The sequence below is a fragment of the Papio anubis genome, chromosome X (assembly GCF_008728515.1).
Source record: "Papio anubis isolate 15944 chromosome X, Panubis1.0, whole genome shotgun sequence".
NCBI classification, from domain to species: Eukaryota; Metazoa; Chordata; class Mammalia; order Primates; family Cercopithecidae; genus Papio; species Papio anubis.
This window is the reverse complement of record NC_044996.1, coordinates 22,083,025-22,344,981: the sequence shown is the minus strand read 5'-3', so window position 1 is coordinate 22,344,981 and position 261,957 is coordinate 22,083,025. Positions and strand designations below refer to the sequence as shown.

General features: G+C 37.4%; 1 protein-coding gene across 11 annotated transcripts; it reads right to left on the bottom strand.

The window, feature by feature from the left end:
• Nucleotides 1–21,114: 21,114 nt before the first annotated feature.
• Nucleotides 21,115–141,260, bottom strand: MBNL3 (muscleblind like splicing regulator 3). 11 transcript variants are annotated; one of them, XM_031660759.1, is made up of 11 exons: nucleotides 140,037–140,219; nucleotides 90,080–90,247; nucleotides 88,096–88,975; nucleotides 54,338–54,502; nucleotides 41,199–41,390; nucleotides 39,883–40,119; nucleotides 35,737–35,887; nucleotides 33,726–33,761; nucleotides 31,244–31,338; nucleotides 30,426–30,499; nucleotides 21,115–28,747 (listed from the first exon to the last, which is right to left on the bottom strand). In XM_031660759.1, the coding sequence occupies exons 3-10, from the start codon at nucleotides 88,270–88,272 to the stop codon at nucleotides 30,443–30,445; spliced, it is 1,110 nt and encodes a 369-aa protein (XP_031516619.1). In that variant the 5' UTR covers nucleotides 88,273–88,975; nucleotides 90,080–90,247; nucleotides 140,037–140,219; the 3' UTR covers nucleotides 21,115–28,747; nucleotides 30,426–30,442. The 11 variants fall into 11 exon arrangements, with proteins under 11 accessions (XP_031516619.1, XP_017809871.1, XP_017809869.1 ...); XM_017954382.2 differs by lacking the exons at nucleotides 90,080–90,247; nucleotides 140,037–140,219 and adding an exon at nucleotides 141,018–141,260; XM_017954380.3 differs by lacking the exon at nucleotides 90,080–90,247.
• Between the last annotated feature and the right edge of the window lie 120,697 nt (nucleotides 141,261–261,957).

The window sequence follows — 261,957 nt, the reverse complement described above, 5'->3', positions numbered from 1 at the left end:
GCATTGGGAGTTATACCTGATGTAAATGACGAGTTGATGGGTGCTGACGAGTTGATGGGTGCAGCACACCAACATGGCACAAGTATACATATGTAACAAACCTGCACGTTATGCACATGTACCCTAGTACTTAAAGTATATAAAAAAAAAGATTACAATCTATTACTTTTAATGTAAATGTATACGCATTGTGTTGTACAAAAAAATCCCTGCATTTTTACTTAACCTATCATAGATCCATTCTTATTTGATAAACATGTAGGTGCATCACTGTTTTTAATAGGTGCACAATCCTTCATTTTACAGATGCACAATAGTTTGATTACAAACACAGTTTTTGGCAGTTAGGTTGTTGTCAAACAACATAATTACAAAAATCCTACAGTGCAATGTTTAAGGTATTAGATTTGCCTGGATTAAAATTTTGCTGTTGAAAAAAAAAAACAAACTATCCAATGAATTCTTAATTTTAAATATTGCATCTTGCAGTTGTAAAATAACCATTTAATGTTTAAATAATTATTTGTTGAACTACTTCATCATTTTACTCATTCAATTATATTATTGGTGTCCCAACCTTCATTCCCCTCTACTTTTGGTCTGGGAATCTCATTTTTTTTTTTACCAGATCCATTGATTTCCTTATTTCTTTGTTTGAGAATAAAGGCCTAGGTTTTTTTTTTATGATTCTAATCTTAGTTTTTCCGGAACCTGACCATTAGTTTCAAGCTCTCCTTCATAAGTTTTCTAAGGAAATCTCCTTCAATTGCTGAAGCTTGCCTGTTCTAATAAATCAGAGCTCCCAAACTGGGATTAGTCCCTCCCGTTTTCCACTTGATTCTGTGCAAGCATGTGTGTGTGTTTGTGTGTGTGTGTGTGTGTCTGTGTGTGTGTGTGTCTGTGTGTCTGTGTGTTCATAAAGCCTAGGCATATTTCATCAGGGTTCAAATGGGCATAATTTTCATGTAATCAAAGCAGCTAATGAACATATGAGTATCTGGTGATATGTGAAAAATGATATCTATTAATTTGTAAATTTTGATACACACAGGTGATAATTATAGGCATTCCTTAGCATTTATTTTCCCAATCATTTTCTGCAATTAAGCTTAGAATTTCTACAATACGTAACCTTAAGTACTTTAATTTCAAATCAAATACATTATATAACATTGTTTCTAAGAAATTTTATCCATTAGTGAGTGTTTATCTTCTTAAGTATTTATTAAAAGGTTTAATGTTTGTATTTCTGTTTTCATAGCAGCATTATTCATAAACGTCAAAAGGTAGAAGCAACCCACATGTCCATCAAGTGGAAGAATGGATAAACAAAATGTGGATATACATGCAACAGGATATTATTCAGCCTTAAAAAGGAAGGAAATTCTGGCACATGCTGCAATGTGAATGAACCCTGAGGACTTAAAGTTAAATAAGCCAATCACAAAAAGACAAATATTGTATGATTTTATTTATATGCATTATTAACAGTAGTCAAATTCACAGAAAAAGAAAATAGAATGGTGGCTACCGGGGACTGGGGGGAGTTGGTAAATGGGAAGTTGTTTAATGGGGATGGTTTTAGTTTTGTAAGATGAAAAAGTGCTGGAGATTGGTTGCACAAAATATGTGAATATACTTAGTGAGCTGTACATTTAAAATGGGCATGATGGTAAATTTTACGTTTGTGTGTTCTATTATATTTACAACTTAAAAATGAGTTCAGTGTTTTTAGAGCTTCAACATGACTGATTTGTATGATAGAACTGTGACCATATAAAAAATACTGATGTAAGGACAGGCACAGTGGCTCACACCTGTAATCCCAGCACTTTGGGAGGCCGACGTGGGTGGATCAGTTGAGGCCAGGAGTTTGAGACTAGCCTGGCCAACATGGCAAAACCCCATCTCAACTAAAAATACAAAAAATTAGCCAGCTACTCCGGAGGCTGAGGCAGAAGAATCGCTGGAACCCCAGAGGCAGAGGTTGCAGTTAGCCGAGATCATGCCACTGCACTCCAGGCTGGGCAACAGAGCGCGACTCTATCTCAAAAACAACAACAGCAACAACAACAAAAAACCCTGATGTGAGGGGAAATAAACTACAAAATGAAAATGAAGCAATGATGATGAAAATGGATGAAGAAAAGGTAAAGGAAAAGGAAGACTTAGATATGAGACTAAGAATTTGAAAAATAGGACAATAAAATAGAAGTGTTATGTATGGACAATCAATAAGCAATAATCAACTCATAAGGGTATAATGTGGACAATATGTGTTCCACTGTGAGCCATAAAATACAAGGTGTTGGGGACAAAAGTTAAATATAATGCATACACACACACACACACTAAATGATGTCCCTATGGAAAGATGTCTAATATCTACTCCAAGAATACAGGATACATGAAAAACAAAAAGAAAAATAAAGAATATACACAGGAGTACAGTTCAGCAACAGCATTCACATCAGTAGGTACCAAGATAAAAATTAATTTGTATTTACTCACAAAAATGTTTTCCTCTCAAGACATCATTGTACTCAGTAAATGTTGCATCTACCAAAAAATTAAGACTAATAATTGTGTTTACAATAAAATGAGCAAATAGATCCATAAACATTTCATTATAATTATGAATAATTATTAAGATTTACCAGATTAGTGTATTCTATACTGTGTAATGTTAAAATTTCAGATGTCTGTTGCAAATCAGATCTGTACATAGCTCTTAGGCTGATTCAATTTGTTGAGTTACTAGCAATGTGAGGATTAACGAAGTGTAAAACCTTATCTGTGGCATCAAAGTATTTACAGACTGTCTGGGACCACGTTGATGCCCTGGAAAAGCTATGAATGTGTTGGTTATGCCTCTTCATGTTTTCAGGCAAAACTCTGTTCCTAATCTTGCACTTCTGTCACAAGATAAGAAGAGGGCACTGAAGGCCAGGACTAGTCAGCTACTCTCAAAATTGTGTCCCATGCATTATATTTTTTCTAAGTAATTTTGAGGAAAAATTTGGATCATATTGATCTCTCCCAGGCATCAGTAACAGCTGATCATCTAGGTGGTTGGAGTGTGTACAAGCCCAACAAAAAGACAAGAGAACCTACCACACCTCTATACGTTTCCCTCTAACCCAGGGTGGCAGCCTTCCATCACTTTTGAAAACTTCTCCCTCCCTAACTCAGAGTGGGGAGAGTTAGTGTCAGATGAGCATCCTAAGGATGGTGGAAAAGAAACTGAAGAAAGCGCAGAGGAGTGGACTCACATACCTCCAAAAGAGGTCCAAGTATGCATTTAGTGTCCACACATGCCTCTGGATCTGTAGTATAAATTTCTAACTTCACTTATCTGTCTCCATCTTTAGCAAGCATTGCTTGTCAAGTGTTGGGTACTGACGATGAGAGAAAATGACACAGACATAGTCCTGCTCTCTTGAAGCTTAGACTGTAGCAGAGGAGTAAAATATAAAAGAAGTGATTGTGGATTCACTGTTATGATAAAAGCAATATGGAAGTAGATAGCAAGTGTACCTAACCTAGTTTAGGAAATCAAAGAAGATCTCCTAAGAGAGTGAAACTTACACTGAGACCTGAAGGCTAAGATCTAGCTAAGTCTGAGGGGAATGAGGTAGAGAAAAGTATTACAGGAAGAAAGAACAGTATGAGCAAAGACCCAAAGGCATAGTGCTTTCTGTGAATTGAAGGAAATCCGGAGTGCTTAGAATGATGTTAGAATACAGAAAAAGGGAAGGTGTTGAAACTGGATTGTATAAATAACTGCTTGGACTAGAGTAAGAATTAACATAAATTTAAGAGGTAGGATTGGATGTGGGAAGTTAAGAAAAGGGGAGCACCAAGTATGACTCCCAGTTTTCTGCCTTAAGCAAATAAGTGGATAATGGTATCATTTATTAAGATAAAGAAGATTGGAATAGAAGCATGGCTAAGGGTGAAGATATAATATTAAGTTCTGTTTTAGACATGTGGGGTTTGACATGCTTGTAAGACAATGAAGTGTATCAGAAGGTCTGAAGGTCAGAAGTGTCCTGGCTAGAGATCTGTATCGTGGGAATGGGTGAGATTGTCTTTGAGTATAGTGTAGAATTTATAACATATATATAGTGGCCTTGGGCTAAACCTTGAAGATCTTCATATATTCTCTGAGTAGAGGAGGATGTGATAAAAGTAAGGAGGAAAATGAGAAATGTCACAAAAGCCAAAGGAAGAAGTTTTTATTGATTTATTTGGGTTTATGTAATACATTTTATTCTTTGTGGTGTGTTGTTCTATGTGTTTTGGCAAATGCATACTCATATAACCACAAACACCAGATTTAAGAAATAGAACAGCTTTGTCACCCCCCCAAAATTTGCTCATGTTGCCCCTTTTTAGTCAACCCCTGCACCTACCCATGACAACCACTGATCTGATTTCCACTGCGTGGTTTTCTTTTTTCCGGAATGATGTATAAATGGAATCATACCATATGCAGCCTTTTGAATCTGGCTGCTTTCATTTCGCATAATGCTTTTGAGATTCATCCACGTTGTTATGTATATCAGTAATTTGTTCCTCTTTGCTGATGAGTAGTGTTGCATTGTATGACTGTGCCACCACTTTTCCATTCACCAGTTGAAAGACATTTGTGTTCTTTCCAGTTTGTAGAGATTATGCATAAAATTGCCATAAACATTCATCTATAGATTTTTGTGTGAATGTAACTTTTCATTTCTCTGGGATAAATACCTAAGAGTAGAAAGGCTGGGTGATGTGGTAAGTGATATGTTTAACTTTATAAGAAACTGATAGACTGTTTTCCAAAGTGGTGATACCTTTTTATATTCACACCAGTAATGTATGAAAGTTCTATTTGGCCAGGTGCGGTGGCTCAAGCCTGTAATCCCAGCACTTTGGGAGGCCGAGAGGGGTGGATCACGAGGTCAGGAGATTGAGACCATCCTGGCTAACCCGGTGAAACCCGTCTCTACTAAAAAATACAAAAAACTAGCCGGGCGAGGTGGCGGACACCTGTAGTCCCAGCTACTCGGGAGGCTGAGGCAGGAGAATAGCGTAAACCCAGGAGGTGGAGCTTGCAGTGAGCTGAGATCCTGCCACTGCACTCCAGCCTGGGGGACAGAGCGAGACTCCGTCTCAAAAAAAAAAAAAAAAGAAAGAAAAAGAAAGTTCTATTTGCTTCATAGTCTCACCAGCATTTGGTATTGTCACTTTTTTTACTCCATTCTAATAGGCACGTGTGGTAGTATCTCACTGTAGTTTTAATTTGCATTTTCATAATGGCTAATGATTTTGAACCTATTTTCTTATGTTTACTTGCCATCTATATGTCTTCTTTGGTGAAGTATATTTATATATTTTGCCCATTTCAAAATCTGGTTGTTGGCCAGGCATGGTGGCTCATGCCGGTAATCCTAGCACTTTGGGAGGCTGAGGTGGGTAGATCACCTGAGGTCAGGAGTTCAAGACCTGCCTGGCCAACATGGTGAAATCCTGTCTCTATTAAAAATACAAAAAAATTAGCCAGGCATGGTGGCGAGCACCTATAATCCCAGCTACTTGGAGAGCTGAGGCAGCAGAATCGCTTGAACCCAGGAGGCGGATGTTGCAGTAAGCAGAGATCATGCCACTTCACTCCAGCTTGGGCAAAAGAAGGAAACTCCGTCTCAAAAATCAATCAATCAATAAATAAATACATAAATAAATAAATAAAATCTGGTTGTTTGTTGTCTTATTGTGAGTTTTAAGGGTTCTTTGTACATTTTGGGTACAAGTCCTTTGTCAGGTATGTGATTTGGAAATATTTTCTCCTAGTCTCTAGCTTGTCTTTTCATTCCCTTAAAAATGTCTTTCACAGAATAGAAGTTTTTAATTTTAGTGAAGTCCAACTTATCAAGTTTTCCTTTCATTCATTGTGCTTTTGGTCTTGTATTTAAAAACTTTTTGTTTAAAGCAAAGGAAGAATTTTAAAACAAAAAGTGGTCAACAAAGTCACTGATGTCCTTGATGAGGGAAGTTTTATGGAGAGATGAAGGCAGAATATGAACAAGTGGGTTGAGAAGTGAATGAAGAGTAACTACATGGAAATAACAGGTGCAGACAGCCTGTCCAGGAAGTTGGGTAATACATGAAGAGAAAAGAGTGATAAATTGAAGGTCATGAGGGAGTTGAGAGAAAGTTTTTTTTTTTTAAGCTGGCAGGGACTTGAGACTATAAATTCTATTGGAAAGAAAACATCAGAGTGGGTGAAGTGTCATCCTTTGTGGCTTTGGTTTTAAATTTAGTTTCTACCTTCTAGGTCATGTGCTCATCTTGCATGAAGTTGGCACCTGCCTTTGGCTTATCTCTTACTGAAACTGGAAAGGAGGGTCTGACCTGTGATGCTAACACACTTGCATAGCTCCAGCCAAAGCTATTAAGTCTTCATTCTTTTGTATGGGCCTGGGCTGTAGCCTATAACACTTAGTGATTGCCACTCCCACAGTCCGTTTCTGAAGAAATCAGCCCCCAAGTTTCTTTCCGCATAGAGTTGTTAGAGCCTATGCCATATGCATTGAAAACAACTAACCCTTGAAATAAAACTAACCCCAGCCATGACAGGTTGAACCAGAGATCTGCACACAATCAAGACCAATTATTATCTAAGCCTGTTTGCCTTAAAACACTGCCTTATAATGGTGCTCTGTGTTAGAAGGTACTGGTGCCAAGAGCAAATACCTATAGAATGGGCATAAAGGAGGCTATCTGTCCTTGTGGTACTGTGTTAATCTGTTCTCGCATTGCTATAATGAACTACCTAAGACTGGGCAATCTATAAAGAAAAGGGGTTAAATTGACTAACAATTGCACAGGCTGTACAGGAAGCATGGTTGAGGAGGCCTCAGGAAACTTACAATTATGGTAGAAGGTGAAGGAGAAGCAGGCACATCTTACATGACTGGAGAAGGAGGAAGAGAGCAAGGGGAAGTGCTACACACTTTTAAACAACCAGATCTCATGAGAACTCACAAGAACAGCAAGGAGTAAGTCCACCCCCATGATCGAATCACCTGCCACCAGGCAACTCCTCCAACAATGGGGATTACAATTTGACATGAGATTTGGGCAGGGACACAAATCCAAACCATGTCAGGTGGCTTATTGAGAAACCCAGCTCCTATAAATGTAGAGGCAGTAAGGAAGGAGAAGGTGTCTCTGATGTTCTGAATGTTTACTCCTAAATGATCTTGGCTATTATTACCATTTTCCTTGATAATCATCCATGTTTAGGAATTACCGAGATCTAAACTATCTATGTAGATAAGAAGACAGTATGTTTCACCGAGAGACAGTAGAGCATTAAGGTTGGAACCAAACTGGTTGTCTCTGGAACCAAATTGCCTATGTTTGAATATTGCTTTCATTGTTTAATACCTATATGACCTCATGCCAGTGATATAACCTTTCTGTGCCTTAGTTTCTCTGTCTGTAAAATAAGGATAATAATGGTGCCTACCAGATCAAATTGTGAGGCTGAAATTAGTTAATACAGATCAAGCACTTATAACTATGGCTGGCATGTAATATGTGCTCAACAAATACAAGGTCTTAGTATTATTTTAGCCTGGCACTAAGTGAAGCAGGGAAATTTGTTGAGATATTGTTTATTCTTCCTCTATTTTTTCTTTCTTGTATTCCAAAGAGGAATCCAGGCCCTTGCGCTTTCTTTCCTAGGGAAAGGGTGGAATGTGTTGCAGGGCCCAAAGTCTGTCTTCCTAGCTTTTATCTATCTGGAATCCTAAGCACATTATAGGGACTACACTCAAAGAAAGAGATGGAAGTAGTTGCCTTTAGAGCAGGCAGAAGAAGAGTGATTTCTCCAAGCCTTAGGAATGACATACAGTTGCCAGTTTGGAAGTAGTAAAACTCTGAGGCCAGTCGCTCACAGAACCCCTGGGAGTAATATATCTGTGGTTGACCTTGGAAGCCTAGCTAGATTTTAGATGTTGCAGCTTTCACCCAGGCATGAGAGAAGTGTGACTGCTTGCTTTCACAGTGCCATGAAGGCTTGGACTAGAAAGCATGAGAGCCTGAGAATTAGAGATATCGTCCCTATGTGACAGTTACCACAAAAACCTACTGAGTATTTGTGATTCTGCAGAGGGTAGGGAGCTCCAGAAAGTGATGGTAATTTAATTTATTGCGATTTCTGACAGCACAGAAAAGTGGAATTGGAATGACTTGGATATAAAGAAAATGAAGAAATGTGACAGTTCTTGCATACTCCAGTGTATGGGGTACCACCCATACAATTATGCAATAAACTATTATTACCAAAAGTGATATTGTAGAGTTTCTTCTTTGTAACATTAGAAAGACTATATGTAAATTGGTGATAAAAAGTAAGGAAAAGATCATTAGAGGGAATGAGAGGCTGGAGGGGTGGAGTAGGGAGCAGTGAGGATCTCCCTCTGCGGTTCTTGTGAAATCATTAATTAAGGTATGTTTTAGAGGTTAGGTAAAGTCTTTGGGTGCATGACATCTGTCACTTAGAGCATGCACTAGTTTCCTAGGGCTGCTATAGTAAAATGCCACAAACCAAGTGGCTTAAAACAACAAAAATGTATTCTCTTACAGTTCTGAAGCTTTCAAATCCAAAATCAAGGTGTCTCCAATAATGAAAATCCTTATGAAGGCCTTCCAGGAACATTCCTTTTTTTTTGAGACAGGGTCTCACTTTGTCGCCCAGGCTGGAGCGCAGTGGTGAGATCGCAGCTCACCATAGCCTCAACTTCCTGGATTCAGATGATCCTCCCTACCACCTCAGCTTCCGGAGGAGCTGGGACTACAGGTGTGCACCACCAAGCCTAGCTACTATGTTTTTTTTGTTTTTGGTTTTTTTTTTAGTAGAGATGAGGTCTCACTGTGTTGCGCAGGCTGGTGTCAAACTCCTGGGCTCAAGTGATCCACCCACCTCAGCCTCCCAAAATGCTGGGATTATAGGTGTGAGCTACTGTGCCCAGCCAGGAACATTCTTTAAAAACACAAAACAACATGGCAGTTTCTTTTCTTTCCTGTTTTGTCGAGGTATGATTGAAAAATAAAATTTATTTATATTTAAGATGTACAACGTCATCACAAACAACTTTTAAAGTATCCCCAAGTTATTGCCTGGGATGTAACAGCAAGGCATGACTTGTAGATTGCTACTCCATCGGAAAGAGGGTAGATGTAATACTGGTTGGCAGCATGATAGTTGGAGTATTCTAGTGAGGATATATGCAGAAGAAAAGGTATTTTACACATGGTGGACAACAGAATACCTTGCAGAGGTATACATGATTTTCTTAATTTACCATTCCTATCTGGCCAATCTGAGACCAGTAGCCTTTTATTGTTCTTTCTGCAGAAGGCTGCTAGGGTAGGGGATGCTACGAAAGACAAACAAGTAATGCCAATAAGCAGCATTGGCTAACCGGAAACTGGTGACCTGGAGAACATATACCTCACTTAAAGAGAGCAGCTGCACTTCAGATGCGGTAGATTGCCCCAGCATTGCCAGATCTTCTGGTTTCTTTAAGAGAACTCCCATAGCTGCATCATTATATAAAATATCTTGATTTTTCAATGTTGGCAAGCAATTAAAGAAAAACATTTGGACAATCTGAATCTGATCCAACGGCTGCCAATTGGGGTCCTTTGGTAGGAGCATGAATTATATGAGCTGAAAGGAAGCCAACCCTGAAACTCTCTCAAAAGTCTAGGCAACTATTCCTTCCATGAAGTTTCTTCAATGTAAGAAATCTGTTCTTCTTTTATACTGCTATGGCATGTAATCCTTATATTTCTCGTGGTATTTATCTTTACCACGGGAATAACACCACAAAACTATAGGAGAGAACTCTGTCTGATGTATTCATAGAACATTACCTTCGCCCTCTGACCACAGCTAATTTGATAAATGAAAAGCTGACTAAAATGAGTTAGTAAGATTCTCTCCCTAGGAAATTTGAATTTGGGACCCATGGATTCTTGTGACTTGTGGTGCTTTTGGTTAAACTGAAGATATGTTAATCCAAGCATTGGTGGGGTCAGCCGAAAGCTCCAAGAAACAAATACCCATTCTGAACACAGGAGAATGAATCAGATGTGCAAAGAAAAATGACTATAGAGTTAGGAGAAATTACAGGGGAAATATCAGGATGGTAACATTTGCTATTTGTTGCTTTTATCAAAGTTCTGCAAGAGAGAAATTAACTCAAACTAGAACTGAGAATGTCTGAATGTAGATATGGAAAAAAACAACATTGCCAAGATAAGTGCTTTCTGCCTCTGATTTACAGTCTACATTGACAGTTATCCCATAATTTGGAGACTTATGGGATCGAAAGGACCAACTGTTTCTGTATCTCAAAACTAAAGCTGGTACAATCAGTGGCAAAGAATTGGCAGCCATAGCAGAAGATGCAGTTGGTGGTCTAGGCCTTTATAAAGCAGGCTCTATTAATAATTATCTGCCAGAACAAGGGGCAAGCCCATTGAAAAATATCTGATTATGAGTGGTATCTCATTAACCAAAGTTATTTTAGGATTAGGGGCATGGATAGAGTGCAAAGATGAGTAGATACAAAAGAGACACTTCAGTCTTACAAAGAATATGTCTTGTCAAAACATTTGTCTGTGGCTACTTGCACATGGAATTGATTGGAAATATACTTCAGTTTTTGAGAGAATTCAGTTCCCAAAGCCAACAACATACTGTGGGGTTCAACCCCTTAGCAAACCCCAGGTGTCCAATAGGAAATGCTATGAAATTATAGTCTCCAGGATATTCTCCCTAGTGCCTGCCTCACATATGGCCCTGAATGAAAAAGAAGCAGCCTCTCAGAGGACAGATTTTTTTTAATGAAGGAAAATGAGTAAGGGAGAGCTTCCTAGAGGGCAGGACAAAGAACTGCTAAGTTGGCTCACTAAGGAACTTACTGTACTGTAAGGGCAAGAAACCCTCGTAATTCCTGTCTAGCAGGATTTGATATAAGTTTTGGATGAATGACTGCTATATGTCATTCAATTCATGTGCTTATATGAATTTTCTGAATGGAGTTTTTATTTTAGATATTCTGTTCCAACTACAACATTTCATACCAGTTATGTGAGGAGAAGCCTACTTGTGTCTTGATTTGTAGGTCACCAGACCAGACATTATGGAGAGGATGTGCAATACCTAGAGATTCTAGCTTCAAGGTGGAAGCTGTAATCAGGTTAGACTTTTGGCCTGTCCTAGCTTTTCCATTAAAGGGCAAATAGATGTGTATAAACATTGGCTACCCAAAGTGGTAAACAGGCACTACAGATTGGCTTCCCCACAGCCTTATATAACATTATTCTCCCTTGACTTCCTCTACTATTGAGGATGGAGATGGCCACATAACCCAGTATTAGCCAATAAGGCAGCATTCATTGGTTGGAATTTCTGAGAAAGTGGTTTTTTGTTTTTGTTTTTGTTTTTAATGGATATATTCAGTTGGCATGTCTTCGAATCTTTTTGTTTCTTCCTTTCTCTTTCTGCCTAAAACATGCTCAAAATGCCAGAGGTACAGCAGCCATCTTGTGATCATAAAATGCAGGACGAAAGGTCTGCATATTAAGAATAGCAGAGCTTTAGGTACCTTTCAAAAATGTCAGTATGTTGGAGTATATGGGGACTTCTTGTGGCCTTCACTAATAGCCTGCAAAAACAGGGGAAAAGCTGTGGCTGACACTGGTGCATCTGAAAGCAGAGGGGAAAGACAGTACATTTTTGCCAAGTGGCCCTTTATGCCTGCTATCAGCAATCCAAGATGAATGAGAATCATTATGAAACTCGGAGTGTCACAAAGCCTGAGTTACTTTATCCAAAATATAAAGATGGTGTTTGGAAAGTTAAGAAGAAGGAAACACCATTGAACATAAGAATAGGACCTGGGAAAAGCCTGATCTCCCAGGCATCCCTGAAATAGCTAATCCTACGAAAGGAGAGCCAATACCTCAGATCACTTGTGTTTCCCCACCCTAAAGTGATTTTTAATGACCCCAATGCAAAAGTCAAGAGAGAGTCATTTAATTGAGGGACTAGGAAGCTGGGCAGGGTTCTAAGGCCTGTTGTTTCTTAGGCTAAGGTAAAGATTCAAGAACATGTATATACAGTACCTTTTCCTCTGACCGCCATCCCATAAAATAGAATATAAATCAAGTTTACTTTTGTGGTAGAATTCTAGTTGCCTACACCAACATCTATTTTCTCCTTCTGTAGTAACAGATGCCCAATTTGTATCTGGGCATATTGCCATTTGGCATAAAAAACTAGAATACAGGCCCTTCTTCATTTTTCCCCATCCTGCTGTGTGTAATGTAGATGTGTTAGCTGGAGTTCTATCAGCCATCTTAGGCCATAAGGATGAAGACCATACCCTAGGGATGGTAAAGCATAGAACTAGAAGGAAGTTGTCTACTTCATATCAACTGTAAATATTTACTTACACACTTCTTTTATGAAAGAAAGGAAGAAATTTCAATCCTGAGTAGGCCACTGCTATTTTTTTTTCCTATAGGAAACTAAATTTAATACTAAGCGATATGCCTATTAAATAGTTAAGAAAGATGTATTGCCAGATAAACCACAAGTCTGGCCACAAAAAAAGGACTGTGATTTTTCAACTCCTAAGGCAATCTCCAAGCCACTGTATTCACACATACAGGAAGTGGGTTGCTGAAATGGTGGCACCCCCAGGGAACATTTTTGCAATGCCCCCTTTGGGAGTAGCCAGTAGGAAAACAGACAAGGGAGATGCTCTCAGCAGAATCTGGGACATTCAGCTGGCTGACCAAGAACTCACTCTGTTGCCAGGTCTGGGAGTTCTTGCTATTCATATATATGGTACATAAATTGTTATAATATTGGTCAATAATCTCTGTATATTGTTTCTATTTCTTCCATTTCCAAATTGGAGGTTTTATTTAGTTCATCCTGTTTTCCCTCTAATATTGGACTTTGGATATTTTAGATGGAGTCAAATATCTTGTACCCATAAATGTGAGACCATGGGGAGCTATATCAAGACATGTCCAAGATGCCTGTAAATCACTAAAAGATCTTGCACTTAAAATTGGATACCCTGGCCATGGGCGGTGGCTCATGCCTATAATCCCACCACTTTGGGAGGCTGAGACGGGCAGATTACCTGAGATCAGGAGTTCGAGACTAGCCTGGCCAACATGGTGAAACTCTGTCTCTACTAAAACTACAAAAATTAGCCAGGCGTTGTGGCATCCACCTGTAATCCCAGCTACCCAGGAGGCTGAGGCAGGAGATTCGCTGGAACCCGGGAGGCAGAGGCTGCAGTGAGCCGAGATTGTGCCACTGCACTCCACCCTGGGTGACAGAGCAAGACTCTGTCTAAAAAAATAAAAAAATAAAAGGATACCCTTAGGTTATATGTACTTAGGTTGTGTCTATGTAGAGGGCACAAGTACACTTTCATCTGTATATGATATAATTACGTTATATTAGTTGAAGAGCTTTTTAATCGCTACACTAGTTGCTGGAAATAGAGCAACAGATAAGACACACACCTTTTCCTCAAAAAAAACTCACAGGATAGTGGGAGAAGCAGAAAAAATATTTTAATACAATATGGTAAATCCAGTGATGTGTGCTCAAGGTATAATGGGAGTTTCAAAAAGGAGTACATTAATGGAGGTGTGGAGCAGATGTGGACGTTTTCTTGGGGGATATGGTACTTAAACAGATCCTCGAATGATGGTAGCCAGGCAAAAAGGGGAAGCGTGGACATTCCACGCAGAAAGAAAATCACAAGCAAAGACTTGCAGGCATGAAACAGCAGAGTGTGTGCTGGAAACTACCAGCATAAGCATTTACCTGCTGTTGAAGCAAGTCCAAGGCAAGAAATGGCAAGAGATGAGGCTGGAAAGTTAGACAGGGACTGGATCATGCCAGATGTTATAGGCTATTGTAAGGTTTATTTAAGTTTTATCCCAAGACCCATGGGGTGTCATTGAAAGTTTTTAAGCAGAGGAGTTGCCTAGTCGAAGTTGTGCTTTAGATCCAAGCTTCCCAATCTCTTTTCATATCACATCTTAGTATATGCAGCATGATAATTTTTGTGTGGCACTCTGGGTGAGGTAGACTTGCAGCTGCACGCTGCTGAAGACAACAGGCCCAGGCTCCATCTGCCCTGTGCCCAACACAACTGTCCTGAGAGCTAAGGTTGGGAAGCTGCTTTAGCTAGATCACTCTGAAAGTCATGTGAAGAACAGATTTAGAAAAAAAAAAAAAATCACTGGAGGTAGGGTGTCAAGTTAAACTAACCAGGCATAGTAGGGATAGAGAAAATAATTAGGAAATAGAATTGACAAAAGTTTATAGATTGGGGTAAACGAGGAAGAGTCAAAGAAGTTTCTGACTTGCACTACTGGCTGGAGAGGCAGCATATTTGAGAGGGAAGATTATGATTTTGTTTTGTTTTGTTTTGTTTTGTTTTTGAGACGGAGTCTCACTCTGTCGCCCAGGCTGGAGTGCAGAGGCCTGATTTCGGCTCACCGCAAGCTCCGCCTCCCAGGTTCAAGCCATTCTCCTGCTTCAGCTTCCAGAGTAGCTGGGACTACAGGCACCCGCCACCACACCCGGCTATATTTTTTTTTGTATTTTTAGTAGAGACGGGGTTTCACCGTGTTAGCCAGGATGGTGTTGATCTCCTGACCTCATGATCTGCCCGCCTCGGCCTCCCAAAGTGCTGGGATTACAGGTGTGAGCTACTGTGCCAGGCCCAGGAAGATTATTTTGGGGCTGAACATAAAGTTTTGATTCAATTTGAGATGACTGGCTGGTGATGCCCAATAGATGGTTATTATTTTCCTATCAGCTCTATTGGCTATGGAGAATTGAGCCACATGAACCAAGGAACTAATTCAGTATAGAAAATCTAATGGCTTTAAATACAGCTGTGGCAGTGACTGTACTAGAGATCTAACTTCTTGGGAAAGTTTCCCAACCCACAGCCTCAAAGAGACAACATGTCATATGTACCATGTGACTCCAACCTCTTGGCCACAACTGAGTGCAACAGAGATAGCATCTGACTCAAATTGGACCAATCAGATTCTCTCTCATGAGACTCAGGCATTGGAGCCCAGTGACTGAGTCAGTTCTCTGTGGGGAGTCAAGCTTGAAGTTCACATCAATCAATGATTTTCAAAGTGTAGTTCCCAGATCATTGGAATCAACTATCTGAGAACATGTTAGAAATGCAAATTCTCATACCTCATACAATAGCTGCCTAATCAGAAATTGTGGGGTGGGTCTCCAGCAATCTTTGTTTCATAAACCTTGCAGGTGCTTCTCAGGTTGGGTATCATTCGTGAAGACTCTTGGTACAAGCCTACCATTCTGGGAGTAGTCCTGATCAATTACTGATAAGTTATTATCAGTGCTTATAAGTAAGCAGAGAAAGCTGGTTTGCACACAGAAGCAGGAGAATGGAGCAGAGAGATACAGACAGACAGACACAGAGAGATCAAGACAGGGAGAAAGAGAAGTGAGAAACAAGCCATCTGATAACTTTTCAATTTCATGAGGCCCAGTTGTTCTTCCTGCAGCTGGAAACTGGAATTTTTCTTTATCATTACATGAATCCCTTTTATTTGAATGGATTTTCTTTCTTCTTTACAATAAAAGTGCCCTGACTTGTTAGTTATTTCTCCCCCAAGTTTTTATTGCAGTTGTACTGTATGGCTACTGTTCCAAGTATCATAGAGGATACTAAAATCAACGAGACCCGGTTCTTGCTCTTGAGAAGCCAGATTTAATGAAGGAGGCACAGAGACAATGTTAGAAGCACTATAGAGGATGTGGTAATTGAGCTTTGAGATCACCTGGTAAGCACTAAAGAAATATTAGCTGCATCTCAGTGTAGCAGGTGAGACCAGAGAAGACCTCAAGGGAGTGCTAGTTGATACATACGTATGTACTAGTCCATCCTCATGCTGCTAATAAAGACATACCTGAGACAGGGTAATTTGTAAAAGGAAGGTTTAATGAACTCACAGTTCCACATGGCTGGGGAGGTCTCACAATCATGACAGACGGTGGAGGAGGAGCAAAGTACATCTTACATGGCAGCAAGCAAGAGAGCATGTGCAGGGGAAGTGCTCTTTATAAAACCATCATATCTCGTGAGATTTATTCACTATCACAAGAATAGCACAGGAAAAACCCACCCCCAGTGATTCAATTACCTCCCACTGGGTCCCTCCCAGGACATGTGGGGATTATGGGAGCTACAATTCAAGATGAGATTTGGGTGGGGACACAGTCAAACCATGTCAACATAGAATGGGTTTGCAAAGAAGAGGAAGAAGAAGAAGAAAAGGTGTTTCAAGTTGAGATGAAAAGACAGAGACATGGGAACCCATGGTGTGTATCTGGGAAACAGAGAGTGGTGTAAGGGCAGACACAAGTTAAAAATAAGAAGCTTAATTCTCCCTGTTGAACATAAGGGAAGAGATTTCTTTCTACACTACCCCCTTCCCTTTTCTTTTAAAATTTATTTCTCTGTCCTTTGCAAGTCTTTTTTATGCAAATCTTTTAAATGGCTAAATAAGTAAGCCTTTCTCCCAGTCTTACAACTCCTAGGAGCTATCTTTTTGAAATGCAAACATCAAGGGAGGTAGCATCCCTATCTCCCAGTTCCCATAGGAGGGTAAGAGCCTAACTTTCATGGGCCTTGCTCCAGTTTGCAAAACTACCTCCTGCTTAAAATATATGAGAAAATTTGTTTCTTCTTCAGATAAAGCCAACACAAGTGACTTCTTCAATTATCACCGTAAAGTTAGGACAAAATTTTGTGTGACAAAAGCTGCTCTAAAATCCTCTTGGTCAAGGACTAGTCATTACTTATATTGGGAACATACATGTAATGGGTTGTATCTGCTTGGCTATATTAGGGAGTGAGATTCCTTTCTGTCTTTGCATTCTCTTAGTGAGTTACCTGCGATGTACATCACACTCTGGTTTAATGTTTATTCAATAATAAGAGTGTTTTCTTTCTTTACTACCTTTCTGGAGAAGATTTCTGGATTGGGAGAAGATCTCTTGTTTTATTACATTTCCCCAACAGTGCTTTAACTTGCCTGGAATGTACAGTGATGAAGTTATTCCTTGATCAAACTTTAGTCAGATTCTTCCGAGTCCTCTTCCCAACTTGGCCTCAATGTTTACACTTCCATGTTTGTCTTCGCATTGCTCAATTTTAGCAAGAATCTTGCCAAGTTGGTTTAGCCAAAAGCCCACCCTTGATATCTGATCAGGTTTCTCATCCTCTACCGACTCCCAGGTGATGTCTTTTCACCATGACCTGTCTTCAGCAAGAATCCTGTTAGGTCAGGTTAGCCGGAATCCATCCCCCCCAACCCCCGCGTCCCTACCCTGCCCCTTATCTCTGATGCTTCCTCTTAGTAATCTTCCATCCACTGTCCCCTACCCTTACTCCTTGGCTATAAATTCCCATTTTTCCTTGTTGTATTTAAAATTGAACCCCGTTCAATACTGAGGTCTCTTTTCCCATATGGCAATAGTCCTGAATAAAATCTGTTTTTACTGTTTGAACCACTGTTCACCTCTGGCTTGCTTTTGTAACACATTACAGGAGGCAGAGGGGAAAGGTAAAGGGCACGCCCAAGGCCAGAGCACAAAAGAGTGCTATGTCAGAGTGTAGACTATTCCATAGACATTGAGGACCTGTGAAGATTTTAATCAGGAATCGAAATAATCCACCACTTGACTTTAGGCAAATGACTCTGGCAGTAATGTGGAGGATAGAGCAGAAAGGAGAAGGGTCAAATGGCACAGCACTGAATGCATTCACAATCATAAATTTCCAATTATTTTTTAGTTTGTTATTACCAAAAAAGTTATTCTTGGACTGACTTTTCCCTAAGCCACCCTAACAATATCTAGAGCTGTATTTTTTTTCCCCCCACAGGAACATTTCTCCAGAATGTGGAGAGTAGAGGACGACATGTCGGGATGTCTGACACTCCTTGGATATTGTTCCTGTGTGGTTTGGGTGTTCCTCTGGCTCCAGAATTTCATCCCAGTGACACTGAGATTCCAGGCATCTTTAGTATTTCTGATGGTGTCCATCAGAAGAAAGAGTTGCTTATTAGAGTGTTCTCTACCACTGGCTTGTAGCTCAATTTATGGTAAACACTTGCTTATCACTGAGGTTTTGTATATGAATTGTGAAAATGGGGTGTGATTGTTAGAACAAATGCCGCTTGGCTTTCATTGGCAGCCCCTTCTGTGAGCCCCAAATTATGACCATTGTTTGCATGGATTCTTATGGGTGCAAGTTTTCCTAGTGTAACTACCCGTAAGTGACTTTAACTTGGGTCTTTGTTCATAGAGATTGAGAAGAACTGAAACACTTTGAACAAACTACACACACATTTATTAAATAGTTAAATGGTTAACAAAGGCACATCAATAACCACTTACTATATATATAGAAATATATATAATTAACACGGATACAATTATAACTGCCATTTTTTTCCAAAAAAGAGTCATTCAATTCATGTCATGAAGGTTAAAGGCAAAGTCTTAGTCCCCATCTTATGCTTTCCCACCCTCTTCTTGAGAACTACATTGAACCTCTATGAGTTGATCATCATCTTCTGTAGCCATAACATCTCTACAAGCATGCTGACTGCAGGCTCCTCAGATTCTTTCTCCATTCCCTCAAGTCCAGTTTTTAATGAACAGGCTGTCTGCTTTAGCAGGTGCTGTTGCTGGTATTCATCCAGTTACACTATGACTTTTTAAAAATCAATCTTTCCTTGTACTTGTACATGCCTGCATTGCATTGCATCACTTATGAAGAGATAGCTCCCTCTCTCATCAGGAAAACTGGATTTGTGTGTCTATGTCTGTTGTACTTTGCACCGGATGCCCTGCCTGCCTTTTCACTGTGTTCTTTCCATACACAACAGAAAAATGCTGGGCTACACTGACCAGAACTGCCATTGTATATGAATTTCTGCATCCCCTTCAGAATGCTGTGCTTTTGCTTTGGACATGTTTGTACAGATGGGAATCAGATAGTCTGTCCCTCTCACAAAGCTCACCCTATTTCCTGGTGGCTGTCCTTTGTATCCAAAATCTCTGTTTGGAGCTCTTGGTTTTTACTCCACAGACACCCACTGTCCTCCTGCCTAAGGGAGTAGTGTAAGTCAGGCACTGAACAGAAAAGCCAGGAAGGTTTAGTTAAATGTGCATTTCCAGTACAGGAAAGAGCCAAGTAGAAAATCAGAGAGTGCGTGTCCATCTGTTAAAGTTTAACAAATATAGGCTTTAAATTACTCCAGAATTATAATCATACCTCAGGCCTGTCACTGTATCATGCCCTCTACAGATGATGACCATGGGAGTGGATTCTGGTCAGTGGAATTTTAGGACGTTCACTATCTAGTCAGTATTTTAGGTTTATTATCATATCATAACTTTCCTGATAATAACAAAGTTACAAGAGTCTTCATTTTTTGGCCTTCCTGGGGTGGTGAATGACTGCATTGCTTATAGGAATTCCATCTCTGCGCCTAAACACTGAGCTTCAATGCCTAGAAGTTTGCTTAAGTAAAACATATTTCCCTTATCTATGCATGTAGGTGTCTGATATTTGCCCATTGGAAAGTCATGCCTTTTTAAATGTGAACACTTTCAGGACAGGCAGCACATTAAGTATGGCCATTCTTGAACACCATAGGGTAATTTGTCGCTTAGATCTCAACTATGAGCAGCTCTCCATAGTCTGAGAAGCCCAACAGGAAAGTACTTAAGGGGAAAAGTCCAGATCTATCAGAGGAAGCAGGCCTGATAAGTTGCTATCTTGAGGATTTTCCTGGGCCAGAGGCCACCATGAGGGATGAGAAAAGGATGCTGTGAAAAGAATTTGAAAAGTACCCAAGACAAACTTGGTTTACATCTGGTTTTGCCTGTGGGTCAACTTTCTTCCAGCCAATAGAAACTCCAAGTCTCCACTTTGATGATGGTCGGGAATGCTTGCCCTGAATTCTTACCTAACATTCAGCAGCCCCAAAGAGAAAGACATTAACTGAATTCTGAAGAGGCCTAAGACCTCTTGTAAATGTCTATATACTGAACTGGATTTAGTGCTGGTATTATCAGACTCACAGAAACACCTACAAAACATTAAACGGCTCAAAGTTGGCTTATCAAGAAATGCCATCGTGGGAACCACCTTAGAAATAGTAAAACCCAACCTCCTCCCTGACCCTCTTCACTGTTAAATGACACATCAGTAATACTTTGCTCTGCCACAGCCTCTGACCTAAACTCTGTTCACCCCAGTTTTCTATCAGCCCGACTCCAGGACAGTGGTCAATGCAGAGAAGTTCCAGATTCACATTTTTGAAGCATTTTGAAATAAGGCAGAATAAATTACCAAATTACATTTACTTTCTTAAAGAACAAAAATGATCATCCTTTTATTACTGTGCCATTTGTTGAAGATAACCAATTTTAAGTGAGAGAAAACATTTTAATGGAAAAATGCATGCATCTCATTGTTATTAAATGATTGATACCCATCTGGAAAGTAGGAAATAAACAACACTGGTTTCATATGTTACACTGGGGATGCAGGATAGACATGAATAACTGGGAAAGAGAAACTTCTAATAATGTATCTCAGAATATGCCTTAGGATTTCTGAGGCACAAGAGAAACTGGTAAGCATTCTCTCAAAATTTTAAGTTTTCTTTTATTAAAATAGAAGTGTCTTTCTTGTGTTAGTAACTTCAATCTTATAGGAGTAATAGGCCTAACAAAATGGATATATTATCTACATAATTCAAAATACTGATGGTATATTTGGAAATAAATTTACTTTATGTATGAAATATAACATTGAGCCAAGTCAGAAATTTAAATTTCATTTTAGAATTACTAAATATTAGCATTAATATACTAGAACATGAATAGCCTTCAAGTGAACTCCTAATGTGTGAATATGGATTCATAAAAAAAGACATAACCAAGAAGTTTACGCATTTTATTAAAAGAACAAAAAATAAACATGGAAGTAGCATACTAAAATGAGCTGCATAATGTGCACTTTTAAACATAAACAAGCACTACAGCACTATAACTTGAAAAAAAATCAAAGTGTCTGCAGTTGAGGGAATGAGCTATTGCATTTTGGAGTAAAAATACTATGGGAAGAGTTGGTACTCATGAAATATTCTGGTCATTATTTAAATATGTTACACAGGGCTAATAATTTTCTTATATGTATTTTTAATTGCGATTTTCCACCCAAATTATGTGCCTCCATTTTTCACATTATTCCAAATTCTTGTTATATGAATGCACAAAGTTAGTCCTTTAAAAAAGAATATATTTAGGAAAATCCTTCAAAAGTTTTTAAATTTAAATGCTTGTAATTTCGGAGCATGGGGACAAATGGCTCATTTTCTGTTAAAGCAGCAACAATAATAAAAAGAAACTTATTTTGAAAAGGGCATTCATTCCCATAATCCAGTGATATGATGGTCATATCATTCTCTCAACTGCTAGACACAAAAGACATAGCAACAAAATAATTTGTTTCCATCACTAACAAATAGCAACTCTACACAGAAATAAAGCTCTGGAACCATGCAGTTTTATGACAGATAAATCTTTAGGTTGTGTGTTTTCGGCGAAAAAAAAGCACTGCTTAATAGTTGGGTTACTTTTAGGTCTTCTTACAGAGGTATTTTTTAAAAAACTAATATGATGTAGATGCCTAGCAAGGATTTTGCAATATCTGCAAAGAGCTGCGACTTATTTCATAGTGATACATTTTTGTTTTTACATATACCATAATTGTGGATGGATTATATTTAAAGATAAAATTTCTCTTCGGTAATCCAGCTTTTGAGTATTAGTGATTCTCTCATAGGCAAGAACAAGTAGAAGGGCTGGAAACTGCACAAATTAGTCAAACTAAATACTTTCTTGAGGTTAGTAATAGAGGGCTTTTTTTTTTTTTTCTTGGCCTCAGTTACATCCATTTGTTATACTTAATTCCCTAATTTGTCTTACTTATTGAAACACAGCCTCTATGTTGAAACTCCAGAGTATGACCCTGTGGCTGACAGCATGCACACCATGCCATCTATACATGGGGTATCTTTTGTGATGCTTCTACGGTTATTCCTACTAATTTACAGGTGATTTTTCCTGACTTAAAATGTCATATCTCTATTGACCTTAGAAAAATACATTCTTGAATCTGGCAGATTCACAAAGAAATGTCCATATCAGTACATAGGTTAAATTGGGAAATTATGTTGAAGATAGGGCTGAGGTTGGAATTCCTAACTACAGAATGAAGGAATGCTTACATTTTATATCAATGGAAATGCTGGTCAGATTGTCAGGCTGTTTGTTGTATGGCTAACTCTGAGTGATTATGGGCTGAGGGAAAAGAAAATTCTAGCCAACTGGCCCTGAGGTATTGGACAACTGTAAGGCTTGGATTGCTTTCTGGCTTTGGCTTATTTTTCTTTCTCTGTAAGTGACAACTATCAAAACGAGTAGCAATACCAACTCCACCAACCCCAGGATGGGCTCCTTCTCTAAGTACTCAAAGTACCTGTGGTGATCAAATGCTTAACCTTTCTAACCTTGACCTCTTCAAGGGCCTCATTGCCTGGGGCAAAAAGAAAGTTAACTGGCTATCTGTAGGTGGTGTGGGAGCTAAAACTGGCAGAGATGGTCAGATTGAAACATTCTCTTCCAGCTCCTGTGTTATGTAAGATTTTGGCTGGTTCTCTTCTGTTTAGTTAAAACAAAACAGTGGGAGGCTGAAGTGGCACAGTTAAGTACTTTGTAATCTGGTAAAGGTAGGTCAGAAAACAGCTTCCACTGAACAGGTATAATGTAAATAAAGTCAGTTATAAAGTTGTGCCAGCAGCATTTTTTTTTTTTCCTTTATTGAAGGGAATAAACTGCCCTACGCTGGCCATCCTTAACTGTTAAATATCATCTTTCAATGGTTACCGATTTGGTTTTGGTTACTGGATCTTAAAGGAGGAACAGTGGTCAACATTAACAATTTGTCACTTAAATAACTATTAATTGATAAACGTTTTAACTGACACATATATCAGCTGATCACTTTCTGTGAAAGACGAAATCTGATTCTATCATAAAGGTAATATCTATCGTGTAATATATGAGGTATTTCACTGCTTGCAACCACTGAAAAGGGAAAACTTGTTCTAGAAACTGCCTGGTGTGTGTGTGTGTGTGTGTGTGTGTGTGTGTGTGTGTGTGTGTGTTTATAGTGGGGATTAATTTAAAAAGTAAACAATCTTTGCTAATGATCTTGTTAAAAGATGAAATTATTCTACTCTTGTTCAATGCTGTTAGCTGAGGCTGACCTGTTACCTGTTACTAGCCTTCTCTTTTGGTGACCTGTAGCAAACTAGAAAGCCTCCATAACAGCAAAGCAACATTATGCTTTAGTTAAGTCTTAGAGCAAAACACCGTCCTTTTCAAAGCCTTAGAAATAACTCTCTCTTACTAACTTTTCCACTATTATCACAGACTTCTCACATTTAAAAAAAGCTCCAAGGATTGCTTTCATGGACTATGTACATTAAGTGCAAAAAAGGTGTGTCTCACACATCCGCACCCTAACTGAGACAGTCAATTAACTGCAGCATATGTTTCTTAAACACTGTTAAGGGGTCATTCCACAGTATCTTTACGTATAGTTTTAAATATATGAATTAATTTCAAAAGAGGCTTTAGTCATGCTTTAATCCTCATATAGCTATATTTGCTTATGTAATTCCAGAAAACAGAATTTTTGCAGCTACAGCTATGCCACTTGAATAGGGTAATTTTGAATAAAGTTACAAAAAAGTTAGGTAATGTGTTAAAAATGCAATGATTGTGTTTTTAAGTCTAAATACTGTGGAATAACCCTATCCACACAACAAATTCTATAAACTATAAAGCCTGATTCTCGAATCCATGTGTTACAAACTTTTTCACAAAAAGTCACACAAGGACACAAATTCAGCTTTTATATATGGGCCTTTGGGTTTAAAAAATAACTCAACCATGTCTGTTTTCATAGTTTTGAGCTGTATTTTCTACATGCTCATACTGTCACAAATCACCTATAGTTTACAAGTAAAATGTTCACATGCACAAATGTCTAAAGGTAGCCATGTTGTAATTTTGTTGCCAAAGCAACAACTAAATATAATTAGATAACAATTATTATTTGTATATAAAGTTAAATTTGTTCTTAAATTGTGAACTGTAAAGGATAGTTTTGGACTATAATCTGTATCTTGTCATACTTCAGTGTCAGTTTAGAACCTAGCTAGGCGGGCAGAATCCACGCAGTAAAAGCTTAAATTTTCTTTAACTTTACTTCGAAATTAAATTCATTAGTTACTTAGAGCTACAGAAAAGCAATAAAATAAAGCCTTAAAGATGAAAAATAAGAAAAATGAAAATATGGTACCAATTAGTGAGTTATATTTACAGTTTGATTAGGTTAGCAACTAAATTTACAGAAGTAGTTGTTATACACTTGGACATGCTATTTATTCTAGTGCCTTCTACAGGCACTGGTTAAACAAGGCTACTATCTTAGTATATCTATTCATCAGAAATGGGAAATCAGATTTCCCTCATAAATTTTGCCTATTTCTGTTTCAATGTGTGTGAAATGTATTTGAGAGAAAAATAATGAGGATTTCAGTTTCCAATCATTCTGTACCTCATAGCCTACCCTACAGACTAAAGGAACTCAGAAAACTTGTGGCTGCATTTTACCTAAGAGCATCCTTATCTATACTCTTCAAAGAGGGGGACAAAGAACCAAATAACATTTCAAGTAGCACATTAACGTTCTCTCTTATTTAAGAAAATGTAATGTAAATGTCATTCCTTATTCAGACATCACTATGCTTATTGGTAATGCTACTTAAAACAGATTCAAGTTGCAAAGATTAATTTCATTCGGTTTCTGCTGATGGTAGGGAGGAGGTACTTGCTTTTTCCCAAATTGGAGAGCAGGTGAGCTGAGGCCCTCCCATTAGTGAACACCGCCTAGTGGTATAGGACAACACTTATGGCAAGATCAAAGTGCTTCAGCATGTTCAAAAATGGATGAAGAAAATTGATGGGGTAGAGAGAAGATGACTTTCCACATCATGATTAACTACAAATTAAAGCCTCTGATCTAGATAAGTGAAATGAAATGCCACTGCTGGTTGTGGAATCATGCTCCAATTAAAAAAGTAAATACTGTATTTAAATAGCAATTTTATGAATCCATTTACTTTAATTTAATCTTAATCCCTCTTTAAAATATACGTATGTTATGGTCACGTAATACTTTTTTAAAAAGTTGACGCTACTAAATCCCTCTTAAAGATAACTTTTAGATTATTTTCTCTGTATACATGACCCGTTTTATCCAAGTTTCAGCATTCTTGCATATGTTTTGCAAAAGGCTGAGAAAAATGGAAAAAAACAATAAATTTGGATAAATAGAGGCCCCTGTAAAATACAAAGCTTATAAAATGTTAACTAAGAATCATAAGTGATTAGAATTTTATATATACAATTCATCCAGTAAATTTTTGTTTAGAGTCACTGATTAGTTTTGTGACTTGTCTTTTTAAATGGAAATTTATAGTCTAATGACTTATCTTTCTTTTCTTTTCTTGAATAAAGATAATTTGAATAAGTCATTGCACATCTAGTTCAAAGAGTGCTATCTTAAAATTGTATTTTTTTCCTCAAAACTCTATTGAATTTGATCAAAACTTTAGGGCTTTGAGCTTTCTTTCTTTGAATTCATTTACAAAACAACTTTTAAAATGCCAACGATGTAGAAAATTGTGGCACCAAAAATACAATGGCCCTAAATATTCCTCACTGAACCTTTTACTTTAAAGTAAGTCATTGTTAATGTCTTCCAGTGCTTAACGCAACATGAAAACAGCTGTACTCTAGGTCTATTATCCATGGTTTATGTACGTCTTTGCCCAAAGTTGAAAAAGTTAAGTGAGATCACTGCATGCAGATGTCAAACTATACAAAAGTTCATTTTGCACAAAAAAGTTCTTGTCTCCTTTAAGAAATATATCCAGACTAGCTCAGGTGCATCCCTTCTGGATTCATGTAGTCAGATCCGCCCTTCTGGAGAGGCACTGGCACAGATCATACAAAACTCAGTTCCATACAGAAGGAATTTCAAAAAGGCATACACTACTTTCTTCTATAGCAATGTTAAGATTTAAGAAACAGAAATTAACTGGTTCAAAGAGTCCATAGGTAAAAGTCAGGACAACTCTTGATCTCTAATTCCACGCAACACTGTCAACAGCTGACAATGGCTCAATACAAGCAATACTGTTTAGAAAGCACTGTTGATCAGGATTTGGATGGATAATTAAGATCAACAGAGCATCAATTCCCAGAAAGCTAATTTTGCTCTCTCGCATTCCGAGCCAAATGGGTCTGCTTTGGGAGAGAGCATCAAATGTTCTGAAGCACAAACAATGTGAAAAGGAGGAACAATGGGAAGCAGGAGATATTTCTAGTTCCCACAATGGCTAAGGTAGCCTTGGGCAAGTCATATGCCCCTGGATTCAGTTCCATCAACTATGAGAAGGATTTTGCTAACTCCATTGTTCTGTGATTCGAACACTTCTAGCCAGCTTAAGTTATCCTCAATCAGATTTGCTTTTTGTCATATTCATGAAAGAGAAAAACAATTATATATATATACACATATATATATGTATATATATGATGGTTTTATACTTTCTGGTGGAAGAACACCTATTTACTAGAAAATATTAAATCTATTACTTGATGTAAAATCTCATGTTTCCACCACTATATAATAACATTAATAACTGAGTAGAGTGGATGAGATATGTCACACACCCCAGGAATTATTTGGTTGTAAAATTCTTTCATACGTATTAGTAATGTGAATTCAGCTGAGCTCTGTGGAGTATAGCCACTCTGTCTTATTCAAAGGGTGCTAAAACCCCCTCTATTGTCATTTTCAAACATATATAAAGGCAAACAAATCCAAACAAGCAAAAAAAAAGGCTTGGTTATGATGTGAGAGGGTCTGATGTTAAAGTTTGGGCAGGGGGACACTTGCCATATATCACAGGTGCTTTCTCCTTCACTGAACTGTTTAACAAAACCAAATTCAGTTGAACCGAAGCTAAAGACAACTACAACCATCTTTCCCAGTTCTTTTGAATAAATCAAGGAATAATTGTAAGTGCTTCCCTGTTCCCTGTCCTAGCCATTTCTCCAAGCCTGTACTCAGGCTCCCTCTGTGATCAATAGAGAAGACTGTCCATTTGGGGAGGAAAGTCGTTATTTGTAACCAATTCTCTTTCACCCTGACTGACTTTTGCTAGATTGCTTCTTACTTGTTATTCAAAGAGTAGCCTAAAGAGCATGAGCCATTTGCATTTGGAAAATGGCATTTGTGTAAAAGGTGACATTGCCATGGTTTTACACACTTTCCTCGAGTATGTAAGAACTATCTCCACGCCCCCATCTCTCTGTTTGATTTATAACTTGTAATTAGCATATTTTTAAGCTCCCAAGTACCAGTTTCTCAGCTGAAGATGACAAAATGGCTGAGTTTTAGACACTCAACCTAGGAGATAGGATTCTCAAGCCACACACACAAAAAGTCTAATGGGCACTTTACATAATTTTTACTATAAATGCTGAGAAATTCATTTAAAGGTAAAGTCTTATTTTCCAAGCTATTTAAGAAGAGTGAAATAGGGGTTAATGTTTTATGAAGTTCTCTGCTTTGTGCAGGTAATTATTTCTCTCTTTAAAAAATCTAGCAATTTGATTGTATTATGCAACATCAGATCTGCAGGTACAAATTATACACATGCATGTTAATGAACAGGTTTTGTGCACATTCAAAAATGAGGCATTTTAAATGTCAGTCCCAAGAAACCTACAGAAATATTCTAAAGAAAGAGAGCATATTTGCATGAACCTGTCATGGTTTTAAGCACATATAGTTCTGTTCCCCACTAATAACACTTTAGTTGAAATCAAACACCACACATATACGGCAAAACACTACAGTATGTAAAAACCTAACACAGCACAACACAATACAAGAAATGGTACTGAATATATTTGTTACATCCTGAATCAAACCAATAGACTATCTTGTAAACAAAACAGTAAGGTAACACTTCAAAAACAGATGAACAATTTATCCACCAAGAATGTATATAGTAAGCCAACAGCTCACTGTGGAAATACACTTAGCATGGTTATTAGAAAATCACAAAGAGTAATGTAACAAGTTACCAAATTTTATGGTCATGTTCTGCTTGATAATTCAAATAGGATGGATGGTAGTTACTAGTTTTCTATTCGTGTTGTTTTAACATCTCCATTGATTTTTAATGCTTTATTTTTTATCTGAATTTGCTGGCTGGCAGGTTTGCTTTGCTTAATACATTGACTGCAACACGCTTATTGTTGTGTTGGTAGAATAAGACATACGAGAAAATATATAGAAAGGCCATATGGAGGTTTCCGTGGAAAGATTCTGATACTCCATAACTCTGCTGTTCAGAATTTCAGCTGAAATGGAAAAAAAAAAGAAAGAAAGAGTGAGAAATATTGAAAGGTTATTGAACGAAGAGTCAGGAGAATGTGGTGGGTCTTGTTCCAGTTCTGTCTGTTACCAGTGCCAAAATATCCCCAATGTGAATTTCATATTGAAATGGGGCTTTTGAGAATGATCATGAAAGAACCATGTATCTATGATAGTCTATGATACCCTTTGAGTGCTAATGTGGAGAACTGTCCTAACAGAGATGCACTCCAATGTTTAAGGCATTATTTATCTACTCAATGCCAATACTTTTTGTTGAGCGTACACTCATGTGTCCACCTTTCAACTGGCATGTACTGAGAAAACATGTTTGATACTGAACATTTTGAAATATGCAAATATTAAATACACTTTCAACTTTTTCTCTGAATGTTTTAGAGCCATGCAGTAATAGTCTACCTGTGAAATCTGGGTATTGTATTGTACAAAATTACATTTTTGAACTTTAGAGAAATTTTCAGCACCTATTACATATTGAAGTGATTATGTTCTGCCAAATACCTCTACATTTTCTAACGAAATCAAGCAAGAAGGAATCACTCTTCCCAAACATGCTCTGTTGGAAAGTTAATTTGACAACTTTTGTTTACCTTGATGTAAAGCAGCCCATGAAAGTTGGGCAAGTGTTGGCAAAACCTATATTATCATGTTTAGTGCTATTCCCAAGTTGCCACTATCCCAAATGACACCCCTGGATACAATTACAATTTACAGCTCCTTCAGTTATCCCATGTGCTCAAAGGTGCCTTTTAAAATCCTTCCTTATGATTCAGGGGACCTATTTATTAAATGTCCAGTTGGCTATCTGCTCTGTCCAGAACACTTAGTGTTCTAAGCCCATGTGTCCTCAGCAGGAAAGAAGGGCTAGCTGGGATCTGGGGGACTAGTTAACTAGGGCACAGAACTGCTGCCTCCTTCCACCAAATGACACATGCCAGGTGTGAGAACTTCAAACTTTCGATGATGAAGGTATGCAATTCAGAGTTGGTACACTATTTCAGTTAGTCCCTAGAATTAATTAAAATACCTAGGAGTCTTAAATGGCTTCAGAAGTCACATGTTCTTAAGTGAATGACTGCTAAAATGAAGTGTGTGCCATGATGGGCACCAGGCAAAGAGAAGATTGAAGGTGAAGGAGAAAAAGAAAAATCCCACAACAACAAAAATTTTAAAAAAGAGACATGATTGGAATGAAAATAATGACTCGGTTACTAAATTGTGTCACTCAAAGTTCAATACAATGTCACATGAGAGGCATAGTGCTTACTGTGTTTAACATAATCATATCAGTCAAATTCTAAAAATTCTTGTTTGATTTCCAAAAATAATGAAGCTATAAAGTGGTTAAAGAATTACAATTCAAAAGTAATCTGTGCCTCTGTCTAACAAATCATATATTCCTTTAATAACAGGAAAACATTTAAGAATGTGTTAGCTCATTGAGAAAATACAGTACCAGCTGTCATACTGCATATTTGCGCTCACATTTCAATTTGGAAAATTTATAATGTGTAAATCAAGCTCTACGTCACAAGCAATGTCTATGAATGAAAATATTTACCAAAGCCTTTTAGCAAGTGTAATTGTATAAATAAAATATGTAGCCTATAAATATTATTTATATTAATACTTAAAGAAACTTACTGTTCTACTGGGAACTTCTACATCTGTGAAACAAACATGCTGCTATTCAGTTCATCTATTGATAATTGGGGTATCTATAGTAGTAAAAAAGATTTTAGATTAAAATAGTTTCTTGAGAGAATTCTGTTTATGTTGTTATATATGTGGAACTTTTCATCTATAAGCATGATTCCCACTTTAATAAAGCAAAATGGCCCTAATATTATACAATAATTATCATATGCATTTCCTTATAATTTCAAGACTCCCCCCAAACTTGTAATTTGCCTTGTGAACTCTGCCTAAAAATACCTAAAGCAAATAAAAATCAAAACGACAAGCACATCTAATGTCCATATGAGAAGGAACTTCCGATATAATCACTGGGAAATGATAAAGATATCCATGTCTTGGAAAGAAATGTGATATTTTGTTTTCTCTCCAGTGGATCTGAAGGTAAAGGTGATGACTGTACTAAGCCAAAGTTTAAACACAATAATAAAAAATGGCAGGAAAATAAATTCTCTTGACCAATGAGGAAGCATTTAAGTAATATTAAGTATATACATTTGAGGATTGGTGTGTTACCAGTAATTAAAGATAGAATATCAAGAGCAACATCTGGTAACCAATTAAAAATGAGCAAAACTCCTCTGATTCATCTTGAGATGAATAGCAAAGCACATATAGCACTCTAGAATATACACAAAAATAAAAATTCTAAATGTAACAATGGCTTACAAACACATAAGAATCTCACCAATCCAAAAAGCATATACTGTGCATTACCAAAACATTGTAGTTATCTCTATCTGAACAGCTGAAATAAATGGCCAAACCTGATTGCCTGTAGTTGGTGCAGCGAAGGGAACGCTGGTGGCAGGTGTTGTTGCTGCAGACACAGTGGTAGGTGTAGCACCGTGCATCATGGGCACTTTCAGTTGAAAACCACAGAAGCAACACACAGGAGGGTAGAGGATTTATGCAACCATGACATTTACGATGGAATGAGGTGTGGTAGGTATCACAGCAGCAAGCCATGTGACATCATAATGACGAATACATCAGGGTGTTCATGCAATCACAGTCAATGCAAAGCAACACAGCATGGAAGGGGGGAAAATTAAAAAGAGAAAAGGGGAAAGCCAATTATATTTACCAATATGGAAAATGGAACCATTCTCAACATTTAGTAAGGTTTTGAGCAGAATCCCATTGCAGTTTACTCAAAAGGCTAAATTTTCAGAAGGGGCTATAATGAATGCATATGAAAACAAAAATCCAATGTTACAAGAGCTATCTATCTGAAGCTAGTTAAGCAGACAAGTAACTGGATTGCGCATTCAAAATGGAATTAAGGAATCATACATTGGAATTTAGGTTCACTGACTTATGGACATGAATGCCGTCACTAGATCTGCAGGTGCAAATGGACAGTTATATGTATACTTACCCGATCTGCATGCAAAGACATGGTAAGTAGACTGGTTGGTGTGTGGTAGGGGGGCAGATATGAAGAATATAGTGAACTATGCATGCAGGTTTTTAAGTACGCCTCTGGCAAACTCCTGGGAAACTTTGGCCATTTATCAAATAAATACATGGAGTACTTCATAGTAAATCTTGTCTTCATAGCAACTATTATAGCTACAATGGTTAGCAGCTGTGAAATCTCTTGCAGGACGTTTTATCTTTGCCTTTTCTAGTTCCTATCTCTTTTAGAAAGTGTTTTGGGTGCTTTCCGATGTCTAGCTCATTTCAGAAACCAAACCAGGGAATTAATGTGTGAATGGCAATGTGTGAATGGCAAGCACACATATGTAATAATTTATCATGTCTACATCGATTGAATTCAGATTTTCTGAAAGTCTACAGAGAAAATGAATGGCCAGGGAAAACTTAAGATGTGCAATACCATAGAAACCGAAAATGTACCCCAAATGGTGATTAACAAAAACTCCATAGTTATCCATTCCACTTATCTCTAGTTACCCATTACCCAGAGTCATCCCTGTTGTCTTACATGCCAATTCTAAAAACACTCTTGTTTTCCATTTGGGAGTGCAGCAATTTACAGGAACCAGACCCACTAAAGAATGCAGTTTGCATTCCTAAGCAAAGCTCTGAAGGTGAAAGGACAAGAGAGCATCTTCAAGAAAATTGTCACAAAATATGAAGGCAAAGACACATTTCTCAAACTTGCAGAAGTCTGTTCTGATTGTACACATTATGATTACAATGTATACATATTGTGCTCCTGTTGGTATTAATGGAAATGTTTATTAATTCCTACAGAAGACAGTCAAACCCTCCCTAACAGGATCCTCACCTCCATTGCCAGGGTTCAGATCTCGCTATGTTAGTGAGCGCTGATACTATGCGGTTGTCATTTTGAACTTTATTCTCAAGAAGCCTGTTAGTAGTGCTTTTGGGGCTCTGCATCTACTCTGGTCCACCAAGGTGACAAAGGTCAATTTGTTGCGAACTCTCAAAAGGGATGGGATGGCCTGGATTGATGTGAGATGGCAGAGTGGGACGGGGTGGGATCATTTCTCCTTGCATAGAACAGAGCTATTTTCTCCTGGTCTGTTCCTTGTGCCCATGAGGACTGTAGGAGCTGTGAACTCCCCACTCCTTCCTCATGATCTTCAGTATTAGGGCTGTATAAAATGGTTTAGAGATGGCTATCATATTGTGTTAGTGGCTAACGAAAGGATCTGTGTGCAACTGCTTGTTAAAAATCACATAACACCCAAAGAGTCATTTTGAAATGATTCCGTTGTGCCTAGCTTCTATGCCAATGGTGCCTCAGGCTAGAGCACTATAGGATTTATTACACAACACTGCAGAATCCTCTGGCTTTGCTGAACTCATCCTCTGGCAACATGGGAACATTGAATGCTTTAAGTTGTATAGATAACTTTTTCAGGGAGGAATTGTTTCATTGTACTTTACAAGTTATACATTTTAAGTATTTTACAATTTTTAAATAATACATGTTAAGCAAGGAACAAAACTGCCCAGTCTGGCTAGTTTCAAACATTGAAAAAGAAACTTTTTAAATATTTAAGTTGCTATTATTAGGGTAGAAATAGAGAAATGACAGGGCCAGCATTTGGCCACAGTGGCAACCAACTAGGACTTGAGAAAGTAGGACTATTTTGATGCTACAAAGACATAAAACAGAAAGCACCATGTTAAACCTTAACACACTCAGAAAATTTCCAGCCACATCTTTCAGTCATTCATCTTTCATAGTCACAACAGAAAAACACATTTTTTCAGATTAGAAAATGTTGATAATTTTTGTAGAAAACCTACCAATATTTGAAGCGGGTGCCATGCACAGTATTGGCCCTGTACACCATGCAGAAAAGCGTGGAAAGTAAAGAAAAGAGATATTTGATTATTAAGGATTTACCGATAGAAATACATTTTAACAGAAAGATTATTTCTTTGCAATATCAATTACTCAGCACATGCAAGTCCAACAATCTCTCATGTTTACAATCACAGATTAGCTTTAAGGTCACAAACCCAGGTAATCAAAATAATTCTTGGATTCTTAGGTACAAAATGAGCTATAATTTTCTTTAAAAGAATTAACTCACTTAAATTACATATTTATTGTGGACAAATACATCCTAAATAATTTTTATAATAAGAAGGAGAATTTTAATTTATTACACATATCATTTTCTAAATATGCTCCAGAATCTTGTATCTGGTGTCTGTATTTCTATTTAGAGTATTAATCTGTTAACACTGTCTCCTCCACTGTCTCATAGTCAATAGGACTCAACTATGAATATATGGCAAACAGGTTCCATTAAGAGAAACCTCTTAGCTGGACAGGCTTTTATGTTGCTACTAATCAAGGGGAAAGGAATTTTTCTGAAATTTTTGCTTATGAAACTAGATTTCATGTTGGCCAAATCTTGCAAAAAATTTAAACTTGGAAACAAAGTAACTGTAGTATTAAGAAAACCTAAGATGAACAGCATAAATTTTATTATATTCAACCACCTTGACTAGACTTCCAGGGCTACTGAATTCATTCCATAGCTATAATATAAATTGGAAGTAGCCAAGGTAGAGTGATCTAATGTGTAGGTAAATTACCACAATTTTTGAAGAAAAAAAATGCTAGGAATAAAGTCATGTCAACTCATACTGGTTTTCTCTTTTACTCTGTAGACATAATGTGTTTTCTTCTTAGGTTGGGAGAAAAATATCTAAATTATTAGATATCAGTGGTTACTTATCATAAGGGATGTAAGAAAGTGCTGAAGAATTCCATATTTCCTCTCAGAAAATATCATATAAATATATACAAATTGTATAATTTAAATGATGGCATGAAGGACTACTGTGGCTAGTAATTAAAGACTGGTGTTTTACGGTACCTTTCAAAATTAATTAACTGATTAATTTACTAATTAACCAATAAGTTTTCTCAAGTCTGGGTATTAACAAGGATTTCTAAATTTTTTTTAAACATATGTTATTTTCATTTAAAAATAGTTTCCAATCTTGGGCATTTAGCATTCTGTCAAAAAAAAAAAAAAAGAAAAAAGAAAAAAAAATGCTGTATTCTCAATGGTTAGAATTTTCAATTTATTCTTAAGAAACTATATGCTCATTCTTAAACTACTAAACCACTGGAAGAAAATTATTTTCCCCCCAGTATATGATATCTAATTGAACAAATTTTTGGCTTAACATTTTCTATTCAACTTGGTGTAAAACAGGCTATTAAATATAGCTGAATGTAGGAGATAACAAAATACGCTGCAAAATGTCAGAAAAGATAAACTGCTATGTATTTTATATTAACTGATTCAAGAGTTACAGGCTAAAACTATCTGTTTAATCTATATTATACTATATTATACATTTAAGGGTAGTTTTATTTTAACTACCTTTGGCATATCAAAGATATATTGACAACGCATTTCCATAATATCGAAGCTGGGAGTTTTTTCCTTTTTTTTTTTTCTTTCCCGACAACACTCTATTGTCTGTGACAGTGATACCTGAGAGTCAAGGAATTAGTTTGAGACTGAACCAAGTGAATTAATCATAAGCAAAAACCAAGAAATGCTAAAAAGAAAAATGTTGATACCTTTTCCTAGTTTGATTTCAAACCATGAATTTTCATGACTTATAGAAAAACAAGTAGTTCTAGATACTAGCAGATAAGCATAACTTCCTTGTTTTATTTTTAATCAAAATACATGTCCTCCTATAAAAGCTCTTTGAAAGCTGCTTTGCATTGTATACATTCACAACATCACCAAACTCGCTGCAGTGCCCAGAGCTGTGTTCTCACCTGCAGGGATAAATGCCGGCTGTGGGAGCTGCAGGTTAGTCAGAGCCTGTTGGCAGTGGAAAACAGTGGGATTAAAGACCGGGGTGGCACCATTGGGCTTTTCCAGTGCTGATCTCTTTGGTATCAGTTGCAGTGTACCAGGCTGCAGGGCCTGTGGGGGGAGAGATGGTACTAGTACTAGAGAAAGTAACCAATGTACTCAAACCAAGCAAGTACCAGTTATATAAGGTATTTCCTGGGAATCCTCCATAAGGGTATCCATTGGGCAAGGCACTGGATAAGCAGTGGCCCCACAGCAAGGTAACCAACTGCAGAGATAAGGGGGTTCACGGCTGTGTGCAGTGGCTCATGCCTGTAATCCCAGCACTTTGGGAGGCTGAGACCAGCAGATTGTTTGAGCTTAGGAGTTTGAGACCAGCCTGGGCAATATGGCAAAACCCCATCTCTAAAAAAATAGAAAAATTAGCCAGGCATAGTGGTGCATGCCTGTGGTCCCAGCTACTTGGGAGGCTGAGGTGGGAGGATTGCTTGAGGCCAGGAGGTCAAGACTGCAGTAGCTGAGACCACACCACTGCACTCCAGCTTGAGTGACAGAGCAAGAGCCTGTCTCAAGAAAAAGAAAAAAGGTAGTCCACTACATGAGCAGTAGTCCAAAACAGAAAAAAACGCAAAAAAAAAAAAAAAAAAAAAAAAAAAAAAGGTTTTCAACTTCACTAATTTAGACCTCATTTGGGCAGGATGTGACAGAAAGCTACTACAGTAAATGATCATTTATAATTAGTATCTCAGGGATACTCATCTGTGAATCTATAAAAATGAGATTAGCAGAAGCAACAGATAGCAGGAAAGAGATTCCTGCCTGTTAAAACTCCGATACAGATCTAGGACATAAATGGCATATAGGTGATAAAGCAGATGTTGGTAGATCAGAGTCTGACACTGTCACCCCATAAAATAAAATCCAATTTATACAAAGACTTCAGGTTCAAATCCAATAACTATATATTTCCTAACTAACAGGTAAGGAAAAAGCAAATGAATATTTCCTCCCCCACCACCTACCTCACCCAGGTACTATGTAGATAGCTAGCAAAATATATGCAGTTCTTATTTATAGAGGCTTGCTGTGCATTTCGGTATGTACCATTTGCTTTGTTAAGTTCTTGTAAGGTTTAATTCTAAAACCTATTAGCATTTTTAAACCATCCTTTCATGTCTACAGTTCTTTCAAAATCCCACTGTGCTTACAATACTCAGTCAAACTTGCCCCTGGATCAGATTCTTTGGAGAAGTTTAACACTACTTTACATTTTTTTTTTCTCAGCAAATTGCACGTTACTTAAAAAACATGTCCCAGCAACAACAATTAGGTATCCTCCAAATTCTTAAGGAAACAGGAATGCTTGTGTTGAGTAACTATCCTACCATGTGTCCAAAAGGGTAATGCCATGACCTCGTTCCTGTGGATAACAAAGGTCTCAAGGTATCTCTATTTTCTTTTGGGAACTCTGCTGTCAGTACACACATTGTGACAGAGCTGCTTTTCATTTCACCTAAATAAAGAAAAGCATGCTAGAAGAGTGAGATAAAATAAACTGAGTAGCTTTAGAGATACAAAATTTCCAAATTTATCCCAGCAGACCAGATGGCAAAGGTCAGGACTAAAATCATAAACCATAAAACAAAATCTATCATTTCGAATGCCTTTTATCACCATTGGGAGAAAATGGTTTTGCTGAACATTTTAACTAAGACAGAAGACTTACTTATCTGGTTGTTAAAAAGATTTCCCTTTGGTATAAATGGGGGGTGTCCCTTTCTCTTGAAAGCTGGCAGCATGGTATGATCATCAGAACCACAGTTATGTTCCCTAGTAAACTATAAATTGGGGTGAAACCTAGATGAACATTCAACAGGCAGACGCTGGTGAAGTAGTACTGCTTGTTTATGGCTGGGGTTTATCCTGATGGGTCAGTGCCCAGTTCCAATTGGGTGGTGATTGTACTACTAAATTCATAAACCTACTGAAGAAGTGTGAGACTGTGGATGAACGAAGTATCAACCCTTTATGTCTTTTTTTTTTTTTTTTTAATTACAAGCTGCTTTCTGTGAACTTAACCTGAGCTATATACATGAACAAGGTAAAAATGTCTCTTTTACAAAGCATGTCCACTATGAATCCTTAAAAATATAAAATGCTTGAATTTCTTCATGAAGCCCTTCTTTATTTAATCTTACCTCTATCAAATTCCTATGGGCCAACTTGATCTCACTGCTAAGACCCTGCTGTGATCAGTTACTTAAAAGGGAATTTTATACTGATATTCACAAGTAACAATTGAAGGCCTACGATATAATATTTAGCTCTCTAAATGGAAATTTGAGGCTGACTTATAACCTATGCATTCTATCAAACACACTCAAATAATCAGAAATGGACAGATGCATATGAAGTTATTTTCATAGCTTATAATTCTCCCATTCAAAAGCATTTAAGACAAAAAGAATTTGGTAAAGTCTTTTTTAACATTAATTAACAGATTATGTTGTTCAGATCAAGGGAGAAAGTTTTTTCTTCTTTGGTGCTCAGATCTTTCAGGATGTAATGAGTTCAGCTCTGAAAAAAAGTGGAGCCAGTCTGAAAATGGTACTGTGTCCTTGAAACCACAAACTACTAGGAAAAGTGGGAGAAATCTGCAGTATTTGGCTTAGAGAGGAGACATCAGAGTCCTTCTCACTTGGAATAGGGACTGACTTCTTTCGTGAAGTTCCAGTTGCAGCAAGATAAATTTCAACCCAGTATGAAGAAAACCTTCTTAATAGGGATGTTTGAAAATAAGTGTCTCTGTGTTGTGAATAGGCAAAGTCTGTGTCATGGGAGTCCAAACTATGAATGTTTGTGAGGAGATTTAGCTATAGTGCATCTCCTGGGCTTCAGGGTCACGTCAGTGCTTTTTCCACACCCAGGGAACATGAGGTTTCCTGCGGGTTTTGTCCTTTATTGGAGCTATTATGCCTTATTATACAAGGAAAGGTCCAGGTAGAAAAAGAAAGACATAGCAAGCAGCACATCAAAACAATGGACAGCTGTGGCAAACTTAAGTCATAAGAATTCCTGGTTCTCACTGATCGCACTACAGTGTTACACAAATATTTTTCTTACTTCCTACCTTTCAGTGTTACTAAGCAGCACTTACTATTCCCCCAAACTGGCTTTCTACAGCAACTTAAAAGTCAGGCCTCTGGGCTGTGCATGGTGGCTCATGCCTATAATCCCAGCACGTTGGGAGGCTGAGGCAGGAGGATCACCTGAGATCAGGAGTTCAAGACCAGCCTGGCCAACATGATGAAACCCGGTCTCTATAAAAAATACAAAAATTAGCCAGAAGTAGTGCACGCCTCTAGTCCCAGCTACTCAGGAGGCTAAGGCTAGAGAATTGCTTGAACCTGGGAGGTGGAGGTTACAGTGAGCCGAGATCACGCCACTGCATTCTAGCCTGGGCAACAGAGTGAGACTCTGTCTCAAAACAAACAACAACAAAAAACACACAACCGCCCCCCCCCCCACCAAACAACAACAACAACAAAATACCAAAGTCAGGCCTCTGCTCCCAACCATGTAGAAATTCTCCCCCAGACTAAGCAGGCTGCTGTCCTTGATACTATGCCTCTAGAGAGGAAAAGTGGCCTTAACCTTTAGGAAATTACAGCCTACTTAATATCCTATCTTTTAAGTGCTCTGTTTTTGAAAGGCATTAAGGATGTTAGTAGCAAAGTGCCCATGAAAGTGGCTCACAGAGCAGAGGCAACTTTCTGCCTCGCTAGGATATTGAGGGTAGTGAAACTATAAAAGCACTAAAAAATAACTTACTGTTTAAATTATATACTTTACCCTTACTCTGAAAATCGGAGAAAGAGCACAGTAGGTTAAAAGCATTAGTAAGGCTTTTAAATAATTATCTTTAGAAAATCTTAGTAAATAAAGTAGAATAAATAGGTTCTTTCTTTTCCAGCTTATAACCTTGACTGTTCATATTAAGGTCTACTCATGACTATCCATGATTATGGTTACAGGATATTAGACAAATTGAGGAATATACAAAGCATTTACTCTGAAACAGGCCAGAAGTACAGGCCTTTTCTTACCATGGCAGAGGCAGCTGAATGGTTCATCTGGTGATGAGCTGCCTTGAGTTTGGCTTGCAAATGTGCAGGAGGATGAAAGTACTTGCATTTCTCCCGCGAGCATCGACCTTTGATGTAATCCATGCAGATTGTCACAGTATTATCACTCGCTTCAATCATGGAAGCATCAGTAGGGTGAGCATAGCGGCAATCATTCTCCCCACGGGTACAATTTCCACGCTGAAATTCTCGGCAAACCTTAGAACACACACATGCACATACACACGCATCACACTGATGACTGGAAGCTGACTGGCTTTTATTTATTTTGCTAGTGAATGTAACAGTAATTATACATACATTGAATATATTATTTATGAACAAATCTAAAAAGATAAAGAATAATGTAAAGCCATATTCACTATGACATATAAACAGACAGAATTTCTATTCCCAGAAAAAAATTCTATTCTCCACAAAGGAAGGTTGTCCTTACATTAAAATAAAAATGCTTAAAAAATGTATTACTGAAAACCAGTTTTAATTCTCCAATTAATACACAGCCCTAAGCATAATTAGTGTTTATTTAAGTCCAAGATGAGTCTTCATTACAACGTTAACGCACTGGTTTTCCAAAGTCAACTTGTGAACCCTAACTGAGTTATATGTACAATCAGATTCTATTACAATACATTACTAGGCATTTAAGGGGCTGCAAATGGAGCTGACTTGATAAGGAAAAGACTAGCTATTTCAATGTACAAAGAATAACAAGAGAAGAATGAAGGACTTCAATAAATCAAAAAGTTGTCTGAAATTTCTTTCAGATTTTCTTTTCTTAGGCATCGGGGGTATTTATTGCCTAGCACATCACTCTCAAAATGGAGAAAAAAGTTGAGGCACTATGAGACTAATTTACTTTCTTTATTCATATAGCTTTACATTCTGCAATCATAGAGAGTTATATTGTCTACTTTTTTCCCACTTTGATTATTCTAGCAAGTAGAGACTCATTAACAAATACAATAATCTGTTTCTGAAAGCTGGAGCCTAGGTAAAAGGAACATTCCCACAGAGGCTTCCTGAGCCATCACACAGTCTATGGCTGGGTACACTTAACATATTGTTTGACCCACCATACAGCTGAATCATTGCACTTTATAACAAGGTATGATTGCAGTAGTAAAATGTTTAACATTTTTCTGAGGTTATACCCTATAAGCTAAGAAATTTGGGTTCTCTTATTTAAAACACAACACATTGGGCTCTGAGAATACTGCTTTATGTGTAAGGTTAATATCTATTCTACAGGTATTTATATATATCTTCACAAATACCTCCAGTTTATCTGAACGCATCAGTTTTGGGCCAACAGCTCCTGGCATTGCAAGAGGTGGGTTTCCAGGAATCAGAACAGGTGTATTTGGTACAAGTTCTGCAGGAACGAGGCTCATCCCAGGATGTGGTATGTAAGGATTGAAAGCCATGGGAGGATTAGCTGGAAGTGATGGAGTCATAGGAAAAGAACCCTGTATGTTTAAAAGAGAAAAAAAAAGATGTTAGAGGTAAACAGATTCTTCCTGTCATTACACAAAGAGGCATTCTTTCAGAAACATCAAAATTACTTACGCCACATCAAAATTTACCATTGTTTCTTCTGATTTATTTTTAGCCTCTTACTAATTCCCATAGCGGAGAGTTGCTTTTAAACCAACAAATCTCTTTAAGTAATAACTTTATTGGTAAGCTGATAAAATAAGCCACATGACTTTAACAGTCACGAATTAGCCAAATTAAATCTCATTGCTAGAGTCTGTTCCAAATGTGTTTCCTCCAACTCTTTCTTTTTTCCCTAAAAACCATGTCACCAATGACAATACACATATGGACAATCTTCTTTGTTTCCTTACACAGGCATGGCCTTTGCATTCAGTCCCTTTCCTTCCTCCTTCCTCTTCCCCATCAATACTGCTTGGCTGTAAGGCTGTCTGTCCTACCACAGGCCCCACCAGTACTACCAAATACTGACTGTGCTTCTGTCTTCCTGGCCTGCTGACAGTTATGGAACACAGCAAGGAGTTGAAGAAGAAAGGGATAAATTAGAAAAAGTGAGTGCTTTAATGTCTACCTAAAATGAGTTTACTATGGTCCATTATATTTTGTTATTTTTTTTAATTAGAGGTCCTGTTTCGTTTAATTTTTTAATTTTTATGTGTACATAGTAGGTATCTATATTTATGGGGTACCTGAGATATTTTGATACAGGCATACTATATGTAACAATCACATCAGGGTAAATGGAGTATCTATCACCTCAAGCATTTATCATTCCTTTCTGTTACAAACACTCTAATTATACTCTTTTAGTTATTTTTAAGTGTACAAGAAATTATTGTTTACTGTAGTCATCCTAGAGGTCCTGTTTCACAAGCTAATCTGACTTGCCTAGCCTTGTCTTTATCTAGGGGGCCAGATGATATTCATAGTTCAAAAGAAGGCACTAGAAATGCTACAAGAATCCCTGTTAGGCAGGAAGAGATAAGATAACAGGATTATATGGTATACAAACTAAGTGTAACTTGTAAAAAATAAAAAAAGCCTCAGAAATGCAAAAAGCTATTACTGTTTTTTCTATTTTCAAAGATCCTGGGACTCAAAAAGTTTGATATGTGTATTTCCTTTATTATCTGTCACATTATTTATCACTTTGCTGTTTCCCAGTTTGTTCCACATGTGGGTATCTTTTCTTGTCAATGTGGTCTTATTCCTTTGATAGTTCTCATCTCCCCTATAGTACCCAACACTTAGTGAATGACTGGTTGACAGATATACTCAATGATACATTTTAAAAGCTTAATGAATGAATAACAAATCATGACTAAATGTAGTATATTTCTAAAAATGACTCTATAAGGTAGTTATTGTGAAACTGGTGGTATTTCACTGTGTATTACTAATTACATGCGTTCCTTTTTGCTTTATAAAATTTTTTCATGTTAAAAAGCACCCGAATCTGTTGCATTTGCCAAACTGTGCCCATACCTGCTAAGTCACATTAATAGAAACAAGTCTAAATACAAATTGTGGAATATAAAGTGAGGGGCAATGTATACTCTTTGCCTCACCCCCACACAGACTTGAAATTGTCACCCGCACAGCATTCCAAGAAGACCCTGTTATAAACCATATTCAGCTTAGAAGGAAGCACTCCCCCATTAGCATTCTACCTTAGATGAGTTTATCAAATTAGCTGATTGGGACATTAGGAAGAGCAGGAAGAATCTGGCGCCAAAAAACTGGCAAGACTCATGAGGGTGAGTAGAAAAGGCATGGTTGCTAAGAGCCTTAAGTGGAAAGGGAACGCCAGGTGCCAGGAAAGATGATGGCATAGTCAGGAGGACTCTAAAGTCTGGGGGCAAATAGCCAAGGGCTGACCCAGTCTAACTAGGTCTTATGATATAATAGAATACAGGAATATGGGATACCTGTCATGGAATGAGATGTGAAGTTCAGGAACTAGCTGATGTGACATTATCTTATATAATGGCAAGGAAATCTTCTGGAAACAGCCACCCAGGCATGCTTCAGCAATAAGGCAGACTTTATCGATGTAATGATTCATAGTTGTCTCAAGATCACCAAGAAATCTCTGAGAAAAACTCCATTTTTGAAGCACATGATAGTGCTCTTCACTCGACTTTTTGTTGTCTCTGACTTTACTGGTAAATTTCTCACTGAAGCCACCAGCCCATTCTCCTGCATGCTTTTTGCTTTTGCCTTTTACAAAAATGAGCAGGACCATTATTGTATCTATTAATTTTTGAACTGAAAGAAAAACCTGGAGGTGGGTGAATTTTCCAGATTAAAAAGTTATTAATCACTAATAAATGCTGATCAATTAATAATATTAAAGCCTAATGTATGTGTAAGCAATGCTTTCTGTTTATGGTAGCTTTTTACTTCCGTAATTTTTTCTTTTCTTTTTTGGGGTGACTCACCAGGGAAATTCTCCTAGCTAAATTCTGCTTTCTTTGGATTACTTTTAAGCTTTCTTAGGTTTGTTATATGCTCCAAGTGTATGGAAAAAAAGCTATAAATTAATGATTAGTCTACATATAAAATGTAAAGGGCTTGCTGCAAGTATTTAGATTTTTCTAAGGTTTCATCACAAACTATGCTATCTTTAGATCTTAAAACTAGTATCCTAGCGCTTATAACTATTTCCTCCTTGAGTATGAAATGCATTCTATAACACTGTTTATTGAGAAGAAGCAAGCTATTCCATTGTCAATACTGGGGCAGAGGCAGTAACTCCTGAGTGGCTTATTTATTTTCAGTTGGACATTTCTGTTTTCTCACCACCACCTCTGCCCCAGGGTAACTACTCCATTTCATGAATTTGAACATTCAAGGGCTTAGCATTGACTAACAGCCATGGGTTAAGTCAAGCAGCCTGCAAGCTCACAAGCTCAGCTTTAATAAACAACTTTAATCCTGTCTCTACATATATCTCAGCCCTTGATGTCAGTTGAGCTAACATGAACCTATCTGTGGGTTAATTGTTATTGTAAAGGAAAAGGTTTTAAATACGCTGACTCTGATTTATCTTTACAGCTTGAAATGGTCTGAACACTCAAATGTTTCAGATATTTAAATTCCAACCTAAATTATTTACTAAATACTTGAAAAGAGACGGCTGTCCCTCCCATAACCAGGTGTAAATTTTCATCTTTCTGAGTCTTGTCAACCAGCAAGAATGGTGGCGACAACAGGCTTTATGAATAAGATCACCTGACAACTATTTATCCTGATGTCTCTAGCAGTATTAGCTCCTACAGTAGAAATTCCCATGAGTTCCCAGTGACTTGCAGAGTGCTTAGGAACTATTGGGCATTCAGGAAATGTGTCCTAAAAATTAATGAAATATCTAGAGAACAGTGGCTTCTAATCTTTTTTGAGTCCAGGACTTCTCCAAGAGTCAGATGAAGACTGCAGGCTCTGTCCACAGAAAAATTCATGTGTGCAAAAAATGTTGCTTGTGATCTCAGCAAGTTCAAGGACCCCAAGAAAGTTCACTGACCTTGGTTCTAAATGATTTCAAAAAATGAAATTCTCCAACACTTTCAGGAGTAAAGCACCAAATATATACATATATATAGACGTGAATTTAGTATTTGTAGCAAGATTCCACAAACTGAAAATGTTTGGCTTTGTAAACCAATACTAAGGTTTTCACTAAAATGCTCTTTTACATAGTTACTAACGTTAGGATTTTTAACTATTTGTTTCTAGAATAATCACTACTCAGTGACTAAGAATGAGGAAATAGCAGTTGGAATCCTGTAAAGGTAAAAATTTTAAGAGCTACCACAGATTGCTCTTAAAGGATTCTGAGGCAATGCAATTCAATGCAAAACTATGCCTCAAATAAATGTCTAGTTTACACACACTTTAGGAACAATGACTTAACAGGTTATTTCTCAAGCTAGTATAAAGAAATGAAAATTAAATGTTACGCTGAATCAATCTTTGTGTCTCCTCAATAGCCTAGATCTATTTGTAGTTACCTCAAAAATATCCAAGATCAGTTACAATTATTGTTGGATGAATGTAAAAATTTCAAAATCCTGGCCTAAGGTCAACAGAATAATCGGGGCCTTCCATCTCTGAGTTTCTGTCTGGAGTTGAATGACTAGATATTTTCTTTTACCGAAGGGTAAACATTTGGTAACCATTTGTTGACCCAATTTTAATACAAGAAAAATAGCACTCTTAAATTTTACTAGCATCATAATATCTGCATTTTATTGCTCATTTGCAAGCATTTATATAATGTAAAAGGAAGCTCCTTTTATGGTCATCATGCATATTTCTATCTTTAGATAATCCCAAAATGCACTGAAATATATAATGTTAGTTTCCATCCGACTTCATTTTCACACAGAGTACAATTGAATAATCTGTCTTTCACAGTATTTGCTTGGTCATTTCCACACTGCTTGAGTAATGTTCCATGGGGACTGAAGTGGCCAAAATGCAGGCTGCAGGAGACCCACATAACCTCCAGACTAGTTAATTGGTTTCTCAATAATTGAGACTTAACTTTATAAACAGATGCAAGCTGATAGCGGTGGTATTTAAGTACTAATCGTACTTGTTAATGAATAAGTCGCCGTGGCTCTAGAGAGAGCTAAGGAAAAAAAAGTTCAAGGGTCAAAAGTGAACCATTGTCCTCACCTAGACCTGGATTTTCTGATCTTATTAATCAGAGAAGTCTCCAAGTAAGAGGAAGCATTGAAGGCAGGCAGGTTAGTTGAAAGATCAATAGGTGATTGTCAGTATAAGAGGTATAAAGAATAACACATCCCAGCACTTTGGGAGGCCGAGACGGGCGGATCACGAGGTCAGGAGATCGAGACCATCCTGGCTAACATGGTGAAACCCCGTCTCTACTAAAAAAAAATACAAAAAAAAAACTAGCCGGGCGAGGTGGCGGGCGCCTGTAGTCCCAGCTACTCGGGAGGCTGAGGCAGGAGAATGGCGGGAACCCGGGAGGCGGAGCTTGCAGTGAGCTGAGACCCGGCCACAGCACTCCAGCCTGGGCGACAGAGCGAGACTCCGTCTCAAAAAAAAAAAAAAAAAAAAAAAAGAATAACACAAATGAGAAACACAAGTCATGGTTCAGAGCTACCCATATTTGCTGGGAGGAGAAATACAACAGCAGGCCAGGAATCATAAAGGAGTACCTAAACACAGATCAGCACATCACCTAGGTAGAGAGCAAATGATTGACACTTCATAAGCAGGTAACTTTGACATTGTCCCTGAGGAGGTGAACAGGAATTGACCTAAAAATTTGTTGGTGACCACCGTGTAATAATAATGACAATTCAACTAACTTTAGTAATCTAGTAGGAAACAAAGATTATTTTAAAAAAATCAAGTTTGTGGCATGGATTGTAGTAATGGTATCATGAGCCTCTGTTTGTCTCCAAAGTCATCAATTTGCATACATTGAACATGTGCAGCTTTTGTGTGTCAATCATACCTCATTAAAGTAGTTCAAAAAATTAAGTGGTTATCTAGTTTTAACAAAGGGTATAAACAAAATGTGGGTTTTTGAGAGACAAATAGGAAGAGATAAGCAACGCAAGGAACCCACAGGAAACCTGGAGACTATTTATGAAGATGTCAGTGAAAGTTAGATAAATAGGCACGCTAAGAGTTAACATTATCAGGGGTTTGACCAATTACAACCACCACCACCACCACCATCAAAACAACACAAACCAAAACAGACCCTTGCATGGCTAATAGAAAGATAATTCTATGTGGAAAAAAGAGAGGCCCAAAGCTATAAAAATATGAAGAATCAGGTACAAATCAGAAATTAAGGGGACCAGAAGATATTCATCCAACATCTTACTTTTGTTACATAATGAATTCCTAGAGGGTAGAGTTTGTTTCTTGATCATCTTTTCATCCACCCTTTACTCATTTAAATACCTGTCACAGAGTATATGCTCGATAAATACTTACTGAATTGAATAAAAAGGGATTCCTAAACCATTAATTAATTTTTGATTTACTAAATAGATCAACCCAATTTAAAAATCAGAGTGCAAAAAGAAGTAAAAGTAGTTTCAAAAATGGTGGCAAAGAGAATGAATAAATCCTCAGTCTTGCTCTCCGCTGAGGAAGACTTTAGGCAGATGGCTAGTCCTAAACTGTCTTTTGATAAAGATATGAATTGCTAGATCAAACAGTATGAAAAGCACAGGGTATTTTATACATACATATGTACATACATGAATCCCATATGTGTATGTATGTATGTATGCATGTATTTTTAAAATTGGAGTGGCTAAATCCATACTAGAAGGTACCTAATTAAGAGTTCTAAAAAAAAGTGATTTAGTGATACTATAGATAAAAATATGTAACTTTATTACAAAGTGTGTAATTCACAACGTGTACAATCCAGGTGATTAATGAATTGCTAATGTGACTGGTATCCAGAGTGGTTCAAGAGATAAGACTATGGAAAGAAGGGTGTAAATTAATATTTAACAAATGATTACAGGATATTAAGGCAAATTACAAACGCTTGGGGGTACCACTTTAATTATCAGGTGGTGGGGCAACCACAGGTTTTTATATAAGGTCTCCTCTCATTGACAAATTACTGAGCCATATCAACCTGCAGGTAAAAAAAAAAAAAATATTTCACAGAGCCCACCAAACTCCCAGCCTTCACCTCATTTGTGATCAACTTACACTGTGACCACGAACAGTGAAGCTCACAGGCCACCATGGTCTCATTAGCAGCAGGCTCCAACTAACCAAGCTAACCAGCCCCAAAGGAGAAGGACACAAAATAGAGGAGGTTACATATAATTTATCTCATGGGAATATATAAAGGATGATAAAGGGAGAATGTTGAGATTTGTGACTATCAAAGAAACTGGGCACTATAAAAGATATCATATGTACAAGTGTCCTCTGTTTGACTGTAAAAGTGTAGCATTTTCATTCAACTTTTGAAAAAAGCAGATTTCACAGTGTCTATTAACAGAGGTGGGGCAAAGCAGCAAAGGGACTGCTAGGGGATTTATTTTGTTTTAACGTAAAAGAAGCTTTAAGCTATGTGACATACACGGTCTTATTAGCAAAAGGCCCGAATAACTACTCTACTTTGGACCAGTAATTGCAATGAGGAGCAAATCTAGGATCTGTGGGGTCTGAAGCTTAGATCACTGGGTGGGGAAGTGAAGCCTTAAGAATGAAATACACAAATATATTTTGCAAATTTTACAAACACATTTTAAATATGTTGCTAGGACCCCTCTCAGGGTTTTGGAAGGAAACCATGCAAATGAGCATCCCTAAACCCCTCATGTTAGTTTGAAGGTAAGTCTACCTTAAAAACAATATTAGTTGAACAAACAGATAACAATAGGCTTCAGTTGGTACACCTAAAAGTAAAATTTTGTCTAATCTTTCAGAAAATGTAGTAAAGTCCAGATGATCATGGCATGGTAGCACTCCAGGCACTTCTGTGATGTGATTTGGTCAACCTCAGTGGGGAAGTTCACATGATCATGACTGTTGTAATTATATTAAGAGCATATTAACCTTATGATTACATAATGTCTGTCTTTTCCTGACTTGAAAATTTTGCAAAAATCCTTTTACAAAACATGTAATGTCACCACATCAAGATGAAAGAACTAAATGCCATCATTCATCATTACATGAGTAGGTGAACTGAAAAACCTGTTGTGGAACCTTCATTAAAACATGTTATAATTTCTGTACTGACCATGAGACTAGTAATTTAGAATATGGACACAGTTTTCTTTTCTACTAAACCTACACAATATCTGGGCCACCTTTTAAAATAATAATTGTTAATAAAAGAGCCATGACAAAACTACTGTTTTTTAAAACAGCATACATATTTCAATCAATAAACTAAGTTTATATGAACTAAAAAACTGTAACTCTAATATGAATATTTGTCCTCTTGTTTTCAAGTACTATATCATTTAACGACTGACTTACAAAAATTAAAAAGTAGGCCAGGCATGCCAGCACTGTGGGAGGTCAAGGCAGGAGGACTGCTTGAGGCTGGGAAATCAGTACCAGACTGGGCAATGCAGTGAGATCATATTTCTAATTCTATTCAAAAAAATTTTTTTTAAAACATTATCTGTGCATGGTGATGTGCACCTGTAGTCCCAGCTACTCAGGAGGATGGGGCAGGATGACGACTTGACCCCACAAGTTTGCGGCTACATTGAGCTATGATCATGCCACTGCACTGTAGCCTGGTCCACAGAGTGACACCGTGTCTCAAAAAAAATAAATATTAAAAAGTAAATAAATATTTTCCAATTTTATCTCTAGTCACTTAAAATTGTTCTAGTCCTAAGTTTATAAGTAATATATACCTAAGTAATATAACACCTTGTAGCCCTTTAGTAAAAGAGAAAAAAATTAAAAACGTGAGTCTAAAAATAATATTATTCATTAATTAGTATATCTCCCTTCCTCGTACCTATTTGAACTTTCTATTATTTTTTTCTCTTGGTTCTGAAGCATTACATAACCTTCATTCCTTACTACATTAATGTGAGATAAACATATAAGCCTGTTTATGAGAAATATATTTGGTAAATAGAATTATGATAATGATGTAAAAAGGTGGAGGGGGATCCAGGCAGACATCAGATGATTCAATTTGAGATAAAGGAAAACCTAGAGAGGAAGCCTTGTTTATGGCCTTCATGGTTTGGAACTTGGTAACTTAGCCACAGGAATGCCAGCCATGAATAGCATACAACAGAACCTGAGGACTTGGCACACCCCAATGCAACCTCAAATGTGCTGAATCAACAATCTCTATATAAATAATCAAATGAATACACTCTACTGAGTCAAGTTCACTTGTGTGTCAGGATCTGTTTCCATGTGAATCACTACATTCAAAGAGAGAAAATAGAGGAATTTCCCAGGTATTCCTTTAGTTTGGATATGGACAGGTGTAGATATGCAAAATGTCCAAATAAAACATTTTAACAGCCTGTAATATCATATTCACTTTATAAATACATACACCACATCCAGTAGTGAGAATCTTTCCTCATAACTAAAATTTCTAATTGTAAAACCAAAATTTTAAAACATTCGCTTTGCTTCAGGGTAATCCACTGTTCCTACTCTTTCTAATATTCTTCCATAGTGGTTGTATTTGCCTCCTGATTATGGCAAGGGGATACTTCAACTTATACTTTTGTTGCTGGGAACATCAGGAACAATCTCTTTTAAACTGCATTGAAAAATACTAGGTAGTCACACCTTTTGTTTCACCTGCTGAACTTCCTTAATAAAGCCAAAAAAAAAAAAAAGCTTTCAGAGATGGACTTTTATACTGGCAAATGTCAATTCAGATCTGTTTAATAGAGTGAACAAACTTGCCTGTTCCAGCAAGCATTCCACCCAAATTGACTAGGTGTGGCTTTTATTCATTGTTCAGTTACACTCAACAGAATCTGTTCTCTAGGTACCATCGCATTTAGGTTGACATTCCCTTTATCTAGGGGCTTATAATAAGCAAACCATATTCAATTCTGCAAAGGCAGATGTGCTCTTCTGGTATCCTAGAAACAGATCAAAGTATTCTTTGTGGAAAGACATGAAGTTCAAGCCAGTGATACAAATGGGTCTTAATATGCAACCCTACAAATATCAGGACTGGAAATTTCTTAAACAAAAGCATGACCATCTTAGAGACAAGAATCAGATTATTGGGTGCGGTGATTGAAAGGGATAGAGAGTTGTTTGAGGGAGAGTAGGTACCAGAGAAATTAAGTAAAATCATACATTACTTCTGTAATAATATCAAGATCTACAACAAAGAAATTTTTTTCCAAATCAGGCTGGTAAATGTTATTTAAAATTGCTCACACTAGCTCAGTTACACCATGCCTATAAAGTGGCTTCCTTAGACCATAGAAGAGGAACATATCAACCATCTTGGAGTTAGATTTTTGTACACATAGTAACTGCAGGAATTAATCATTTAGCAGCTCATTGCATCATAATAGCTATCATTAAATAACCTACAAGGTAGAGAAGCAATTTCCAATTGTTCCCTTGGGTCTTCTAAGTAATGCCTTGTATCTTGTAACATTCTATAAAATAAATTGTACTCCTGTGAATCATATCAGTCATCTTCTGTCATCTGAAATCTAAAATTACCCTCATTGAAGAAAAGACAGGGAAACATATTCTAACATAGAAAGGATGGAGAATCAAATTAGAAAGCACAAGTGAAGAGGCTGGAAAGCACAATGGATTTCTTATTGGATTCTCAAAAAAGCTACTCCCTATTCTCCAGTATGAGCTAGCATGATCAATAACACTTGAAGGGTTGAGACTTGAATTGGAGAGACTCTAGCAGAGGCTGAATAGAACGGCTTTCCTCTGTACCCCTACTTTACCCCACTTCTTGCTCTCTGATTCCCTGAAACAAGGCATTTCACTAGTACCCTGAAGCTGTCCCTCGACCTTTGAAAAGATAAATGCTCCAGCTCTGTAGGAAACACTGGGCTCAGGTGTCTGATAATGAAATCTGCTTCCTAGTCTTTGCTCAGTTTGAATTGAGACATCCCATGAGAAGCTGAGAGTAGTAATTGTGCGTTAAAATCTCCCTTGCTATACCTTTGACCAACATCTTCCCCCATCCCCTCCCACCCACATCCCCTGGCAACTACCCTTCTACTCTGTTTCTATGCATTCAGTTTTTTCAAGGTTCCACATATGAGTGAGATCATACAGTATTTGTTTTTTCTCTGTCTGGCTTATTTCACTTGGCATAATGCCTGCCAAGTTCATCCATGTCATCTCATTTCACAATGTATACGTCTAACAAATCATCACATGCTGTACACTTTAAAATGTACACAATTTTATTTGTTAATTATACCTCAATAAAACTGGGAAAAAAATAAAAGCTGCCTTGCTTTATTCCCCAGCCACTCACATTTTCTGGACTTACCAAGCACGTTCACTTCTCTGTGGTTTTGTTCATAACAATTTTCAGTATCCAAAAGACTTTATCTTCCCTCTGCCCTTAGAAGTAGGGAGGGACTGAGATACGTCAGTATGTGAAAGCCCAGAAAAAGCGTTTGCGCAAGGAGTTCAAAGATGTAAAGAATTACTGAGGGTCAAAGAGGAGCTTCGAGGAGTTCACCTTCTAGAAACTAATTTACCAACATAATTAATCTGAGTTCCAAGGCAAAACTTTTTGGTAAACTAATAGTACAGAACATGACATCTATTTATTTTACTTAAATCTGTCTAGACATTCTGGAAAAAGTATGGTGCAAACCTTTAGTGATTCATCATTGCCTCTCCCATCTGTTTTTGCATATATCCATAAAGATGTACTCATTAAAGGGTTCCATATCAACACAGATATCCTTGAATTCTGAGAATCAACTTTATAATGAGATAGGTTTTACTGACAGCAGATTGTCCTCCCACATTTTCATTGCATCTAAATACTATATACATATTTCAGCTTTCAAGTTCATTGTAGTCACTGATTAAATGGGTAACAAATAAAGGTAACAGGATTTTCAAATTTATCCTGTTAATAGTTTAAAGGAAGTAGGTCAGCTGGAATTAGAATGAGGCACCGCTGAACTAAATGTGAGGCCTGAAGAACTATAGCAGAAAAGGGACAGTTTTCAATTCACCCTAAGAGGTGTAAAAGCAAAATGAAAGTTTATATTTTAAGGCATAGGGACAAGATGAATTTTCAATAGAATAATATGAACAGATACAGCTTAAGTACTTTATAGAGAATCCATTTAAACTCACAAGTCCACAAAATAGTAGATATTTGTCTAGAATGACATAATCTTACTAATTTCTGCATAGGGAAACCCTGTAGCTAAGATAAGGGAAAGCCACCATCAAGATCATGGGAAATTGGGAAAAACTGAGAAATGGTCACAGAGCAGAGAAGAGAGGGGAGGCAAAATTCAACTGAATGCACTTTGGTACCCTGAATCAGACACTGGAATAGAAAGATTACATTAATAGAAAACCTGGGGAAATCTGAATAAAGTCTGGAGTTTAGTCAATAGTAATGACGTGTGATTCCAGTTTCTTGCTTTTGACAAATCTACCAGGGTAATATAAGATGTTAACAGTGGGGAGAACGGGGTGAAAGGTAATATAGGAACTCTTTGTACTATTAATACCTTTGCAACTTTTCTGTAAATCTAAAATTATTTCACAATAAAAAGTTTGTTTAACAGCAACAACAGGCCAGGCTCACACCTGTAAATCTAGCACTTTGGGAGGCCGAGACAGGTGGATCACCTGAAGTCAGGAGTTCAAAACCAGCCTGGACATGGTGAAACCCCGTCTCTACTAAAAATACACAAAAAAATTAGCTGGGTGTGATGGCAGGCACCTGTAATACCAGTTACTTGGGAGGCTGAGGCAGGAGAATCACTTGAACCTGGGAGGCAGAGGTTGCAATGAGCCTAGATCGCACCATTGCACTCCAGCCTGGGCAACAAGAGTAAAACTCTGTCTCAAAAAACAACAAAACAAAACAAAACAAAACAACACCAAAATCCCCATCAAACAAGAAACTTTGTTTGACTTAATGTCCTAGAATTCAAAGGTTTCCATGTAACAATAATCAACTCTCCTTATCTTAAAATGCCCCTGCTCCTTTATCCATATTCTTTTATAAACTGAACTCATGCATAAATGCAGCCAGGTTTTCAGTGCAACACACCTGACTGCTCTCTTCAAGTGCACAGCTCTGTAGTGTCAATGAACATATTAGTTTGTGTCCTAAACCCTGTTGCAACTAATTTCCGCAAGTCCCTGCCAGGTTATTCCACTGTAGATCTTTATTGGCAATTTTCAAAACATAGCTGCGACTTACAAGTGATGACATTTGAGCGTTCTGGAGCATAAGCTGCATCTGCTGGGCGAACATGGCTGCGGCAGTCTTCTGTTGAATCAGATTGTTCCGCCCATTAATCTCCAGCTGCGTTTTTAAGTGTGGAGGAGGGTGAAGGTACTTGCAGTTCTCTCGAGTACACCGACCCTAACAATGAAGAATGGGGAAAATATTTAATTAAAACTATACACAAATAGATAAATTTTGGACTCCATTATCTGGGGACAATCTAAGCTCCAAAACTCTTCATCTTGAATCCACATAAGGCGAGAAATACCCTGAAATTCACTGACAGTCTGTTAATGAAATAATAAATCCCTATGCCCGGCAGCCATTTTGTTCTTTAGGTTCCGGAGACAATGGCCTTAGATCACTTGCATGATGGAGACCAAAGTGTATTTTGGAACCTCAGCTAATTGAATGTTTTTTATTGATGTTAAGCACTTTCAAGACAGGATAGTGTGTCAGGTCCGTGGAATCAAACATGCTTTTGGTGTCACCTAAATGCTGGCATGGCCGCTGATTATGGTGTTTACTATGTAGCAGCAAAGGATGTCACTGGACTAGTTGTTGATCACATTGTCACAATGTGACCCATTACTGTGTTTAACTCACGAGCAGTATACAAAGAAGCTAATGATTCTCTCTTATTTGGATTACTAGGTCCACCATAAACCTTTTAAGAAAGCACAACTGCAAACAATTCTATTTCCCATAGATGCTAAGATTCTTTATAGTACATGAGGTTATTGGGGGAGGGGAAGGTGGGGAGCAAAGGGGCAACTTTTTTTTGGACCAAAGAGTGCAAGCTGCTAGGCCACCTGAATTCCCAAGAGAAAAATGAGTTTGTTCACCAAATGTTTTCATTCAACACATGCTATGTGCAGTTTCCTTATTTATGATGCCTACACAGTTTATGCAATGGCTTCTCCATTGTTTAGTTGTTATTAAAACATTCCTATAATGTCATTGAGAATCAAGATGTGTCCTTCAAAACTTTTCTAGAGCTACATATAATGCAAACCCAGATGCACTGCAACTGCTCTTTTTAAATATTAGATCACTAGGACAAGGTGGCTCTATTGTTTTACCTCCTCTGTCAAGAAGCTGAGTATAACTTAAAAGTCAGTGTGAGAGATTAAAAGACACATCATTGTTTTCTGTCGAGTTTGTCTTTTTGTTTTTCCCATTGCTCAATTTACATTTAATTAAATTAAAATGATTTACAAAATCAAATGCTATCTTAGTTTTATGTACTTCTGTATTTCTATGCAAATCTTGGAGAAAGAATAATTTATTGGTAGTATGAGTTAAGAATCATGTTAACCTAATCCTCCTAAATTCTTAAAAGTAGCCTAGGAATAGCTACACAATTTCAACATATATAATGAGTATAAGCAGACCCCTGTGTATGCTAAATCACAATAATGGGGGTCTTTTCCCCATAAATGTACCCCTAAGAGAAACCATAAGCTTCTTTTTACACCCACCAACGTGATGCAAGGCAGAAAGTCACAAGGATCTTCAGTTCCTAGATTCTCCACTGTCCATCTACATAACTGAGGTGATCCAGCTCAGAATTAACAGCTGATGGAGGCAGTGGCACTTGGTGACTTCCACAGCCAAGCATTCTAGTTTATACTTCTACTTCAGGGTTTCTCTTCCTCCTCCCACACCCTAACATTAAAGATTTCCCCAAGGCCCTGTTCTAAATCCTCTTGCTCTCCTCTCTAATCTCTTTTCCCTGGAGAGACTAAGTTGTCTCAAAGTTCCATCTATTTGTACAATTGCTCGGATCTTAAATCTCTATCTCTACCCCTGACCTCTCTTCTGAATTTCAGTCTTTTGTTTTGTTTTGTTTTTTTTAACCAATTGCAGCTGCATTTGGAGACCCTGCTGCCTAACCAGGTCTAAATAACTTACTACTGACCTTCCTTCTCATTTGACTATTTTTCATCTTGCTGCATACTCCCGGTTAGGGCCACCACTCTAATTCCTGTGCTTTGGGGTAGTTAGACAGCAGTAGTGGGAAAACAAATTAGGCAGCTCAGCAGTATTGCTTAAGGATTACAGAGCCACCTAGATAGCTTGTTTAGACAATTAGCATACATAAGCATGGAACACAATTTGTAACTCCACTGCAAAAAAAAAAAAAAAAACTATATAATTAAGACTGTCTTTCATATTCAGGAATTCCAAACATTAGATAAGTTAAAGAAAAGAAAGAAAAAAGAATAATTGGAATTTCACCATTTGTTACAACTGAGTTTTAATATCATCTACATTGAATGTAATCAGACAGAGAAGAAGAAAGGGAGGGAGAGAACACACTGTATTTGGCACATTTCCTGCCAATATACAGATAAAGAAGTGAACATGCCTTTGTGCTTTTATATCACTATCCTTTACATAAAGTAACTTATCTTAAGCTTTTTCTTGGGAAATAATGACAGTTTAGCAGAGCAAAAGCAGTACACAGAAATAGAAAAAAAGAGAATTACACTTTAAAAAATTATATCAAGTTGGGCTATAAAACTAAAGTATGGAATATGAGGCAGCATGAAATTTAAAGAAACTTATTCATCTTAGTTATGAGATTTTACTTGATTTATAAAGCTTCTATTTTGAATGACAGAATCCATAATTTAATTCTATAACAATGCAAATGCATAGCAACACCACCTTACCAGAGACTGCTGCTTATGTTCCAGAAAGCTTATAAAATAAAATAAAAATCTGCATTCTCTATCCAAACAATAGATGAGGAGACCAAGTAATTTAATATCTATATTATCCATGGAATACAACATTTCAAAAGAAAACTATGCCCCTGTTTTTTTCAAAACGACATTAGAACTCAGGATAATATATTTATACGCACAACACTTGGTGATAATAAATCTCGTCTACATAGCATTCATTCTTCAAGAGGCCCAAACGTAATTATAGGCCAAAATACTTTAATTGGTGTTTGGGAGAGAACAAACTTGGTTTTTGACATCTGTTAACACTTGTTTTTTAATCCTTGTATAGAATTAAGGCTTTGGTAAGGCATGTAAGGTTGGGATGGAGTGGGGATTAGGGAGGGACTGTCCCAGTGGAGGAGGCAATCATCTATTGTTTTTGTCCTTTGGAAAATCGATGACTCTGTACTAGGAAAGTTCCAATGATTTCTGTAGGCCACCTAAGCACTCTGAGTGGGCCACAAGGTACCTATCACATTGGGTCTATAACAGTTTGGTGTGATAGCCCAGCAGCCATCTTGGCTCTGAAAATTCACCCTTCATGTTTCCCTAGCCAAGTCAATGGTGTCCCAAGTCCTCCTTCTTCCAATCTAGACCCACAGGTTCAGAGTTGGCACACACTAGTGCAAAGTATCAGACCAAGTCTTAAAAGACTCTGTAAATGTACCTACGACAGTCGCCATCCTCTGGCAGAGCAGGCTACATACTAAAATCAGCAGCTAAGGGGAGTCAAGACATGAAAATTAACTCTCTCTCTCCCCGCCCCGCCATGTACACTGAAAATTAAAGAAACATTGAAGAGATTAGAGTGCAAGCTCATTTATGCTTGCCTCAATTTCCCTCCTTTTCCATTTCCTTTTGGACTTAAAAAACATGTCTTTCACTGTGTTACTGAGTTAAGAAAATAGCAAAGTGATTCAATAGGAAAGCGATTCTCTGCTGAAATAAGTGCTACTACACCTATGAATCATACGAATCTTCTAACTCCCCTTTCCCATCTACTGTCTTTGAAAAATGCACTCAAAAAGCAGCAAGCAGGGGGATAAAATAGCCGATGACATTTCTGAAGTACATCTGCATCAAGAAGTTGATGACAGACAAAGGGATACGTTGCAGAACATTTATAAAGCCTCCCAAATTCAATCTATTACCTTTTTCCTACCTTCAGGCTTCTCCCAAATGAATACAAAGCCTTTGACTAAGAGAGAAAAGTCTCATTGTAGAGATTCAAATCCCACCTATGTCTAGGGAGTTATGAGAGTCAGTCTGTCAGACACAAGACTTCCCAGGCACTGGGTGATAGAAAAACCCTGTGAAATGTACTTTACGTTCATGAGAAAAAGCCCTACCATACATCAGAATAAGAAAAGGAACCTGGGAGTCTGCAAATTACCCTTTGTCAGCCACAGTATCTTAAGAGAAACAGCTGTTTGCAGAATGACTTGCTTCTTCAAATACATATGGAGTTAGAGAGAGAAAAAAAAAAACCCTAAATATCCTCTCTCAAATACAATTATAACTGGATTATTTTTCAAATACATAATCTCACTGATCTGCTAGACTGCCAACAGTTAAATGTTAAATCAAGGCACCCAACAGATGATTTGTTCTATGAAGAAAAATGTTGTTGCTCCATTTTAATCATCATGTATTAAATGAAAGAATTCTGACGATAGTGCCCCACTGTAACATACTTACATGCGTAGACATGGCTTCTCAGAGGAAGTAACAGTGATTTCAGAATTACAAATCATATGTACCAATTTGGCTAGTTCCTGCAAGCATCACATTTATTAAAGCTAGGAAAAACCTGAGTCAAGATCAACATACAATGAGTTATTAGCCAGATATCAGCATTCTACTGGCAAATTTCTCACTTTCTTCCTCTTAGAATTCCGTCTTTACAAAAATGGATAATCTGCATCATTTTCTCCTCCAAATAATGTATCATCTATAAATATTGATATAAATGCACAAAGAGCAGCCTTAAAATTCTGCATACAACTTTTAAGTTAAATGTGAGATGCAGGCAAGAAATTTAGAGGGAAAAGTCTTTGATAAACCATTTCTTAAATATAATGAAGGCAAAATTAATGAGGCTGAACGTCGACCCCTATGGAGAGGGCCAGCCAAGTACCCCCTACCATTGCAGCCAGCACTGTACCCACCTTCTTCATGCTGTCCCAACTCTGTTTTCTTGACACATCCCATACACACATACACAGGGCAATGACTTTGGTGCAAACCAGATAATAAGTTTGAATAGGCAAGAAGCTGGGGGGAGAGCAGAAGAATTTTCTTGCCTATCTGTCTCCAGAGAACTTTCACATTTTGATCTCCCAATGACAAAGGGAGTACTGGGCTCAACAATCACACTTTCGTTCTGAAATAGCCCACTAAGATAATTTGATTCCCAGGATGGAAACAGTTTAGGGCTGAATCGGATTGTAGGGAACATCTTGTGCACCTTTATCTTACAGAGAATGTGAAGGCCAAAGGGGTGAGGTGAATTGTCCTGATTCATAAGCAGCTCAGTAAGCACATAAGCCAAGTTTCCAGACTTTCACTACCCAATATGGATTCTCAGTTCAAATGACTTTTCCTCTGTAAAGATTTTCCTGGAACCATCTCCCCACTCCTACCTCCATTTATCTCTCCCTTCTTTGTGCTCCCAACTGCACCTTGTACTCAGTTTTATTGTAGCTCTTATTGCTGTGTATGTCGATAAATTGTTTGCATGCTTGTCTCCTCTATTAGATTTTGAGTATGTATAACGGCAGAACTACATCTTCCTCCACTTTCAATCTCCAGGGATGTGTGTGTGTGCCTGATGAATAGTCGTCCCGCCATACACGTTTTTTGAACTTTGTGAGAATAATTTTAAAGGGCATAACACTAAGTCTGCCTTAGAAGCCTAAGTGCTTCTCTTGTTATTTTCTTTCACAAGTTCTTTCTTCTCCCTCCAAGAAGAGAACAATAGTCAACACACGACTGAGGCTGCTCCTGGTTGTCTATTCCAAATGAACCGTTATTCTATTCAGGTCCAGAAAATAGCTAGTTCCTAACTTTTTTTTTTCCTATGAATATAGACCCTGAGGAATATGTGACCATTACAGCTGAAACATCCTGATAATTTAGTATAACTTAACCAGAAGTGACATGAATCCATGAGGCCCACAGACACAAACTCTGGTCTGATTCCTAGGGGTCTCTGGCCACAAAGGCCCTCAGGATATAGGGCCCCACCGGACGAATAAAGGAGCCAGCAGCAGATCCATATCTAATCAGCACCTGGGCCTGCCCAGGAGGGCCCTGCATTTCCAGGGTCAGTTTAGAAAAAAACTGCGTTCTCCAACTGCCCCACCCCCATCCTGAATTTCTCTGAACAAGCCGCAAGTCAAATTCCCTGAAGCTACTAAGACAAAGGTGGCTTTAGGAAAATCACAGCAGGTGGGGCCTTCTTGTGGCTCTCTAATGCATATGCCTTCTTACAAGAAAAATGTTTGCGGCTTTCCTTCATGACCCACGCTTAGCTTTGTTTACGTTAAACATTTATTTTCAAATGATCATGAGCTTGATCTTTTTCTCAGAAATTTTTTGAACAGCAAATAACACTAAAAATCCCAGAAGCTGTTCACCGTGAAAGCAAGCCTGCCTCACTAATAACCCAAATCTACTTCCTGCCCTATTCCACCCCACTTACACACTTTTTACCTCGGTTCTCATCGAATACTGTCCATCGCTGTAGAAAAATATTAACAGAATGGTCAATAATAAGCTCATCAAAAATGCATCATCTATTTACAAACCAGCCAACCAGAATAAAATTAAAACCCAAACACAACGAAGCACATTGGTACCAAGTTATCAAAAGTCAGAAGGCATTCCTGATGCAAAGTATTCCTAGACGCTGTCTTTAGAGCAGCTGATAGCTGCCAACATAAACTGTCATCAAGAATGGAAAAAAAGGGAGAGAAAAAGTAATGGTACTGAATTTGTTACTCCAAGAAATAAAACACACATAAAATCATATAATTTCAAACATCTCCTTCTACACAGACTTCATTAAGAACATGAGGTGTTTCTCTCTGACCCATTAGTCAAATCTCCTGGTCCTAGGCTTCTTTACCTCCTTTTTCTGGACACCTCATCCACTCACTTGCCACAACGATTTACAAGTCAGGACAAACAGGGTACCAGCTGCTTGCCCCCTTTATTCCCCAGCTAGGGCTTCTGCTTAGGATCCTCTCTAGAGATGCTAGGTTTATCAAATAAATATGCAAGACTCCCAGGTAAATTTGAATTACAGATAAACAGTGAATTTTTTTTTTTTTTTAGTATAAGTATGCCCCATACAATATGTTATCTGGCAGCCCTCTCCCGCTCTATTCTTCTGCCTTGATGACTTGAGCTCAATAAAGGCAAATCCTTGAAAACCCATTTTACCTCTTTACCTTAAGATTCTTAGCAGCCCTCTCCATGGAATCAGCCCAGGCTCTCCCAGGCCTTCATTTGCCCAGAGTAAAGTAGAAGGCACTCTCAGCCCCAGCTTACCTGATCAGCTGCAAGGAAATTTAAGGAAGTTGACTGTTGGAGACAGCAATTTTTGATCCATAGCTCCTCCCACCAAAAGCTTCACACGGCTCGCTACCCTGGCAGCCACTCCACCTTCCCACCCACCGGTGGCGCAACAGTATATTTAAATACCCTCGATGTCCCCTGGAGCTCCCCCTTTAGGCTAGGATGAAGAGGGGGATGGTGTGTGACCAACACCTGCCTAACCCGTAACTCCGATTTTACAGAACAGATTTTTGAGTATATGAGGTGTTACATAAAGATGAGGCTTTTAAGTTTTTAAGGTTTTTATTTGTGTGTGCAGAGGTGAGGGGTGGTTAATCTTTTTTTTTTTTTCCCCTTCAGCCCTGTCTTTGGAATACTCAAATTCGAGTAAAAGTCAATCATTAAAGTGCAGGGAAATAACTGCTTAGCATCATGTTTCTAAACGCACACATAAGCGCTATAAAGGTACAGATTCACAGCATGCAGATGAATAGCCATTATTTGCATAGATATCTTTTTCAGTCAATACTTGATTACTTACATTAAAAGAGAGCGCAAAGTAGAGAGGTATGGCTAATTCTAATGAACCAAATAATATATTCAAGAAAAATGGCAATCCATAATAGCCTCACATTACAATCGTGAACATTTAAGCAATTGCCAGACACAGTCCTGAATTTATTTTTTCAGTAAGAATGCAGACTCTTTCATTGGAATGATCAAAGATTAAGAATTAGTAAGGTCAGAAGTAGTAAAATTGTACTGCTCTGGGGAAGTTTATATGTTTACGGATATGTCATAGGAAGATCAAATAGTAAAGCTGGAAAGGCTCTTAGAGATCATTTAGTCCAGCATTTGCCAGAGTGTGTACCACAGACAACTAATACCAAGAGAGGAACCTCAAACGCTGGGTTCACTGGTCAATTAGGTATAAGAAATGTCACTTTATATTCCTCGCTTGTAGGCTGACAATACACAAGAGTATGATAAAGGCTCTCACATGTCCTAAAGTAAAGAAACCTGGTTACCTTTGTTAACCCAGCATTTCCCAACATTGTTTAACTCACAAACCATCCCCCCTTTTTTCAACATATTACCGTTAACATCTCTCTTTAGTACACCCTTAGGAAAATACTGATCTAATCCAACTTCCTCATTCTATAGGTAAAGAAACTAAAGCTTAAACCAAGTTGTATGGTGTTTTACAGGTCAAGTTAGTTTTCCTTCGTATTTTCATTTTGATTTCTCTCTTAAATAGAAAAATAGAGTGAACTCCCCACAAATGGCTCTTCTGTTGAAATGCCATTTTTGCCCACCCCGATCTCCCAAGAGCTAACAAGATGGATATTTTCCTATTATTTCAAAGTAACATCCCACAATCATCTTCCCAACACCCCTTTTCAAAGCTGTAAGTTTCGTCAGATCTTTCCAAATGGTTGCTGTGGCTTTCTTCTTTCATTTGAAGGCTTTAGTCAAGGAACTTCTGAAATAAGAACGTCAAGCATTCTCTGCCTAACTGGCTTTCCTACATTGTGACTTCTGCCCCTTGAAACCATGCTAATTATTTTAGGCTTTCCATGACTTAAGGGTCTCAAGTGAGTTTTCGCTGTCCTGAAACCTGGGAAGTCAGAAGGTATTGGGCAATCTCCTCACCTCAAATGGTTTTAGTTTTGCACCAACCTTAAACCTTGGGGTTTCCACTTGGCAAAATTAAATTTCCTGTCTCTAAGTAAAATGAAAAGTTTCAAAGAAGAATTTAATTTGCAAAAATATCTTACAAATTTATGAAGAGTATAAGGTGAGAAAGGCACTGATTATTGTTCAGATTTAAACAATTTATCTTTGCAGGGCTCAGTATGCGGCTCAGAATAAATTAAATAATTATGTCTTTATAGCCAGCCACATATCTCGCCACTCAAACTTTATTTAAAGGGTAGATATAGCTATTGATTTACCTCTGCATTTTGAAATTAGCAGTACAAAGATGAAAATCAGTTCCTCTTTTGTTAAACATGAATCTTCTTTCAGATAAAGAAATGTAAAACATGGTATCAAAATGATTGTTTGCAGGGTGAATTAGTCTGTGTGAAATTATGTTTCAATCCCCCAATGAGGCCAAATGTCTCCACTTTATAATAAGCATTTTCCTCACACTCCTACCCTACTACCAACCTAACACCAAAAATGGAATTTCCACGCAGAAAGTTTTTACTTGGTGACATGGACTGCCATTAAAATACTTTTGAGGCATGGACTAAGTTTATATTTTGTTAGGGAAAGTATACATTTCATCACCAAAAGTTCTACTGAAACCTTTGTGCCAAGTTGTTATTAAAATTGTAGCAAAGTAGGCAACTGTTGGTGAGAATGTAAATTAGCACAGCCACTGGAAAAAAAAAAAAAAAACAGTATGGAGGTTCTCCAAAAAACTAAAAATAGAACTATGATATGATCCAGCAATCCCACTGCTGGGTATCTGTCCTAAAGAAAGGAAAACAGTATTTCAAAGAGATGCGCCCCTGTGTTTATTACAGTATTATTCACAATGACCCAGATATGGAATCAATTTAAGTTTCCATCAACGGAAGAATGGATAAAGAACATGTGGTACATATACACAATTGAATATTATTGAACCATAAAGAAGAACAAAATCCTGTCATTTGCAACAGCATGATTGGAACTGGAGAACATTATGTTAAGTGAAATACGCCAGGCACAGAAAGATCAATACTGCTCATATGCGAGAGAAAAAAACAAAACAAAAACCCACTGAACCCATAGAGACAGAGAGTGGAATGATCTCATTGCCAGAGGCTAGAAAGGGTAGTTAGCAAGGGCTTATAAGGAGGGGATGGTTAATGGGTAAAAAATACAGTTAGATAGAAGGAATAAGGTCTAGTATTCAGTAGCACAATAGGGTGACTACAGTTAATAACAATTTATTGTATATTTTAAAATAACTAAAAAAGTAGGATTGGAATGTTCCTAACACAAAGAAATGATAAAGGTTTGAGGTGATAGATATCCCAATTACCCTGATTTGATCATTACGCATTGTATGCCTGTATCAAAATATCACATGTATCCCACAAATATGCACAACTATTATGTTCCCATAATAATTACTAATTAAAAATAAAACACAATTGTATGAGGTTTAGAGTATCAGGCATATGCCCAGGGAAAATTCCAAACTCTAAATGTATCATGTATTTAAGTGGCATTTTTAGCCAAATGATTCTTTTAAAAAGTATCTGAAAATTAGGCCAACTTACTGTTTATTTTTGTTCTACAGACACGAAAACAAGGTATTGATACAAATGCTTTCTCTTCTAAAAATAAAGATCTATTCTGCCTGGCATGAATATCTACCAAGTATGTTAAGTTTCATCCAAAATGTAACTTTCATTTGGGATGAAATGTTTCAGATATGTGAACACAATTGACAAAGCTCTAAAGAAACTGCTGAGATTATTTTTCTTTTTCTTTCTCTCTCTCTCTTTCATATATGTGTGTGTCTTAAAATGTTCCTCTCACAAATTTAGTAAATACTGCAACCTTAATTAAGCTCACCTTCTGCTTCCAGTGAGCAGTTAATATTTAATGATGATGAAACTGTTCCCAGTATTTAAAGAACTAAACAAGGCCCTCCACAAACAATGTAACTAGAAATGGGGTTAAAGAAAATAGTGATAAAGGGAGGCTTTTTGCTTTAAAATAAATCAATGCCTCAACCATAAATGTCTCATGGTCTTACAGAGAAGAAGTTGAAATATGACCACTACCAAAGGATGCATATCTCCACACCCAGAACAAGAAAAAAATAAAGCAAAGAACAGAGAGTTAATTAGTTAGCTTCAAAATCTATGAACTGTACTCCCTTAGTCAATTTAAACAGCTGGAATAAGACTTATTAAAAGAGTAGTACACGTCTAAGGATGTAGTGTTCATTAAAAATGTGCATCCTTTATATTAAGCACAAAAAGATTTCTGGGGTCATTCAGGCCATGGTGATATTCTAGTCAGTGCCTTTTAATTAGCAGAATCCTTATTTTGGTGAGGAAAAATAAATAAAATAAATCTACTCTAGCTCCATTGTGCTTTCCCTCAAAATCAAGATAAAATTAGAAAACTTCAGAAAACATGTCTTTCTGAAAAAAAAGTCAGTTTATGTCTGTTATATAAGGTAAATCAAATTCCATTCTCAAAGATTTTGACAAAGTGGATAGAACGAAAGAAACTACGTAGTGTAAAACATCAGTGCGCTAATCTTTTACACTCATCTTTCTACTAAAGATAACTAGTCTATTAATTTGGTTTTACATTGTTTCATGTTTTGCATTGACTTGGTATACTAGACTCTTGCATATAAGGTCAAATGACCCTTTTGATGTTAACTAATTCAGATCACTTATGAATAAGCTGCAGATATTTGTATATACAGCTTTAGCTCATGTTACTTGGCATGAGACAATTGTTGATACACATTTAGACACCAGGTTGAGGCCCCTGTAAAATTATATTTTCTATTAATATCATGAAAGTAGTCATAAAACATAAACTAATTTTAAAAACAAAACTAGTCATAAAAAACCAAAACTAATTGGAGAGATTTTTAGAATACTGTAAACTGGTTTCAATTTTTTCACACCATGTCTACCTGAATATTAATGGCTAACTTTATTGTGGATTTACCACATGCCAGGCATTGTTCAAAGTGCTTTATATGCATTATCTCATTTAATCTTTGCAATTGAGGAAACAGGGGCACTGAGAAGTGAAAAAGCATGCTCAAGCTGACATAACTAATAAGCAGCAGAGCTGGGATTTGAACCTGTGTGCTCTGTGTCCAGAGCTCATACTCAATCAGGATACTTTGCTTCATAATACTGTGACAGTTCTAAATAGAGGAACGAGCTGGTTCAAATATTTATACTGTCTGGGCCACCACTTACCCTCTAAGATTATAACAAAGACTGCATATCAACTGGCTGTTAGGTATGTCCAGACACTAGTTACTAGCCCAAATTTATGGCAAATTTATTTTGTTCAAAACCCAGGGATCTTGAATGACTTAAGAATGAATAAGACAAGGCAACTGAAGTGTGTGTGTGTGGTTTTTTTTTTTTTTTTTTTTTAGATAGAGTCTCACTCTGTTGCCCAGGCTGGAGTGCAGTGGCACCATCACAGCTCATTGTAACCTCAACTTCCCCAGGCTGAGGTAATCCTCCCACCTCAGTGTCCCGAGTAGCTGGGACTACAGGTACACACCACCATGCCCAGGTAATTTTTGTATTTTTTATAATGACGGGGTTTACCCGTGTTGGTCTAGAACTCCTGGGCTCAAGCAATCCACCTGCCTCAGCCTCCCAAAGTGCTAGGGATTATAGGTGAGGGCCACTGCACCTGGCCCTAGGTAACCAAATGTTAGAAATAGCCTTCCATAATTCCTGAAGCAGAACAATTAGCATAAACATGTTATCTGTTAACACAGCTTTTTAGTAAATGTTTGCACAGTAGCATTTTGCTAGTTGGTTTGGGAGAAGCAATGTCCAATTATTAGGAGTTGGGTCATGAGGGCTTAAGCATAAACGGCCGTGACTTGACAGAAGTAACAGTCTAGCAATATCCCATGGAGATTGAGAACCGATGGAAGTAGGTCTCAATGAAAGAGGTGGTTTGTGAACTTCATGACTATCATCACCACCCTAAGAGAAGAATCTTTTAAAAACACCATAGTGCCATTCAGAAGCAAGTTTACTCAGATGACAAGTGAGTGCTGTAGGTTTGACACTATCACAAAGCAGAGAAAGTCTCCAAATGATGAGAAAAGATCAACCTTAACACAAAATGGTACAAAGTGTTCTTCTGAAGCATTTCATTCCCCTAAGGACAAAGGCAAATGAGAACGCACATGAACTGCACACACCATTTCACAAAAGACTACCCCACCGAAAGCTCAGTTTCAGAGGTTTTAGTTAAATGACTGTAAAGTAGATATATTTTGAGATACTGCAAAGTGGAGGTGACGATCTGCGGGCCTAGGCACTACGGTTTGACTTTTTCAGTGCTTCAAATGTACAAGTTTTTTTCTTTCTTTTCTTTTCTTTATTGGCAATTTATTTTTGGTTAAGCAAATATTATTCACAAAATAAAACTAAAGGGTTTCAAACACAAATTAATATGTGGCTGCATCATGTAAACATGCCAATAAGATAAACATATCAATTCTATTCTGTGATTTATCATTTAGGTTTCTCCACAGCTTTTTAAAATGAAGGGTTATAGACATTTTGATGATGACAGTAGATAATCTGCCTGTTATATAAAAAGTGAGCTGGGTGCAGTGGCTCACGCCTGTAATCCTAGCACTTTGGGAGGCTGAGGTGGAGGACTGCTTGAGCACAGGAGTTCGAGACCAGCCTGGGCAACATGGTGAAATTCCATCTCTACTAAAAACAAATATACACACACACACAAATTAGCTGGGTGTGGTGGCACATGCCTGCTGTCCTAGCTACTCGGGAGGCTGAGGTGAGAGGATCACCTGAGCCCAGGAGGTTGAGGCTGCAGTGAGTCATTGTTACCAGGTATCCTTGTTCTTAGAGCTTCCAAGATAGTGGTGGGCCACTTCCAAGATGGTGGCAAGCCTCTTGTTCTCTGACCTGGGGTTCTTGGCCTCATGGATTCCAAGGAATGGAATCTTGGGCCATGTGGTGAGTATTCTAGCTCTAATAGAAGCCGTGGATCATGGAAGAGAACCTCGAAACCCAGCGACTAGTTCAGCTTGATTAGGACGAACCTGGGCACTTAGCCATGCAGGAACAATGGCAAGCCTTTAGCCCGACTGGGAGCGGCAATGGGTGCCTCGCTGGACCAGGAGTGCAGCGGACACCCTGCTGGATCTGGAGGGGTGGAAGTCAGCGTTGGGTCTGCGGCGGCGGGTCTGCTACGGCAGCAAACAACAGTGGTGGATGACGAGTGAAAGCTCAGCTCAAGCCATAACAAACACGGACGAGAAGAGTGTGCAGTACCAAGATTTATTAGAGTGAAAACAGAGCTCCCATAAAATGGGAGGGGACCCAAAGGGGGTTGCTGTTGCCAGCTGGAATGCCTGGGTTTATATCCCGATCATTGTCCCTCCCCTGTGCTCTCAGGCGATAGATGATTGGCTATTTCTTTACCTCCTGTTTTTGCCTAATTAGCATTTTAGTGAGCTCTCTTTACTACCTGATTGATCAGGTGTGAGCTAAGTTGCAAGCCCCCTGTTTAAAGGTGGATGTGGTCACCTTCCCAGCTAGGCTTAAGGATTCTTAGTTGGCCTAGGAAATCCAGCTAGTCCTGTCTCTCACCATGATCTTGCCACTGCACTCCAGCCTGGGCAACAGAGTGAGACCCTGTCTCAGAAAAAAAAAAAAAAAAAAGTGACTAGACAACTGAGGATACAGAATCCAAAAGTATACTAATACTTCTAAAGACAATATAATAGGGAAAATAATAACAACAACAAATAAATCCACTGTTATGTGAATTAACTGTTTTGGAAGCAGGTCACAGGCTGTTCATACTCTGTCCTCTAATGTATTTGTTCCCAAGAAGAAATGAATTTAAGTTTTAATAGGAATACAGGATTTTATTAGAAAGAGTATTAAGCTGAGATTCAAGTGGCCTTAATTCTAATTACTTTTAGATCATCAGTAAATTATTTTCCAATTGTGCTAGCTTCTCTAGAAATAATTCCTGCCCCTACATACTTTCTAGGTGCTTTGAAAGAATAAAGGAACAAAGTAAAATTTAGTATGTTTTGGAAGTAAAATCAGTACAAAATGTAAAAAATATATTTTTCTTTATTAGTTCTTTACAACAGAACTAAAATATTTCCCGAGAATTAAGTATAATAACTTTGACAGATTATAACTACTTTAAATCATTTTACTTCCCTAAAAGAGGTAATATATTATCATAGAGTAATTACCAATTATATGAGTAATATAAATTACTATGTGCCTAGGGAGGGAATTTGTATATGTATAATGTTAGGAAACTGAGGACACTTCTCTTATTAGAAATGGATATTACTGTCAAATAGTTGCTGTTCCCACAACTTAGTAGTATTCTAGGTGGAAAGGCAGAGGATAAAGAAGCATATCCAAGTTTTAATTTCATCCTCGTAAATAACTAAAAGTAGAAAAGAATTATTGCTCCTTTTCAAATGGTAATAAGCCAATGCCTACTTAGGAGACTAGTTTATCTAGTCAAGAGACACTCTTTTACCATCACAAGCTTCTTTAAGATTTAGCATAACGAACATCCACTTTAAAATCATAATGAATAAAACATTCAAAGTCATTTGTATTATATAAAAAAGCATGGAGCATCACACTGTAGTTGGTACTATTTTTATTCTAATTTGGCCATGGGTACTGTTATATTTTACTTATAACATATATTAAAATGATAACAAGAAACCAGGCAAGTCATTTTTTCCTGGTAAGTTAGAAAGACAAAGTCAAATAAGAGACTATAAAAGATGTTAATGGTGCTTAAAATATTTTTAAACAATTATAGCAAAGTGATTTTAAATATCATTTAAATAAATTGGTAAAATAATAAAATCGAATCTCGTTAGAAAACTGTTTATAGATGTTTGAGCCAATTTTTCATTTTTCTGATTTTTCATTTTAATAGGCTAACCTTATGGAAGTGAAGATTGACTCATATAAATGTGAAATGTCCGTGTGTGTGTGTGTGTGTGTATACATACACACACCCTTTTGTTCTCACAGTTGCTACATATGAAAATTTGAAGGTCCACATGTGGCAGCTAGCAACACCTACAATACACCTTTTGGGGTACAAAAAAGTCACTAATCCTTTCAAAGGGTTATAATAGGCAGATAATTAAAATAACTTCATTTCTTTTGGGTTCCACACATTTAGACATCAGCATGATTCTTGCCCAATTACCTGTTATATAATATTCCATAAGTTTCTCTATGCTCCACAAAGACAGGGTTCTATGATCAAAGGATTTAGAGAAATTCTTGGGTTAAACAGAACTAAACTGCACTAACACGCAGTTAACAGAACTAAACTGTCTTTCATGCAATACCTCTCAGAGCCTTTTATCAGCTAAAAAGCATTGTGATGCTCCTTGGAGGGAAAATATAATAGGTCTCCGAAAGAAACATTAGTTTTCCAGAATAGACATCATTTCCCTTCCAACAGATCTGAATATATATCAAGAAAGGGCCGTTTGAACAAGTGGTGAAGAAGGAAGAGGCATTGGAGGAACAAGACAGAGTCCTGAGAATTATGAAGCTTTGAAACATCATCCTTAATTGACACCCTGCTAAACCAATTATCGTTTTCTCTAAACTAATGGTTCCCAAACTTCAGTATTTGCCAGAATTACCAGGAGAGTTTCTTGAAACAGAAAGTGTCAGGCCTCCCCACAGAGTTTCTGATTCAGTAGGTGTGGGTGAGGTGAGAATTTACATTTCTAAATGCATCCAGGTGAAGTTGATGTTGCTAGTCCATCTGCCATACTTTTGAGAACCCCTGCTCTAAGGGAATATTGTCCTATCTGACAATGGATTTAGTTATTTGCTAAGCATTTTCTTATGGTACTGATAATTCAGTTTCCAAAAGGTCATACTGAAGGAATCTGGACACCTTAATTCTACATCTCTGACATCAGTAATTATGTTAGCAGCCACGTAAAAGAAGGCCGGTCTAGGTCATGAAGAAGGATTGGCCTTCTCAAAATCTATTCTACTACTCCTGGGAAACACATTCATTTTCTGTTTACAAAGTAGGGCTACTAGTTATGATGGTAAGTATGTATATGAGAGCTCTGTGTTGTATGTTGCTTACATTTGCTGTATAAACATTTCCAGAGTGTTTTCTAAATGTTTGCTATGTACTCAAATTTGAACGAATAAAGGATTCTTTAAAAACTGCCCCTCAGCTCTCCAATAAACTCACACCTTTACTCACTATAGAAATCCCAATCATTTGAGAACATTACCCCTTCTCCTCACCCCTAAAAAAAAGATACCTAGAAAAAAGACAAGCTAAAAGGAGGAAAATACTTTCCACATCGATTAGGCAAACAATGTAATGCTGACCACAGCATTTCAGCACAGACGATCAAAAGCTTAAGTATCAATAGATTACTAAACTTCAAAACAAGCACTGAATACAAGTTCATCAATTGCACCCTGCAGCGAGGAAGTAAGGAAAAAACACATCTCATACAACCCTTTCTACTTTTTTTCCTAATGAAAAAAAGTGAACATCTAAGGAGTGTCAAGTATTTGTTATTTATTCCTTTCTGTTTTACAAGTAGCCCCAGCTGCATTTGGTTTACTTCTGAGTATCACTGGAAGCCCATTTTAAACTGAGGCCCCCAGTTAACCATACTGGAATTCCTGGAATACATTAACATGTCCAAATGAAAATCACTCAGATAGCCTTATAAGCTGCAAATAAGAAATGCAGAAATGGAATTAGCCCCTTCTCTTGTTGACTTGCTCTCTTACTACTTAGACAATTACATTCTTCCCAAAAGGCTTCGAAATGACCTTCAAGAAAGATATTTTTGCAGTAAGATTATTACAGTAACTGTAAAGACTGATATAATGGGGAAGGTGGAACAATGGAGATAATTGTATCAAAAACTTCAAAATTCTAGACTAAGGTTAATTGCTGCAGCTAAAACTTCAAAATTCTAGACTAAGTTTAATTGCTGCAGCTGGGCCCAAAACATAGCTGTGAGCTTTCTGGCAACCACAGTAAATAGGAAAATGTACTGAATTGCATTTGCTCCTATAGTCTGATAAAAGAAGGCATACTGTTTAATACCTCTCCTGCATAAAAGTAAAAACTTGTGCTAGATACTGTGGAAGAAATGAAAAAGATTATGCCATGGAAACTGCCCACAAGGAGTTTACAAATCTTCTCTCTCCCATAACTACAGAGGCATGAGTAGTTGTGCTGGCGGGGGACCTAGGACTTGACGCCTGCTTGGAGGTTGTGAACAGTAGGGAGATCAAAGGTAACTAGTGGTGCATGTTTAGTGGTGCTGTTGAAAATGAGGAAGAGCAAGTTCCATGGGGAGAATGAAACTTCTCTGGGCCATAATTAATCACAGCTATTCATTTTTGCTTCAATGAAAGCAGAGGAGTTCATAATGAAAAATATGTGATAAAAATGGCACAAATAATTCTCTCTTGGGGGTGGAGGAATCCTACTCTCTTATATTACCCTCTTTTCATGAGTATGTTACTCTATTCATTACACTTTCCTTATGTTTTTGTTACAAATACATTATTATTGGAGCTGAAGTATTTCAGAATGAAAAGCCTTTCTCAATGGGTGTCTCCTAATTGCTTTCTTTCTTCATTCACTCCTTCCCTCCTTTCCTCCTTCCTTCTTTCTCTGACTTGGAAGCAATGCTACTTTTTAAAGGTATTTCTTTAGTGGGACAATAGGAAAATTTGGGGAGAAATAAGTGAAACATGTTTAAATGTTTTATCATTTCAAAGATGAGTAAATGTCACATGCCACTAAAGTGAGGCCTCAAGAATTTGGAAAAAGGGGGAGACAGTCTTGGTTCTGTTTTATCTGTCAGTTGCCTATTAAAATATGCAAGTCACAATTATGGAAATCATTGCCAAATGTTGACACCAGCTGAATGCTGCTAAATATTTAAAAATCATTTTAAGGTTTTTTGTTGTTGTTGAAACACTTTTCTCAAATGTTCCAGACACCTTCCCTGTTTTTGAAAGCAGAGTCAGTTGTCCAAACCTGAATCGTATCTTGGTTACTAAGGATTGCACTAAGACCTAAGGATCGCCTGTTCAGAAAACCAGCAATCACTATCCAGGAATGGAGATGAACATGGAGAAAGTCTAAGAGACTGGGCTGACTATACAAACTCCAAGATACAGTACATGAGCCTAGAGATCCTTTCTTAAACTTCCATGTTGAAATTACTTTCTTATTATTTCTCCCATTTCTTTTAAAAGCATATTGCTTGGACTAAATTACAGTTACTGTGGGTTTTTTTAAGTGTTAATTCATGGGCTCTATTATAATATTTGTCTTTCTATGTTCAAACTTTTTGGACTTTGAAAATGTCATTGTGTATTTAGAACAATAGTTCTTTAATAAACTTTAAATATATATATTTTTGAACTAGGCAGTCACCTTTTTCACAAAATCCCTTTTTGAAGATTATGAGCTCATACTTGATTCAGAATCACCTTATTAGCACTCATTATGCTTCCAAGAATACCTTGATTTGCAAGCTACCCATCTGCTGTAAAATTCAACCTCAAACATTTTAAGACAAAAAATGCTAGACTACTACTACATAATCACACTGATTATTTTAAAAATAACACTTAACAATGGCCACTAAGTAATTTTGTTTTTAAATCCGTATATAAGGTAAAAGCACGCAAAATGTAACAGTTGGGGAGTATCCAACAGCATTTAGCCAAATATCATTTCTATAATGCTAAGGGATGGAATTAAATTTGCAAATATCAGCAATCTGTAGGCCATCAAATCTAGGTTAAAATCTGGTTGAGTGAGGAAAGTTGGCACATGGGTGTATACAATTTTCATCTATATTTGAGTAAAAACTGAACTGGGAGTGAAATTACAACTGTAGATGAAGAGATCTCTGTGTACCTCTCAGTTGAGCCCATATTTATTCTCCCTCTCTCAAAGTGTTTCAACAATCTCATGTTTCATTCAACAAATATTTTTCCAAGTCCTAACATGTACTAGGCACAAAAGATATGATGGTGGACAAGATAGCATCTAATGCAAAACAAAACAAAAAGTATGGCAGACTTTCACTGCAACTTCAAAGAAATCTGATGTTAAGATGAGCACAAGGTCAGTAGGCTGGAGGAAAATATCCACTCCTTTCTACTTAACCATGTAGGATTCATCTGAATCTCAATTCCATCACTAGTTTTTCCTTCCCACCATGACCACCTAATTCAAAACCTTAATATTTCATACCTTCAATACTTCAACAGCTTTCTAAGAGGTACTTCCTCTTGTCAGTCTTTTTTTTTCTATCATTTTTTTTTTTTTTTGCACAAGCTGATGGTGTCATTTCTCATGCTTCAGCCATTCTGACTTAACATTCGACTCCCCAAACATATCACAGTTTTCCCCTTCTATCTTTGCTCAGGTTATCCCCTCTGCCTGGAATACCTTCCTATTCCTTCTTCAAATAACACCTCAAACAGTGTCTCTCCCATGACTGCATCTTCAGCCACCACTGCTGGATATAATCCCAGTCCCTACCTGTGCCCTTGGACTGTTTTAGCTGTTAGTTTGTATCTGGCTTACGGCATATAACACAAGCAACCTCTTACTAAAAGGTCAGGCAAGAACCACGTCTTTCCTAACTTTGTATTCTCCACATTACTGAGCCCAGTGCCTAACAAGTAAGAGATTGCAATAAATGTTTGTTGAATGAATCATTTCTTTGGGGAATTGAATGTACATACAATTCTTAATGGATTTAACAGGACTTTCAGAATTAAATAACCCCTGACATTTATAAAAATCCTTCTAGGAAACCACAACCAAATAGTCTTATAAATTCAGTGCTGCTGCTTGCTCTCAAATGAAGAGAAACAGAGGTAGTAGGATTCCCATGACTTGCTCAAGGCTGCATAAGGAGCCCTTGTTAGAACTGTTATGTGTGACAAAGCAGCATTTTCAGTGTTTATGCCACTTGCTGATAGAACGTTTCATTTCAGATATTTTCAGTGGTTACATCTAGAGTTCACCCAAGAAAAAGGCATTTTCCAAAACTACTTATCAGGCTCCTTTGAAAAATGAGACAATATTCCAAAGTCAAATTCTTCCTACAGTGGGGTACTGGGAGATTAAGGATGGCTATGGTTTTAAAAATTTTTTAGTAACACTGAAGTTAAAACTGAATTTGTTTCTATATAGAACACTGTTTTTGGTTAGTAAAAAAAAGTAAAATAACCAGGAAACTGCAGAAACTCTAGAAATTACATTTTTATAAAAGCTGGAAAAAAATTAAGTTTGTTAAGTGGAACAACTCCTAGGATAGGTATTTGTGAAATATTTAAAACAAGAACACAGAGTACATGGAGCTATTAAAAATCCTCAAATTATTACTTCAGTTTTATTATCTTTCACAAATAGGTGGATGAACAAAGATATTAAGACAGTGTGACAATGTGGTCTTAAAACAATGTGGTTTTTTAAAAATGAGACCTCTAAAAAGTATTTGGAGCTAAGAGATTATTGATACTACAGTGTCATCTACTCACTGTATTTAGACGCATATAAAAGATGGTTAAAGAGTTTAAAGTCACAGAAAAAGGTTTTCTGTTTGCATTTTTGCATGCTAAGACAGAAATCAGAACATTACTACCATTCAGTTAGTTAGCTAACAAATCATGGCTGATACATAGGACATGTCTTGGTTTTTGTCATATTTAATGGAATTAAAGGGAATTTGTCATCTGTAATACATTTATATTACTGTGGACTTTACATTTTCAAATTTTTGTATAGTTTTCAATGTGGAAACTGCCTTCACTGTCCACTATCTACTCATAAGAATATAGGTAGAAGCAAAGCCTAATTTATTTTCTACCAATTTCCAGTGGGTTAAAAAAAATTTGAGCTTCAACAGAAATAAAACTTATTTATGATAGACAAAAATCCAATTTAAAGCATACATTTAAATGCCTATGACCGAGTTATGGCTGCAAAACTGTTTCTAACAGATAGATTCTATAGCCATATCTACTTAACTAAATAACAGATTAGACATGACATTAAGCAATTTTACATAAACTCATCATAAACAAGATACTGAAAAGTGATTTACTCTATCTCTAGATACAACATGGTTCAATCCAAATACTGGAGATTATTTAGAAAATAAAAGGATGAAAAACAAATGGAATTGTTTACTGACTTCAAAGAGAACAGTATCAAGAAAGATGGCAAAAAATGTGAGATAAACTTGTAATGACATCTAGCAGTAAAACTTGACCCTGGGGTGAGAATTGAAGGCACAGAAATAAAAACATTGAAAACCCAAGCAGGACTGCAAATCTGGATTAGACATCAAAAATTTTTAAAAAACCATAAATTTAAGAAACTGAAGACCAATTATGCAGCAGAATAAACACTGAAGAAAAAAAAAAAGAGTATTTAGAGAAAATAGCAGACAGCTCAGATTCCTCTGGAATATATAACCCCATAAGTCAGGGACCAAGTGACACACTGAGATAGAGGAAAACAGGCGTCACCCCAAAGATGGTACATGCAGAAAGGTCATCTGCAAGGGCAAAAAGAACAGTAAGTAAACAATGTTCTATGAATAATGTCATGTTCCTAGAAGAACTAATTGCTATTTCCAGATGCACAGAAGTACCTTGTATACACATTTCAAAAAAATCTGATATGGCGAAAAAGACTTCATTTCAGCTATGCTACATGAAGAGATTATTTACTAACCAAGTAGGATCAGATGTATATTACCCTAACATCTAAGAGTTTCTTCTAGACAAAATAGTTGACATAAAATAGTTTTCAAATTTCAAATTTCCAAATCTCTCCTACTTAATGGAGCTCCCGTAGCAAAGGGTCAGTATTAATGGTATCATCAAATAGTGGTTGGGGAATACATGCCTGGCCCTAGCCCAAGTCTTTTCTCACCAGATGCCCAATTACAACTTGGCCAGGAAGAAATGATTTTGAGCTATGATCCCATAAAACAACACTTTAAATAAGTTGGATTAGATTCTAAATTACTGTACAAAATACTTGACCCATAATAAGGCTGAATTGCTACTGCAGTATTTCAGCTGATCTATGACAGGTTTCTTCCCAGTTGGCCAGGGCATTGTACTAATGAGAATATAACAGAATCAGACATCAGTGAGTTTTATGCAGTGAAGATGTGATACGCAGGCACAGTTATAATCCCCAGTTCTGGTCAGCAAACTCAACAATGCAGTGTTTGGGGAGAAGGATGGACAAGGGAGCAGAGACAGCTCAGTGTTCTGATATTCATCAATTAAGCAAAATTTAGTACCACAGAGTTAGGTAACTTTGTCTAAAAATTCTTCTCTTCTGCCCTATTTTCAAAACAAGTTATCCAAGTAATTGTCCATGAACTAAATATAGAGGTTAATAAAGTCTTAATCTAAATTATCATGAATCAGAAACAATAAAAGAGGGAGGGATTAGCAAAGGAAAAGTTGGCTCTCCACCCCTCACTTTTAAGTGCAAAAAGTAAAGGAGAGCCACAAAACTTCACAGACAGTCCCAATGTCATGTGGAGCAGCATGACTGTGATAAGAGCTGGATGCTTTTGGTTTACTAAAGCAATAGACTAATTGATGTTTTCTCCATTTCCTTCTCCTCCATAGGAAAGAAGACCGAATAATGATTGGAAGAACGCTGGAGTCATCAAGCTCTTTTGATAATTGCATATGTGAACTAGGTCAAGTAACTCTGCCCCAACGGATCGCCAGTTTACCCAACTGTAAATGGCAACAATTTTGAACTGAACGTTCTTCCTTCTACAGCCAAAATTATTCATTTGCTAGGTTTGTGAAGTGCTTTTATATGTATGAGTGCTTTCTTAACTATTAAGTTATCTGAGTCATCAAGCTTTTGTCGGGGGCGGGCAATCTCATGATCAGTGATGACATGGATTTTAGAGTTTTCTCATCCCCATACTCAAAGTTTTTTTAAAAAAATAAAAATGAAAAGAAACAATACCCGACAATATTTCTGAGCCTCAAAGGACAGACTAAAAAAGCTAACTTTTAAATACTTCCTTTTGAAATAATTTTGAACTTACAAAAAAATCGCAAAAATGATACCTGGAGTCCCTGTATACCCTTCACCCAGAATTCCCCTACTGTTAAAAACTTACATAACCATAACACAATTACCAAAACCAGGAAATTAACACTGGTACAAGACTCTTAACAAGAGACCTTATTTGAATGTCACCAATTTTCTTCCTAATATTCTTCTGTTCTAGGATCCAGTCCAGGTTCCCACATGGCATGTATTCCTCCCTTCTCCTTAGTCTCCTCCAATCTATGACACTTTCTCAGTCTTTCCTTGTCTTTCATGACCATGACACTTTGGATGAGTACTGGTCATTTATTCTGTAAAATGCCTCTCACTTTGTGTTTGTTGAATGTTTTCTCATGATTAGATGGAAACCATGTCTTTTTGGCAGGAATATCACAGAAATGATGTGTATTCTATCTGAGGGTATGTGATATTGCTATATCTTATCACTCATTATGTTAACCTTAAACACCTGGTTAAAGTGGCATCTGCTGGGTTTCTCCACTGTAAAGTGACTATTTTCCCTTTATTTATTTATTTTAGAAACAGGGTCTTGCTGTGTTGCCCAGGCTGGAGTGCAGTGGCACAATCACGGCTGACTGCAGCCTCAATCTCCCAGGCTCAAGCAATCCTCTGCTTCAGCCTCCTGAGTACCTGGGACTACAGGCATGCACCATTATGCCCAGTTAATTTTTTAAAAAATGTTTTGTATAGACAGGGTCTCGCTATATTGCCCAGGCTGGTCTCAAACTCCTGGCCTCAAGAGATCCTCCCACCTTGGCCTCCCAAAGTGATGGGATTAAAGGCATGAGCCAGTCACCATGCCTGGTCTATTTTTCACTTTTAATTGATAAATATCCTGGGAGAAATACTTTGGGACAATGCAAATATCCTGTTTCTCCTCCAACTTTTACCCACTGATTTCAGCATGTATCAGTGGATCTTGCCTGCAACCACTATTACCATGGCATTTGCCTACTAGTGATTTTGTGTTTCCTTCATTTGTTTTCCATTTATTAATTGGAATTCTTCTGTAAGGAAGAGTTGTCCCTTCTCCCCAACTTATCCATTTATTCTTTTTTTTTTTTTTTTTTTTTTTTTTTTTTTTTTTTTTTTGGTAAACTATGGACTCATGGGCATCTATTTTATTCTATGGGCTATAATTCTATACTATCATCATTTAGTTTCTTGCTCAAGTTATTCCAACTTCAGTCATTGGGAGCTCCTTCAGATTGGCTACTGTGCTCTCTTTCATGCCCCCACCCTTTTTCTAGCACTTTCTTATATTCTTACACCAAAAGACATTACAGCCTCATCTTGTATTTTCCCTGCTTCTGTCCAGAATCAGCCATTATTCCAAAGATCCCTAGTTCCGTTATTGGAGAATGATATTAGACACAAAGATGTGGGTGCTATGTATGCTCATTGCGGTTGGGGTGTTAATTGCTTCTAGGTCCTCCCTAGACAGAGCTAGGAAATGAAAGCGTACATAATAACCCATGCATACACACAGATCAATATCTATTCCTGTATCTATCTGTATACATACTCATGTGTCCTTTCTAATCTACACCACAGCATTCATCCTAACCTTCCCCTTTTATTTTTAACTTTTTTTCTCTGACAGTGAGAAAACAGGCTCTCATTATCTACTCTATATACATTTAGTTGTTCAACCTCAGTATCCACATACTTACATATGCCTGTGAGGAACAGATTTACTAACTAGAATCCTGTATTTGTGTGCAATTCTTTTTATCTTTATTATAAATATAGCACCTCCAGGCTTCTATTTATTAGTGTCAGCATGACATAGCTTATCCCATCTTTTACAATTAATATTTTAAACTTAAAAAAAGCAAGGAAGAAAACGGTATGCTACTATTTGTGTAAAAATGGAAAATAAGTATGGATATATTTGCTTGTGTGTGTGTGTGTGTGTGTATATATATATATAAAATATCTATGGGAGAGGGAAAACCAAAGTATCAGTTTGGAGGTCAACTGATTAACTGGGAAAAAGAGATGAGGGGAAAACTTCACTGCATACTCTATTATCGTTGAATTTTCTTAAACTTTCTCATTGAGTATAATTCACAAATCATAAAACTCACCCTTTTAAAGTGTACACATCAGCAGTTTTTAACGCATTTATATACAAAGTTGTATAACTATCACCACTATCTAATTCCAAGACATTTTCATCACCCTTAAAAAAAAAACCTTGTACCCATTAGCAGTTAATTCCCATACCCCTCATCCCTCACTCACCCATCTACTGCCCTTCACAAGACCCTGGCAACCACTAATCTGCTTTCTGTCTCTGTGGATTTGCCAACTCTTGATGTTTCATATAAATGCAATAACACAATATGTGACCTCTTATGTCTGGCTTCTTTCACTTAACATCATGTTTTTAAGGTTCATCCATGTTGTAGCATGGATCAGTACTTTGTTCCTTTTTGTGGCTGAGTAATATTCCATTGTATGTATATACCACATTTTGTTGATGTAGTCATCAGCTGATGACTGTTTTTATAAATTTTTGAATTATGAAAATATCCATTCAAAAATTAAACTTTAAAAAATAGAAACAAAATGAACAAGCCCTTCTCATAAAAAACATAAAAATGTAAAAAAAAGAATCAAGCAAATAATATACGAAAAATACTAATGTACAGAAAAGCTTCTTTGACATTTGCCAGGACTCACAGACTCAATAGCAACTTACACTCGTGGCTAAAATTTATTACAGCATGGAATACAGAGGAAAAGTAACAGGAAACATAAATGTATCAGCAGAGTCAAGAGAAGCCCAGCACAAGCTTCCAATGTTCTTTCTAGTTCGAAGCCACACGCACAAGGACTCTCTCTCTAGTAGCAAACTACAGAGGCATGTATGGAATGTCTCCACCCTGGGAAGCCCAGTTCTAGTCTCAACGTCTGAGGTGCAGATGGGTCCTGATCACATATGCACAGCCTGCTACCAACTGGCCATGGCAACTGTAATCCAGGACCCTAACAATGAATCAGTCATCAATCTTGATCTTGAGCAAAGCAACCCTGACAAATTGTTATGTCATGGTCCATTGTTCCAGGTGTATATAACACAATAACCAATCAGTGACAAAATGAATGGTGGCCACATTCCCAGGGGATAGTTAAGGTTTCCCTTGGAGACATGCAAAGAGTAAGCCACCAAACCTGCTATGTTAACTCTTTCCTCACATGAGATTTCTTTATTGATAATCCCCCATCACTGAGGCATGAACTCTAGTTGATGTACAAGTCATAGAAAGAAGGGAGTGAAGAATAGGGATTGGGCACCGTTTGACTTCTACTTTACCTATAAACAGGAGTTATTTGTCTTCGTGGAAATTATTCTCTTTTCCATTTAAAAATATAAAGAATAGACACCTCTGCTTTGTGTGGGTTTGCTTTCCCCCGATTATGTCAACCTTTCCAGCTCTTGGAACAGAATCCAAAGTCCTCAGTATGATACACAGAGCCCCACCTGATCTCCCCACCCCCAGGACCTCCCTGCCCTCATCTCCCACTGCCCTCCCCCTTCACCGCTCTCCTCCAGCCACACTAGTGACCTTGAGTTTCCTCACACACACCAGGCTGCCGCCAGCTTCAGGGCCTCAGCTGTCACCATTCTCCTTGCCTGGAGTGTTCTTAGAAATCCTCTTCACTGTCCCCTCATCTCCTGCATGCCTCTCCTCAAAGGTCACCTCATTGGAGGCCTCCTGGCCACTGTATCTAAAACAGTAGCCCCTGCCATTCTCTGTACCCTTTCCTCACACCTGACAATATATTGTTATCCTGAATATTTAATTATTATTATTATTTATTTTTATTTATTTTTTGAGATGGAATCTGGCTCAGTCGCTCAGGCTGGAGTGCAGTGGCGCGATCTCGGCTCACTGCAAGCTCCACCTCCCGGGTTCATGCCATTCTCCTGCCTCCGCCTCCAGAGTAGCTGGGACTACAAGCGCCTGCCACCACGCCTGGCTAATTTTTTGTGTTTTTAGTAGAGATGGGGTTTCACCATGTTAGCCAGGATGGTCTCGATCTCCTGACCTCGTGATCCACCCTCCTCGGCCTCCCAAAGTGCTGGGATTACAGGCGTGAGCCACCGCGCCCGGCCATATTTAATTATTTTTTTACCTGCTCCTCCTCCAACTCCCAATGAGAATGTCTGTACCATGGAGACAGGGACTGTTTCTGGTTTATGGCTAAGTCCCAAGGCCGTGAACCAGAAGGGGACAGCTGTCACACTCTGCAGGAGTATATGATAGGCACACATATATCACACCACTTCTAGGACTTCTCACTCTCCAGTGTTCTGTGTTTCTGGTGACTTGTTGCTTCTATTTTCTCTGTCACGCTCTTGGTCCATTTTCCCTTGCTCTCTTTCTTGATTGACCATAATTACAGAAGTACATTACCAATCACTTCTAAGATGGACACTTGTTCACTTTTTAACATCTAGGACATTGGGATGCCCATTATGATCAATGGCATATTGTAGGGGATGACGAATAAATGGGAGACACAGTTAACAGTTTTTACAAAAGAAAAACTGGTCATGTTACAGTAGAGAAGCCCAGTAGATGCCACCTTAACCAAGTGATTAAAGTTAACATAATGAATAACATATATCAACATCACATACCCTCATATGTCACGCACATCATTTCTGTGTGTGGGTTTCTTTTTTATTTGCCAAAACCACATGACCTCAGTCTAATCATGAGAAAACATTCAATAAGCACAAAGTAAGATGTATTTTACAGAATAACTGACCAGTATTCATCCTCAGTGTCATGGTCATGAAAGACAAGGAAAGACTGAGAAAGTGTCACAGGTTGGAGGAGACTAAGGAGATATGAGGAATAAATGCCATATGGGATCCTAGATTGGATCCTGGAACAGAAAACTAACATTAGGAAGAAAATTGGTGACATTCAAATAAGTTCTCTAGTTTACTTAAGAATCTTGTACCAGTGATAATTCCCTGGTTTTGATAACTGTGCAATGCATGGCATGTAAGTTGTTGACATTAGGAGAATCTGGATAAAAAGTATACAGGAGTTTCCTGTATTACTTTGGTAACTTTTCTGTAAGCCTAAAATTATTAATATTTCAAAATAAAATGTTTAAAAGGCGAGGCTGAACTATCAATATGTATTTGTTTGGGTACCATTAGGTTGGTGCAGAAGTAATTGCAGTTTTTGCCATTGCTTTCATGGCAAAAAACACAATTACTTCCGCACCAACCTATAATTACAATTCTATTTTCCTTTCAAAAGAGGTTTTTGAAATGTTCAAAATAGCATTGACTTTTACCAAAGATACTTCCTTTTGAAGATTAGCATCATAGAAAATAGAGATCCTTAAATAAAATGTTATTTTCCTTGACTCTCAGGATGACAGGTGCTGCTTATGTGTCTTTATAGTGTAGACAGACCTCTCTGATGGAGCTGATAAATGGTGCTAAGTCTTGCATAATCCAGTGACCCTTGGGATTGTGTTGCTAGGTGTCTAGTTTCTGGTAAACTTTCCCTTAGCAAATAGGGATGAGTAAGTATTCAGTCAAAAATAGTCAAATTTTAAACTAATGAAAACTGCTGTGACTAGTGGTGCTATTACAGAATATACTGGTAACTCGGGTCAGTTTGACCTACAAGGATAGATTCATATCCATATGCTTATACAACAGGTTTCACTTGTCAAAATATTATTTTTCTTGTGATCATATGTGATTTTGAAGACACAGCATGTGACTGTTTTATGTGCATTCCTCACCCAGTTCCCATTTCTTAAGGAATGTATATAGGTTAGCTTGAGTATCCTCTAACTATGTCTGCTGCTATAGCCTTTACCAGGAAATTCTTGGCACAAAACTACCCAAAGTGGTAAGAGGGGTGGGTAGATGTGATGGGTGTTGACCTGTCATAATGAAATAATGACAACATTTATATCCTTCCTCGATAAAAAGTGACTGATAACACATTGCTTCAAGTATAGAGGGAAAGGTTCAAGACATCATGATATTACTGAAGCAGAATAACTTGGCTATGAAAACAATCACAAATAATGATTTCGTTTTAAAAATGACGACTCTTCATTAAATCCAAGGAACATTCACTAAAAATACCAACCTAGATCAATGGCAAATTGTAGTATCAAGAAATTGGCATAGAATGGATTAAGCAATATTTAAAGAGAACTTTGGAGACAGATTATGCCCAGTCCACAAGGCAACGGAGTCAAAAACAGCTGCATACTAACATGATATGAGACCATTCTACGTAGTTGGAAATTAATCCATGGACTGCACTAGATTTCCATTTGAAGATGGTGCTGCCTTCATCACTGAGCACTCAACATTCATGGATTGATAGGCACAGCACTTCAGCACAATACACAATCAGTCATCCAATTTGCCCTTCTTATTTTCATAATATTCCCTCATTACAAGGTGAGTTAGAACATTGTATCTGTTGTACCTGTTATTAAGGCAATAACCATCATCTGGTAGAGTAGCTAGTACTAATAGAATTCTTACACAACAACAACAACAAAACAAAACAAAAACAAAAGCAGCAGCCCAAAACTCATCAAATGATTGCTTCAGTTATTTAATCACTCATGAGAGAAGAAATAGTATACAGATGAAGTTCAACAGTGTTTCAATTATAAAAACTCAGGAGAAGTAGGAAATGCTGCAGTAACCACGGAAGTATGTTATTTGTGTATTATAGATATGATACTAGTACAATGCACACAGGTCAATTACCCTCAGCTTAATTTAACTTTCATGCATGTCATGGATAAGAACTACAAAGCTCTTGTGCAGACATGGAACTCTGATTAATGTGGTATCTAAATGGCAAATTAAATAATTGTTTGAAAGGCTTTTATATATTTGAAATATTAAGGGTTTCACAAAAATGTGAGAATGTAAGGATTATGTAAATCATCTTTACCCTTTGTGACTGGTCATCAGGATATTAACATGATGCAAACATTACTTTAAAAATACTAGATACAGTGAGTAGACAACTTATTTAAATAATTAAGTGGCTTATTAATATTCATTGGCCATTATCTATTTTGTCTCTGAATTAAACACTTTCCAAGCTCTAAAGTTGTAGTGCAGTACGCATTTTGTAAACAGTCACCTTCCCTAGTACTTTTCTTCAAAATGTTTAGTTTATGGCACTCTTTTGCCTTTAAATGGAATTACTGACCTGAGTTTATTAATGAATAGGAAGATCACACATCTCCTTTCACATTCTATGATGTTCGGAAAGATAGAATTTACAAAGCCTGCACAGAACTCTATATCAGAGCAACCACAAAACAGTTATACTTAGTTTGAACAACTAATATCACACAGCAACTAGATTTGGTTATGTACCTTTAGAACATGAGTTTGTAATTTTAAATAATAAACCCTAACAAAATAGAACTTTATTAAAGAATGCCTCCAACAAACATTTAGTTGATAGGAAGAAAACCTTTTATTTAATTCACTTTTATAGTGATATGTGGTTTTCCATTTGTACTAGCTTACTGCAGTCTCCACAATAATCACAGAAGTTAGGTAGAGAAGATATTACCTATCTGTTAGAGATGAAGTCACTCAAAGATTGTGAGGTTAAGTTGCCCGAGGTCAGATACAGAGGCTGGGACTGTACCCCAGATCTCCTGAAACAACACATGCAAAGTTCCTACTGCAGTTCCTGACCCTCTATATGGACTGGATGAAAGATACCTCATTTTTTCCCCCAACTAACTCAGCAATCTTTTCCCCTTCAAAGTAATGCCCAACCCTGTAGCAGCAGATTTAAATAATACACAAAATAATTGTAGATGAAACTTAAATGAAACCAAAATGAAGAAAACAAAGTAAGTTCTTTAGTCATAATGTCTACCACAAATAAAGGCAATTCAGAGATTTTCAATGGTAGGAATTACCTTTATCTTTACAATAACAAGTTTGTATTCTTAAAATGGAATGGTCTGCAAAAAAAAAAAAAAAAAGCAAACTAGTAATCACGAAATAGGTAAAAGTAACTCCTTAAGTAGTACAGGTTGAGCATCTCTAATCTGAAAACCTGAAGTATAAAATGCTGCAAAAGCCTTAACTTTTTAAGTGCCAACATGATGTCACATGGGTGGCTGAGATAATGACACTTTTGTTTTCTGATAGTTGAATGTACACAACTTTGTTTCATGCACAAAATTATTCAAAATGTTGTATAAAATTACCTTCAGGCTATGTGTAAAAAGTATATGTAAAATGTAAATGAATTTCATGTTTAGACTGGAGTCCCATCCCCAAGATATCTCTTTATGGATATGCAAATATTCCAAAATCCAAAAAATCGAAAACATTTTCAGTCTCAAGCATTTCAGATAAGAGATACTTAACCTGTATATCACTTAAGAAAATGTTTCCTGAGGAAACCATCACACTAAGGGATACATCTCTGTTAGCCAATGCAGCCATAAATAAAAATGTTAATGAGGTAAAATTGGTCACTGGTCATGATGAGGGTAAAACAATATCAAGAAACTGAAAAGGTTCTTGTTAAGCTTAATTCATTTTGACATATTTTGAAAAAAATCTCAAATGCATTGTAGCAAATCTTATTAATTAAACCAGAAATCCATTACAATTTATTGCTTCTATGTTTTAATTTGTACTTTTTATCCTTAAGGATAACTATGAATAAAACATGAAAATGACTACATTTTCTTTTTCTGCAATCATATACATCCTGTCCTATATAATACCTCATCTGCCCTCATATTTTGTTTATAATCTAGTATGTAATACTCAGGCTTGATGACTTTGGTAATAGGGCTTTCCTTACAAAATATACTTACAAATCTGAAATTGGTCAATCAGCTGTCCAGGAGGAAAATTAAGTGAACCTAGTTTTATAGCAATATGTTTAAGTTAAAGGTTCAAAATATACTTTGAGATACTTCAAAACGCTATAATTTTCCTTCTGGAAACCTTATACTCCCTCAGTCTGACCTTATTTATCCTCTGAAAGCTGACTGGTCCCTCCCAAGTGCATTTTGGTACTATGGATAATAAGCTATAATTCAGTGAAGGGCTTCTCTAGGTTACATGACGATTATGATCACTGTAACATCTAAATCATATACAAAAAAGTAAACGATAGCAAGACTACAATCCCTCACTGCTACAAAAATTATTCAATTTTTATTCTTTAAGTGTATCTGTTTTGATAAGTGGTAAGTGGTCTTTGGTGGAATGAGCTTTAGACTTGGCTTAGCTCTACAAACACAAAGAATTAAGACATTTTGTCGTTAAGCCATTCTGACTTTAAGACCTTCTATCTTGCCATTCTGTTTTTTAAAAAAAAAAAAAAACAAACAAAATTTATCACTTTCATGCTATTATTAATTTTACTCATTTCAAAGCACATCGTATTTCAAAAAACACAGAAATCAACAAATTTAAATTATGTGCATTCAGATGGGACTCACCTTTAGAGAATCAAAACAGGCCACCACACGACCATTTTCCACATGGCAAACTCTTGGTGGATGGGCAAACTTGCAATCTGCATCAGCTCGAGAGCAAGTTCCTCTCTGAAATTCTCTACAGACTTCTAAAGTCAGCCACTTGGTATCACGAATCAGGGCAACATTGACAGCCGTCATATTGAAAGCAAAATTAAAATCCAATGTACCCTCTTTAGGACAATATTATTGTGGACTATTAAAGGATTAAAAATGAATTCAAACTAAGTGTGAAGAGATAACAGGTTGCTTTGGTGAAACGTCTATTTGTTAACACTTAGGTTTTCATTAAAGTCAAATCTGGTCTAGTCAAACAAAAAGCCAATCATAAAAACTATCAGAATAACTAAAAATCAAATTAGAGACCAACTCCTAAGAAGCCAACTGTTAAGATAATGAATGCTTTATTTTGTTCCTTTGCCGAATTTATGTGAAATAACCAGCAGACTTTCAAAAGAATTCTGTGCTCTGCAGTTGATGTTTTCAATTATTCTTGTAAAAAACATATGCTGCTGGCTGCCCTTTGATTTGTGGAATGGTCTCAGATCAGGGGGAGAAAAGTTTTTCTCTCTATTTATTAGCTTTAAATAATAAGATTGGGAAGGATGTTAGAACCCAAAAAAAGTTTTGTTGCAAAATCAAGTGGAGGGAAAATGACTAAGAAAATTGAGAATCACAGAAAAAAGAAATGGACCAGCTGCTGACAGTAAACTACAAGCACACCAGGTTCGGCGGGGAGGTGGAGAGGGCAGGGAACGGTATGGTAGGGAGAGGGGTTTATAAAGAGACAGCTCTAGAGTAGAATCCAAGCAGCAGAGTTTTCAGAAAAGGCACTTTTCAGAACCTGCAAGAAAAAAATAAATAAAATTAGCTAAAATAATACAATGCTTCCGTTTCAAACTCTAGATTTGGAAAAGAAGTAACTATATCCTATTTAAAACAGGAAGCATCTAGATACTGACAGTGCAACATAGTACAGTCAGCTATTGTCAATAAAAAGGGCATTTCCCAGTATAAAACTGTATAGTAAAAGCAAGCAACTGCTTAGATTTACTGTTGTACTACAAGACTGGGCAACAACCTCACATTAAGTGGGGTGGAGGATGGAAATGTAAAATGTGCTTCAGATAAAGAAAAAAGTCATTTGAAAAGATATTTTTGTTTGTTTGTTTGTTTTTCGTGTGTGTAGGCTCCTTAGTCTCTGAAGGGAAATTGGAGCAACTCAGAAGAAGGTTTCAGCATATACAAACAAGTGAGACAGAATGTGCTGTTTAATGAAATAGATTAAATATTATGCAGCTTTAAAGTATGCAGTTTAACTCAGCGTGAACCAGCTATAATTTCTAGCAACAGCTGAAAAGATACAGGAAAGGTTAATTTACTGGCATATGCCATAAACACATACTGAAATAGCACTAATGCAAAAGTGAGCTCTGAGTATTAGAAAAATCAAATAACTGTTAACTTCATCAAAAAGTGAGATTAAAGTTCTTAAAAGTATTTCATTTAATTTTTTGGACAATATTTTCAACAACTTTATAAAATCTCAATCTTCTCTTTGTCTTTTCCATATTCAAGATGAAATTCAATATCACCTGACTTTTCAAATGTCATTGAGAAATTAAGTACCTAGAAAATTCAAGCAAGCTTATCTACTCAAGAGCAAAACATGTTTTTCTCTGAATCATTCTTCATGGAAATCACTCTAAAATGTATTCTATGTAACTTTGCCTTCTTAAAAAATATCAAATATAATTTGGTCTCTAATTAAAGACTTGGGACTATTAATATATTAGGAAGTATAATAGTTCTCATCTTTAAGTGGCAGACTAATTGTCATACCCACTGCCACTTACCTGACTGTCGCAATATCTACCACAGTGAATTTTCCAGCTCTCTTCTGAAAAACCTAATAGCCAGTCATGAATGTTGAATAACAATTAGTTACCCACTGAATGAGGGGCCTTTGGAACAAAATGCAGAGCTTTCTTGCATCTTCTATGACTGCTCTTACTTCTTTGGGGGCCCTTCTGCATCAAGTTACATGCAGGACCACGTTCTAGAGGGTTGAAGTTGCAGGCAAATGACTTCTAGGAAAAAATATTTTTTAAATAACCTGATGATAGAAATGCAAAACAAAATCACAATGTGATGGCCACTTCACTCTTATTAGTCTAACTATAATTTTAAAAGACAGAGAAATTGGAGAACTTTGAACCCTCATACATTGTGGCTGGGAATACGAAATAGTGCAGTTGCTGTGGCAAACTGTCTGACAGTTCCTTCACTTCCACAACTCAGTATATACCCAAAGTATCTGAAAACAAGTGATAAAGAAATCCTCCTACAAATCCTTGTACATGAATGTTCATAGCAACACTATTCACAATAGCCAAAAGTGGAAATAGCCTAAGTGTCCATTAACAGATGAATGGATAAACAAAATGTGGTATATCCACACAATGGAATATTATTCGGTCACAAATAGGAATGAAGTACTAAGGCATGCTACCAGAAGGATGAACCTTGACAACATCATGTTAAGCGAAAGAACTCTGTCACAAAAGGCCACATATTGTATGATTCCATTTATATGAAACGTTCAGAGTAGCCAAATCTACAGAGACAGAAGATAAATTAGTGGTTGCCAGGGGTTGCGAAGAAGGGATAAGGGTGAATGACTGCTTAATGGGTACAGAGTCTCCTTTGGGGGGTGATGAAAATGTTCTGGAATTAGATAGTGGTGACGATTGCTTGATTTTTGAAATACCATAACCAATTCACTGAATTGTACACTTTAAATAGATGAATTGGATAGTATGTGAATTACATCCCAATAAAGCTGTTATATATATTTTAAAATGTCTAAAGAGACATGACAACCAAAAACAGCCTGACTAGTGATGGGATTAGCTATCCCAAACTTTCTGAGTTTCTCCTTAGCCAGAGATTTTTCTCAGTAGTGTCAGTAAGTTGAATTTCAAGAGTAAATTCATTTCCACACTGTAACTGTCTTTTTTTTTTCTTTTTCTTTTTTAAATTTATTTATTATTATTATACTTTAAGTTGTAGGGTACATGTGCATAACGCTAATGTATTATGAAAAGTACTCTGGAAGAGTATGATATTCCAACCTAATCCCACAACTAAATTATATAGTCTGTCTGAACACATTTGGAAGGAAAATGACAAAAAAAGATCTATCTATATAAGATCTGCTCAAAACATAAACACTGAGGGTCTGGAGAAAGACTTTTTCTACAGAGGTCCACCAAGTATAGAAACATAATAAATGATACATGTGAATTCTGAACTTTTACAAATGAAAAATGCAAACAAGAACTGGCTTCTGGACATGCATTTTATTCAGAGATAGGGGGAGAAAGAATTTTCTTTTTTCTTTTTCAAAATTTTGGCCTGTAACCTATGATGAAGCCCTGGCCAACTCTTCAAAGCAGTTCTAGCCACCACATGTCTTCCTTCAGACTGAAACTATTTTAGGGGCTGACTCAGAAGAAACTAAGTGCAACACTCAAGGGAGCTGGAGGAAAGATGGGGAGAAGTTCTCTCATGCAGCTCTGTTTGTCTATGTATAAAAGACAGGGAGAAGTGCCAGTTTTCTCTGTATTCTTAAGATCAGTTTTGTTTTGGGGATAATATAGCTTTGTCTTCACTTCCTTAGACTTAAGTAATAGGAATACAGTTCTGCTTCTTAAGATTTATAGTCCTCTAAAGCAGAACATGAAAAGTTACCATTTCTTAGTGCATTTGTACTTTGTTGTACTTGCAGTTTACAAGCGCTTGTATTTCACTGATCTTTCGATCTCTCAAAAATATTCTAAAGCATGAGTGATAACCTAAAACACTGATGACTGAAATGAAGCTCATGGAGGTTAAATTACTTATTCGAAGTTACAAAGCCTGGTGGTAGAGCCATGACTCCAGGCAAGATCTTCTGACTCCAAATCTCATGCACTGATTCTAGCTGAGAAATGTCATAGATAGCATTGTTTATCTCTCTTGGGAATCTTAAACAAGGGAAACCTGTCAATTTTGTAGAGTACTTATGGTTCGTTTTCAGAATTACATTCATGCCTGATGTATCAACATTTTCATAATTGCCATAAGTTGTGCTCAACCAACATTTATCTAGCATCTACTATGTGCCAGGCATTGTTCTAGGTACTGAACAAGACTGATAAGGTCCTTGCTCTTGTGGAACATGCTATGCTCATTTAAATAGAGAAGTAACTTGATAGTACAAGGAAATAAAATGAGTATTAGAATTTATGAAGAGCTGGAAGTAAACACTAGGAATTCTGACTTCAGCACAAACCTCTAACTCACCATGAATGATACACCAAGCACTATGATTTAAGAATACTCTTAAACGCACACTCAAACACCACTGCATAGAAGTTAAGTCATCAAGAGGAATACCTTGGAATTACATTGAGACTTATTGCTCTCCAGATTTCTCTTGGAGAGGGCAACTACTGTTCTCATTTTACAGATGGGGAAATGAGGGTGGAGAAAGGTTGAGTAATTTAACTTGCACAACTTCATGAAGCTAGCAGGTGATCAAGCCATGGTTCAAACTCAGGCAGCCTGACTCCAGAGTCCCCTCCACCACTTAACCATACCACAATACTGTGTTACTCTTATGGCATCTATCATATTCTTCCTCATGCTTGCTGACTGGGCCCCTTAACCTTTTCTCCCTTACTAGATTTAAACTCCTTGAGCATAGAGATCATGTCTTGCTCAGCACTGCTGGCTCTATCTTGTCATTGGGGGTTACAGTAGCATTCCCCAGGATTTTTGTTTTGAAAATTATAAAGATTAAATGGTAATTTAACATTAACCCTTCTGTTGTATGACACTAGAAAAGAGTTTTGTCAGTTGGGCACCCTCTAGGCTAGCTGAGCTTTGGCCACCTCTGTTAGTTTTGAATCGATTGGACCTGTGAAGTTGAATATTTTCTCACAATCCTAGCCTTCAAATTGGGATGACAATACCTAGGATTCCCTATATATAGTGCATTCATTCTTCACAAAGAATGACCTATTCCTGTCCATTTGATAGCAACAAGATCTTATAAAAATATGAAATTCCCAGATGATTGCTGTTTGTGTCTTTGGATAGTAGGTTCATCTTTGGAATGTTTTTGCTCAATAATAGGTATGATGAAACTGAACTGGTGGTGGGAATAAGGGTGGGGGAGATTTCACTCCAATCCACAGGAAGAAACCTTTCATAAGTATTTTTCCATGAAAATAAAATAGTTAACTTTGACTTTGAATTGATGCTCATCTATGAGAGTCCTAGACAAGATACAACATAAGGAAAATACAAAAACTTATATTTTAAAATTAAATACATAACAGATTCTCTATTAAAGTATAATGTTTGAAAAAAGAACTGCAGATTTTATTATTTTTAAGAATTCATATTTTTTTTTCTCACGGAAGTTGTCTTGAAAGTAAAACAAGAGAAGAAAGACATGTTTTCTTCTAATCTAATGGAAGCAGTAACTTGTCCTAGAGCTGTTTGCAAGGCCACTACCATCAGCTACTTTTGCCCTGGTTTTCCTATACTTTCCCTGTCTCCTACTTTCTTTTGCCTTCCCTCCACAAACCAGCACATAACAGGAACACTGCCAGTGCCTGGTCCAGAAGATCACAAAGATTTTTGGCACCTAAACCAATCACTGAAGAGGTCTTCCTTTAAATGCATTTATCAACCCCTGAATAAACAATGAAAACAATGTTTTCTTTCTTTCCATTTTAAGCTTTCCTTACATCTGTATTACTTCTGAATTTCTTGTGGCCATTTATTTTGGCTCTACAAATATATGACACACCTGCCATACACTGCTTGAATTGGATGGCTGACAAGATTTAAAAGTCTTCAAGTTTTCAGATTTGCTTCAAGTTCTATTTCCCTCACGTGTTTTTGTTAGTGGTCCACCACAAGTTCTGTAAGGAATATAAGAGGTACTCAGCACTGCAGATGGAAACCATGATTTCATAGACATCCTATGGAAAATCAAGTCTTCTGTCCAGAAAAAAAAAGTGGTCGTAAAAAAATAAGGATATTTTGCCTAAGTACAGAACTTTTTCATTAATGTATTTTTAAAGCTTTGCTGCATTTTTTTCATAATACTCCTGGGATGGTAAATTCCATGTCTTTTTTCAAAAAGCAGGTAAGTCAACTTATTCTATTTTACAAAACAATTAAACATCCCAACTCAGTTCATACATATAATCATAAAAGGAAAAAATAGGTGCAACAGTGTCTCTTTTGAAAATAACTTTAGCAATGGATAAAATAATGTTACTGGCACATCTTTTTAAAAAAGATGTGTCCATTTTTAAATAGTGCAAGAACTTGCTAATAAATGCCATTTAAAGTTTTATTATCATTATTATTTTTTAATTGTACTTTAAGTTCTGGGATACATGTGCAGAACGTGCAGGTTTGTTACATAGGAATACACGTGCCATGATGGTTTGCTGCACCCATCAACCCATCATCTACATTAGGTATTTCTCCTAATACTATCCCTCCCTTAGCTCCCCACCCTCCAACAGGCCATGGTGTATGATGTTCCCCTCCCTGTGTCCATGTGTTCTCATTGTTCACCTCCCACTTATGAGTGAGAATATGCAGTGTTTGGTTTTCTGTTCCTGTGTTAGTTGGCTGAGAATGATGGTTTCCATCTTCATCCATGTCCCTGCAAAGGACATGAACTCATCCTTTTCTATGGCTGCATAGTATTCCATGGTGTACATGTGCCACATTTTCTTTATCCAGTCTAACATTGATGGGCATTTGGGTTGGTTCCAAATCTTTGCTATTGTGAATCATGCTACAGTAAACATATGTGTGCATGTGTCTTTATAGCAGAAAGATTTATAATACTTTGGGTATATATCCAGTAATGCGATTGCTGGATCAAATGGTATTTGTGGTTCTAGATCCTTGAGGAATCACCACACTGTCTTCCACACTGGTTGAACTAATTTACACTCCCACCAACAGTGTAAAAGCATTCCTATTTCTCCACATCCTCTCCAGTATCTGGAGATGGTATCTCATTGCAGTTTCGATTTGCATTTGTCTAATGACCAGTGATGATGAGTTTTTTCCATGTTTGTTGACCACATAAATGTCTTTTTTTGAGAAGTATCTGCTCATATCCTTCACCCACTTTTGATGGGGTTTTTTTTTCTTGTAAATTTGTTTAAGTTCCTTGTAGATTCTGGATATTAGCCCTTTGTCAGATGGATAAATTGCAAAAATTTTCTCCCATTCTATAGGTTGCCTGTTCACTCTGATGAGAGTTTCTTTTGCTGTGCAGAAGCTCTTTAGTTTAATTAGCTCCCATTTGTCAATTTTGACTTTTGTCACCATTGCTTTTGGTGTTTAAGTCAAGAAGTTTTTGCCCATGCCAATGTCCTGAACGGTATTGCCTAGGTTTTCTTCTAGGGTTTTTATAGGTCTTGTGTTTAAGTCTTTAATCCATCTTGAGTTAATTTTTGTATAAGGTGTAAGGAAGGGGTCCAGTTTCAGTTTTCTGCATATGGCTAGCCAGTTTTCTCAACACTACTTATTAAATAGTGAATCCTTTCCCCATTGCTTGTTTTTGCCAGGTTTGTCAAAGATCAGATGTTTGTAGATGTGTGGTGTTATTTCTGAGGCCTCTGTTCTGTTCCATTGGTCTATATATATGTTTTGGTACCAGTACCATGCTGTTTTGGTTACTGTAGCCTTGTAGTATAGTTTGAAGTCAGGTAGTGTGATACCTCCAGCCTTGTTCTTTTTGCTTAGGATTGTCTTGGCTATGTGGGTTCTTTTTTGCTTCCATATGAAATTTAAAGTAGTTCTTTCCAATTCTGTGAAGAAAGTCAGTGGTAGCTTGATGGGGACAGCATTGAATCTATAAATTATTTTGGGCAGTATGGCCATTTTCACAATATTAATTCTTCCTATCCATGAGCATGGAATGTTTTTCCATTTGTTTGTGTCCTCTCTTATTTCCTTGAGCAGTGGTTTGTAGTTCTCCTTGAAGAGGTCCTTCACATCCCTTGTGAGTTCAATTCCTAGGTATTTTATTCTTTTAGTAGCAATTGTGAATGGGAATTCACTCATGATTTGACTCTGATTGTCTGTTATTGGTGGATAGGAATGCTTGTGATTTTTGCACATTGATTTTGTATCCCAAGACTCTGCTGAAGTTGCTTATCAGCTTAAGGAGATTTTAGGCTGAGAAAATGGGATTTTCTAAATATACAATCATGTCATCTGCAAACAGAGACAATTTAACTTCCTCTCTTCCTATTTGAATACACTTTATTTCTTTCTCTTGCCTGATTGCCCTGGCCAGAACTTCCAATACTATGTTGAATAGGAGTGGTGAGAGAGGGCATCCTTGTCTTGTGCTGGTTTTCAAAAGGAATGCTTCCAGTTTTTGACCATTCAGTATGATATTGGCTGTGGGTTTGTCATAAATAACTTATTATTTTGAGATGTTCCAATAATACCTAGTTTATTGAGAGTTTTTAGCATGAAGCACTGTTGAATTTTCTCAAAGGCCTTTTCTGCATCTATTGAGATAATCATGTGGTTTTTGTCCTTGTTCTGTTTCTGTGATGGACTACGTTTATTGATTTGTGTATGTTTAAATAGCCTTGCATTCCAGGGATGAAGCCAACTTGATCATGGTGGATAAGCTTTTTGATGTGCTGCTGGATTAGGTTTGCCAGTATTTTATTGAGGATATTAGTCTCTCTATTTCTATTGTTTGGAATAGTTTCAGAAGGAATGGTACCAGCTCCTCTTTGTACCCTTGGTGGAATTTGGCTGTGAATCCGTCTGGTCCTGGGCTTTCTGGGGTTGGCAGGCTATTAATTACTGCCTCAATTTCAGAATTTGTTATTGGTCTATTCAGGGATTCGACTTCTTCCTGGTTTAGTCTTGGGAGGGTGCATGTGTCCAGGAAATTATCCATTTCTTCTAGATTTTCTAGTTGATTTGCGTAGAGGTGTGTTTATAGTATTCTCTGATGGTAGTCTGTATTTCTGTGGGATCAGTGGTGACATCCCCTTTATCATTTTTTATTGTGTGTATTTGATTCTTATCTCTTTTCTTCTTTATTAGTCTGGCTAGTGGTGTATCCTTTTTGTTAATCTTTTCAAAAAACCAGCTTCTAGATACATTGCTTTTTTTGAAGGGTTTTTCATGTCTCTAGCTCCTTCAGTTCTGCTCTGATCTTAGTTATTACTTATCTTCTGCTAGCTTTTGAGTTTGTTTGCTTTTGCATCTCGAGTTCTTGTAATTGTGATGTTAGGGTGTCAATTTTAGATCTTTCCCACTTTCTCCTGTGGGCATTTAGAGATATAAATTTCCCTCTAAGCACTGTTTTAGCTGTGTCCCAGAGATTCTGGTACATTGTGTCTTTGTTCTCATTAGTTTCAAAGAACTTATTTATGTCTGCCTTAATTTCGTTATTTACCCAGTAGTCATTCCCAAGGAGGTTGCTCAGTTTCCATGTAGTTGTACGGTTTTGAGTGAGTTTCTTAATCCTGAGTTCTCATTTGATTGCACTGTGGTCTGAGAGACTGTTTGTTATGATTTCTGTTCTTTTGCATTTGCTGAGGAGTGTTTTACTTCGAATTATGTGGTCAATTTAAGAATAAGTGTGATGTGTTTCTGAGAAGAATGCATATTCTGTCGATTTGGGGTGGAGAGTTCTGTAGATGTCTATTAGGTCCATTTGGTCCAGAGCTGAGTTCAAGTCCTGAATATCCTTGTTAATTTTCTGTCTCATTGATCTAATATTGACAGTGGGGTGTTAAAGTCTCCCACTATTATTGTGTTGGAGTCTAAGTCTCTTTGTAGGTCTCTAAGAACTTGCTTTATGAATCTGGGTGCTCCTGTATTGGGTGTATATACATTTAGGATAGTTAGCTCTTCTTGTTGCATTGATCCCTTTACCATTATGTAATGCCCTTATTTGTCTCTTTTGATCTTTGTTGGTTTAAAATCTGTTTTATCAGAGACTAGGATTGCAACCCCTGCTTTTTTTTTTTTTTTGCTTTCCATTTGCTTGGTAAATATTCCTCCATTCCTTTATTTTGATCCTATGTGTGAGACGGGTCTCCTGAATACAGCACACTGATGGGTCCTGACTCTTTATCCAATTTGCCAGTCTGTGTCTTTTATTTGGGGCATTTGGCCCATTTACATTTAAGGTTAATATTGTTATGTGTGAACTTGATCCTGTCATTATGATGCTAGCTGGTTACTCTGCCCATTAGTTGATGTAGTTTCTTCATAGTGTCGGTGGTCTTTACAATTTGGTATGTTGTTGCAGTGGCTAGTACCGGTTTTTCCTTTCCATATTTTAGTGCTTCCTTCAGGAGCTCTTGTAAGGAAGGCCAGGTGGTGACAAAATATCTCAGCATTTGCTTATCTGTAAAGGATTTTATTTCTCCTTCACTTATGAAGCTTAGTTTGACTGGATATGAAATTCTGGGTTGAAAATTCTTTTCTTTAAGAATGTTGAATATTGGCCCCCACTGTCTTCTGGCTTGTAGGGTTTCTGCAGAGAGATCCACTGTTAGTCTGATGGGCTTCCCTTTGTGGGTAACCCGACCTTTCTCTCTGGCTGCTCTTAACATTTTTTCCTTCATTTCAACCGTGGTGAATCTGACGGTTATATGTCTCAGGGTTAGTCTTCTAGAGGAGTATCTTTGTGGTGTTCTCTGTATTTCCTGAATTTGAATGTTGGCCTTTCTTGCTAGGTTGAGGAAATTCTCCTGGATAATATCCTGAAGAGTGTTTTCCAGCCTGGTTCCATTCTCCCCATCACTTTCAGTAACTCCAATCAAACTTAGGTTTGGTCTTTTCACATAGTCCCATATTTCTTTGGGGGCTTTGCTCATTCCTTTTCATTCTTTTATTTCTAATCTTGTCTTCACACTTTATTTCATTAAGTTGATCTTCAATCTCTGATATTATTTCTTCTGCCTGATCGATTTGGCTATTCATACTTTTGTATGCTTCACAAAGTTCTTGTGCTCTGTTTTTCAGCTCCATCAAATCATTTATGTTTTTCTCTAAACTGGTTATTCTAGTTAGCAATACCTCTAACCATTTTTCAAGGTTCTTAGCTTCCTTGCGTTGGGTTAGAACATGCTCCGTTAGCTTGGAGGAGTTTGTTATTACCCACCTTCTGAAGCCTACTTCTGTCAATTTGTCAAACTCATTCTTCGTCCAGTTTTGTTCCCTAGTTGGCAAGGAGTTGTGATCCTTTGGAGGAGAAGAGACGTTCTAGTTTTTGGAGTTTTCAGCCTTTTTGTGCTGCCTTTTCTTCATCTTCACAGATTTATCTACCTTTGGTGTTTGATGCTGGTGACCTTCGGATGGGGTTTTTGTATGGACGTCCTTTTTGTTGATGTTGATGCTATTCTTTTCTGTTTGTTAGTTTTCCTTCTAACAGTCAGGTCTCTCTGCTGCATGTCTGTTGGAGTTTGCCAGAGGTCTAGTTCAGTCCCTGTTTGTCTGGGTATCACCAGCGGAGACTGCAGAACACCAAAGATTGCTGCCTGCTTCTTCCTCTGGAAGCTTCATCCCAGAGTAACACCCACCAGATGCCAGCCAGAGCTCTCCTGTATGAGGTGCCTGTCAACCCCTGCTGGGAGGTGTCTCTCAGTCAGGAGGCACGGGGTCAGGGCCCCACTTGAGGAAGCAGTCTGTTCCTTAGCAGAGCTCAAGTGCTGTGCTGGGAGATCTGCTGCTCTCTTCAGAGCCAGCAGGCAGGAACGTTTAAGTCTACTGAAGCTGTGCCCATAGCCTCCCCTTCTGCCAGGTGCTCTGTCCCAGGGAGATGGGAGTTTTATCTATAAGCCCCTGACTGGGACTGCTGCCTTTCCTTCAGAGATGCCCTGCCCAGAGAGGAGGAATCTAGAGAGGCAGCCTGGCTATAGTGGCTTTGCTGAGCTGTGGTGGGCTCCACACAGTTCGAACTTTGAGGTGGCTTTGTTTATACTGTGGAGAAAAACTGCCTACTCCAACCTTGGTAATGGCAGACACCCCTCCCCTCACAATGCTGGAACATCCAAGGTTGACTTCAGACTGCTGTGCCTACAGCGAGAATTTCAAGCCAATGTATCTTATCTTGCTGGGCTCTGGCAGGGTGGGATCTGCTGAGCTAGACCACTTGGCTCCCTGGATTCAGCCCTCTTTCCAGAGAAGTGAACGGTTCTGTCTCACTGGTGTTCTAGGCACCACCGGGGTATGAAAAAACTCCTGCAGCTAGCTCCGTGTCTCCCCAAACAGCTGCCCAGTTTTGTGCTTGAGACCCAGGGTGCTGGTGGGGTAGACAACCAAGGGAATCTCCTGGTCTGCGGGTTGCAAAGACCATGGAAAAAGCATAGTATCTGGGCCTGAATGCACCGTGCCTCACAGCACAGTCCCTCATGGCTTCTCTTGGCTAGGGGACGGAGTTTCCCGACCCCTTCTGCTTCCCGAGTGAGACGATGCCCCACCCTGCTTCAGCTTGCCCTCCATGGGTTGCATCCACTGTCTAACCAGTCCCAGTGAGATGAGCTGGGTACCTCAGTGGGAAATGCAGAAATCACCTGTCTTCTATGTTGATCTCACTGGGAGCTGCAGTCCAAAGCAGTTCCTATTCGACCATCTTGCTCCACACCCAGAACCCACCATTTAAATATGTTAAACTAGCCCAATTTAATATAAAACAACTGAAAACCTGGATTCTAAACATAGTTGTTATTAAATCACACTCATTAAGTGCTTGCTTATGTGCATGTGACAGAAATCTCAGTGCCATTAAAAGGTCTTCTTTCACCAAAAACTGGATTTCAACTTGAAGACAACAGGAACTTGACACACTTGACACTTCCAATCCTATAATGCTCAAGCATCTTAGATGAATGAAATACTAAATGGGTCCCAAGACTGATTCCATTTAATATATGTGGGGTGATTTTGCTGACAATACTCGGCAGACATTTATCAGGCATCCACTATGACCCAGGCCCTGATCTAGGTCCTGGGGAAACAAAGGTGAACAACACAAAAGCCCCTGTCCTTTGACTTGTACATTCAAGTGAGTGGTAGCAGGTGAGGACTAGCCAGAGGAGCAGAAAATAAAGAAATATATTCCATCATTCATTTTATCCAATCAACAAATATTTAATATCAGTGAAAGTAAAATCTTTAAAAATGTTAACATAGGAAAATATCAATCAATCAACAAACATGTTTTGTATGCCAACTACCTGCACAGACCTGTATCATGTGCTTCTTGGGAATTAGAATAACCTTAAGGCACTGCCTCTGCACTCAAGAAGCCCCTAATTTAGTTGGGGAGGTAAGAACAACATATATGATATGTCTGCAAACAATGCAGACAATTAAGAACAAAATTTGGTAACATTAACAACAAATTTGATGACAGTTCTGAGAACAGAACATCACTAAAGTCTGGAGTAGTCAAAGGAGTTTTCAAGAAGAAAGGGGAGCTGGGCCTTAAAGAATGAGAAGGATCTAGATGAAAGCAAGAGGAGCAGATAGTATTTCTGAAAAGGAAAGCAGCATGAATAAGGGCTGGAAGATCAGACTGGGCACCTGGCATGTGTAGGATGGTGAGCATACATGGGTTGGTTAGGATGGTAGGTTTATACTGGTGAAGAGAAATAATGTGTGGGTGGTTTCTGAAGAACCTGGAAAGCGACCCAAGGAGTATATATTTGTTATAGAAGAAGGAGCCTTTCTCACAGAATTGAAGCAGAGTAGAGTCTTAGAGGCCGTAAATGTAGTATGTTAACAATGATCTGCTCCTGGAAAATTGGTTTACTTAAGGAGCCCACAGCACAGAGTCAGAGTAAAGTTCATGCATTCAATGTACTGTGGAAGAACAAAAGGTGAAGTGAAAGTAGATAAAGGTCAGAGTGTTTTTCTCTACTTCACAGGCTCCGTGAGGCCAAGATAGAGAGTATTTCAAGACCGGTCAACTTAAAAAGGTTGGGAAACAGAAAATTACAGCTTCTTGTTTGCATTTTGCTACCTACCCATCATTTATCAATGACCCCAGTCATTAAGGACACATAGCTACATTCCTATTTTCTGAACTGACTCAAATACTTTTCAATCTTTGTCTCTATAATATAAATTCTTTTTAAAATGTAGTTGAACTTTCAACTAGGATGGTTTTTTCCAGTTACATTTTGCCAAATGGTAAGCTCACACCAGGAACTAAATTTGAACAGTAACTTTTTGGATATAATGCCATCCTGTAAATTCCTGCTATAGGGCTTTAACCAGCACCCCTTTTCAAACCAGTGGTTTGAAAGTGTTCATGCAGACGGGCGTGGTGGCTCACACCTGTCATCCTAGCACTTTGGGAGACTGAGGCGGGCAGATCACTTGAGGCCAGGAGTTCCAGACCGGCCGGGCCAATATGGTGAAACCCCATCTTTACTAAAAATATAAAAATTATCTGGACATGGTGGCACATGCCTGTAATCTCAGCTACTCAGGAGGTTGAAGCACGAGAATCGCTTGAGCCTGGGAGGCAGAGGTTGCAGTGAACGGAGATTGTGCCATTACACCCTAGCCTGGGCAACAGAGGGAAATTCTGTCTCAAAAAGAAAAAGAAAAAAAAAAAGTGTTCATGGTTCTCCCAAAGTACATATTGAATTGAATCAAATTAAATTTTGGTGGCCAAGATATTCACTGATAAGATTTGGTTGAACATTCACTGTTCACCTCCCCATACCCACACACACACACACACACACACACACACATCAAAAGCTATCACTAAATGTTTATTCATCCTTTAACTACTTATAAACAGCCCAAGAAATTCTCTAGTCAAACATGAGGGTCATGTAAGGATAATTATTTGGCAGAGAGGTAAACTAAGGTAGCATCCATGTGATATAATGTTGTAAAGGGATTCACTACCATACCTAATAGGCATCCCGTGAGGGCTTCCTTACCTGAATTCATCACTGGCATTATAGCCAATAAATTCAGATTCTCAATCTCCATACTAAGTACCTTCTTATCAAGAGCACTTATAAGAGAAAAAAGCTTTGTGGCTGAAAATGTTGGGAGAGTACCAAACGTACCCTGATTTCAAAGACCAATGCCAAACCTTCCAGTAGCCTTGAAGGGAGTTTTCTGGGAAAGTGAATTTTCTAGGAAAGTATGCACAAGAGTTCTAACCCTTTGTGTCTGAACTTACTGTTTCTAGAAGCATTATTTCACATTCATATCACGCACATGACTGAAATACGTATCTACAAACCAATTGCCTAGAGTTCATTGGAAAGTTGGCTACTTTAGCAAAAAGTTATGAGTGAAATGCTGGGAGCACAGACAGGATAGAATCTTAAGCTCTATATTTCCCAATCTTTACACAGGCCTGAGGGTATCCTTCTTTAAGAGTTTCTAAAATAAAAAAATTCACTTTTCGCTTGATATTCCAAAGTAATTTATGCTTCACTGGAAATTGTGGGCCTTTCTTTATGGAAAAATCTAGAGGAACTTCGAAATAGGCTTACTTTTAAGCATCTTTTAATTGAATGTTGGCCAAGTAGTCAATGCCCTTGTTAACACTAAAGAAAGTTGTGTAAATACAATACAGTCATTATAAAGTCATCTTCCTGGCCCAGATAGAATAGTTCTCTTCCATCTTCCAAGGTCAATCTCAAAAAATCTCAAAAGAAAGATTATAGAACCCCCAAAGTAGAGGGGAGCTGGAAAGGAGATTGGTTTAATTATACCATGAGATTGGAAAGCAACACCTTACCCCCATAATCTAATACTCATCTTCAATAAAAACAATGCTATGAAACACATCAGTTTCAACTCTGATTTACCTCAATAAATGGGGAAACAACTTCTGTGCCAACTTTTGCGAGGCATGCGATTTAAATCCATGTTTTGGATATAAAAAAGGGATATGGACAATCAAGTATACATCAAATACGAAAATATTCCAAATAAAATGGGCTCATAATAGAGTTATCAAAGCCAATGAGGGACAAAGTAACCTCCTGATTACTTCAACCTTGAACAGAGGCCCAGAAGGGTTCATTTACTTGGCTGAAATGCCTAAAATTTTTAGTGTACACACGAAGAGTTCACGCTGTAATTTCATCTTATCTGATATCTTGGCAATCTGTGATCAGAATGGGTAGGCAGAGTCCCAAAAGTTTAACCCAATTGTCCCAGTTCATTTAGTTTGTTTTATTGACAGCTCATATTCATGTTGAAACTTAATTCCTGGCTCTGGAGGCATTTTCACACTACTGAAAACCAGAGGGACACCTTCCATAGCTTTAAATCCCTGGAGAAAGGCAATCCCTTGCTTCTGAGGTTATAAAGATTCATTGACCTCTGTGGGCCTGTGTCTTCCATTAATTTCAAGACAACTGCCGTGACACCCTTGTTCAGTTTCAGAGAACAACATCTTCTTTGGACACATGGTTTTGTTTCATTTGCCTCTCTACTATAGGTTGTCCAAACTTTGGATTCAGCTTTTCTATCATACTCTGCCTGATCCTCTCTACTTTCTAAAACCTGTTAGAATCAGATTTAGTTTACCTGTTTGTAACCATCTGACCCTCCTGGCCACAGTCTGTTGCAAGCCAAAACTCGTGAGATCTAGCACATTTCTTCTGTTAAACAAATAATTTGGTTTGTCCTCTCTTTTTCCTGTGTCTACCTCTGTGAGCCCATTTCTCCTGTTATCCTCTGGTCTGGATAAACTGTGTCCACACAAAATATTTTCTATATTAATTTCTAATCAACTGTGATACTGGGAATTGTATTAAGTAGGAATTCTAAGAGTGAGTTTAGGATTCACAACCACTAGAACACAATGAGGAAGATAAATTTGCTTTGCTGAGCATATATGATGTATTCTAAAGCCAATATCTTTGTTATTAACTAATAGCTATTTTTATCTTCCAAGGTCAATCTATTGATTATTAATAGGTATCAATAATAGTTAACATGTATGGAGCTCTATTTCTGTGCCAGACACTGTACTAGGCATTTTATATTCATTTTCTCATTTAGTCATCCCCAATATCCTATGAGGTACATACTTTTAAAGAGCAATGTTAAAATTTCATTTAAAAACAAAATCAGTCTTTCACAAATTTTAATTCTAGACTTGTCACCAAATCATTGTATTGTTTTTCAATATTTAAATTTCTCAGAAATCATAAGAGTCATAAACACCAATAAAAAATCTCCAAGTTCTCATTCTCTACACCCCAGATTCCTGAAATTACAATAAGAAAGCTTACTAATCCCTACCCATGGAAGCCAAAGCATCCTGAATTGCTTATAGGTACACATATCTGGCAAATAAGTTAGAAACTGCTTGACACATTGGGTTTAAAATCATCATTCAAAAGAACATGTGGTCCAGAAATCTGGCAACCAGCTGGCAGAAGGGAAGCATAAAAACCCTTGGGCACAGTAGAACCTTCCTCTAAAAATAAATTTTTTTCTACCAAAAAAAATGGCTATCCAAATCAAAGTGAAATCTCTGAACAAGATTTGGAAATTATGAAAAAACTATGAAGCTATAATACTACAACAAGATTGTCGGTAACCTTCACAAATGCAACTCTGTTGCTAACTTGTCAATTTACTATATAAGAATCTGGAGTGTGCAAGTCATAAAAAGAAGGCAAATTTCTTTAAAAAAAGATTTCACCACAAGAGGTTTTCAGGACAAGATCTGAGTAAGAGCCTGCAAAGAAAACAGGGATTTGACAATAAAACTCAACGGAAATACCGAAGTCAAACAAGCAAGGAAGTCTGTACATATATGTTGGTAAGTACCAACATATATGGAAAGTAAGAAGGTACCTATAAAGAATCATCTCAAAAATCAACTCAGCTTAAATGCCTAGGCAAAAAAGAAGAAGGAGGTGAAAAAGGAGGAGATGGAGGAGGAGGAGTGGTGGCTTAAATAGTAATTTAAAGAAGGCATTTACATTTATACTGAGGTGAAGGGAAAGTCCATTAAAGCTGATAGATTCCTGTACTGTAGGTAGGAATCATGTCATGTAGGTATCATCTATGTCACTAAGTACTGAATGACTTAAACCATTAAATCTGACAGCCATATAATTCCATATACAGAAAGGGAACCAAAATGTCTTCATTCTATTTAAAATAACAGTATAATCCTACAAAAGATCATAAAGGTTCTCAGCAAATACAAACTTCTTCAACTCAAACTGACATAAAACTAGGCTGAAATTCTCAGGGTCTAATATGGATGGTATTATCTATTACATGTACTACTAAACACTTGTTCCACTGAAGATAAACAAGCCTCAAACAACAAAGCAGCTTTCACATTAGTAACTACTGAAACAACACAACTCATGTTTTCAGGTTTGGCAAAAGTCAAATAAGATTCATTCAGTAAAGGGTAAGAATTTTGCCAATTCTAGAGTTGGAAATAACTCTGAAAGATCAAGTCTAGCTCATTACCTTCAGGCAGGTAAATGTAGGCCTCTAAACCTTTTAGGGTAAATGGTTTATATCCATTTATTCAATGTATATCAATAGCAGTTATCCATAATTAATCTTTTATAAATTTATTCACTAAACAAACAGTAAGAACTAACTCAGGGCCATATAACTAGATGTTGAAGGTACAAACATGGATAAGCCACAGTCCCTCGTTTACATTTAATTTTCAAAATTTCAAAGAAATTTCAAAAAATGTCTTAGTGGATAAATGATAAGACTTTAGAAATCCTGATGTTATATACCCTTCATTTAAAAAAAAAAAAAAAAAACTTATGTGTAGGCCCACAATGTTACTGAAGAATAGGCCAAACACTAGGAACTGGTCCATCTTCTGTTGCTATAAAGGAATATCTGGGACTGGGTAATTTATAAAGAAAATAAGTTCATTTTGGCTCATGGTTCTGAAGGTAGGAGAGTCCAAGATTAGGCAGTCCTTCTGGTGTGGGCTTTGTGCTGCTTCAACTCATAGTGGAAAGTGGAAGAACAATTAGACACATGCGAAAGAAAGGGGGACAAAGTGGTTGGCCCACTTTATAACAACACACTCTCATGAGAACAAACCCAGTCTTACTAGAACTGCGTTAATCTATTTGTGAGGGTGGAATTCCCATCACGTAAACACTTCTTGAAGGCCCTATTACACTGGCAATTAAATTTGAAGATGAATCTTGGCAGGGACAAACCACATCCAAACCACAGCAGAACCCATCTATCCCTTGACCATGTTCCTCAGGCCTCTTCCCACTATCACTTGAGCTGTAATTTTGTCTCCCCAACAAACATCCATGTGACTTTCCTAAACTTCAGCTTGGCCTCCCTCTAGAGGAAGGCCTCCAAAGCCTTCATGGTTGAAATATCTTCTTCTACCTGATACCTCCTCTTCCTCACCCTTAATCACTCCAGCATGTACTACAATACAGCTTCCATCTATCATTCTATTAAAATTCCCCTAGATTCAATGACTGCATTCAAGTACATTAATTTGAATTGAATATTACCTCTCCTAGTACAGTATTTGGCATACTAGATTCTCAATAAATACTAGCTGAGTTGAAATTTGTATAAATAATAAAGGTGGTGTGCACTATATAGTAGTTACTCATTAAACAAAACTTCAAATTGTCAGTTGTGTAAGAGTCTGCATATTTACAACTATTTTTTCTTTCATTTGTTTTCCAAATATGTATTAAGTACCAGTACGAGGCAGTAGACATGGTTCCTGTTGTCATGAACTTTAATAGTCTAACAAACTATAATTTCCATGCCACATACTTAATAAACCTGTGTATATAAAAAACAGTATAACATAAATTTGATTTTTAAAAATATATTTAAAGGTCTTACAGGATTATGGAATGTGCTTCCTTAGAAAGGGAGAAATCCTACTCATTCCGTGAGAGCCAGCTTTTGATTTACACCAAGTAAAAGGGATCAATGGGTACTCAAAACACTGTTCAAATAGACATCACCACTATGAACCCATTAAATTAAAGTTGTGCATTTCTGTGAACCCCTTCAGAGCAGAACCTAGCCTGATGCCTAACACTTAACAGGCTCTCAGTCTACTTTTTATATATATATATTTTTCCCTTTTCCAGGTGAGGAAACTAAGACCAGACCCAGAGAAGTGAAGAAAATGTGTTGTTGTATACACTACAGAATAAGTTTTAGAATCACAAAGACCTGAATTTGAACCTCTGTCAGGGTATTTAAACTCGGTATCTCAGTTTGCTAGCAGGAATAAATCATATGACACGTGCAAATGCTTGGTGTGAGATAGGCACTCAATAAAGCCAAGATCCCAGTTAATGACAGATATGGTAAATGAGTTGTTAGGAATTCAAAGGAAGTGTTAAAAATGAGCAAATTATGATATTTATTTGGTGTTTTAGGCTTGACTTCATCCAAGGTGAAGCTTTAAATAAAGTGTGGGAGAGTGCAAGGGACCTAGATGGAAAAAAGTTAACAGTTGCCCAAGGGATAGAAAACAGAGCTGATGTAACAGCATCCTTAGAGACTATAGTAAAACTTACCCAGATAGTAGCAATGTCAATTAATTAAACAGGCAAAAGTTTTATACAATTAAAATAAATAAAGGTAGAGTGCTTCAAGGTGGCACAAACAGAACAAATGAAAGCAGTACCTTTTCCAGATCTTTTAAGATTAACTTTTAAATAAGTAAAGTTCGCATGAAAAATTGGAAACTTTAAATGACTAGGTTCTTACTTAAGATAACAAAAGAAACAAAATTAAATGTCCTAGACTTTTTGGAAACCGGTAACAGTTATCCCAGCATAGCATAGTGGTTAAGAATAGGATTCTAGAGCCAGAAGGCCTTGTTCATCATTCTACTTCTTACTGACTAATTGAAAACCCTGGGCAAGTTACCTAAATAATCTGTACTTCAGTTTCCTCATCTATAACATGGTATAATAGTATCTATCTCCTAGGGTTGTTTTGTAGATTGAAATTAGTTAATATTTATAAAGGACTTAGAATAGTGTCTGGCACAGAGTAAATACTAATTAAGTGCTTCTGAAATAAATCACCTGAAGTTATCTCATTCAGTGTGGAAATAGAACTCTGACAAATCTCATTCCATTACTTTACAGTGGCTCAATTTTTAAAATTATTATTACTTTTCATTTCAACAACCTTTGAGGTACAAGTGGTTTTTTGTTACATGGATGAATTCTATAGTGATGAATTCTGAGATTTTGGTGCACCCATTACCTGAGAAGAGTACCATGTGCCCAATATGTAGTCTTTTATCCCTCACTCACGTCTCTCAATCTCCCACCGTGAGTCTCCAAAATCCATTATATCACTCTGTATGTCTTTGCCTCCTCATAGCTTAGCTCCCACTTGTAAGTGAGAACAAATAGTATTTGGTTTTGCATTCTTGAGTTACTTCACTTAGAATCATGGCTTCCAACTCCATCCAAGTTGCTGCAAAAGACGTTATTTTGTTCCTTTTTATGGCTGCAATGACTCAATTTTTAAAAAATGATTTGTTATGTATTTGCTCTGAAGCCATCAAGGTCCTTATATACACACTTACAAAATGATAAATTCTGGAGATGAACACAGTTGAACAAGAAAAAAATAAAGACAAATGGTTCACTTGCTGTTTTTCCAGAAAGATCTACAGGTGAAAGGTACAGAGAGATATACTTTAGCTCAACACACTGAAGAGCTTTCTCACAGCCTGAGCTCTCTAAGTGTGTTGAAATGCTTTTCTGGGTGGTACACTCCTCTTCACTGGGTTTCCGTCACACTGGCTGGGAAGTTGGGCTAGAAATCCCCAAATGACCACATAAGGCTAAGACACCATGAGTCAATAACTTATTATTATAGTATCAGAGAGGAAGTGCATTTCTAACCTGTATTCTAGGTGCATAGCACTGCATTTGGTTTTTGGGTGACACAAAATGCATACAAGATAGTTTCTTCTCTCAATTAGTTTATAATCTAGTTGGGGAGATAATCTCACACCCCAAAACTATTAGAGGCAGCATATAATTAAGTTCTGAATTTCACTTGCTTTTTATTTAAAAAGAATGTAAAATGACAAGCTTTGCCCTCTTGGAATGCACTCTCTTATCCAATGGCAGTATTTCTTGTAGATCACAATGATTGCATCTATGTAAACAAAAAATAATCATTGCAAGGTTCCTATTTTCCTTTAACATGAATGGGAATATGGTATATCTAACAAGATATCCTAAGTGCAAAGCACTGCATTGATAGCAGATGATTCAGAAAATGCAAGAAATAAAAATAAAAATGAACATACATATTTCTATTATACATAAGAATCTGTGCTTTTTATAGGAAGTTGAGTAGTTCAGTCATGAACTCAAGCAGACCTGAAACTATGCATTCCCCCACATTTTTGCTTTAATATGAAAGCCTGAGTTATGGACTCACAATGTGGGCAAGTGATGATCTACAGGCCAACTCCCTCATTTTTCAGAGAAGACAATAGGACTATAGAGGATAAATGACACAGTCACAAAGAGTGACAGAGCCAACACAAGAGCTCAGTTCTGATACCTGGAGTTGAATATTTTGTTCTACATTTTGGAGAAAGTTTAAATCTCAATCTCTTTCCCAATCTCAATCTCTCTCTCCCTCTCCCTCCCTCTCTCTCCTCTTTCTCTTTACAGTTAAACTCGATTTTCATGGCATGATAATACATGCGGTCAAAGAACTAAAGCAACTATGTCTCTACCTAAAAACCATTCTATTTATTTGAATGGGAAGTTGAAATAAATGCTTTCAAAAATTCAGTAGAAACAGACTATTGGCCTCCTTTTGCAAAGCAGACTGTAAAACTGCTGGGAATCTGCTAGAGAAGTTCACAGGTAATTTCACTATTAGATGCAAATTAGTTTTTGTACCAATCCAAGCATCAAAGTCCAAAAGAAAGCACAAGTTAGAATGAGTGACAAGCTGGAAGCTAGTTGGTGGAAGAGAGACCACTGCAGGACTTTTTCAGAGATCAAGGAAAGACACAGCCACATGTCTACATACGTATACTATACTGTTATAAACCAGTGTGTGGAGGGGTGAGTACACCTGCACTCTGTGTGTGTGTGTGTGTGTGTGTGTGCATGCATGCATGCGTGTGTGTGTGTGTTGTTATTTTTGGACATGGGTGTGGAATCTTATGTACAATGGTCAAAAAGGAGCTAAAACTACTGATACACTGTATTCAATACGTGACACAGTTCTTTCCTATATAAAATTGCTAGGGCTTAACACTTCACCTGAAGCCCAACTAAACCAGACTTTAGTTATTTAGGGCACTTAGAACTAGTAGCAAAACAATTAACTAGGTCAATAGAAGAGAAAGGTACAAGCAAAGAGCCTACAGGAAGCTGTCCATATGCATAGGGCCCAGAGCTTTTTAATAAACAAAAAATTTTGAGTAACAGAAACAGTCAAGTTCTCCTTTAAAGAAAAACTAAAGAAAGCACATGAGGTGATTTAAAACATTTAAAGTTTGGTGAAAGAAATTATGTATAATTATGCACCCTCGTTTATTTAAATTTTATTTAAAAATGCAGACCAATCTGACTATACTTGGAAGCTGACTGATTATTTATATTGAGGCCGGGCGCGGTGGCTCATGCCTGTAATCTCAGCACTTTGGGAGGCCAAGGCAGGTGGATCACCTGAGGTCAGGAGTTTGAGACCAACCTGACCAACATGGTGAAACCCCGTCTCTACTAAAAATACAAAAATTAGTTGGGCATGGTGGCTAACGCCTGTAGTCCCAGCTACTCCGGAGGCTGAGGCAGGAGAATCGCTTGAACCCGGGCGGAGCAGAGCTTGCAGTGAGCCGAGATCGCACCACTGCACTCCAGCCTGGGTGACAGAGCGAGACTCCGTCACAAAAAACAAACAAAAAGAATATTTATATTGACCAATTTTCATTAAAAAACCGAATTCAGTTGTGCACTATAAAACTATTCTCATTGTTATCCACACACGGCGAGCCCAGATGGTTACAACTTCCAACCACGCACCACCTAGTGGCAGATAACAGAATTGCAAGCATAGTGGCTAGTTAAAAATAAGGAGTTTTGCACACAATTTAAAAAGAAATACGTATCCCATAAAACGTTAAGAAATTACTAAAGCCATGCTTTTTCTTTTTTTTTTTTTTTTTTTTTTTTTTTTTGAGACGGAGTCTTGCTCTGTCGCCCAGGCTGGAGTGACGTGGCCAGATCTCAGCTCACTGCAAGCTCCGCCTCCCAGGTTCATGCCATTCTCCCGCCTCAGCCTCCCGAGTAGCTGGGACTACAGGCGCCTGCCACTTCGCCCGGCTAGTTTTTTTTTTGTATTTTTTAGTGGAGACGGGGTTTCACCGTGTTAGCCAGGATGGTCTCGATCTCCTGACCTCGTGATCCACCCGTCTCGGCCTCCCAAAGTGCTGGGATTACAGGCTTGAGCCACCGCGCCCGGCCAAGCCATGCTTTTTCAATGACTGCTTTTTCTCATTTTGTGGTATTTAAGTTATACATAGATTATTAGAACTGAATCAATTGCATAGCAATTCCTATCACTGTGTAAGAGTTAGAAATAAATAATTTCTCATTTATAATCTGTCAAACAAACATGATCTGTATGTGTGCCAAAGGTAACAAAGGTTAAACCATCACTGTCCCTAAAAAATTTGTCGGCAATTTTTAAGGGGTTAGGGGAGAATAATGTGGCATGAGATTATGAACATAAAAAATAGATGTATGAGAAAAATAGCTTTTCTTCCTCTGTTTTATAAAAAGACAAAGCACAATATTGTCTGAAATCAGTAGACATATGAAATAGATTCATTTAATGAAAATACGGAATGAATTTTTTAATCGTGGTTACTAAAAACCACTTTTGATAGAAACCATTTCAAAATACCAGTCCTTGTTTTTGTCTTGGTAAACAGCAAATAGTAAACGGAATTAAAACTTTCTCTCATTACTAAAGAACGTGGTTATACTTTTCTTAACACTGAATCCTTGGTAAATTCATATTCTTCCTAATAATCAAATACAAATAAAACTTTTGTCGACTGTGATTTCAGACAGTTGGGTTCTACTTAATTAATATTTCACTGCACCTGAGAAAATGTATTAGTAGCCCTCAGTGAAAAGAAATAATATGATCATACAATGTAAATAAATATGATGCTAAGTTAAAATCAAGAGTATCTGCTCCTCACAACTGCAAAGGTTGATAAAATAACAGTAAAGAATGAAGGGGCTTTTGCTTTTCACATCTAAGTGGGAACTCAGAAGTGAAACTTAAAACACCAAAAAAAACCACTAATTCTATATGCCATTTGTTTACGAGGTTATTTGGGTCAATAGAAAAATCAGCAAGACCATTAGTGGTAAGTGGAATGGTGCTGTATCAACTAAAGACACACAAATGTCTTACTGTATTTACTATCCAAATACATTTTATATGCTAAGGAGAGGTAAGAAGAGCTTTTTTTAAAAACCATCTGGCCGGGTGTGGTGGCTCACACCTGTAATCCTAGCACTTTGGGAGGCCAAGGTACGTGGATCACTTGAGATCAGGAGTTCAAGACCAGCCTGGTCAACATGGTGAAACCCCCATCTCTACTAAAATTACAAATAAAAAATTAGCTGGGCGTGGTGGCATGCATATGTTATCCCAGCTACTTGGGAGGCTGAGGCAGGAGAATCGCTTGAACCTGAGAGGCAGAGGTTGCAGTGAGCTGAGATCGATCCACTGCACTACAGATTGGGTGACAGAGCAGGACTCCCTCTCAAAGTAAATAATAAAAACTTTAAAAAAGGGAAGTAAAACAGACATTTTGGTGCTAAGCACATAGTAGGTTTCCAAAAATATATTAGCATATATAGGATTCTAATATACAGGCTATCAAAAACCTTACCTCTGGTAAATCACTGTGTGTGTGTATATTTGAACACAGAAAACTCCAGGGCACATCTTGTAAGCTGTAAGCTACTATGTATTTATTTTGTTATGGTAGTGGTAATACTTTTAAATAAATTGGAATATTTGTTGCTCATTACACTATGAATGGTAGAAAGCCAAACTTAAATTTAAAATCTATGATTCTGGAAACAATACATGTGGTTGTTGGTGCACACAAGTAACATTTACATCTGTATAATATTATCTTCTATGTATTATAGCACAGGGTATTGTGAGCATTCACATTAACACAGCACTTGAAAATCCTCATATGATAAGCAAAGTATTATTGATATTTTTTGAAAGTTCCGCTGGTAAATCGAACCTTAAAAAGTTAGTGTTCTTCATCTTTGTTCTTCTTTTAGTCCACATTTCTATTTTTAAATGATGCACAAATATTTTGAAGCACATATGATATTGATGACAGAAAAATAATTTTCCCTCCAAATACAAATGCATATTTATTAAAAAGTAAAAGGTGTACATGTAAACATTCAATGGTGACACCAGGTCATTTTAGACATTTCCTGAACAGGCTCCCTTATACTGTTATCAGTGAGATATCTAATAATTCTTCAATCATATTTCTTTGAAAAAAGAGACTAAGAAGATTAATATTATGTGTTCTTTTACCTCACAAACAAAACTCTATGAGTTTGGAAGCATTTTCACTGAGAGCAGATACTTCTTTGTGATGCTGGCTCTGGTCCCAAAATAATTTTCTCACTGTGATAATTTCTATGAAAAATAATTTTGATTAATATTGCAAGCCCATCATATACTACAAAAGTACCTAAGTTCATATACAGTTCTTATTACAACACTTCATTTATTGGAAAAATGTCAGGCAAGGAGATCAATAAGAATAAAATTTCAAAAAACAAAACCCTTATAAATTAATATTTGTCTCTTTTAATCAATCTTTGGAAATATTTCTGAAGTGCTTTGTAAAACTTTGTTCCCCCTTAGACATAAAACAGTGAAAAAAGTAATGCTTTTTCTGATAATTCCAGGTTATCATTAGAAAGAAGCTTTAGTAATGCCTTGAAGGATATATTGGGCACTTTGTTAAACGGCCCCAAATGCCTGTGTGTTTGGTGTCTTCATTTCCACTTTTTACAGTTTGTCTGTCTTCTTCCTCACTGGCAGCTATTTATTGGCCATGACTTCACTATGCCTCTGCCTCTATTAATTCCCCCACAAACACACTGATTAAATTTCTGTGGTTTGTAAAGTCACATTCAATCAAATAAACTGTAGCAAACAATTGCTCTGTGTAAGGTATTGAATCAAGAGTCTTTAAGATTTGGGTCTTAAAATATAAATGACATGGGCTCTTGAGTGTTCTTAGAGAGGGCCTTGGGAGGTTCCCTATGAGTATGTTTTAAATGCTTTAGGGCCTGGCCTTCATGAGATCTACAGCGTCTGTTAGAAGCTGAGGTCTGGAAGTAGTATGCCATTTCTTTATGGGATACAGCTCTTCTCTCAGAAGTCTAGCTGATGTTTAGGAAGCAATCAGGGAAAAAGCGTTCAGCAAAAGGCTGTGAATGTCACAAAGCACCAATGGCCTGGTCGGTGAGGCAGGGGGCCGACCTCATAGTAAACCATGAGCCAGGAATGACACTCAAAATGTTAAACAATTCTTATAGCATGGTCACAGGCCAATCAAGACTGAAGGTGTTCTGCCAAGTGTTGCCATTTTTGTTGCTGAATCATGGGGGGTTGTCAGGAAGTGAGCATTGGAAAGGGTACTGTAGGCAGTGTCTATTTATCAACCAGTAAGGAAATATTTCAATAAATATTCAATACTATATGGCCATACACATGCAGACTATTACACTGTTACTTTGTGCTGGGTGCTTGCTAATGCACACCACACATTCAGATCCCTTGACATTATATGCACAATGTGAAGGTATATACAAGAGCTTAGTTGGACTTGAGTCAATGAACAAGAGGGAGGATTAGATTTTCCAGGAAGCCAACTAGGAGAAAGCGTAGTTTGCATGCCTAGAGAGAGACACAGCCCTCCTTAAGTCTAAAATACAACTAAAAGGCATGCCAATAACTAGGAAATACAAGGAAAGTGGTTATTGCTGTTTCTGTTTATTTATCTTAGTTAAAAGCTCTAGAGAATTAGTCACTGAACACATTAAAATTTCTAGAGATAATTACAGCAGGTTAGAAAGACTATTTGTTGTTAAGTTTATAAACCCAACTTAACTTCTTGTGCATTTTATTTAAGGGAAGTTCTGATTAAAAATTAATAATGATCATACATATAAGAACTATCATTAACTCATTTTCTTATTGGTGCTGAGGAAACTTCCTTGTGGATACAACAGTAATATTTTTACATTTAACAGCAATATATTTACATTTAATGGCAAAGATAAAATTGTGATCTAAATACAATGAGACATTGTTAACAACTTGATCCCAAAAGGTTAAAAGTGCAAAGTGAATCTCCTGTAAACCCTAGACTAAGTCACACATAGTATAGCATCATGTCCCAACAGGCTTCTGTTTTTCTGTGCCAAACTAGCTCCATCACTCTTTTATGCCATTTTCAATGTTTATACTTGTGCTTAATCCTGAAAATGACTATATATCATCACTGTACTGTAAATAATAAATATGAAGCAATATTGAAAGATGAAAAGTTATTAGTAACCTGCATCTGCACTAAGGCAAAAACAATAATCTCAATGTTAATTTGTTATTCTAAATTACTTTGTATGTGTCAATTTTTGACCAAGCAGAACTCCCAAACCCTGCCAAAAACATTTATCAGCAAGACAGACTGCAAGTCACCACTAAATTTTGGTCCCTAGACAGCATACTGGCCAATGATGCTACTGGCTGACTAAAAAAAAAAAATGCCCTTGTAAATCACAAGACTGGCAAACAGAATGACATCAATGCAGTCAAGAAGTATAAATCCAACCCTGTTTATGCTTTATTTCCTGTGGATTTGTAACTATGCATCAAACATTTTAAAAGCACTGATCCTTTGGCATGAAATAATGTGTGAGTTATAGAGATTTTATCAAGCTAACTGATAGGAGATAGGCATGTGACATTATAAAACTCTGTGGCCATGCAAAAGGAGCAGAAAGGAATGTCAACCGTGACCTCTTATTTTCAAGTATAGATACCAGAAAATCTAGTTGGCCTTTGGTGTGAGAACCTCAAAAACTATAGGTCCTTGTAAAAGGAACATTCAATTTCCAATGACTTGAATATCATTTAATGGTGAGTGTGTATAATTTATGAAAAACGGACTAATAAAACATGGCATTTCAGTTGAATTGAAAATATAACAACAGAAAATATGCACGGGTTTTCCACGTGCAAGGCACTAATTTTAGCATACTCCTATATATTAATTCATTTACTGCTCATAACTATCCTGTAAGGCAGGTTCCATTATTGTACCCATTTCACAGATGAGGAAACTGAGACACAGAGAGGCTAAGTAACTTGGTTCAAGATTACACAGCAGATGAGTGGAAGAGCTAGGATCAAATTCAGGCATGTTCCAAAACGCTTACTGTCAATCACTACTCTGTACTGTCTCTAATGGGCACAAAAGCATACAAACATAATCTAAAATTTATACATATTTCTTACCAGAGATTTTGGCCCATTAAAAATCCAAGTACTTTCTATAAAATAATAAAGATTACTCGAAGTTCTATTATGATATGGTATCATTTCTGGAGGTGCCAAGTAATGTTAACAGCTCTATTTAAGTTTTATTTACAAACTATGTAATTATACTGCATAGATTTGATGTCAAAATATATGGGCATTTGGTAGATTAGAAAAATGCAGCTTAATTTCACTGTGTTAGTAAAAAGTGAGCATCTTATGTGCAAAAATCACAAGCATTCTTATACACCAGTAACAGACAGAGAGCCAAATCATGGGGTGAAGACTTGTTCCACAATCGCTTCAAGAAAATAAAATACCTAGGAATCAACTTACAAAGGGATGTAAGGACCTCTTCAAGGAGAACTACAAACCACTGCTCAGTGAAATAAAAGAGGACATAAACAAGTGGAAGAACATACCATGCCCATATGGATAGGAAGGGCTCCAATATGGTAGAAATGGCCTGCATACTGCCTGAGTTTATTTATAAGATTCAATGCCATCCCACATCAAGCTACCAATGACTTTCTTCACAGAATTTGGAAAAAACTTTCCTTTAAGTTCATATGGAACAAAAAGACCCCGCATTGCCAAGACATTCCCTAAGTCAAAGGAACAAAGCTGGAGGCATCGCTACCTGACTTAAACTATACTACAAGGCTACAGTAGCAAAACAGCATGGGTACTGGTACCAAAACAGAGATATAGACCAATGGAACAGAACAGGTCCTCAGGAAATAATACCATTTACATCTACAGCCATCCCCAGTCTTTGATAAACCTAGAGAAAAACAAGAAATGGGGAAAAGGATTCCCTATTTATAAATAGTGCTGGGATAATTGTGGCTATCATAAGTAGAAAGCTGAAACTGGATAACCGCCTCCTTATATGAAAATTAATTCCAAGATGGATTTAGAGACTTAATATTGGACTAAATACCATCATTCCTAGAAGAAAACCTAAAGTAATATACATTTCTGGGACATAGAGGCATGGGCAAGGACTTCATGTCTAAAACACAAAAGCAATGTAATAAAAGCCAAAAGGTGACAAATGGGATCTAATTAAACTAAAAAGGAGCTTCACCTTTTAATAGAAAGAAACTACCATCACAGTGGGAACAGGCAACCCTACAGAATGGGAGAAAATTTTTAATCTACTCATCTGACAAGGGCTAATATCCAAGACACAAGAACTCAAACAAATTTACAAAGAAAAAAACAAACAACCCCATCAAAAGTGGGCAAAGGATATGAACAGACATTTCTCAAGAGGGACATTCAGCCGCAGCCAACAGACACATGGCAAAAATGCTCATCATCACTGGCCATCAGAGAAATGCAAATCAAAGCCACAATGAGATACCATCTCACAGTTAAATTAGCAATCATTAAAAAGTCAGGAGACAACAGGTGCTGGAGAGGATGTGGAAATGGAACACTTTTACTGTTGAATTTGGGATATGTAAACTAGTTCAAGCATTATTATAAGGAAAACAATTAGCGGTGATTCCTCAAGGGATCTAGAACTAGAAGTACCATATATTGCTTATCCATTGCACAGGTATATACCCAAAGTTCTAAATCATGCTGCCTGAAGACACATACACATATGTTGTGCAGCTTTTATTGCATGTAAAGACTTAGAATCAACCCAAATGTCCATCAGTGACAGACTGGATTAAGAAAATGCTTTATATACACCATAGGAATACTATACAGCCATAAAAAAGAGGATGAGTTTGTATTCTTTGTAGGGACATGGATGCAGCTGGAAACCATCGTTCTCAACAAACCTCATGTAAGAACAGAAAGCCAAACACATGGTTCTCACTCATGGTGGGAACTGAACAATGAGATCCCACTTGGACTGGGAAGGGGCATGCACAGGAACATCTGCAGGGGAGAGAGGGAGGGAGAGGGATTGCATTGGGAGGTTATACCTGATGTAAATGGCGAGTTGGTGGGTATGTGAGTTGATAAGGTGCAGCACACCATGCTTTAAGTATACACTTATGTAACAAACCTGCACGTTATGCACATGTACCCTAGAACTTAAAGTATAATTAAAAAAAAAAAAGTGAGCATCTTGTTATTGGATGTGTTCAAATATAGAGAAGAATACCGTGGATGGGGTATGCATATCAGATAAGTGAATGAACTAGATCCAGACACAGAACTATACTCAGGGTTTCAGCATCCCTATCAAACATGTCTGCCCATCTCCACCTCAACATTTGTCACACTGTAGTGTAACTGCTGCTTAGCTGCCTGGCTGACTGTGAGCTCCTTGAGGACACATCTTCATCTCCAGTGTCTGGCTCAATACTACATATAAATAAGTCATCAACAAGTACTTGCTAAACAAGTCATGAGCATCTGTCATATGGAAGACACTGTGCTAGATGTTGGGAAGGCAATGATCTGGTCCACATGTAAGGCAGCATGGCCAAGTGCTCAGTAAATAGTGGGACCAAAAAGGAAGGCATCTGTAAGAACAGAGATAGCTGATGTGGGTCTTCAGGTAAGAAATCAACTGTTCCCATAAAGATCAAAGAATAAGTGGAATCCAAAGCTATTCCAATCCATTGCTCTCTTTAAAAATAGATCAGCAATCCCCTCAATTTAGCTATTGATTAAATTTGTAATTCTAAAATGGGAATAATATAACATATCATATTTAAGTCAGTACAATTCTTAATAACAGCTTTATTGCAATATAATTCACATACCATAAAATTCACCCTTTGAAAAAGTATTAATTCAGTGACTTTTAGTATTTTTTACTAATATCTGCAACCATCACTATAGTCAATTTTATAACACTTTTACTCCCCCACCAGAGAAACCCCATTTCCCTTAGGCTGTACTCTCACCCCTTCTTCCCTAAGCAGCCACTAACACTAATCTGCTTTCTTGTCCCTGAATTTGCCTTTTCTGGACATTTCATATAAATTGAATCATATCATATGCAGCCTTTTGTGTCTGCCTTTTTTCATTTAATACAATGTTTTTAAGGTTCATCTACATTGCAGCATGTATTCCATTCCTTTCTATTCCTGAATATTATTCCATTGTATGGGTATGCCACATTTAGCTTACCTGTCCATTAGTTGATAGACATTTGGGCTATTTCCACTTTTTGGCTATTGTGACTGAATCAGTACAATTTTAAAACAACATGACTAGGCTAAAGAAGGACATCTAAGGCAATAAAGGTAATGGTGCTTTGTGAGACTCAATTTATAGAAAAATGTCTAAGTCCCTTACATTAACACTAAAATTAATTTACTTACACCATCAGAGTTATATCCTCAGCACCTAGAAACACGGCTGACTCATAATATGTGCTCAATAAAGTATGTTGAATGAATAACAAATGCAAAATCAAATAAAAAACCCCACAAAAACAAAAAAACTGAAAGTGGGATGAAAAGGAGAGGGAAATAGGAAAGTCCTAGGGAGTCAAATATCAGGGAAAAATCAAGCTGTAATTTCAAAAATGCTATAGATACTTCTAAGCATTTAACAGTTTACATTAAAGTCTCCTAAATGAAACATTCCTAGAAAAATGTCAAGAACTACCTCTATTATATAATAGTAAATCCCACCATAATACAACTTTTAAAAGTCTGAAACATTTAGGCTTGCTATTACTGAAAATATTGTGCCGAACAGTCTTATTCTGCACAAATGTATTATTAATCAAATGATGCTTTCCCCCCTCCACTTCTAACAGTTTATAATTCTATAATTTGGAAGTGAATTGTAATGTCTGTCCCATCTGGTGGTTCCAGCTGTTTACTTCATTCAAGCAGCACTATCTTTATCCAGTGCCCAATCCTAGGTGGCTAATACACTGTGGAAGAGACAAGCAGCAAACTCAAGTTCCCAATCAAACCTTTTTTTATATTTCCACAATATAACCACGGGGATTATAGGCATAGACCAATGTTAGAGCATTAAGTTCAAGTTTTTGACGCTACTGTGTACTAGCAGAATGTCTTTGGGCATGCTGCTTCCTCTCTCTGAGTCCCATGTTCCCCATCTGTAAAAAGGAGATAAATAAGAACACCAAATTCACAGGGTTGCTGTGAGGATTAGATGAGATAACATGTGCAAAGTGCTTGCCACAGAGACTAGCACAGAGTAAGTAGCTGTTACTATTAGAAAAAAGTACAAAATTACATCACTACTTCCCACCACTTCTTAATATGATATCAATATTCCTTTTATTTTCCTTTTTTCTCCCTAGTGGATAATTCTACAGTTAGACCCACTCTGAAACTAAAAACTGGCTATCAGTTAATATTACATTAAAATAAAAAGATATGATTAAATGATTTATTTTAGGTCAGTTATTACATGGGAAAACACAATTGAAAAACTTTCACAACTGCTACACATCTATAATATAACTGGGCCAGGTGCAGTGGCTCACGCCTGTAATCCCAACACTTTGGGAGGCTGAGGCAGAAGGATCGCTTGAGCCCAGGAGTTCAAGACCAGCCTGGTCAACACAGCAGATCCTGTCTATTAAAAAAGTTATTTTTAATTAGCCAAGCGTGGTGGCACATGCCTCTGGTGCCAGCTACTCAAGAGGCTGAGGTGGGAGGATTGCTTGAGCCCAGGAGTTTGAGGCTACAGTGAGCTCTGATTGTGCCACTGGTACTGCAGCCTGGGCCACAGAGTGAGACCCCCTTTTTGTAAAATAAAAATACAATGTAACTGCAAGCTACTACATAACTGTAGTTTCAATATAAGTTAAAGCTGTTCCTATGTTTATTTCTGTGTGTACATGCTGCAGGAGGGAAGGGAATATATTTAGCACTTAGGATGCCCTGTTATAAAGTCATAAAACATATGTAGTCTGTAAATATACTTTGAAAATAAAAAGAAGACTTGCTATCTAATATATTTTGTTAGTGAAGCAATTTTCCAAGAGTATAAGTATAGTGATTTCCTGGGCTAAGACTGCTTTGGGAGGATGCCAGCATTGATATGCTACAGAAGGTCAACTGCAGACGTCACACACAACTGGTATACTGAACTTTTCTCCATGTGTTTTGTAGATTTGCTGTTTTCATGTGAAATTGTGTGGGCTTATTGACTAGAGTCAGATAAATTAGCCCCCTTCCCCTTTGTGCCAACTGCTCTACACATGTAAGGGCACAATTTTCAATTTGAGTATTGGAAGAATCAAATTCATGCCAAGAAAAGAGGATACAAAAGTTTGGATGTCAATGTGGATATTTAGGAACATTGATGCTGTACCAGGAACTGGGGCTAAGGGACTAAATGTGAGCTTGCACTTTCAGACAAAAGGGAGTTCTGATGATGTACAGACACAAGAGAAATTGACTGGAATTTGAATTGGAAGAAGTGAATACCTCTCAAAGATCACAAGTCCTTCAAACTAGGCTTCTCTATCTTTGAATAAGGCAAGGTACTTAGCATCCTAAAGTAAATGTTTCTCTCTCTCAACTAAAATGCAGCCCGGCAGAGATAGAGGCAAAAGCTTTTCACTGAAAAGTCATTTTAAGACATTTTAAGAGGGATATGTTTGGAAATACTCTCTCATCACTCACTTCTGTCTTCCTTGCTGGATTTTTTCCACTTAAAGCTCAACAAACAAGTCGTCATTTCTTTGGTATTTACTGCAGTATTAATCATACAGACACATACCCCTCAAAAGATAACATAGTAAAGACTTTTGGGGAAAATGCATCTTTTCTATAGGTTTCCCATTTTAATTCTTTTAATTTCATTGTGTAAAATGTGTTAAAAAATATTATTTTACAGAGGAAAAGGATTATAAGAATGTTGATTATTGATACTATCCAAATCCGAAAAGGATCTGCTTGCAAATTGAATTTCTTTACTGAATCCAGTAAATAATCATCATAATATTAAACTAGAGAGCAGACCCTGAAAGAGAGACTAAGATTCCTATGAGGTGTAGCTAATTGGTAACACAGAACATGGACTTTGAGGGGATATCACACTAAATTAATTAGTTCAGAGATGCACTGAGTTCACAACTTGATTACAAGGGTTGTCTGATTCCCTCAAAACAATAGCCTTAATTTAAACCAACCATATAAACTTGCCTTCCTTTGCAATCCTTCCAATTATCAAGCAAACAGTTGCAAATCGTTGATCACAGGCTTAATAAGCTCATTCATGCTATTATTTCAGAATTTAAACCTGCTGAATATTTTTACTTCAACAAAGTAAAACTATATCCTCCATAATCTAAATGTAAAGTCATTTGACTTGCTTCTCTATATAGGATACTACAAAATATATTTTCCCCAGTATAAAATGATAAAAAAATTTATACTAGAAACCATAAACAAAATTAAAAGCAAAATTCCTGTATTCATTTTAGAAATGCATTTAATAAACATTTTTCTCTAGCATTAGGGAAAGATTTTAATCTAAAGTCTTGTTGATTTTGTGCAATGTTTTCTCTTGGCATGAAGATGCCATTAATCTACTTTGATTCCTATAGAAAGAGTATTCTTAAATTCTTATCAACAAGTAATATTTGCACAGTAACTTGAAATGCAGCATTAAAAGCCAAAAGCTGAAATTTAAAAGAATAAACACATGCACACACACACACACACACACACACAAACTCATATGTATACATATGTTTACATATATTTTTAGGAATATAGCCTTAATGCAATTTAATTCTCAGAATGTGGTGTTTGTTTCAACCTCAATTCTCAGGCATTCCACCTAATATATCTTTTTTATCCTAGAACATATGGCAAAATAAACACAGTTTTGAAAATGCTGGTTTAGATCATTAGTATCTCTACAATATAACTTCAAAGATTTAAGTTTTTCAATGTATTTGCATTGAAAATTTGCCACGTTTTCCGCTTCAGAGTAAAAAGAAATTTGCAGAACCTCAGAGCAGCATCACCTTTTGTTTGACTAGAATCAACTTAGACATTAAATTCAAAGCTTAAGGTAGAGATATTTTCTACCAATAATTCATAAGCTTCTAAGAAAAGAGGAAATAAATATATTCTTCTAGATGGGAGAATAGGGATGGTGATTAAAATGAGGGAAATTGAACCAGACCTGAGATTTTTAAAATTATTATTACAAGTTGAAATATAAAATCCATGAAAAACCGAAATTGTCAGATACAACGTAAGGGAAGTAATGTCTATGGTAAATTTCCAAATTTATGAAAGACACTGAATCCTAGTGTAAAGGCAAATCATAGAGTAAAAATATATCCTCTATAGTTATATTTGAATTCCCATTTTTATAGATTTCCCCAACCCTCTCTTTCATTTTCATTGAGCATGTGCTGTAAAAAAATGTCAGTCACATTTTCACTATTTCAGTAGCACTGTCTTGCCTCTGAAGCCATTTAAAAATAATCCTATCTGTTATTTTGGCTGAATTCCACTGTCTTTCCCCCTCCTCCTTTGTTGTTTTTGGTTATACCTATCCCAGTTATTTTATGACAACCCTAATCCTCTACCTTAAAGGCAAAAAGAATAAAGAGTACCCAAAATTCAGGCTCACCAGAGTTCTGCATGAATTACTTGATCAGACTGCACAATTAATACTGTGCATATTAACAGAGATGTTGGGCAAGTAGGGTAGCCATTCAGAACATATTCCATGCTTGACAGACATTTTCAATATTCTCTTCTGCTTCCTTCTCATCAGCCAGTAAGCACATCTAAGTCGTCTCTATCCTAATAACAAAACCCTTCCTTCCCTTGATGCAATTTCCTTTTTAAGTTCCAACATATCTCATCCTTCATCATCATATATCTGAAAAAAAGTCATCATTACCACTTTCACTTTCCAACTTTTCATTTACTCCTCAACCCACTGGAAACCAGCTTCTTGGCTCTCAAAAATCACCAACAACCTTTTCAATGCCAAAACCAGTGGCCTCAACTTACATAATTCCTGCGGTATTTGTTGATTGCTCACTTCTTCTAGACTTTCTTTGCCCTTTGCTTCTATAACAAAAAAATCCTCTGGTGTTGCTCAACTTGGGTTGCCCTGGCCACTCCTAGGGGTGAGGGATTAACTTCCAACATCTTGCCCTGTTATTTTCTCTGCATTCTAGACTTAATTCAATGTTATTCTAGATTTTTCTACATGGCTTTCACTAGCACTTAACTCCACATCATTTCACACTCCTGACCCCTCACTCTTCATCCACCTCTCAAGCCTCTTCCTCTGTTTCTCCTATCCTACTGTAGCACCATCCATCAAATACTGAAAGCAGCCTTTTGTTACATCAAGATGGGTAACAGATTAGTGTTGGCTTGATTTATAATGAAATAAATATCTTCATGGATGGAAGAGGCAGGCCATGGGCCATTAGATGGTCCCCAAATGATGAAGCAAGACAGAGAAGAAATGATTGTGTGTTGGGGGGGGTGTTTTATATAAAAAGTGAACAGGGTCTTGAGGATGCAATTTTTAGCCTGATATCTACTAGATGCCAAAGACAGTATTTGCCTGGCTAGAACCAATTGTATTTCATAACTTAAAAAAAACTGTCATAACAAAATGAAAGTACCTAGCAGAGCATCTGGCACACAGTAATTGTTCAATAAATGTCAGTTGACTCTGAATAAACACCTATTACAGGACGTTTTTATTGGGTGTGAAAATGCGGGTTCAAATTTTATTCCTAAATATAAACTCCTGCCTACAGATACTAACATTGATTTAAAAGTATAATACATTCCTGGAGGTGAAGGTGGTTGTAAACACTGTTTCTCCTGCCACCCAAGTGCTACAAGAGCCAATGTCAAACTGCCTGGGCCTGCCAGCATAAGGAAGTATCAAGGGAAGTCTCAGGCCTCTAACATCTTACATAGTTAAATTCTATACCATTATTCGCACCACGCCAATCAGAAAGGGACCCTTAACAGCACAGAAGCCATAGATTTTTACTGTATTTTCTGACTTCCTATTTCTTAAGTCTTTCCTGCTCTAGAAAGCAAAAAGCATAAACTCTCAGAAGTCTGGATGAGTGCTTCACAAGAGTCTCCTTATAGGAATCCAAGGAAACCTTACTTATTTTCACTTAAAAAACCTGCCATTTCAAGGGGGTTTTATTTTCTTCTGTTTTAATGATTATTCAACATGAGGAATAATATGAGCCAGGACTCCTCTCCTGGATCCGAGATGATCAAGTTTTTTTTTCCCAACATGATTATATTTATTTTTATTTTTTAAAAAATGTTGTGAGTACATAGAAGGTATATATATTTTGTTTTCCTTATGTCCAAATCATTGCAGGCTTCCTGAGAGTGTTAATGGTTGCAATTCTTGGGAACAAGGGGTTTCCCTCACTTACTAGTTTAGGGAAAACTCTGCTAACAGCAATATAGCATTTCAACCTTCTTTTGGATTTGATGAAAATGAGGAATGTGGTATAAGGAATTCCCCAAACAAAATGTTAGGAAACCGTGCAGCTCTTTCTCTCCTTCCTTCCTCCTCCTCCATTCTACAAGAAAGTTTGCCTTGACAGTCTCATTGCCTACTGAAGGAAATTTCCACTCACAATAAACAAAACAAACTCACCTGTCAAAGGTCTTGAGTTCCGTGTATACCTTAAAGTTTCAAATGTAATATTACATAACACGTCATAATATTTCCCAGACAGCCTGATGAAAGTTAGAATGCTGCATGAAATGAATGATAAGTTGGTGTTTAGTTGGCTTGAGCACTCCCTCTCACAGAGCTTTTGCTTATCACTATTAATTTGTCAAGCATCCCATAACAAAAAATCCCAAAAGGCTAACGTGAAAAAGGTAGCTGACACCCAAAACAAAGGCTAATTTTGTTTGCCTAAAACAATCAACTACATGCTTGTTACAGCTGAAAATCCTGAATAACTCACACTCAAACCCCCCACACCTTCTTGAACTGACTCTATACTACTCTATAAATGTTTACAGTGAAATAGATGCTTATAGGCAAAGGTATCCTATAATCCCCCAAAATATGTATTACTGCTTTCTAAAAAACTTTAACATCAGAATAAGGAAGAATTAAAACATTTAACTCCCAGGATCAGAGAGTGTATGCAATTTCATCCTTCAACATTTTTTAGTTTTTATCGTCATAAACAGAATAATGTATATAACGGGTTTTGTTGGTGATGATGTAACCTTTTATTATGGTCCTTAATTTGTTTTACATCTCATGTCATAAACTGATTGCTAATTACACAATCAGAAGATGTGTAAATCTTTTCCTATTCTTAATATTTAAATGTACTATATCTGAGGAGGGAGATACAAACTCACAATGACAAAGAGTTTAGTCACTAACTCATAAAAAGCTGACATTATATTTTCAGAGCAGTAACTTCAGTTTAACATTTAAATATCTATAAAGCCTTATTGCATGTCAAGTCGCAAAGCTGAGGAAGCAACAGTGCTTTAAGGGTCTGAAGGTTGTCCACAGGAAGAGACCTTTGGGAAATGAATTTAGTATGTCCCAGGCAGAAAGAGATTTAATGACAACAGGAGGGAACTGCAGGAGAGGTGAGGGTGAAGACAAACTCCTCATGATCCTACTGGAGATGCAATAGTACCCTCAGAAGGCAATATTTTCCTCCCCCTGACAATTATTTAATTCTAAGGAATATGCAAATTGGCCAGACTTCTAAGGATGATTCCATTCTCCTAATGGGTTGCATTCAGTAGTTAATCTCCTATCTGTTCATGTGAGTACATCTTATTTTTTCCTACTACTAAGCTCAATACTCATTAGTACAAAAAAAGTGATAGGAAGAGTATGTGGCTATTTTCTTCTTTATTTCTGTAATCACTCCCATTAATATTTTAGGTATATTTAACAGATTTTCAGCTTATGCCTCATCTACAATTTTAAAATTCATTTTAAAATGTGCCTTTGTTCACTGCAGAAAAAATAGACACCAGCAGTTTTTTTCCAGCACAAACATTTATATTTATTTATGAATCAGCTTGTTTTGTTCTTGCAAATACATTCTCTCTTGCTGTGCCCATTTTTGGTTTATGAAAATCAAAAACAATTTTTGAGCCCTGTAACTTATATTTAACTCAGTAAAATGAGCTGGAGTTTCTTCCAACATTTAAAATTTTTGGATAATTATTTTGCCATTCGAAGCACCTCACACCCAATTGTCCCAAGATTTTTAGTTGTCATTTTGTTGTTGTTGTTGTTAAACATCCTTTTTTGGCTTTTGTTCCCAGATAGTTTTATTTTCAGTGTCCTAATGTTCTGGCAATACCACTTAGTAAATACATAATATATAAAGTTTCTGCCTTCAGGATTGCACAATACCTTGGACATTAAATCTTATAGCACATCTATAGCAATATCTTACTGTTCAGTTTGAAAAGCAGACACATAACTATCAGGGTACTGAACCAACAGCACTAGGTATGTTATCACCAAAGCCCTCAGCATCCCTTGACCATCTTCCCGTCAGAAAAAAAGAGGAAAAATATTTCTGACACAGAAATAAGATCCACTAAAATACTGACTTTTAAACCTTTCTGATAGCAACAAATAGTAAGAAACACACTTTACATCCTAACTCAGTAATATGTGCATGAATTTGAAATAAGTCTGCCCCAAAATATCTAATCTTACTACATGACACATGTTGATATTTTCTTACTATTTAATGCAATTCTGTTTAATAGAAATGCTAGTCACAACCTACTAAATGGATTTCATTATGCATTAATGAGTTGTTGCCTACCACTTGAAAACTACAATGATAGAATAAATAGGCTTTTCTAATACCACAAGGTAATGCTGTTGGCTCCAAATACAGTAGAGTAAACCTATATTAATTTTGACACCACTACTTCAGATTGTGATAACTGAACCTGAATCAGCTTGAAATATATATTTTAGATTACCTATAAAAAAAGGTTTTGCTAAACAAAATAATAAAGTCCAGGCTGGGCATGGTGGTTCACGCCTGTAATCCTAGCACTTTGGGAGGCCAAAGCAGGCAGGTCACCTGAGGCAGGAGTTCAAGACCAGCCTGGCCAACATGGTGAAACCCAATCTCTACTAAAAATACAAAAATTATCCTGGTATGTGGCGGGCGCCCATAATCCCAGCTACTTGGGAGGCTGAGGCAGGAGAATTGCTTGAACCTAGGAGGCAGAGGTTGCAGTGAGCTGAGATTGTACCACTGCATTCTAGCCTGGGTGAAAGAGTGAGACTCCAACTCCAAAAATAAAAAATACATACATACATACATACATACATACATACATACATACATGCAGCTGTTTTGCTAATTATAAATGTGTGTAAATATTCAGGCCAATCTACTTAAAAAAACTTTATTTGTTCTTAGTCCAAACTAGTTTCTAAATCAAATACTGTCTTTGAGTTTTCAAAATTTCAGTGTATCTTAACATTCAAACTCAAAAATGTTCAAAAATTAAAATCATGTTTTGAAATATATATATTTTCATTTATCAGCCACTTTTTTGTTTATAAATCTGCTCTGGGCATCATCTAATAACAACAGTAATGAGTATACGGTTTATTTGTGGAACATTTTAAACTTCAGAAAACCCTTTCACTTTTGTGAACTGGTAATGACCAGCAATCCCTGGATTACTAAATATTTAAAAAGCATGTAATGACATTTGCCAGACTCAAAAATGAAACTTAATATTTGGTTTGTTCTGCATGTAACAGATTACTCAATCCCATGAAGAAATGCAGGTGTCTGGCCATCAATGATTGCCTCTATTTCAGAGATTCAGCCCACCCCTGCCATCCCCCCACCAAATTTGGAAGATATGAAAGAAATTTAAATTTCAAGGTAAAGGACCAAGCCAAGTCGTGGAGTTGGAGGAGTTGTGGGGGTGGGGGGAGGCCGGTCACATAGCCTCCTTTATATGGAGGTACCTACCAAAGAACTCAGAACAGATGTTTGTCTTTTATAAACATTTAACTTTTTGGCAAAGTGAAGGCTTAGGAAGCTAAGGGAGTGAAGGGCAGGCCAGGAAGTCAGGGATTCCTGGATGTGAACCCAGCCTCGATCTTATTCTGTTTTTGCTCTAAATCAATGCCAAACTCTTCACACCTCAGCTGCTTTATAGCAGGCAAGAATTATACCGAGGACAAAACTGTTTCCTGGAAATGTCATGGGTTACATGATCACTATTACAGCTCTCAATGGTACTTCCACAAAAGGCAAAGCACTCTTCATGTATATTATTTACCTTCATTATATTAGGAGATCAAAGTAAAATAGCTGTAACCTGCTAGACTGACCTTGAAAACAAACCGTTCTTTCCATTCCTTTCCAAGTTTTTGTCCACTTTACTAATGATCAGTTATTCAACCAATTAGGAAACTCAATCATGTGATCTTAAAGGTTTTTCAAGTACCTGTAACAGCTCTGAGTTAAGAATTATCGGTCAGACGTTAATGGCAAGTTCAGGGCCTTCGACTTTATTTGGCCAGTCTCTATTGGACCATCTACCTATAGGAAATGCCCTCCCATCGAAGGCCCAATTTGGCAACCTATGGGAAATAAGTAGTTCGTCCCTGTTAGGAAAAGCAGCTCCATTCTCCAAATGAATGAAGAGGCACCACATCCATACCCAGCTCTGCCCATGGTGCTCTGGGCTCTTCAAAGGGCAGAATGTGGTTTCACTTTCTCCCCACTACTTCATGAGAAAAGCAGCCTGGTCGCTTCCTGGCATTTAATGAATGGTCCTCTCTCCGTGGATTTGGACTGTTGGTCCTTCCAACCAGTCATTAGCTGGCAGGAAATGCCCTCCTCAGCAATCACTATTGTGTAAATAAAGCCATAAACTTTCGAAGGCCCATGCAATCCCAGACCACAAAGCTGCACGTGTGGGGGGGGGGGTGGGGTGGGGAGGGACCTTGATTGTAAAAGCACTGCCTTCCAAATTAAACTCAAACCACATGATACAGTTCATAAAATATACAAAACATGCAGCCCAGTGACAGATTTATTGTGGCCTTACAGAATAAAGAAAAAAAAAAAACTCTATATGGAAAACACAGCTACTTTTGACTCAAATAGCCCCCAAACAGGAAGTTAAAAGCAAATCAGCCAGCTGTGGCCTCACTAACTTATGAAGGAGCCCAGTGCAACCAGCATTTCCTGTCATTGCTTGTCACCGTTTCTGAGTGCCTCTGTCTGAACTGTTTTCTTAGATGGCTAAAAATATTACAGAGATTTCTTTGGGGATAGACACAAGGCAACAAGGAGGCCTATTATATGATCTAGGCTTGAAAGTGAAAAATGTAACTTTTCTCCAAAAAACATTCACTTAACACAGGTTACAGATTCAGTCACTTGAACCACTGCATTATAATGAATATTGGAATAAAAGCCCATATTTGTAAAAGCATTTAAAATCAGATCTTAGGTTGCCTGTTTCCTGTTAATTTAGGATAAATATTCAGAACCACAATTTTCATATGCCTGATTAGTAAGTGACAGAGCTGGAAACTACTATATCCCAGAAAACTAGCTTCTTAGAGGTTTCTCTCATCATCATCATCATCATCATCATCATCCCACAAAATTACTTGTGCAAGTTCAAAGTATGTGCATGTATGAGAGTTCTCTAAATCAAATCACATTTTAGATCCTTTTATGATGATGTGATGATGATGATGATCACACTCTTCACAAAATACGGAGGCAGTCTGGTCTTTTTTTCAGCACTGTGAAATGCCAAGCCTTAGGACACGTCTTTCTAGCCTATCAACTTTTCGATCACAAAAGAGCTTTGGAGGGGGAGTTTCGGTAACAAAGCAAAAGCATTCTGCCCTGGTATTGTTGCTGCACTGAATCTCAGTGTATATAAATGAATTCCCCAGCAAAACCAGGTTATTAAACATGGGGAAGAGGGGCAACTTGCGAGTCAGTCAGAAGTCCCACCAAAACATGGATGAACCTGGAGGACATCATGTTACATGAAATAAACCAGGCACAGAAATACAAATACTGCATGTTCTCACTCATATGTGGAAGCTGAAAGAGTTGATCTCATAGAAGCAGTGAGTAAAACATTGGTAACTAGAGCCTGGGAAGGGTGGGGGTGGGGGAATATCCAAAGGCTGGTTAATGGACACAAAACTATAGCTACATAGGAAGAATAAACTGTAGTGTTTTATAGCACTGTGGGGTGACAATAACAACAATTTAGTTTATGTTTTCAAATAGCTAGAAGAGAGGATTTTGAAAGTTCCCAACACAAAGAAATGACAAATGTTTGAGGTGATGGATACGCCAAATACCGATTTGATCATTACACGTTGTATGCATGTATTGAAATATCACACTCTACCCCATAAATATTACAATTATTAAGTGTCAATTTAAAATATACATATAAATTTGTAAAAAGAACTCCCAGACCCTCCCTCTGGTCAATCCACAGGTTTTAGCCCTTCCTCCTCATTTAGATGGGTGACACTGATTTTCAACTCATCTTTTTTTTTTTTTTTTTTTGAGACGGAGTCTCGCTCTGCCGCCCAGGCTGGAGTGCAGTGGCCGGATCTCAGCTCACTGCAAGCTCCGCCTCCTGGGTTCACGCCATTCTCCTGCCTCAGCCTCCCGAGTAGCTGGGACTACAGGCGCCCGCCATGTCGCCCGGCTAGTTTTTTGTATTTTTTTAGTAGAGACGGGGTTTCACCGTGTTAGCCAGGATGGTCTCGATCTCCCGACCTCGTGATCCGCCCGTCTCGGCCTCCCAAAGTGCTGGGATTACAGGCTTGAGCCACCGCGCCCGGCCTCAACTCATCTTCTATGGTGAGTGGGACATACCCTGAACTGAAGTTTAGAGGCGGACATAAAGCCCTTCACTGCTCATACTGGTCTCCTCCCTGGTTCTGATGTCATGATGACTAAATGTCGTGATGACCATTTACCTAAGGTCTTGAATTCACAAATTGCCTCAGATGCAGATGTTTAACACTATCTCCAGTTCAGGCTATGTATTTTGACCCTATATTTTCATTTGCATTACAATGTTAATTTAACAAATGTAAACATATAAAGTACATCACAAAAAAGTCCCGCCAAAATCCAAGGTCTTTCTCAAAAAAGGGCCTCCCTTGGGGAGCCTGTCAATCTGAGTCTGGCCTTGACCCTGACTTCAGAAAGCCAAAAGAATGCATATTGACACAGCCTCTGTCTGCAGCTGAGGCCGCTGCTATAGGCATTCATGAAACATATCAGATTACACAGGCATGGTACCCCAGTCCCTCCCTAATTATTTTATTTGGAAGTCCTTAAATATAAAATGTAACTCTATAACATGTACTATGTTTCGCTTCATGTATCTGGGTGAGCTAATAAGGTTTCTCTTCATGTCCAATTATTTGGGGGAAAATGCTGACATAAAGGAGTTGGGAGTTTAAAATTTTCTCAAAATCACTTCTGAAAGAAATGCCCCCATTCTTTCTTCGGGATCCTCATGGATCACAGACAGCAAACAGTTTTTAAAATATCAATGTACCCTTTAACAAAACAGCACCCCCAACTGGGCCATTATCAAGCGCCTACTTTTCAGAGGACGAATACAAACTCTTCACTTGGGTACTGAGGTTAAATGTGATCCCCCACCTCTGTGCCATGGGTCTTGTTGAATTTGTCATTACATATTTTAAATGGAATTCAGAAAAACCAGTGTATAGTATATGAATCCAACCTTAAAGCAACCACCTTAATATTATATATTGTGACAATCTCATTTTCCCTATTGGTAAATTAAGTAAGGAATTATTTCATGAGATATATGTCCAGTTAATATTCTACAGCGTGCTTTTGTTTTGTGTTGTTTTGCTTTCCCGCATAGAAGCTGAGTACTACAAAACAAAAGGTGAAATGCTAGCTGTCTGGCTCTTTCACTCTCTCATTTTGCTAATAGACCACCCCTCCCACACCACTCTCCAACACAACCTGTTGTTTGGTTACTTTGTACTGCCACATAAGGAGAAACTGCAAGCGCTGAACCTAAAGACTGATTATCCTCTGGGCACAAAAGATGATTGTGGTGGATCTGAAATGACAGCTCTTGTCTCTTCTACTGTGTGGACTTTGCTTTCTGGACGCAATAAAAAAAGGCACTATTCATACCTGTATCTTGGTAAGTAAAAACCTATGCAAATCCAGTCTCTAAATGGGCAATCAACATCTGACTGAAAATGAGACAGCTCCCAGTGTCCTTTTTGGATTTTGTCTGTAACTTCATCACTTCCTAAACTATACATGACGGGAGGCATCAGAGTCACAGTATTTCTGATTTTTTTTTCTTATTTTTAATCTGGTGAAACAGTTAAAAAACTGTTTCTATGTAAACATTTCTTTGTAATGAAGACTGATATCCCTGGGATGTGGGGGAGGTATTCTAAATGCAACTACAGGTGAAAGAAAAGTAGCAGCTGGCTTTCAGGCCAGTCCTCAAGGTCTCAGCCCTAAACCTGCATTGCTTGCATCTCCCTGGACTTGAGTTGCTACTGTGGCCTCTAACAGAACAGTCATTCAATCTAGTGTTCAGTCTGCTTATTGGTGTTGATTTTTCTTTTGTCAATAAAAAACAGAAATAATGCTATAAGGAAGAATGTTCATAACATGCAAAAACAAGTTAGAAAGATTAATCTAGTCTTTCATTTATTTAACAAACTTTTACTGAGAACCTACTATTTACCAGGCATTAGGGATATGAGGTAAAAAGACCCAATAACCTCTGCTTAGTGAATAGTTACTGGTACATTCAAGGAAACCTGAGTAAGCCTGAAGGAACCTTTCCCAATTTTCCACACCAGTTGAAGGCAATGCCAAGAAGCTCAGGATTCAAAGAATCCAATGTGGACAATTTTAAGCTAATTTGAATGATCCTAAATTGAAAACAAAATCCAGCCAACTATCAGACTCCAGGATGCTCCCATGGCTTAAAGAGATCAAATGACCTCTAGTCTCTACTGCCAACCCCCTGCATTTCTGTCCAGGTTGCCTTTTCTCAATGGGAGGCCCTTTCTTTCTAAGCCCTTCAAGTTCACTCACCGGGCACAAAACAAACTCCTGCCTCAAATCAGAAAACAAATCATTTCTTTTCCTCATGAGCCAACTTAATGTTGATGCAAGTAAAACTTGAGAGTCAACATAATATTTCAGGAAGCATGTCAAGTTGAGTCCTATGCTTGGGCTTCTAGAAAATCACCATACACATACAAAGGGAGAACACACACACACACACACACACACACATTTAAATCAAGCCTCCTTTTATTCTTGCTTCCTCTTGTTTTTTGCGCAAAACCTCTCTCAGAACTCAAGAGGAAGCAAGAATAAAAGGAGGCTTGACTGAAAGTTAACTGCCTGGAGTTGAACATTCAGAGCCCTGGCTCTTTTCCTGAGCCTCAGAAAGACACCACTATATCAAATATTTATTATAGTTTACAGTGAACCTTTTTTCTTTCATTCTTAGAATTGAAGGAATGCTGTAAAAATAGGTATTTTCTGTAATCTTCCAGTGAGAAAGCAATGCACATCTGTATACTGTTTTGAACTGACCACTAATTTGCACACTCACGTACGTGTTTGTGTGCCCAGGCAATTTGGAAGTCCTGTTATTTCTCAAATAAAAATGGTAAGGTCCTACTTCTCAGATTGTATTGTTTTCCCCATCAATCTTTTAAAAACAATGTCACTCAATCTAATACCAAGCAGATCTAAATGATGAGTTAATAATGCATTTTTACTAGAATGATCTGAAAAAAAATATTTTGTTAACCCTTTCAGGTCATGTGGATGTTATTAATATCCAATAAGACAACTGATACCTTATTTATCCTAATTCTCAAAGTTGCCTTTCCAACACTGTCATTTGGCTATCTTGAGGCAACAGATAACCATTTAGAAAGAACAGAATGTCATGGAACCATCTGGTATCCTTAAGACCTAAAAGCCCACATTATTAAAGATCTAATTGCTTTCTTTCAGTCATAATTTATGTTTGTTTACTGATTGTTTAATTGACAGTTAAACAACTTGCTCCCAGACACAGTTTCTTCTCTTTCAGGAAAAGTGTCCATCTCATTTTAGCTGAGGCTTGGGTTTCTTTCTATATTTGAAGTGAGAGCTATATCTCTCCTAGAGAAAGGCAGAAAAATCCCACAAACACAACTTCTGATTTCCATTTTCTTGATATCACATACATTTGAATGAGGAAAAATCCATCTGTTCTGCCTAGTAGGCAATGTCATAAGAAAACTCAACAGCATAGAAGAACCTTGATGAAGTAAAGGTGAGTGTAGCCTTCATGCTCTTACAGACACTTGATAGTGTTAACATGGCAATGACAATTGTCTAACTTTAATTACAGGATGAAATTACTTGTTAAAAATGTACTATAACTTATGTACTGTCAGCTATGCCCCAATCTGTTTAGAAGCCTATCAGGCAACATTATTTATTTGAAAACAGAAAAAGTCTGCCACCTTCCTGAATTTATTGTACTATAAGCAGAATAAAAGTAAAATGTTATCAATAGAAATCTTCATCATTTTAGAGCTTCTCACACCATTCCCTCCCCTCCTCCCTCACACATAAAGGCAGCTGGGTAGAGAACAAAACTGTACTAAACTATACTGTCAACATCTGCACAACAGTCAAGAGACTGTCACTGTTCCAGCATGTGTGGTACTATACAGTCACTCAAAAGACAAAACCTTTTTTATTCCCAAGCTGCTGTGATTACTGGGAAGTATCACAGTGAAGCTGGAGAGATAATAATACACCTACTGGTCAAAAGCATGAAGCATGCAAGTGCCTGGAAGTACAATGAGAGGCAAGAGAACCCTTTAGAAGCAAATACAATACAGACAACTAGGGGAATGTACATTCTAATCTTCCTTGAATGTTTAGGTTCTTGTAAGTGCACAAAAATGCCTTCCGTTTAAATTAAAAGCTGTACCCAAAATCCATTCCACTGTGAGTTTATAAGCTATTTATTTTTCTTTTTAATGTAACATTTATTAAGCACCTAGTTTGTGCAAAGCATTATTTAGGTAGAGGGTAGGTGCAAGAGAATACCAAAGGTACTTTGCCACCAGCTCATAATCATAAAAAGCAGCTGTTGTGAAATGCCTGAAGTGGACAGTTGAGGAAAAAAAGGTACTTTATAATAGTCCTGGGAGTCATTACAATTGCTTAACGTAGCAGAGGAAATTAGAGAAATGAAGTAGCTCTTGGAAGTAGAGCAAAACATGCAGTCACCACCTCTAGCCCAGCACTATATCAATTATCTCTCAAAACATTTTTTTTTTTAACAAACTCTTTCACTTATGTTTTCATATAAGGTCTCCAATCTCATCACTGTATGAGGCAGCAGAGTGTTAACTGGCAAAATTTCCTCCTAATTTCTCTGACACCAGTTTAGCTTATCTATTCTAGCCTCAAGGTTTAGTATTTTCACTTTTTTTTTTTTTTTTTAAGGATGCATTTGGTCCGAAGTCTTTTAGCAGCAAGGCAGCACATCCGGAAGCAAACAGTACTGAACTGGGATCTAAGTCCATAATCACTAAAAATGGGAGAAGTTGCTTTTTCTCATCCTCCCTTTACCAAAATGCAAGGCTTTATTGCTCTACCTGCAGGAACTCTCATTCTAGACATGAAGCAATGAATTGCCCCATATACTTCTCTCAAGAATACTATGAAAAATTGCTGAAAATTTGTTGTACAGTAAATTCCATTGTAAACAGTTTGACTGGTTCTAGGTAGACTATAGCACCTGGGCAGAAAACTGCACCATGCTTTAATAAGTGCAAAATAATATTTTTCTCCCTTTCCACACACTTGCTAAATTTAGTAGCAGAGTGTCTGCCAACCAAGTAGTTTCTACCTGCTTTGGGAGAAGTAAGAAGTGAACAGAGATAGAATATTATCAGCTAAGCTGTGGGCAGAAGCCCATTTTAGGTTATATTTGAAGAAGTGTTGGTAAATATGAAAGCATCCCCCAAAAGTATCGCACATTAGAAAGAAGTTAAAAATTACTTTAAAAAGTAGTTATTCAGGACTAGATTTTCATGGGCCAAGGAGAAAATGAGAATATAATCAGGAAAAATCCAAGGTGTCTGATAAGCCTCATTGTCTACTTACCTTTCATTGGAGGGGGAAACAAAACAAAACAAAATTCAGATAAATTGTATCAAGCAAGGATGTTTAGTCATTCCCACATACCAACAATGTTTCCCAAACATTATATCGGTAATCACCCAAACGTTTATTCACTAAAGCAGGGAGTCCGCTTAATAAAAATGTACCAATCATTTCAAAATTAAATCTTGCAAGTTTTGTTTTAATTGATTCTTTCCCATGAAGTCTACCCACGAAGACGGAGAGGCTGTGGGGATCCCAGCTCAATTTACCAACGATGTAAGAACATCTAGGAGAAAATAACTCTTTTGAAACATATTACTTGAATTAGAGCCACAATCAATTTTTCTGTTTTATCTCTCATCTAGCTAGCTAGCTAGCTATCTAAGATTGCTCAGAAAAACACACAGTAGGTCTATTACCCTAATTACGAAACTACAACAATGAATCACTTAAATGTCAACTTTCATTACTTGTCTGAGTTTAATTTCGTTTTCTTACCATAAAAGCTTATTGTGTGAGTGTTAAAAACTAAAGTTCCCTTTTTAATAGTCTCCTAAAATCTACTCTCATGCCCTTCAAACCCCAGTAGTAAAAGCGAGCTGCCCAAATGTGTTGACTCAGGGCAGGAAGAGACAAGGTTCTGCAAGGAAGCTGTGGCACTGCTCACGATATCGCGTGAAAATGGGGAAATTAGTTGTTAAAAAGCATTTGCTGATGATATGCCATGTAAGAAGTTCCTTTAAATTAAAAAGATAGAAGAAAGCAGAAAAAAAAAAAGAAGGAAGAAAGGGGAGGAAGAGAAGAGGAGGAGGAAGAGAAAGAAGAAACAGGAGGAAAGGAGGAGGAAAATGGTCAAAGCTCTAAAATCGCAACAAAGTTGCAGGATGACTTTTCCTTCTATTTGCTATTTTGTAAAATGAAGTGTAAAAGGCATTATTTCCTCGGAGTCCTAGGAAAGCAGCCTCGCTTACAAATCCCAGTTCATCTCCAGCCTTACCTTACGCTGCTAGCGCAAACCCAGAGGCTAAGGGGCCCTGCTCTCAGCGGCAGCAGCAGGGGCAGCGGCAGCGACAGCGGCACATGCCATCTGTTAGCGGCAGAAGCAAAAGCAGCGCTGCGCTAGGTGGCCCCGGTGCCGGGAGAGCCTTTAGCAGGGGTGCATACTGAATGCCGCCATTTTAAAGCGAGGTTCCTGAAATCATTAGATATAAGCAAATTAAAGCCCGCCCCACCTCCAGAACTTAAGGGCTGGGACTCGCAACCCGGCTCCAAGTCGGCCGCTCTGGGGTATAAAATGTCAAGTCTACAGACACGCGCACGCGGACTCTCGGACGGAGGCGACGGATCCCCCTCTCCCTTCTGCCCCCTTGACCCTTTGGTGCTTTTTGCAAGACTCCTTTCGATTCCAGGGGCCAGAATACTTTCTTTTCTGGGCTCCTCGGGGCCCCTTCCCGGGGCCGGCCGGCGGGCTGTTGGGGGAGGGGACGAGGCCACGGACTGGCCCTCCCCGCTCCTCCCAGGCTCTTGGTTCAGTCCACTCGGAGCACACCTCGTAGAGCCCCAGCTCCCTCGCGGAGGCCGGGCGTGGGGCTCCCGCCCGGGCTCGCAGCCACCATAGCAACCCGGTCCCAACCCCGCCCGGCCTTTGCGAAAGGCGTGCCCTCCTCCCGGGCCAGTGCCCTTCGCCGGACGCCAGACGTCCCCTCGCGCAGCCCCGCCGATCCCGGGCAGCCCGGGCCAGGGCCGCGGCTCCGTGCGTCCAGCTCCGGACACACGCGGCACGCGGAGGGAAACGGCGCCGGCGAGGGGCTTTAGGCGCCAAAACGGAAACTCCCGCGAAACTCCGCCGGCCAGCGGAGCCGCGCGCGGGCATCCGGAGCGCCGGACTCGGAAGCGGCGCACGCGGCCGCCCGGCCCCGCCCCGCCCGGCCAGGTAGCGCGGCGCGCCCCGCGTCACCAGTGCTGCCGCCAACCTCACCTGGCTCCGCGCGCCGCTGTGGGACAGACGGGAATTTGGCCACGGGCCGCCCGGGCTCCCGCGCCCACCCCGGACTCTCTGGCCTCCGCCTCCCTCTCGCTGCTCCCAAAGAGCGCCAAAAAGTCGCGCTCCGGCTCACGCTCAGAGTGCGGGCACTTTCTTCCTGTAGGGCGCTGTTTCGTCGCGAAATATATTCTTTGTGTGTTTCGCTCACTCGTGCCTGGTTCTCCGAGAGCGCAGCGCGGGCTTTATTCTCAGGGGGTGTGGCGCCTCGCCCCCAAACCCGGCAGCCCAGCCCCCGCTGCACAGACCCTTTGTCATTTCATTAGGAAGGGAAAGGGGGACAAATCATAACGCTCAGATTTTACAAAAGCGAAAACAAACGGAGCAGGCACACATCCCCAGAGGCGGGGGTGGGGTGGGGGTGCAAAGTTTCTGGCGCTTCAGGAACTGAAGTACCAGTGAGAAAGGCAGGGTGGTTCACAGCGGGACGCTCATAGACACTTCCCAGACAGGTGAGAGGCGAAATGGGTCCTTTCAAAATTGATCTTAGTCGATAAATATGTCCACTCACTACAGGCTAAATAAATACATTCATACTCACCAGCTGCCTTCTTGGGGGTTTTATCTTTCATAAATGCCCCAATCCTTTATTTCCCTCTAAGAATTTCAGGCAGGGAAATGCTGATCAGTGCAATCTGTTCCCCTTCTTCCACGGAGTTTGCAGGAAAAGAGGAACCCTGAGGTAAGGTTCCAGATACTTTGGAAGATGGACAAAGCAAATGCAGTTTTATATCTTGATTAAAAAGTGTGCATCTGCACAGGGAAATTACAAGTTTCGATTTAATGCAAGTGTAATAGGAGCACCAGCTGTCCCGTAATTGGAGCCCCACAATAATAAATGCGTGCTTTTATTTAATTTTACGAAGACAATTGTAGTTGATAACGCACACATATGCAGGATCGTCAGTGACAAGCTCATAGCAATTCATGGCTGCTTTCCTGTAATCAACTGCTTCACCCAGAGACAGAGTTCTACATGCTCTGCACAAAGTGCGAAACATTGCAGGAGATATTTAAGCAGCAGTTAGGTTGAAAAGTGGAGTGAATTCTCAGGCTAATTACACTTTTTAATTCTGATGGACTGATCCAAATAGAATTCTCCAGCTAATTTTAGGCAAGAAATCAATCCGTTTGTTAAGTGCAAGATAATAGAGTAGGGTGGTAATTGTTGGGAGGAGAAGACTGGGTACAAACTACCCTTCAAATAATTGAGAAAATACCCCATGGTGTTTGGCAAGTATTGTGAAAGTCATTGGGACAATGCGCAGGGATGGTGTCCGATACTTTGTTATACTGGGTAGAAACCTAGCATGAGTCAAGAGAGTAGGAGTTTCCAGTTATTTGAGAAAAGGGGGAAAAGACTCTAATTCCTAACCACCTCTTCCCACCTTCCTTCAAATTTGCCGAATTGCCTGAACTGTGGTAAAAGTCAAATGTGTCTGACATACAGGAAGTGGCTTTGGCAGTCCAAGATCTACCACAGCAAAAAGTAGGCAGTGTTGGCTACCACAGTCAGCTAGAGAGAAGGGCATGGCTGAATTACATAACTTTATACCCAATAATCTAACAAATGAGGAACTGTTATCACAGCGAGTCAACAAAGGAGTCTTTATATTAAACATAACTTGGGTCAACACCCGTTCTCTTACCTCTGTCCACCATTGCAAGCCACATCTCCTGTGGGACATTCGGGGTTTTGCTAATAACACAAAAACTGGCTCAATCTTATTGAATTGCTGAAATAATTGTTTTATCTTAAATTTAAGGCATAAATAGGTCAATTTGCTATTTCTTGGGATACTGTAGCTTCAACATTGTCTGTTGCTCTTAATTTCTGGCCAGTGAAAATTGCAGATGATACTTTAGTATTTTCTTTCCCATACTGGAGGGGAAAGAAACCTTATAAACAAATTTTAGCCTGGTAAACTGCCTTCCTTTTATCCAGGGTGGCGTGACCTCCACAAATGAAGCTAGGCAAATTTCCATGCCACTAGGCCACTGGGGAATGTTGTCAAAGGCCCGAAGAAATTGCTAGTCCCTCCCCTCAGCATTTTAAAAAGGCCCATTTGCTCTCTGGGGCGGACTCACCTTGGAATTACTTTCTTTCCATTTTCGTAGAGTGGTTAGAGCTAGCCAACATTTTCTCTTCTGTTCTTCTCTTTAGGCATAATTGGTGGCATGACCCAGGAAAAATAGGATCGTGTAGTGACTGATACGCAAGATGAATTCTTACAATATTGTATGTGCATTATAGGCTCGGAATACATATGCCTGTTTCCCCATTGCGTTTTGAGATCATCTGAGAACCACTATCCTGACGGATCTTCAAAAGTCAGTGTCTTGTAACTCGGATTGAAAAATTAAGTTCCAGGCTGAAGAAGAAGAAGGAAGAAGGAAGAAAAAGAAGAAAAAGAAGAAGAAGAAAGAAGTAGTCCCGTCCTTCTCTCCTAGCCAGTCAAATGCAGGTGTGTAAGCAAATGTTTCAACAAACCTAGGGGACATGCTTTCTGTGCTCTAACTAGGTCTTAACACTTGAGATGGACACTTACACAAATGTTAAGGCTAGGATTCTGGGTAAGGATGTAGTAACCTCTCAAGTAGCATGTTCTTCCAATAAATATAATTAACTTTGATGCAGGAAAGAATTGTAAAAGTTATATAATGGTTTAATAAAAGGATTATTGTACTCCACCACCAAACAAATGTTGCTGTGTTTTTAGAGAGATCGGATAGGTGAAAAGTTAAACTCATGCGTGTATCAGTGAACCAGGGTCTTGAGAAGTTTTTGAACTTTCAGCATATTCTATCAGAATTATCCTTTTACTCCTCTGCTAAGCCACATAACTCATTCATTATTCTTTGAAACAGACAGTCAACGTGTACTACTGGACATATGGGCAAGGCTGTGCTATGGACAAAAGGTCAAACATCTCTTTTCTGTTTTGAACTTGTGTAATTATTCTCACTGGCCTATCAACAATAGTATTATTTGCTACTGCTGTGTTCTAGCGATGGCTCCACAGGCTCCAGCCCCACAGCAGTATTTGTGGTAATTCCATAGAGAAGCCTCTGGCCATTTAAGGGTGGTTCAGGAGCTAAAGACACTGATTATTCATTCATTCTTGAAGAGTCTTTTTCATTCAGAGTTGGGAATTTGGACTTTGGGGTTCAACACAAAGGTTCCTACTAAATAAATGGGAAAAAGGTTTAAACAATCAAGTAAATGTTGGCTTCCAAGGTAACCCCTCTGTAAAATGTTATAGACTGTATTCTTACAGAAGAAACTATAAGGCAATTTAGTAACTAGTTGAATGCAGAAACAATTGCAAGCATAGATAACAAATTGATCAACAATTCTCAGGTTGCAAAGAAAATTTCTGAAACTCAGTGTTTTTTTTTCACATGGACAAAATTGTCAGAATTATTTGGACATATTCTAATAAATACAGAAGAAAACAGGACAAATATATTTTAAAAAATCCTTCAAAGCGCACCTGGGCCTGATGGATTTACAAGGTGAATTCTCTTCCAAGCCTTTTAAGAACATATTATACAAATTATCCTTGATTATTGAAAAGTATAGTATATTTCTTAAAATTGCCCTCAGAGGGAAATGTGCTAAGAATGATACAGATAAAATGATACGAAAAGGTAAGAATAATTCAAAAATGGAAGCATGATATAAAAAAGAAATGCAAGCCCTAGTCTCATTTAGGAATACAATAATTCTAACAGTAATCATTTAATGTAGAACTACTCTAGGCACTGTACTAAGTATTTTTCACAAATTAACTCATTTAATTCTCATAACAATCCTTATAAGGTAATTACTTTTATGTCCCCATAAAAACAGAAAAACTGAGACTTGCCCAAAGTAAAAAAGTTATTAGGTAGCAGAACTAGGATTCTGCACTATTTTTCTCTGATGACAGGGCTCATGTTTTAACTACTGCACAGTACTGAATAAAGCTGCTGTGAGGTCCAATTGGATTTAAACTCAAACACTTGCTCCATATAGTATGCCACACTACCTCTCATTGATGTGGGCATTTTAACAAAAATTCTACAAATACAATAGAGACATGTATTAAAATAACTTTGTCTTGATCAAGTATTGTTTATCCCAGAAATGTAAAGATAATTTCAACAACTATCAATATATTGAAAAATATATGATTATCCCAGTAAATGCCAAAAAAGCATTTAATAAAATCTAACTCCTGTTTATGGTTAACATCAGGAATAATGAACTATGTCTCTGACATAATAAAAAATGTGTACTCGAAAAACAAAGAACTAACCACCTACCTATTGATAAAACATTATTTTCCAAAAAGCTGGACTAAAATAAGTGTTTTAATCATTTATAAGTCTAGTGTTTCTGAGGAATCTTTGATCTGGCAATAAGATATAAAAATAGATTAGAAGTAAATATTGTAAAGGAAGAAACTATGGAGAATTTTTAAATTAAGACTATTTTTTAAAATCAGTTTTAGGTCCACAGTCCAATTGACAGGTGAAGAGATTTCTCATATAGCCTGGCCCCAACACATGCACAACCTCTCCAATTATTAACATCCAATTGATGAGCCTACATTGACACATAATTATCATGCAATGAACAGTTTACATTAGAATTCACTGTTGGTGTAAAAAATTCTATGAGTTTGGACAAACGTATAATGACATTATCTACCATTATAATATCATGCAGAGTATTTTCAATACCCTAAAAATCAAAGATAGAAAATGTTTAGACAATATTGTTGTATACCTAGAAAATCCTCAGAATTAACTGAAAGAGATTAGACATTATTAGAGTTCTTGAGGCTGCATTGAGCCATGATTGCAACGCTGCACTTCAGCCTGGGCAACAGAGCAAGACCTTGTCTCTAAATAAATAAAATAAAAAGCAAAATCATTAAAATATTTGGAAGTAAGTCAATATACAGAAGAGTTGTGAGAAAAAGAAATAATATAAAACCTTAATGGCAGAAATGAAGAAAAATTTGAATAAATGTAAAGTCATACTGTGTTCTGAATGTAATGACCAACAGTATGAAGATGACACTTCTTCACAGGTCGATTTATAAATGTAGACAATTCAAATGAAGATATCCATTATCTCAAAAATGATACATTAACAATTGTATACGACTGTCCTAGAAAAGCAAAAGTCTAAAACAATTCCCAAATACTAGAATGTATTATAAGCTAACACTAGTTAAAATAGCAGAATTCTGATGCAAATCAAAAAATCAGTAAATGGGACCTCGAGACCAAGGAAAAGCCCTAGTAAATGTAAGAATTGAATGTTTGATGTACAAAGCATAACTAAACAATAGGGAAAACACTCATTATTTAATAAATTCACGTGGGGTAACTGGTCATGGATATGGAGAGGAATTAACATAAGCTTTTATCTCTTACCATATATAACAATTCTTTCTACATATGCTAAATGCTTAAATATTTAAAGAAAAATTTAAAAACTAGAAGGAATAGACTAACCATGAGACTAGACTATTTAAATCAACTATAGGGATTTTTTAAAGTTTTGAAATAATAGAAAACATTACAAAGACTGGTCAGAGAGTACAGCATAATACAACAATGTAAAATCAGGATCAAAACTGAGATTAAATGGTGGAAATGCTAGGAATGTCAGAGATAAATTAATATCATCTAAAGTGTGTTCAGAAGTACTACAAATTTAGAAGGTCCCCAAGATCCCAAGGGACAAATGGTCAAAGAACATCATCACGCTAAAAGAAATATATATAGTTCAAAGTAGGAGGCACCATTTGATATTAATTCAACTGCCCAAACTAACAGTTTACAAAACCCAATACTATACAGACTCTGGAAGAAAAGACTCATTCAAGTTGCTAATAGCATTGCAAAAAGAGTCAAGAATTATAAAAATGTTCATAGTCTTGGACCCAGGGATTCTAATCCTGCAAGTTATCCTAAACCAATAATTCAAATGAAGAAAAAAAGCAACCTTAGTTTGAATACAAAAATAATCCTTAAAATAACCTAAATATTAAAAATAGTAGAATGCTTAAACTATTTACTATATACTCATTCTGTAATAAAAACCAAGAAAATTGCATAAAATAATATTAATAAAAGATTAAAATGCAAAATTATATTTTTCACATTGATTGCATCCAGTCATATTCATTTGCTTTTAAAAAAATAAAATGGGGATATTGTTTTATTTATTTTATTATTTTGGCGTTCTGTCTAACAAAACATTACTGAATTGGAGAAATAAATAATTCAATGGGAGAATCAGACCTCTATTTCTAATGAACTACTTCTATTTATGTCACCTTGTACCATTTCTTTTTCTGTTTCTCTGCATCTCTCAACATCTGTTATTTTACCTTCTATGAATATTTTTTTCTGGCACTTTGTCTCTTTCTTCATTTCTCCCTATTCCAACTATATTTCTTTTTTTCTTCTGTCACCCCGGATACTACACATTTTTCCCCCTTTTATCCTTCTTAGCTTTCTTTTCTGCCTCTATTCTTGGAATGGTTAAAATATGGAACAGGAATGTATTTTATTTGTTTTATCTGTTGAATAAAACATTGCTTTTGTTCATTTTTAAAGTGAACTGAATTCATTATTTTTAAATTCTGTTATAAAGGGCACTCAAATTGAATTGTCTTTTAATTGTTTATGCATGGGCAAGGCCAAATCAAAAGCTTCTTCAAGGCCCTAAACTATGTCAAGTGGAAAATACTACATATCATAATTCCATTAGATTTATCATCACAGGAAGAACAGTGAACATAAACATGAAAGATTTACATGTGTATGTACAGGAAACCCTGCTATGCCAATTTTTGTGTTTTCAACTATCTACCTCTTAATTATGCTAAAACATGCTTTTAACTCTCATGAGACATGTTGATGCAATAATTGTGATCTCGTATTTGGCATTCAAGGTATTGTGAACGTAGTATCAGTATGAATGGGTGCCTTTAATCATGGAACCTGAGATAAAACTGAATGGCAATGCACAAATGCAGAGAATGGTCAAGAAGCTAAAAAATAGCTATTGGTAGTACAGTGACCTTGGGCAAGTTATTCTCTCTCAGCTTCCTCACAAATAAAATGAAGATAATACTAGTGTCTTTTTGAAGTATATATTGTAGGATTAATATATGGCAAGGTTTTGAAAGCATTTAACACAGTACCTGACACACAGTAAGTGCTCCATTAGTGAGAGAATGTGGAAGGTATTGCAGATTTGGAGGCATAGCATGCACGTTAGCTTGAGAAGAGATTGGCTTACCTCTGGTCATACTGGAGGGTTAGTTTGGAGAATCATCCTTTTACTTTTAGAAAATAGGATTAGTCATACTTCAGCTGTTCTTTGTCAAACCTACAGAGCAACCCCCAGGGCTGAGCATTCCTTCCTTTTTTGGGATAGAATGGAGTGGGAGAAGGAGGGCTTGAGAGGCAGTCCCTTGTCAACCTTGTGCAGCATAGAAGGGAAGAGGGTGATATCAACCTCAGAGTAGCTTAAGCTCCTATGAGCAAGGTCAGAGTGCCAGGTCAGTGGCCTGTTTCTGCTCTGCCAAACACGGGGCATGGCTGCAATACCCCGGCTATGGGATTAGAGTGTGTGCCTTAATGATGACTCTCTATGAGCCAATTGTTGTGTCTGATATATCTGCTAATTCTATGAAGGAAAAGGAGACTTGAACCTGAGACACTGATAGAGATAGGATAGTGATTAAGGGCGTAGATCCTGGAGCCACACTTCATGGGTTCACTTGGTAGCGGTGTGACCTTGAACAACTTACTTACCCTCTTTGTGCCTCAGTTCTTTGTTCAAAAAGTGAGATAATGATAGTATTTACTTCATGGGGTTTGTGGTGGGAATTAAATGAGATCACATATGTCAAGCACTTAGAATGCTGCCTACCAGATCATGAGTACTGCCTATTTTTATCCAAGTACAAATAGCCCATTCCTCAGCTTCTCTTGTGATCAGGAGAATTTTCTTCATGGGTCCAAGAAAACGCATTCCAAATACAAAAAAAAAAAAGAAACAAAAAACAGGAGGATTGTGCATTTTCTCTTTGATCCAAACTTGGTTGAGGCATAATAAAATTCATAAGACAGTGAAGTGCCTTTGGCACCAGGAAGATTTTGCAAATGGCCATAGAAACCAGACTGAGGCTAATCCTGAAAGCCTGGGTCATGTGGGGGCACTCTCTTCCTCTCCAGGCTGCAATGAGACCCAAAATTTCCTGCCATCATGCCTTAATGTCTTCAAAAAACCCCTCTCAAAATGAACAAATTACCCCGGAAGAATAACACATCAACCTGTTAGCTGGATGAACACTTTAGCGGAGATTACTTTTATCAGATTACTTAGCTTCTGGGAGTTGGACCCTGAAGCCAGCAGATGAAGGATGGCTAAATGATGCTGGGAGGGAAAGAAGAGGGAAAGAGCATGGGGAGGCAGCCTAAGGGCTTCTGAGGACTAAAGCTGGGCAAAGCCAGGAGCTGCACGGTCTCCTGGATGGCGCATAGAGCTTCCTCAGCCCTACTGTCTTCCCTACTCCCTTTGTCCTGTATTGTTTTTCATTTCCCTATTTTCATGTGTATCATACACCACCTAGTACAGGGCCAGACACACAATAAACAGATATGTATTAAGTACTTATTGAGTGAATAAGTGCCTACAGAAGACACATGCCTCCCCATCCCTCCCCAAGACAGGACAGGGATGTCCTGTGTGGAACACAGCTAGGTCCGGCTCAGTAACTACTGACTAGAAGGGGCTGTAATTTAGAGGTTGGCCTGCTACATAGGGTGAGGTAGGCACCTGTGGCTGGGAACTTAACACATACTAAGAAATCACTCACAAATAACTAGAAGGAGGATACTGAATGTCCCCAACACAAATAAATGATAAATGTTCAAGATGATGAATATGCTAATTACCCTGATCTGATCCTGTACAATATGTGTATTGAAACATCACTATGTACCCCAGAAATAGTTACAATTGTTATAACTCAATTAACAAAATAAAAGGAAAAAAGAAAACCAAAGTATTCACAAAATGGCTGGAGCATACTCATGGGCACTGCAGAATCAAGGATAGGAGATCTGAGCAGAGAGGCAGCATACAGTACTCAAGAAAATAGCAAGGCAGGACTGATTCCAAGAACCAGGAGAAAGCTGAGTTTTCAAGAGAAAGGAAATGAAAAAGAGAGAGAGAGAAAAAAAAACAGCTTTTTTATCCAGTGCCTTCTTTGTACCAGGCACTCTTCACTGACCTTATCACATATATTCTTCAAAACAGGACCCAAATGAATTCTTGCCTCTATTTGTTCAATAAATGGAAAACTAATAGAAAAGCTGTGAATTTGCAGCATAGTATAGTAGCTTAGTGTAGACTTAGCTGCCTGGGTTTGGCTCCTGCTCTGTCACTTATTAGCTGTATGACCCTGGGCAAGTTAGTTAACCGCTCTGTTCCTTAGTTTCCTCTTAGAGGAAAATGAGGATAATAATAGTACCTGCTTCATAGAATTATTATAAAGTTTAAGTGAGTTACTATTTACAAAGCACTTAGAACAGTGCTTTGTAAGCACTGTTCTATATATATATATATAACAGTTATATAAGTGTGTGGTAAATAAATTAATATTCCCAATGTTATACAGCCATTATGAGAAGTAGGCAGGACTTGAGCCCAGGTCCAAATACTTCAGTACTAGCACAATTCCTACCTCTTCCATAAACCTCAAGTTTGACTTCTCTTCAAGGACTCCTTGAAGTCCTGTATCCCCCAGGAAACTTACCCAGTCCAAGCCTACTTTGATTCCCTGCTTCATATCCAGTTTCAGACTGCTTGCCTAATGATTTGAATTCTTCCTGCACATTATCTTGTTTTTCAAACTAGTTCATACACCTCTTTTTGAGGAGTTCACTTTTTTATTTTCACATTCCAAAGTACCTAGCATTTCCTCTGTGTATTGAGTTCAAACACTGAGTGGTCTTAAAGTTTTGAGTACTTGCTAAGTGGCTGGAGCATAGTCATGGGCACTGCAGAAGCAAGGGTAGGAGACCTGAGCAGAGAGGCAGCATATTGTATTCAAGAAAATAGCAAGGCAGGACTGATTCCAAGAACCACGAGAAAGAAATGTATATGGCAGGCCATAGAGGTCCGGAATCATTTGGTCTTATGTACTCACATTTTCCACATCTGCCCATGCATTTTAACAGTTTTTGTTTCATACCTAACCAATGGCTGAAAGAAATAGACATTCTGGTTTTTAACTCATTCTATATAAAGTTTTAGTATGGTTTTTGTATTTTTTAAACAATTCTCTCAGCTATTATCATTTTAAAGCATTTGCTGAAGCACAATTAGTACAAGTGTGAGAGAGAAACAGAGACAGACTGAGAAACAGAGAAACAACATGGCACCACCAACGTTCCCGTAAAAACATAATTTTCTATGTTATCCCTCCCCAGGCATATGGCACTGAGTCATAATAAATAACAGTAATGGAAAATGGCCAAATGTACTTGGTATACTGGAGCTAAGTACAAAAGGAGATATAGAGTTAGTTTTAAGATACACTCTATTTCTAAAGTGCTTTCAAAGCCTTAAATATACTGAACAGTCATATCTCTGAAGGGAAAGAAATGTACATACGTTCTAAAAACACTTGCTGAGATAGTAAATGAATGTGCTCGATTTCCCTGATCAGAGCCTTTCATTCCAATTTGATGCAAGCCATAAATGAAATGACTTGGCTGATTATAAGTCAGCTCCCCATGAACATTTGTTTACATCTGAAAGCCACCACACATAATTGCTGTCTCTGCTCAGGGGAGGCCCAGCTGGGATTACAAGAACTGTTGCAAGGTTCTACTGAGGTGTGATCACCAGTTACGGCATGAACCTGGCACTGCATGTCCACACTCTGTCTGCTTTGGCAATTGGATCCATCAGTCTTCCTCCTTCACACAGCTAAAATTAGCTAGAAGACAGCAGAAGTCTTGGGAAGGAAAACATGGGGCTGTAAATAACATTCAGACCCCAAGTCTGCTTTGCTCCTGAGAAATAGCGTGTGATTATACAGTAGTTACTGTGTTCTTCCAAAAGCCAATAATAGTACATTTTCATTGATGAAGGGAAGGGTGAGATTGAGGATAAGGCAGGATAACGGGCATACCATAAACATTGATTTCTCTGAAAAAATGGAAATTGGCAATTTGCCTTAATCGTTTTCTTTTGAAGAAAAAAAATGGGTCTACTCGATTTGAATAATAATGGGAGGTAAATGTGTAACTACGTCTTCCCTTTATTAACAAATTAAAATTTAAAATAAGCCAGTTTAACATCTGTATGTACATTGGGGATAATAATGGTATCTACCTCAAAGGTAGTTATGAAGATGAGTGAATTTAGAACTTTTATAACTTTTAGAACAGTGTAACTCTATATGTTTTCCAAATAAATGAATAAAGCCTAAGAAGAAAAAATCTATTAACATTATTATAATCTTTCATTTTGTGTAGCTAACATTCCCATTTAAATCACAGCATGTAAAAATTTTGTGGTACAATATTCCTTTACATATCTTACACATAGCACACATTTACTTTCTGATTGTAATGTGACCCAAAAGAAGTTAAATCCGAGCTTGAGAGTCAATATCATTGCCTCTAGCATTACCAATTTATTGCATATTCTTAGATAACTCATCCATCATCTTACTCCCTCTGATATACACATCTTAACTTAAAAAGGGTTATAGACCTCTATCGCAAATATGCTTAAAATGATCAAGGAAAGAGGTGAGATCATAATTCCTTACCCTTGTATTTACTGTTAACAAATAATAATAAAGACAGATTTCCAGACTTGGTCTGTTGTTGCTGTTTTTCTTCATGTTCAAATCTTATCAAATAAAACCCTCTGATTATGACTTAATAAAGAAGTCCCTTGAAGTTGATCATGTAAGTAACTCCAGTAACATTTCCAGAAGGTGGACTCATTAGAAAATGAGATTCAGATTAATGGGGGAGAAGGGGAGATTCTTCTTTCTTTATGTAATAAAACTGCTCACTGGGGCGAGGCTGCCCCAGCAGCGAGGACTTCCCTTCACTCCTGAATGAGGATAACACATGTGCTAACTGATCTAACCTCTTAGTTACAGATGATTAGAAATACAGCCCTTTACCAACCCCAGGACGTCACTCTTGCAGACAAACCATCAGCCCTGGTGACAACCCACTAGGAAAAAGGCTCATGAGGACCCAAAGTCCAGGCTGTCTTGGGTGGTTCTGGCTGAGCAGAATAAGCCTGAGGAGGAGGGAAAGGGAGGGAACACTAAATCTTTCTAATCATTCTCTCTAACCTCCCATGTCCCATAGGAGAATGTAATTTTGTTTCTGTGGAATTTTTTAAGTAAATGGTTCAGGTTTCCTTTGCTATTTATGGGGGCAAGACTGGCCTGTTATTACTGTACTGAGGTGTGATACCAAAGGCCTTTATAGCAATGGCAAGGTGGTATCCAATTCTGCCTCCCACTCAGACTTTAGGCAGCTCACTTTCCCTCTGCAGGCCTCATTTTCTTCATCAGTAATGGTGTTACCTGGTCTGTGAATTATTATGATTTTTTTTTTTTTTTTTTTGAGACAGGGTCTCACTTTGTGGCCCAGGCTGGAATGCAGTGGCACAGTCTCGGCTCACTGCAACCTCTGTCTCTGGATTCAAGTGATTCTCCTACATCAGCCTTCCGAGTAGCTGGGACTACAGGTGTGTGCCACCACACCCGGCTGATTTTTGTATTTTTAGTAGAAATGGAGGATTCACCATGTTGGCCAGGCTGTTCTCAAACTCCTAACCTCAAGTGATCCACCTGCCCTAGCCTCCCAAAGTGCTGGGATTACAGGCGTGAGTCACCGCGCCCGGCCCTATTATGATTTTTTTTAACTTACTTTGGCAAAAGAGATCATCCTCCCCTTTGAGCTCCCACTACGTTTTAGACACAACTTAGCCTCTCCACTTTCTACTCTGTCTGCTAATGTACTATTCCAATAGGCCTTGAACTCTTTCAGAGCATGGATTATATCTTACTTATATTTGTATTACTATCACCTCGAATGCAGTGAGCCCTCAAACATGTTTGATGAATAAATGAAGGAAGGAAGGCATAAATGAATACATGAGTGAAATGAGTTGAACTAGATATAGTCTGAGACCTCTAAACTGCAGGCTGGGGCAGTACTTTTCCATCCCAATTCAAACCACAGTTTGTATAGGTTCAGGCATAGATAGATAATTCAGAAGAACTGGAGAAATTATAGATGAGTGCTTTAAGTGTCTTGTATTTTGTACACTCTCTCCCCCAATTTTTACTCATCTTTGTCTTCTTCATCCTATGATGAGACCTATTTTCCTCTTTTCTAAGGCAAAGAAAAAAAATTGACATTTGCATTTCTCCACCAGACTGTGTCACTGTTTATTATAAAAATAATTCTTTTGAGCTCATTAAAAACAGCTCATATATGATACAGTATTTCCTTGGTAAATACAACCCTTTTTATACAAGCCTGCATCATTTTCCCCAGATGCACTCAAACTGATTATGTGCCATGACCAGCCAATCTTAGCCACAGAGTCCCCTCTTTCCACAATCATTGATGGCTGCAATTAGCATATGTGAAGTACTGCTAGGCAACCTCAGCATCTTTCCCCATGTGTCTGAAGACTTAGGCAGCCAGCTTTGGAGTGCAGGTCTTCTGGTCAGTGTAAGATTACCCAGATTGTACATGCAGTTGCAACTTCTGCCAGTTGTTTGAAGGTTCTGATTGCTTGAGTGACAGTTAAATGGGAGTGTGACTATAATACTGCTTAGACCTTTACATTTTACATAGGTCAGAGAAAAAAGCAACTTTGAAAAATGGAGTGTACTTAAGTAGTACATTTTTCAAAATTGTCATTGTTTTTTCTTTCTGCTATTCTGTGAAATATAAAAGGGCCAATGGTCATATACAAATAATGCAGGTGCTTCACTAAATAGGAAAGGGGAAGGAGAGTGAGAGAAAGACAGAGAGAGAGAAGGGGCACATAAGAAGGGAAATATGGAAATATGGAAGCACTGTTGTTTTCTCTCAATAGTGCTTCTATGAAGCAATGTTTCTAATGGACCTAGGAAGGCAGACCAAGGAGGACAGTATAAAGAAAGGCAGTGTAATTTAAACCAATGGTTCATAACAATGTGTAATGAATGACTAAGGCTTAGATCAAAGTCCAAAAGGAACAGTCCAGCCTTGGCTGTAAAAATCAAAAGTCAAAATATGCATTAAGGGTGGCCCTCTGTAGCCAGCACCATCCCTCTGCCGGTGCTCCTTGTCTCTAAAGGAAGCATATGCCACAGCAGCAAACTCTATTCACAAGTGAACATTCTTAAAGAATTATTTGTGTACTCCTTTACTGCATAATGGTCCAAGGACAGAACCCCCTGACTGTGCCATTGCACAATGCAATGGAAAAATTCAAAACTGGCAGCCCTGTGTTTGTAGCTTCCAAGAACCCTAACCAAGGTCAATCACCAGATACTTACTCTTTCCAGACAAAGCATTACAATGAGAAGCATCAGGGTTTTTTCACAGGAGTATAAAAATTTGGTTAAACATTGGGAAGGCATTGAAAGTTTTCCTACTCTTCTTTCCACTTGTGCTACGCAGTGTGCTGTGTGGAAGTAGGCTGCGTGCTCTGCCACCAAGAGTTGGCTGCATTTCAGTAGCAAAGAAGAAAGGCACCACAGTTATTATTTCTTAATATTCCTGAGGATGATTTCTCCTGAATCCTATTATGTATTTCTCAGCATGCTTTGGTTATGGGATCCTTGCCTTAAGTCCCTTTAACATTGTGACCTCCCAGAATTAAAAGGATGTTGAATACCACTGATTACATTTGTTTCTCAGTCCTAACCTGAGTCACAGTTCCTTTCAGAGGAGTAAAACACACATGCATCCAAGTTCTTTACATTTGAAAGATTTGGAATAAGTTGTCTAGCTTTTAGGATTCCTCAATCCAATCAACAGAGGTATTTCTCTTCACTAAGATGTTTCCTACATCAGCAGGACATCCAAATCATTCTTCACTTTGATTCTAGGGTAATGCCTACAGAGGGCCTGAAGGGAACGAGTGTGATTTAAGGGAGGCCTAGGGTTTTTAAAATAAGTGACTCCTGCTAAGTGCTTCAAGGCTTTGTTTTATAGAAGGTGAGGTCAGTGAAAGTGAAGTTATACTTAAATCATCAGGGAACAAGCTGATCTACTGTGTAATGACCACTGCCTGCCTAAAATGCAATGAGACCACTTTGAAGGAAACTCTCAGCACTTGAAACATCCAAGTGACCTTTGTCTATCAAAAGTAGCCTTTTCACTGCCAGTACTTCCCATTTTGGAACTCCTCTTGGGGAAATGTCCTTAGAGCCAGTATCTGAGTTGTAAAAGAAAAGCACAGTCATTTCTTCAGATACACACCTAGTTGGTGAACAAAAACAGCATTGCTCAGTTTGATCCAACGCCGCCCCCACACTGCATTAGACTTTGCTTCCAGAGGTGTCCTTTCCAAAAATTAAACCCACTCTCAGAAGACCAAACTTTTGCACCACTGAGAGTCATAAGAATGGGCTCAGAAGATAGTTTCCAAAGAGGAGCGTCATTAACCAAGCTGAAGTAAGTGTATAGCCCTAAAACGGACAGCACTAATTTATATTTAAATTATGAAATATTATTTAAATATTGTGTGTATGGGGGAAAAAATTTTAGTTTAAAGTGGATTAAAAAATCTAGGCTTCCCCATTTCTAACAATGGGGATCAAAAACTCTGACTTCAAAACGCTTTTGTGATAAACAATCAAGATATGTGGATATCTTTTGTAGACCCCGAGGTGCACATTCAAGAATAAGGTGTATGTGTATGTACGTAAACAAATATAGGCATTTGTACACATCTACAAACTACATAAAACTAGTGCTTTAAATTCCCATCTTTTAATCTATAAGGAAAACATGAAGAAGATTTGAAGAGGATGGAGATAAAAGGAATGAACAGTTGAGCTTAGATTACAAGAGTAGAAAGGTGAACACAGATTTAAAAGCAGAATGTAGTGGCTTGAATTTTACTAATGATTCACTTTTCCCTATCTTAATACCAAACGATCCTATTAGAAAAGGTTAAACCCTCAAAGATCAGACCACATTTAAACCCAACAAAGGAAGAACCATTTTGCTAATTACTCTCAATTGACTTAATACTTGTTATTCTTTTTATACTGGTATTTCAACACAAAACACACTTATTAAAGGAAAGCTAAATGAATTAATTGGGAAACTTAATTTGAGTTCACTTGAACAAAATTTTACTCGATGGATTTCTTCTTAGAAATGTAATACTTGATGCCACCCTGGACCCTCAAAATAAAAAGCCAAATACAGAATTTCTCACAGACCCTTCAGTAAGTGATTAGTCTTAACACTTTTCCATTCAAAATTACATACTCAGAGGATCACAAGGTTTTTTTCTCTATTTAAAGTCAACTCCCAGTTATTGATAATAGATAAAACCTCAATTAATTGGAACTCAACCAACTAGAAGTCTCACTTTACTGGAATGTTGTTGTCATTACCCTTCAGAGAGAAGAAAATAACAATAAAGTGGCCGGGCCGGTAGCTCATGCCTGTAATCCCAGCACTTTGGAAGGCATGGTGGGCGGATCATTTGAGGTCAGGAGTTTGAGACCAGCCTGGCCAAAACCCCATTTCTACTAAAAACAAACAAACAAACAAACAAAACCAAAAAAAAAAAAAAAATGCAAGTGCAAGTCAGCCAATTTGGTTAGCAAACACTACCAGATCTTCTGGAGGGGAGAGTGTCTTCGTTTCCCAATAAGCCCAGTTTTCTGCGCTTGTCCTGTGATAGCTATATAAAGAAATAGGGAAAAGAATAAAGATTTTTGAGGCACTTTCTACATGCCCAGCTCTTTTTGATCTGGCCCCAGCTAACATTTTACACCCTATTCCTTCACATGTCTTCCATTCCAGCCATTCTAGATATCGGTCATTTTGTTTAATCCTGACAACAATCATGTAAAAGTTGTAATATATATTAATTCTATAGATGACAAAATAGAAGACTAGTGATATTAAATTGTCCAAGGACATGAAGTTAAGTAACTTGTCCAAGGTCACATGGTGGTAATAGGACTGGTATTTGAATCCAGACCAGTTTGACACCAAAACGTGTATTTGAATGATGGCCCTTAAACATTGCAAAATCCTTAACCAGTACAGAAATGTTCTCTTGCATCCATTAGTGTCTATGTCCTGAGTGGTCCATGAAAGTTGATTTACATATATGCATATGAAATATTTATATATATTTATATATTTCATATGTATGTGAAATATTTTCAGCAAGGAATGAAATTTAAAAGGCCATTTATTTAAACTTCAGTTAATTATAGTTTATTCTAACTCTAAAATTCCAAGTTAAAAGAAAAACTTCCATCAATTAACAAAATAAAGTTATTCACATTGAGTATGTTCTCATCACAATGCAATTATGTCAAAACTCAATAACAAAAGTCTCTCAAAACCAGATACTTAGGAAAACTCTTAAATGTCCTGAAAGAATGAGTCAAACAATGAAATCAGTAAAAATTGCAGAGTGTAGACCTCTGAAATTTATTCTTAAAATCAATTTTAAAAACTGACAATATTTATCAGGATTAACTTTTTTAGAGCTCTGGACTGCTACAAAACTTTGGATAATTTCCAGAGTTTGGAAAAAGATATACCACACAAATGATAACAAAATAAGAGCTGAAATGACTACACTAAAATCAGACAAAATAGCTTTTAAGAAAAAAAATTGTTCCTAAGAAAAAAAGGGACATTTCATAATGATAAATGGATCAATCCCTCAAGAAGATATGACAATTATAAACATATGTGCACTTAACAATAGAGCCAAAAAATGCATAAAACAAAACTGAGGGAATTAAAGGGAGAAATGGGCAGTTCAATAGTAACAGCAGGAGCTTTCAATACTCCACTGGCATAGTGGATAGAATAACTATGTTAGATCAACAGAATAATAATGGATAGTCAACAATGAAATAGAAGACTTTAACAGCACTGTAAACAAACTAGACTTAAAAGACATCTACAGAACATGCCACTCAACAACAGCAAAATCACTTTTGCACCAACCTGATACATGGAACATCTTTCTCAAGCACACATGGAACATTCTCCAGGACAGACCATATACTAAAATATAAAACAAGACTCGAGAAATTAAAAATGATAGAAATCATGTGAGTATGTTCTCTGACCACAATGGAATGAACATAGAAATCAATAACAGAAGGAAATTTGGGAAAATTACACATATGAAAAATTAAACAGCATACTACTAAATAAATAATGAGTTAATGAAGAAATCATAAGAAAAACTATCCTGAGATGAATGTAAATGAAAGTACAACAAACAAAAAGTTATGGAATGCGGCAAAAGCTTAGCTTAGAGGGAAATTTGTAGCATAAACATCTTTATTTTTAAAAAGAGAGACCTAAAGTAAGTAACCTAACCTTTCGAATTAAGAAACTAAAAAGGGGCCGGGCGCGGTGGCTCAAGCCTGTAATCCCAGCACTTTGGGAGGCCGAGACGGGCGGATCACGAGGTCAGGAGATCGAGACCATCCTGGCTAACACGGTGAAACCCCGTCTCTACTAAAAAATACAAAAAACTAGCTGGGCGAGGTGGCGGGCGCCTGTAGTCCCAGCTACTCGGGAGGCTGAGGCAGGAGAATGGCGTAAACCCAGGAGGCGGAGCTTGCAGTGAGCTGAGATCCGGCCACTGCACTCCAGCCTGGGCGGCAGAGCGAGACTCTGTCTCAAAAAAAAAAAAAAAAAAAAAAAGAAACTAAAAAGGAAGAGCAAACTAAACCCAAAGCACACAGATGGAATAATATATTAAAAATTAGAGCAGAAATTAATACAATGGAGAATAAGAAAATAATATCAAAAACCAACAAAACCAAAAATTGATTCTTTGCAATTACAAAGAAAATTGACAGACCTTTAGCTAGACTGTCCAAGAAGAAAAAAAGAAGACTCATATTACTGAAATCAGCTTTAAAAGCTGGATATTACTACTAACCTTAAAGAAATAAGAAGGATTATAAGGGGATACAATGAAAAATTGTATGCCAACAATTTACATAACGTAGATGAAATAGAAAAATACATAAAAGACACAAACTACAGAAACTGACTCAAGATGAAATAGAGAATACGAATACACTGTATTATATCAAGTAAATAAATCAAACTAGTAATAAAAAATACCACAAAGAGAAACCCAGCCCCAAATGGCTTCACTGGTGAAATCTCCCATGTTTAAGGAATAATTAATACCAATCTCATGCCAAATAAACATACAAAAATCAGTAGCATTTCTATATGCCATGAGTGAGCAATCTTAAAGAAGAAATAGAGAAAGCAATCCTACTTACAATAGCTACAACAAAATACCTAGGAATCACAAAAGACCCCATATAGTCAAAGCAATTCTGAACAAAAAGAACAAAGTTGGATGTATCACACTATCTTGTTTTAAAATATACATTGAAGCTATATTTTGATAGCACAACTGGGTGACTTCAGAATAATAACTTAATTTTACATTTCAAAATAACTAAACAGTGTAATTGGATTGTTTGTAACACAAGGGATAAATGCTTAGGGGGATGGATACCCCATTCTCCATGATGTGATTATGTCACATTGCATGACTGTATCAAAACATCTCATTTATCCCATAAATATATACACCTACTATGTACTCACAAAATTAAAAGTAAAAAAAAAAAAAAAAAAAAAAATGAAAACCTACTATTAGTCTCAAAGTTAGTATGATTCAGAGAGACGGAGAATGCTAAGGATTTTTTAAATTTTTAAATTGTTTTGAGTACATAAGAGTTTTATATACATGAGGGGTACATATGATGCTTATAGTTCTGAGATACCAGATGTTCTCTGACAGTGCCAACAGATGAAGTATCAAAAAAGCAGGGAAAACTCAATAAACTGAGTTTTACTGAGGGAAGAAGGAAATGGAAACTATCACCAAATTAGGGCCACTGTTTGACTCTTCCCTGGCACCCTCATCTGTACAAGACCTGTCCCAGACACAGAGCAAGTCTTTGCTCTCTATTAAATGAGAGCAGTAATCCATATTCATTCACAAAGCCCTAATTAAGTAGTTATTTGTAAAGGAGTTTTCCATGACTTCTAGACACAAAAAGATATGTGTAGAATCTCAGCAATTTATGTAGAAGCCAACACAGTCCCCGGCACATAAATAATAGATATTTAATGAACAAAGCATCCACGTTATTGTTAATATTAATAAAAAGAATATTCATTGAGTGCCTAAAAAGAAAAAGCCATAATAACAAAAACAGCATGATACATAAAAACAGACACACATACCAATGGAACATAATAGAGAACCCAGAAATAAATCCACTCATTTACAGCCAACTCATTTTTGACAAGGGCACCAAGAACATACATTGGAGAAAGGACTGTCTTCAATAAATGGTGCTGGAAAAACTGGATATCCATACATAGAAGAGTGAAACTAGATTCCTATCTCTTACCATATATAAAAATCAAATCAAAGTGGATTAAAGACCAATGTAAGACCTGAAACTATGAAACTACTAAAAGAAAATATTGGACAATTTTTCAGGACATTGGTGTAGGCAAAGATTTTGGGTGTAAGATTTCAAAAGCACAGGCAACAAAAACAAAAATGGACAAATGGGATCACATCAAGCTAAAACACTTTTGCACAGCCATGGAAACAACAAATTGAAGAGACAACCCACAGAATGTGAAAAAAATTATTTTCAGACTATCTAACAAGGGATTAATAACCACAATATATAAGGAACTCAAGCAATTCAACAGCAAAAAGAACAAATAATCCAATTTAAAAATGGGCAAATGATGTGAACAGACATTTCTCAAAAGAAGAAATAGAAACGGTCAACAGGTATATGAAAAAAATGCTCAACACCACTAATCATCAGGGAAATGCAAATCAATACCACAATGAGATAACATCCCACTTCAGTTAAAATGGCTATTATCAAAAAGACAAAAATAGCAGATACTGGCGAGGATGTTGAGAAAGAGATACTCTCATACGCTGTTGGTGGAAATGTAAATTAGCATGACCATTATGAAAAACAGTATGGAGGATCCTAAAAAAAACTAAAGGTAGAACTATAGTACGATTCAGCAATCGCACTGCTGGGTGTATATCCAAAAGAAAGATAATTGGTATATTGAATATATCTGCACCCCCATGTTTATCACAGTACTATACACAATAACCAAGATATGAAACCAACCAGAGTGTCCATCAATGGATAAATGGATTTTTTAAAATGTGGTATATATACACAATGGAACAATATTCAGCCATAAAAATAATAAAATCCATCATTTGCAAGACACAGATGAGCCTGGAGAATACATAACTGAAAGAAGCCAGATGCAGACAGACAAATATCGCATGTTCTCCCTCATATGTGGAAGCTAAAAAAGTTGATCTCATAGACATGGAGAACAGAATGGTGCTCACCAGAGACTAGAGTGGGGAGAAAGATGAAAAGGGGTTGGTTGATGGGTAAAAAATGCAATTAGATAGAAAGAATCAGTTCTACTTTTCAGTAGCACAGTAGAAAGACTATAGTTATCAATAATTTATTGTATATTTTAAAGTATCTAAAAAAGAAGATTTGGAACGGACTCACACACACACAAAAATTGTTAGAGGTGATGAATGTCTCAATTGCCCTGATTTGATCATTACAAATTGTATCCATCTATCAAAATATCACATGTACCCCACAAATATGTATAATTATTATGTAGCAGTAAAATGCAAGTCATCTGGAAAAAAAAAAGAATTACTACCAATACTTCACAAACTCTTCCAAAACCTCAAAGGAGAGAGTGTACTTATCAGTTCATTCTATGAAGCCAGTATTACCCGGATAACAAAGTCGGACAAAAGCATCACAAGAAACAAACTATAGAGCAATATCTCTTCTCAATATAGATGTAAATGTCCTCAACAAAATACTAGCAAACAAAATACTAGCAAACAGAATACAGCAGCATATAAAAATGTTATATTCTATGACTAAGTAAGACTTATTCCAGTAATGCAAGGTTGCTTCAACATGCAAGAATCAATTAATGTGAGATACCATATTAATAGAATAAAGGGAAAAATTACATGATCCTCTCAATATATTCAGAAAAAGCATTTGATGAAATTCAATGTTCTTTCATATAAACATACTCAATAAACTAGGAATAGAAAGGAACCTTCTCATGCTGATAAAGGGCAGCTATGAGAAACTCAGTTAGTATCATATTGAATGGTGAAATACTTAAAACTTTCCCCCTAATATCAGGCAAGATAAGGATGCCTCTCACTGCCTCTATTCAACATTGTACTGGAGGTGCCAACAAGAGCAATTAGACAAGAAAATGATGTAAAAGGCATCCAGACTGGAAAGGAAGAAGTAAAACCATATTTGCAGATGGTATGATCTTATACAAGAAAATACTGTGGAATTCAGAAGAAAACTATTAGAACTTGTAAATGAGCTCACCACATTTGTAGGCTACAAGATTAATATGTAAAAATTTATTGTAATATGTGATGAATCAATATTTTGTATTATCTTGACAAATTTCTCATAAAATGTATCACATTGTGTGTTTCTGGGCTCTTTATATGTTACTCCTAAAGGGTAGACACTATGAGTTTTTCTATGTGTGTATCCAGTCTCAGGACATGGCACTTATTTGTCATTCAATTAATATAAGTATGAACAATATAACTTGGTAATATGTCATAGATATTACCCAAGGCCAAAGATACTCATGAAGTAGGGCTTACCTTGAAATCTGTAATAGAATATATATAGTGTGAGGAAAGACAGCTCCCTTGGTATCACTTAAATACATACTATTGTATTGGAAAAATAACTACTTGTATTTATATATATTGTCAATGTACAATCTGAAAGTGATATTCATAAAGCAATTCCATTGAAAATAGATTCAAGTCCAAGTGATCTCATTGTTCAGTTCCCACCTATGAGTGAGAACATGCGGTGTTTGGTTTTCTGTTCTTGCAATAGTTTGCTAAGAATGATGGTTTCCAGCTGCATCCATGTCTCTACAAAGGACACAAACTCATCCTTTTTTATGGCTGCATAGTATTCCATGGTATATATGTGGCACATTTTCTTAATCCAGTCTGTCACTGATGGACTTTTGGGCCTATCACCGGGAGAGGGGAGGGGGGAGGGATTGCATTGGGAGTTATACCTGATGTAAATGACGAGTTGATGGGTGCAGCACACCAACATGGCACAAGTATACATATGTAACAAACCTGCATGTTATGCACATGTACCCTAGAACTTAAAGTATAATAATAATAATAAAAAAAAAGAAAATAGATTCAAAAGAAATTACACTAATAATACATTTAACAAAAGCAAAACGTATACCTTGAAAACTAAAGAAAAAAATCATTGAAAGGAATGAAAGAAAACCTAAATAAAAAAATGGAAAGACCCCTCCATGTTCGTAGACAGAACGACTTAATATTGTTAAACGGCAACACTCTGCAAATTTATCTATAGATTCAATGTGATGTTTAACAAAATCCCAGCTTCGTTTTATTGCACAAATTGACAAGTTTATCCTAAAATTCCTATGGAAATACAAGAGTGACAGAAAAGACAGATCAATCCTGAAACATAAGATTAAAGTTGAAGGTCTCACACCTTCCTATTTCAGAAGTTAGTACATAGCTACAGTAATCAAGGCTATCTTGTACTGGCATAAAAATAGATCAATGGAATAGAATTGAGTGTTCAGAAGTAAACTTATACATTAGTGGTAAATTGTCTTTTGGCGAGGATGCTAACTCAATTCAATGGGAGAATTAATAATCTTTTAAAGTAATCTTTCTGGGAGAGCTAGAAATCCACACATGAATGAAGTTGAGCCCTTACGTCTCACCATATACAAGAATTAACTAAAAACACAAAATGGATCGAAGGTCTGTATTTAATGACTAAAGTTACAAAACTCTTAGAAGAAAACATAAATGTAAGTCTTGGTGAAATTTTGGCTTGATGATGGTTTTTTTTTTTAATATTTAATTTATTATTATTATTATTATTATTATTCTACTCTTAAGTTCTAGGCACATGTATAACGGCAGGTTTGTTACATATGTATACTTGTGCCATGTTGGTGTGCTGCACTCCATCAACTCCTGCCAGCACTCCATCAACTGTCATTTCATCAGGTATAACTCCCAATGCAATCCTCCCTCCCTCCCCGTGATAGGCCCCAGTGTGTGTGATGTTCCCCTTCCCGAGTCCAAGTGATCTCATTGTCTGGGGTTCCCACCTAAGGAGTGAGAACATGTGTGTTTGGTTTTCTGTTCTATGTATAGTTTGCTGAGAATGATGGTTTCCAGCTGCATCCATGTCCCTACAAAGGACACAAAATCCACTCTTTTTATGGCTGCATAGTATTCCATGGTGTTTATGTGCCACATTTTTCTAATCCAGTCTGTCACTGATGGACATTTGGGTTGATCTCCAAGTCTTTGCTATTGTGAATAGTGCCACAATAAACATAATGGTGCATGTGTGTCTTCATAGCAGCATGATTTATAATCCTTGGGTATATACCCAGTAATGGGATGGTTGGGCTGGTGGCGGGTACATCTAGTTCTAGATCTTTGAGGAATCGCCATACTGTTTTCCATAATGGTTGAATCCAGTTTTACAATCCCACCAACAGTGTAAAAGTGTTCCTATTTCTCCACATCCTCTCCAGCACCTGTTGTCTCCTGACTTTGTGAATGATTGCCATTCTAACTGGTGTGAGATGGTATCTCATTGTGGTTTTGATTTGCATTTCTCTGATGGCCAAAGGATACATAATGTGTCTGTTGGCTGTATGAATGTCTTCCTTTGAGAAAATGTCTGTTCATATCCTTTGCCCACTTTTTGATGGGGTTGTTTGTTTTTCTTGTAAATTTGTTTGAGTTCTTTTGTAGGTTCTGGATATTAGCCCTTTGTCAGATGAGTAGATTACAAAAATTTTCTCTCCCATTCAGAGATACCTGTTCACTGTGATGGTAGTTTCTTCATGCAGAAGCTCTTTAGTTTAATTAGATCCCATTTGTCAATTTGGCTTTGCTGCCATTGCTTTTGGTGTTTTAGACATGAAGCCTTTGCCCATGCCTATGCCTGTTTTTCAGGAAAGATCTAAAAATTGACACTCTAACATCACACAATTAAAAGAACGAGAAGCAAGAGCAAACACATTCAAAAGCTTAGCAGAAGGCAAGAAATAACTAAGATCAGAGCAGAACTGGAAGGAGATAGAGACACAAAAACCCAAAAATCAATGAATCCAGGAGTTGGTTTTTGAAAAGATCAACAAATTGACAGACCGCTAGCAAGACCACGAAGAAAAAGAGAGAAGAATCAAACAGATAATAAAAAAATGATAAAGGGATACCACCGGACCCCACAGGAAATGCAAACTACCATCAGAGAATAATACATAAACACCTCTATGCAAATAAACTAGAAAATCTAGAAGAAATGGATAATTTCCTGACACTTACACTCTTCCAAGACTCAAACCAGGAAGAAGTTGAATCCTGAATAGACCAATAGCAGGTTCTGGAAATTGAGGCACAATTAATAGCCTTTACCAACCAAAAAAGTCCGTCCAGGACCAGATGGATTCACAGCTGAATTCTAACCAGAGGTACACAAGGGGAGCTGGTACCATTCCTTCTGAAACTATTCCAATCAATAAAAAAGAGGGAATCCTCCCTAACTCATTTTATGCGCCAACATCATCCTGATACCAAAGCCTGGCAGAGCCATTAACAAAAGAGAATTTTAGACCAATATCCTGATGAACATCAATGCAAAAATCAATAAATACTGGCAACCGGATTCAGCAGCACATCAAAAAGGTTATCCACCATGATCAAGTGGGCTTCATCCCTGATGCAAGGCTGGTTCAACATTCGCAGAAATCAATAAACATAATCCAGCATATAAACAGAACCAAAAGACAAGAACCATATGATTATCTCAATAGATGAAGCAAAAAAGGCTTTGACAAAATTCAACAGCCCCTTCATGCTAAAACGCTCAATAATAAATTCCGGTATTGATGGAACGTACCTCAAAATAATAAGAGCTATTTATGACAAACCCACAGCCAATATCATATACTGAATCTGCAAAACTGGAAAATTCCTTTGAAAACTGGGTAATAAGACAGGATGCCTCTACCCACTCCTATTCAACATAGTGTTAAAGTTCTGGCTAGGCACCAGGCAAGAGAAAGAAATCAAGGTATTCAGTTAGGAAAGAAGAGAAGTCAAATTGTCCTCTTTGGTAGACAGACATGATTATATATTTAGAACCCTCCCCATTGTCTCAGCCCCAAATCTCCTTAAGCTGATAAGCAACTTCCAGCAAAGTCTCAGGATACAAAAATTAATGTGCAAAATCACAAGCATTCTTATACACCAGTAATGACAAACAGAGAGCCAACCATGATCGAACTTCCATTCACAATTGGTTTCAAAGAGAATAAAATACCTTAGGAATCCAACTTTACAAGGGATGTGTAGCTGACCTCTTCAAGGAGAGAACTACAAACCACTGCTCACTGGAAATAAAAGAGGACACAAAACAAATGGAAGAACATACCATGCCTGGGCGGATAGGAAGAATCAATATCGAAAAAATGGCCATACTGCCCAAGGTTATTTATAGATTCAATGCCATCCATCGGGGTTACCAATGACTTTCTTTCACAGAATTGGAAAAAACTTTTGAAGTTCATATGGAACCAAAAAGACCCCCGCATCTCCAAGACAATCCTAAGTCAAAAGAACAAAGCTGGAGGCATCAGCACTACCTGACTTCAAACTATACTAAGGCTACAGTAACCAAAACAGCATGGTACTGGTACCAAAAACAGAGATAGACTAATGGAACAGAACAGAGTCCCTCAGAAATAATACCACACATCTACAGCCATCTGGTCTTTGGATAAACTTGAGAGAAACAAGAAATGGGGAAAGGATTCCCCATTTTAATAAATGGTGCTGGGAAAATTGGCTAGCCATAAGTAGAAAGCTGGAAACTGATCCTTTCCTTACTCCTTATGCTGCTAATTCAAGATGGATTAGAGACTTAAATGTTAGACCTAATATCATAAAAATCCTAGAAGAAAACCTAGGTAGTATCATTCAGAGCGATGGTTTCTTAAAGCACAAACACCCAAGGAAAAAATAGCAAAATTTTACCTTATCAAAATTAGAAGCTTTCTAATTTTGTCTTAAGAAGCACTTCTTAAGACACCATCATGAAAGTAACTAGACAACCTGTAGAATGGAAGAAAATGTTTGCAAATCATATATCTAATAATATGCAAATCATGTATGCATATACGAGAGATATCATATATCTATGTGATGCAATTCATATATCTAATCATAATCATATAGCAAATCATATATCTAATAATATGCAAATATCTAATAATATGGAAATCATACAGCTAATAATATGGAAATCATACAGCTAATAAGGGTCTAATATCTAGACTATATAAAGAACTAAAACCTCTTAACAACGAAAAGGCAAATAATCCAGTTAAAAATTGGCAACAGACATTTGGAGACATTTATCTGAAAAACATATACAAATAGTTATGAAAAGTTGTTCAGCATCATTGGCCATAAGGAAAATGTAAGCCACAATTAAAATATCACTTCATACTCATTAGGAAGGGTACAATAAAAAAGACAGACAATAGCAAGCGTTCATTAGAATGTGGAGAAACTGGAACCTTCATATACAGCTAGTGGGAATAAAATGGTGCAGCTGCTTTGGGATACAATCTAGTAGTTCCTGAAAAAGTTAAACACAGACTTACTATATGACTTAATTCCCCTCCTAGGTATACAGCATATACCCAAGAGAAAGGAAAACTTCTACCCATACAAATATTCATAGCAGCATTATTCATAAAAATATCCCAAAGTGGAAATAACCCAAACACTCTTTAACTGGTGATGAAGAAACAAAATGTGGACTATCCATACAATGGAATATTATTCAGCGATAAAATGAATGAAGTACTGATACATGTTACATGGATTAAACTTATGAAATTATAAGTAAAAGAATCAGACACAAAAGACCACATTTTGTATAAGTCTAATAATATGAAATGTCAATGATAAGCAAATCCTGGGGAACAGAAATATCAGTGGTTGCCAGGGACTAGGAGGAGGGAAAATGGTTTGTGACTGCTAATGAATATGAGGTTTCTTTTAGGGGTGATGAAAATGTTCTAGAATTACACAACAGTAATGATTGTGGAATCTTGTTAAGATAGTAAAAAAAAAAAAAAAAAACACTTCAAAATGGTGAATTTTATTGTATGTGAATTATATATCAATAAATAAAAGAAACTAAAAATAGTGAGTTAACAAGGAAATCTTGTTTTTTCCCCCTCATTCTTGCTTTCATCTTAGGACTGGTTCCTTGTGGGAGCTCTAAGGAAGAAATCTGTTTCCTGCCTTTTCCAGCTTCTAGAGACCACCTAAATTCCTTGCCTCCTGATCCCCTTATTCATCTTCAAAATCAGTGGAGTAGCTTCAAATCTCTCTCTCCCCTTCTGTATTCACACAGCCTTCCCTCTTTAAAAAACCCCGGTGGTTGTGCCTACCTGGATAATTCAGGATAATTTCCTCATCTCAAGATCCTCAACTGAATCACATCTTCAAAGTCTTTTTTTTTTTTTTCGCCATGGAAGGTAACTTACTCATAGGTTCTAAGGATTAGGACATGGAGATATTTGAGGAGGGGGGTGTTTATTCTGTCTACTACAGACTCTCTTCATTTTAATATTAAAATAATAATCATTAAAATGACAGTTTAAAATGACTTAAAATGAGAGTTTAAAAAGCAATAGGAGATTATGTGAGCGTTACATAATTGTTTTCTTCTGTTCAGCAGGTAGGCAAGCACTGAGAAAAGTCATTAAGTATCAGAAGTTACACCTAAGAAATTGTTATGGTTTGGCTATGTCCACACAAGAATCTAATCCTGAATTGTAACTCCCACAATTCCCACATGCCACGGGAGGAACCTGGTGGGAGGTGATTGAATTATGGGGTTGGGTCTTTTCTGCACTGTTCTGGTGATAGTGAATGAGTCTCACAAGATCTGATGGTTTTAAAAACGGGAGTTTCCCTACACAATCTCTCTTCTCTTGTCTTCTGCCACGTGAGATGTGCATTTCACCTTCTGCCATGATTGTGAGGCCTTCCCAGCCACATGGAACTATAGCTTCATTAAACTTCTTTCTTTTGTTAATTGCCCAGCCTCAGGTATGTCTATCAGCAGCATGAAAATGGAATAATGCAGAAACCAATTTATTTATCAAGAAAGGACCACGCAGAATATTATTATTTTGCTCTTCACAGTAGAATATTCAAATAACCCTTTAAAGGTGAAAAAAAAATCAAATCAGCAAAAAGAACAATCTGTTCATATATTTTAAAGGGAAAAGTGCTGCTCCTCTTGGGCCAAAAAGGAAATAATTAGAAAGCAATGGCTGAATTGCCACCTAAGGTCACATTGTCTTGATGCAAACATAACAATAATTGGTAATAGTATTATTATTATTAGTAGTAGTAGCAGCAGCAGCAGCAGCAGCAGTAGTAGTAGTAGTAACTAGCATTTATTGAGTTGTTAATATATGGTAGGTATGCTGGTAAAAAAATTTCCATTAGGTAATTTATTCCTCAAAATAATCCAATGAAGTAAGGCCCCTTTTTCACAGAAGAGGAAAATAAGTCTTCAATAAATCAAGTGACTTATCCAAAGTCACATAGCTAATATGTGGTAGAGCTGGGTTTAGAACCTAGGAACCCAACCCTAGAGTCTGTGCTGGAAATACAATTGTGATCCATCACTGACATGGCCCTGGAAAGGAAGTGTACCAGTACCTGAGATTGTACATATGGGGAACTTCAGTGGTCTAGGAGATCAAGTAACACTTCACTGAGTTAAAATCTGAAGAATGAACAAATATCAAATAAGCAAATGTGATATGAGGCAGGGACATATTTGTGGAGAGCATTCCAAAAAGACGGATTAGCCTAAGCAAAGGAAAAAACCCTGAGGCCAGAGCACATTCCCAGAACAAAAAGATGGTTATGGTGACTGGAATATAGTGAGCGTAGTGAGGTATGATACACACTAAAATCAGAGAGGTGAACAGAGTTCAGCTCATGAAAGGTTGTATAGCCCATGGTAAGATACTGGGATTGATTCTAATTTAGTGGTTATGAATCATTAGTAATTTTGCTCCTCCTGCTCCCCCAAAGGACATTTGACAATGCCTAAAAACGTTTTTGATAGTCATAACTAGGGGTGGGCTGCTACTGTAGTGAATAAGGACCAGAGATTCTGTTAAGCATCTTACAGGGCACAGGACTGCCCCTCCTCCCCACAACAAAGAAATACCAGTACTGCTGAGGTGAGAAACCCTGTTCTAAGGGTAATAGGAAACTTTTGAAGGATTTTAAGTAGGTGAGTGGTCCAATCTTACAAATATTTTCAGATTTATGTCTTATATCTTTTATGTCTTATGTCAATGCATAGAGTTGATGGTGGAGAGAGATGGCTGGATATAGGCTGATTAATTAAGAGACTTTTGCAGGAGTCCAGACCAAAGATGATTATGGCAGTAGTAGCAGAGAAAAGTTAAAGGATTCAAGTTCTACTTTAAAGGTAGAGACTGGAGGATTTACTGAAGGATTGGATGGGGTGGTGCTGAAGGAAAGAGAGGAATCAAAGATGATATCCACATTTCTGGCTTTACTTGGTGGGTGGATGGATGGAGGTACAAATGAGGGAGAAAAAAGATTGAGAGGGTCAAAGTGTGAAGGGAGACATAATATCAATTGTGATCAAAGTAGTTTTAAGGTGCCTCCTTGATATATAAGTGAAGGCACCAAGAAGTCAGTTAGACATATGAGTTTGGAGCTCAGAGAAATCTAGGCTGGACTGATATATTCATGAGCATTCCATCCAGAACAGCAAATGGAGAAATCTGGAATGTCTGGGGGCAAGTCTTAATCTTCTGAAACAGTATCATGAAAAGATACTGCTGCCCTCTCCTTAAAATTATCTCTTGACATCACTATTGTAGACACTTGCTATTGGTTGAATCCTAGGGCTTACCCAGTCTCATATTTCTTATATTCTGTAAATCAATATTCATGTTGCTTACATGAAAGCTAAGCATATTTTATTTTCATAAATTATGAAGTGTCAAAGATGAACATGATTGTATGGATTTACCATTTTCTACTTGAAGCTAAAATACGTTTCTTATAGTTCTAGTGTCTTCAGTTTAATTGTCTTCCTGTAACTCTAGGATTCAGTTCCACTGCAGCTAGAAGAAATGGTGGGGCATAATGCACTGTTTGCCAAGGCAAAGCTCTCTATTGCCCCAAATTTTACTACATTAGATGATTACTAAATCTGTCCATTTCTCTCTGCCTCTACTGCCACCATACTAGTGCAAACGACACCAACTCTCTCCTGGACTTCTGCAGCAGGTTCATAATTGATCTCCGTTATCAGTCATGTATTTTTTTTTTTTTTTTTTTTTTTTTTGAGTTGGAGTCTTGTTCTGTTGCCCAGGGTGGAGTGGAATGGCACGATTTCGGTTCACTGCAACATCCGACTCCAGGGTTCAAGTGATTCTCCTGCCTCAGCCTCCTGAGTAGCTGGGATTACAGGCATGTGCCACCATGCCCGGCTAATTTTTGTATTTTTAGTAGAGACGGGGTTTCACTAGGTTGGCCAGGCTGGTCTTGAACTCCTGAGCTCAGGCAATCCACCCACCTTGGCCTCCCAAAGTACTGGGATTACATGCATGAGCCACCACACCCAGCCAATCTTGGAAATTCTAAGGCCTTCACCATGCTATTAGCTCTAAATTGTCGTTAAAGAGCTAAGAAGTCAGGTACTCTTAATCCATTCTTCAAATGGCTGCCAACACTAATAATTTAAAAACATGAATTAGAGCTCACTATTTGTGTCCTCAAACATCTTCTAGAAATTGCTGGTGGCACTCACAGTAAAACCAAAATCCTCACCAAGGCTTTTCATGGTGTATATCTCCTCTACCTCTTCATCATTTCCTACCCTCTCCCCAAACTCACCTCTTTTCAGCTATACCATTTTTCTGTATTGGCCAATTTTGTTCTTGCCTTAGAGTCTTGGTACTTGCTGTCACCCCTGCTTGGGCTGTCTTTTCCCTCAAATATTCACATAGCAGTAGCCTTCCCACCTTTCAGGTTCTAGTTTGAATGTCACTTCCTCAGAGAGGGCCATCTCTTACTCCATCAGCCATGTGGCATTGGGTAAATTGCTTAACTTTTCTAAGCCTCAGTATCTTCATCAATGTAATGAAGTTCAAAAGACTTCCTATCAACAAAAATGAAAGTTTTAATAAATGATTCTGAGATAATTTATTGGAATTTATTGGAAAAAGATAAAATGAGATCAATTTTTATACTGTGCATAAGGATAAATCATACGTGTATAAGGGATCTCAATGTAAAAAATGCAGGCAAGCAAGTCCTAGGGGAAAAAAAAAAAATGAATTCATCCTTAACCGGGGCATAGAGAAAAGATTTCTAACTATAGTCCAAAATGAAGAGGCAATAAAATAAAAGACTGATACATTTGACTACATTAAAAAAACTTATGTATGTAAAAAAGTAACACCATAACAAGATTCAAAACAATTAGGAGAAAATAGTTGCAACATATATCATAAAGGGCTGATATCACTAACATACAAAGAACTCTTAAGAATTGAGAGAAAAGACCAAAACCTGATACAAAAACAGGTAAATGACATGAATAAACAATTCACAAAAAATTAAATGGCCCTCAAATATATTAAGGGATATTTAATTTTCCTCATGATCAGAATAAAAGTCAAAGTACACTGAGAGCACATTTCTCATGTACCAGACTGGTAAAGACTAAAAAGTACAATAAACAAATTGGTTGGTGAAGCTATAGGTAAACAGTCACTTTCATGCATTGCTGGTTGGAACACAAATTTGTACAACTTGTATGAAGGGAAATTTGGCAATACTAAACAAATCTTACACATGCATTTACTTTTTGATGTAGTAATCCCACTTTACCCTGAAGATTCACCTCCACCAAGACAAAAATAGATATGCACAAGGTTATTCATTGCAATATTCTTTTTAATTGCAAACTATTGTACTGGTTTAATAAACTACAGTACATGCATACAGTTATGAAAAATATTTTTTAAAAAAAGAATGTGGAAGATCTCTATGAACTGATGTGGACTGATTTCCAGGTTATAATGTTGAGTAAAACAAAAGCAAAGTAGAAAACTGCATAGGCAGTGTGCTACATTTTGTTTAAGAAGGGCAAATGAGAAAATTTCATGCATCTATTTATTTGTGCAAAAATAAAACATGCAGGAAGTATAAACTAGATACTAATGAGATCTGTTTCTTATAGATGTGAGCAGGAACGGGGTGGAAAAGATAGATAAGAATGTAGAGTATCTGAAATTTCTCTGAGTAATACTTTTTAAAGATTTCTAACTTTTGGAACTGTGGTAATGTTTCACATACTCAAAAAAAGAAAATCAATAAAATCAACAAAGGTTGGGAAAACACTAAAATGGAACACAAACAGAACAAATGAACTAAAGTTTACTTAAAACAGATAACATAAATACAGTGAAAAGTGAAAAAAGAGAATTAATTTAAATAACTTTTTTCTTTCATACTTGAGATTTTATTGGTTGTTTTGAAGATTAGTATACAGACATTATGAACAATTTTTTAAAATTTCAATGTAGGTACCGAAATCTAAAAAGCGAAGTAATTGTAATTGTATTCCAGTTATTTCAGTGACTTTCCAGTTTAAAATTTAGAGGCTAAATAGTTTTTTCAATGATTTCCAAGTTCAACATTTAGAAGCCAATTTTTTCTAAGAGGATATCAACTATCAATAACTTCAAATGCTTAAAAACGTATTACATTGTAAGTGCCACTAATTCACAATTCAATATCATACCTACTACGTACACAAATTTTCAACCTTTCACAGCACATAAGAAAGTAATTAGCAAATATGAACTACCACAACCAAATATATTACCTAATGCACACAATTCTGACAGGGAGAGCCAAGGTCAGGGAGAGGTTTTCTTTAAGAAACAATCCTACTGAAAAACATGAGAATAGAAGTAATTTTAATTGTTTAAGACATATTAAATGTATGACTGTGACTCCAAGTTGTCATTTAGTATGCTTTGTATTACAGGACACAAAAACTGCCTCCCTCCAGTCTACGGGATATTAAATTGGTGCCCAAGACAGTGAATGCCTCCCACAATTCAATGTCTCACTATTTTCTTGTTGTACCACCTCTTAAAACAATTTACACTTAGCAAATGAATGAAGTAGCATTCCTGTCTTCTTAAAAATGTGTCTAGAGCTACTAAAAAGCTTGCATCTTCAAAATAGTTGATAAAAATTATTCCATATTAATCAGACTTGCTTTATTTCTTTCCTGCATCATCAGAGGCTAGATGCTCCTCCATTTTAACTCTCGGTTTTCTGCAGGTAAATCTTTAGTTTCTCGGTTAGTCTATTCAGCCTGTTTGCCCTTTGTTCCCCTTTTCCCTTTTGTTTGCACTTTTTTTTTCTGAGGATTTATCCTTTCCTGCTGCTTTTTATTTATTTATTTATTTATTTATTGGCTTTGTTTCAACTTTTGCAGGGGCAGGCTTAACTGAGAACCTCGCAGATCTCCTCTTGGGCTCTTCCTTCGCGTCTAGAGACTTTGCAAAGCTGGACTGCTGGGCTGTCACTCTTCTCGCCCTCAAATAACCTTTGAACATAGCATTTGGATAATATGACCTTGGGGCTAAAGACAAAAAGAACTCTAAAACAATACTGACCTCTACTTTGTAGGCTTTTATTTCTCAGAGGGGTGGGTGAGCCATACTGAAATTACTTTTTGTGTATCCTAGGATTGACCAAATAAGTAAATATACTGTGGATAAAGGAAGCCAGGTTTCTTACTGTCAGAGAAGGGAGTTATAAATATGGAAGATGAAAAAAATAGAATGAATCCTGTAGTATTGGATTGAACTTGGAGGTATTAGTGTGAAATCATGGATTTAAATATAGCCTAGAGATAGATATGTAAATAAATATTGGGGTGTGTGTGTGTGTGTGTGTGTGTGTGTGTGTATATATATATATATATATATATATAATTTTTTTTCTTTATTAGCTGAGAGAGTCTAAAAGCAATGACACCCAAGAAACAACGGGCACACCTAGCACTCAGATCTTGGTTTCTAAAAACTCAAAGGAATCAAGGCTCCTTGGAGAAATGGCTGAATGCAAGGCTGGGACAGGAAAAGAATGAGGTGAATCTGGAATATTCTGCTATGCCAGAAAGTAAGAAACTGTTCAAAGCTTGTTGGGGGCATGTCAAAAGGAAGCAGGAGGCATCTTTAAGGGGTACCCACTTGGCCAAATCTGGGGCAATTTGAGCTTCTTTTTCTTCTTTTCTTTTTTTTGAAACAGACTGGAGTGCAGTGGCACAATCATAGCTCACTGCAACCTTGAATTCCTGGGCCCAAGCCATCCTCTCAAATCAGCCTCCTCAATAGCACTGGGACTACAGGTGAATACCATTATGCCATGCTAATGTTTTATTTTTATATTTTTGGAGGCATGGTCTTACTATGTTGCTGAGGCTTGTCTCAAACTCCTGGCCTCAAGAATCCTCCTACTTTAACCTCCCAAGTCGCTGGGATTGCAGACACGAGCCACCATGCCCAGCGGCAAATTAAGCTTCTAAATAAATGATAGTAAAGGACTTTATCTTGTAAAATAAAATAAAAATCCATGAGTCCACACTGCTGTAAGAAATAAGGAATAAAAGGAGAAGGGGAAGGTCCTTCTTGGAATAGAAAGCAGCTAATAAATGTAGAAGCAATTATGAAATTAGAAATTTATCATTTGGCAACCATTATAGTAATAATTGTTTCTAGCAAGAATCTACTAAATCTAGTGTGTGGCATTTTAAGGAATAGCAGAATATTTATATAGTTTCAAAATATCCCCCTATAAGAAGCTTATTAATTACAAAGGGGAAAAATAGCTACTTCACAATGAGGAAACCCTGATAGATATCACTTTAAACAAGGATCAAAATTAACATCACCAGTAGTGGCACTGATGGACATCATGTGCTTCCTGATACGATGGTCAAAGAACCCAATGTCACTTGAGGGTTACTCCTGACACAAAAATGTATAACCTGAATATAATCATGAGTAAACCTCAGACAAACTGAAACTGAGGGATATGCTACAACTAGTCGATAACATCAGAAATTTCAGTGTCTTGAAACACAAAGAAAGACTGTATTTTAGGTTAAGGGAGACTAACTAAATATGACAATCGAATGCACCACATGTTTCTGTATTTCATTTGCTATATAAGACATTACTGGGACAATTAGAAAAATCTGAATGAAGTCTGTAGAGTAGATAAATAATATTGCACCAATGGTAATTTATCAGTTTTGATCATTGGACTGTGGTTATGTCAGATAATTTCTTTGTTTACAGAAAACACACACAAAAGTATTTAGGGGTAAAAGGGCATCATGCCTATGATTTATTCTCAAGTAGTCCCTCAAGATAGATACAGGTTAAGTATTCCTTATCTGAAAAGCTTGAGGCCAGAAGTGCTTCAGATTTATAATTTGATTTTGGAATATTTGCATTATACAGGTTCGGGGTCTTAAATAAAAATAACCAAAATCCAGCATGCTCCAATAAGCATTTCTTTTGAATATTGTGTTGGTTCTCAAAAAGTTTTGGATTTTGGAGCATGTTGGATTTCAGATTTTCAAATTGCAGATGTTCGATCTGTATAATAATATGCAAATGAATGGTATTTATGCTAATATGTATACATGTAATAATGTATCTGTATTATATAAGTATGTTATATATACATATGCAAGAAAGTCCTTACTTCACAGAGATATTATATATCATATTAAAAAGAAAATTGTGTAAGAGCTTAGCCCAATGTTTGATACAATATAGATGCCTAATACACCTTAGCTATTGTTATCACTATTAACACTTAGAAATCAGTTTATTCATCTCTAAATTGGGTTAATTATGCACACACACTGGGTGTGTGAGAGGATTGAATAAGATAATGCTTATAAAAGTGACATGTGAGCCCTAATGTTCTCTGAAAAAGTGAAATCACCTTTCATATAAATTTTGTAAAATTCTATGAGCACTTCTATAGTTCTTATTGTGTAGCAATATTAACTCATTTAATCTTTGTAGCAACCCTATTGAGGTAGGTACTATTATTGTCCCCATTTTATAGACAAGGCAGCTGGAGTTCAGGAAGGATAACTTACCCAACATCATATAACTAGTTTGTGGTAAATCCAGGCTTTTAGCTCAGACAGTCTGACCCTTAGAGTTTGCATTCTTAACCACTATGCTATGCAGATTGTCATTTCTTTTGCTAGTACATCATCTTAATTTATGTATTCTAACACCTTCTCCAGGATTCAAGAGGAGGCATTAGACCAGGGTCCTAGAATATTCCAGGATTTGGTGACAATTTAATGGTATCCCTCTCTATACAACTTAACATAGTGCCTTTCTTGAGTTTATATAAATGTTTATACCTTCTCTTTTCTTCTCACATTGAAGGAGACTTCCCTCTTTTGTATATCATTCTGCTACTTCCCTTACGTAAAATTATGAAGAAGTCCTCTAATATTTCTTCTTTTTCTGAATCTTCCCCAGACCTGGACATAGTGGTCCACGTGTGATACTGGATAATGATTATACACAAGAAATGGAGCATAATGTTTTCCATTTTGTTTCCAGTCCCATTTCTGAAAATGACCAGCCTTTGGTCAGTAATTTGAGAGGCTGAGCTATTAGGTAGCCTGCCTTTAACACAACTGGTACTCTCACACCTGTCCCTGGGCAAACTATTAAAATAGGACTCTGCAGTGATTTAAGGGGAGTCTAGAAATAATTTGCTTCTCTTATGCTTTTCCTTTTGTTTTCTTCAGTTAGATCTAGATTATTATTATTTTCTCAGTGATAAATAATTGATAAATAAGTGATAAATGATAAATAACTTCTGGAAAGGTGCCAATAGATACATAATAACTATTGCAATTTATAAGAAATACTGTGAAAATTAAGTTTCTGACTTACCTAAAATTTTAAAACATGAACTAAATTTTGGCAAATTTTTCCTCAAATGCTAGCTTTCGAAATCTATCTACAGTTTAGCTCTTCTCACAGTGGATTCCTCCTTTAGTTGACAAATTGGCAAATATGTGAGGCAATCATGGCTATAAGTAACAAAGCTATCGATACTTTCTCTTTTAAGCCTGTTAAGAAGCACTAGTGTTTTAACCATTTCTCTTTTAGAAAATTAGGAAATGTGACTATATGTTCACGTAAGTTTTAAAGGAATAACCAGAATAAAATAAAAGCAGCAAGAAAATGGTTAAAACGCAGACAAACACAAACACATAACAGCAGTTTGGTGGGCTGAAATGATATCTCACATTTCTCTGAGGATCTGTTTTTCATCATTTTTTTTCCTCTGTTCTTCAGTTGCATAAGCACTATTGATCTATGTTCAAGTTTAATGATTCTTTTTTCTCTACCTCAAACCTACTGTTGAATTCCTCTAGTGACTTTTAAAAATTTCAATTATACTTTTCTTTTTTTAGTATTTTGTTATTTCAATAGCTTTTGGTGTATACAAGTGGCTTTTGGTTGAAAGGGTGAATTATATAGGGGCAAATTCTGAGATTTTAGTGCACCTGTCACCTGAGTAGTGTATGTTGTACTCAGTATGTATTTTTTTTTTACCCCACATACCCCTTCCCAACCTCCCCGTTATGAGTCTCCAAAGTCCATTATATCACTCTGTATGTATGCCTTGCATACTCACAGCTTAACTTCCACTTATAAGTGGAAACATACAGTATTTGGTTTTCCATTCCTGAGTTACTTCCCTCAGAATAATGGCCTCGAGTTTCAGCACCATTGCTGCAAAAGACATTATTACATTCCTTTTTTATGGCTGAGTACTATTGCATGATGTATATATACCACATTTTCTTTATCCATTTCGATTAATGGGCACTTAATGGTTGGTTCTATATCTTTGCAATTGTGAATTGTGCTGCAATAAACACACATGTGCATGTGTCTCTTTGGTATAATGACTTATTTTCCTTTGGGTAGACACCCAGTAGTGAGATTGCTGAATTGAATGGTAGATCTACTTTTAGTTCTTTAAGAAATTTCCATACTGTTTTCCATAGAGGTTCTACTAACTTATGTTCCCACCAACAGTGTATAAGTATTCCTCTTTCACCATATCCACACCAACATCTATTGTGTTTTGACTTTTTAATAATGGGATTTTTGCAAGAATAAAGCGGCATATCACTGTGGTTTTAATTTGAATTTTCCTGATGATTAGTGATGTTGACCATTTTTCATGTTTGCTGGCCACTTGAATGTCTCCTTCTGAGAAAAGTCTGTTCATGTCCTTTGCCCACTTTTGATGGGACTATTAGTCCTTTTTCAGATGCATAGTCTGAAAATATTTTCTCCCATTCTGTGGATTGTCTGTTTACTCTGATGATTGTTTCTTTTGCTGTACAGAAACTATTTAATTTAATCAGGTCCCATTTATTTATTTTTGTTTCTGTTTCATGTGCTTTGGGGGTGTCAGTCATGAATTCTTTGCCTAAGCCAATGTCCAGAAGAGTTTTTCCAATGTTATCTTCTAGTATTTTTATGGTTTCATGTCTTAGATTTAAGTCTTTGATCCACCTTGAGTTAACTTTTCTATAAGATGAGAGATAGGGATCCAGTTTCATTCTTCTACTTGTGGCTAGCCAGTTTTCCCAACACCATTGATCAAATAGAGTGTACTTTCCTCAATTTATGCTTTTGTGTGCTTTGTCAAAGATCAGTTAGTTGTAAGTATTTGGCTTTATTTTGGGATTCTCTATTCTGTTGTATTGGTCTATGTGCCTACTTTTTTTCCACCGGAACCATGAAGTTTTGGTAACTATAGCCTTGTAGTATAACTTGATGTCTGATAATGTGCTGCCTCTAGATTTATTCTTTTTGCTTAAGATTAATTTGGCAATTTGGGCTCTTTTTTGGTTCCATATGAATTTTAGGATTTTTTTTCTAATTCTGTGAAAAACAATGTTGGTATTTTGAACAGGATTGCATTGAATCTGCAGATTGCTTCGGGGAGTATGGTCATTTTCACAATATTGATTATTGCAATCCATGAGTATAAGATGTGTTTCCATTTGTTTGTATCATGTATGATTTTTTTCAGCAGTGTTTTGTAGTTCCTCTTCTATAGATCTTTCATCTCCTTGGTTAAGTATATTCCTAGATATTTTATTTGTTTTGCAGTTGTTGTAAAAGAGATTGAGTTCTTTATTTGATTCTCAGCTTGATCATTGGTGCTGTACAACGGTGCTATCGACTTGTTTACCTTGATTTTGTAACCGGAGAGTTTACTGAATTTATTTATCAAATCTGGGAGTCTTTTGGAAGAGTCTTTAGGGTTTTCTAGGTATACGATCATATCATCAGCGAACAGTGATAGTCTGACTTCCTTTTTTTCCGATTTGGATGCCCCTTTATTTCTTTCTCTTGCCTGATTGCTCTGGCTAGAACTTCCAGTATTGTGTTGAATAGAAGTGATGAAAGTGGGCATTCTTGTATTGCTCCATTTCTCAAGGGGAATGCTTTCAACTTGTCCCCATTCAGTCTGATGTTGGCTGTGGGTTTGTCATATATGGCTTTTCTTAATTTGAGGTAAGTCCTTTTTATGCCTAGTTTGTTTTGTCATAAAGGGATGCTGGATTTTAGTAAATGCTTTCTCTGCATGTATTGAGATGATTATATGGTTTTTGTTTTTAATTCTGTTTATGTGATGTATCACATTTTTTGGCTTGTGTATGTTAAACCATCCCTGCATCCCTGGAATGAAACAAAATTGATAATGGCATATTATCTTTTTCATATGCTATTGGATCCAGCTACCTAGCATTTTGTTGAGAATTTTTGCATCTATGTTCATAAAGGATATTGATCTGTAGCTTTCTTTTTTTGTTATGTCCTTTCCTGGTTTTGGTATCAGGGTGATACTGACTTTATAGAATGATTTAGGGAGCAATCCCCTTTTCTCAACATTTTGGAATAGTTTCAGTAGAATTGGTTTCAGTTCTTCTTTGAATGTCTGGTAGAATTCAGCTGTAAAACTATCTGGCCCTTGGCTTTAAAAGAAAATTATTACCCATTCAATCTCACTGCTTGTTATTGGTGTGTTCAGAATTTCTGTTTCTTCCTGATTTCATATAGGAGGGTTGTGTATTTCCAGGAATTTATCCATTTCCTCTAGGTTTTCTAGTTTATGTACATAGAGGTGTTCATAGTAGTCTCAAACAAGCCCTGTTGTGTAGGTTGTAATGTCTCCAGTTTCATTTCTAATTGAGCTTATTCGAATCTTCTCTTTTCTTATCTTGGTAAATCTAGCTAATGGTGTACCAATTTTGTTTATATTTTCAAAGAACAAGCTTTTTGTTTCATTGATCTTTTGTATTTTTGTTTGCTTGCTTCAATTTCATTTAGTTCTGCTCTGATATTTGTTATTTCTTTTGTTCTGCTAAAGTTCAGGTTTAGTTTGTTCTTGTTTCTCTAGTTCCTTGAGGTGTGACATTAGATTGTAGATTTGTAACCTTTCAGACCTTTTGATGTAGGCCTTTAGCACTATAAACTTTCCTCATAGCACTGCTTTTGCTGTATCTCAGTGGTATTGATAACTTGTGTCACTATTATCATTCATTTTAAAGAAATATTTAATTTCCATCTTGATATCATTGATAATCCAAAAATCATTCAGGACTAGATTGTTAAATTTCCTTGTGTTTGTATAGTTTTGGAGATTCATTTCGGAGTTAATTTCTAGTTTTATTCCATTGTGGTCTGAGAAGATACTTGATATTATTTTTATTTTCTTAAATGTATTGAGACTTGTTTTGTGGCCTATCACATGGTCAATCTTGGAAAATATTCCATGTACTGATGCATAGAATATATATTCTGCATTTCTTGGGTAGAATGTTCTATAAATATCTTTTAGGTCCCTTTGTTCTAGAGTGTAGTTTAAGTCCATTGTTTCTTTGTTGACTTTCTGTCTTGGTGATCTGTCAGGAAGTTTATATTTTTTGGATCCACATTCAGCCAGGAACTAGTAGTTTAGAAGTTTCCACTCAGTTTCCAAGACAGCACAGCCTTGGGTATGCCCCTAGTCGTACAGGTTTCTAGGGATGACTGTGATATTATTTTTAGGCCTGATTTCTTGGGAGTTGCTCTTGGGTCAGAGCAGCTTATTGTTTAGCATTTGGCCAGAGGTGTGTTTAAGCCCTTTATGCCAGTGAGGCTTCCACTTTGTGTTGAGAGATCTGTGTGTGGTTTGGGGAATGCTTTCAGGTATTCATCATGTTCTGTTCTGATTGCTCCTGAGTGAGTAAAACCTATCATGTGCTTGCAGCTTTCCCAGCCCAACAGATTTGACTGTGATGCTAGGAGGGCTCTTCTTAACTATCTCTTTCTCTGATTCTTTCTATTCAACTTCTAGATACTCTGCTATTTTGCTCATGTCATAGAGTTACCAACTTCTTCTTAATTGGTCTCCACCAAGATTGCCACTGTTTTCTATAACACTCTTAGGCATGGAGTTCTTCATACTCTGTTTCATATTTAGTCTGTGGAGCTCTTCACCCTTATGGCCTGACTTTCTCCCTGGGACGAATCCCTATGACACTGGTCTAGAACTAGGGCCAGGGACCAAGGTTTTTTGGAGTGACAAACACACTCTATGAGATTGGCACAGGAGGGAGGGTGGAAACCCCTGGTCTTCTTAGCTTTCTCCACCTGGTGTGGAATCTCTGCCCTAAGAGCAACCTGGGGCAGAGATAATTCAGGTCAGGATTCTTGGCTTGCCACACCTGGGGTAGAGCTTCCATCCTACAAGGCAAGGGGGCTTGGTCAGAGACCCAGTTATCTTGGCCATACCTGCCTAGAATAGACCTTCTGCAACATGGTGTTGGGGTAATAAGAAACATCAGCATCCTGACCCTTTTGGTGTGAAATCATAGCCCCAGACAGGGAGCTTCCATAACACGAAGCTGGGAGGGGTAGATAAGACTTTCATTGTTCCCACCAAAATTTAGTAAATTTACTTGAGTGAATGTTTCTCCATTTGCTGTATGCCCTTAGGACAATATTCACTTTAAATGATTGTTTTATATAATTTTCAGCAGCTCAATTATTGTTTTGCTAGAAAGAGCATCTGCTGAGCTACTTATTCCATAATTTCAGAAGTTCTCTCTACCTTCATTTTTTTATTAGAGGGAGAAACTGAAGCCCAGAGAAATTATGAATTGCCTGTAGCATTAAAGAGGCTGAGACCAAAACCCAAATTCAATATTCTTTTCCATTATTCCCGGTGCTTCAAGTAAAATGGTCACTGGTTTACATTTCTGCTTGTGTCATAGCTGAGTAGATGTGAACCAAGTAAAGGGTTAAAATTATGGATAGATCCAATAATTCAAGTTCAAAATTGATTCATTAAAGCAATGTGTTGTCAAGTGACCTTACTGTGTCCTTGATGCTTTTACTTTTGTGCTTCACTGATCCTCCTTTTCCCTAATTTGTCTCTCCCCCAACTGTTACATATACTATAGGGGGTCCTTGGGCAGTGATGAAATTTCCACAACAATTATTTTACTGAGAAATCACACATAACTTTGAGGCTGTTTGGTGAGTATTGGCTTATCACATTTTGAACAGGTGGGCTGGTGCAGGAAATAGAATCCAGACTTTGACATCAAACTTAGTTTCAGATTATAACTTGACCACTTCCTAGTTCGGTGTTCTCAGGGCATGTTAGACAATCTGTATTAGTCTCAGTTTCTGAATCTGCAAAATGGGCATAATAAAACTTGGCAGGGTGTTGTAAGGAGTCAGTGTAGTCAGTTGGGTATAGAATCTGGCATGGAACAGGGACTCAGTTTGTAGCGGCTTCTTTTAATCTCTGTGCCATTGCTGTTAGAGAGAAGTTGGTTACTAGGTTTCACTTACTGCTCTTTTTTTTTTTTTTTTTTTTTTTTTTTGCAGATTGTTGCTTACTTTCTTATTCCCTGATGATATCTCTTAGATGTAATGTTGTTCAATTGACGCACATCCTTCACACTTCACATAATATCGTGCTTTACCTAATGTTAAATTTAGTACTTTACATAATAATAAAAGAGTGGAACTGCCTTGGGGGTAAATAGAGTCTAGATATCGGGTCATTTTTGTCCTAGTTTGTGAATTTAGGGTTTCTACTTTCATCTAGCTTCTTGCCTGTTTTTGTGACTGTCCCCTTAACCTCTGTTATCAGAGCATCTAGAAATAATGAAGAATTCACTAAATTAGTAGTCTGGAGTTCAAAGGGCAATTGCTTTATGTAAGTGTTTTAAAAGCTTATCCTCCAAAACGTAAGCAATCCAGTAAATCTGTCCAATCTAAGTGTGTTATGATTGGGATGGATTAACCTCATTCCACTAAAAGAGAAATGCAGAACTCTATGTTGCAGCCAAGGTGCACTGGTTAATGTCCATCATGGATTGACAAAGTGGTTGTTTGGTTGTAAGCTGACAGTTTGCTTTCCAAGCTCAGAATTTGTTCATGAAATTGGTATGTGCCTTAGAGTCTGCTTAGAGTGAATAAAGGATATGTGCGTATGTGTTTGCTTTGGGAGGAGGGGACTGAATGTGGCCTTGCAAGTTTGTAGAAAGGTCATGATGAGTCACCAAAGATCATAATGATAAAGAATTATGTTGTGCTTATAATGTTGAGGCCCTATTCTAAGTGCTTCATATGTTAATTAATTCACTGAATGCTGACAACATCTCTGTGAGGTAGTTATGATTATTATTCACATTTTACAGATGAGGATACTGAGGCATAGAAAAGTTAAATGACTTGCCCATGATCAAACAGGATTGGCACACAAACTAAAATGGGCCAGCTTCAAATTTGATGCTGCCAATTACTATGCTGCCTCTTGCATAATGATGTGGTGTCAGAAGCATTCAAATGGCTTTCATTACCCTTAAAGCCATATTTTTCAGCTAAGTAGCCTCAGCAGAGGCTTCCCTGTGAGCAAGCAGCAGTGTACTGCTCTTCTCAAGCCTTGTCATTGATGGTGGCAGTCTGGCTCGACAGAATATCTCCCAGTCAATGCTGGGAGGGTTCTGCTCTCCACCTCAGCAGGAGAATATGTAGGTCTGGCTCTAGGGCCTCTCATCATCAGCTCCAGAGATCAGCAGAGAGGCCACTGTGAAGGGTTGTTGATAGAGAAGTTGCAGCAGATATGGTTTGATTCTTGAGAGATCTCTTGGAAATTGTACATGGATATTTCAAGGCAAGGAGCGGAGGCTGTTATCTTAGAAGCTTCCCAGTGCAACACCGTAGTGACATCCATGAGGAAGGGAGCAGAGAAACAATATCGCCAGGGCCCAGCGGGACTGCTCTAAGGCCATGATAAGTGAGAGAGCAGCTGGCTCTCTTACTAGAATCTGGAAAAAATGTAACCATGAAAGTGAGATTCTTGAACAACATTTCCATCTGAACTGTACCTTAGGGAGAATTCATATGCCAGGTGGCCTCAAACACAAAATATGGCTGCTGACAGCATTAGGTGTTGTCTATTATCTTAGTGCATTTTCTGCTGCTATAACAGAATACCACAGACAGGGTAACTTATAAAGAACAAAAGTTTAATTGGCTCATGGGCTTGGAGGGTGAGAAGTCCAAGAGTGTGGCGCTGGCATCTGGCAAGGGTCACCCCATAGCAGAAGGGCAGAAGGTGAAAGCAAATGCAGGAGACAGAGAAAAAATAGTGGTTGAACTTATTTATTTATTTTTTTCGGGAGACCACTCCCACAATAACAGCATTAATCCACTGGTGAGGGCAGAGCCTTCATGCCTAATCACTTCTTAAAGGTTCTGCCTCTTAATAGTGTTATAATGGCAATTAAGATTCCAACATATGAGCTTTTGGGGGATACAGTCAAACCATAGCACCTACATGAATGGGTCTGTAAGCATAGGATACATTCTCTTTGTGTTGAATTTATTCCCAAGGCTAGTCGCTCATTTGTTACTTTTCAAAGTATTTTTTTGATGTAATGTAGGCCCCTGAAATGAATAACTAACCAAATGATTAACCACAGGACTCAACATCAACATAGGCACATTATGATGCTTTGTAACATCTCTCAATGAGAGATTTTGTCTGACATTTTCCCTATTGCAGGAGGGCTGGAGAAGAAAAAATACTCAGAAAATCTGTCCTAAATTCAATAATCAGCAATTGTACTAAAACAATTTAAGAAGAGGTATTTTCTACCTCTATCCTCAGCCTCATAGGAGACATTTGTTCTTTTGTCTCCCCAATGGGGAGCATCTTTCCTAAGAGGATATGATATCTTACGTCTTTAGGAGAAAGGGAGAAAAAAAATATGTAATAAGCTAGAGTTACACATATCTAAGATGTTATTCTCAGTTGTTAATTCAATCAATGGACTTATCCAGCTTTTTGTCTAATCGAACGAAGGCATTTGATACCTTGTCTATATTCAAATTGATTTACTCTTACAAACTAATAGGCGCAAATCACTGCTCAAAATGGATTGATTGATACCATACCCTAGAGTCTGCTAACTCTTAAGATCCCCTGCAGTGGAATTCCAAAGGGTATAAAAAGGAAGTAAAGGAGCTGTTGCAACTCCTGCCCTACAGAGGAGGAGAAAGAGCCCACTTTCACTCGGCTCTGTGTTGCCAGGACCAAAAACGACCTTGTTTATGTTCTCTTGCTTCCATTGCCTGCATCCTATTCTTTATGTCCCTATGCCTCCTTCTCTTCTTCTGTTTCCTTTCTTTCCCTTTTCTCTACTGTCCTGTTTTGTCCTCTTGATTTTCTTCTTTTCCCTTGACTTTTCATTTTGACTTTTCCCTTATTGTCATGACAAAATTCAATTTGCGTTTTTCTAGTGGGTAACAATGCTGAACATATTTTCATGGCTTATTTGCCATCCTTTTGTCCTGTTTGCCCATCTTTGGATTGGGTTGTTTGTTTTCTTTTGGTGGAGCTTGAGATATATAGATATAGGTATATATTATGGATATAAGTCCCTTGGCAAGTTATTTCATTTACAATTATTTCCTTACCATCTGTGGATTTCATTTTAATTCTCTTAACATCTTATTTTAGGGCCGGGCGTAGTGGCTCACTCCTGTAATCCCAACACTTTGGGTGGCCAAGGTGGACGGATCACTTGAGTTCAGGAATTCAAGACCAGCCTGGCCTACATGGTAAAACCCCGTCTCTACTAAAAATACAAAAATTAGCCCAGCGTGGTAGCACATGCCTATAATCCCAGCTACTTGGGAGGCTGAGTCATGAGAATCGCCTCAACCCAGCAGGTGTAGGTTGTAGTGATTCGAGATCGTGCCACTGCACTCCAGCCTGGGTGACAGAGTGAGACTCTGCCTCAAAAAAAAAAAAAAAAAAAGAGTTTATTTTGAAAAGCAGAAGTAGGCCAGGCGGTGGCTCACACCTGTAATCCCAACACTCTGGGAGGCCAAGGCAGATTCACAGGCCGTGAGATCGAGACCGTCCTACACGGTGAAACCCCCGTCCCTACTAAAATACAAAAAAATTAGCCGGGCGTGGTGGTGGTGGGTGCCTGTAGTCCCAGCTACTCGGAAGGCTGAGGCAGGAGAATGGCGTGAACCTGGGAGGCGGAGTTTGCAGGGAGCCGAGATCGCGCCACTGCACTCCAGCCTGGGTGACAGAGTGAGACTCTAGAAAAAAGAAAAGCAAAAGTTTTAGATTTCTGCGAAGTCTGATTTATGTAATTTGTTATTTTATGGCTTATGCTTTTTGGTGTTGTACCTGGAAATCTTTGCCTAACCAAGGTCTCAATGAATTTCTCCTATATTTCCTGATGAAAGTTTTATACTTTTAGGTTTTACAATCATGTCAATGAGTTATTTCGAGTTATTTTTTGTGTATGGTGCAAGGTATGAATAAAAGTTCATTTTTTGCATATAGATATCCAATTGTTCCAGCTCCATTTATGGAAAAGTCTATTATTTATCCAGTGAATTGCCTTTGCAACTCTGTCAACAATCAGTTGAACATATGTGTAAGTATATTTCTGGACACTCTGTTATGCTCTATCAGTTTATTTGTCTGTCTTTATGCCAATACCACACTTTTTAGCTCATGGTAGGTTTATATTAAAACTTTAAAACAGGTAGTGTTAACACTCCAACTTTGTTCTTCTTTTTAAAAGTTATTTTGAATATTCTAGGTCCTGTGCAATGTCATGTGTATTGTAAAGCAGCTTGTCAAACACTACACAAAGTCTGCTGGGATTTTGACTGGGATCACACTAAATCCACAGACAAATTTTGAGATATTTGACATCTTAACAAAATAGAGTCTTCTAATTCATGAATATATCTCCCCATGTATCTAGATCTTCTTTAATTTTGCTCAGCAATATTTTCAATTTCAGTGTGAGATTTTAAAGAAAATTGTGGGTATGTAGTAGGTGTATGTATTTGTGGGTTACATGAAATGTTTTTATATAGGCATGCAATGCATAATAATTACATCATGGAGAATGGGGTATCCAGCCCCTCAAGCATTTATCCTTTGAGTTATAAACAGTCCAGTTACACTCTTTTTGTGATTTGACAATGTACAGTTCATTTTGTTTACTGTAGTCACCCTGTTGTGTTACCAAATACTAGGTCTTATTCATTCTTTCTAACTATGGAGTTGGTGGGGCAAGAAAGGAGGGTTATTGGGTTCCATGTTATATTATCCCTAAGTATTTTGTATTTTTGATGCTGACATATGTGGCATTTAAAATTTTTAATCTCATATTATTTGCTACTGATATATAGAAAGCTACTTGTTTTGTATATTGATTTTGTATTCTGAATTCTTAACAATCTCACTTATCAGCTCCAGTAGCTTTTGTAGATTCCATTACATTTTCTACATAAATGATTATGTCATAGGAAAATAAAGACAGTTTGCTTCCTCCTTTCTAATATGTACACATTTAATGTCCTTTTCTTGCTTATTGCACTGAAGAGAACTTCCAGTGCAATATTGAATAGAAGTGATAAGTGTACATATTTTGCATTCTTCCTGGTCATAGGAATAAATATTCAGTCTCTCACCATCAATTATGATGTTAGCTGTAGGTTTTTGACGTATGCCCTTTTTCAGGTTGAGGAAGTTCCTTTCTATTCTTAGTTTGATCATTGTTTCAATGAAGAATGGATGTTGGATTTTGGCAAAAGCTTTTTCTGAATATTTTGAAATGATAATACGATATTTCATTTTTCAATAGGGTGAATTACATCAGGTATTATTGTCACCCAGGCTGGAGTGCAATGGCGTGATCTAGGCTCACTGCAACATTCACCCCCCAGGTTCAAGTGATTCTCCCACTTAGCCTCCCGAGTAGCTGTGATTCAGGCACCCGCCATAATGCCCAGCTAATTTTTGTATTTTTATAGAGACAGTGTTTCACCATGTTGGCCATCATGGTCTTGAACTCCTAACCTAAGGTGATCCGCCTGCCTTGGCCTCCCAAAGTGCTGGGATTACAAGTGTGAGCCACTGCCCCCAGTCTTAATTTTTAAATTTTAAACTAATTTTGCATTTCTGGGATAAATTCCACTTGGTCATGATGTAACATCCTTTTAAAAATAAACATATTGTTGGATTTAATTTGCTAATATTTTATACGTTTATATTTATGTTCATGAGAGATACTGACTTGTGCATTTTTTTTTGTAATGCCTTTGACTGATTTTGATATTAAGGCAACAATGGTCTCTTATAATTACTTGAGAAGCGTTTCCTTTCTTCAATTTTATGGGGAGTTTATGTATAATTGGTACTGTTTCCTCTTTAAATGTTTGGTAAAATTCACAAGGTCTCTTTCTGGAGGGTTCTGGAGGGTTTTATTTGTGGGAAGATTTTTTAAACTAAAAGTTCAATTTATTTTATGGCTATAGGGCTATTGAGATTACGCATTTATCCTTGAAAAAGCTTTTGGTACTTTGTGGATTTAAGGGACTTGTTTACTTCATCTTACCTGTCAAATTTATTGAAATAAAATTGTTCATAATGTTTTCTTATTATGCTACTATTATATGTAGTGATATCATCTTTAGTAATATCATCTCATTCTCTATATTAATAATTTTTGTCTTGTTTCTTTTTTTCCTAATCAGTCTGGCTAGAGATTTGTCAATTTTATATTCTCACAGAACCAGGTTTAGGTTGCATCCACTATTTTCCCCATTGTTTTTCTGTTTTCTATTTTATTGATTGAAACTTGTATCTTTATTATTTCCTTTTTTCTATCTACTTTGTTTTAATTTGTTCTTTTTTCTAGTTTCTTAAGCTGGAACCTAAGGGCATTGACTTGACACCTTCCCTCTTGTCTAATGTGTGCATTTAGTGCAATAAGCATCCCCTTATTTTTTAGTGGCATCCCACAAATTTTGATATGTAGTGTTTTTATTTTCTTTCAGTTAAAAATAGTTTCAAATTTCTCTTTTGAATTCAAAGAATAATTTATACCACAGTCCTCATTGTAGTCCATTTGGGCTGCTCCAGCAAAAAGACCATAGACTTGGTATCTTAAAAACAATAGAAAATTGTTTCCTATAGTTCTGGAAGCTGGGATCAAGTTACCCACAGAATTAGTGTCTGGTGAGGGCCTGCTTCCTGGCTTACAGATGGCAGTCTTCTTGCTGTGTCTTAACATGGTGGAAGGTGTCAAGGGAGCTCGTCCCTTTTATCAGAGCACAAATCCTATTATGAGAGCTCTGCCCTAATCACCTCCCAAAAGCACCACTTCCAAATACCCTCACGTTGTGGGTTAGGTTGTGGCATATGAATTCTGGGAAGACACAAACATTCAGTGTATAATAGTTCACCTGTAAGAGAAGCATAAGATAACAAAACGGGCAGTGTCTTCAAAATATACAAATAGAAGTTTCACAATGGTGCTAGGTCAGGGGTCTAAAGTTCGATCTAATCCCATCATTTCTTTGCTCAGAAAACTTCTGTGATATCCCAATGCCTCTGAAATAAAGCTCGAATTAATTTTGCTTCAAAAATTTGAGCCTCTTGAGATCTGGCACCAGCTCAGCTTTCTAGCCTTACTTCCCACAAGTCATGCTCACTTGACTAAACTGTTTTAGCTAAATAGTCCCTTCATGTGCCCTGTGATTTTCCATGTTGCTTTCTTCATATTTTTCTCTCTAAATGAACTAACCCATCATCACTACTATCCAATCAAAATGCCCATCTCAAATGTCACTTTTCCCAGGAAGTGTTCCCAAATTATATTTGTCTGAGGCCATCTTTTCTTCCTCTGAATTTCTGTAGCACCTTTGTTAGTTTTCTGTTGCTTCCATAACAAATTACCACAAATTCAGTAGCTTTAAACAATACGAACTTATACCCCTACAGTTCTGTAGGTCAGAAGTCCAAGTACGCTAGGATGGTTTTGCTGCTCCAAGATTCACAAGGTTGAAATGAAGATGTTTGCCAGCTGGACTCTTAATTGGAGAATTCTCTTCCAAGATCATTCAAGTTATTGGTGGCATTCAGTTCCTTATGGTTTTAGGACTAAGGTTCCCATTTCTTGCTGGCTGTCATCTGAGGGCCTCCTTAGCTCATTAAAGCCTCTTCATTTCTTGCATGTGGGCCACTATATCACAGAGCAAACAATGACGTATCTAATCCTTATCATGCATGAGATCTCTCTGACTTTCCATTCTACTGTATCTCTCTTCTGCCAGCCAAAGTTCTCTGCTTTTAAGGGTTTATGTAATTTAATTGGTTCTACCCAGATATATCAAGATGATCTCCTATTTCAATGTCCAGGATCTTATTTACATCTGCAAAGTACTTTTTTGCTATGTAAGACAACATATTCACAGGATCATTGGAGGGGCCTTTCTGCCTGCCACACAACTCTGCTTGAAACTTATTTTCTACCTTGCATTTCAGCTGTTTGCATGTATGTCTTAACTCCTTTTCTAGACTGTAAGACCCTGGAGAACAGAAAGTGCAACTTATTCGTCACTGTATTACAAAAAAGGCCTAGGACTGGTATGTAGTAAATAATCATAAGATGCTAGCTAAGGGAATGAAATATAATGATCCTCTACAAAAGCTCTGATTTACATATAGCATTCACTCTTAACTTATCGGAGAGATATCTGGGTGGCCAAAGAACTAATGAGTAAGACCTATGATGTTTATTTAGGTGAGGCAGGAACTGAAATGTGTTTTGGTCTTAATTATAAAGCAGATTATTTTGGTTTTGGGTTTTGCTCCCCATTTTATTGTTTCTGACGGCATTTCAGTTAATTATCCTGAATTTCGCAGGTATACCATAATACATACTTTAAAAATTTTTATTTATAATTTTTGTGAGTACACAGTAGGTGTATATGTTTATGGGGTATGTGAGATATTTTCACACAGGCATGCAATGGATGATAATCACTTCAGCATAAATGGGGTGTCCATCACCTCAAGCATTTATCCTTTGTGTTACAAAACATCCAATTATATTCTTACAGTTATTTTAAAATATACAATTAAATTATTATTGACTATAGACACCCTGTTTGGCTATCAAATAGTAGGTTTTATTCATTCTTTCTATTTTTGTACCCATTAACCATCCTAATATCCTCCCCACCCCACCACCCTTCCCAGCCTCTGATAACCATCCTTCTACTATCCATGAGTTCAATTGTTCTAACTTTTAGCTCCCACAAATAAGTGAGAACACGTCGTTTGTCTTTCCATACCTGGCTTATTTCACTTAACGTAATGATCTCCAGTTCCATCCATGTTCTTGCAAATTACATAATCTCATTTTTTTTTTATGACTGAATAGTATTCCATTGTATGTAAGTGCCCCGTTTTCTTTATTCATTTGTATGTTGATGGACACTTAGATTGCTTCCAAATCTTGGCTATTGTGAATAGTTTTGCAATAAATGGGAGTGCAGATATCTCTTTGATATACTAATTACCTTTATTTAGGGTATATACCTAGAAGTAGGATTGCTGGATCAGATGGTAATGCTATTTTTAGTTTTTTGGAAGCTCCAAACTGTTTACCTTAGCAGCTGTACTAATTTACCTTCCCACCAACAGTGTACGAGGGTTCTCTTTTCTCCACATCTTCACCAGCATTTGTTGTTGCCTTTCGGATGTAAGCCATTTTTACTGCAGTGAGATTATATCTCATTGTGGTAATGAAAACAACCCCATTCTTTGGATTGTCTCTTCACTTTGTTGATTGTTTCCTTAGCTGTGCAAAGGAGTTAGTTGTGGGAAGATTTTAGGACTCCTTTAAATAGAACATTCCCAAGACAGTACTCTAAGTGTTTTTTCAATAAAACCTTAATAGATGGTCTCTGACTCCATGTGTGGAAGATACCATCATAGGTTAGGAAATTGACACAAGTGTAACAAAGAGTTTTGAAAGTTCTAGCTTATAGCTTACTGATTCCAGGCACCAGTGGGCAATAAAAAAGCTAGGCCTTCTGATTTCACTATCATTGATTTTGATTCGTGTATTTTAGGACTGCTCTAAGAGGAAGAAGAGTGTTCCTGAATAAATTATTAGATTTCTCCAGGATGAAAGGAAAAATCCTAATGGGCAATATAACTGTTTTCTTTCAGAAATTTAGATTTCCGGTAAAAGTGATTTTATGCTAAGGTAACCAAAGACTCTGATATTTTTATTAAAAATTGTATATATACATATACATACATATATACATGTATGTATGATTTGCAATATAAAAATACCAAATTCCAGGCTCCTTAATATGCCTTAACAGTTCCAGTAGTATTAGACATCATGATGTGCAGTAAACATAATACAGAGGATATTTATGTCTCATTTTATTTTATGTCATCACATCCTGTTTACATTATTCTTTGATGTTCTCATAAGATATAGACTATTTTCAAATACTCTTGTCAATGGCATTTTGTAAAGGAAAAGCCAACATTCTAGGAAATCACCATTGTATTTGGAGTTGTAAGAATGTTATAATATGTTATGACTATTTGCTTCATATACAAAAACTTCTGTATCTTTTTTTTCTTTTTAAAAAAATTTTTAAAATTATACTATAAGTTCTAGGGTACATGTGCACAACGTGCAGGTTTGTTACATATGTATACATGTGCCATGTTGGTGTGCTGCACCCATTAACTCATCATTTACATTAGGTATATCTCCTAATGCTATCCCTCCCACCTCCCCCCACCCCACGACAGGCCCCGGTGTGTGATGTTCCCCTTCCTGTGTCCAAGTGTTCTCATTGTTCAATTTCCACCTATGAGTGAGAACATGCAGTGTTTGGTTTTCTGTTCTTGTGATAGTTTGCTGAGAATGATGGCTTCCAGCTGCATCCACGTCCCTACAAAGGACATGAACTCATCCTTTTTTTATGGCTGCATAGTATTCCATGGTGTATCTGTGCCACGTTTTCTTAATCCAGTCTGTCATTGATGGACATTTGGGTTGATTCCAAGTCTTTGTTATTGTGAATAGTGCCACAATAAACATACGCATGCACGTGTCTTTATAGCAGCATAATTAATAATCCTTTGGGTATATACCTAGTAATGGGATGGCTGGGTCAAATGGTATTTCTAGTTCTAGATCCTTGAGGAATCGCCACACTGTCTTCCACAATGGTCAAACTAGTTCACAGTCCCACCGACAGTGTAAAAGTGTTCCGATTTCTCCACATCCTCTCCAGCACCTGTTGTTTCCTGACTTTGGAATGATCACCATTCTAACTGGTGTGAGATGGTAACTCATTGTAGTTTTGATTTCCATTTCTCTGATGGCCAGTGATGATGAGCATTTTTTCATATGTCTGTTGGCTGCATAAATGTCTTCTTTTGAGAAGTGTCTGTTAATATCCTTTGACCACTTTTTGGTGGGGTTGTTTGTTTTTTTCTTGTAAATTTGTTTGAGTTCTTTGTACGTTCTGGATATTAGCCCTTTGTCAGATGAGTAGATTGCAAAAATTTTCTCCCATTCTGTAGGTTGCCTGTTCACTCTGATGGTAGTTTCTTTTGCTGTACAGAAGCTCTTTAGTTTAATTAGATCCCATTTGTCAATTTTGGCTTTTGTTGCCGTTGCTTTTGGTGTTTTAGACATGAAGTCTTTGCCCATGCCTATGTCCTGAATGCTATTGCCTAGGTTTTCTTCTAGGGTTTTTATGGTTTTAAGTCTAACATTTAAGTGTCTAATCCATCTTGAATTAATTTTTGTATAAGTTGTAAAGAAGGGATCCAGTTTCGACTTTCTACATATGGCTAGCTGGTTATCCCAGCACCATTTATTAAATAGGGAATCCTTTCCCCATTTCTTGTTTTTGTCAGGTTTGTCAAAGATCAGATGGCTGTAGATGTGTGGTATTATTTCTGAGGGCTCTATTCTGTTCCATTGGTCTATATCTCTGTTTTGGTACCAGTACCATGCTGTTTTGGTTACTGTAGCCTTGTAGTATAGTTTGAAGTCAGGTAGAGCATGATGCCTCCAGCTTTGTTCTTTTGGCTTAGGATTGTCTTGGCAATGCGGGGTCTTTTTTGGTTCCATATTAACTTTAAAGTAGTTTTTTCCAATTCTGTGAAGAAAGTCATTGGCAGCTTAATGGAGATGGCATTGAATCTATAAATTACCTTGGGCAGTATGGCCATTTTCACGATATTGATTCTTCCTATCCACGAGCATGGAATGTTCTTCCATTTTTTTGTGTTCTCTTTTATTTCGTTGAGCCATGGTTTGTAGTTCTCCTTGAAGAGGTCCTTTACATCCCTTGTAAGTTGGATTCCTAGGTATTTTATTCTCTTTGAAGCAATTGTGAATGGGAGTTCATTCATGATTTGGCTCTCTGTTTGTCTATTATTGGTGTATACAAATGCTTGTGATTTTTGCACATTGATTTTATATCCTGAGACTTTGGTGAAATTGCTTATCAGCCTAAGGAGATTTTGGGCTGAGACGACGGGGTTTTCTAAATATACGGTCATGTCATCTGCAAACAGAGACAATTTGACTTCCTCTAATTGAATACCCTTGATTTCTTTCTCCTGGCTGATTGCCCTGGCCAGAGCTTCCAACACTATGTTGAATAGGAGTGGTGAGAGAGGGCATCCTTTTCTTGTGCCAGTTCTCAGAGGGAATGCTTCCAGTTTTTGCAGATTCAGTATGATATTGGCTGTGGGTTTGTCAAAATAGCTCTTATAATTTTGAGATATGATCCGTCAATACCGAATTTATTGAGAGTTTTTAGCATGAAGGGCTGTTGAATTTTGTCAAAGGGCTTTTCTGCATCTATTGAGATAATCATGTGGTTTTTGTCTTTGGTTCTGTTTATATGCTGGATTACATTTATTGATTTGCATATGTTGAACCAGCCTTGCATCCCAGGGATGAAGCCCACTTGATCATGGTGGATAAACTTTTTGATGTGCTGCTGGATTGGGTTTGCCAGTATTTTATTGAGGATTTTTGCATCGATGTTCATCAGGGATATTGGTTTAAAATTCTCTTTTTTTATTGTGTCTCTGCCAAGCTTTGGTATCAGGATGATGTTGGCCTCATAAAATGAATTAGGGAGGATTCCCTCTTTTCCTATTGATTGGAATAGTTTCAGAAGCAATGGTACCAGCTCCTCCTTGTACTTCTGGTAGAATTCGGCAGTGAATCCATCTGGTCCTGGACATTTTTTGGTTGGTAGGCTATTAATTATTGTCTCAGTTTCAGAGCCTGTTATTGGTCTATTCAGGGATTCAACTTCTTCCTGGTTTAGTCTTGGGAGAGTGTATGTGTCCAGGAATTTATCCATTTCTCCTAGGTTTTCTTGTTTATTTGCATAGAGGTGTTTATAGTATTCTCTGATGGTAGTTTGTATTTCTGTGGGGTCAGTGGTGATATCCCCTTTGTCATTTTTTATTGCGTCTGTTTGATTATTCTCTCTTTTCTTCTCTATTACTCTTGCTAGTGGGCTATCAATTTTGTTGATCTTTTCAAAAAACCAGCTCCTGGATTCATTGATTTCTTGAAGGTTTTTTGTGTCTCTATCTCCTTCTGTTCTGCTCTGATCTTAGTTATTTCTTCCCTTCTGCTAGCTTTTGAATGTGTTTGCTCTTGCTTCTCTAGTTCTTTTAATTGTGTTGTCAGGGTGTCAATTTTAGATCTTTCCTACTTTCTCTTGTGGGCATTTAGTGCTATAAATTTCCCTCTACACACTGCTTTAAATATGTCCCAGAGATTCTGATATGTTGTATCTTTTTTCTCATTGGTTTCAAAGAACATCTTCATTTCTACCTTCATTTCGTTATGTACCCAGTAGTCGTTCAGGAGCAGGTTGTTCAGTTTCCATGTAGTTGAGCAGTTTTGAGTGAATTTCTTAATCCTGAGTTCTAGTTTGATTGCACTGTGGTCTGAAAGACAGTTTGTTATAATTTCTGTTCTTTTACATTTGCTGAAGAGTGCTTTACTTCCAACTATATGTGATCAATTTTGGAATCAGTGTGATGTGGTGCTGAGAAGAATGTATATTTTGTTGTTTTGGGGTGGAGAGTTCTAGAGATGTCTATTAGGTCCACTTTGTGCAGAGCTGAGTTCAATTCCTGGATATCGTTGTTAACTTTCTGTCTCATTGATCTGTCTAATGTTGACAGTAGGGTGTTAAAGTTTCCCATTATTATTGTGTGGGAGTCTAAGTCTCTTTGCAAGTCTCTAAGGACTTGCTTTATGAATCTGGGTGCTCCTGTATTGAGTACATATATATTTAGGATAGTTAGCTCTTTTTGTTGAATTGGCCCCTTTACCATTATGTAATGTCCTTCTTTGTCTCTTTTGATCTTTGTTGGTTTAATGTCTGTTTTATCAGAGACTAGGATTGCAACCCCTGCCTTTTTTTGTTTTCTTTTGTTTGGTAGATCTTCCTCCATCATTTTATTTTGAGCCTATGTGTGTCTCTGCACGCGAGATGGGTCTTGTGAATACAGCACACTGATGGGTATTGACTCTTTATCCAATTTGTCAGTCTGTGTCTTTAATTGGAGCATTTAGCCCATTTACATTTAAGGTTAATATTGTTCTGTGTGATTTTGATCCTGTCATTATGATGTTAGCTGGTTATTTTGCTCGTTAGTTGATGCAGTTTCTTCCTAGCATCGATTGTCTTTACATTTTGGCATGTTTTTGCAATGGCTGGTACCAGTTGTTCCGTTCCATGTTTAGTGCTTCCTTCAGGAGCTCTTGTAGGGCAGGCCTGATAGTGACAAAATCTCTCAGCATTTGCTTGTCTGTAAAGGATTTTATTTCTCCTTCACTTGTGAAACATAGTTTGGCTGAATATGAAATTCTCGGTTGAAAATTCTTTTCTTGAAGAATGTTGAATATTGGTCCCCATTCTCTTCCTGCTTGTAGAGTTTCTGCCGAGAGATCCGCTGTTAGTTCGATGGGCTTCCCTTTGTGGGTAACCCGACCTTTCTCTCTGGCTGCCCTTAACATGTTTTCCTTCATTTCAACTTTGGTGAATCTGACAATTATGTGCCTTGGAGTCGCTCTTCTCAAGTAGTATCTTTTTGGCATTCTTTGTATTTCCTGAATTTGAATGTTGGCCTGCTTTGCTAGGTTGGAGAAGTTCTCCTGGATAATATCCTGAAGAGTGTTTTCCAACTTGGTTCCATTTTCCCCGTCACTTTCAGGTACAGCAGTCAGATGTATATTTGGTCTTTTCACATAGTCCCATTTTTCCTGGAGGCTTTGTTCATTTCTTCTTACTCTTTTTTCTCTAAACTTCTCTTCTCACTTCATTTCATTCATTTGGTCTTCAATCACTGATACCCTTTCTTCCACTTGATCGAATCGATTACTGAAGCTAGTGCATTTGTCACGTAGTTCTCGTGCCATGGTTTTCAGCTCTATGAGGTCATTTAAGTACTTCTCTACATTGGTTATTCTAGTTAGCCATTCGTCTAATCTTTTTTCAAGGTTTTTAGCTTCTTTGCGATGGGTTCGAACTTCCTCTTTAACTTGGAGAAGTTCAATCATCTGAAGCCTTCTTCTCTCAACTCATCAAAGTCATTCTCCATCCAGCTTTGTTCCACGCTGGCGAGGAGCTGCGTTTCTTTGGAGGGGGAGAGGTGCTCTGATTTTTAGAATTTTCAGCTTTTCTGCTCTGTTTTTTCACCATCTTTGTGGTTTTATTCACCTTTGGTCTTTGATGATGGTGATGTATGGATGGAGTTTTGGTGTGGATGTCCTTTGTGTTTGTTAGTTTTCCTTCTAACAGTCAGGACCCTCAGCTGCAGGTCTGTTGGAGTTTGCTGGAGGTCCACTCCAGACCCTGTTTGCCTGGGTATCAGCAGCGGAGTCTGCAGAAGGTGAATATTCCTGAACAGCAAATGTTGCTGCCTGATCGTTCCTCTGGAAGCTTCGTCTCAGAGGAGTACCTGGCCGTGTGAGGTGTGAGGTGTCAGTCGGCCCCTACTGGGGGTTGCCTCCTGGTTAGGCTGTTCGGGAGTCAGGGACCCACTTGAGGAGGCAGTCAGTTCGTTCTCAGATCTCAAACTCTGTACTGGGAGAACCACTACTCTCTTCAAAGCTGTCGGACGGGGACATATAAATCTGCAGAGGTTTCTGCTGCCTTTTGTTTGGCTATGCCCTGTCCCCAGAGGTGGAGTCTACAGATGCAGGCAGGCCTCCTTGAACTGCAGTGAACTCCACCCAGTTCGAACTTCCTGGACCTTTTGTTTACCTACTCAAGCCTCAGCAATGGCGAGTGCCTCTCCCCCAGTCTCACTGCCACCTTGCCGTTAGATCTCAGACTGCTGTGCTAGCAATGAGGGAGGCTCCGTGGGTGTGGAACCCTCTGAGCCAGGCACAGGATATCATCTCCCGGTGTGCCATTTGCTAAGACCCTTCATAAAGCACAGTATTAGGGTAGGAGTGACCCGATTTTCCAGATACTGTGTGTCACGGTTTCCTTTGGCTAGGAAAGGGAATTCTCTTACCCCTTGAGCTTCCCCGATGAGGCAGTGCCTCACCCTGCTTCAGCTCTTGCTTGGTGGGCTGCACCCACTGTCCTGTACCCACTGTCTGACACGCCCCAGTGAGATGAATCTGGTACCTCAGTTGGAAATGCAGAAATCACCTGTCTTCTGTGTCACTCATGCTGGGAACTATAGCCTGGAGCTGTTCCTATTCGGCCATCTTGGAACCGCCCACCTCTTTTTTTTATTTTTTTATTTTTTTATTATACTTTAAGTTCTGAGATACATGTGCAAAACGTGCAGCTTGTTCCATAGGTATACATGTGCCATGGTGGTTTGCTGCACCCATCAACCCATCATCTACATTAGTTATTTCTCCTAATGCTATCCCTCCCCTTATCCCCCACCCTCTGAAAGGCTCCGGTGTGTGATGTTCCCTTCCCTGTGTCCATATGCTCTCATTGAAAAACTCCTATATCTTAATAAACCAGACTTTGTGAATAGATTCTTACATCATTGTATAATTTGCAGAATTTTGCAGCCATTAAAAAAATAAATTCCTTCCTGAAGATGAATGAATAAACATGTATCTTTTTTAACTTACATGGGTTTTACAATTGGTTTAAACATATTCTAGTTGTGATTTTAAAGCCTTATAAATATTCAACAAATATTTAAATATTCATCAATTGCTTGCTACTTGAAAGGCACTATACTAGGTGCTAACATGGGTGTTACAAAAATGTATATGACATTAATCCTAGGGTCAGACACACTGGTAGGGGAGAAGATACGTGTATAAATAACTGTAATAAAAGCCCTAAGCTGCAGGTGTGCCTCTAGTAAAATACTATGGAAGTTCAGAGGAAGGATTAGGAAATGCATAATGGAGCATATGGCATCTGTTCAGGGAATGGCAATAGCCCATTGAGGTTGTGATGGAAGTTTTATGAAGGTAAATAGATTGCAGTCAGTTAACAATTTAGGTTGGGACCAGAATTTGAAAAATCTTGAACATAACAATAGGAAATTTGATATTTCCAGTAATTAAATGTTTTTTAATCGACAAGATACTTGATCCCTTCTGGTATAATCTGTCAACCTCTTGACCACTCTCTGTCATTCACTGGAGACCTTAGCTGGCAATCTTCCTCTCCATTCCAAGCCCTGCCACCATCATCTTTGGTGACTCCAATGTCCAAACTGGACAATCTTTCACATACTCTGGCCTCTCTATTTCTTAATGTTCACCAGCTCTCCACTTCAGCTACCCACTTCCAGAGCAACACTCTGGACTTTGTCATTACCAAAAGCTGCTTCATCTTTGAAATCTTAAATTTTTCCACTTTATCAATAGCCATCCATTTTTCCAGTTCTTTCATTCCATTGCTTTTGTTACACCTGTACACGGACAGCATCAAGACCTTTATCAGTCCTGTCTCATTACTTCCTTTTCTATGAAGCCTGAATCCTATTGTCCATAATTCTATATTCTTATTAGTACCCTCAGATATTTGAACTATAATTTTTTGCCTTCTTTATATCTATACCAAGGTTGCTGGGGGAAAGAAATCTCCCCACCACAAAAATGAATGACTAAATACCTACCTGGTATTCAGTCTCAACTAGCGCTTCCACACTATTCAGCAAACCATCTGTATTTCCCTTAACTTCTGCTATTCTCTTTTCCACTCCAACCCTATGCTCTCATTCTCACTGTATGATCTCACTCCTGCTTCATGGAGAAAATAGTAGCCATCTCAAGTTAAGCCATCTCTTAACTTCCTTGTATGTCAACTACAAATTTACCAGCCTCCACATCCAGTATATAGCCGGTAACTGAAGCCATAGGGAAGATTAACATTGTCCAGGAGGTACTGTGTGTATAGAACATTGATTTTTAATATTTAGAGTCTATATGTATCATCTACGATGCTGGATTAAAATAGATTCTAGAGTGTTTTGAGGTTATGGAATTGACTAAGGGGAAGGAAATTTGTGTTTTTTACTAAGCAGCTTAGGTCATGGTGACACAAGTGTTCCAAGAACCACACTGAAAAATAATGGTCTAGACTACGACTAGAAGAGAGCTAAGAGCAGAACCTTGCACATCAATATTGAAGAGGAACCCATATGGAAAGGGTAGAAGGGAAAACCAGGAGGGCACTATTCCACAGAAAAGAAGGGAAGAGGGAATTTCCAGTGGTCAAGTGAGGTCAATAATGCCAAATATTCCACAAATGTCAAACTAAATAAGACTAAATAAGTGTATTGAATTTATAATAAAATTAAGGGATGGAGGAGATAGTTGATGATTTGGTAAGAAGCATTTCGCTCTGAGGGAAACGGTATATTACAGTGGCTTATGGAGTGGATTGAAGATAAGGCAGTGTACACAATGAATAGAAAGTTTTCAAGAAGTGCAACTACAAAGGTGATGACATCAGGGCAGCAGCTAGAGGGGATCATGATATTCTAGGCAGAAGACTCCAGGAGGGCAGGGATTGCGTGTGTCTTATATTACCAAGACCCAGCCCAGTCCCACTAAATATTTGTTGAATGAAATAATTCATCCAGTTGTGTGTACTTATGTGTTTCTTTCTGTGATACCAATTTAATTAGAATAGTTCTCAAAGATTCTTAGAGGTAAAGCCTGAGGAGGCAAATGGGTGATGATCCTAAACTGCTTAAATGCACTAGCAATTGGGCAAGAAAGAAAGAAAAAGGAGGTGTGTCACTTTCTACGGCTAAGGGACTAACTAGTGGGGCCCTACCATGAACTGAATATGTCCCTGCAAAATTCATAAATATATATACTTATATGTAGATTGTATATGTATATACACACATATAAATTGTATGTATATACATATATATAAATTGTGTATATATACAAATTTATGTGTAAATTATAAATTATATATATATATATATATATATATAGTGGTTTTTTGAGACAGGGTCTCACTCTGTCACCAAGGCTGGAGTGCAGTGGTGTGATCTCGAATCACTGCAGCCTCAACCTCCTGAGCTCAAGCAGTCCTTCCACCTCAGCCTCCCAAGTAGCTGGGACTGCAGGTGCATACCACCATATCCGGCTAATTTCTAAATTTTTTGTAGATACAGGGATCTCACTATGTTATGGCTGGTCTTGAAATCCTGGACTGAAGCAATCCTCCCGCCTCGGCCTCTCAAAGTATTAGGACTACAAGCGTGAGCCACTGCGCCCTAATCCTCAACGTTTGGTATTTGGAAGTGGGGCCTTTGGGAGGTAATTAGGATTAGATGAGGTCATGAGAGTGAGGTTCTGGACTGATGGGATTAGTGCCCTTGTAAGAAGAGACCCCAGAGAGCTTACTTCCTCATTCTCTCTCCCTCTCTTCACCATGTGAGGACATAGCAAGAAGGCAGCTGACTGCAAACCAGAAAGAGGGCCCTCACCAGGGAACAGAATTGGCTGGTACCTTGGTCTTGGAATTACCAGCCTACAGAACTGTGAGAAATGAATTCCTGTTGTTTAAACCGCCCAGTCTATGGTATATTGTTATGGCACCCTGAGCTAACTGATACAAGATCCTATTGCTTTTTTTGTTCAATGAATTGTCGAATCAGTAAATGTGTGAAATAGGTAGGAAGAAGTTAAGTGTAGAAGTGTGAGTGGGGCTAGATCATATCAGGCTTTGAATTCCAGGTAAGAAATTTGTTTTGCTGGACAATTAAAAGTTTTGAGCAGAGAAGTGACAAAATCCATAGACATTTTAAGTGAACATTCCAAACTTAATTATGTTGGGTCCTAGCTGCCAAATATGAAATATACCCCTATCTTTCTGCTCACAGTATCTCTAGTCATTTGCTGAGAGACAATGGAACAGAGTGTTTTAAACAGTCTGGTAATGGAAAAGACTGACTCGGGAGTCAAACAGACTTGCTCTCAAATCCTGCTCTGCCACTTTTTCTTGGTGTGTCTTCGGTGAGTCTTAGTTTCCTCATCTGTAAAGTCAGGTCTCAAAGGTTAAAATAGATAGTGAATACAAAGTATTTGACATAGGTTAATCACTAAATACATATCAGCCAACATTACTGCTATTATTGAGAATTAAAGGGAAGTCCTTCTAGGGTTCTCTCTCTCCAGGTAATACCTGCTCCTCAGCCAGAAAAAAAAAAAAAAAAAAAAAAAAAAAAGATTTTCTTTTCTCAGAGCTCTACAAGCTTGGAGGCAACAATAGTGCAGATCATTTCAACTGTTACATTAAATACATCTTAATATCACATGGTAATTCACGTGAAAAATTAGGGTGAAGATAGGAAGTAATAGTTGCTGATAGCTTCACTACTACCATGTCACCTCACAAAAGGAAGTTGTAATACTTGCATTCTAAGCCCTCCCATGTTTTTGTTTCCAGAAAGTTTGTAAGGGACCTGGGCAATATTGACCAGAATTATTGTTCCTATCTCAGCTAACACAAACATGCTAACACTGAGAAAGTTATAATACAACCTTGAGTAATTTTATTTTGCTGGTCAAATTTAAAACATATACTCTCCTGTACACTCTGCAGCTGAGACTGCAACATCTGAATCCCTGGTGGCTTGCTTCCATAGTAGTGACAGACAAGGAAGTTGGATCCATCTTTGCTTTCAATAGGACATTAAAGAGTCTCCTAGTTATACATCTCTCTTCACCAATTTTTATGTAATTTTTCAAAGGATTGAGCTATAAAATGCCCTTTGTGGGCACACAGCATTTAAAGCTAATATTTTGTTAATGATTTGTTGAGTTGATTGCCTTTAGCTAAGATAAAATTACCCGTCAGGCTCTGTTTCAAGCCCTTGGACATCAAATGGGAATTTTTAAGCAATTAGAGTGGCAGCACCTCTTGCTTTTGAGATCCCCGAAGCAATAAGTTGATGCTTCAGCTATTTATAATTCAGTAGTGGCTGAAAGGACAAATTTTTATGTATTCCTTGTAACACAACCACATTAGGTTCTTCCTTTAGATATTCTTCAATTGTCGTAGAATAGCTTCCATCATTTCCATTCCTGGTGTGGATTTTGAATCCTCAAATATCATTTAATAAAAGATTTCACAGGCCTTTGGTTGTAAATATATTTTCAAAACCAAAAATACTAGAAACCAGATTTTGAAAAGTGAATCATTTCAAAAAAAAAAAAGAAAATTCACCTTAAGAAAAATAAACTCCTAATGGTGAAAGAATGGGGAAATCTCCAAGTAACATCCTTAATGTGGGTTAATTTTTCTAATGCATGGGCTAGTAGTTGCAAGAAGTATTACAAAATTAGAACATAGAAATAATGGCAACTTCTAGTTTGTCTCTGTTTTAATCAGACCATGTTTTTCTCCTTTGCTCCTTTTTCTCTATTCTCAAAACTTCCTTGAGTGTGAGTTTTTAGCTAGGACTGGCTATATAATTTGGTGAGCTCAGGGAAAAATGAAAATATGGGATCTTTTGTTCTAAAATTATTAAAAATCTCAAGATGGCACCAGCAGAGCTTTAAACTAAGTGCAGGATCCTTCTATGTGTGGGGCCCTGAGTAACTGCACAGGTCACACACCAGTAAAACTAGCCCTGATTCTAGCTTTATAGAATCCCAATATGGAAAACTTCATAGATAATATATCAGCTTTCTGTTGAGTCCACAGTCTGATGGTGTTCAGTATTTTCCAATGATCAAGACTTTTATCTCTTTTATCTCCTGTCCTTTTTTTAATGTCTCTTATGCCATACCTTGAAATAGAGGAATATTTTGATATTGTATGAATCTTCTAAGGCTGTGCTTCCTTTCATATTTTGTCTTTGATCCTTTGTTGAGAAATCTTGTCAAAATATCCCTTGGGTGTACATTGAGCTTTGATGACAAAGCCCCCGTGCAGTAGGTGTTTACTCTCATTGGGGCTTCTCTTCCTCCTAATTGCAAGATTTGTGCTACCCAGTTGGATATTAGAATGCATATATGCTTTTTTACTGTTTGTTCTCCTAATCAAGAAATATATGAGACCCTTATTTCATTTATGATTATGGTTTTTAAAACTCAAATTTTAGAGCTACTTCTCAAACTCTTAACCTAGGAACTTCTTTTCAAGCCAATCTTATCTTCATTCATAGTTTTATTTACTCTGGTTGTTACAGTCCAAAGGTTTGAGCTGATTTTCAGCAATTATCCAGTAATTGGATTGAGGATCTGCTAAATTTTTCATATAACAGATTGTCTTTTTTCAGATTGTGTTAATTCTCTCATTAGGAGCTCTTGAAACTCACAGGTTTGTCAGCGTTGGTATATTTACGTGGGGAAGACTTTGATTGCATCGTAGAAAAAATGGAGTGTTCTTGATTTTCCTGCTAATGTTATTCTTCATTAACCTTCATCTTTATAGATTTGTTTGTTTAGAATTTCATTTTATGCATTTCTTTTCTATTCTTTGGGCTTTCTACACAAACACTGCTCAATCATGTATCTCAATATCACTGAAACTTTAAAAAACGTTGTTCTTATTTAAAGAAGTGCATGGTACAAAACTATACATGTAAAGCATTATCTGGAAGACTTGTTTTAAGGTAACTGAAATTATCCAATGATGTTATGAAGGAACACCTTCCATGGAGACACTACTACAAGAAAATAGTAATTTTTTCCCTTTTTTGACTTCTTGGAAAAGTATCCAGACTCCACTTTTGCATCAAGCCTGAGACCAGACTCTGTAGGCAGTAAGAGTTCGTTTTGACTCTGCAGTAGGGTCTTACTCATTTGGCATTTCTGAAATGAACTCCATTACTTTTTGCTTCCTAGTGCCACTTTTCTCCTTATCAAGGGAAGAAACTTTCACTTGGAGTAGAGCTCAGGCTGCTCAAAGCACAGCAGAAATGGTGAGGTTGGCACTCTCTGTGCAAGTTATGTAGCCATAATTGATTGCCTACTAAACTCTCATAGGGCGTGCAAGATCTCTTGCTTCTTTTCTGGCTGTCAGCTCACTTCAGCTTCTGTAAGGCCCACTATTCTTTTAGAAAGCAAGTGGGTCACAACAATTGTAGACCAAGTCAGGCACTCTCGCAAAGCTCAATGTATACAGTAGTCCCCACCCACCTTATCTGAAGTTCTGCTTTCTGCAGTTTCAGTTACCTGTGTTCCACTATGGTCTGAAAATATTAAGTAGAAAATTCCAGAAATAAACAATTCATAAGTTTTAAATTGCTCACTGCTCTGAGTAGCATGATGAAATCTTGCCCGTTCTGCCCTGTCCCACCTAGGACAGGAATCATCCCTTTGTCTAGTATATGCATGCTGTCTACATTACCTGCCTGGTAGTCACGTAGTAACCCTCTCAGTTACCAGATTGACTGTCGTAGTATTGCAGTGCTTGGGCTCAAAGAACCCTTAGTTTACTTAAGAATGGCCCCAAAGCATAAAAGTAGTTAAGCTGAGAATTTGAATGTGCCAAAGCAGGCATGAAGTGCTTCAGTGCTTCTTTTATCTAAAAAGGTGAGTGTGTGTATGTGTACATATATATATATGTATGTATATGTATTTGTGTATATGTGTGTGTGTGTGTGTGTGTGTGTGTGTGTGTGTGTGTGTGTATGAGATTTGGTATCATCTAGAGTTTCCGCCATCCTCTAGGGGTCTTGGAATGTACCCCTCATGGATAAGGGGGACCACTATATTTGCGTCATATAATATGAAAGAAGCAAGAACTCCAAGCTGTCCCCTGAAAGTGGTTCCTCCCAACTTCTCGCTCTCCCCCACCTGCTCAACTCAGGGTTTGGGGTAAATTTGCAGGTGGAGGTCAATTACAGAGGAATTCCATTCATCTATCGGATAGTAAAGGTAGTCACTAAAGGTCAGGACATTTCAAATAAGTATGAGAGATCCTGGAAACTGTTGACTACTTTTTGCTTTCAGGCAAAGTTGCTGGAAGATATCCGATTCTAATGTCACTAAGCGATGTGGCGTTTATGGTTTCACCTGATATAATTTGTGTGATAAGCAGACTGAGAGGGCTCCCAAGCTTGGCTCAACAGCTGTTGCTGATCATCCAGTGGAGCAGAGATGTATCCATGGTAATCTTCCTGTTGCAGCCAGAATAAGGTTTCCCATAGGGCTTAAAAGCCTGGCATATTTTTGGCATCCTTAATAAATAAAAGACTGCATTGCATAAGGGTAAATCTGAAACCTCCTTTTAGAGAGAGAGTGAAAGTGGCGAGATTTGCTATATTGTCAGTAGAGGGTAGGTAGTGAGAAGAGATTCAAATTGGAGGTTATTAAAACACCTCTATTCTTTTAAGTGTCTCATTTTCTCCATTCTTTAATCATGTAAATGACCAATGAACAACATTCCCAGGGGTATGTGATTGATTGCACACTACAGATGATGAGAAGGATGCTGTGTGGAGGGAGACAAATAGTAAATTAAGCAAATTTTATGGAGAAGCATTTTCTCATTTAATGTCCTGTTAGTTTGAGAACATTTAGGGAACGGAGGGAGAAAGGAAAAACATGTGACAATTTAGAGAACATCTGTAGCTGGGTATGGATGAGTATAGGTCAGGGATTTGCTTATTTAAAGCATAATGAGAACAATATTAAATCTTTTTCTTCCTGCCTCTTTTTAATCGATGCTAGCGTATATTTCCCAGATGAGGCAGCAAAAATGGTACAGGTTTTGAGAGCAAAGGGAAGTAATTCTAAAGGCAATGACATGGTCATTGGAAGCCTCTGACAAAAAGAACATGTCTCTTAGGAGCTGAGGGGTGACATGTTAGTACATCTCAATGAGTAATTTAACAGTTTGATTAATTGTCACTTTGAGAATCCCACAGGCTCTGATTCAGAGAAGGAAACAGAGGGTATCGCATTAGGGATAGTAACATAAGTTGCTGATGGCTATGGAGAGCAGTGGGCAGCGGATTTAGAAGGCTTTTAAGAGTGGAGTGGAATGCTGACAGAAACACATTCAAGTAATGGTGAAATAGAATAGCTATATCCATGGCTATTAAAGAAGTCAGAGGCTTCTAGGAAAGGCTTTAGAGTCCTAGATAACAAGCAGATAGCTTGATGAATTGCATGATACATTCTACATTCTAGTCAGAGCTCGTTGATGAAATTGAAGTAGTGGTTCCCAATTGTTATGGGTCGGGATATTTGTCCCCTCCGCATCTCGTGTGAGAATGTGATCCTCAATGTTGAAGGTGGGGCCCAGTAGGAGGTGACTAGGTCATGAGGACTTATGCCTTGTTAATGGCTTGGTGTCCTCCTCATGGTAATGAGTGAGTTCTCACTCTATGAGTTCACAGGAGAGCTGGTTGTTGAAGGGAGCCGGCGTCTCCTCCTCCTTTTCTTGCTCCCTCTTGCCATGTGACATGCCAGCTCCCCCTTTGCCTTCCACCACCATTGTAAGCTTCGTGAGGTCTCACTAGAAGCCAAGCAGATACTGGTGCCATGTTTGCACAGCTTGCACATCTGTGAGCCAAAATAAACTTCTTTTCATTATAAGTGGCCCAATCTCAAGTATTTCTTTATAGCAATGCAAAACGGACTAACACACAATCCCTGAAGTTTTTTATTTTAGTAGCCATGAATGAGAATCAAGAATACAGATTCTTAGGGTGTTTAGCAGATTCTGATTTTTGACCAAGCTTGGCAACCACTGTTTTAGGAGAAAGCAATTGCCAAATGACCCGAATGCCATCTAGGCTACATTATCCTATTGTTTTGGGGAAAAAAAAAAAGAGTTGTATAATAAAGAATTTGCAGAAAATATGTATTTTAAAATCTGTCATATTTGAGCATCAGTCCCTCTGTCTTTATAAGGCAAGGGGTTTTAATATTACCATAAAACCATGTAGTTTAACAAATGACTAGTGGATCTGCTGCTGTTTGGTGATAAAATGTTCAAGTATTCAAGGTTCTTTTTGCATATGTTTTGTTTATCTGTTGGTGTGAGACACGTTTTCTGGCTTCTTTGCTTGAGAGGGGAAAAGACCAGCTTTAAACAGTCGATCCTCTATACTTTGAATTTGGAAGGAACAGCAAACATTATATGAGTTTATATAAATGAATTATGTCTCAGATGAAAAATGTAGTTAAAAAAAAAAAACACAAACTAACAGGCACAATTCAAGATAGCTAAGAGGAGGAAGTAACCCAAATGTCTATCGAGGGATGAATGGATATACAGTGGAATATTATTCAGCCTTTAAAAGGGAGGAAATCCTGTCACATGCTACTACATGGTTAAACCTTGAGGACATTATGCTAGGTGAAATAAGCCAATTACAAAAAGCCAAATGCTGTATGATTCCACTTACATGACTATTTAAAGTAGTCAAATTCATAGAAACAGAAAGTTAAATGGTGGTTATCAAGAGGTGGGGGAAGGCGAAAAAGGAGAATTGTTGTTTAATAAGTACAATTTAAGATGTGCAAGATGAAAAAGTTCTGGAGGTTTATTTCACAACAATGGGAATATGTTTAAAACTACTGAATAAACTGAAAAATAGTTGAGATGGTAAATTTTATGTTATGTATATTTTATAATAATTTAAAAAACTTGGCAGTCTCTCACAAACCATCAAGCCATATAGGACTTTCTTTTTCAAGCATGTGATAATTTTGAACTCTTGCATATATTTGTACTGCGTTTCCAATAAGTTGTTTTAAAATAGTTTTCGGAAATCCTGTAAATTATTGAAAATATAAACTTTTTAGTTTTTTTATGTCCACAGTTTTTCCATGGCTCTCCTTTCCAAATATTGAGTGAACAATGGATTTATTTCTTTGCTTTTCTATTCTGGATTTCATTGTATCATGATCACCATGAAATAGGAAGTACTTGTGGGAAATGCAAACTTCCTGTTCTTCCTTACTTTAATCCCAGATAGCCTACTCAAAGTTCATATACAGCAAAGTAATACTTTTGTATTCATGGCATTTACATCTCCCAGGTAATCATGATGCTTTCTGTCGTGTGCTCTCTGTTTATTCCCCCGCTAGTGCTTATACAAACTCATGTCTATTTCCATTTTCTTTAGAAGAAGTCTCTAATCCATCTCTTATTTAATCATGCCATTACACTTTTCAGAACTCTCTCTAATTTGTTTTGTCTTTCTGGTCTTGAAGAGCCCCAAATAACACAATTTCTGAGTTAGAGAATCTTCTTTTGCCTAAGAAAACTTTGGTGATTATATCGTCCAGACAACACTGGCCTTGTAGAGTACAAGTATAAGAAATGCTTGGACACTCCATAACAACATTTTAGACTTTTGCTGTGCATTGAATGAGAAAATGCACAACTGACACAAAATTACCATGAATTCAGTATCGTTGTATCAATCACAACATCTAGACACACTTAAAAAGAGTACACATGTGTGAGAGATGCATTATTTATTCAATCAACAGACAATATTTATTGGGCATATAATTTTAGGCAACTTCTGTAACCTCAAGCCACCCTCCCACCCATAAAGAGCTGTATAATTCATTGTTTAGGAGAACCAATCCTTGATTCCAAGTAAATTTCACTTAAGTCACTCCAGAGAGAGGGTTTTGTAACCTATCCTAAACACCTCCTGCAAAGGAGATTCCACAGGCTTGTACTTCCCATTCCACAAGCTAATGTTGCAGCACTTAATAACTAACTCCTTCATTGCAGGCTCCCTGCCAGCCTGAAACATTTGTGTCAGTCAAAGGCCTTGACTCGGTTTTTCATTTTACTGCTTCTTCTCCCCAAGCCAATATGTACAGTCCTTTCAAAGATGGCCTATGCCACCCAGCCTCATGTTGCAGAGGTGAACAGTAGGGAGCCAGTTCAAGGGATGAGGATATAGAGACACCAAAGCTCACATCAAATGATATTTATTGTTATTTCACATTTTGATCTTGAACAAGTTGCTTACACTCCCTGAGTTACTGTAACCTTGTTTGGTAAATGGAGGCAAAAGTAGTTGACAGACCACTGTGGGGTTTAGCTAATTAAACTTCTGGCTCTGGACTTATGCTTTCTTTTATTATTATTATTATTATTATTATACTTTAAGTTCTAGAGTACATGTGCACAACGTGCAAGTTTGTTACATATGTATACATGTGTCATGTTAGTGTGCTGCACCCATTAACTTGTCAATTACATTAGGTATATCTCCTAATGCTATCCCTCCCCCCTCCCCTGGACTTACGTTTTCTAAAGGTTGCATAGCTGACAAATTGCTGTCCTCCTTCTCTTCAGGATCATTAATAATGCTATTAAAGAAACAGTGCTCAATACTGACCCCTTGGTGGACAGCTACACCCAGATGAAAAATAAAGTGTGTAGCTATTAATTACTCTGATGGTCCTTGAGGTGCTTTAGAATTCATAGGGATTTTTGTTTATTCAAGTATTCTGATTTTAAAATACTGTATTAGGCCGGATGAGGTGGCTCAGCACTCCTGACCTCAGGTGATCATCCGCCTTGGCCTCCCTAAGTGCTGAGATTACAGGCATGAGCCACTGTGCCCGGCCAACATTTCTGATAATCCTCATACAAATCTTCAGCACTTAGGGAGGCCAAGGCGGATGATCACCTGAGGTCAGGAGTTCGAGATCAGCCTGACCAATATGGTGAAGCCCCATCTCTACTAAAAATACAAAAATTAGCAGGGCATGATGACTGGTGCCTGTAATCCCAGCTACTGGGGATGCTGAGGCAGGAGAATTGCTTGAACATAGGAGGTGGAGGTTGCAGTGAGTCGAGGTTGTACCACTGCACTCCAACCTGGGAGACAGAGTGAGAGTCCATCTCAAAAAATAATAATAATAAAATAAAATAAAATACTGTATTTTTATGACTTTGTTCATGGAGGAAAATGTAGCAGGTAGCATACTATCATTAAAAGAGTACTGGACAGAAATCAGATGACATCCGTCATTGGATTTTATTATCTTAAATAACAATCTCACCTTGTCTGGGCTTCAGTCTTGTCATGTGTAAAGTGAGGTGATTGAATGGCTAATCATAAAGGGTTCTTGCAGCTCTCTTTCCAAGATCGTGTGCAGATCACATTGCAGTCAATTGAGGCTGATGGAATTATTTTTATTTTATTTATGATTATCACATAACAATTGTGTATGTTTATTGCATGCAATATATATATTTATTGCATGCAATGTGATGTTTCGATGCATATACCCATGGTATAATTATCAAATCGGAGTAATTACCATATCCATCACTTTAAACTTTATTTCTTTGTGTTGACAACATTGAAAATCTTCTCTTCTAGCTATCTTGAAATTTACATGGCATTGTTACAGTCACCTTATTCTGTAATAGAACACCAAAACTTATTCCTCCTGTCTAAAGGTAACTTTGTACCCATTGACTAACCTTCCCAGTGCCCCCCAACCCCTTATTCTTCCCAACCACTGATAACCACTATCCTACTCTCTACTTCTGTGAAATTAACTTTTTTAGATTCCACATATGAATGAGATTATGCAGTGTTTGTTGTCCTGTGCTCGGTTTATTTTACTTAACATAATGTCCTTCAGGCTCATCCATGTTGTTGCAATGACAGGATTTCATACTGTTTCATGGCCGAAAAGTATTCCATATGTGTGTGTGTGTGTATATATATATACTTACATACATATACACACAATTATATGTTTATTCATATATAATAATATATATAATATATAGTATGTATATATATTTATTCTATATACAATAGTATATATAATATATAATAGTGTTCCATATATATACACATATATATAGAGAGAGAGAGGGAAAGAGAGAGCAATCATATATATATTTATATATATTCATATATATGAATATATATACATATATATGTGTGTGTGTGTGTGTATATATACACACACAGACATCACATTTTCTTTATTCATCGGTAGACTGACATTTATGTTGATTCCCTATCTTGACTAATGTGAATAGTGCTGCCACAAACATGGGTGTGCAGATTTCTCTTCAACATACTCGTTTCATTTCTTTCAGATATATGCCCAGCAGTGGGATTGCTGAATCCTACGGTAGTCCTATTTTCACTTTTTTAGGGAACTTCCATCTGTTTTCCACAGTAGCTGTACTAGTTTACATTCCCATCAGCAGTGTATAAAAGTTCCCTTTCTCCACATTGTCACCAGAATTTGTGATTTTTAATCATTTTTATACTACCCATTCTAATAGCGGTGAGGTGTTACCTCATGGTTTTGGTTTGCATCTCTATGATGACTGATGATCATCAGAGTGATGTTGAACTTTTTAAAATATATCTGTTGGCCATTTGTATGTCTTCTTTTGATAAATGCCTACCCAGGTCTTTGGCCCATTTTTATATCAGATTATTTAGTGTTTTCCTATTGAGTGGTTTGAGTTCCTTATATATTCTGGTTATTAATCCCTTATTAATCCCTTGTCAGATGTGTAGTTTGCAAATATTTTCTCCCATTCTGTAGGTTGTCTCTTCACTTTATTGAGTATTTCCTTTGCTGTGCAGAGGTTTTTTATTTGATATAATCCCAATTGTCCATTTTTGCCTTGGTTACCTGCACTTTTGAAGTCATAGTCAAAAAAAACCTTGCCCAATCCAATTTCATGGAGCATATTCCCTATGTTTTCTTCTAGTAGTTTCATAGTTTGGGGTCTTACATTTAAGTATTTAATCAATTATTGATTTTTGTATATGGTGAGAGATAGTGGTCTAGATTCATTCTTTTGCATATGGATATCCAGTTTTCCTAGAACTATTTATTGAAGAGTTTGGCCTTTCCCTATTATGTGTTCTTAGTGCCTTTGTTGAAAATCAGTTGGTTGTAAATGTGTGGGTTTATTTCTGGGCTCTCTTTCATTCCATTGGTCTATGTGTCTGTTTTTACTGATGGCATTACTTTAGAAAACCTATGAAAAGTATAACATATAATATGTGATTAAAAACTATACAATAGCATTAGACTAGTAACTCTACAAGTAGGTATGTTAGACTTAGCATTTATAATCAAATGATTTTCAAAATAATGAATACTGGAAAATTTTAAAGGGCTGTGCCTAGACTTTGGTAGCCTACACCATTCTTCACCTAAAGAAACTAGGGTAACACAGATAACTGGCTGATTTCAGGGCTAGGCCAGGGAAGGTACAAGATAAGCCTAGAGTATCTTGTCATATCAGAAAGCCATGAACTGCTCAAAAAATATTGGGGCATGTCACAAGCACAGAAGAACCAGTTTGGAGGAGCTCCCATTGGCCAAATCTCAGACAATTTCAGTATTAAAATAATAAAGTAATAATTATAAATACTTTTGGAAAAATGTAGAAAATCATGAGCTCATATCAATAAAAAATAAATAACTGTGGAGAAATGTTTGCTTATAGTAAAACGCTGAATGCTGACTAGTAAGTGTGCACGAAGTGCTAGAGTTAAAAAGTCAGTATTTCGTAAGCATCAAAATAAAGACTGGATAAAATAAAAATCAGTAGATATAAAATCTAGGTAGAAATGTTGATGAAGGGGATGCATACATGGAATTAAAGCAATCTCACAGATTGCTTATTAGTTGCAAGTGGAAAGACAGTACTTATGCAATGGAGAAATTGGACAATTATTTGACCAGGTGATCAAAATTAACATCACGAATGAGGATCACATACACCGTGTGTGTCTTCAGATGTGATTCCCTGAGAAGATCATTACTGTATAACCTATACTTGGAAATCACACCTTGACTCTAATCACGAAGAAATATCAGATAAACCTTCCAAAAGGGACATTGAAAATATCAACATTATGAAAAAGAAAGAAACTTTATGGGATGTTTCAGATTAAAAGAGGTTAAAAAAACATGACAACTAAATGTAATACTTGGCCCCAGACTAAATTCTGTACTGGAGGGAAAAATGCTACAAAGGACATTATTAGGCCAACTATAAAAGGTATGATATGAATATACAGATAGTGGATTAGAAAAAACTAGTATATCAATGTAAATTTATGAAGTTCATAACTTCCATAAAGAAGTTATTCTTACAAAGTGTACACTGAAGTATTTACAGTTAAAGACACGTGATATATGTAATTTACCTCAAATAGTTCAGAAAAATGCTGTAGTCCTAGCTACTCTGGACACTGAGGCAGGAGGATCCCTCGAGCTCAGGAGTTCCAGGCTGCAGTGAGCCATGATCGTGCAACTGCACTTCACCCTGGATGACGGAGGGAGAACTTGTTTCTAAAAATAAATAAAATAATTCAGAAAAACAGTTCTCAAGTAGTTCAGAAAAAGAGGAGATGAAAGGGAGATGGATGAGAGAGAAGTAACTGATGAAACAAATGAATTAAATGATAGCAAGAAATGAGGCTAGATAAAGGTTATACAGGTGTACCTTATACTATTCTTATTTTTCCAACATTTCTGCACATTTTAAATGGTTTCCAAATAAAAAGATAAAAAACTTTAAGGAGTAAGATATTTCTCTGCTACAATGCCAAAAGCACAATCCATAAAATACTGATAAATTGGACTTTATCAAACACAAAAACTGCTTTTGAAAGACACTGTGATGAGAATGAAAAGACAAGCGATAGGCTAGAGGGAAAACATTTGCAAGCCATACAAAACACTTGCATCCAAATAAAAGACTTATATCCAGAATATATAAATAACTCACAAAACAAAATAATAAAACAAAAAGAAACAATAAAAATGGCGAAAGCGTTTGAACAAACTATGTCACCAAAAAAGGTATATACATGGAAAATAAGCACATGAAAAGATGAACAATCTCATTGGTCATTAGGACAATGCAAATTAAAACCACAATAAGATACCAAATCAAACCTACTGGGACAGTTCAAATTAAAAGACTGACCATATCAAGTGTTGATGAAAGTGTGGGAGAACTGGAATTATTATGTACTGTCAGTTGGGATTTAAAAAGGTACCGCTACTTTGGAAAATGTTTTGACAGTTACTTTTAAAGTCAAATCTGCACTTATCATATGACTTAATCATTACACTTCTAGATATTTACCCGACAGAAGTCAAAGCACATTTCCACACAAACACTTCTATAAGAATGTTCACCACTCTGGGCAATATGGTTAGACTCCATCTCTACAGATTTTTTTTTTTAATTGGAAAAATAAAATTAGCCAAGCATGGTGGCATGTACCTGTAGTCCTAGCTACTCAAGAGGTCAAGGTGGGAGGATCCCTTGAGCCCAGGAGTTCAAGGTTGCTGTGAGTCATGATCATGCCACTGCACTCCAGCCTGTGCGACAGAGCAAGACCTTATCTCAAAAAAAAAAAAAAAAGAATGTTCATAGCAGCTTTATTTTTATATCCAAAATCAAGAAACAACCCAAACCTCCATCGTGAGGTAAATGGATAAACAAGTTTAGTGGAAGACTACTCAGCAACAAAAAGAAGTAGTTATTGATACATGCTGCAGTTTAGATAATCTCAAATAAAAATGTATGCCAAGTGAAAGAAGCAGACAAATGAACGTACACACTGCATGGTTCAATTTATATAAAAGTCTTTTTTTACTTTTATTTTAGGTTCAGGGGTACATGTGCAGTTTGTTATATGGGTAAACTTGTGTCATGAGTGTTTGTTATACAGATTATTTTGTCACCCAGGTACTAAGCCTAGTATCCAGTAGTTATTTTTTTCTACTCCTCTCCCTCCTGCCACACGCCACCCTCAAGTAGGCCACAGCTCCCTTCTTTGTGTCCATGAGTTCTCATCATTTAGCTCCCACTTGTGAGTGAGAACATGTGGTATTTGGTTTTCTGTTCCTGTATTAGTTTGCTAAGGATAATGACCTCCAGCTCCATCCATATTCCTGCAAAAGACATGATCTCATTCTTTTTTGATGGTTGCGTAATATTTCATAGTGTCTATGTACCACGTTTTCTTTATCTAATCTGTCATTGATTGGGCATTTAGGTTGATTCCATGTCTTTGCTATTGTGAATAGTGCTGCAATGAACATACACATGCATGTGTCTTTTTGGTAAAATGATTTATATTCCTCTGGGCACATACCCGGTAATGGGATTGCTGGGTCAAATGGTACTTCTGTTTTTAGATCTTTGAGGAATTGCCACACTGCTTTCCACAATGGTTGAGCTAATTTACCTTCCCACCAACAGTGTATAAGCATTCTCTTTTCTCTGCAACCTTGCCAGCATCTGCTATATTTTTAGTTTTTAATAATAGCCATTCTGACTGGTGAGAGATCATATCTCATTGTGGTTTTGATTTTCATTTCTCTAATGATTAGTGATATTGAGCTTTTTTTCATATGCTTGTTGGTTGCAAGTATGTCTTCTTTTGAACAGTATCTGTTCATGTCATTTGCCCACCTTTTAATGTGACTCTTTGTTTTATTCTTGCAAATTTGTTTAATGAACGACTGCATGGTCTCGTTCATATAAAAGTTTTGAAAATGCAAGCTAATCAAAAGTGACAGCAAGCAGAACGATTGCCTGAGGCAGAGCAGGAGGAGGGATTACAAAGGCTCATGAAGAAACTTTTGGGGGTGAAAGATAATAAATATTATCTTGATTATCGTGATGGGCATATGCATATGCCAAAACTTATCAGATTATACATTTTGATTACGTGCAGTTTATTGTATATCAATTATATATCAAAACATGAAGGCTCCATGCTTTTCCTTTCCTAAGTTCCACTCCTCACTCTTTATTACACAGTAATGCAAATAACACTGTTTTTCATTATGGTCATTTTTTCAGAAATTTGAAAACAAAAATTAAAATAGGGTTTAAAAAAACCACACACACACACCAAAGCTTAGCATCAAAAAAAGTGACAACCATTTTCCTGGATGTCGATAGATAGATAAATGAATAGATAATTGATAGATAGATAGATAGATAGATAGACAGATAGATAGATAATAGATAGATGTCTTCTCCTGCTCCTTCCACATCATTCTCTTCCTTATCTTTTTCTTCTTCTGACTACTTCTTCTGCTTCTCATCATTCTTCTTTTGACAACTAAGTTTTGAAAAGATTTCATGAAAAGAAAATCATCAGCACCTTGAGATATGGCTTTCCAAGTCCAATTAAAAAGCAATAAAAAATGTATATTCCATTTCAAAGTACTTGCAACTAAAAAATGTGTGAGATATAGGCAGTTACATGTCTATTTAACAACAACAACAACAACTTAAAAAGGGATTAATTGGTCCTTATTTCTTCTTCACAAAGATGAAGATTTGAAGGGTAGCAAATTTTGGGGGGATGTTCACCTTGTTGAATAAATGAGATGGGGTTGGGAAGGATGGGTTTGAGATAGAAGACCAGACAGGGGATTCCCCTTCATGTTTGCAATTGAAGTGAAAATGTCCTTGCCCCCAGACTTAGAAGTTTTCTTTGAAGCAAAGGCATTTATGATGCTTACATTAAGTTTTAGGCGAAATAAAATATATGATCTCTGCAAACATTGACTCTCTTCTGAGTAGAAACTGATATTAATATTGGGAAAGAGTTCTTGTCTGCACATACTCATCAGTGCAGAAGATCAAAAGATAGATTATTGCTAATGTTTATTCTGACTCCTTAGAGAGGTCATCGAAGTTGCACAATGTGTGTTGTTAAGCAGCAGCAGAATAAAGATAAAGGATTGAAGGGAAGAATGAACTAGCAAAAATTATACGATAAACATTAAATCCATGTTTTAAATTAACTAATCCAACCAGTGGGGCAAGCCCTAATAAGCAGAATATGTCCTTTGTAAAGATATTAAGCAGAAACAATGTTTTAAAGTATTTTGGTGTGTGCGAATAATTTAAAAGCTTTATAAACAAAACAAAAAGGATAAGATTTTTAAAGTTTCTCACGTTTTTTGGTAACAGAGATAACTTTTAAATTTTTATGTAGTGCAGAACAGTAAACTAGGTCTTTCTCTAAAAATTCCTGTGAGTCTTTGGAGACAGAGAAGAGTTAAGAGGAAATATGATGACAGCATAAAAGCAAAGGGCCCTAAATGGGTACATGGTAGCCAACGGAAAGAATAGCGCTAGCTAGCAATTGAAGAGATGACATCCTAAGTGAGATGAAGTGGATATTTACAAGGTTTTGATGTCCTATGAGGAGGAAAAAACAAGGAAGTTGGTTTATCTGTGTAAATAGGAACACTAGTGATTAGATTAACAGTGGCGGCACTCTGAAGTTATACTGAGTTTAAGATCAAGGTAAGTTTTAAGGCGGCTGTTGCTAAGCCAGGGAAAGGAATCCAGGGCAGAATTCATTCAACATCTGAGACTTAAGAAAAGGCATCCATTTTTACCTATTTATTATTATTACTATTATTATTATTATTATTATTATTATTTTGTGATGGAGTTTCACTTCGCTGCCCAGGTTGGAGTGCAGTGGTACAATCTGGGCTCACTGCAGCCTCCGCCTCCTGGGTTCAAGTGATTCTCCTGCTTCAGCCTCCCAAGTAGCTGGGACTACGGGTGCCTGCCACCACACCTGGCTAACTTTTTGTGTTTTTAATAGAGACGGGGTTTTACCATGTTGACCACGCTGGCCTCGAACTCCTGACCTCAGGTTATCTGCCTGCCTTAGCCTCCCAAAGTGCTGGGATCACAGGCATGAGCCACCGCGCCTGGTCTATTTTGTATCTTAAAATTCATGTTCTTTATTATGTTTTTATGTGTACTCATCTTCTAAATATGATAGCCAATTGTGTTTGTAGATGGTTTAAGAAGACAAAGAAAAGAAAAGGAGCAATATTTGATTAGATTGCCACTTTTTAATCTTCTCAATTCTGTAACCCTGGGGAATGCCAAATTACAGAGATATATGCTACACTGACAAGTGCCACTAATGGGGCAGTGAACTTAATGATAGATGTGGTACCAAGAAGACACTAACCACTCTCTAGACTGTTGAGTGTTCAATAAATGTCACCTAATCCAGTTGGGTCTGATCAGAACGAGATTTTCAATTCATGGAATCCAGTCATGAAAATTGCTTACATGGACTTAAATGTAATTACACCAAGTTTTAGTTCATCTAGGTGTCTCACTATTTCTTCATGAGAATCCAACTAGAGAGAAAACAAGACCTAAAAAGCAAGTAAGTAAATAAAAACAGAGAAAAGGTTAATAAGGTAATCAAGTAATTGATTTTCACAAGAACAAGATTTTGCAAGCCTAGTTAGTAAATGTAAACCACTTCTAAGATTCCAAAGGAAACAGGCAACTTATTCTTTTTCACACATGCAAAACTTTTCTGATCCTTGATAAAATATAAGCTTCTTTTCAAAACCTATTTTAAAATTTGAAAATGAAGGCAGAAATGTGATCTCATAATGCAAAAAAGAGAATTTACATTTGCCAGATTTTTTGAAACCGCTAAAATGCTCATCAACTTTTCAAAGGCTGGTGACCACACCAAACCATTCAGAGGAGTCCCTTCAACGTGTTCCCGGCAGTCTCCATCTCTGTCTTTTTTCCTTTTGCCTTTGTTACCATGAGAATATCCGCCTCTTTTTCTTCTCAGCCAATCTATATTCTAATATCATCTTCTCTGCTTCCTCCGTCTTTCTTTGTCTACCCTCCATTAATCGGTTACAACATAGAACAAGGTCTTAAAAAGACAATATGCAAGTGAAATGTAACCTTTTAACTTAAAAACAAGAGGACTAGAAAATCCTATATTTGTTCCTCTTGAGAGAGAAAGAGATCCTTTTTTACTCAGGTGATCTTGGATTTTTTCCCCTGTGGGTCAATAGCCACAAGAAAAAATTCCCTACCCTTGATGTATGTAGTCAGGGCTGGGCACTGACAAGGATGACAGAATGAGGAACCAGCAGGAATCCAGGACAAATTCTGCTCCATTCCCTGTTGGGAAGGTTGTTTCTTTATTAAACTCCTGCCTTCACCTCACTTCCTGAGCAATGGAAGAAAAATGTCCTTGCCTCCCCTGCCATGGAATACAGTTATTATTTCTCTTTGCGGGGAGGGATTTGGCGCCTCCTGACCACATAATGCTTTGGAGCTGTAGGAAGACCAAGGGTTTCCTTGTCAGAAAAAAAAAAAAAAAAAAAAAAAGTCCTGGTGGGTTTGGTCATGGGACTTCCTATGCAGCAACATCTGGGAGCGTTGTTAACCCTCTCGTTGCTTTCCTAGTCTCCTTCATACCTAATCCTCTGGCTCTCCCACATCCTGTTGTTGTGCTGCCAACAATTCCAGAGGCCCTGGGACACTAACATTTACTGAAACACCATCTTCCATGTGCTTGTTTAGGCTGTGAAGGAAATGTCACATGGGGCTTTGTAATCAGAAGTTGCCAGTTGAAACTGAACATGTCCACAAACAACATTCCATATTTAATGGATTTTTCTCTACACCCCAGCTTCCTTTCTCTTATAAGAACACAGTCTAGAGGCTGACTCACTATTTTAACTTAAGTGAGTGTTCTTAAATTTATCTTACACTTCCTGAACTTCAAATCATAACCAATGCCCAAAACTGCTCTTTTAACACATTAAGTCCTCAATATATGCTGTGACCAAAATAGAAGTATTGTTATCAATGGAAATCAAGGAGTTCAGTCATCAGAGAATCTTCAGGTTAGATAAGACCTTAGTTTGGTTGCTGTACAATGTTTATAAAAGGTCTCTGAACAACCATAGGGCAGCCAATGTCTTATTTCAAATAGCCATGGGATGAGAGATGCCTTGGCTATTTCTCCTTGCTTAAAGACAGTCTCACTCTGTTGCCAAAGTTGGAATGCAGTGGCATGATCATAGCTCACTGTAACCTTGAATTTCTGGGCTCAAGTGATCCTCTCAATTCAGTGTCCTGAGTAGCTGTGACTATAACCATTTGCCACCACACCCAGCTAATTGTTTAATTTTTTTTTTTTTTTTTTTTTTTTTTTTTTTTTTTTTGTGGAGGCGGGAATCTCACTGCACTACCCAGGCTAGACTGGAACTGCAAGAGCAGTGATATGGATCTCCAGCATCAGGATGTCACATTGTATTTCAGTATCACCAAAAGCAAGCATAGTAGATTTTCAACCCCATCGATATCTAGAGGGCAGTAGTGACAATTGTGATTGAAACACAGTTTCAGTTTCAGAGACCTTGGTGGATTTCTTTGGGGCCTGCATCTGTGGATTCTAAGCTCTGCTAATTGAAGTGGTCACTGACAAACAGCATGAATTTTTCAGCAACTGTCAGCACCCGTTGGAATTCTTAGACAAATTCAAGGTATCTCAACTCTTGTACTGGCTATATTGGCTATAACAGCTGTAAATTTCCTTTATTGGTCATGTAGAAAAGAAATAGGTGGGGTCTGGCAGAGACAGCAAGCTTTGGATACTGATGATGCAATCTCAGTACAATCTAGTTAGTGGAATCTGGGGAAAACAGCCTACATTTATATGAACCTTCAAATCCAAAAAAACATCCCTCAAATGAAGGGTTTGGGTATTGGGGATGGCGTCTGTTCATGGTAAAGATGTAGAGCAAAGTGAGAAAAAGGAACCAGTTGTTAGTTCTACTCTCCCTTTCTGTACAGTGGTGGGACAAAAAGAGTTAATTTGTGAGGTCGTTGTATTACGTATTTCCTCCCCTAGCCTGTGAAGGAACATGACAATTTCACTTGTAACTGCATAGCACATCCCTATCTGATATTTTCCTTGTTGATTTATTTATTTGATTTGTTGTTTCTCTCACCCTGCTAAAAGGTAAGCTCCAGGATAACAGGAATTGTTTCTGCTTTTGTTCACTGCTGTACCTCCAACACCAAGGACAAGGTCTGGCACATGGAAAGCACTCAATAAAAATTTGTTTGATGAGTGGATAAATGAATATAGTACACTGTTTGGAAATTTAAGTGACATTCAACAAAACTAAATCAAATATTTGATGAGTGGCCAAAGTATATCCTTCCAATTCAAAGTAGTGGGTTTTTGGAATGAGGATACAGTGAATTCTACAAGCACCATTTCCATTTTGCACTCATCTGACACTTGTGTATCGTGTATGTGTGTGTGTTTCAACAACTCATGTTTCATAAGAGTATCATATAATCTGGACTTCAGAGAACAAGATCCTCTGAAACGTAAATCACCCTAAGCCTAACAAACTTTAATTAAATTCACATGTCTCTTGTTTCCACAAGGGTATTTAATTATACTTTAGAACATTACCAGAAATTAAACTTGCATTAAATGTCCTTGTATTCACCATAGCATCTTGCATGGTATTGTGTGTAGAGAAATCAATCAGTAAATAGTTGGAGAATTAATGAAGGAATGAAGGAATTAAATCTATCCTAGCACCCAGTAAATTTAGATTATTGTCCTAAACTGGTTGAAATAAATAGACAACTCTGAATCTGGTCTAACAGTAGTTTCCATTTGCTCTGGTAGCTGAAGTAAGAGGTTTGAGATTTACAGTAATGTGAGTTATGTGTTCTTCAAGTTTTCTTTCTTTTTTCCTTCCTTCTTTCTTTCTATCTTTTAAAACTTTTTTTTAAATGAACAGATCTTCCAGGACTTTGTGAGGGCTGTATTGGTTTCCAGGGCACTATATTCGAAAAAAAAGTTTGTAAACATTTTTAAATGTTACTCCTTTTACAATAAAAATATATATGATAAACTCACAGCAATTTTTTGAACATTCAGGAATTTAATTAAATCACTGGATCAGGCACATTAAGGGAAAAGAAGACAAAATCATGCCTATGACTCAGTATCAGAATTCTTCACATTAGAAAGAATATCTGTACTCACAAAAAATAAGAATTTTAAAAGTTTAAAAAATAAAAAGAAAGAATATCTGGTACAAAGAGAAGAATGAGTTCAATAGAAAGATATTCAAAGTACATACTGACATTCTTAGTTTTGGAAAAGGAAAAAAAAGAAATAGTGGAATTGAAATGGAAAAACAAGAACCTGTGGTCTTAATGTTTTTATAAGAGGAAGAGAGGGAGATAGAGCAAAAGCTGATTACACATATCATATGAACAAGGAAAGCAGTATAAATATTTTTCAGAATTAGTGTTAATGAAGAAACTACCTCATAACTAGATTGAAAATTGATTTTAGACAGGGTCTGTACCCTTCTAACCAACGGACTTTGAGGATGAACCAGTCCAAATGAAGAAGTAGCTGCAGAGGCAGGTAGGTTGGAGATAGGCAATGAGAAAATAGTGGTTAAAAGCAGATTCTGACACTTACTTATGATTGAGTGGTGTCCATCCACAGTAGATAATTTCATTCCTTTTCTGGCAGCTACCAACGTTGTAGTGTTTAAAAGTGAATCACTAGGTCTACGTACATATTACTTTTATTCTTTCAAACAAATACTTACTAAGCATCTACTGTGTGACTGGCATTGTGCTAGATGCTGAAGATATAGCAGTAAATAAATCAGACAAACGCCTTGTTCTTTTTTTTTTTTTTTTTTTTTTTTTTTTTTTTTTTTTTTTTTTTTTTTGAGATGGAGTCTTGCCCTGTTGCCCAGGCTGGAGTGCAGTGGCGCGATCTTGGCTCACTGCAAGCTCTGCCTCCCGGGTTCACACCATTCTCCTGCCTCAGCCTCCCCAGTAGCTAGGACCACAGGCGCCTGCCACCACGTCCGGCTAATTTTTTTTTTTTTTTTTGGCATTTTTAGTAGAGACAGGATTTCACCGTGCTAGCCAGGATGGTCTCCATCTCCTGACCTCATGATTCTCCCGCCTTGGCCTCCCAAAGTGCTGGGATTACAGGCGTGAGCCACCACGCCTGGCCATGCCTTGTTCTTAAGGAGTTTCTACTCTACTTGAGGAGATAATTTCAATTAAACAAATGCATAAATATGTAATTCCAGATGGTAGTATGTGCTTTTTTAGTTTTGCAAATATGATGCTGCCCTAACGAAAATACCTTACAATAGTGTAGCTTCCATAACATACACTTACTTCATTCTCATCTAAAAATCTTACAGGGAGAAATTCTGTTTTGTAGGATAGCTCTGCTCATGAGGGACATCATTTAGAGAAACACATTTCTTCCATACTATTATTCTACCATCTCCCAAGACATTACTCTTATCAGCATGGTTGAAGCTAGGTCACTGACATTTGCATTCTGGCTCCCAGGAAGAGGGGAAGAGAGGAAGTCCTTTATTTACATAAGCAACTTCTGTTTAAGCAAATGAGGCAGAAGTTGCACATATCGTTTCTGCTCATACACAACTGGACAGAATTTAGTCACGTGACCACACCTGGCTGTGAGGGAAACTGGGAAAAGTGGTCTCTGACAAGGCAACTATGTGCCCAGAAAAAAGAGAATAAAAGATTTGGAGATGTCACTAGCTTAGTGCCACACATGTCGTGATGGAAAATTATAGGAGCTGAGGGAAACCTCAGATAGTAGGGAGATCTGAAAAGCTTTAGAGTTTTGGTAACAAAGGTGTCTAACAAAGACATCCCTGCTCTAATAACCAGAATTTGTAAATGAGTCACATATGGCAAAAGGGCCTTTGTAGACCTATTTAAGGTGACTGATCTTAACATGAGCAGATTATCCTGGATTATGCAGGTGGGCTCAATCTAATCATATGCACCTTATTAAAAGTAGAGAACTTTCTCTGGCTGGAGAGAGAAGAGATGTGATAGAAGGAGAAGGCAGAGAGATTTGAAACATGAGAGGGACTTGACACAAGATTGCTAGCTTGGAGATGGAGAAGGCCACATGGCAAGAAATGTGAGTGGCCTCTGTCTGGCTAGCTCCCAGCAAGAAAACACAACCCTCAGTGCTACAACCACTAGGAAATGAATTCTGCCAGCAATGTGAATGAGCCTGGAAATTAGTTCTCCCTAGAACGTCCACAAAGGTGCACAGCCCTGCTGCCACCTTAATTTGGGCCTTGTGAAACCTGAAGCAGAGAAACCAATTGAGCACACGTGGATTTCTAAGTTATATATATATGAGACAATAAATATGTGGGTTTTTTTTTTCTTTTTTTGAGACACTGTTGTTTTTTTTTTTTCTTTTTTTGAGACAGGGTCTTACTTTGGTGCCTAGGCTGGAGTGCAGTGGCCCGATCTCAGTTTAGTGCAACCTCTGCCTCCCAGGTATAAGCGATTCTCATGCCTCAGTCTCCCAAATAGCTGGGACTACAGGCGTGTGCCACCATGCCCGGCTAATTTTTGTATTTTTAGTAGAGATGGGGTTTTGCCATGTTACCCAGGCTGATCTTGAACTCCTGAGCTCAAGTGATCAGGCCGCCTCGGCCTCCCAAAGTTCTGGGATTACAAGTGTAAGCCACTGTGCCCGGCCAAGACAGGTTGTTTTAAGCTACTGAGTTTGTGGTAAATTGTACACTGCAATAGAAGAGTTATACAGATTTGAAATCTGAAGGCTGAATCTGGAAGGTAGAGGGGTGGAAAAGACAAACAGTTATAGGCAAATGGGTTAACACATGCACAGGTCCTGGGCAGAAGAAAACACAGTAGTGTGAGGACTGGATCATGGTGAGAGACAGAGACATATTAGCACAATATGATCTTGGAGAGAGAGAGGCAGAAGTCAGGTCATGAGGAGCTTTGGAGCCATGGTAAAATATTTTTTATGAAAACAGAGGTGAGTCGCAAATTTTTGGCCTCAAAATGACTTTATGCTCTTAAAAATTATTGACAGTCCTCCAAAGATATTATTTATACGGATGATATATATCAATATTTGCTGTATTGGAATTTAAAGCTAAGATTTTAAATATATTTTCTTACTAATTAATTTATAAACAATAATAAACCCATTACACATTAACATTTTTATGAAACTAGCCGTGTTTTCCAAAACAAAAGAAAAATAGTAAGAAAAGTGACATTGTTTTGCATTTTGCACATCTCTTTAATGTCTAGCTAAATAGAAGAAACCTGGATTCCCATCTCTCCTCTGCATTCAGTGTGTTGTGATATGTTGTTTGGGTATAGGGATATGGAAAAAAATCCAGCTTCGCAAAGATATATCGTTGGAAAGGGAGGAGCTAATTTAGTAGCCATCTCAGACAATTGTGGATATTCTTCTTTGATACTACGCAAAATTCAATGAGTGATCATTTCTAAAGAATTAGCTGCAATATACAATCCGCAACCATATCAACAAAAGTTTACACTCATACTTTAAAATCCATTGATCTATCTTGCACTTTGAATGAATCTTTTACCCAAGCATGATTTTGTAACATCATGCCTTGGATGTCTGAAAAACACTGATACAGTGAGTTATACAGATCTTCCAAATGTTGACACATTACATTATACAATATCATAAATTACATTAATCAGTATCATTGCCAATCTCATCAGAAAAGTATTCTGTACTGGAAATTTATCAGGTTCACAGTTGCAGATGTAAGTGTTTCAAAATTCTGATTTTCACTTGAAGGCAAAAATTGTATCGTTGGTAAAATATCATCAGTTGCTTTCCTATAATTGACAAGCTCACTTATTTCATTTTTGAGAAAATGTCTGCAAAATACACAAGGCTGCATAACCATATATTTTTGCCAGTAGTTCTTTCATGTAAAAATGGTGTTTCATGTAAAAAAGTGGCTAGTACAGTTTACAACTCAATTACACAGATGCGTCTCCTCAAGGCAGCCATCTTTCTTCAGTATATGACAGAAATGGATTATGCATAGTTTCCATCTTTATAACACAGAATATTAAAAAGATGTACTCACAGGTTAAGATTTAATAAAAATAATAATATTTACTGATTTATCAAGGACAGTATTATGTGCAAATGGCTTTATGTATTTTTTTTAACTCTTGAGTGTGTGATGGTAAAGAATACAATTACTAATTAGTACAGTTTGGTGCTACTGCCTTGATTTGTGCCAAGGCACCAGCAGTTTTACTCTCTGTTATTTTTGCACCGTCAGTAAAGACGGTCTTAGTATTATGTCTTAGTATTATTATGAATATAGATTTGAACTTGTTGACACCCTGTAAGGGTCTTGGGGATGCCTAGGGGTCTGTCCACCAGCCACACTTTGAGAGTTGCTGTTTACAAAAAAGAACACTGTCTATGATGGATTTTAAGCAAGGCAGAGACATGACCAGAATTGACGACAGTCAAGAGTTGCCAAAGTTGAACTAAGCACCAAAGATTGTATGGTAATAGTACATACACCACAAGCAGTACAATGGCGTCAGATGCTCAGACTCTCAATTTCAATTTAAGGTGTATTTACCAAATACCTCCTTTATATTTGTTTGGAAAAAATATGCAAATAGGAAACCCAAAATGCAATAAGAGTTTAAGACATACAAAAATAACCATAATGCAAGGTAAAGAAAGGTAAATTCTAAGAAAGATACAGAGTAATTTGGGTGTTCTGAGGAAGGAGAGATCATATCTATTAATATCTAGGATTATCAAAACAAGTGTCATCGAGTACGTGCCCACTGAGATGAGCCTTGAAAATAGGGTAGTGTGGAAACTAGTGGAGAAATGAGTGTTGGGGTATTCTAAGCAAAGGATGCATTATAACGCAAGGAGGTGGGAGAGTGTATTAGTCAGGGTTCTTCAGAGAAACAGAACCAATTATACGCATACATATACATATATATACGTGTGTGTGTGTGTGTGTGTATGTATACACATGTAATTGAAGAGAGAGAGGGGAAGAGGGATTATAAGTTATTGGCTCTTACAATTATGAAGGCTTAAAAGTCCCACAATCTGCCATTGTGTTAGTCAGGGTTCTCTAGAGGGACAGAACTAATAGGATAGATGTATATATACATCTCTCTTCCAGTATGTGTGTGTATGTGTGTGCATATACATATATATATACACACAAAAAAAGGAAAAAATGCATATATATATATATATGCATCCTCTCTCCTTAATAAGCTCTTAATAAACTTAATAAATAATATATGGGAGTTTATTAAAGAGAGTATGTGTATATATATATACACCCACACACACACACATATATATATAGGAAGACAGATGTGTATACATATAATATATATATTCATCTATCTTATTGGTTCTGTCCCTCTGGAGAACCCTATATTTATATATAAGGGAGTTTATTAAGGAGTATTGAGTCATATGATCACAAGGTGAAGTCCCACAAGAGGCCATCTGCAAGGTGAGGAGCAAGGAAGCCAGTCCAAGTCCCAAAACCTTGAAAGTAGGGAAGCCAAAAGTGCAGCCTTCAGTCTGGGGTCGAAGGTCCAAGAATTCCAAAGCTGAAGAACTTGGAGTTCAATGTTCGAGGGCAAGAAGCATCCAGCATGAGAGAAAGATGAAGGCCAGAAGACTAAGCCAGTCTAACCCTTACACATTCCTCTGCCTGCTTTTATCCTAGCCTCGCTGGCAACTGATTAGATGGTGCCTACCTAGATTGAGGGTAGGTCTGCCTCTCCCAGTCCAGTGACTCAAATGTTAATTGCCTTTGGCAATACCCTCACAGACACACCCAAGAACAATACTTTGCATCCTTCATTCTAATCAAGTTGACACTCAACATTAACCATCACAGCCATCTACAAGTACCTTGAAAGCCTAAGATATGGAGATCTGATGATGTTGATTTCAGCCCAGGACTGAAGCCCTGTGAATCAGGAGCAACCAAGGGTAGGAGAAGATAGATTTTTCAGCTTAAGCAGTCAGGCAGAGTTACTTCACCATTTCTCCGCCTTTTTGTTCTGTTCAGACCTTCAACAACAACAGATTGGATGAGGCTCGCCCACACTGGGGAGGGCAATCTGCTTTACTTAGTCTACCAATTCCAGTGTTAATCTCTTCCAGAAACACCTTCACAGACATATCCAGAAAAGACCATGGAGACTCTTGTACTCGGCTGGCAAAGAGACCCATCAAATTTTGGGTGTTTAGTTTCATAGACTGCAAGACGTGTGATTTTTGTACCACGCCAAGTATCTCAGGACTTGGCCAGCATGCTTTATTACCAGGCAAGGACACAGTGAAAGAGTTGCCCACATGGAGTGGTTTTGTGACCATGAGGAAAGTCAAAGTGAGGGCAAAGATAACCAGTGTTATCTAGACATATCTGTTAATTAAGAAAGGTAGCAATAGTTATTTAACAACTAGCTTCTTTGTTAGATGAATGAATCCTGCAAATGCCTGTTGCCTTATATTCTTTGAAAAGAAAATTGTGGGTGGATTTGGATTGTTCTAGCTTTCCTAAAAGTAGTTATACTGACAGTACGTTTTTAAGGTAAGACCTAGGTTAGAATCTCAACTCTGCAACTTTGCATCTGTCAGACCTTTGACAAGCCACTCCAAATGTTTGAATCTCAGTTGTCTCATCTATGACATGAGTATAATAATAGTGCTGACTGTACATGGTAAGATAATGAGATAATGCAGGAAAACATGCTTAGAATAGTGTCTGGCTCATACCAAGTGCTCAATTAATGTCAACCATTATCAACAGCCCTTGTTGAAAGTTTAGGGTTTATTGGACTAAAACAACTTTTTGTAGTAAGTGCATTTTATTTATTGTTGAAATATTAACATGAACCTACTAGATGCAGAGTCACATTCAAATGCCTAAATCAAAGTGACAAAGTTGTGTTGTTTCACAAACTTTAAGATGAAGAAGGTTCCCATGTATCTGAGTTGCCTCTCCTGCTCCTCAGTTAGCTCATACTTCTGCGTATTACAGTAATCTCTTGCAATTACATTGATACGTACATTTTCTTCCCATCGAGGAGAGATTCTGCAGGTCTCTTTAAAGGAATATTTTTAATGTTTTTGCCATAACCAAATAGCAAGTCCTGCAGTGCAGGGCAGGAGTTTGACAGGTCTGGGTTACAAATTCTGGCTATCTTATGTCCCTAATTGATTAATTCTGAGCAAGCCATGTAACCTGACTGGATTTCAGCTTTTGCATCTGTAAAATAGGAATAATAGTACATACCAAGTAGAGGTATTGTGGAGACTAAACAGGAAAAGTATGATCTTTTCTCTAGATATGACAGAGAAAAATGCTAAATGTATAGGTCCATCCTGTTACCAGCTGTTTTAGTGAATACTAAGAAATCAAGAAGCAAGGCTGTTTCCTGAGATTCATGAAACATCAAATCTAAATTCATTTTGTTTTTTCATTTCTGCATAGCCAGGGACAGGTACATGTTGGCCTGATTTAGCTGGTGAATGGCTAGAGTTCTCATTCTCTCTCCTGAAGCTAGAGAGAGATGCAGGCTTTGCTAGAGACAGCCTCACTGCCCCATGTTTGACCCTACAAAAAAAGGCAATGTTCTCAATGTACTGGAAAACAGCAGATGAGAAAATGACATCTGACTCAAATTGTGTAGCCCAGAGTTGTTTAGAGAGATTCTTCTGTGAAAAGTAACATCTTTGGGGCTGGGCATGGTGGCTCACTCCTGTAATCCCAGCACTTTGGGAGGCCAAGGTGGGCGGATCACTTGAGGTCAGGAGTTTGAGACCAGCCTGGCCAACATGGTGAAACCCCATCTCTTCTAAAAATAAACAAATTAGCCGGGCATAGTGGAGGGTGCCCATAATCCCAGCTACTGGGGTGACTGAGGTGGGAGGATCGCTTCAACCCAGGAAGCAAAGGTTGCAGTGAGCCGAAACTGTGCCACTGTACTCCAGCCTGGGTGACAGAGCAAGACTCTGTTTCAAAAATAAATAAATACATAAATAAATAAATAGTCACATATTTGGGAGTCACAAAATTGTTACTTGGATTTATAAGAAAGAATCTAATTAAAGTTTAAGGTGTAAGTCTGCTATTTATAATGCTAATGATCTAATATTATTTGTAATATCCTAGAATTGCTCTTTGCTTTGTAAAGTAATTATGGACATTTCATCTTGAGGCATTGTGTGAAGCAGTAAATACAATATGAAAGAATTGGAAAAGTGATGGAGACAGAACCAGGCAATTTCACTTTTGCAGCCCTGTTTGGTCCTTGGTCTTTCCTCAAGCCTACTACCCACATTCCTTTCCATATGAAGTAAATAATCAAGTGAGTCAATATTCTCATCCTATTTTTGTTCATTTTAATAGGAACCAGAGATTCTCAGATTCTCATACTAATGTATAGTTCTTCCTCTGTAAAATATATGTTAGCATGTTGAAATTAAACATGAAAAAAGTTAAGCATTTTATTTAAAACATCGGGTTTATCTGATTTAATATTACCGCCTAGATTCTACTTAAAAATCATGTTATGGCTTTTCAAAAGTCAATTGGACATGTGCCCGGTGGCATAGGGTGCAGCCTGTACTTTGTGCACTTTTAAAGTAAAAGGAGAGTCAAGCCTTTGGGAATGTCCTTGGTTTGCTTTGTGTGGGGCTGTCACACTCTATAGCAACCAATCAATTATTCCTTAATTGATAGGGAAAATTGTGTACCACCCATAAAGTCACGTTTGGACACAAAAGTACATCATCTATATCTGTGTGTGCTTGCTCCATTTCTCCTGAATGGCAAAACCTGTCAGATTATTCCTGTAGGCAGTTTGTACAAAGACATAAACTTTTGCAACTGTGTCAGAGAATTTAAAATGTAGACTGCTAAAATGGGAAGAAATCTGAAACGTTCAGATTCCAGAGAAATAATGTCTTCATTTTGTTGAGACTGAAGAAAATAAGACCCAAATATGGGACTGACTTGCCTATGGACACAGAACAAGCCAGAAAGAAGTAGACTCAAACTAGGACCCAAGCATCCTCCCAGGCCAGTGCTCATTCTTAAATGTAGGCTTTGTAAATTGGCCAAGTCATGGCACAATATTGAAAGCCAATAAAAGACAAAAGATTTTTATATCCAGTAATATTTCACAGAAATATTATGATTCCACAGATATATCTCATTCCACATAAATAAAAAGTAGCATTGTTAAGGTACATTTGCCAAGAAACAACCCCAAAAATGTCAATGAAGGACTTGAAGATAGATTAGAAATGTCTCTGATCATTTTTTTATGGGGGAATTCCCAGTTTGGTTATGATTCTCAGGATCAGAAGAGTTTTGTGAATCATAGACCACATTTGGTTTTGTTGTTGTTGTTGTTGTTGAGACAGAGTCTCCTTCTGTCGCCCAGGCTGGAGTGCAGTGGCGGGATCTCTGCTCACTGCAACATCCGTCTCCCAGGTTTAAGCAATTCTCATGCCTCAGTCTCCCAAGTAGCTGGGATTACAGGTGCGTGCCACCGCGTCTGGCCAATTTTTGTATTTTTGTAGAGATGGGGTTTCACCATGTTGGCCAGGCTGGTCTCGAACTCCTGACCTCAGGTGATCTGCTTACCTCGGCCTCCCAAAGTGCTGGGATTATAGGCATGAGCTGCCACACCCAGTCACTTCTTTAAATTAAAATAAGTAACCTTTTTGTTTTCACTGGTATGCAGAGAAAGTATTGGGAGGAAGGTAGAGGAAGAATTATTCAATGAATGATACTGAACAAATGGCAAGTCATTTGGAGGGAAAATTAAGTTAGATTCTATTTGATGCTTTAAAGCAAAATAAACTCCAGATTATTTAAAGATTTCAATGTAAAAAAAGAAAAGAAAAGAAAAAACCTAAAAGTACTATAAGAACTTAATGGTGAGTATTTTATTTTTATAATCTTGGAGTGGAGGATGCTTTTCCAAAGACAACATAAAAGGCAGAAGCTATTGAAAGACGTGAATACGTAAGTACAAAAAACACTTATAGATAGTAAAAATGCCATGGTAAAGGTAAATTTTAAACTGGAGAAAACTTATTGTCACACATTAAAAAGGATTATCATGTATAACATAGAAAGAGCACTAACATATCAGTGACAAGTGAATATCTAAATAGAGAAGTAGGGAAACAACATAAATGACAATTTACCAAAGATACCAAAATTTTCAGTCCAGTACACGAAAAGACAGTCAAATTTACTAGTAACTAAAGACTTAGGGTGAAAAATGGTTTTTTAAGGGTCTATCAGATAGTAATGATACTTTGGTTTTTATTTTGAAATGCTTGTGTCTGGAAAGCAAGTATATTATTTGGGTCCTATTCCCATAGATGTCATCACTGTCATTTTATTTTCCATAAACAACCAGTTACCAGATTCACGGAAGCCCATTGTTGAGTATTAGGCAAATCAAAGGCTGCGTTTATTTTTGCCAGGCAACTTCTCTATCCCCTCTGAGTTCTGTGATGCTGTGTATAGCTGAGTAGGAGATATTTTCAAAGTCTGGGCCTTCCGTTAATGTGCACTGTGTGTGCCCATGGAGTGATGTGTACATTGGGGAATGAAGAACTGGCGTGGAATTGTGAAATTACTCCCACTGGTATTATATTTGGACAGGCTGACATCTGACATTAATGGTTCCACAATAATACCTGACACTTAAACACAGTTTGAATGTAATCAGTTTCCTCAGAAATCAGCAAACCCTATAATCTGAAACATCTTAGTGACCTTATGTTTTTATTTTTTTGTTCAACTTTTTATTATAAGATTTTTCAAACATACAGAAAGGTTGAAAGAATACTAACATGAACACTTGTACATTCACCATTCCGATTTAACAATTAAAACCACGATATTTTAAATGCAGTGGAGGCTTATTCCTAAACATCCTTCTAGAGCTAAAAACATGCAAATTTGTTTAGCTCTCACAGGAATGAGATAACATATATATACACAGTGGAATATCATTCACCCTTAAAGAAGGAAATCTTGCCATTTGTGACAATTTAGATGGACCTAGAGGATGTTAGGTTAAGTGAAATAAGCCAGACACAGGACAAATATTGCATGTCCTCACTTTATGTGGAATCTATAATTCTGTAAAACACATAGAAGCAGCAAGTAGAATGCTGGTTACCAGGGATGGAGGATGGGGGAAATGGAGAGATGTTGTTCTAGGGGTACAAAGTTTCAGTTATGCAAGATGAATAAGTTCTGAAGATCTAAGGTATAGCATGGTGGCTATAGGTAATAATATCATACTGCACTGTTGAAATTTGCTAAGAGGGTAGATACTAAGTGTTCTCACTCCCAAAATATAAAAGGTAACTACGTGAGGAGATGGATATATTAACCAGCTTGATGGTAGTAATTACTTCACAAGGTATATATATGTGTGTGTATATATATATTTATATCTAGGATATATATAATATATAAATATATATATTTATTTATAAACATATGTATTTATTTATAAATATATATTTATTTTTATTTATTTATAAATATATTTATTTATTTATAAATATATATTTATTTATATTTATTTATCCTATATATAAATATATATATCCTAGGATATATATAATATCCTATATAAATATATATGTATCCTATGTAAATATATATACACACACACACACACCAAGTCATCAAATTGTACACCTTAAATATATACAATAAAAAAGAAATGAGGGTCAGTGCAGTGGCTCACACCTGTAATCCCAGCACTTTGGCAGGCCAAGGCAAGTGGATTGCTTGAGGCCAGGAGTTCAAGACCAGCCTGGGCAACATAGCAAGACTTCATTTCTAGAAAAATTTTAAAAATTAGCCAGGTGTGGTGGCACATGCCTGTAATCCCAGCCGCTTGGGAGGCTGAAGCAGAAGTATTTCTGGAGCCCTGGAGTTCAAGTCTGCAGTGAGCTACGATTAGATCACCACAGTACTCCAGCCTGGGTGACAGAGCGAGATCTTCTCTCTAAAAAAAAAAAAAAAAGGAAATGAGGTCACACTTTACATATTCTGTTGTTCTGAATATTTTTTAAATTTTTACTTAAAATGTATTATAAAAGTAACACTAAATATTCTTCGACAACATCATGTTTAATGGCCCCCTAATATTTTCATAACCAATCCCCTATGGTTAAACATTGGTGGTGATTCCAATTTCTCATTATGATGAAAAAAATGAGATCAATGAACATAGATGCATCTTTTTCTCTTCAGGCGATAATATCCCTGGGTAAATTTCTAGACTGGGATTGAAGAGTCAAATGACATGCACATTTTATATTTTGCTAAGTCTATTTTTCAGACAAGATTAAATTGGCAGACAGCTCTAAATGTCTACATTTGAGATGTGATGACATCATTTAAATGCTATCATCAGATAATTAGTAGTTCTTTGTAAATAAAATTTCCAGATACCTGAAGCATACCTTGATAACAAATACTTTTTAGCTACTTAGGCTAAAACACATCTGTAAAATGTACCGCATATTCCTCTGACTTTTTAAACAGATGATACTTAATATCACTTAATAATTATTGCTTTTCTGGATGAAGATTCAAGTCTTGTGATGAGTTTTTCTAGGCTAGTTGTTCCCATACTCAGTGTCCCCAGATTCTGTATTCCATTCCTGGCACTATCCTTTCTAGTGTATAGAATACAACATCCCTCTCTTTTCTTGTTTCCCCTGCCACGCTTGGATAATCTAATATCATATTGCAAGAACCAAGGAAAAAAACAAGATATCCAAACTTACTAAGTCAATGATTTATATCCAATTCCAAGTCAATAGAATCTGAACTAAGGCCACTTTTTCTGCAGTGTTGCACATCACTTCTTAGAGTCCTTTTACACTGACTTTCTACTTGATACCTGGTTGAGACTGCTAAGAATCTGATCTGTAGATAATCAGGTATTTCCACCACGATGCAATAGATTCTTATTTATGTAAACTAATTTCAGTTAAGGCCAAGTCTACATAAAATTTGTATTATTTTTCTTGAGTCAGCTTTGTCCGCAAGCCTAGCCTCTCCAACAAAAAGAGGGAAATATTGGAAGCAGCAGTGCTCGCTCTAGAACAGAGTTTTATTAAACTATTCCTTTCCAGTAATTGTTTCCTATTATATATTAAATAGCAAGTCCTACAGGTTTATTATGTAAAGCTGTAGTTTTGCACTTGAAACTGGCTTATAAACATAGTCTGCAGATCACATTTTATCAGAAGAAAAAAAGATACCCATATAGCAAGGAATTATCTGAACTAGCAGCATAGCTCTTACTTAAATTCACTTATACTCGAGCATGAGCTGGGTCTCCATAATCAAAGTGAAGTGGAGAATTAGAGTAATTTGAGATAATTCAGACCAGAAAAGTCTACCCCAAAACATTTCACCTAATTGCATCAATTATCTAATTGAAGGAAACCTTGGGGAATTGGGACTTGAATCATTCTGATAATTGATTTAATTTTCATTTAGTTTGTGTATGAAAATACACCCACACACATTCTACCTTGAAGCTTTCTATTTAGTAACAGGCGAAAGCAGCCTCCATCTCTGGAACTGATATAATTTGTCACTTGTGGTTTCCTCACCTTGGCATATCCCAACCATGAGATTTCATTGGCATGGTCATAGTACATCCCTGGAGGAAAGTTTCCATTTTCTACAACTTGAATTATGTAACTATTTATTAATTGTTTTTTGAAGGTGAGGAATGGAAAATTCCTACATTTCTCGTGTAGATTTGTTCACTTTTCTTTTTTAAAAAAATGATTTCTTACTTTTTTGGCATATCTAACATTTTTCAGAAGAAGCTTGAAAAACTTTAGTTAGGGAGAAGAAGGACACGGGAGATTTTCATTACTAAATTCTGCTAATTCAACAAGAAAGCATTAATATACGATATTCATACAGAACTCAAAAGATTCCACAAAGCACCCAATATACAACTCTCAATATTAACTAAGCCCTCCAAACTGGCAGTAAAGAGCCACTGGTTAGTCCCTCGTTTCTTAAAAGAAAATCACCCCCCGCTTCTGCTTTCTTTCTATTCCTAGTTTGTTGAGTATTTTTATCATGAGAAAGTATGGTTTTGTCTAATACTTTTTCTGTATATATTGAGTTGATCATGTGATTTTTATCTTTTGTTCTCTTAATATGGTGTGTTACACTGATTGATTTTTGTATGTAGAAGTAACTTTGCATTCCTTGGATAAATCCCTTTTAGCCACGGCATATAATTCTTGGTATATGCTGCTAGATTCATTTTACTAATATTTTGTTGAGGATTTTTGTATTTATATTGATATAAGATAGTGATTTTTAGTTTCTTGTGATGTTTTTGTATGGTTTTGGTGTCAGGGTTGTAATGGCCTCATTAAATGATTGGTAAGTGTTAACTCTACTTTTATGGTTTGGAAGCATTTGTAAAAAAATTAGTGGTTTTTTGTTGTTGTTGTTTGTTTGTTTTTTAAACATTACGTAGGATTGACCTGTGAGGCCATCTAGGTCCGGGCTTCTATTTTATTATAATCCAACCTCTTTACTTATTATAGCCCTCTTCAGATTTTCTATTTCTTTATGAGTAAATTGTGTTCATTTGTGTCTTCCTAGGAATTTGTCTTTTTCATCTAGATTATCTAACTTGTTGACATGCAATTTTTCATAGTATACCATTTTATCCCTTTTATTTCTGTAACAATCGGTAATAATGACCTATCTTTCATTTCTGGCTTTAATAATGTGAGTCTTTTTTTTTTTTTTTTTTTTTTTTAACTGTGTCAGTCTAGCTAAACATTTTCCAATTCTGTTAATCTGTTCAAAGAACCAACTTTTGGTTTTGTTGATTTTTATCTATTGTTCTATTTTCTATTTTCATTTATTTATACTCATCTTTATTTTTTCCTTCTTTCCTCTTGATTAGGGTTTAGTTTTCTTGTCTTCTTCCAATTTCTGAAAGTAGATAATTTTGTTTCTTTAAGTTATATTAGCTAAATTTTCACCACAAGGGCTCTGAGGGTTATCTTCCTCAATTATTTTAGTAACTGGCTTATGTTTTTCTCCTCTTTCCTCTCTTCCTCCAGTATATATTTGATGACTTTGGCACTGATATCCTATCCTCAGCTCCACTAAGCCCCAAATCCATGCTACCTTAGCCACCCACCACACTGCTCCCTCTCTGAATCCCAACTCCATGAAGAAATGCTCCTCTGGTAAGATGTTGCACTTAGCTTTCCTCCATTATGTACAACTTCCATTCCTGCCTCTAACTCCCATTTCCCAACCACACTACACTAGCCTTTTGCCTTCTACTTACTTGGTCTTTTTTTTCTGTTGATAAAGTCCCATAACATTCTTTTGCTTATAATTAATTCTATGTAGCCTGGACTCCATTGATTACCATTTTAGTTCTTTGCTATTCCTTGCTATTCTGCTGTGCTTGGCTCTGTCCCCAAATTAGCCCCATTGCCCTCTGTCTAGTACTCCTGTTTCCTGGAGGCAGATTATGATTGGTTGTAAGAAAGCATGAATGCATTTTAATTTGGATTAATTACTCCTTCCAAAAAATAACGACTGTTACCTGTCTAACAAGTCAGTAGTATAGTGCCTGGCACATCTTTGAGACACTATGAATGTGACTTCCTTCCATGTTCCTTCTTATCCTTTCTCTTGTTGACTCTTGTCCACATACTCCTTAATTGCTATTTCTAATCTTTTCCATGCAACTCATGTCTCACATGTTCTGCCCACTAAGCTCTCTCATTCACTTACTTGTCCTTCTCTGTTCCTAAGAAGATAGGAACAATGCAACATGAGATTTTTAACCTATTCCCTCAATACCTATGCCCATCTTCCAAGGCCTTTCCTTATATCTAAAGGATATCAATCCTGCCTTCTCAGTACAGTATTCCATTTCCTTCAGTTCACTGACAAACTCCTAGATTGACTGGTTAGCAACTGTTCCATTACGGAGTGGTAGTTTCACAAGGCCTAAATGTAGGTTGGTGTAAAAGTTCATGTGGTGAAAGAAAGTGGTCTCTGCCTCTATTGTCTTTTCTTTGCATCATCTATATGCTTGCCATATACTAGACATTTAATAAATATTTATTGAGCAAATTAATGTACCACATATTATGTCACTGATTTCATGTACTTTTGACACTTCTGTGATGTTTCCAAGCGTCACATTATTTTCCTCATCATTTGGGAGATCAGAATGTGGAAATTCCCCCTCCTTTTTCCTCAACAACCACCCTCATGCCACACCTGTAACTTAAAGCTCTTTATGCAAAAACAGACGTGTCTGATTCCACGTAGTGAGCAGAAGATTACATATAGATTAAAAATCAAAAGAAAATGAACTCTGCTCCAGTGTTAGAAAATACAGCCAAGGCTGGATAAAACCAGAAGATCAGGAATGATGACACAATGCAGTGGCAAATGTTTGAAGAAGGGAATAAGGTGCTAGCATTCCTTTCCTGAGATAAAGGTACATGGATAGTTGCTCAAGAAGTCTTCTATGTACTTTATCACAAGCTAGATGAAGTATTCTGTGTAATTTTTTAGAAGAGTCTTCAAGAAAACTTTAGGTGATTAATAGTCACGAGTAGCAGAATAAACCTTTTTCTGAATAATATAACAAAATCTTCCTGGTAGAGAAAATCATGTAAGATATTTCCTTTTGCTTCTGGGAACCAAGAAGTGATAAGGAAGAAATGGCTTAGATACTGAAATGTTAAAATTTAGGAGGCATTTCCATGGCCTTGTGAAAGTTGCAGATTTGAACTTGGAAGGCAGCTTAATGGACTAGAAAGAACATGAGTGTTGGGGCTGGATGAGGCATTTAATTCTGACTTTGCCACTTGGGCTTTTACCTTGAGCACATTCTGAGGAAGAACAAGAAAAAGGTGCCTCTTGGTGACTTACAGGAACACAGTTTCATGGCCTATAATAATGGAGGTGGCCTGAGATGATTTCTTGTTTAGATAGGAAAAGAATGAGGTTTGTGCTGAGTGAGCGCAATGACCTACGTCAAAGCAAACTATTTAGAACCAATTTGGTGGTATCCAGTACTACTTCAGAGATCACAAACCAGTTCCATTACTGCTTGATAGAATCAAAGATGTTCAGTGGCATCAGAAAGGGAGGGTAAGAGATGTTATATCTATGCATTCACAAGGGCTTCTAAAAGCCTCTGGGCCTTTCCAGCAACTCTCACTGGGTGATGCAATTAAAATCTGTGTGAATTAAAAAAATAATAAAACTCTTTAAAACTGCTCCTCTCAAATGTTGACAGTAAATGTTTTATCACCCTTGAATCCCTCTTGCTATATTTTGCTAAGGTCCTTAAGCCTTGTTTTCCACACTGTTAAGTTGCAGAGAGTCATTTCTGCTTGCCTTTGACGTGTATAGTGAGGTAACCACTATGTGCATAGTGAGGTGACCACTATTCAAAGGCAAGCAGAATAATAAGCATACAATAAAAGAGCTTCATAAAGAATCAGGTCTTGACCAGGCATGATAGTTTATGCCTGTAATCTCAGTGCTTTGGGAGGCTGAGACAGGAGGATCACTTGAGCCCAGGAGCTCAAGACTAGCTGGGCAACATAGCAATACTCTTTCTCTAAAACAAGCTGAAAAAAAATTAGCCTGAAATGGTGATGTATGCCTGTGGTCCCAACTATACTTGGGAGGCTTAGGCAGGAGGATCCCTTGAGCCCAGAAGTTCGAGGTTACAATGAGCTAAATTGCACCGCTGCACTCCAGCCTGGGTGACAGAGTGCGACCCTGTCTCAAAAAAATTTTTAATTTAATTTAAATTTTAAAAAGAACCAGACCTTGACTTCTACCCAAGCTTCTGTGACCATATTCACCAAAATATCAAAGAAAAATTAGGTATGCTGTATGACAGAGGTCTTGTGTGCTGCTTCTGAGTGTGAAAAGTGAGGGATGCAACTTGTACATGAAAATGTTTTAAATTGGGGGCCATTCCCATGATATATAGACACAGATAACAGGGGTTTAAAATCCAGAGTCAGTTTTCTATGGTAGCAGAGAGTAAGGGCATGTGGACAGAGCCAGGCATTGGAGCCACTGAGGCTTAGGGTTTGAATTCTAGCACTGCTACATACTAGCTGAGTGATCTGTGCTTTAATTCCTTCATCTATCCACATGGACATATTGCTACACACCTTCAGGTTTGTTTTGGGGACTAAATAATTTGACATTTATAAAGGGCCTGCCCTGTAATAAGTGCTCCATAATTATTAGTTTATGTTCACTCATGTATTCATTCAATAAACATTTATTGAGCACTTGCTCTGTGTGGCAATCACTGTACTAGGCATTGAAACTCAGACAAATGAGATAGAGCATCTGTGCTTAAGGAGGTCACAATGAAGACAAGGAGACCAAGAAACAGACAATTTAGTTACAGTATGGAAAATACCACAATATAAATCTGTGCATATGCTGTTAGGAAGGAACAAAAGAGAGATTAGGGCAGGCTTCGCAAAGCAGGTGATGAGCCTTAATGGTTAGTTGGGAGCTCTTCCAAGTGAAGAGGAGGAGAAAGGCATTCCATAGATAGAAGTGACATGAGCAAAGCCTCGGTGAGAAAGGTGAGAAACAACATAGTACGTGCAGGAGCCTACCAGCATTTGGGTATTGCCAAAACATAGTACATGAGGGAGGGGGTTGCCGGAGGTGAGAATGGGGATACGGGCAGGGAAGGTATTGGCAGGCCCTCTTTAATCTTCTCCTCCATCCTTTCTTGGAAAATTCAGAACATGTAATTATAGTAGTTATCGCCAGAGGAGCAGAAAGCTATTTCTCTCCTGACTGTTTTTATGGTACATCCGGTAAATAGAAGGGTCATTTTGAGACCACCTACCCGCATTGCCACTTGGCAATCATGAGTACCAGAATGTGTGGAAAAAGAAAACAATTCTTTTGATTTTTTTCCCTCTCGGGCAAGGGCAGAAAATTTAAAAGCTGTGAAGTTAAGCTCTCATCGAAGTAGAACTTAGGTAATTAAAAGTGTGGACTCTGGATTCAGACAGACTTACATTTTGAATTTGCCTTACTATATGTCTTATTACCTCAAGATAGTTACTTAAACCTCCAGGCCTTAGTTTTTCCAGCTGTAAAATGAGTTTAATGAAATTATGCATGTAAAGCACTTAGTACAGTGGTAGGCACATACAAATGCACTATATCAATGTGCTATTGCAATTGTCTGAACACAGTTGGCCAAGATTGTCATAGAAAAGCAATGAGCCTTGAATTTGGACTGGTTATCCCGATGATGATTTTCAAGTCTTCCTCTATCACCATTGCTTTGACTTCATACCACTTGAGCTTGACTTGACTACACTTTAGGAGGGTCCCCAAGCTTCCGTATTGTTACACCTGTGGCCATAACAACTAGGAAAATAACAGACTGTTAACCTGTAAAATGGAAAAAGCTATGTTTTTCTTCCTTCTTCTCCAGGCAAATTCGTATTAAGGGAAGAACATCCAGGGAACCATAGAAATTAGCCTATGCATTATCAAGCAGATAATGGTCTTGTTTTCAAGACAATGTACCTGCATAAGATACTAAAACGTACAGATGTGACTAATTATCTAATTAGAAGGCAATTTGAAGAATTCATGTTTTTGTATAAACTTACTTTGAATTTTAAATTCAACTTCACAAATGGTATCAAGGAAAAATTTTACTTAATTAAGCCTATATAGTATATTCATTTACAATCTTTTTAAATTCAATTAAATTTAGAAAACAGTGTTAAAAACTATGGCTAAGAACCCACTGGAAAAATGTTAAACATAGAGCTACCATACGAGCCAGCAATTTCAATCTTAAGTATGTACCCAAGATAAATGAAAACACATATCCACACAAAAACTTGTAAAGGAATGTTCATAGCAGCATTATTCAAAATAGGATTTCAACTGAAATGCCCATTAGTTGATGAATGGATAAACAAAATGTGGTATAATCATACAATGGAATATTACTCACCCATAAAAAGGAATAAAGTGCTGATCCATGCTGCAACACGGATGAACCTTGAAGACATTATGCCACGTAAAAGAAGCCAGACAAAGAATGTCACATAATATATTATTCAATTTATATTAAATATCCAGAATAGGTAAATCTACAGAGACAGAATGTAGATTGGTAATTGCCAATGGTTGTGAGGAGAGGAGAGAGGGAAGTTAGTTCTTAAAGGGTATAGGATTTCTTTTCGGGGTGATTAAAATATTCTAAAATTGGATAGTGGTGATGGTTGCACAACTCAATGAATACAGTAAAAAACAATTGAATTATACGTGTAAATGGGTGAAATGTATAGTGTGTATTCAGTGTTTATTGTTGAGATACAATATCTCAATGAAGTTGTTAAAAATCTCTCACTGACACACTCCCTATCTTGGAATTTAGAATGTTTGTTTCACTTCTGAACAACCCCCTTCTCCACTATTGCTGCTTACAGCGTATGGTGAAATGGCTAAGCCCATCAATGGAAGTGGAAAGGCTAATCATTGTGATTACATATTTGTAAACAGTAAAATAATTCCTTTGCTTTATGTTTAAAAGACTTTCAGAGTAAATTTCTCACTGTTTGTCCTTAGCTAGATTGATTTCATTTCCTGAGTGCTAGCTCACCCCAAGTGCCCTCTGTCCAATTTATACCTTTGCCTAGATAAGTTGCCACAGCCTACCATTATTTTCACAATCAAGTATTAATGACACTTTCCCTCTCTCGAAAAGCTGAGGAAGTTCAAACTGCTGTTAATTAAAACTGTAATCATTTCCTAAATAGGCATAAATAAAAGGGATGTTTTATGTTCTTGCTGTTAAAGTAGAAGCTAGGAGTCTAAATTATCTGTTGCAAGCAAGTACTCGACATTTCTATATGGGGCTTAAAAAATAAAAAAGATTTTTCTCACATAGCTAGATTTCACAAAAGTATACCAGATCAGGCTAGCACTGAAAGCGTATTAATATGGTAATTGAAATGGGAAAGGTTCATTCATGGCTCCTTTACGTGTCAAATTAAACAAGATCATGATCACTGAAAGTTTTCTTCTCCCTTTTTATGAAAAGAAAACATTTTGGTGTTATGTAGGACATAACTTAACAGTTCACAGCTAAGAAGTAAATAATTACAGGAAGGCAATGAAGTGAAAGCTGTCTAAAGGCCATATCTTGTGTTCTGCAACAGATGATTAAACAGCAAAATCTTAATTTTAATTAACTTCTTCTACAGGATGGCAGTAGATTATACATTATCCCATATATTTGCTTGAACTGGAATAGCTGCCTAAAAGCTCTCCTATCTCCAGATAAAATCTAATAAAATTATTTTAAGAAAGAGATTTTCATGGGCACTGAATTCACTGAAAAAGGTATGTTTGGGGCAGAGGGAAGAGCAGTTCATTTCTTACCCCCATGAGTTAGTAGTTGTCAGTCTGCCACCAATAGGCTATAATATTCACGTGCAAAGCAGGCCAGAGCCTAAGAGATGAGACAACAGTTTGTAACTCACACATGAGGGAATCTTCGGGATCTGGAAAGAAACTCACACAGCTCCAAAACATCTTAAGAACTACAATACCTTCTAGAAATTCTCAAAACTGGGTCTTTTAAAGGATGTTTTGAACACGGAGATGGGGTGAGGGTTAAGCAAGGGAATCTTATGAGGAAGTAGTGCTTTGGAGTGTGGGAGACCAAAGTCTTTATTTCAAGGAAACAGCAGAGTCAATAGGAGGATTCTAGAGAGATTCATGCTGCTTTTACTTTTGTGATTGGTTCTCTCTCCCACTAGAATGTGGGCTCCTTGAGGGTCAAGTCAATTTGTTTGGTTCATTGCTGACTTCCTCAGTATATAGTGCATAGTAAGTGCTGTGTAGATTCTTCTGAATCTGTAATGGATTAGCACCAAAGAAGTTTGAGAAGGGCTAGGAGTCAGGAAATTTGTGCTGTGAGTGCCCTTGAGTAGTTCCTTTGTGACTCAAGGAAGGTGGAAGAGTGAACCTAGTGATGGCTCCATATCAGTGGTTTCCAACCCTGTATGCATACCTAAAATCACCCAAAAAGCTTTTAAAATGCAGATGCCAGGGCCTTACCCCCCCACCCCCACACACACTGGAAATCCGATTTAATTACTCTAGAGTGGGGCTGGCCATAGGGGTGTGTGTGTGTGTGTCTGTGTGTCTGTGTGTGTGTGTGTGTTTTAACTAAATCTCCAGTTGATTCTAGTGTATGGCCAAGGTTGAGAGCCACTGCACGATAGACATATTTGAGGAATTCAATCCACTGATGATTGTGGGTCCCACATGTTGGTATACCAGAGAGTTATCCTTTTGTTTAAAATATGGTTTCTTTGGGCCCACACCAAGAGATCCTGAATCGGTAGTTTGGCAAGATGCATGAGCCAAGAATCTGCATTTGTAGGAAGCACATGATTCTAATGCAATAGGTCTGAAGACCACACTATCAGAAATAATACCATAGAGCCACTACCTTTGTCATACGAAAGCATTTGGGTAAGTTTTGAGAAAAGAAACCAGGTAAATGGCTTGGAGATCTGTTCTTATAATGAAGTGGAACTGTTTCCTTCCTTAAGCCATTAAACACAGGAGGAGGATTGATTTCTCTAATAAGTAGTTCAAAGGTAGAAAATTTTCACTGCCTGGGCATTGCTTATCTCAAAACTAATTTGAAATGCAGGCTGGAAACAGCCACTTGTTCCTTCTGCAGTGCCATTGGTCCCATTAAGCCAATCATCTCACACATTTTTGATCCAGTGGACATTACGGTAAACAAATTTGTTTCCTTCCCACCCAGTAGACTTGCATGAAGTGCAAGAGAACAGTATTCTCATTTTGAAAGAGGAAGAGATTGAGGCAGAAACTGACCCCAAAGCAGTGTCTAGATTAGATTGGGAAAAATCAAAACCCTGATTTGATCTGTGTCAAAAGCACTTTAACATTCCTGACCTAATTTTATCCTCACTAATCCCTTTATGAGGCAAGGCACGGGCAGGTGTCATTCTCTTCAGAGCTGATCTTATCCATGGGAGAAGCAGGCAAGCAACTACTGATGAGACCTGAAGGGCACCTGAAAACCCCACTGCCAGGAGGCCTCCCCCATCTTTCATGGCTCAGGTTCCATCTTGAGCAGTGATTCCTTAGAGCTAAGTTTTGTCTTCCCTATGTGTCTTTCAACATGCAGATACTCTAGTAATGGGTTGCATGACATTGGATATATTTAGCAGGTTACCTCTTCTTTGCTAGGGGGGAGAACAAGGAGGGGGAGAGCACTGAGAAACAAGGAAAAGGGGATCATTACTCAAAAGGTCAAGAACCCCCAAAGAGGTAATTATGGGAGGAGGATGTTTTCGATCAGATTCACCTATTTTCCAGAGCAGGCCCTGGTCCCCAAGTGATAAATGAGGTTGTTACGGGACTTTGCCATGTTTCTTAGAGATGTGTTCAGGAATATGTTCCTCATTAATCACAAAAATATCAATACTGAAGGGAAATAAATTGTCTTAGAATTAAGATACCATCTACCTAAATGACCTTCTCTTTTAAATGTTGACAATTGAAGAAGAATCTAGTCTTTCAGTACTAAATCAGTCTGGGTGATATTGAACTACACTCTTAACATAGGGAAGAAGTCCTCTCATTTTCCTCTGTGGTAGAGGAAAACGCTTCTCTCTAACTTCTCCCCACCCTGGGTCAATTTGAAGATTCAGTCCATCTTTGGTTTACAGACTCTTTTCTCCTTATCACTGTGGCTTGTATTAATACATTCTTTGAAATGAAGAGAAGGTGGTCAGGATCTAACTTTAAAGGTGGTAGATAGAAGTTGGATAGGACCCAACAGAAAAATCTAGACTTATAATCCAGAACTCAGGCAGGCTCCAGAATGTGGAAAAATCGAAATATGGTTACCTCACTGTGGAATCTGCTTTATGGGGGATGTTGACATGGAGATATGAGTCCACATGGCTAGTTCAAAGCAAACTACTAGGCAATGTGTGCTCTTCTCAGAGTTCAATGTAGAGCCCAGGGCCCAAAAGTTGCATGCAGTGTAACTGGGTGGTCAAGGTCAGACAAGAACCGTCCTTACAGATGAAAGGATGCCACAGGCAGGCAAATGCCTTGCTGCGACCAACAGAGATAAGATTCAAAGCCAAAGATAAGTGGGTAAACAGTCATGTTAACTGTCTATAGATATTAGCGGCTGGCACCTTGAACCTGAGACACAAATGACAAAAACACAGTGTTTGTGGAGAAGGGAACAGCAGGAAGCCACTGACTCGAGACTGATCTACAGGACCACTGGAGACCTGAGTTCTTGGTCCCAGCTCTGCCATGAGCTTATAGTGCAGATGCCAGGAAATTTACTCATTTATAAAACAAAGAGGCTAAGATATGTCAGTTGTTTTAACCATGATATGGCACTGGTGTACTGCAATGATCTCTTATCATTTGCCACTCACAGTTAGGAAGTGTTCATGACTTAGGCCACACTCAAGGAAATGTGTCCTGCACAGAATTATCATCTAATGTGTGATTGTCAAGGGAAAAGTTTGATAATTACTAATCTAAAGCACTGTTTCTCCAATTTTAATGTGTGTACAAATCATCTGGGAATTTTGTTAAAAGGAAGATCCAGATTCAGTAGATCTGATATAGAACCTGAGGCTCTGCATTTCCAATGAGCTCCAGGTGATGTCAGTGCTGCTGGTCTATGGACCACGCTACGAGCATCAAGGTTCTTACAGGGCATCTTATCAGCTCTGAAATTCTATGATCCTCATGTATAACTTTTTCCAATCAGTCCCTCTCCCCACTGTAAGTCAAGATTGGCCCCAGATATGGGGCCTTGATGAGTCTCCTGATGAGGCCAAGTAGGGAAATCAGAAACTAAGAAGACCGTTGCCCCATTCTGAACCCATATGCTAATTTCAGTTGCTTGTGTGCTGTATGCCAGTAGTCCTGATCTAGGATCTATTATGCTACCAGCTGTTGGCTTTAGTAGAACTCTTTGCCACATCAAATTAGTGGGCAGGATTGGCAGCAAGAGCCTCTCCAGGATTCCATGGCATCTTAGAATAGGGTAGTCCATTTTTATTGGAGAGGTAGGCCCATAAAGACAGAGAAAGAGACACTATTGGGAGGAAAATGTGGTTAATCCATGTGAGACAATTTCCCAAGACTTCTAGAATTAAAATACCCACCTCACTTTTACCTTTTTGCTTTCATGGAAAACTACCTTCCACTTTAGATGGTGAATCCTCTTTGTTCATCACTATATACCTAGGGCCCAGCACAGTACCTAGCGCAGAGCAATGTTCAGTAAACATTTGTTGAATGAATGAATGAATGAGTCAAGCAACTGGAGCTGCAGTTTGCTTAAAGGAGACTTCCTTGGGGAATTCAGCCAGAGGAGCAACAGAAGTAGCAGGAGCCAGAGATTGAGGAAGCATGCACTCATCCAGTCATAATTATCTAAAGTGCCCCTGCCCTTGCACTCCCCTTTGTTGTTCAGTAATACACAACAGGATGCACCTGCCCAGATATGGGAACTCTAGCTGGGTAGATAGGAAAGCTGATACAAAGCCCCTGTTAATTAAAAAGCATTTGCAACTGGAATTGTCTTCTGGCTAACACAAAGTGCCCTGCCTCCTGATGCATTTAATGTCTACATGCTTTGGGAATATACAATGAACAGTCTCAGGATTATCTCCTAATCCTGAGCCCAGCAAAGGAAAAAAGATCTGTCAAAAGTCACCCACTTTGTTATTTATGATGTCAAAGCCAAAAATTAAATTGATGAACAGCCAGATGGCCAAAGAAATAAAGTACGTTTTTCTATGGGTTTGCAAATGAAAATGAAGTTTAAGGGTTTTTTTGTTTTTGTTTTTGTTTTGCTCTAATTTTCTCTGATTTTTTTTCTCCTACTTTTTTCTGAATTTCTAGCCAAATAATAGTACCAATGTTTGTGCTAGAACTTTTGGAATGATCTACTCAACCAATTTACACTAAGCTTTGCAAAGTTTAAGGGAATTTTTAATTCAAAAAGAGGATATTAATTAAATCAGTGGGATGATTGAAGGGAAGATAAGTGAGGAAAAAGTGGCAGTGGGGAGAGAATTCTCACCCCTCTTACCTAGAAGTCATCTAGGTAGACCACCTTACCTCTCTGCTATGCTTGTTAACTAGGACCTCTCTGGCCCCACTAAGCAGATTTACCACCAGGAGATTAAAAACAATGTGTCACAGCCAATCCAAATCCATTCATTCTGCAGTTGCATTTTCAAATTAGCCAAGGAAAATCTCCCCTATTGAAATATTGGGACAGATAATAATTGGTCTGTTTGGCTTAAAGAAGGACTGTTTAGTTGCCTCCTTGTCACTCTAAATGACCTGGCCCTCAAATTGGGCAGACTGGGGTCTAAAAAGACCAGAGAGGCAAGCAAGTATTTTGTGACCTTTCAATTGAGAGATCAGCGTGTGCTCCCCTGTGACCAAAGACTGAACTGCAGCACAGAAGAGGAGACCCAGAGCAGAGGTTCTTCCTGCTGTAGCCTCACCATAATTACTGTGTGGCTGCTTTGTTTTCCAGGGCAAAGGGGAAAGGGGAGGATATTTAGAAGAGATTTAAGGGGAAAATCTTAAATTTTGCTTCCAGCATTCCTAATTAAGGGGAAAACCAAATTCTGCTTCCAGTATTCCTAATTTTCCCTTTGAAAATTAGCAACTCTTTAGTAAAACCCTTGCTAGAGCTCCATTAGGGTTTATGTGTGACAAAGAGTAGCTACTAATGGCCTTTAATGATGAGTAGGAGGATTGCTCAGAATATTACTTATTTAATGAAAAGTAATGGCTGTCTCACTGAAGCGAGGAGAGTAATGCTAAGTGGCCTCTTCACGTGTATGTTCCTTTTAGCACTAGCCTTTGTCAGGGCATACACACTTGAGAGACTCTAAACAAAAAGGACTCATCCCCACCTGGTAACAACCACAACAAAACGCACCCAGAAATTGCTTTCAGTCCATTTTCCAAATGCTCCATGGTGCTTCCAACTAATTCTCAACCTCTTTGTGGTTCTAAAGATTGGAGACCACTGATCTAATGGAAACGAACCAGAGAGTAAGAAAGTCTAATTTTTTCCCCTCTGAACCAAATCTCCACTAAGCAGCAAGATGATGCCAATGATGACATCTGTATCTTCATTTGGAAAATGAGAGGCTTGGTCTTGAGGGCCTTAAGGGCCAGTCCTTGCACCTCTGGTTTTCAGTGCTCCCGAGTTTCTGTTCAGTGTGAAAATGGAAAGGTGATATTACTGAAGCACACACTTGAAACATAATATTGATTGGTTGATTAAAAGAAAAAAACACTTTTCTGGCTTTCTGGTTCCTAGATTTATTCAGCTTGCCAGAGGGTGGGAATAGCACCCTATATCTCTCCTTGCCCAAAAAGCACTTGAGAGCTGCTACCTCTCCATTATCTTTTGACAGATTACTCTTTAATTCATAATACATTTTTTTCCCATTTTGTGATATACAGAGCCTCTTTGCCAGGATTTTTTAGTTAGTTCATGTTATAATCAGTAAGTTACAACAGAACTAGCCTTTCTTAGACTTATGTCTCATCTTTTCAACCCAGTGACCACAACCACAACAACAACATGACGAGGACTTACTGAATGCCTGCCATGTGCCATGTGCTGTGCTAACTACTTTACACGCATTATCTAATTGAACACTAATGTTGTCTCATAGGGGTAGGTATGATTAACCCCCATTTAACAGATGAGTAAGCAGCCTCTGAGAAAGCGGAAACATGAACAAGGTAATACAGCGTGCAAGGGGTTAAACCAGGACTTGAGTCCAAAGTCTCACTGACTCCAAAGTCCATGCTCTTTCTACACTAATCCATGATCATGATAACCGAGCTCACAAGCGTGGGCCAGATAGCTTGGGAACTACTCTGCCACAATTCAAGAATAAATGAATCCTTGTGAATTCCAAAATTATAAAATAAATTTTAAAACCTAATACTGCGACTAAACTGAATATGGATTTATGAAGAAAGTATACTTGTCTTTTTTGGAAAGTCATTATCAAAATGACTCTGCTTGCCTCGAGAGTTAACCTGGGAAGATCACTTTTCTTTCAGACATAGGCAATCATGCTCTCCTACAGACACCTTCACTTCTCATCTCAACATCACACTCTTTTCTCTTTTTTCTTTCAGCAAAAGGCTGCTGCGGCATTATTGCATTTATTAGCTTTGCTTCATTGTGATACTAAGTTACCATAAATATTATAATACTATTAATGTTACTTTACAGTACAATAAAACAAACTAGTAATCCTACAGGAGAAAGTATAACAAGCAAACAAACCTGTTAGGAATGCATGTAATAAATAAGGGAATGTAGATTCCAATGAAAAACTAAAATAAGGTGCCCCTTCTCTATTTGGGAAACGCCAATGTATTCCGTAGGAACCAACTCACACAACAAGTCTGCCTACGTTCTAGAAAAACAGGTAAGCTCATCTATTGAATCCATTCCTCATTTTTATTCCTATGGAAATGTATACTCACCTCTGTCATCACAGCACTTACCACATTCTCTTCTCCTTATCTACCCCAGGAGATTGTGAATTTCTCCAAGGCAGTGCCCATATTTTATTCATCTCAGTGTGTCCACAGCACCTTGCATGATGCCTAACTCATTAGGAGCTCAATAAACATACACTGAGTAAAAGCACCATTTATGCACATTATTCAATAAAAAAATTAATTTTAGATTGCTGTGAAGGGAAACCCATCAGCTACTGGTGTCATTACATAATACAGTCCACCCTCCATATCTGTGGGATCTGCATCTATAGATTCAACCAACTACAGATACGAAATAAAATATTCAGAAAAGGCCGGGTACTGTGGCTCATGCATGTAATCCCAGCACTTTGGGAGGCCAAGGCAGGTGGATAACTTGAGGTCAGGAGTTAGAGATCAGCCTGGCCAACATGGCAAAACCCTGTCTCTACTAAAAACATAAAAATTAGCCGGGCGTGGTTGTGGGTACCTGTAATCCCAGCTACTCTGAGGGCTGAGGCATAAGAACAGCTTGAACCTGAGAGGCGGAGGTTGCAGTGAGCCCAGATCACGCCACTGCACTCCAGTCTGAGCCGAGACTCCAAAAAAAAAAAAAAAAATTAAAAAAATTAAAAAATAAATGGCAACAGTAAAACAATACAAATTAAAAAGCACATAGTATCAGCAATGGCCAGGGAGCAGTGGCTCCACACCTGTAATCTTGGCACTTGAAGGTCAAGAAGATGGGCTATCTGTTGACTCCCAGGAGTTCAAGACCAGCCTGGGCACATGCAAAAGTCCATCTCTACAAAAAATACAAAAATTATCCAGGCATGGTGATGCACACCTGTCGTCCCAGTTACTAGGAAGCTGAGGTAGGAGAATCGCCTGAGTCCAGGAGGAAGAGGTTGCAGTTAGCCACTGCACCCCAGCCTGGAAACAGCAAGAAGTTTTCTAAATAAAATAAAATAAAATAAAAAAATTTTTAAAAAGCTATTTACATAACACTTATAGTGTATTCGGTGTTACAAGTAATCTAGAGAGGATTTAAAGTATACAAGAGGGTGTGTGTATGTGTAGGTCACGTGGAAATACTGTGCCATTTCATATAAGGAGCTTGAGCATCTTCAGGTTTCGGTATTGACAGATGGCCTGGAACCAATGCTCCTGCAGATACTGAGGGGTGACTGTACAATGGTATGACATTTTTAGGGCTCAACTTGTATCAAAAGTCATAAAATGTTACCAGCTTCATACTCAGTAAACTCACCTCTATAAATTTATCTTCAGACAATAATTCCAAAAAATGGATATAAACACAAATACATCTATAATATTATAATGAGAAGAATATTGAAATCACTTAAAAAGTCCAACAATAGTGAAATTATCAAGCACATTATATCAGCTTGGTGGAATAGAAAACCAACATTGAAATGCTAGACAAGAAATTTTTAACAATGTGGAGTGTTTATGAAACACTGGAAGGTTTCAAAAGAAGAATGCAGCATTGTCTATTTATTATGATTACAATGAAATAAATTTTCTACATATATAAATAAAGTTTGGAAGAAGATGAAGGGAAAGGAAAATAGTTGTACTAAAGGTTAAAAATATTGGCTTTTAAAAAATGTCCTTTAATGGGATTATAACATTATTTTAATACGTTTCTTAAAACTAAAAGTGGGCCCTATTTTAAAAACAGATTACATACCTGACATTCATCTATAAGTCAGATATCTAGTACACCAAAATATTATGCAGGGTGGTTGTGTGATTTCAAAATACTCTACCAGAGTTAACCAAATTATAACTGCAACACTGTGAGTTTTCAGCATAAAAGTAGTATAAAACTACATTGTTGGAATAAAATGGAAAAAAAATGAGACTTTTATGCTTCTTTTGAATGCCTGTGGTACTTAAGGAAAAGCAGATTTAATGAGAGGAAGATGAGAAATGTAGGCAGGCACCTTTGCTGAGATTCTGAAGGGATCTCTGGACAGCTTCAAGGACTTCAGCAGATTAGGGCACTGGTTCATTGTCTAATTTCATGTTGTAATTTATGAATTTCTCCTTGATTCGAGTGCATTGCTAGCATTACTCTTAGGCATTTTAGACATGATTAGGGTCATTATTTTTTTCTTCTTGACACACAAATGAGATGACTGTGGAGGGAGACAGAAAATAAACTTTACTAAGACAAAGTTACAATTGAAGCAGGAAAAAAAGGACTGAAAGATGGTTGAAGCAGATGCGCTGAAAAATGTAACAAAGAGGCTGAAATAAAATTGTATAAATGAAGACAAGAATGAAACTCTGTGCAAAAAAAAAAAATTGAAGACAAAGCTAAGTTTATTGCTGGTCATATAGCAGAGTAAGTATCTTGACTGACCCTTCTGCCTTAAAAAAAAAAAAAAAATTATTGAATGAAATCTTCAAAAGATCTTAAGAGCTTCAAAGAGCAAGCAAAAGAGTTAGTAATTTTCAGGCCAAAATGTAAGTCAAAGCTGAAACCCAGGGAGTTAGCGGAGCATTAATAGTACCTCTGAACTAAAGGTATTTACTATACCTGGGGAATCACAATTTGAATTTTCATGGCCTCCTGAGCTATGGGTGATGGAAGATTAAGTTCAGCACTATTCAAAGTAAAAAGTCTAATATTGATTATGTAATTATCATACCTTGCAGGCCTAAAAGAACAGAATACAAACAAAAATCATTGCAAGTGTATCTATCTTTCTATTACAGGAGAAGAGCAAATGTATTTGGTGTTCTAAGATTTAATAGTTGTCCAGGAGAGTAAGAATATGATCAAAATATTTTTGGTAAGTTAAGCATGCATGTTGCCATTTCAAAAATACCCATTAAAAGAATAATCACAAAGTCCATAACTTCCAAATTAGTAGAAAGGAAAATGGAATGATAAAATAAATTAAATCCATCTAAAATAATGAAGAAACATGGAACAGAGAGTACAAATAGAAACAGAATGGCTGAGACAAATGAAAAGCAAAAAATAATATGATATATATCAATCCAAATAGATCATTAGTTATATCAAATGTAAGTGGACTAAAAGCTCAAGGTAATAAGAAAGATGTTCTGATTAGATTAGTTAAAAGACCAACTAAATGTTGTTTATAAGAGATACATCAGAAAGATAAAAATACAGAAAGATTGAAAGTAAAAATATGGAAATAATGCATGCCATGAACATGCTAAAGAAAACTTGAAGTTACCTAGGTTAACATCTGTTAAAATAAACGTTGAGACACAAATGATTTCTAAAGATGAAGACAATCACTTTGAAATAACAATAAGCTTAAATAACAAAAATGATATGGTGATTATAAACTTTTATCTCCCAACACTATAGCCTCAAAAATGCATAATCTAAAGGCCTATAAAAAGAAATAAAGGCCAAGCATGGTGATTCATGCCCGTAGTCCCAGCATTTTGGGAAGCTGACAGGGGAGGCCAGGAGTTCAAGACCAGCCTGGGCACCATAGCCAAACCTTGTCTCTACTAAAATTACTAAAAATTAGCCGGACATGGTGGCACACACTGTAGTCCCAGCTACTTGAGAGGCTGAGGTGGAAAGATTACTTGAGCCTGGGAGATCAACACTGCAGTGAGCTGTGATCATGCCACTGCACTCCAACCTGGGCAACAAAACAAGACTCTATCTCAAAAAAAAAAAAAAGAAGGAAAGAAGTTCACAATAGTCGAAGATTTTTAATATACCCCTCTCAATAATCCATAGAACAAACAGGAAAGAAAAGAATATAAAAGATTATACATATAATAATACATATACAAAAATAATACATATAACAAGTCTCATGTTACATATACAAAAAAGAATAAATGTAACAACTGTCATAGGGACAAATAAAGATCTTGATACCCAGCAACTGCAAAATACACATTTTTTCCAAGCATACATAGAACAGTTTTAGGAAATTAAAGCTTCAACAAATTTTCAGTCTTCAGAGCCACAAAGTTTACTTTATGTTACAACAATGAAATAAAGTTAGAAATGAATAACTGAAAGTGACATAGAAAATAGATTTGGAAGCTGAGAAACACAATTTTAAGTGGGAGAAATAATAAATTACAATGAAAATTAGAAAGGAATTTGAACTGAATGATAATGAAAACCATAATGAGAGACTACTACATACCCGTGGCATTGACAAGAATTCAGTTGTCTGGCAATACCAAAGGTTGGTGAGTCTGTAGAGCAAAGAGAATGCTCCTGTGCTGCTGATTGAAACGTAAATTGGTACAACAAAGTAAAAATCCCAGTAACCTACATGAACATATGCATATTTTATGACCCAGCAATTTCACTCCTAGCTATATACCCTAGACACTTTTGCACACGTGTCCCAGATGTGCGCAGGACTGCTCATCGCACTGTCATTTGAAATAGCTTAAACCATTAAGTAGCCCAAATATTGATGATGATAATGCTGATGAAAATAACAACAATAACGTGAATGAATACATTGTGAAATAATGCTGATAATGCTGATGATGATGTAGATGAATAAATTGTGAAAAATTCTTACAACAACTTTTTTTTTCAAAATAGGCTCTTGCTCTGTCATGGAGTCAGGCTTAGACTGGAGTGCAGTGGCACGACCATAGCTCACTGCAGCCTTGACCTCCTGGGCTCAAGCAATCTTCCCACCTCAGCCTCCCAAGTAGCTGGGACTACAGGAAAGCACCACTATGCCCGGCTAATTTTTGGATTTTTTGCAGAGACAGGGTTTTACCATGTTGCCCAGGCTAGTCTCGAACTCCTAAACTCAGGTGATCCTCCTGCCTTGGCCTCTCAAAGTGATGGGATCACAGGCATACAGGCATCAGCCACCACACCCAGTCACAGCAGAATATTTGATCACACAGCAGTAAAAGTGAATGAACTACAGGTACATGAAGCAATATGGAGCAATCTCACAAATATAATGTTGAGTGAAATATGTCATTCATAAAAGTGTACTGGCTCGTTCTATTTATATGAAGTTTTTAAAAAGCAGATAAACTAAACTTTAGACATGCACATCCAGGTGGTACTACTATAAAGATGAGTGAGAGAATGATTAACACAAAATCAGCACTGTGGGTCTCTCTGTGAGGAAGGGTGAGGCAGGGACATGATTGGGGAAGAAATAAAGGGAGCCTCATAGACTTTGGCATCATTCCACTTTTAACTGGGGTGAAAGTTACATAGGTGTTCTCTTTAATATGATTTTTGAAAAATATGACTATGTTTTATATACTTCTCTATATGTCATATACTTCACAAAATTAAATCTAAATAATTATATAATTTTTTAAAACAGCAAAAAATTGATCATTTTCTGTTTAACTTCCTTTTTTCACTCATCAAGGATTCACTAAAGAAATATCAAGTTCCTACTACCTGTCAGGTGTTGTTTTAGCGAAGACACTGGAGACACAGCAAAATATAAGACAAAGTCCTTGTCTGAAACCTTTTGTGTTACAAGTGACAGGAGACCTTGCACAAAGTGGATCATATAACTGAAATGTCTAGATTTAGTCTCAGATGAGGTTTGATCCAGCAACTCCATGATGTCACCAAGGTTCTTTCTGTCCTGTTCTCTGCAGTGTTATCATTATCTTTAGGTTTCACACGATGCCCTTAAGCAGTGTCAAATGCCTCTTGATCATAAATGGCTATAGCAGCTAAATGTCACATATCCTCACACCCATGGAAAAGGGGGGTCTGTGTCGCAGCATTTACAGCAAATGTCCTGAGGTTTACCTTAATTCAACCAGTTTACCACTGAGTATATTCCCATCTGTGAAGCAATCAGTAGAACTTTAAGAGGGGGAATCAATTATGTGGCTGGGCTTGGAGTAGGTCATGGCGTCAACATATCCACTCCAAGCACATGGCTGAAACTTATACTTGGGCTGTTACACCAATTATGAATCTGGGGCTGTTGCCAGGAGAAAGGAGAATGAAAGTTAGAAGGCAACTAAAATCATTTTTACCGTCCCTGTTGTCATGGAGCATATTTTCTTGGGAGGGCTGGGGGACCTGACAATAATCAAGTAAACAAATAAATAAGCAAGATTGAAATAGCAGTAAGTGCTGTGATGATAATAGAATGAAATGCAAGATCCATGAAAATCAGGATTTTTTATCTGTTTTACTCAATGCAATACTCCACCTGCCTAGTCCAATGCCTACCTAGCACACAGTAGGCCCTCACTAAGTATTTGTTGAGTTGAATTGTACTGAATCATAAACAGGGTGAATTGAGAAGTATTGCCTTCCACACACCTTAGTTTATTCCTCCCACTTGAGACATCCTCCACTTTCTTTCGTTTATCCAGGCCTGGTACATCTTTCCAAACTGTTGAAATTCTGTCTTCTTCAGGAGGCTTCCATGACATCTCTACTTCTCTTTAACCTCTCTCCTTCCTGATCATTCCCTGCCTCCACCATGGCATTGATCAGCAATGTGCACTTTAGCCTTGGGTTTTATTACATTTTGTAATTTGACAAATACTCATTTGTAATGTAAGTTAAAATTATTTTCTATTTACATGTTTTATTCAATCCCAAACAGAACATGATTCACCTATGGAAAGGTAGTGTCTCCTTTCCTATCTTAGCCGTTTACTACCTGCATGTGACCTTGGGTAAATTATTTGGCTGCTCTGAGAGTCAGTTTCCTGGTCTGTAATATGGGGAGAGTACCTCTTTTGTAATGCTTCATCTCTGAGTACTGAGAGTTGTATGTCAGTGCCTAGCACGTGGTAGGTACATGATAAAC

What these genes read in the sequence shown, in the direction of transcription:
- MBNL3 (XM_017954382.2), bottom strand. Translation starts at nt 88,272, where the DNA reads ATGACGGCTGTCAATGTTGCCCTGATTCGTGATACCAAGTGGCTGACT. An exon ending in GCCGGCATTTATCCCTGCAG is followed by an intron (nt 33,762 to 35,736) that starts GTGAGAACACAG and finishes CATGGTGTACAG; the next exon opens with GGCCAATACTGTGCATGGCA. An exon ending in CACCAACTACAGGCAATCAG is followed by an intron (nt 30,500 to 31,243) that starts GTTTGGCCATTT and finishes TTACTACTATAG; the next exon opens with ATACCCCAATTATCAATAGA.